This window comes from Lagenorhynchus albirostris, chromosome 16 (assembly GCF_949774975.1).
Source record: "Lagenorhynchus albirostris chromosome 16, mLagAlb1.1, whole genome shotgun sequence".
In the NCBI taxonomy this organism is placed as follows: domain Eukaryota; kingdom Metazoa; phylum Chordata; class Mammalia; order Artiodactyla; family Delphinidae; genus Lagenorhynchus; species Lagenorhynchus albirostris.
Genome location: NC_083110.1, coordinates 24,405,109 through 24,648,901, shown reverse-complemented (window position 1 = coordinate 24,648,901; position 243,793 = coordinate 24,405,109). Strand labels below are relative to the sequence as shown.

At 40.0% G+C, this 243,793-nt stretch overlaps 2 protein-coding genes and 1 long non-coding RNA gene across 18 annotated transcripts; 2 read left to right on the top strand and 1 right to left on the bottom strand.

Moving 5' to 3' along the window:
* Nucleotides 1–306: 306 nt before the first annotated feature.
* MICU1 (mitochondrial calcium uptake 1) lies at nucleotides 307–200,965 on the top strand. Of its 3 annotated transcripts, XM_060127063.1 has the most exons (13): nucleotides 307–445; nucleotides 36,483–36,644; nucleotides 40,435–40,609; nucleotides 53,104–53,266; nucleotides 74,069–74,112; nucleotides 96,411–96,473; nucleotides 97,293–97,407; nucleotides 119,675–119,757; nucleotides 125,399–125,596; nucleotides 151,403–151,540; nucleotides 163,345–163,453; nucleotides 194,076–194,165; nucleotides 199,982–200,965. In XM_060127063.1, exons 2-13 carry the CDS (start codon nucleotides 36,484–36,486, stop codon nucleotides 200,140–200,142), a joined length of 1,500 nt encoding a protein of 499 aa, XP_059983046.1. In that variant the 5' UTR covers nucleotides 307–445; nucleotide 36,483; the 3' UTR covers nucleotides 200,143–200,965. The 3 variants fall into 3 exon arrangements, with proteins under 3 accessions (XP_059983046.1, XP_059983047.1, XP_059983048.1); XM_060127064.1 differs by lacking the exon at nucleotides 96,411–96,473; XM_060127065.1 differs by lacking the exons at nucleotides 307–445; nucleotides 36,483–36,644; nucleotides 40,435–40,609; nucleotides 53,104–53,266 and having other exon boundaries at nucleotides 74,090–74,112; nucleotides 96,329–96,473.
* LOC132507568 (uncharacterized) lies at nucleotides 197,005–210,275 on the bottom strand. The gene is made up of 3 exons (XR_009536218.1): nucleotides 209,065–210,275; nucleotides 204,071–204,235; nucleotides 197,005–197,934 (listed from the first exon to the last, which is right to left on the bottom strand). It is a non-coding gene; the product is annotated as an uncharacterized LOC132507568 (long non-coding RNA).
* Nucleotides 210,276–210,886: 611 nt separating this feature from the next.
* DNAJB12 (DnaJ heat shock protein family (Hsp40) member B12) lies at nucleotides 210,887–230,337 on the top strand. 14 transcript variants are annotated; one of them, XM_060126767.1, is made up of 10 exons: nucleotides 210,890–211,119; nucleotides 218,959–219,139; nucleotides 220,350–220,495; nucleotides 222,569–222,754; nucleotides 222,875–222,954; nucleotides 225,030–225,139; nucleotides 226,628–226,800; nucleotides 227,426–227,523; nucleotides 228,699–228,744; nucleotides 229,818–230,337. In XM_060126767.1, the coding sequence occupies exons 1-9, from the start codon at nucleotides 210,987–210,989 to the stop codon at nucleotides 228,726–228,728; spliced, it is 1,137 nt and encodes a 378-aa protein (XP_059982750.1). In that variant the 5' UTR covers nucleotides 210,890–210,986; the 3' UTR covers nucleotides 228,729–228,744; nucleotides 229,818–230,337. The 14 variants fall into 14 exon arrangements, 8 of the variants coding, with proteins under 8 accessions (XP_059982755.1, XP_059982750.1, XP_059982749.1 ...); XM_060126766.1 differs by having other exon boundaries at nucleotides 229,781–230,337; XR_009536178.1 differs by lacking the exon at nucleotides 226,628–226,800 and having other exon boundaries at nucleotides 210,887–211,119; nucleotides 227,426–227,576.
* Nucleotides 230,338–243,793: the final 13,456 nt, after the last annotated feature.

Sequence of the window (243,793 nt, the reverse complement as noted above, 5' to 3'; positions counted from 1 at the left end):
CTTTCTGCTTAGCCAACACGTAAAAGTGTACCAACAAGGTGGCAGCAGGCACAATAAATCTCTTTAAAAGACTCCTGTACCCCTTGTGTGTCGGGGGCGGGGAGGGACGAACGCCAGAGAAACGGCCAGAGAGCTTCTGAGTACTCTCTCACCTTCCCGCCTAAACACTGAGGGGGCGGGGCCCGAGGCCGGGGCGGGGCCCGAGGCCGGGGCGGGGCCCGAGGCCGGGGCGGGGCCGGTTGCCTCCCTGGGCTCTCCCCACTCCTTTTCCTCCGTGCCCCTCCCACACGCATTTCACCACGATCCCGACAGGCTCAGCGGCTAGGAGCGTCACGTGAGGATGGGCGGTGGAGGTGGAGGCTGGTCTCGCCTGTTTCTTCGTCTCTATGGTTTTCAGAGGTGGGCGGCTTTGACGGAGAAGCAGCTGGAGCTCCAGCGTGGACGGGTAAGTCCTGGACTCTGAAGGGTATGAGGAGACAGCCTTTTAGGAAAGACGAAAGGGAAGGGGATGCGAAACAGCTTTAGGGACTTGACCTCCGGGGTCGGCTGTTTCCGGCTGTTTGTCTGCTCTGGGGTCAGGCGACTTCTCTGGTCGAGCGGAATAGCTGTCTCTCCCTGATGTGCTCAGTTTAGGGGTTTGAGAGCAGTCCTTAATCCTGCCTGCTTCCCTTCCTCAGCTTTCCTTCACCTCACCCAGTCCCTTCTCCCTGTGCCAGGAGAACTTCTACCGAGTTCCCAACCTCAGGGTTCACTTGAGCGTCGACGTCCCTCTTCTCACGGGTGACCAGGGACACATCCTTGGGATTTGTGGATGTGGTTGGAAGTGGGTGCGGAGTTTACAGTTAGATCTCTTATGGGGGAAGTGTTAATCTTTGAAACGAAGAAAGAAGTGGAAAAATCACTGGGACCTGAAGGAACATAACAAAGTGCAGGCTTCTTGGACTGTTCAGTTTTTCTCTTTCCCAGTGCCGTAACCAGTTTTCATTCTCTGTCGAGTTTCCTTCTCACCATACTGTCCTGGCCCACAATACGATGCTTTGAGAATGAGCCGGGCGTTATTGACTCAGTGTGACTGTTGGGAAAAGAGTTTAAAACGAACTGTTCTTTAGGTTGCGATCTCTGTTGTGTTATGGTTTATGGTTTCTTTATCTTCTCTTTCAGATGCCTAAAAAGTATTGTAGATATTTGTAAATATAAGTAGAATAACCATATTATAGTTAAGGGACTAGAGTAAAATACTTTATTTTCCTTGTGGTACCTGGAAAGTCCTATTTTATTTCTGTTTTATAAGTATCAATAGATGTGTCTATCGGTTTGGGGGCAGTTTCTTGGGTATACCTTTGTTTATGTTAAAGTATTCCTTTGAGTTACATGTGCAAGTGATCTAGCAGTAGAAAGGAGTGAAACAGTTTGCGGTTGATAGCTGTAGGAGAGCTTAGGTTTCATTAAACTGTATGACAAATTAATAAAATGTCAGCATCTTGAGACAGGTGTTGGCCAGTTCGACCACCCGTTATCTTCCTAGCGTTGGGTAAGGTATTGAGCTTGTTAAATATTGCCTTATTCTAAAAAATTTTTAGAACCCACTGCCACTTGTTTGTGAGAAGGTGGCTCTGGCCTCCAGCTGCTCTAAGTGTCCTTACTGAGGATTATAAGACACAAAGTAATGCTAACAAAAAGGAAAGATTCAGGAGTTGGTTTTGTGCCTGGGGAGAAAAGGAAAGAGTGATAGAAACTAATAAGAGCAAGAGAACAAAAGAGTGTATTGCTATCTTCATTTATAATCTATAGAACATTTACTATATTCAGTAGACTTTTTAACATTTCCAAGGGGTGCATTTTGAGAGTGACTTTCCTGTATTTAACAATGGTATGTAATTTCTCCCATAATGCAATATTATGTAAAATAATTATAACTGAAAGATTTAACAGACACTTAAGATTTTATATTATTCAGAATTATAGGACAAAAGTGATAAAGTTATTATACCTAATTTGGCCACTTTCAATCTTTAGTTTTCCCTCTTGAGCAATTTTTACAATGGCTGCAGCAATTGCTGAATGTTTACCATTTTTTTTTTCCGTAAGGAGTAGAGTTTTTTACTATTTCCTTTAAAAGAGAGCCAATTTTTTAAAAAAGTTTACTCACAGCTTTTTTCCGCCCACTCAAAATGAAAATAGCTTGATTTCGTGCCAAGGGAAAAAGCTGATTCTTTTTAAGTAGATGTTTACTCACTTTGGTAAATTATGAGAAAATTATTAATGCTTTTAAGACATGAAATATTGATATCTCAGCATATTTGAGAAGAAAACACAGGGGTAGTATTTTTAAATGTTTTATATTTCCTATTATAAAAGTAATATGTGCTTATTTTTGAAAAATAAAAACATTGTAGAAAGTATGACACAAAGTTGAAATCGTAATTTATCCTTTCCCTTCCACCAGGTAACCACTAGTTCCCCTTGCATTTTTGGGAATCAGTGTGGAAAAGTAGAGTCTGGAGTCAGAGTCCCTGGGAAAAATGGTACTAATAGTATTAGGCTTACAACCTCAGAAACTCCAGAAGAGAGATTTCCCTTTCTCTATGATAACACCAAACTACTGTGTGGGAGTCTCCTTGGCCTGACTTGGGTCATTACCCATCTTAGAGGCAATCTCTGTGCCCAGACAGATGGAATGCTTTGTGTGGCCAGGATTGGATCTTATTCCCACCCTGGAGTGGGGTGGAGGGGGATACATTTTCAAACCACATGAATTAAGGGTAGGTGACATACAGTTCCTAAAGGAAAATTGAGGTATCATTTCCTGGAGAAGGCAGAAAGATTGCTGGGCAGACAAAAACAGCAGATGTTCACTAAAATAATTTTACATATATTAAAAAAAATAATTTCTTTCCTTTCCCAGTATAAATTAATTGTATTTTAAAATTTACATGTTGATTTTTCCTTTTTTAATGTGTATTATTTTATTAATTTATAAAACTTGAAATTTAAACTCTTTGCGCCTATTTGTATTGTTATTACATGTATAAGTACACATGCTCTGGAGTATTCAGGTTTTCTAACTTTAAATATATTGTATATTTGGCCAGCTTGTTAAAATTGATTATTGGTAAGTATTTTTTGTACTGTGGGTGAACTTGATTATATAAACTGTAGTTTATAAACAGTAAATAAAAGTTTTAAATATTTAAGTGTATATAGTAAATATGATTACATGCTGATTCTTTTAATTATTCCGTGTTCAAAAATCTGCATAGAAACGACTTCATTTTGAGCATTGTATAAAATATAAAAGATAATTGTCGCTAATTGTTGTCACTGGGTGTTAACTTTAAATCTACAGTTAACATTAATGTCTGGTTTTATATCTTTATGGATTATTCTGACAATTCATTATATTTTAAGTGAAAATATAATGAAGTAACATATTGTTTACTCTTGTTTTCATTTAAAAGATGTTAGTAGCTTGATTCAATGGACATTTGAATGAACTTTAATTGCTAACATTGGTGGCTAACAATTGGCTAACGGGCTTTAGTTTAGACAGGCAGGTCTATATTCTAAAACCCAACTCCATCACTTCTTGATGTTGAGCAAGTTACTTAATCTTTCTGAACTTGAGATTATTTCATTTACAAATGGAGATGATAATACCTATCTCATAAGGGTCTTGTAAGGATTAATTAACATATGCCAAGTGCCTAGGATGTAGTAGATTCTCATTAAATGTAATTGTTAATAATAACAATGACAAAAAATGTCTAGAAGAGTTTATTTTCCCAATTTCAGAATGCTTAGCCCCAGAGAGTTTAAAATATATAGGTGTCTGCAGAATTAGCAAGATGGTTCTTTATTCAGTTTGTCTTGATTTTAGCAGGTTTTAAAATTCTATACTGCAGATATAGCAATAAATGAGAAAACTTTGTTTAAACTACATAATTATTAGCAGACTGCCTAAGTTTTTAAAGATTGCTTAAGCGCACACAGCTTGATATATATAAAGAATACAACCCAGTCAAAAAAATGGACAGAAGACCTAAATAGACATTTTTCCAAAGAAAACATCCAGATGGCCAACAGGCACATGAAAAGCTGCTCAATATCACTAAGTATTAAAGAAATGCAAATGAAAGCTACAATGAGGTATCACCTCACACCAGTCAGAATGTCCATCATCAAAAAATCTACAAATAATAAATGCTGGAGAGGGTGTGTAGAAAAAAATGAACCCTCCTACACTGTTGGTGGGAGTGTAAACTGGTGCAGCCACTATGGAGAACAGTGTGGAGGTTCTTTAAAAAACTAAAAATAGAGTTACCATATGATCTTGCAACCCACTCCTGGCCGTGTATCTGGAAAAGATGAAAACTCTAATTGGAAAAGATACATGCACCCCAGTGTTGACAGCAGCACCATTTACAATAGCCAAGATATGGAAACAACCTAAATGTTCATTGACAGATGAATGGGTAAAGAAGATGTGGTACACATATACAACAGAATATTACTCAGCCATAAAAAAGAATGAAATAATGCCATTTGTAGCAACATGGATGGACCTAGAGACTATCATATTAAGTGAAGTAAGTCAGACAGAGAAAGACAAACATATGATATCACTTATATGTAGAATCTGAAAAATGATACAAATGAACTTATTTACAAAACAGAAACAGACTCACAGACATAGAAAACAAACTTATGGTTATCAAAGGGGATAGTGGGGCTGGGGCAGGGGAGAGATAAATTAGGCGTTTGGAATTAACATATATATACTACAATATATAAAATAGGTAAACAACAAGGACATACTATATAGCACAGGAAACTATACTCAATATCTTGTAATAACCTAAAGTGGAAAAGAATCTGAAAAAGAATATATATATATATATATATATATATAGACACACACACACATATATGTGTGTATAACTGAATCACTTTGCTGTATACTTGAAACTAACACAACACTGTAAATTAACTATACTTCAATTAAAAAAACATAAAAAGTAAAGATTGCCTCCTCCAAGTATAACTGTCAGGCTGGGGGAATGTATTGAGTGAATTTTACACAAACTCTGAGCTCAGTAAAGCTCAGTAAGTGGAAGATAGCCTGTTCCTTCACTATGCAAGGGAAGCTAAGCATTGAGCACCTTGGAAGTTCAGATCAGAATTTATGGTGACTTTAGGTAATTGGGGTATAGTTGTTTTACAATGTTGTGTTAGTTTCTACTGTATAGTGAAGTGAAGTAGAGTTCCCTGTGCTATATAACAGGTTCTCATTAGTTATCTATTTTATACATATTAGTTAGTGTATATGTGTCAATCCCAATCTCCCAATTCATCCCACCGCCCCATCCCCACCTTGGTGTCCATACGTTTGTTCTCTATGTCTGTGTCTCTATTTCTGCCTTGCAAACAGGTTCATCTGTACCATTCTTGTAGATTCCACATATATGTGTTACTATACAATATTTGTTTTTCTCTTTCTGACTTACTCTGTATGACGGTCTCTAGGTCCATCCACATCTCTACAAATGACCGAATTTCGTTCCTTTTTATGGCTGAGTAATATTCCATTGTATATATGTACCAAATCTTCTTTACCCATTTGTCTGTCGATGGGCATTTAGGTTGCTACAATGACCTGGCTATTGTAAATAGTGCTGCAGTGAACATTGGGGTGCATGTGTCTTTTTGAGTTATGGTTTTCTCTGGGTATATGCCCAGTAGTGGGATTGCTGGGTCATATGGTAATTCTATTTTTAGTTTTTCAAGGAACCTCCATACTGTGCTCCATAGTGGCTGTATCAATTTACATTCCCACCAACAGTGCAAGAGGGTTCCCTTTTCTCCACACCCTCTCCAGCATTTATTGTTTGTAGATTTTTTGATGATGGCCATTCTGACAGGTGTGAGGTGATACCTCATTATAGTTTTGATTTGCATTTCTTTAATAATTAGCGATGTTGAGCATCTTTTCATGTGCCTCTTGGCCATCTGTATGTCTTCTTTGGAGAAATGTCTATTTAGGTCTTCCTCCCATTTTTTGATTGGGTTGTTTTAGTGGTTACTGTGTTGAACAGTGCAGATATGAAACATTTCTATCATCCCAACACATTCTTTTTGACAGAATTGTTGTGGATTATTATAAATACACTTATATCTACATTTGCTAGTTTCAGATGATAGTTAATTTTCTATTTCAATCATGTTCCTTGTTCAAATAAAACTTACTTTTAGATTTGGAAATTGTATTTTTTAAAATGATCAAGTAGATTCTATTGTAATGTATTTCAAATAAAGAAGCATTGCTAATTTTATTGGGTCTTTGATCTGTGATAACATTTAAATTAAGTTGTTTCAGAATTTGATTATCAACTTAAGCATTGATATCATCTGACTTTATATCCTCATAATTCCTGAGATGGTAATGAAGCATAATGGTTAAGAGCAATGGCCTTGAGATCAGAGAAACTCTCCCCTGCCATCCACTGGCAAATTTCTTAAAAGTGTTGAGTTTTGGTGTCCTTCTCAGTAAAATAGAAGTGATAATAATACTTAGCTCAGGGTTATTGAGATTAAATAAGGTAATGGATATCAAACATTTAGCATAGTATCCCTCACAGAGTAGTGTTCATTAGATGCTAGCATTAAAGAGAATTTGAACAACCAGTTGTTTACAAGCAAAAGAATTTTTTGAAAAGTTGGGGAAATTGGAATATGGACTGGACATTAGATGATACCAGGGAATTATTGTTAAATTTGTTAAGTATAACAGTGACATGTTTATCTAAAAAGAAAGTCGATATTTTTGGAGAGGCATACTAAACTATATAGCAGTGAAATGATACCATGTCTGAGAGTTGCTTTAAAATAATTTACAAAGACAATGAGGAATAAAAGGGACAGAAAAATTGATCTTAACTTCCATTTCCTGTGAAGAAGGAGTAACAGGGACCATATTTACCCTCCCACCTGGAGCCGCTAAAAGGGGAGACAAAATATACAAAACAGTTGTTTCCTGGATTTTGGACATTGTGCAGCAAAGGACAGTGATCCCTGAGAGATGGGAAACAAACGAGGTGAGCTCTGTGATTGTTCTGGCTTGCTGCCTGGAGAGCATTTCCCAGCTGCAGAGTAGAGAGGGCGAACCCAGGCAGAGTACAGTGGTCTTCCTGAATTGAGAGAGTCTGGGGAGGCCAAGACAGCTGGAGTTTGCTGGGCAGAATGCTAGAGATGAGAGAGCCAGAAGGAGGGAGAACCCTCTTGTATTCAGCTGAGAATTGATCAGTGACTACATGTAAGGAAACTACCCGAGGCTAGGAAAAGAACTACCTGAAAAGAGCGAACAAAGGCAGGGATAGTGTTTTTTCCTACCAGCCAGAGTGGAATATATTTTAACAGGTCACCAGGTGGAGTACAGTAGTCTCCCCTTATCTGTGGGTGATACATTCGAAGACCCCCAGTGGATGCCTGAAACTGGGGAGTACCAAAGCCTGTATATACTAACTGGTGAGTAGCACATTAAGCATGAATATGATGGACAAAGGGATGATTCATACGGGGGGCAGGCGGGACAGGGGACGGGGCATGGAGTGGGACAGTGTGAGATTTCATCAGGCTACTGAGAATAGCACATAGTTGAAAACTTATGGATTGTTTATTTCTGGAATTTTGCATTTAATATTCTTGGATCAAGGTTAACTGTTGGTAACAAGCTACAGAAAGCCAAACCACAGTGGGGTAAATTAGTCTTAAACTAAACACTGCTCTGACCCAGCCAAAAAACTTAAAAGCAAGACCTGAAACAGTCAATCTGTTTCCAAGTAACGTATTCATGTCCTAGAACTAAGCTCAAGAATAGATTCAGGAATACAAAAATATCCAGCACCCAAAAAGGTAAAATTCAGTGTCTGGCATCCAATCAGAAATTACTAGGCATGCAAAGGAGCAGGAAAATATGACTCATAATGACAAGAAAAACAATGAAAACTGAAACAGAAGGACACAGGTGATAGAATTAGTGGAGAGGGATGGTAAAACAGTTTTTAAAAACTGTATTCTGTATGGTCAGGAAACTAGAAGAAAGATTGAATGTTTAAATAGAAACACGGAAGATATGAAAAAGACCCAACTGAACCTCCAGAGATGGAAACTACAGTGTGAAATGAAAGATACACTTGATGTTATTAGTGGCAGATTAGACATGGGAGAAGAAAACTTAAGTCAAATGTAACTTCCAGTTTACAGGAAATAAAGGGGCTAGAGAAATATTTAAACCATTCTACAAGGAAGCAATTAGATAAATACAGAATTTGAGAAATGCAATATAGATGTCCTGTTCTGTTAAAAAATTAGGGTTGTGCTGTGATTGCACAGTGTGGTGAATATACTTAATATAAGCTTTAAAGTGGTTAAAATGGTAAATTTCATGTATATTTTACCACTGTTTTAAAAAAATTACCATTAAAAAAAAACATTTAAAAGTATACAATTGGCAGGCATAAAGTGTATTTGCATTGTTGTACAATTATCACCACCATTCATTTCTGGAATTTTTTCTTCTTCCCAAACAGAAAACTATACCCATTAAACGATAACTCTCTACTTCCTTCTCCCCTCAGTCTCTGGCATCACCATACTACTTTCTGTTTCTTTGAATTTCACTACTGTAGGTTTGTCATATATGTGGAATCGTATAGTATTTGTCTTTTTGTGATTGGCTTGTTTCACTTAATGTAAGTCTTTAAGGTTCATGCATGTTGTAGGATGTATCAGAATTTCCTTCCTTTTTCTTCAGTTTTAAAAATTGTGGTATAATACACATAATATAAAATTTACCATCTTAACCTTTTTTTTTTTTTTTTTTTGCGGTACGCGGGCCTCTCACTGTTGTGGCCTCTCCCATTGCAGAGCACAGGCTCTGGACGTGCAGGCCCAGCGGCCATGGCCCATGGGCCCAGCCGCTCCGCGGCATGTGGGATCCTCGCAGACCGGGGCACGAACCCGCGTCCCCTGCATTGGCAGGCGGACTCCCAACTACTGTGCCACCAGGGAAGCCCCATCTTAACCATTTTTTCAGTGTACACTTCAGTGGTATTAAATACATTCAGATTCTTGTGAAACCATCACTATCATCCATCTCAAGAGCTATTTTCATCATGTAGAAGTGAATTGCTGCATCCATTAAATAACTCTCCAATACCCCTCCTTCCAGTCCCTGGCAACCACAATTCTACTTTCTGTCTCTGTGATTTTGACTACTCTAGGTGCCTCATCTAAGCAGAATCATACAGTGTTTATCTTTTTGTGACTGATTTATTTCACTTAGCATAATGTCATCAAGATTCATACATGTTGGAGCATGTGTCAGGATTTCCTTCCTTTTTATGCCTGAGTAATATTCCATTGTATTTATAAACCACATTTTGTTTATCCATTCATGTTGATGGACACTTGTGTTGCTTTCACCATTTGGCTACTGTGAATAGTGCTGCTATAAGCCTGGGTGTACAAATACCTGTTCAAGTTCCTGCTTTCAGTTCTTTTGGGTATATACCCCAGAGTGGAATGCTGGATCATATGGTAATTCTATGTTTAATTTTTTGAGGAATTGCCATACTGTTTTTTGTAGTGGCTGCACCATCTTGCATTCCCATGAGCAGTGCACAAGGATTCCACTTTCTTTTTTTGTTTTTTTTCCTAAGGATTCTACTTTCATATAATGAATAAACAAACAAACATATAATAGTCATTCTACTGGGTGTGGATAAATTTTATGTTATGTATAGCTAATAAAATAAGATTAGGGTGGTCAGGGGAGAAAAAGGTTGTATATGAAGGAACTGTCCTAGATTAGAGAGATTGGAGAAACAAAACCAAAGATAATACATGATTTTTGTGTGGATCCTAGTTTGAAAAATCAGCTATATATTTTGTGGAAGTTTGAATACGTACTACTATTAGAAGATATTAGGAAATTGCAATTAATTTGAATAAGTGTGATAATGGTATTGTAGTTATGTAGGAAAACATTATTGAAATATTTAAAGTGTTTTAATGTCTGTAACTTTGAAGTTGTCTGCCTTAAAAATAGCCTGATAGATATAGATAGACGAAGCAAATAGGTGAAATGTTAATTGTTCAGTCTAGGTAATGTACATGTGGTGTTCATAATAGTATTCTTTGAAATTTTCTGAGTGTCTGAAAGTTTTTAAATGAACTATAAAGGTTTGATGTTAATATCTTTCTTTTTAAAAAATTTTATTTATTTATTTAGGGCTGAGTTGCGTCTTTGTTGCTGTGTGCAGGCTTTCTCTAGTTGTGGCGATGAGGGCTACTCTTCGTTGTGACGCGTGGGCTTCTCATTGCAGTGGCTTCTCTTGTCGCGGAACATAGGCTCTAGGCGTGCGGGCTTCAGTAGTTGTGGCTCACAGGCTCTAGAGTGCAGGCTTAGTAGTTGTGGCACACGGGCTTAGTTGCTCCGTGGCATGTGGGATCCTCCTGGACCAGGGCTCGAACCCATGTCCCATGCATTGGCAGGCGGATTCTTAACCACTGCACCACCAGGGAAGCCCCGTTAATAGCTCTCTTTTCTGGAAAAGAAGCCTTTTTTTGTTTTTTGGCTTTGGGTCTTCGTTGCTGTGCGCGGGCTTTCTCTAGTTGCAATGAGTTGGGGCTGCCCTTCATTGCAGTGCGTGGGCTTCTCATTTCGGTGGCTTCTCTTGTTGCGGAGCACAGGCTCTAGGTGCACAGGCTTCAGTAGTTGCAGCATGTGGGCTCAGTAGTTGTAACAGGCGGGCACTAGGGTGCACGGGCTTCAGTAGTTGTGGCACACGGGCTCTAGAGTGCAGGCTCAGTAGTTGTGGCACATGGGCTTAGTTGCTCCACAGCATGTGGGATCTCCCTGGGCCTGGGATCGATCTTGTGTCACCTGCATTCACAGGCAGATTTTAACCACTGCGCCACCAGGGATGTCCCAAAAGAAGCCATTTTTAATTTGCTTTTACTTTTATAAATAATTTAATCCTTAACAGTTTCTCTCTCCTTTTTTTCTTCATTAGTTTCTCTTTATAATTGATGTTATGGATTTTGTCTTCCAGATACTCCATTTTTACTCTTTTTTTTTTTAACTAAGTATGTAATTAGTGTCCTTTTTAGGAAGTGATTTTTGTGTTCATCCTGACCAATGGAGTATGCATTCTTCATATATAGCCTAGCTTTTGAAGGAGCAATTCAATTGTCAAAGCTTTAGATTACTCCCATTACTTATTTAACCCAGAGGTTTTAATTTCATGCTCTATAGGAAAATGGCTCTCAACTCATTGATAATTTCTTTCCTGACTGCATATTTTCTTTAAGCTCAGGTTAAGTCTCTGTTCAACTTCTAGGTACTATGTGTACTGTATTAAGATTCACAAAGTGTCATTTTTCGGTTAAGAGGGTAGAGGGCAGAATATTGTTATTGTGGGAAACCTAGGGTTCTACTACTATAAGAAGCATGCTAACCTATGAGTCTTGGTGGTGGTTATTGTTTTTTAACTTGTTTGCTAGTTAATTTTCCCAATATGAAGCATTTCCAGCTTTATTTCTATAGTATAAGTATGATGAGAAGAGAATTAGACAAGGAGTTATGGGAGTTATAGACCTAGTTTCTGTTTCCAACTTTGCTGCTAAGTAGCTTTATGATTTTGATGACGTTTCTTGAAGAATCATCCTCTCTGGCCAGTTTCCTTTTGTACTGAAAATTTGAAAATTTCTAAGGTCTCTTTTAGCTCTAATATTCTGGTATATTGTTCCTTTTTCTTTCTTCATATTTTATCTCTGTGTTTGTAAGGGTATTGTGGCAGACTGTGTACTGAATCCTCTTGTCAAAAATGTGTACGTTCCTTTTCTTTTTAAATAACAACAAAAAAACCTTTCTCTTTTTAACCTATTCACTTCCCTACCTTTTGTGGCAACAGGAACAACTTCTTTGTACTGAAAAATATGTTGATTATAATTCCTCCTTTTGTATAATAAAATAGAAATGTGAAGGAAAGCAGTATGTCATATTGTGCCCGATAGTCTTCATTTGCCCCCTCTATATTCACTCTTTGTTTTTGGCTGCTGCGGCATGTGGGGATCTTAGTTCCCTGACCAGGGATCGAACCCATTCCCCCTGCAGTGGAAGCGTGTAGTCTTAATCACTGGACCGCCAGGGAAGTCCCTGTATTCACTCTTTACCCTTCTCCATCCTGCTTGTGCTCCAAGAAGCTGACCTTTATGGACTACATGCTACTAGCTCCATTCGCTCTGGTATCCAGTAGGGTTTGGCCAGTGGCAGCGGATAGGAGGAGAGTGAGGTCTGGGTATATAGTTTCTTGGTTCCCTCTTTGTAGGTTGGTAATTATGTTTGACCCTTGAGCAAGGTGGAGGTTAGGGGCACCGACACCCCCCCGCCCCCCGCCGAGCAGTCAAAAATCCACATATAGCTCTTGACTTCCCCCAAACTTAACTACTAATAGCCTACTGTTGACCCATGTTGGGAAGCAGAGATACTGAATAATATTTTCTGAACTGAGAAGGAACTTTGAGACCAAAAAACAAAGCAGGCAACTCCATAAAGTGCATTTATGAAGTTTGTTGTGGGTAACTTACATACAGGCAGGATAGAGTGGATGATGATCTGGAGGCGTTTGCAGCTGCACTACATGCTGCCATAAGGGGTACAGGGGAATTTAAAGGACCCAAAGCTAAAAATAGAATCTGACTACTATGTTGTAGTATGTATCAGAATTTCATTTCTTTTTAAGGCCAAATGATCGATTGTATGTACACAGCATATTTTTTTAATCTGTTTTTCTGTTGTTGGACTTCTGGGCTATTTCCACCTTTTGCTATTGTGAATAATGTTGCTATGAACACTGGTATACAAGTATCTGTTTGAATCTCTGCATTTATTTATTTATTTGGCTGTGTCGGGTCTTCGTTGCGGCATGCAGGATCTTTTTGTTGCAGCATGCGAACTCTTCATTGCGGCGCACGCAGGCTTCTCTCTAGTTGTGGTGTACGGGCCTCAGAGCTCACGGGCTCAGTACTTGCTGCACGCAGGCTCTCTAGTTGTGGTGTGCAGGCTCTGGAGTGTGCTGGCTCAGTAGTTGCGGTGCATGGGCTTAGTTGCCCTGCAGCATGTGGGATCTTAGTTCCCTGACCAGGGACCAAACCCGGTCATCTGCATTGGAAGGTGGATTCTTAAGCACTGGACCACCAGGAAGTCCCTGAATCTCTGCTTTTAATTCTTGTGGATATATACTTAAGGTTGGAATTGCTGAATCACATGGTAATTCTATGTTTAACTGTTTTCCATAGCGGCTGCACTCTTACATTCCTACCAGCCGTGTACAAGGGTCCAGTTTCTTCACATTTTCTCCAGCACTTGTTATTTTCTGTTTCTTGTTTGTTTTTTTGATAATAGCCATCCTCATGGGTGTAAAGTGGTATCTAATTGTGGTTTTGATTTGCATTTCCCTAATGACTAATAATGTTGAGCATCTTTTCATGTACTTATTGACCATTTGTATATCTTCCTTGGAGACATGTCTATTCAAATCCTTTGCCCATTTTTGAATTGGGTTGTTTGTTTTTTTCTTGTTGGAGTAGATGGTTTTGAGTCAAAATACAAGGTTTCTTAGAAATGGCAAAGTGATTCCATGTATTTGAAATGGTATTTAGATTAGAAAAAGAAACAAAAATGTCCATTTCCTTGATTAGATAGCAAGGATAGATTATAGATAAGTTTATGATTGGAGTCTTACTCTGCGTTTTTTTTTTTTTTGCGGTATGCGCGGGCCTCTCACTGTTGTGGCCTCTCCCATTGCGGAGCACAGGCTCCGGACGCGCAGGCTCAGCGCTCCGCGGCATGTGGGATCTTCCCAGACTGGGGCACGAACCCGTGTCCCCTGCATCGGCAGGTGGACTCTCAACCACTGCGCCACCAGGGAAGCCCTTACTCTGCGTTTTAATTAAATGTTTGCATTAAAAGGAAAATATTTAGGCGTTATATGTTTATGTAACATTTTAGTGAAATTTATGTTACACTATACAGTTTTTATTTGATTTATCACCATTAGCAGCATTCTCTTATATTACCTTCCAAACAAACATTTATTCATAATTTGCTACTGTGCTCAGCTTTTTACAAGAATTTTCTCATTTAATCCTCCTCATAGTTCTTTGCAGTAAGTATCCCTGTTCTGTGGAAGTACAAAGTTGCCAAAGTCAGAAACACAGGTCTGGCTGACTTCAAAATTAATGGCCAGTAAGAGGTCAAGTTAACTAGATTACCTTGAGTAAGACACTTAACTTTCTGGGCCTCAGTTTATTAAACAAAGCAGAACAAAACAATATACAACAATACAAACTTATCTACATGTTTAGTAGAACTTTAATTTGTGATGTTCTAATTTTGCTTTAATTAAATCCTAGGGTTTAAAACATCTTCAAGTAAATAAGCGAAAGTTTTAACAAAAAAGAAGTACCTGGGTAAATAGAAATTGGAGTAAAGGTAAAAAAGGCAGGAAAACATCCTGTGAAATATCTAATATTGCTGTCAGCCTAGGAGGTTTGTTTCTAGAGAGAATGTAAATATAGACAGATTGTTATAAAAGAGTATCAATAAAGATGTCTGTTGTTGTGAACACTAAAAAATTCCGCTGAAATTGTTATTTATGTAGAAAGAGACTTCCTTTGGCAGAAATGTATATTATTCTTACAGATTCTTTGCTGTTGAATGAGACTCTGAGAAACATGTCATGGCCTCACAGTTGAGTTCTGACATGGAATTGTTATTACATTTTAATACAGGTACCTCGTTTTCCATGTCTGGAAATTGAGTATAGTGCAAATGAGAGTATTCGTTGGAGCATTTTAAAATATAAAGTTCTCTGCAAATGTAAGGTGACATTCTTATTAAATATTGATTCCTTCATTTTATGTTCACATATTTCTATATCACAGTAGGATTTAGAGCTTTTTAATTTAATAGGGAAGTGCATAAAGTATTCTTTGTTCTATGGTACATATAATACATTATTGTTGATCAAAATTTTTTGTTTCCCTTATTTTTAAAAAATGTGCTCTTCCTGGGGTTAGTCTCAGCTTTTTGTAAAGTTAGGTTTAGTCAGCCGCTGCTTTTGCTATACATTCCCATGTTACAGCTTTATGAGCAAAGCAAACAGACTTAGCAATGAATGAATTAGACAGTTAGCAAATTACAAATGAGGATATGGTTGTAGGTTTACATAGGCCATGTAGATTTGTTCTTTTGTATGGTTAGATTAACTCAACCTAATATCAGCTTTTGAATGGTTGGGTATCGTTAAAAAAGAATTTTATATTGTATATATCACATATAGATATGGCATATAGCACATAAAGAAGACTACATGAAACAGATATGTACACTTTAAAGAATAATTTTAAAAAGTGAGCCATATCATATCAGGCCAAAAAGAACATTTACATCACCCCAGAAGTCCCCGATGTGCCCTTCTTTGATCACACAGCTTGTTGTGTGTTGGTTTGTTATGATTTCATACCTACTTGTTTATGGCTTAAGTGAAGTTGTTTTGATCTAAGGGTGAATTTGTTTACATTGGGGAGGCTGTGTCAAGATGATATCATCAAAGTTGTTGTGCTACTAAGTGCTTGTTGATGTGAACATATGGAGGAGTGACTATGTTGTAATGAACATTTAAACTTTAAATACCAAGAACTTGTGAGGACTTACTGAGAGTGTTCAGTCTGGGCAAGGCTACTCTTTGCTGATCTAAAATAACTCTCCAGAGACCTGCTGTGGCAAGGTTACTCTTTGCCAGCAGTGATGAAAACAGTGTAGCGGTCTTGTGAAGGAGATCATCTTGTCAGCCAGCACTGGTGCCTTCATTCCACTAGCATCCAGCTCTAGCAATAAGGGACTTCAGTTTGCTCTGGCAGCTTGGCTAAGCTGACTGTTCGGAAAACCAACTTATAGAAAAGGTACACCTCAACTCAATTTGGGCTTTATTTCTTTCATCTCCCCTTTGCCTGGAACAATAGTGTAATCATTTGAATCAACCACCCAAAGCAATCTACCATTGCTTTAGAGTATATTTCTTTATTGGCTTATTAAGAGACATTATCCTGTATGCTGTTGGCTTGTGACATATTATTATATAATTCCCGCAATTAACCTGTGTTAAATAAGTCATTGGCAAAGACAATCTCAGTCTCTGAGCATAATTTGATAAAACAATTTATCTCTTCAGGAGATAAATTATCTTCCAGAATTTTGGTTATAATCATGGTTATGTGTATCACTAAACACTTTGTTTTGAACTTTATATAGATGAAATCTAACCATGTATATTTTTTTATGATATGCTTCTCCACTGAACATTATATTTATGAGACTTACAGTGTGTTATTTGTAAAGCATTTGGGGGGAGGATGTAAATTTTCCAAAATTAATTTAGTAACTCCTTTTTTAAAAAATATATTTTATTTTGAAGTGAAATGTGTAAAAAAATAAAGCTACTCATTAATGACTATAACGTGGATCCCTGTTTATTCATTATCCACATTAGGAATTAGGACATGTTTATCCATTTAACTGTTGATAGACATTTGGGTTGTTGCTAGTTTTGGTTATTACAAGCAGTGTTGCTATGAACATTCCTGTTCATATCTCAGAATATGTTTGAATTTTTCTACAGTAAGATTGCAGGGTTAAAGGTATTCATGTCTACAATTTATCAAGATAATGTCAAACTTTTCTAAAGTGATCGAATCAATTTACACTTCCAACATCAAGTGTGAGAGTTCCCATTGCTTCACATCTTTGCCAATATGTGGTGTTGTTGGACTTTTAATTTTACCAGTGTGTAAGGCAACCCTGTCACCTCAGAGCACAGGTGAAAATCCATTAACTCTAGAGAAGAGGAAAAGAAAAAGAAATCCTCAACCTCTGGGGGAGGGGCAGGAAACTGCCAGAAGCTGAGATCTTCAGAAGTCTACATCTGAGGAGAGACAGGGCCACTGAGAAAGCTCCATGCACAAGACCCAGTGACACAAGGTCACTGTTGAAAATTGTGGCTATCCCAGGACAACAGAGAACCCATTGCTGCCCGTCTAGCATGCACCAAATAACAAGTACTCAGAGGAAAAATGACATATTACACACAAAGGAACAAAGGTAAGAGTTACAGCAAACTTTTCAGAAACGATGAAAGCCAATTTCTGTTGCTCTTCCTTCATTCCCGAATTTCCAAGTTTCCCTCCAGTATTTTTTTTTCCATCTGAAGAACTTTATATAGTTTTTTGGAGTGGGTCTGTGAGCAAATAATTCTCCTAGAATATCATGTTTTGACACTACAGATCTTACTTAAATCCTGTAAAGAATGTTGGTTTTTTTTCTTTAGCAGGCAGTTGGCCTAGTTAGGTTCAGGCTGCAAATTCCAACCCACCTTTTATGGGTTGTAGTTCCAATGTCAGTTCAGTTTTCTTAGCCTTTTCAGTACTATCCATATTTGACCCTTTTGTGCCCCACACAGTGGCCAGTCTTGAACCTTGGTGGTGGTCTACCCCATATTTTAGTTCATAGATCCTTTGCTATGCTGCTTAGGGTAAGATCTACATGTGTACCTTGGAGGTGAGCTCAGGAGATCATACTGAACCTTATGGTTTCACTTTATTGAGCTCCCCTTCTTTGTGATATCCCCAGCACTTACTTGCTCCCAAGGACCCTGCTTCTCGTGATTCAAACCTGAAATTTTCCTTTCCCTACCCTGTCATATAATTCAACTACATCAGCCTCCTGGGTCTAGTGAACAGAGGATAGAAAAATAGAAGAGCTGCCCCAGTGCTCTTGGAGCACAGTTCCTCTGGTTAGAAAAGAATTTTTCCCTTCTTCTGATTTTACATGACTTCCCAGCTGCTGGTTCCTCTGTAGGAGTGCTTTGTTGCTGGGATGGGAGAAAACAAAAAAAGACACACAACACACACACACACACACACACACACACATGCAAATCCAGGGAATTTCTCCCACTCTCTCTTACTCATGTAAGTCCCTTTTCCCACTCATCAAACCAGAAATAAATGGCTCTTCTTGGAGATCTTTATGTCTGCATCCAGTGCACATGTATAGTGTCAGGCTAAGTTTGAATTCTGGCATGGAGAGACCAGAGGAAGAAATTTGGAAGCTCACTTCCATTTCAGTGCTACCTTGAGATCTATTTCCTTTTCCATTCTGCCTGCTGACATTTACTTTTCAGAGTCCTTAGATAGATATTCCATCCAGGGCTATAGATATTCCATCCAGGACTTTCAGTTGCATTCAGTGGGACAGACAGGAAGGAGTGTGCTCATTTCATCTTAACTGGAGCCAGAACCTCTATAATCACTTTTTAAATACTTTTTGTTGTGAAAAATTTGAAACATATATGAAATTTTGAAAAATGTCTTAATATACAATACAAAATCCCCATGTACCCATTACCCAGCTTCATTATTTATCAACATTTGGCCAATCCTTCATCTGTAACTTCCCACTCCCACTGTCACTTGACTTCTAAATGTGAAACTCTGACGTCATTACATTTCATGTGGTTAATTTCTATAATTTTTGTGTGTATTTGAAAGGAGTGTGTAATATACAGCTGTTCAGTGTTCTATTATATATGTGTCCATTACATTAAGTTGTTGATCATGGTGATAAAAATATATCCTTTCTGGTTTTTAAAATATTCCTTCTGATGCATTTTTTCTTATCCTGCACAATCCTTCAATCCACAAAGATTGAAGTTCTGTAAGGTAATAATGTGTAGTTGTGTTATTCAAGTCTAATATATTGTGTTCCAGGGCGTTGAAAATTTTTTTTTTGTGGCCTTGAATTTTTTGTTTAATTATTTTAAGCTCTTCTAGAAATTAACAATTGAGAACTTTAGGACTACATATGATGAAGATATTATTCCCATGATGTGTTGTTATCATGTCAGTACATTACATATTTGAGTTCTAGCTTGAAAACCTTAAAGGTTTGAGAAGTGCATTTTTAGTTTTGACAATAGCCATTCTAATGGGTGTGAAGTGGTATATTGCTGTGGTTTTGATTTGCATTTCCCTAATGATTAATGATGTTGAGTATCTTTTCATGTACTTATTGGCCATTTGTGTGTCTTCTTTGGAGAAATGTCTATTGAAGTCCTTTGCCCATTTTTAAATTGGATTATTTGTTTTTTGTTGTTCAGATGTAGGAGTTCTTTATATAGTCTGGATATTAATCCTTAATAGACATATGCTTTGCAAATATTTTCTCCTGTGGATTGTGTTTTCATTCTCTTGATACTGTAATTTCATGCACAGAAGTTTTTATTTTGATGAAGTCAGTTTATTCTTTCTTTTGTTACCTGTGCTTTTGATGTTCAGTCCAAGAAGCCATTGCCAAATTCAGTGTTATAAAGATTTTCCCCTGTGTTTTCTTCTAAGAGTTTTATAGTTTTAGATCTTATGCTTACGTCTGTGGTCAATTTTGAGTTAATTTTTGCATAGGGTGTAAGCTAAGGGTCCAGCTTAATTCTTTTGCATGTGGACATGCAGTTTTCTCCACACCATTTGTTGAAAAGAGGTCTTCTCTTTGTTAATGGTCTTGACACCCTTGCTGAAAATCAATTGACCATATATGTGAAGATTTACTTCTGAGCTCTCTATATTTTATGTCATTGGTATATGTCTGTCTTTATGTCATACCACACTGCTTTGATTGCTGTAGCTTTGTAGTAAGGTTTGAAATCAGGAAGTGAGAGTCCTCCACCTTGTTCATCTTTTTTTCGAGATTGTTTAGGCTATTTGTGGTCCCTTGAGATTCCACATGAATTTTGTAAAAGAGTTTACTTTTTTTAAGAGTTATTTTATGTTTACAGCAAAACTGAGGAGAAGGTAGAGATTTCCCATATACTTCTGCCCTTATGCATGGTTTTCATGTAGTTATTTTCTTGTTCTGCATTTCTTTTGGAGAAAATATTGGGAGATAGGAATGAGACGTCTGTAATGTCTTCAGCTACGCCTGTTTGTTGTCTTGAAATCATATACATCATAGCAAACCCTAACCTAACACTTTCTACTTTGATTTGATGATAAAGATTAAGTTTTGTATTCTGTGGGAGTTAACATTTAGAATATTCCAAATGAATAATCAAATATTGGTTAGCAGCATATTACTGGATTATCCTATAATAAGAATTGTTTAAACAGAAACATTTTAAATGAAATTTTATGTTATATACTAAGATTTTGTGACTGCTGGTGTTGCCAAAAATATGGCAAAGTGACCATAAAATTTTTGAGGCATAGTTAGGGCTTGAAATTGAAATGTATCTTAATTTTGGATAAACCAAAGATGTTTAGGCGAGGTGGCGAGTAAAAAATGGTTTTCCATAGTGCTTCTTCTAGACTGCTCTTCTTCCTCTTCAATTCTACACACCCTGACCTTTGCTTTGTGCAGTTAGTACTTTCTTGGCACTATTTTCTTTTGGAGCAGTGCTTAAACTGTCCTTATTGATAGCTGATTGTTTTTTCACCCTGTAGTTTTCTAATGGTTCTTAAGTACATTAAAAGTATTTATTAACCATTAAAACTCCATGGCTACCTAATTTCCAAAGGTTGAATCGGAAGTTGGAGGTGTAGTTTTTTTTTTTATAAATTTATTTATTTTATTATTTATTTATTTATTTAGGCTGTGTTGGGTCTTTTGTTGCTGTGCACGGGCTTTCTCTAGTTGCGGTGAACAGGGGCTACTCTTCGTTGCAGTGCATGGGCTTCTCATTGCGATGGCTTCTCTTGTTGCGGAGCACGGGCTCTAGGCACATGGGCTTCATAGATGTGGCACACGGGCTCTAGAGCACAGACTCAGTAGTTGTGGCGTATGGGCTTAGCTGCTCCGCAGCATGTGGGATCTTCCCAGACCAGGGCTTGAACCCGTGTCCCCTGCATTGGCAGGCGGATTCTTAACCACTGCGCCACCAGGGAAGCCCTGGAGATGTAGTTTTATGGAAATTTTAAATATTGAAAAAAGCTTACTTACCTCAACACATTAGCACATCCTAGTGGTCTTAGAAAATTTATATTGGTTATCATTACTTGTGTAGTTTCCTGGATGGTTTGTTTGCTTTTGGTTTAAATAGACTTTCTTAGGTTGATTTGTTCTTCTCTGCAGTTGTTCAAGGAAGGGAAACTGCTACTCTTCCATTCTTCCTTCATCAGACATGAGTTTCAGGTTTTATTATTGCAATAAAAAGGCTCTATGGAGATGGCTTCACAGGTGAATTCTATCAAACACTTAGAGAAGAGCTAACACCTATCCTTCTCAAACTCTTCCAAAATATAGCAGAGGGCAGAACACTCCCAAACTCATTCTACAAGGCTACCATCACCCTGATACCAAAACCAAAGATGTCACAAAAAAAGAAAACTACTGGCCAATATTACTGATGAATGTAGATGCAAAAATCCTCAACAAAATACTAGCAAACACGGCTACCCTGGTGGCACAGTGGTTGAGAGTCCGCCTGCCAATGCAGGAGACACGGATTCGTGCCCCGATCCGGGAAGGTCCCACATGCCATGGAGCGGCTGGGCCCGTGAGCCATGGCCACTGAGCCTGCGCGTCCGGAGCCTGTGCTCTGCAATGGGAGAGGCCACAACAGTGAGAGGCCCGTGTACCGCAAAAACAAACAAACAAAAAACTAGCAAACAGAATCCAGCAGCGCATTAAAGGTATCATACACCATAATCAAGTGGGGTTTATCCCAGGAATGCAAGGATTCTTCAATATACACAAATCAATCAATGTGATACACCATATTAACAAACTGAAGGATAAAAACCATATGATCAACTCAATAGATGCAGAAAAAGCTTTCAGACACCCATTAATGATAAAAACCCTCCAGAGAGTAGGCATAGAGGAAACTTACCTCAACATAATTAAGGCCATGTGTGACCAACCCATAGCCAGTATCATTCTCCATGGTGAAAAACTGAAATCATTTTGACTAAGATCAGGAATAAGACAAGGTTGCCCACTCCCACTACTATTATTCAACATAGTTGTGGAAGTTTTAGCCACAGCAGTCATTGAAGAGAAAGAAAGAAAAGGAATCCAAATCGGAAAAGAAGAAGTAAATCTGTCACTGTTTGCAGATGACATGATACTATATATAGAGAATCCTACAGTTGCTAGCAGAAGACTACTAGAGCTAATCAATGAATTTGGTAAAATAGCAGGGTACAAAATTAATGCATAGAAATCTCTTGCATTCCTATACACTAATGATGAAAAGTCTGAAAGAGAAATTAAGGATACACTCCCATTTAACATTACAACAAAAAGAATAAAATACCTAGGAATAAACCTACCTAAGGAGACAAAAGACCTTTATGCAGAAGACTATAAGACACTGATGAAAGAAATTAAAGATGATACAAACAGATGGAGAGATATACCGTGTCCTTGGATTGGAAGAATCAACATTGCGAAAATGACTATACTACCCAAAGTGATCTACAGATTCAGTGCAATCTCTATCAAGCTACCAATGACATTCTTCATAGAACTAGAACAAAAAAATTTTACAATTGTATGGAAACACAAAAGACCCCAAGTAGCCAAAACAATCTTGAGAAAGAACAACGGAGCTGGAGGAATCAGGCTCCCTGACTTCAGACTATACTACAAAGCTACAGTAATCAAGACAGTATGGTACTGGCACAGAAACAGAAATATAGATCAATGGAACAGGATAGCAAGCCCAGAGATAAACCCATGCACATATGGTCACCTTATCTTTGACAAAGGAGCCAAGAATATACAATGGAGAAAAGACAGCCTCTTCAATAAGTGGTGCTGGGAAAACTGGACAGCTACATGTAAAAGAATGAAATTAGAACACTCCCTAACACCATACACAAAAATAAACTCAAAATAGATTAAAGACCTAAATGTAGGGCCAGACACTATAAACCTCTTAGAGGAAAACATAGGCAGAACACTCTGACATAAATCACAGCAAGATCCTTTTTGACCCACCTCCTAGAGAAATGGAAATAAAACCAGAATAAATGGGGCCTAATGAAACTTAAAAACTTCTGCACAGCAAAGGAAACCATAGACAACACAAAAAGACACCCTCAGGATGCGAGAAAATATTTGCAAACAAAGCAACTGACAAAGGATTAATCTCTAAAATATACAAGCAGCTCATTTTGCTCAATATCAAAAAAACAACCCAATCCAAAAGTGGGAGGAAGATCTGAATAGACATTTCTCCAAAGAAGATATACAGATTGCCAACAAATACATGAAAGGATGCTAACATCATTAATCATTAGAGAAATGCAAATCAAAACCACAATGAGGTATCACCTCACATTTATCCTTCTCGAACTCCTCCAAAATATAGCAGAGGGCGGAACACTCCCAAACTCATGGCCACAGAATGGCCATCATCAAAAAATCTGCAAACAATAAATGCTGGAGAGGATGTGGAGAAAAGGGTACCCTCTTGCAATGTTGGTGGGAATGTAAACTGATACAGCCACTATGGAGAACAGTATAGAGGTTCCTTAAAAAACTAAAAATAGAGCTACCATATGACCCAGCAATCCCACTACTGGGCATATACCCTGAGAAAACCACAATTCAAAAAGAGACATGTACCACAATGTTCATTGCAGCTCTATTTACAATAGCCAGGACATGGAAGCAACCTAAATGTCTATCAACAGATGAATGGATAAAGAAGATGTGGCACATATATACAATGGAATATTACTTGGCCATAAAAAGAAATGAAATTGAGTTATTTGTAGTGAAATGGATGGACCTAGAGTCTAACATACAGAGTGAAGTAAGGCAGAAATAGAAAAACAAATACTAACACATATAAATGGAACCTAAAAAAAAAAGTGGTTCTGATGAACCTAGGGGCAGGACAGGAATAAAGGCGCAGATGTAGAGAATGGCCTTGAGGACACGGGGAAGTGGAAGGGTAAGCTGGGATGAAGTAAAAGAGCAGCACTGACATATATACACTACCAAATGTAAAATAGCTAGTGGGAAGCAGCTGCAGAGCACAGGGAGATCAGCTCGGTGCTTTGTGACCACATAGAGAGGTGGGATAGGGAGGGTGGGAGGGAGGGGATATGTGGATATATGTATACATATAACTGATTCACTTTGTTATACAGCAGAAACACAACATTGTAAAGTAAATATACTCCAATGAAGATGTTTAAAAAAAAAAGGCTCTATGATATGTGTGTGCATCCGGGTGTGTATGTATTTTGAAAAAGTGAACTTCAGAGGTGCTTAGCTGGATGAAGGAATGTTTCACAGAGTTTCAGGAAGTTGAGTACTATGGGATATTGACCTGCTTTTCCATAGCATCTTCATTTAGCAAGAATATGTACAAAAGTTCTGTGTCAAACCTAACATTTCTGTGAGAAGATTCTTGTGCCTACAGTTAACTGTTTTTTTTTTTTTTCCTGTTAGAGACTTCTGTGACTTAAAATTAACTTTACATTCCCCAGATCATTAAAATAGCTCTTTCTCTGCTGTTGAAAAATACTCACTTCTCAGAACAGAGTGAGCTGAAGTGTGAGCTTTCCTTATTTATGCCGTCAGTAATGTCACTTTGAGGTATGAAAATGCATCTTTTCTAGACGTGAACATTAATCTTTACTGTATTTTGGCAGTCATCCTGGTGTCATTGCAGAACTTTCAGTCTGATTCATTTCATCTAAAAGAAATGTATAGAGATGTTTTAAAAATTATTTGGCATAATTGAAATCTAATATATTATTGCATATTTAGAAGTGTCATAGTTGTGCGGTAAAGATTATATTTCTGGTACCTTATCCCATTCCTCAGGTAAAATAACAAAGGCTTCTAAGATAATGCATTCAAAGTCTTTTGTAAAGAATGCTTAGCTTTTTCCTACCCTAAGTAAATCTTCCTTGGATCCTTTCTTATGCCCTTTCCACTTACCCACCTAATGTAATATTTCCTTTCTTTGACTCTATGTTACTGTGTTCTTGTAGCTCTTACCTTTTTTCCTGCTTTGCATTATGGTTATTTGAATAGTTGTTTTATGTCCACTACCAAATTATAAGGTGTTCTTGGGCACATTATGTCTTGTTCATCTTTGTGCCTCTTGCAGTACCCTCACAGTACCTTGCTCAATAAATAGCTAATGACTTAAATGAAATAATGACAATTGGACATTTTGGATTATATGAAATTTTCTTAAGCCAGTGAGGCTAATGTAGGATGTTATGTCATTAATAACCATTCAGGATGACTTTCTTCCAAAAACACCTTTACATTTTGTTTTTCTGAAAACTCTTAAAGCCAGAAAAGATTTAGGAATAACCACCTGTGCCGTGCATCTCCCTGCATTATTAGAGAAGATAAGGTTTTTATTGGTCACATAACAGGATGGTAGTAGAGGTAAAAGAGGCCCTAAGTTTTCTATATGAACTCTAGTGTAATTGAACATTAATATCTGTTATTACTGTTAGTAATAACTTCAGATTTATTAACTAGCACTTAGGATACTAAGAAGCCTAAAATATACTTCATATCTTTAGATTTGCAGTCTCTTTGGCAAGTTGGCAGGTATACATGAAAATGATTTAATAAACAAGGTACCATAATAATGGTACAGAATGTTAATTCTACAGGAAATCAGAGGAAGAAATCAAGAGTGGTGATTATTTTACATAGCTTTTATGGACGACGTGGGATTTCATTTGTATCTAAAGAGGGCCTCGGGCTTCCCTGGTGGCGCTATGGTTGGGAATCTGCCTACCAATGCAGGGGACATGAGTTCGAGCCCTGGTCCGGGAAGATCCCACATGCCATGGAGCAACTAAGCCCATGTGCCGCAACTACTGAGCCCACGTGCCACAACTACTGGACCTTGCGTGCCTAGAGCCTGTGCTCCACAACAAGGAAGCCACCACAGTGAGAAGCTTGCACACCGCAACAAAAGAGTGGCCCCCATTCACTGCAACTAGAGAAAGCCCATGCGCAGCAATGAAGACCCAATGCAGCCAAAAATAAATAAATAAATAAATAAATTTAAAAAATAAAGAGGGGCTGGCCAGAGGAGTAATACAGAAATAGTTTGTCATGTTAAGACATTTAGAAACAATGATAAAAGCAAGCCAGAAACTTGACTATCCTCACTTCCAGTCCAATAGCCTATTATATAGTCAATATTTTTATAATTATTAGGCATTATTCAAAATATTATATTTCTATTTAAATCTATCTAATGCCCAAAGTATTGTATTAGGCTTTGTGTATTGTATTAGTTACAGTCCTCATGTTTGTGCTTTCATGAAGACATATAAGCCCAGTTTGTTGAGCTCTGTGGGTATATAAACTATGAATATGAAATGAATTATGAAAATATTAACTACAATAATCCTTATAGTTTGCCCAAGGAACAACTTGACTGGCTAATCTGAAGCTACTTAATTCTGCTCTCAGAAGTCCATAAATCTTAAATATAGCAATAGGAGATGCTCATTTTTTCCTTGTTATTTATTCTCCTATGTTCATTGCAACTATTGCTTTCATAGATTGCATGTACTTTGGGGATAACACACACCCTTTGCAGAGAAGAAATATTACAAATATCAGTGAAATAAATACACTTGTTGATGTTTGCACTACTGCCTAGTGTGTATTTAGTAAGTTGTTCTAGGTTGTAGCTTTCGTAAAATAAATTACAAAAAAGTACATATGAAAAAGTGCATCCGTCTTTGTTGTGAAACACTGAAGTAGCTATGTCCCTGTACTGAAGTTGAATTGGGCAAACTGTAATTTTTAGTATGTGTGAAGTGTAAATTTTAGCTTGTGTGAAGATGAAACACTTGAGGGGTGTTTTTGAGAACTTTGTTACTGTTTAGATGAAATAATTCTTTTCAGTAATGTGATGAATGGATAATCAATTCAAGTATTTTGAAAGTATAACTAGCCATTAGAAAGCAAAACATTAGATGTAAAAAATCTTCCCAGTCAGATCTGGTGGAGCTCAGTCAGATTGAATAAGAAGAGTATTGAAATGGTTCAGATTAAGGAAGTTATAGCCTTTTTGTTGTTTAATAAAAATAACATTGAATGAAATAGTGTTAATATTACATCTAGCGTAAACATACTGTTTTATATCTAAAATAATCTAGGTGAAACAAATGCCCCACCCCCCACCTTTTATTTTTTTTGCAAATAAGGAAAGATGAAGCCTGAGGACTGGGAATATTACTGGAACAAAAGAAAATAAATACAGCTTAATATTCTAATGGTCCTCAGAACACCAAAGGTGAACTCTTGAAAAGTAAACAAATATTATCAAATTCATTTACTAATCAAATATTATCAAACTCATTTACTTAGATTATTTATCTCTCATATAAATGGAAAAGATTGAGAATAGCAAGTACAGGGAAAGGAATACCCTCATACAGTGCTGGTGGTGTGTAAATTGGAATGTCAGTATTGAAGGGTAATTTGGCAGTATCTATCAAAGTCAAAAATGGGGGTAGGGGAGGGAAGGAATGGGAGTTTGGGATTAGCAGAGGCAAACTATTATATATAGGATGGATTAAACAACAAGGTCCTACTGTATAACACAGGGGACTATATTCAATATCCTGTGACAAATCATAGTGGGAAAGAATATGAAAAAGAATATATATATATATCTCTGAGTTACTTTGCTGTACAGAAGTAATTAATACATTGTAAATCAACTATACTTCAATAAAATTTTTTAAAAACTTAAAAACGATCACACTCTTCTAACAGTTTCATTTTTAGATATCTGTCCCACAGATATACTTGAATAAAAATGAATAAAAATAAATGCATAGGGAAAAAAGTCCCTGAGCTATATTTGTAATGGCAAAGTATGGAAACAACTTACTGTATTAATTGGCGAATAGTTAAACAGTCATAGTGGAACAGTCATAGAATGAAATACTCTGTAGTAGTTAAAGAAGTATGTCTGTATATCCTTTGATGGGATATACAAATATGCATCTTATTTTCCCTCTTTTGTTCTTTCTTTTAGGGAGAGTGGTGGAATTTCAGATGTATGAAAAAGAATACATAGTTTCTTATGTATTTCTCTACAACAACATTTTCAACAATAAAAGTGTATTCCTGTATTATTATTGTAACAAAAATGCAAGTAGTCTTGCTTATTCCACACAAAAATCTGTATCATGTCCAGCAAAACAATATTCCCATGATTTTCTTTTATTTAGACTCTTCATTTATTCTCTTCCTCTAACCTGATTACACCCCGGGCAGAAGGAAGAGTGAGTGTGGATCCCTAGATTCAATGACTCTGGCCATACAAAGCTTTTGAGAAATTCTCACTGGGGTGTAAGTTTGAATGAAATGGTGAGGCAGAGGGACAAGATGTCACCATAGTCCAAGACCTTGGCTTTGAACCTTGGAAGTCCTTAAACTGGATCATATCAGTGCCTTGGAATTGGTTGGATTCAGAGAAGCTTCTTTAGACTGTGTAATATCATGGGAGATTAAAATTATAAACCAGATTGCAGATTGCCAATTTATTAATTTACCATAAGAACTAGAAACTCCCATCTTCTGATCAACATGTTCTCTCTTTGAAGGCAATGTAAGTAGGAAGTACAAATTACTTAGTGAGCATGGAAATAGAATAAAAGAGAGTTAAGTGTATAATTAAGATACTTAATGGCTGAGGCTCTGATGACCTACTGAATCCAAATCTATGGTTAGTATCCAGCTGCCACTGGAATGACTAGAGGGAATTCTTGTGGGCACTCCAGATAGTGCTGATTTTATAATGTGGTTCTCAGAGAGCAAAAATTTTCCATGTTCATGGAGTGCACTGACCGATCAGCTATGTATACTAGCTGTGACAGGTGCTGTATCAGAGTCTAGAAATACAGATATAAAGGACACTCAGTCCTTGTTTTCTCAGAATCTTAGTTCATGTAGACTAAACACTTTGAAACCTTGAAGTTTTAGTTAACTGAGGTCTGAGTTTTGTTGATAGCCAAATTTAGGTAGATCTCAGAAATTTATTTTGGCCTCAGTATTAACAGATGTTGCTTTTAACAATAGTGCTGGGTAACAGTCAGAAATAGTACAGAAGAGGTTTATGTAGGCCAGTGTCAGGAGTGGAAGAGCCAAGCAGTTGTTCTATGAATGTGCAGTTGCCAGAGATCATAAATACCAGAGTCATAATAACATAGAAAGTGCAAGCAGATAAGTCAGGCTCAGGATAAGGTCTGGAATTCTAATAGTTTGGTAAGTTGAATCAGGATGTGCCAGTAATCAGAGTATCAGGATATGAATTTGATTTAAGTAACGCTTATCTTACTAGGGAAATTTACCATGATATGGGTTGATTTCTGAGACATTATTGGGCCTGAGCCCACTAATAGGGCTGGCAAGTTACAGCTCTTGGCTGAGGAGGATGAAACATCAACCTGGGTCTGCCTTTATTTTTCTTTAAATGAAAAAGTTTGAGTAAAACTCTACCCCCGGAGTAATCTTTAAATTTTATTTGCATCATCTAAATTTTTTTATAAATTAAAAAGGTACACATATTTTACATTATTTTAATTGGCATGCACATATTACCTTGTATTCTGTCCTTAAACTTCACTCAAGATGCTTGCATGAAATACTGTCTGTTGTCTGGAAAAATACATAAGCATAGTTTTAAAACTGAAATAGTATTTCATAAAAATCTATCTTGAAAAAGCTTTTGACAATATTCAACACCCATTTATGATAAAAACCTTCCAGAAAGTAGGCATAGGGGGAACTTACCTCAATATAATGAATGCCATATATGACAAACACACAGCCAACATCATCCTCAATTGTGAAAAACTGAAACCATTTCCACTAAGATCAGGAACAAGACAAGGTTGCACACTCTCACCACTATTATTCAACATAGTTTTGGAAGTTTTAGCCACAGCAATCAGAGAAGAAAAAGAAATAAACGGAATACAAATCAGAAAAGAAGTAAAACTGTCACTGTTTACACATGACATGATACTATACATAGAGAATCCTAAAGACGCTACCAGAAAACTACTAGAGCTAATCAATGAATTTGGTAAAGTAGCAGCATATAAAATTAGTGCACTCTTGTACTCCTATACACTAATGATGAAAAATCTGAAATGGAAATTAAGGAAACACTCCCATTACCATTGCAACAAAAAGAATAAAATACCTAAGAATAAACCTACCTAAGGAGACAAAACACCTATATGCAGAAAGCTATAAGACACTGATGAAAGAAATTAAAGATGATACAAACAGATGGAGAGATATACCATATTCTTGGACTGGAAGAATAAACATTGTGAAAATGACTATACTACCCAAAGCAATCTACAGATACAGTGCAATCCCTATCAAACTATCAATGGCATTTTTCACAGAACTAGAACAAAAAATTTCACAATTTTTATGGAAACAAAAGACCCCGAATAGCCAGGGCAATCTTGAGAAAGAACAACGGAGCTGGAGGAATCAGGCTCCCTGACTTCAGACTATACTACAAAGCTACAGTAATCAAGACAGTATGGTACTGGCACAGAAACAGAAATATAGATCAATGGAACAGGATAGCAAGCCCAGAGATAAACCCATGCACATATGGTCACCTTATCTTTGACAAAGGAGCCAAGAATATCTTTGACAAAATATCTTTGACAAAGGAGCCAAGAATATCTTTGACAAAGGAGCCAACAATATACAATATCTTTGACAAAGGAGCCAAGAATATACAATGGAGAAAAGACAGCCTCTTCAATAAGTGGTGCTGGGAAAACTGGACAGCTACATGTAAAAGAATGAAATTAGAACACTCCCTAACACCATACACAAAAATAAACTCAAAATAGATTAAAGACCTAAATGTAGGGCCAGACACTATAAACCTCTTAGAGGAAAACATAGGCAGAACACTCTTTGACATAAATCACAGCAAGATCCTTTTTGACCCACCTCCTAGAGAAATGGAAATAAAACCAGAATAAATGGGACATAATGAAACTTAAAAGCCTTTGCAAAGCAAAGGAAACTACAAACAAGACGAAAAGGCAACCCTCAGAATGGGAGAAAATATTTGCAAACAAATCAATGGACAAAGGATTAATCTTCAGAATATATAAACAGCTCATGCAGCTCAATATTAAAAACACAGACAACCCAATCCAAAAATGGGGAGAAGACCTAAATAGACATTTCTCCAAAGAAGACATACAGATGGCCAAGAAGCACATGAAAAGCTGTTCAACATCACTAATTATTAGAGAAATGCAAATCAAAACTACAATGTGGTATCACCTCATACCAGTTAGAATGGGCATCATCAGAAAATCTACAAACAAATGCTGGAGAGGGTGTGGAGAAAAGGGAACCCTCCTGCACTGTTGGTGGGAATGTAAATTGATACAGCCACTATGGAGCACAGTATGGAGGTTCCTTAAAAAACTAAAAATAGAACTACCATATGACCCAGCAGTCCCACTACTGGGCATATACCCAGAGAAAACCATAACTCAAAAAGACACATGCACTCCAACATTCATTGCAGCACTATTTACAATAGCCAGGTCATGGAAGCAACCTAAATGCCCATCGACAGACGAATGGATAAAGAAGATTTGGTACATATATACAATGGAATATTACTCAGCCATAAGAAGGAACGAAATTGGGTCATTTATAGAGACGTGGATGAATCTAGAGACTGTCATACAGAGTGAAGTAAGTCAGAAAGAGAAAAACAAATACTGTATGCTAACACATATATATGGAATCTTAAAAACAAAAGTGGTTATGAAGAACCTAGGGGCAGGACAGGAATAAAGATGCAGATTGTAGAGAATGGACTTGAGGACATGGGGAAAGGGAAGGGTAAGCTGGGATGAAGTGGGAGAGTGGCATGGACTTGTATATACTACCAAATGTAAAATAGATAGCTAGTGGGAAGCAGCCGCATAGCACAGGGAGATCAGCTCCGTGCTTTGTGACCACCTAGAGGGGCGGGATAGGGAGGGTGGGAGGGAGACTCAAGAGGGAGGAGATATGGGGATATATGTATATATATAGCTGATTCACTTTGTTATAAAGCAGAAGCTAACACACCATTGTAAAGCAATTATAGTCCAATAAAGATGTTAAAAAAAAAAACCTCGCTGTCTCATATCTCACCCACCTCCCACCCCCACCGGCACTATTGCTTTTACTGTTTTGTGTGTCCTTCCAGAATTAATTAATAAGAACATACAAATACACATTCTTGTTTCCCCTCTTTTTACACGAAAGGTATCATACTATATATGTTGTCCCACACCTTGCTTTATTAAGATAACAGTATGTCTTGAAAATCTTTCCAAATCTATACATAGTTTTTTCATTTTCTTTTTATTGCTATGTGATATTGCCTTGTATATATTGATATTTATCGTAGTGTAACCAGTTCTCTCTTGGTGATCACTGGGGTGGTTTTTAGTCTTTTGCTGTTTGTTACAAACCATGTTGCAATGAATGTTTGTGTGTGTAGTTTCAAAGGTGTGCAAGTATATCAATAGCGTATTATATCAGAAGTGGAATTGCTAGGTCAATATATGCAGTTTATATAGGTGATTTTGATGGATATTACCAAATTGCCCTCTGTAGATTGTACCAATTTACACATTCCTCAGCAGTGCCATTTCTACAGCATTGCCAACTAGTATGTTTTAAAACTTTTGGATTTTGCCAGCTTAATGAGTGAAAAACAGTTTGTCAATATAGTTTTAATTTGCATTGTTTTATTATGTGTGATATTAAGTATCTTTTCATAGATTATAGAGCCATGTTTACTTCTGTTTTTCAACTGTCTTTTTATATCTTTAGCCCAACTTTCTGTTATTTTGTGAAATAATATTTTAATACTTTTTAATGGTTATCATTTTTAATATTTATATTACATTGTATTCTGTCATAACATTGTGTATCTTTCTGTAATTGGACACTTGATCTCCTTTTGAAGTGCGGCTATTATATTTATTTTTCTGGGAACAGTTTTGAAGAGGTTTCCCCCCCTTACGTTATTTATTTGGGAATCAAGAATTTTGGGATCTATTGTAGGTTTTTGTACTAATTATCTATAAGTAAACTACATAACTTATCTAGATCTTAGTTGCTTCACCTGTAAAATAATGATGTTGAATTAAGTGATTTTCTGGTTCTGTGGCCCTTTGAAAGTTACCAAAAGCAATACATTAAGCATGATAGTTTAAAAATAATAGATATAGAAACACAGCAGTGATATACTGTTACAGGTTTTTTGTTTTTTTAAAAAAAACAACTTGTTCTGTTTCTTGTTGGGTAGATAATGCTTTTCTTTGGTAACAAGATTATCTTTTACTTGCTTCTCTTGACATTTCTTGATTAGAAATACGTCTTCATCTTTTTTCAGTTGCAATCAAAGCTATTTTTTAGAGGCATGCCTTTTTTTGGGAGAAGGATAGGGACTGTTAGGAAAGAGAAAAATGCACTGGTTTTGATTTAATTTAATCCATGTCATAAATGTGCATGTTAATCTTCATTACTGCATAACTGCTGCCAGTTGGCCTATTCAGTTTTCCAGACTCAGTTGGAAAGCTGATCTCCTTAAATCTGTTTAAACGGTCTCTCATTAAAAATTAACACATTCGACTAGTTACACTATTTCTTCAGTACAAAGCTGAGAATTAAATTATAATAGAGCCTGTTCTCAGTGGGATAACTTTTTTCCTCAGTTTACTTGGCATCTATTGGAAATTACACTAGAGAAGATGACTAGATATATATTGATGTGTACTTTGGGGAATGAGATTAAAACCAGTGGTGAAATGAGATGTAGACAGTAACATTTGAATTACAACATCAGATGTAAGTGGAATGTTAGTATAACTCAGAACCTCCAAAGTTTAAAATTCTCTGGAGCCATAGCATACGATATGGATTCCCAAAGCTAATAAATCTTGAATATATCATATGGTCTTAGTCCCTCCCCCCGAATTGAAATAGATTAAATTTTGCCATACCTTGTTTCACCAGAGGTATGAGAACATTAAAGAAATAAAAGAAACCCTAAAGCTCCTGTAGGCAGTTCTCTCATCAATGGGTATACTCTTCTCTGAGGAGGAGAGATGAACTTCCTTTGTGCATAACTGTTTAGTAGTAGAATTGAGACTAGATCTTGGGTCATTGGATTCCTATTCCATTTCACTTTCTACCATATTCCTTAGTGTTGTCATTATTTTAATTTCTTTTCCCTTTTTGTCTTCCTCATCTCCTATGCAGTTAGATTTTTTTTTTGCCACACCACACGACTTGCAGGATCTCAGTTCCTCAACCAGGGATTGAACCCGGGCGCTCAGCAGTGAGAGTGCAGAGTCCTAACCACTGGACCACCAGGGAATTCCAATGCAGTTAGATATTGATGTATGTCAAACACTGATATCTGATAGTTTTGTTTCTCTTTGGAAAATGTTATTTTGTTTTATTTTTGGTTTCTATACTTAACCATCCTGATCTAGGTGCTCATCACAATACTTTTGGTTATTAGCTGCCTCTGACTGTACTCATTACTTCCCTGTTAGCTCTCTGTGCCTATGGTTCTTTGTAGTTTATTCTATTCACTGCTATTAGATAGATTGGAATTCTTTTAAAAATGTTTGCATCATGTTATTTTCCTTTTAAGGACTTCAGTGGCTCCCTGTTTGTTGTATACGTGATCAAAATTCTCAGTCCAGCATTCAAAGGATCTTCTCAAGTGATCATGGCTTTCCTATTTGATCATTTATATATTCTCCATATCTGATCAGATGTTGTAAACTTATCTTCCAGCCTTATACCCCTTGCCTAGTCCAGCTTTTGAACTGGTTATGTTATTTGTCTTTCACATTGAGAACTTTTAAATGCTCTTTTCTTTCTGTTGTCAATGTTGAATAATGTTTTCTCCAGATATGAATGTTTTAGTTGTGCTTGTCTTTGTTACAGACAAAAGCAATGCTATGTATGAATACACTTGTGGGTTTGGAAAATGTGAATTTAAAAATGAATCAGAAGTTGACGGATGTAAGAAAACATAAAAGACAATCTCCTTGGTGCTGGAATTTGCTAGAGTATGTGCAATAAAATGAGGTGATTTCTAGGATTGGAAGGGATGTAAGAATTGTGGTGCTGAAGCTTAGGTCATAGCATATAGGAGAAAAAATTAATTATTTCCCACTTTATCTTTAAGGGCAAGATTTAGCTCCAACTTTGGCATTGGACCTAGGTTGAATGAAGGAGGCTAAGAGAAAGGTTTACTTAAGAGATTATAGGTATAGGTCCCAGAGAAGAATCAGTAACCACCTTGGTGATGTTAGGAGACAGCTAAATAGTCTAACTTGACCTGAACCCAAACAATGAAAGACATAGTTTTCTTAGTGTATTGGGGTTGAGAAATGTACTTAAATGTTCAGAGCCAGTACCTGTATAATTTGCAACTTGACATTTTTCATGTTAAAGTAAAATAGTTAAATATTTTAAGCAGCTGTAATGTAATAGGCTCTGTGTTAGACTGTGTGTTTTCAAAGAGGAAAAGAATAATTTTGGCCTCAGAACCAATTGTGTATGATGGGGGTTGGGGGGAGGCAAAGTTATGTATGAACAAATACGTGAATATGTGAATATACATACAAAGTGCAAGGTAATTTAAATCAGGAAGAAATAAACTATGCTTTGAGAAAATCAAAGGGGAGAAGTATGGATACTTTGTGTGATTTGAATGAACTGCCACTACAAAAAGTCATGTAATCAAGAAGAAATGTCTGTTTCTCCTTCAGTCACCTGCAGATGGCTTTACAGTGAGTTCTTTTGGTGTAGCACTTTAGTAAATTTCTCTGACATCCATGGCTGTATCCTCACCAGAGTTTCCAGATCTCAATCCTGTTGGGAGTGGCCTGTTTACAGATTTATTCCTTTTTTGTTGCTCTGCAACAGCCCTTTAAGTAGTGACTGCTCCCTGTATCTAATGTCTCTTTACCCCTTAGTACTTAATTGCCTGTTGTAATTAATAATGCTTTATATTAAATTTTCCCTGTTCAAATTACCATGTGGTTTCTTCTAATTATACTTTGACTGATATGTAAGGTTTATAAGTAGTAGTACATTTCTCATCAGATTGTTCTGAGGATTAAATGGGATAATGCATAGTATTGCCAAGTGTTTAGAATACTGTCTGCCATTAAGTACTTAGTATTTGTTGGTGATGGTAATACTGTTGTTATCATCATCATCACTGTCACTGCCACCAGCTAGGAATAACATTTCTACTTTTTGTTCACAGGATGTTTCGTCTTAACTCTCTTTCTGCATTGGCAGAGCTGGCAGTGGGCTCTCGATGGTACCATGGAGCATCACAGCCCACCCAGATCAGGCGACGGCTGATGATGGTGGCTTTTCTTGGAGCATCTGCAGTAACTGCAAGTACTGGTCTCTTGTGGAAGAGGTGAGTGTTATCTGAGCATCCTGTTCCTGCATGTACTTTTATTCTTCCAGTTGTCTCCGTTATCTAAAAGGGATTGATTTCTGGCTTGACTTTGTGTCGAAATTTCTTTGCTAAATCATTTGGCATTGATAATATTTGTCTATGAAATAAGATGTTTCAGGGAATTAGGCTATCATGTCAAAGCAACAAATAGGAAATATTCTGCTTCAAGGTCTGTCTGTCTTTTATAGGGTGAAAAAGAAGTTGGGAGGGGCATAATAAGCAAAGAGTCCATGGCTTTTTATTGGCTGAGTCCTTGTCAGGAAAGAAGAGGTGTCTTCCTTCTTCCTGTTGGGCTCTGCTATCATCACAGAGTGTGAGAGCTCCCGCTGACTGTAATTGAGGCTTCTGTTTATTAATTTTTTACATTTCCCCCTTTTGACCAAGATCTTTCTCTGAAAGCATTGCTGATCAAGAATCAGGTTTTCTACTATCAGTGAGTTTTCATATTTCAGTGCCAGGGAGGAACTTTCCTGGGTCTAATGTCTCATGTTGGAGAGGAAGTACATAGATTGGAAAACTGTTGAGGTCACATTTGAGTAACAAGGAGGTGTAAGAGGGAGAACTCTCATGCACGTTTTATCTGAAGTTCACTGTTACCAAGATCATAGACATTGGAAATCATCTGAAACATTGTCATCATTAAAGGTTTCGGCAACACATTTCCAACAGGCCTTGTTCAGATATCTTGGGATAGCTGTCTCATCAGGAGATGAGGAGAAGTTGTCTCCTTCAATTTCAGGAAATCTTTGGTTTCAGGTCACCAGATTATGTGCAGGTCCAGTCAGGGTTTGGCGCTTTCTTTAGGTTTCTGACGTGAATCTAATAGTCTCTTCCTTGGAGTTTGGCAGCACAAAGGTTGGTTAGCAGTGCCCGATAGAGGCCTCTCCAGCAAGCTTGAAGAGAGTTCTTCTGGAGGTGTCTTTTCCAATAGACAGAATCTCCAGGTGCAAGGTGTGATGCTTAAGGTCTTCATCTCCGAACAGTGCACTGTGAAAAGATTGCTTTACCAAAGCATGATTATTTTTAATAGAAGCAATTAGGTCTTTGGAATATTGGAGTATCTCTTCTTTTATCAGTTGTGGGTCAGAAGAAGGAGACAAGTGCATTGGGCATCCTATGACTGTTTCAAAAGGTGAGAGTTTATGAGTTCCAAAAGGGGTGGATCTGAGATTTAGAAGGACCAGTGACAATGCTTTGGTCAAGGTATTTGGAGGGCCTCTACAAATTTTGCCAATAGAGTCTTAGTAATGCCTTTAGTCCTTTTCATTAAACCAGAGGGTGGTAAGCACAGTGAAGGTCTTGTAAAACCAGCCTAAATTACATGTTAAGGTTCAGTCACTAAATAATGTAGGAATTTGAAGGAATAGAGTCATTACCTTGGCTGAGTAAGTAGGGAAAATCTTTATAGAATAGATTATCAGTTTCAATCTCTAGTTAGCCCAAGGAGCCTTTACTGAACATTCAGTTTTTTTCTTGCTGTTCATAATAGAATGAACATGGGAAGCCCATCAGATGATTTGTCTTCATGTAGAATTTTCTTTCAAATGCAAATTTTTATCTAAATACCTGTTTGTGATTCTTTTGGTCTCATATTTCTTCTTTCAGTGCATTTTTTGTTGTTGTTGTGGTAAAAAATATGTATAACATAAAATTCACCATCCTGCAGTATAATCTTTAAAAATTGTGAATCACTGTATTGTATACCTGTAACTTACTGTACATCAACTATACTTCAGTTTTATACAGTAGGTTCTTATTAGTTATCTATTTTATATGTAGTAGTGTGTATATGTCAGTCCCAGTCTCCCAATTTATGCCTTTCCCCACTTTCCCCCTTGGTAACCATAAGTTTGTTTTCTAAATCTGTGACTCAGTTTCTGTTTTGTAAATAGGTTCATTTGTACCCTTTTTTTTAGATTCCACATTTAAGCGATATCGTATGATATTTGTCTTTGTCTGACTTACTTCACTCAGTATGACAATCTGTAGGTCCATCCTTGTTGCTGCAAATGGCATTATTTCATTCTTTTTCATGGCTGAGTAATATTTCATTGTATATATGTACCACATCTTCTTTATCCATTCCTCTGTCGATGGACATTTAGGTTGCTTCCATGTCTTGGCTATTGTAAACAGTGCTGCAGTGAACTTTGGGGTGCATGTATCCTTTCGAATTATGGTTTTCTCCAGATATATGGCCAGGAGTGGGATTGCTGGATCATATGGTAGCTCTATTTTTAGTTTTTTAAGGAATCTCCCTACTGTTCTCCATAGTGACTGTACCAATTTACATTCCCACCAACAGTGTAGGAGGGTTCCCTTTCCTCCACACCTTCTCCAGTATTTATTTTTTGTAGGTTTTTTGATGGTGGCCGTTCTGACCGGTGTGAGGTGATACCTCATTGTAGTTTTGATATGCATTTCTTTAATAATTAGTGATGTTGAACATCTTTTCATGTGCCTGTTGCCCATCTGGATGTTTTCTTTGGAGAAATGTCTCTTTAGATCTTCTGCCCATTTTTTGCTTGAGCTGTTTTTTTTTTTTTTTTAAAGAGATACTTTTTTTTTTTTCTCCCCGCCACGTGGCATGTGGGATCTCAGTTCCCTGACCGGGGATCGAAACTGTGCCTGCCCCCTGTGATGGAAGCACAGAGTCTTAACCACTGGACCTCCAGGAAGTCCCGGGTTGTTTGTTTTTATGTTTTGGAGATTAATCCCATGTCAGTCGCTTCGTTTGCAAATTCTGTGTTGATTGATAGAAATTTAGGTTTCTCCCATATCTTGGCTACTGTGAATAATACTGCACTGAACATGAGAGTGTATATATCTCTTTGAGATCCTGATTTCAGTTCCTTGTGATGTGTAACCAGAAGTGGGATTGCTTAATCATATTCTAGTTAGAAAACTAACATATTCTATTGCTAGTTTTTTGAGTATCCTCCATACTGTTTTCCATAGTGGCTGTATCAATTTACTTGCCCACCTACAGTGTACCAGGCATCCCTTTTCTCCACATGCTTGCCTACACTTGTTATCTTTTGGGTTTTTGTTTTGTTATTTGTTTGTTTGTTTGTTTGTTTTTGAGCAAAGCCATCCTACCAGGTGTGAGGTGATATCTCGTGGTGATTTTGATTTGCATTTCCCTGATGATTATTGATGTTGAGCACCTTTAATCAGGTTATTTATTTTGTTGCTATTGTGTTGTAAGAGTTCCTTTTATACATTTTAAATATTAACCCTTTATTAAATATATGGTTTGCAAATATTTTCTTCCATTGTGTAGATGGTCTTTTCATTTTGTTGATTATGGCTCTGCTGAAGGTTTTTAGTGTCATGTAATCCTGCCTGTTTTTGATTTGTTGCCTGTGCTTTTGGTGTCATATCCTTTATTTTTAAGGCTGAATATTATTGTTATACAGATATACCATATTCCCTTTATCCATTTATCTATCAGTATACATTTGGGTTGCTTCCACGTTTTAGCTATTGTGAATAATGCTGCTATTAACATGAGTGTGCAAAAATCTCTGAATGACCCTGCTTTCAGTTCTTTTGGATATATAACCGGAAGTGGGATTGCTGGATCATATGTTAGTTCTACTTTTAATTTTTTGAGGAACCTGTTCATGTCGAACTTTTCACGAATTTCATTGCTGTTGCTCCTGCTTAGCTTTATCTGAAAATCTTTATTTGTTTAATATGATGGACCTTCTTGATTGATAGATTTTTTTTTTTTTTTAATATCCAGGGCCCTTGCACAATCCCCACCATCTGTAAACAACCTAAAGAGTGAACTTGGTGATAAAGGCAAGAGTAAAGATGAAGGGGAAGATTGTAACCACGAAAAAAAGGCTTCAGGTATTTGTCTTGAGCCTTATCCAGAAGAGAAAAAGAAGAAACGTTCTGGATTCAGAGACAGAAAAGTATGGAACACAGTCTTATAAATTATTAGAACTATAGTTAATTCTATTTTAGAATAATGCTGTTGAGTCTTTTATCATATATTTCAGATGGCTTATATTCACTTTGAAGTTATTCACCTCTTTGCTATTTTCCATCATGTTCTAAGGCAAATGTACTCTTTGAATGTGAAGTTAAATGGGATAGTGAAAAGGACCTAGGATTGGTAATCAGGATTAACATGTATTTTCTTTGTTCTTTCAATTCAACCACCTAAGGTGATTATTGCTTTTTAGATCTTTCTGGTTCTGAATGTTTTCATATATGTGAAGTTGAGTCTGTGATATACTGATTTGTCATGATGCCAAATTGTAAAGGCAGAATAAAATCTCTTTGGAAATATACAAATATTTCCAAAAAATCAACTAATTTTGAGGACAGCATAAACTCAACATAATTCCAGCATTTTATATCTTTAACACAATATGCTGTTAAACAGTTTTACCTGAGAAAAGTTTAGCTCCTCTGTAATAATGCCTATGATATTGGGCATTTGAATTCAGCAGACCAGTGATGAAAAGTCAAAAGGTTGAATTTCTTAGACATTTTGCATGTTAGCATTGAAATTCAGGGAATTACCTTTACTTGCTAAAATACAGCTAATCAATGCAACAAGATAATTTGAGTTACTTTGTGTGTGTTGGGGGGGCTGTATAACTGCAAGCAAGAAAAATTTGGATCTTCTGTTTATTTGGATGAAGCTGTTAAATATGTCTTCTCATTTCCCAAATCCACTTCTGATTAAACTGAATTTGAACAAAAGTTATGTATCACAACTTAATTATCTATCATGCCATTTTTTCCAAAATGATACATTTATTTAATCTTTTGCCCTGAATGAATTTGAGGAAAGTTCAAATTTATCTTGCACAATCAGCTTCAGTCAAACCATGACTATCAGCTTATAGTCAAACTTTACATTTTACAGTGTTGGGCAAAAATGACCCAAGTAAATGTTTATTTTTGAATCTTCCATTTTCTGCTCCTGCTTTCTGCTTAGCAGATGACTATATCTTATGCTTCACAGAAAAAATGAAAGCTATCAGTGTAATTTACTTAATTAGTAGTTATAAAACCTTTCTAATCTATATCTGAAATAGTTCTTATTTCTTTCACTAAAGTCTCAGTGAATGGGTAACCATTCCATGTGTCATTTTGTCTCCCCAAGAAACTATTTAAAAACGTACTCTTTTTCTATCCCGTTTTTTTTAAAATTTTTATTTATTTATTTTTGGCTGCGTTGGATCTTCATTGCTGTGCACAGGCTTTCTCTAGTTGTGGCAAGTGGGGGCTACTCTTCGTTGCGGTGCGTGGGCTTCTCACTGGGGTGACTTCTCTTGTTGCAGAGCATGGGCTCTAGGCGTGCAGGCTTCAGTAGTCGTGGCACGTGGGCTGAGTAGTCGTGGCTCGCGGGCTCTAGAGCATAGGCTCACGGGTTGTGGCACATGGGCTTAGTTGCTCCACGGTATGTGAGATCTTAGCAGACCAGGGCTCGAACCTATGTCCCCTGCATTGGCAGGCAGATTGTTAACCACTGCGCCACCAGGGAAGCCATATCCCGTTTTTAAGAATTTTGTTTAATTAAGAAAAAAAATTTATTTTTGGCCACACCTTGTGGCACGTGGAATTTCCCTGACCAGGGATTGAACCCACACGCCTGCAGTGGAAGTGCTGAGTCTTAACCACTGGACAACTAGGGAAGCCCCCAACTTCAGTTTTTTGCATGTGGATATCCAATTTTCCCAACATCATTTGTTGAAAAGGCTGTCCTTTCTCCATTGAACGGTTGTGGCACCCTTGTCAAAATCATTTGATGATGTGTCTGAGGGTTTATTTCTGGGCTTTCTTTTCTATTTGTCTGCTCTATATGATTGTCTTTGTGCCAGTACCACATTTTTCTTATGACTGTAATAAGTTTTGAAATCAGGAAGTTGGAGTCCTCCAAATTTGTTCTTCTTTTTCAAAATTATTTTGGGTCTTTGGAGTCCCTTGAGATTGCATGATGGACACATAGGTTGTTACCGTACCTTGGCAATTGTGAACAGTGCTGCAATGAACATGGAGTACAGATATCTCTTTGAGATGCTGATTTCATTTCCTTTGGATATATACCCAGAAGCTGGATTATTGGGTCATATGGTTCTATTTTTTTTTTTAATTTATAAATTTATTTATTTTATTTATTTTTGGCTGTGTTGGGTCTTCATTGCGGTGCGTGGGCTTCTCATTGCGGTGGCTTCTCTTGTTGCAGAGCACGGGCTCTAGGTGTGCGGGCTTCAGTATTTGTGGCTCACAGGCTCTAGAGCACAGGCTCAGTAGTTGTGGCACATGGGCTTAGTTGCTCCGCAGCATGTGGAATCTTCTTGGACCAGGGCTCGAACCCGTGTCTCCTGCATTGGCAGGTGGATTCTCAACCACTGCGCCACCAGGGAAGCCTGGTAGTTCTATTTTTAATTTCTTGAGGAACCTCTGTACTGTTTACTATAGTGACTGAATCAATTTATGTTCCCACCAACAGTGCAAAAGTGTTCCCTTTTCTCCATACCCTCATCAACACTTGTTATCTCTTATCTTTTTTTAAAAAAATTTATTTTATATTGGAGTATAGTTGATTAACAATGTTGTGTTACTTTCAGGTGTACAGCAAAGTGATTCAGTTATACATATACAAGTATCTACGCTTTTTCAAATTCTTTTCCCATTTAGGTTAGTACAGAATATTGAGAAGAATTCCCTGTGCTATACAGTAGGCCCCTGTTGGTTATCTATTTTAAATATAGCAGTGTGTACATGTCAATTCCAAACTCCCTGTGTCTCCCTCCCCGCAACCCTTCCCTGCTGGTAACCGTAAGTTTGTTCTCTAAGTCTATGAATCTGTTTTGTAAATAAGTTCATTTGTGTCATTTTTTTTAGATTCCACATATAAACGATATCAATGATATTTGTCTTTCTCTGTCTGACTTACTTCACTTAGTATGATAATCTCCATGTCCATCCATGTTGCTGCCAGTGGCATTATTTCATTCTTTTTCATGGCTGAGTAATATTCCCTTGTGTATATGTGCCACATCTTCTTTATCCATTCATCTGTCGACGGACATTTAGGTTGCTTTCATGTCTTGACTATTGTAAACAGTGCTGCAGTGAACATTGGGGTGCATGTATTCTTTCAAACCATGGTTTTCTCCAGATATATGCCCAGAAGTGGGATTACTGGATCATATGGTAGCTCTATTTTTAGTTTTTTAAGGAACTTCCATACTGTTCTCCATAGTGGCTGTACTAATTTATATTCCCACCAATAGCGTAGTAGGGTTCCCTTTTCTCCACACCCTCTCCAGCACTTATTGTTTGTGGACTTTTTGATGATGGCCATTCTGACTGGTATGAGGTCCTCATTGTAGTTTTGATTTGCGGTTCTCTGATAATTAGTGACGTTGAGCATCTTTTCATGTGCTTTTTGGCCATCTGTATGTCTTCTTTGGAGAAATGTCTATTTAGATCTTCCACCCATTTTTCGATTTTTTTTTCCCCGTGCCATGCGGCTTGCAGGATCTTAGTTCCCCGATCAGGGATTGAACCTGTGCCCTTGGCAGTGAAAGTGTGGAGTCATGACCACTGGACCACCAGGGAATTCCCTGTTTGTTTTCTTGACAGAGCTGAATGAACTCTTTGTATATTTTGGAGATTAATCTCCGATTGGTCACTTTGTTTGCAAATATTTTCTTCCATTCTGTGGGTTTTCTTTTTGTTTTGTTTATGGTTTCGTTTGTTGTGCAGAAGCTTTTAAGTTTAACTAGGTCCCATTTGTTTATTTTTGTTTTTATTACTCTAGGAGGTGGATCCAAAAAGATATTGCTGCAATTTATGTCAAAGAGTGTTCTGCCTATGTTTTCCTCTAAGAGTTTTATAGTGTCCAGTGTTACATTTAGCTCTTTAATCCATTTTAAGTTTATTTTCATGTGTGGTGTTAGAGAATGTTTTAATTTCATTCTTTTACATGTAGCTGTCCAGTTTTCCCAGCACCACTTATTGAAGAGACTGTTTTTCCTCCATTGTATATTCTTGCCTCCTTTGTCATAGATTAATTGACCATAGGTGCGTGGGTTTATTTCTGGGTTTTCTATCCTGTTCCATTGATCTATATTTCTGTTTTTGTGCCAGTACCACACTGTTTTGAGTACTATAGCTTTGTAGTATAGCCTGAAGTCAGGGAGCCTGATTCCTCCAGCTCCGTCTTTTGTGTCTCCACACAGACACAGGTCTTTTGTGTCTCCATATAAATGTAAAAATTTTTTGTACTAGTTCTGTGAAAAATGCCATTGGTAATTTGATAGGGATTGCATTGAATCTGTACATTGCCTTGGGTAGTATAGGCATTTTGACAATATTGATTCTTCCAATCCAAAATCTTCTTTCTTAATGTAGGCATTTATTGCTATGAATTTCCTTTTAGAACTGCTTTTGCTGCATCCCATGTTTTGATATTTTGTGTTTCCACTTTCATTCCTCTTAAGATACTTTCTGATTTCTGTTTTCATTTCTTCCTTGACCCATTGGTTTTTCAGGAATGTGTTGTTTAATCTGCACATATTTTTGAATTTTCTAGTTTTCTTCTTTTTGTAGTTGAACTTTAGCTGCATACCATTATGGTCAAAAAAGATACTTGATATGATTTCAGTCTTAAATTTATAAAGCCTTGTTTTGTGACCTAACATGTGATCCCTGCTGGAGAGGGTCCCATGTGCACTTGAGAATAATGTGTATTCTGCTGCTTTTGAATGGAATTTTCTGTAAATGTCTTTGAGTTCATCTGGTCTAATATGTAGTTCAAGTCCAATGTTTCCTCATTTATTTTATATTCAGATGATCAGTTGTTCAAAATGGGGTATCAAAGTTCCCTTCTATTATTATATTGCTGTCTTTTTCTCCCTTTAGTTCTATTAATATTTGCTTTATAAATTTAGCATCTCTCATGTTGGGTATAAAACTGTTTACAAATGTTTTATCCTCCTTATGAATTGATCTTGTATAATTATATTGTTCTGTTTTTTGTCTCTTGTTACAGTCTTTGGCTTAAAGTTTATTTTTCCTGATACAAATTTAGCTACCCCTGATTTCTGTTGGCTGTGTTTTCATGGAATATCTTTTTCCATTATTTCCCTCCAGTCTGGGTGTGTCCTTAAAGCTGAAGTGAGTCTCTTGTAGGCAGCATATAGTTGGATGTTTTTTTTATTCATTTAGCCACTCTGTGTCTTTGATTTTAGAGTTTAGTCCATTTACATTTAAGGTAATTGTTGATGAATATGCACTTATGATTGCTATTTTGTTACTTGTTTTCTTGGTGTTTTATAATTCCTCTGTCCTTTTATTCCTCTGTTATTCTCTTCCTTGGTGATTTGATGATTTTTTGCAATGATATGCTTAGATTTCTTTTCGTCTTTTGTGTTTCCACTATAGGCTTTTGCTTTGTGTGTACCATGGGGTTTACATAAAACACCTTATATTTGTAACAGTGTATTTTAAGCTGATAACTTCCAACATATACAAAAACTCTATATACTCCCCCCCATATTTTATGTTTTTCATATCACAATTTATATTTTTTATATTGTATGTCCATTTTAAAATTATTGTAATTAATTTAATTCCTTTTACCTTTCATATTAGAGTTAGAAGTGATTTACCCACTACTATTAAAAATTAGAGCATTCTGAATATATTTACCTTTACCAGTGAGTTTTATATCTTGACATGTTTTCCTGTTAATAATTATTACATTTTTGTTTCTGCTTGAGGAATTAATTAGCTCTTTAACATTTCTTGTAAGATTGGTCTAGTGCTGATGCAGCCCCCTCAGCTTTTGCTTATCTGGAAAAGTCTTTATTTCTTTTTCAATGCTGAATCACAACTTTGCCAGGTAGAGTTTTCATGGTTGTCAGTTTTCTTCTTTCAGCACTTTGAATATATCATCCCCTTCCCTTCTGGCTGCAAAGTTTCTGCTGAAAAAATTTGCTGATAGTATTATGGGAGGTTCCTTTGAATATAACAAGTTGCTTTTCTCTTGCTTTTATGATTCTCTCCTTGCCTTTAACTTTGACAGTGTGTGTTTTTTTTTTGGATTCATCTTGTTTAGAACTCTATAGGCTTCCTGGATCTGGATGTCTGTTTCTTTCCCCAGATTAGGGACGTTTTCATCAGTATTTCATTGAATAAGTTTTCTGCCCCCTTTTTCTTTTTTTGTAATTTTTATTTTTAATTCATTTTTTTATTGAAGTATAGTTGAATTACAATGTTATGTTAATTACTGCTGTATAGCAAAGTGACTCATTTATACATATATATATACATTCTTTTTCAAATTCTTTTCCATTATGGTTTATCACAGGATATTGAATATAGTTCCCTGTGCTATATAGTAGGGCCTTGTGGTTTATCCATTCTATATATACCAGTTTGCATCTGCTAATCCCCAATTCCCAATCCAACCCTCTCCCACTCTGCCCCCTTTTTCTTGTTCTTTCTACTTCTACGACCCCTTTAATGTGTATTTTGGTTCACTTGATGGTATTCCATATGTCCCTTAAGATATCTTTATTCTCTTTCATTCTCTATTCTTCTGGCTCCTCTGTATGAGTTCCACTGTTTGTCTTTGAGTTCACTTATTCTTTCTTCTATGTGATCTAGTCTGCTGTTGAACCCTTCTATTGAATTATTCAGTTCATTTATTGCATTCTTTAGTTCTGTGATATCTGTTTGGTACATTTCTATCTCTGTGGGGGTTTTTTGTTTGTTTTTTAATAAAGTTATTTATTTATTCATTTATTATTTTTGGCTGCATTGGGTCTTTGTTGCTGCATGTGGGCTTTCTCTAGTTGCGGTGAGTGGGAGCTACTCTTCCTTGTGGTGCGCGGGCTTGTCTCTGTGATGGCTTCTCTTGTTGCGGAGCATGGGCTCTAGGCGCTCAGGCTTCAATAGTTGTGGCACACGTGCTCAGTAGTAGTGGCTTGCAGTCTCTAGAGCGCAGGCTCAGTAGTTGTAGTGCATGGGCTTAGTTGCTCCGTGGTATGTGGGATCTGCACGGACCAGGGATCGAACCTGTGTCCCCTGCATTGGCAGGCAGATTCTTAACCACTGTACCACCAAGGAAGTCCCTGTCTCTGTGTTTTAATTCTTTTTATTGTTCATGCATTGTTTTTCTGACCTTGGTGAGCATCCTTTTATAAGTGTTATTTTGAACTCTAGATCATGGAAATCACTTACCTTTGTTTCATTAAGGTCTGTTTCTGGAGTTTTAACTTGTTCTTTTTGGGGAACATATTTGTCTGTTTCCTTATTTTCCTAGACTTTCTGTGTTGGTTTCTAGTCCTTAGCTGAAACAGCCATCTCTCCCTGTCTTGGCAGAATGGTCTCATGTATGAGATGAACCTTGCCAATCAGCCTGGCCCAAGCTCTTGATTGTCTCTAAAACCTTTTTGATTGTCCAAGTTGCCTTCTTTGTTTTTGGTGCCTCCCTGTAGTTGAGAGTGGGCCAAGACTTGTCAGTGTCCCAAAGCAAAGGATCACAGTCAGCACTTAGATGCATGTTGATTGGAAGCTGGCTTTTCAGGAAACATCTGGGAAACTAACTAGTGAAGCCCTTTCTAGGGAGAAACTGGGAGATGGGAGTTTTTGCCTGCTTTCCCTGAGCTTGGCCCAAGTGTATAGCCATAGGGTTGTGCTCCTGTACCCATTACAATCTGCTTTTTTTGCTACAGTCCTGTGGGACTCAAGAATGCAAGCCCTGTTGACTTGCAGAGCCAGGTGATTCAGGGACTTATACCTCAGATGACAGCTAATAATGCTGAGGTGCAGACGTGTGTGTAAGCTCCTTCCAGGGAGATCCTAGCAATTTGGAGTAGGCTAGATGGAGAAGTTGGATGAGGCATCCACTCTCTTCCCCAGTTCCCATGGAGGATGTCAGCCAGCCCTTAGATGTGTGCTAAATTAGAAGCCTGACCTTCCGGCAACAGCTTTTAATATATGCAAATAGACCTTTTTCAAGGGAAGACTGGGAGGTAGGTGTTTTTTGCCTTCTTCCTCTGCACTGATCCCTGGGGCAACAGATACTCTGAGTTCTCCAGAGCCTGTTAAAAACTGTTTCTTTGTTTTCTGTAGTCTTGTGGGTCTCATGGATGCAAGTCCCATTGACTTTCATAGTAGTTGTTTTGGGGGCCCATCCTTCAAGTGGGAGTCTTACAAGTTGGGGTGCTAGATGCAGCATCCAAACCCTTTACTGCTCAGGGAGAAGCTGGAGTTTGAGAGTTCTCTCCCATTTGTATGGCACTGTGCCAGAGGTGGGATTTATGGCAAGAGTGTGTCTCAGTCTTTCCTACCAGTTTTGATGTTGGTACTTTCTCGTTAACCCAATGTATAGGCATTGTTCAGCTAGTTTCTGGATTTCTTTCAGAGGGAAATACTCCATGTATAGCTGTACATTTGGTGCATCCATGGGAGATGGGGAGTTCAGGAGCTTCTGATGTCGCTATTTTGGATTTGGAATGGCATCTTCATATTAAGAAGCCAAATTATTTGGTTCAGTACAATTGTAAATACTTTTAAATTGATTGATAGGTGAACATGAATAATAAAAGACATAAAATATGCTCTATATACCAAACAAAATCCTTAAGAACTTAGGTGACTAGAAAACCCAAGTAAGTTTACTTATTACACACATAGCAGAACAAATGAAAAACAGAAGGAAAGTAACATTTATTGAGCATTTTCTGTCTTCCAGGCATAGTATATGTACATACATATGCACACATGTAAATGTGTATATGTTAGTGCATATATGTGTGTATATACACACATATACATGTATGCATACATACTTACATATATACTTAATGCTTGAAGCAACTGAGTAACTTGTCTAAAGTAGTATAGCTGGTTACTTATAATAGAAGGAATCAAATATAAGTCTGTGTAACTGTAAAACCTTTGCTCTTTCCATTGCATTCTTCTAACATAACATGTTTTGGTTACAAAATTTTGCTCATGGTGTACCCTACGTCAGTTAACATCATGCCATTTCAGATTTCTAAAGGTGATCCTGAGCCCTGTTTTTTTACTTTACCTTTTTTAATGGATATTACTAGTTTGCTAGTTTTCCACTGAATAGAAGTGATGTTAGCCACTTCTAGACCTGGCACACAATATCTCCCACAAGGTTCTTCAGTGCCCTTTCTCCCTTTCTTGCAGGCTGGAATGGCCCTGAGTAGAACTGACCTTGGAAGCCACATGTTGGCTGCTTTCATCTTGACGTTGGTTCTTTACTTTTTTTCCAGGGGTTGTAGTTGTCAGGGCTGTGAACTGTAGAGCTGAGAGGGACCTATTTCTCCCAGGCACAAATTTGGGGGATGGATTGGGGGTTCTTTTATCCAAGTTGGTCTGGGCCGTTTCCAGGATCTTCTGAGCTTTACAAGAGGCTCTAGAAACAGAGGCTGCATCTCAGTGCTGACTTCCCTTCACATGAGCCCCCTAAGCCGTCAGGGGAAACTGATGAAAAATGGGGGTTGGGAGAGGCTCCATCCAAGCAGACTCAGAGTGAGGGTAGATCAGGACCCTTGTCTCTGGAGCTACAGCTGTGGGTAGGAGCAAGGGTCTTGGATGCAGTAAAATGCTCAGGGCAGATAGTGTGAGCCCAGCTGGGTTGTGTGGCATTAGGGTAGGGTCACTAGGCACAGGGTGGGAGTGTGGGGAGGGGGCTTTGGCTGGCTGGCTGAAGGCATGGATCTGGGAAGTGCCAGCCACCTGGCCTATCCACCCTGCCATTTCTCAGAGTAGTTGGTTGCAGCTTCTATTTGGCTACACTTGTGCCTTTCATATAGGAAATATAGTGCTGAATTTTGATACAAGTAAGTCTGGCTGTTTTAGTGAAGACAGCTCTCTTAACATCATGAAACTCAAGAATGTTTTAAGTAGATGATTGAATGTAACTATTATAATTTCCTTAGTAAATCTTTTCACCAAGTTAAACGTTCCAAAATTCTTCAACAGTTTTCTATATATCTTAGCTTCCAAGCCTTTGTTATCTTGGATGCTATATTTTAAACCCTTTATATAATAGTTGTTAGTGTTCCTTTAACATGACTACTTAAAAGGAGGCAGCTGCATATCAAATTGTGTGATATGGTCTTTAAGATACATTGCTAAGTGAAAAAAAGAAAAAATATACTATACAGTATGTCTGTACTAAACTCTACCAGTGCAGGAATGGAGAAGGTCTATCTCCTCAACCTATTATTTCAAACTAAAACTAATTAATAATATTCAGCAGCATAGTTTTTTGGTAACAATCAAGGATCTGATTTTCAGTCTGTAAATCATTGACTTTTAAGTTGTTATTTTTCTATCTTTATCTTATATATGATTGACTTTTTAGTTTACAAAGCCATCTTTGGCAGTAGCTGTAGCCCATACCCTAAATATTGTAAACTGATTATTTTTTATTCTATAGCTGGTATGATCCAGCAGATAGTTGTAGTTAAATATAAAATGCCTTTGATTTAAGACTCATAGCTAAGTCTTAAGGCTGCTAAGGGGTTGAAAGGCTGCTAAGGGAGGGATCCCCAACCCAAGGGCCACAGACTGGTACTAGTCCGTGGCCTGTTAGGAACTGGGCCTCACAGCAGGAGGTGAGCAGCAGGCGAGTGAGTGAAGTTTCATCTGCCACTCCTTGCTGTTTGCATTACCACCTGAACCATCCCCCCCATTGCTCTCATTACCGCCTGAACCATCCCCCCCCCCAGCTTTTTGTGTCTTCCACAAAAGCGGTCCCTCGTGCCAAAAAGGTTGGCGACTGCTGTGCCATGGGACTGCTTAGTGTGTTTGCCACATGCCAAATCTATTGAAAAATTTTCTGAAATAAGTATTCAGACTTTAATGCAAATTAGCATTAGAAAGGCTCCTGTCATGTATAGTTACAAATTAGCATTCCTTTCTTAGTGGTTGAAAGCATATCTCGTAGTGGAATTGAGACCATTTTTAAGCAGCTGCCATCAATGACCTCAAAGTGACCATCTAGCCAGAAATGACAGTTACACTAATAGCTGCGTTAATAAGTTAAATTAAAACATTAATAATTTTTTTTAAATATAGTGAATTGCTTTATAGACATTGAATTCACTGGATTTTTATTTTATTTATTTTATTTTTTCACTGGATTTTTAGATCGTATTGCCTTGACACATTTTCTAACCAGTTATTTATAAGATACTATTTAATGTTGGTTAACTCAACATATAAAATTCAGGTATGAGAGACATCTTTTCACCAAGGTACTGTGTAGGCTGTAGAAGAATATTATGCAGAAGATACAGTATTTTGTATGTTTCGTGTACAGAATGGGGGCTTGGGTGCTGGATAAGGAAACAACAAGCTTTTATATTAACATTATAATCTTTTAATTAAATGTATGCCATATATAATTTTGTTCCTATTCAAATATTTGCTTGTGTTCTTCCCAAGTCCACTCTTTTCTAAATATGCTATATTTAAATGTTCTCTGGGAGTCTACATTTTAAAATTAATTAATTAATTAATTTGGTCACGCTGCGTCTTAGTTGCCTAAGCAACTAAGCAACTTAGCAGCCTACTTAGTTGCAGCTCACTGGCTCCTTAGTTGCAGCAGGTGGGCTCCTTAGTTGCGGCAGGTGGGCTTCTTAGTTGCAGCTTGCCCGCTCCTTAATTGTGGCACACGGACTCCTTAGTTGTGGCACACAGACTCCTTAGTTGTGGCACGCGAACTCTTAGTTACGGCATGCATGTGGGATCTAGTTCCCTGACCAGGGATCAAACCTGCGCCCCCTGCATTGGGATCGCAGTCTTATCCATTGTGCCACCAGGGAAGTCCCTGGAAGTCTAATTTTTTAATCAAAAGTAAAAGTCTTATTGCTTCAGACCTGTTAATAATTGAGTTTCCATGATATGTAATTTTATTTTTTTGTGCTGTTGTGTAATGTACTTTCTGTTTGAAGGACTGTTAGCTATTCAGACCTGTGAAGTCCCACGTCTGTTTTGTTTTTGAATTCAAGAAATTGCATGGAAGTAAAAACTGTAAAATCAGTCCCTTTTTAAAAACTTGGTGTTTAAAAAATGATAGGCTCCCATATATATGGTATTATACTCTTTTACTGAGACCTTTTGAATTCTTTTATGACATTTTTCAATTTTGCTAGCTTTCAATGATTTAAGAAATTAGAAAATATTCAAAATTCTGAAGAAAACTTATACAAGCATTGCCTCAACTGGAGTATGAATCGTATATCACAAGTTTTTGAGACGCAAGTAATTTCTAATATAAAAAATCCAGTTAGAGAAAAAAATGATGTAAAATTGCCCCCCAAATAAGAGAATATACATGAAAATGAGATGCTTAATACAGTAACACTCTCTGAATTTCCTATTTTAGGTGATGGAATATGAGAATAGGATTCGCGCATATTCCACACCAGACAAAATCTTCCGATATTTTGCTACCTTGAAAGTAATCAGTGAGCATGGTGAATCTGAAGTGTTTATGACACCACAAGACTTTGTGCGATCCATAACACCCAATGAAAAACAACCAGAACGTAAGTTGCTAAAGTGAAAAATAAGATTGTGATATTTATTTCTTGATATGCTTCTTTGTTTCTCTATGTATTGCCTAAACTGTATAAGTCCATGTAATAATTATATTCACTGTGTAGCTACTGAATATTAGGCATTATGCTAGGCTTTAGGAGTAGAAAAGAGGAGCGTATAATCTAAAGCGCTAAGGAGATTATACACCTCTGGCTGAGAGTCACTGCTTGTAATTAGACTGTTCCTGAAGGCAATGGATTACATATGTGACTGCTGTCAAGTTACTCTTTGGTGGGATAGACAGAGACAGTAACAGGTAATTTCAGGAATGTGGTGATTTGTTAAAGAACAGGTGCTATGGCAGTATAAAGAATGGACACTTAACTCAGTCTGGAAGGTTAGAGAATGGTTCTAGAGAATATATCTAAGTTTGAATAAAAGTTAGACAAAAGAATAGAGGAAAGAGTCTCATTTAGAGGAAATGGCCAAACAAACAAGTTGTGAGGAAAGAAAATAAAGGGCTTAATATTATAAGTTAAAGGTAATTACTTACAAATGTATATGGGAGACATGGTGGAAAAAATGACAGAGTAGCGAGCTTCAAGAATCAATTCTTTCACTGAAGCAATCATTATGCTGCCCAAAATGGATGGAATCAACTTTTTTTGGATCACTGGAATCTAATAAAAAAGTTATAGCAACCAGGGTAGTGCTTAATGAAGAAAGAAGCTGTTAAATTTTGGAAAGAAAGTGTTGTGGCCTTTTGCTTACCTGCCTACCATGCCCTGTTTCCCAGCTTAGCAGCAGCCATGAGGATGGCAGCCTGCATTCCTAGTTTGGCTTACTAGTGATGGGGAGATCGCTGGGAGGCAATATAGACTACTTCTCCAAAAAAAGTCGTTGTGCATTTTGACTCATCTGGTAGTTTCCTGAGCTACCAGCACAAAGGCTTGCCTTTTGTTTCACCCACCTCAAGCTAAAGTACCTTTCCAGGTGTCATCTACTGAAAAAATTTAAAGGCATATACCACCTGTAGCCATTGGGCCAAGAGAGGGCAGATGGGACCAACAGCAGACAGACTGAAAAGCCTCAGAAGGAGGAGGCTGAGGATAAAGACATTTCAGGGAATAAGAGCTTTGAAGGGCTACTGCCTGGGGAATCCAGAGTGATGCTCAGGCCAGACACATACTTGGAAAAGACTTGAGTGGGCTTGTATAGTTGTGCTCCATGCAAGAAGGAGGTGAAAGTTAAGTTGGAGTTGTAGGAGAATCTAGCTAAACATCAAAAGAAGGCCCTAGCTCAGAGCCAATCTACAAACACTAGGAGAGCTGGGTTCTGTTTTGTTTTGTTTTTTCATTCTTTTTGCCTCCAACATTTAAGGAAATCTCTGAGGTCACTTGATGGCTGCTTAGGTAATAGAGCAGAAACTTCAATGATGACACGTAATGAGGAATATAATCTTCGCAAAAATAGTTTGGAAAAATCGCTAAACAAAGTGATGACTGTGGTCCTCAGCAGGTTACCATGTCAAACTCTAGGAAGAAGGGAGAATATGATTTCCAGAATTACCACATAGCAATATTCAAAGTATCTAATTTTCAGTTTAAAAAATTGCATGGCGTATCAACAATAATCAGGAATGTATGACCCATTAATAGGAAAAAAAAAGAAAGAAATTGACAGAAACCATTCCTGAGGAAACCCAGGCGTTGCACTTACTAGACAAAGACTTTACATCAACTATCTTAAATATGTTCATAGAGCTAAAGGAAACCATAGACAAAGAACTGTAGGAAATAGGGAGTATTATGTATTAATAAATAGAGAATACCCATAAAGAAATAGAAACTGTCAAAAAGAATCGAGTAGAAATTATTGAGCTGAAAAGGAAAGTAGATAAAATGAAAAATTTACTGAAAGAGTTCAACACAGATTTGAGCAGAAAGATAAAAGGACCAGAATCTTGGAGATAGGTCAATTGATGTCCAGTCTGAGGAGCAGAGCAAGAAGAATGAATAAAAATGAATAGAGCCTAAGATACTTGTGGGGCAATATCAAGTGTACCAACATATGCATATTAGGAGTCCCAGAAGGAGAAATGAAGACATTTCTAGATAATCAGAAGTGGAGGAAGTTTGTTGCTAGTAGACATTCCCTGTAAGAAATGCTAAATGAAATCCTTTAGGCTGAAATGAAAGTATACTGGATAGTAACCAAAGTCATACAAAGAAAAATTTTAAATGATAAAGACCAGTAAAGGTAACTACATAGGGAGATATCAGTATTGTTTTATTTTTGGTTTTTAACAATCTTTTTTTTCCTGTATGGTTTAAAAGACAAATTTGTAAAACAACAATTTAAATATGTTAATGTTGATTCAAACTAGATTATTTTCAATTTAAGATGTTAATTGTACTCCTCAGGTTAACCACTAAGAAAATAACTAAAAAATATACAGAAAAGGAATTGAGGAGGGAATAGAAATAGTACACTAGAAAAAAATCAGTCAAACACAAAAGAAGGCAAGATTGGAGGAATCGAGGGACAAAAAAAGATATGACATATAGAAAACAGATAACAAGATAGAAGAAGCAAGTGCTTTCTTATCCTTAATCACTTTAAATATAAAAGTATACTCACCAGTTAAAAGACGGAGATTGACAGGAGAAGAAAATATGATCTAATTCTATATTGTCTACAGGAAACTCACTTTAGATCCAAGACACAAATAGGTTGAAAATGAAAGAGTACAAATAGGTTGGAAATGAAGGGTACAAACAGTAACCAAAAGAGAGTTGAGGTGACTATACTTATATCAGACAAAATAGACTTTAAGTAAGAAATTGTTGCAAGAGACAAAGAAGGACATTGTGTATTGATAAAAGGGTCAGTTCATTAAGTAGTTATAACAATGCTAAATATATATACCCACCAAATGAAAGACCCCAAAATATGTGAAAGGCTGACAGAATTGAAGGGAGAAATAGTTCTACAATAATGGTTGGAGACTTCATAACCCTTTTTCAGCAATGAACAGAACATTTAGACAGAAGGTCTTTAAAGAAATAGAAGACTTAACACTGTAAACCAACTAAACCTAATAGACATGCATAGAACACTCTACTCGAGCGTTAGAATACATTTCTTCTCAAGCACACATCAAATATTTTCCAGAATAGACAGATAGACCATATGTTAGGCTACAAAACAAATCTTAATAAATTTTAAAAGATTAAACTCATACAAAATACCTTTTCTGATCACAACAGAATGAAACTATCCATCAATAACAGAAGGAAAAATAGAAAATTTATGAATATGTGAAAATAAAACAATACATTCTTAAACAACCAATGGCTCAAAGAAGAAATCACAAGAGAAATTAAAAAATACTTTGAGATGAATGAAAAAGAAAACAGAACTTAACAAAACTGATGTGATGCTGCAAAAGCAGTGGTCAGAGGGAAACTTATAGCTGTAAACACCTACATTTAAAAAGAATAGGACTTCCCTGGTGGCGCAGTGGTTAAGAATCCACCTGCCAATGCAGGGGACATGGGTTCGAACTCTGGTCCGGGAAGATCCCACATGCCACAGAGCAACTAAGCCCGTGTGCCACAACTACTGAGCCTGTGCTCTAGAGCCCGCAAGCCACAAGTACTGAGCCCCCGTGCCACAACTACTGAAGCCCACACACCTAGAGCCTGTGCTCCACAATGAGAGAAGGCACTGCAATGAGAAGCCCACGCACCACAACGAAGACCCAACACAACCAAAAATAAATAAATAAAATAATAAATAAATTAAAAAGTAAATAAAATAAAAAGAAGAAAGTTCTCAAATCACTTTCCTAACTTTACACCTTATGGAACTTAAAAAAAAAAAGAGTAAACAAAACCCGAAGATAGCTGAAATAAGGAAATAATGAAAGTTAATGCAGAGATAAATGAAATGGAGAATAGAAAACAATAGAATCAATGAAACAGAAAGTTGGTTCTCTGAAAAGATCAACAAAATTGAGAAACATTTAGGTAGACTGACTAAGAAAAAAAGAGAAAAGAAGCCAATAAGTAAAGTCAGAAATGAAAGTGGGGACATTACTACCTACTTTACAGAAATAAAAAGGATTATAAGAGAATACTGTGAACAATTATATTCCAACAAATTGGATTACCTAGATGAAACAAATTCCTAGTAATACACAAACTGCCAGAAGTGAAAAAGAACTCTAACAACTTAACAAGAAATTAACAAATGGGCAAAGGACTTGAATAAACATTTCTCCAAATAAGAGATACAAATAGCCAGTAAGCAGATGAAAAGATACTTAATGTCATTAGTCATGAGAGAAATCCAAATCAGAACCAGGATATACCATCTCACAGGTTGGCTCTAATTTAAAAGCAAACAAGTGTTGGTAAAGATGTGGAGAAATTGAAGCCCTCATATGTTGCTGGTGAGAATGTAAAATGGTGCAGCCACTATGAAAAACAATTTCTCAGAAATGTAAGTAAAAAGTTACCATATGACCCAACAATTGCACTACTAGTATAAACCCAAAAGAATTGAAAACAGGTATTCAAACAAGTCCTTGTATATGAATGTTCATAGTAGTGCTATTCACAATAACCCAAAAAGTAGAAACATCCTAAATGTCCTTTAACAGATGAATGGATAAACAAATTGTGATACATACATACAGTGGAATATTATTCAAATGTGGATGAACCCTGAACCAGGCACAAAAGGCCACATATCATATGATTTCTTTTATTTTTATTTTATATTGGTATATGATTTCATTTGTATGAAATATCTAGATAAATCCATAGAGACAGAAAGCACGTTGTTGGTTGCCAGCAGCTGGGTTGGGGGAATGAGGACTGACTGCTTAATGGATACAAGGTGGGTTTTTTTGTTTTTATTTTTGTTTTAGAGTGATGAAAATAGTTTGGAACTAGGTAGTGGTGGTAGTTATGCAACACTATGAGTGTACTAAATGCCACTGAACTGGACACTTTAAAATGGTTATTTTATGTTATTTGAATTTAACCTCAATTTAAAAAGGGAATAAAGAATATATAGTCAGTTCTCATTATTTGCAAATTTTGTATTTGCAAATTTGCATGTTCACTAAAACTTACTTGTAACCCCATAATCAGTACTTAATGGTACTTTTGCAGTCATCTGTGGTTATGTGCAGTGCAGCAAAAAGCTTGAGTCACCCCGTGTACATGTTCCCAGCTGAGGTCAAACAAAGTAATGCTCTGCCTTTTTGTTTCAGCTTTCATATGTGTCCTTTGCTTTGTTTATTTAGTGCCATGTTTTTAGAATTTTTGTGCTTTATCTTGGTGATTGCTGTCCCTCTTCCCCCTGCTCCATGTAGTATCGATGTGCTGTCTAGTGTTCTTAAACATAAGAAGGCTATAATGTTCCTTAAGGAGAAAATATGTGTGTGAGATAAGCTTTCTTCAGGCTTGAGTTGGCCGTGAGTTCATTGTTAATTAATCAAGGATATATATAGAGAAAGAATGAATCAAATATATATATAGATATATCAAATATGTATGGAAGGAGGGGAGAGGAAAAAAGGTGTCTCTAAAAAAAAAACATAAAATAAGGTTATGTATTGATTGATTTAAAAAAAAACTTGTGACCAGAGGATCATAGGAACCTAACCCTGTATTTCCCCTAGGAGTAATAGGTCAGTATTCACTGATTCTTTGTTCATGGCAACTTTATAGAACATAACTCTTACAATTAGTGAGAATCAATCATATATGTTACGGTAGTAGGCTATGAAAAAGAAACTATGCATTATAAGGAAGGCATCCTAAAGGGGGTGGCATTTGAGATGGGTTTCGAAAAGTGAATAATAATAGTTATTATTATATTATGATATTATATTATTATCATTTTATACACGAGCAGGCAGAGGCATCACTCAGAGTGAGTAAATTGTGTGGGCATCACTCAGAGTGAGTAAACTGTGTGGTCAGAAATACAGACATGTGAAATAACAATGTGAGCTTGGGGAACCAGAAACAGTTATGGTGTTTTCTAACCAAGGAATTTATAATGTTTATTTTTATTTATTTATTTATTTATTTAATATAAATTTATTTATTTATCTTTGGCTGTGTTGGGTCTTCGTTTCTGTGCGAGGGCTTTCTCTACTTGTGGCAAGCGGGGGCCACTCTTCATCGCGGTGCGCAGGCCTCTCACTGTCGTGGCCTCTCTTGCTGCGGAGCACAGGCTCCAGATGCGCAGGCTCAGTAGTTGTGGCTCACGGGCCCAGTTGCTCCGCGGCACGTGGGATCTTCCCAGACCAGTGCTCGAACCCGTGTCCCCTGCATTGGCAGGCAGATTCTCAACCACTGCGCCACTAGGGAAACCCCTGCCCATGTTTATTAACATTCATATATCTCTAGGAAAAATGAAATCTTCAAAGGTGCAGGAAATTTGCCGTATATTTAAATTTTTTTCTTAGGGAAATTTTCAAACATAGAAAGTACAGAGAGTAGTATAATGAACCCATATGTACCTGTCACTTAGATTCAACAGCTATGAACATGTGGCCAATCTTATTTCATCTATAACCTTTTTACTTCCTCTCCTCACCCCAGATTGTTTTAAAGCCAGTTTAAAGCAATTTTAAAGACACCTCTGTATGTGTCTCCAAAAGATAAGTACTTTAAAAAAAAAAACAGTAGTACCAGTAATAACAATAATTTTAAAATATTACAGTAATTTCTTAATAGCAAATATCTAGGCATCGTTCAAATTTCCCTATCTAAAATATATTGTTTACAGTTGATTTATTCAAATCAACCTCCAAAAATGGCCACACGCTATGTTTGATATCTCTTCAGTCTTTCTTTATGGGTTTTTCTCTCTCTCTTTTTCTTCTTGCCATTTTTTCCTTGCCATTAAGCAAGACCAGTTTTATGCCTTGTTTCACATCTCTCAGCCCACCTTTTACCTTTTGCTTAGATTGTTGCTGCAGCATTTATCAGGATAGAGATACAGCCTAACAGGAAAGACCCTCAGCTACACTATGTGTCTCTTGTTTCTGCTATAGAGCATCTCTGCTGCTATAGCATGGGTCCCCTTCGGGAGCCTGCTCAACCGTGTTGGCACGTGCACACATACAGAGGTATAAAGGACTTTACTCTTTGTTGAGACTTGGTGCATAAATACTCTCCTCTCCACTGTCTTGGATGGTCAATTCTGAGGATACAAACTACATGGTTTCTTGGGTGGGCTAAGGAGTATGGAGCCCTAGTTTTCTACAGCAGTAATCAGCTCAATGACACACCCTTGAACTGGCTTTCCTTCCTTTCCTGTTTCACTTTTCCTGGTCCTCCTGCACTGGCTCTCTACCTTTGAAACTCAAACTGTACATCATTTATTTGTGAAAGAATGTAAGTCATTTATATTCTAGAATTTCCCACATTTTGGATTTTACTGATTGTATCTCCATGGTGTTATTTAATATGTTCCTCTATACTTTGTATTTCCGCCATGTAGAAAATATGTAGAAAGCAGCTGAAAGAGAATATACCAAAATGTTAACTCTCTGAATGTTGAAATTTTGAGGAATTATTTTATTCTTCTTTGACTATTCCTTGTTCCTTTATTTTCTAATAAACTTCACATGCATTCATTCAACAAGTATTGATCAATTAGCTCTGCTATGGGTTAGACACTATTTTATGTGCAGGGCATGCAGGAATGAATAAAACAGACAAAAATTTCTTCCTTTATAGAGTATACAATCTTTTATAATCAGAAAGAAGGTATATAAAGTTTCCATTAATTGCATTGAATTTTAGATTTTGAGCCTTTTGAATTAGTTTTAGCACCTTGTTTTGTGACATGTGGAAGGAAGGATTAAAGAAGACTTGTGTGTAAGACAGAAAAAAGGATTGCAAGATATATTCCTGGGTTTTATGATGGTAAAATATTTTGTACTTGTCAAATTATTTCTAAAACCAGATGAAATCTAATATGTAACAGTAACTTTAAATAAAACTGTACTTTGCTTCCAGTGTGACAGTGAAAATGAAGCAACACTTTAGGTAGTTTACTGAAGATTATCTGGACATTTAAGGAAGTTTTTTTTTTTTCCTGTGGAAATCATTATATACTCTAATTGCTTACACACATTTTGGCATTTAACTTTGTAATTTTGTTTTTTTAATTATTGAAAGACCTGTCACATGGACAGAATAGTTACTAAATGTCTAATATACCAAGCACATTTCTGGTTTTCATAAAAAGCCAGAATAATGAATGATTGCTTTTCTTTTAAGATAATAATCATGAGGGAAAATTGTATATTAAAATGAGATTTAATGGAAAATTTGGCTTCATTTTTGTTTGCTCATGAACACAGATTTCCACAAATGTTGATGTAGCAGAAGTAAAAATATGTATTATTCCCATGTGGGTTGAAATAAAGAAAAGAGTGAGGCTGTAATTCAAATTGTAATTTGATTTTCTATCATCAGATGGCTGGACTCTAGCCAGTAGCTCATATTTCAACTTTGTTTTGTCATGTCTTTCACACATACCGTATCCCAGGATACCTAACCGATCTAAACTTGTAAGTTTTAGTTTTAGAACAGTTCAAAAATAATCACAAAGCCCTAAAATTAAGCAGTTTTTAAATGAGTGGAGTGCTGATGAATTTCAGTAACAAGCTGATTAAGAATAATTTTGTACTGAATACCAAAAGAATTTAGAGTAGCCATAGGTAAGTAAGAAGGACATTAAAAGGAAAAAATATATATAGTGTATGACTGGAATACATCTCATCTCCCTTTCTGTGCAATCTTAGTATCATCAAAGTCTCTGGATATAGTGGATAAGGCAGTTGCTTCAAGCTCTGGATTGTGCTGCTTGTAGTAACCAGTTTTGCATAGCTAGCCAATGACTTGGAGAAGCAGCAGCATGGGGAGAGCTTTTAAAGTACTATATAGAAAAACTTAAGCTTTTGTCAGAGCAAAGCATACTTGAGCTTTCGTCAGAGCAAAGAGGATCTCTGTTTCCTTTCCACCATATCCCACTGGCTGACCTATTCATCTTGATCTGATTTTGTCTCATGGAAGACGAAAAGGATGTGAAAAGGGGAAACACAGATCATACTGTGATTTACTTGTCCTGGACTCCATATTCTCTCTAGGATGAGTCATGCCCTTAGTGATACTCTTACTAGAGCACTTTTAATTTGAGACACATAATTTTACACTCGATTATATACAGTGGTTTTGGTTCAAGGTGGTGTTGTAGGAGGATCCTGAGCTCACCTCCTCCCACAGACACACCAAATCTACAACTCCTACACATCAGGCAAATGAGAAAAAACCCAAAACCAAACAGATAGAAGAGGCCGGGACACAATTTCACCATAAACTCTACCCCTGTTACAGTAACCAGTGGTCAGGAGAGAACTCACAGACCTGAGCTTCTACCTGAGGAGCAGGAGGTTTGAACCTCAATCTGGCATGCCAGCTTTTGAGACCTACACCTGAGAGATGACCTACACCCCAGAGCATCTAGGTTTGAAAGCCAAAGAGGCTTGCATCTACAAGACCCACAAGGCTATAGTGAACTGGGGAGCATAGAGTGCTCATGCCCGGCTGCCCCACAGGGCCCAGTGCAAAGGCAGCTGAGTGAAAAGTGCCCAGTCTTTCTGTGAAAGAGACCTATTTGCTTATCTTAAAGCATTGGCCTGAGGGGCAGACATCTAATTTAACACATATCTAAGGGCCTACTGAAATATTCTCCAAAGACAGGCTGGTGGGCTCTGTAACAAACAGAGAAACCATTCTTAACTGGCTACCACCATCAGGGCACAGCACAGAGACAGCAGACTGAAACACACCTCCAGTGTTTCTGTGAAAGAGGCCCATTTGCTTGCCTTGAGCCTTTGGCCGAAGGGGCAGGCTTCTGGTTTAAAACACATCTGAATGCCTGCTGAAATACTCTCCGAAGACTGCAGAGGCCAGTGGGAGCCATCTTTGCGTATCTTTCTGCCTTGCTTGAGGTCACTGGTATATCCCAGAAGGGAATTTGTGTACATGTCTGGCGTACTGACTTTTGCAGCTGGCGCCCAGGACACATCCCTTGATCACTTGGCTCTGGTGGCCACTGGGGCTTACGTTCTCGGGTCTCGTAGGACTGTAACAAATGGAGAAACAATTCTTAACTGGTTATCCCATTCCCAGGGCACAGCACAGATAACCAGCATGAAATATACCCCAGTTGTTCTGTAAAAGAGGCTTATTAACTTATCTTTATAGCTATGGCCTGAGGGGCAGGCTTCTAATTAAACACATATCTATGGTCTGACTACAGTCCTCTCCAGAGACTGGGGAGGCCAGTGAGCATCATTTTTGTGCCCTCCCTCTGCCCTGACCCAGGTTGCTGGTATCTGTGAAAAAGGAGCTTGTGTACATGTCTGGCTCCCCAGCTTTTGTGGCTGCCACCCAGAGGACACATCCCTTGATAGCTTGGCTCTGGTGACCAGTGGGGCTTGTGTTCATGGATTCCATAGGTGGTAGCAAACAAAGTAACAGTTCTTAACTGGCTATCACCCCAGGGCTCAGTGTAGAGGAATCAAACAAACACTCATCTCCCAGCCTTCTCCTGAAAGAAGTTTATTTGCATACTTTAAAAACTGCTGCCTGAGGGTCTGGCTTCCAGTCAGCCTGAATCTAGGTGCTGACTGAGATCCTCCCGGTTGGGACACTGATGGCTCTTGGCACTACTGGGAGCCTCTAAGAGCAAAGTAGGAGCCTCAACTACTGGGAGCCTCCAAGAATAAAGTAGGCTACTTGGACAATCACAGAGGCTTGAGGGACAACCAAGAGCTAGGGCAGGGTTGAATGATAAGGTTCAGCTTCCCCACGAGGCCACTCCTTTAAGACTGGGAGAGGTGGCTGTTTTATCTAATGCCTAGAAACCAATTCAGTTACAAAAAGTGAAGAAATAGAGGAATATGTTCCAAACAAAAGAACAAGATAAAACCTCAAAAAAAGACCTTAATAAAATTGAGATAAGTAACTTACTTGATAAAGAGTTCAAAATAATGGTTATAAAAATGCTTAGCAAGCTCACAGGAACTGCATGAATAAAGTGAGAATTTCAACAGAGAGATAGAAAATACATGAAAGTACCAAATAGAAGCCACAGAATGGAAAAACAATAACTGAACTGAAAAATACAGTAGAGAGGTTCAATAGCAGACTAGATGAAGTGAAAGAAAGGATCAGTGAACTTGAGGACAGTGGAACTTATCCAGTCAGAGCAGCAAAAAGAAAAAAAGAAAAAGAGTCAAGATAGCTTAAGGGACTTATGGGAAAACATCAACAGACCAACAGTCACATTATGGGGGTTCCAGAAGGAGAAAAGAGAAAGGGGTAGAAAACTTACTTGAAGAAATAATGTCTGAAAACTCCCCTAACCTGGGGAAGGAAACAGACATCCAGATCCAGGAGCCCAGGAAATTCTAAAAAAGATGAACCCAAAGAGACCCACACCAAGACACATAATTAAAGTGTTAAAAGTTAAAGGCAAGGAGAGACTCCTTGCAAGAAAGAAGAGACAAACAACTTGTTACATACAAGGGAACCCCTATAAGACTATCAGCAGATTTTTCAGCAGAAACTTTGTAAGCCAGAGGGAGTGGCATGGTATGTTCAAAGTACTGAAAGAAAAAAATGACAGCCAAGAATACTTTACCCAGCAAAGTTGCCCTTCAGAATTGAAGGAGAGAGAGTTTTCCAGACAAGCAAAAGCTAAAGGAATTTTTTATCACTAGACTGGCCTTACAAGAAATGTGAAAGGGACTTCTTTAAGCTGAAATGAAAGGGCACTATTAAGTAACAAGAAACACATGAAAGTATATACAATGAATGTATTTTTGAAACAATTTTGTTCTAATGTTTTTGCCCCAACAAGGTAAGTTCCTTCCATACAAGAACCTTGTCTTCTACTTTTATTTTATTAAAAAAAATTTTTTATTGGAGTAAAATTACAATGTTGTGTTACTTTCTGCTGTACAATGACATGAATCACCTATATGTATACCTATATCCCCTCCCTCTTGGACCTCCCTCCAACCACCCCCCCCATCCCACCCATCTAGGTTGTCACAGAGCGCCGAGCTGCACTCCCTGTGCTATACAGCAGGTTCCCACTAGCTGTGTATTTTACACATGGTAGTGTATTTATGTCAAACCTAATCTCCCAATTCGTCCCACCCTCCCCTTCTCCCCCCCCGTGTCTACATGTCCGTTCTGTATGTCTGCGTCTCTATTCCTGCCCTACAAATAGGTTCATCTATACCATTTTATTCCACATATATATGTTAATACACGATATTTGTTTTTTTCTTTCTGGCTTACTTCAATCTGTATGACAGACTCTAGGTCCATCCACATCTCTACAGATGACCCAATTTTGTTCCTTTTTATGGCTGAGTAGTATTCCATTGTATATATGTACCACATCTTCTTTATCCACTCATCTATCATTGGACATTTAGGTTGTTTCTGTGACTTGGCTATTGTAAATAGTGCTGCAGTGAACATTGGGGTGCATGTATCCTTTATTTTAATTTCCTGCAGTGATGCTGAGTATAGAGCAGGTGTTGGTCAGCTACAGTGAACTTCCCTGTTTCTGCATGGCCCATGAGCAGAGAATATTTTTTACATTAAAAAAAATAAATCACATGAGGAATATTTTGTGCTACCTGAAAATCACATGAAACTCAAATTTCAGTGTCCATAAAAAGAGTTTTATTGGAACTCATTAATTATGTATTGTCCATGGCAGCTTTTGTACTATGATAGCAGAGTTGAGGAGTTCCAATAGAGACTATAAGTGGCCCACAAAGCCTAAAATATTTACTATCTGGCCTTTTACAAAAAAATATTTGCTGACTTCTTGTGGAATAATAAGAAACAAGGGTTTCTTATAGTAAGAAATAAGGGTCTCTGCCCCTGGTTCCTGATACCACTGTCCTTAATTCGGTGTTTATCATTCTTATTTATTTATTTATTTTTATATTTGTCTGCATTGGGTCTTCGTTGATCCGTGCAGGCTTTCTCTAGTTGCAGTGAGCAGGCACTACTTTTCATTGTGGTGCTCAGGCTTCTCTTGTTGCGGAGCACAGGCTCTAGGCACATGGGCTTCAGTAGTTGTGGCACGGGGGCTTCACTAGTTGTGGCTTGTGGGCTCTAGAGCGCAGGCTCAGTAGCTGTGGTGCACGGGCTTACTTGCTCCCTGGCATGTGGCATCTTCCTGGACTTGAACCCATGTCCCCTGCATTGGCAGGTGGATTCTTAACCACTGTGCCACCAGGGAAGTCCCTGGTGTTTATCATTCTTGATGAAGACTATAACATTCACGTATATCCATTGTCCTTCCCCAGGGAATGATTGTATTCCTCTCCTAGCACTGAGTTTGGACCTAACCATGTGATTTCCTCTGACCAATGAAATGTGAGCAGAAACTATATACACTATGTTCAAGCAAGAGCTTTAATAGTCAGTTTGTGATTTGTTGTGTTCTCTTTTACCTCTGCTATGTTCCAAATAGAGGTTGCTGCCCTGTCAGCCTGGATCCCAGATTCAATACCATGTGAAGCAGAGCTGTAGTCAGTATGATAGATAGGTAGCATGAGCACTATATAAAACCTTCCTTGTTGTAAGCCACTGAGATTTTAAAGTTGTTACTGTAGCATAAGTTAGCCTTTTCAAGCTGCTACGTTTCCCATGCTTTTTTTATATGTTAAATATTATGTTTATATGTGTGTTTTTGTTGACACAGGTAGCTGTTGTTCTCTTATTTTCACTGCTATATAGTTGTGTATATCAGTTGTTTAAACTTGTATAAATATGCCAGTATTTAATTTACCCATGTCCATGTAGATGAACACTTCCAATTTTGTCAGTCAGCTATTGCTGTATAACAAACAGCCATATAAAATGTCAGTGGCATAAAACATAAGCATTTATTTACCTCATGCATCTGCAGGTCACAAAGGGTGTGCTCTGTTGATCTCAGCTGGCCTTGCTTAGATAGGCTAGGGGCTGGCTAATCTGGTCTAGGTCATCTCTGCTTGATGGTTTTGTCAGATTTGTTAGTTTGTTCTATATGTTTCTCATCCTTTTTAAACCAAAGGGCTATCTGGGATATTATCCTCTCATACTGTTGGCAGAGGTGCAAGAAAGCAAGCCAATGTCAGAAGTCCATTTTAAGGATTGAGTCATGTCATAATTGCCAGTATCCCATTGGCCAAAGCAAATTACATGGCTAAGCCCAAAGTTAAGGGATTTTCCACAGAGGTCAAGGAGGAGGAAGTGAAGATTTGAGAACAAAAATCTAATATGCCAGTGTTTTTTCTGTTGTAAACCATACTGAAGTGAACATTCTTCTGTATGTCTCCTGGTGCATATTTACAAAAAGTTATTTTCAACATGTATACCTGGAAGTTGGACTTGCTGGCCTGTAGGATACCCTCTTCAAATTTGCTAAACATTGCCAAATTGATTCCCAGAGTGGATAAAATAATTTATATTTTCTCCAGGAATGTATGAGTTTCCTCTTTTGCATTCCTGCCAAGACATGGTATTATCAGACTTAAATTTTTAGCAATCTGATGGAAATTATTGTATCTGGTTTTGTTTTGCATTTCATTAGTAACTAGTAAGGCTTATCTCCAGATGTTTATTGGCTGTTCACATTGCCATGTGTATGAATTGCCTATTTATCTTCTCTACTCACTTTTCTATTTGATTTCTTTTCTTTTTTTTTTTTTTTTGCGGTATGCGGGCCTCTCACTGTTGTGGCCTCTCCCGTTGCGGAGCACAGGCTCCGGACGCGCAGGCTCAGCGGCCATGGCTTACGGGCTAGCCGCTCCGTGGCATGTGGGATCTTCCCGGACCGGGGCACAAACCCACGTCCCCTGCATCGGCAGGCGGACTCTCAACCACTGTGCCACCAGGGAAGCCCTGATTTCTTTTTGATTAGTTAAAGTATTATGTGTATTCTCTATTGGAGTCTGCCATATAGCAGATATTTATTCCTAGTCTGTGGCCCATCTTTTTATTTTGTTTCTGATAATTTTTAATATACAGAAGCTGTCAATATTCTCAAACATACCATTCTTCTCCTTGGTTGTTTGTACTGTCTCTTTCTTTTTACTGATTTATTAAGGTATAATTAACATAGAATATCAGCATTATTTAAAGTGTTTGATGAGTTTTGATATACTAATCTCATGTATATGCTAGTGAAACCATAAGCACAATCAATATAACGAACGTATTCATCACCCTCTAGAATGTTTTCATACCCATTTGTAATCCTGCCTTCCCACTTTTTCCCAGGCAAGTCCCAGGCAGCCCATCTTTCTGTCTTCCATATCCTTACTGATTATCTGTTTCCTTTCTCTGTCAATTATTGAGAGAAGGATGTCGATCTCTGACTTTATTTGTGGATTTCTCTATTTATCTTTTCCATTGTATCAGTTTTTGCTTCAAATATTTTGAAACTCTTATTAGGTGAATACACACTTAGGATTATTCTAGCTTCATGGTGAATTGACCCTCTTATCATTATATAATTGACCCTCTTTATCCTTGCTAATATATATATATTTTTTGCTCTAAAGTCCACATAGTCTGATATTTATGTAGCCACTCAGTCTTTCTTTTGATTCATTTTTCATGATATATCTTTTTCCATCGTGTTACTTGTAACCATACCTATATCATTGTATTTAAAATGGGTTTCTTATGGACAACATATAGTTGGATCATGTTTTTTATCCAATATGACAGTTTCTACCTTTTATTAATTAATATGTTTAGATGATTTATATTTAATGTAACTGTTGATATGTTTAAATTTAGGTCTACCTAAATTTAACAAATTTTATTATTTGTGTTCCCTTTTTTATGTTCCTATTTTACCCCTTCCCTGCCTTCTTTTCAGATTATTTGAAGATTTTTTAATATTTCATTTTAATTGATTTTGTCAGGGGGTTTAACGATACTTCTTTGTGTATCTTTAATTTAATGGTTGCTATTGGGATTATAATATACATAGTTAACTTTTCACAGTTTGCTGAGAATTTATAATTTTACCACTTCAAGTGGAATATAGATATCTAACCACTATAAAGATTTCTCCCCAGTTTATGGTGTAGTGTCATATGTATTACATCTACATATGTTGAAAACTCTGCCAGACATTGTTTTAAGTTTTTATTTCAACCATCAAACTAGTCTGTTATATACATATCTAGATATTAGCTACTTCTGTTGCTCTTTATTTATTCCTTAAGTTCCATACTTTCTTCTGGTATCATTTTCTTCTGCCTTGAAGGATAGAACATCTGTTAGAGCAGTTCTGATGGTGATGAATCCTCTACGTTTTCCTTCATCTGAGAACATTTTTATTTTGTCTTCATACTTTTTTTTTTTTTTTTTTTTTTTTTTTTTTTGCGGTACGCGGGCCTCTCACTGTTGTGGCCTCTCCCGGACACGGAGGCTCAGCGGCCATGGCTTACGGGCCCAGCTGCTCCGCGGCATGTGGGATCTTCTCGGACCTGGGCACGAACCCATGTCCCCTGCATCGGCAGGCAGACTCTCAACCACTGCGCCACCAGGGAAGCCCTTTGTCTTCACTCTTGAAGAATTTTTTTGACTAAATAAAGAATTCTGGGTTGAAGTTCTTTTCTTTCAGCACTTTAAACTGGCTGCTTCAGAGATTTTTTTCTTTGTCTTTGGTTTTCAGCAGTTCGATTAAAAAAAATTATCTCATACCTGATGAACTTGAACTGTACTTTTGCTGACTTACATAAGCTGAAAATATAATTATTTTAATAAAATTTTAGAATATTCTTTGGGTACAATTTTTAGGATAAATTCTAGTATTAAACTGAAAAAATGAATCTCTAAATTTTTGAGAGATAGCTGGGACTTCTTAAGTAAAATTGTATAGAGCTTCCATTTACCTAAGCTCTAATTTATAGATATCAAAATGACATATTTGATTGTTTCACTTTTGTCTTTTGGCAAAATGAGTAGCTATCATCTTTAAAATAAGCCTCCTTTTAGATATTCACTCTGAAGCTTAAACTGAGACTATTCTTATAGTATTTCTGCATGTCTACATTATTTTTGTCATGGATTCAAAAAGACAGGCAACTGCCACCATTTAAAAAGATTGTTAGACTTAAAATCAGAAACAATCGTTTAATCCTTTTGAGCGTCAGCTTTCTCATTAATGAAAAGGGGGAGATAGTGTTAGCATTAAATGACTGTGAGAGTTCTTTGAAGAGAAGTCTGAGATTCATAGAAAGCACCCTAGGGAAAACGGTATAGCATCCAGTGTTTCTAAGCTGGGACCCAAAGAATGAGGGTGGAGAAATGGAAGGATAGTCATTTGATTATATTTTCAAACTACACATGCTGTGTTTTTTCCTTTCTTTCTCCATACTCTCCCTCCCCCAATAATTTGGCCTATTAGAATCTCAAGAGGAGTAGTGAGTAAGGATAGCATGAATTCTTTAATCCATCCACACTTTCCACACTCCATCCCCAACCATGTTAAGAATTGATCTAATCCAACCATCTGCTTCATTTGACAGGTAAAGAAATCTAAATGTAATAAGATGAAATAATCATTTCTTCCAACTTGAAATTATGAATCTCTCGGCCTACTTTATGTCTGTATTTGCTTCTTTTTATTTATTTAGGCTGCTCTGGGTCTTCCTTGTGGCACGCGGGCTCTAGAGTACATGAGCTCAGTAGTTGCAGCACACAGGCTTAGTTGCGGTATGTGGTATCTTAGTTCCCCAACCAATCGAACCTTGGCCTCCTGCATTGGGTGCATGGCGTCTTAACCACTGAACCACCAGGGAAGTCCCTGTATTTGCTTTTGAATGAAGGAATTCTCACTACATGCCAGGCTGTCCTTACATGCCCCTCCTTTATTTGGCAGATGCACATGGTAAAATATTTTCCAAACTATAGTGAAGAGCACTTAATGAAAAACACAGATCTGTTCCAATTTCTCCACCCTCCCAGTTAGGTCACAGAAGCAATCACTTTAATATTTTTTAACTTTTGAGTTCTTTTGGATATTACGATAATAACTTGTAATGTAACTAGTCTGAACTGAGATGTGCTATAATTGTAAAATAGACACCAGATTTTGAAAACTTATTGTAAAAAGTAATATGAAATATTTCAGTAAGTTTTATATTGATTACATGTTGAAATGATGCTATTTTGGATATATTCATTTAAATAAAATATATTATTAAAATTAATTTTACCTGTTTCTATTTGCTTTCTTTTTAACATTTTTATTAGAGTATAATTGCTTTACAATCATGTGTCAGTTTCTGCTTTATAACAAAGTGAATCAGTTATACATTCTATTTGCTTTCTTAAAGGTGGCTGTTAGAATTTTTTTTTTAATAAATTTATTTACTTTATTTATTTATTTTTGGCTGTGTTAGGTCTTCATTCCTGAGCGTGGGCTTTCTCTAGTTGCGCCGAGCAGGGGCTACTCTTCGTTGCAGTGAACGGGCTTCTCATTGTGGTGGCTTCTCTCATTGTGGAGCATGGGCTCTAGGCGCGTGGGCTTCAGTAGTTGTGGCACGTGGGCTCAGTAGTTGTGGCTTCACAGGCTCTAGAGCACAGGCTCAGTAGTTGTAGCGCACAGACTTAGTTGCTCCGTGGCATGTGGGATCTTCCCGGACCAGGGATCAAACCCGTGTCCCCTGCATTGGCAGGCAGATTCTCAACAACTGTGCCACCAGGGAAGCCCCTAGAAAATGTTTAATTATACATGTGGCTTACATTTATTGCTCACATTATATTTCTGTTGGACAGTGTTGCTCTAATTAGTAAGCATATATTTCCCTTAGTTGATGTACCAGGTTTTACTCATGAGATATCTGATCCTAGACTAATTCTCATTCCTTTTTAAAGGACTAGGAAGGTTTTTTCTGGGAATTCTGAGGATTTTCTTTTTCTTGGTATTCTAAAATTTTACAAGCATACAACTGGATTACAAGTAGGTTTTGTTCATTTTGCTTAAATAAGTTCTTTTAATTTGTGTCACTCTTCAGCTCTGAGAAATTTTCTGGTAATACTTTTTGGATTATTTCTTACCTATTTGTGAATGAGAAAAGGTCTTGTATGACATAAGATCTTGTATTGAGTCTCTGTTTCTCTATAATTCTCTCTTCTGTTTTCCATCCTGTTGTCTTTTTGGCAGTGGTCCTGAGATAACCTTTTCCTAATCTTTTGACAGTATATTAAGAAAGAGGGGGGAGATAGGCAATTATAGTTTTAATTGTCTACAACTCTTTCTTGTTTTCTGTTCTCTTATCATAGAAGCATGTTCTACCTTTATGACTGGTATCTTTTTGAGTATCTGTGAGGTTTCAAATTAGATTTGTTTTTAAATTTTCCTTTTTGCTGACTGATCTCTTTCTTTTTCAGTCAGTGGTTCATTTTGTTCAGGGCAGGCTTCTAGAAGGTGAAGCATATTTTAGATAAGGAGCGTGTGTAACCAAATGTGTGGAAGCAGAAATGCAAAAAGCTTCCTTTGGGAGCAGTGATAATCCTATCTTTGTAGTACTCTGGGCATAATGAGGTAAGGGTCTGAACTGGCATGAATAAAGTGAGAACTGAAAGAAAAGAACTGAGTAATTATGCAAGAAAAATAAGTGTAATTGGGAACTGATTTCTCCACTTTAAAAACTCCCACACCACCCTCTTATTGAACTCATTGTATCCTTCCTTGTAATATTACTATAATGTATATGTCTTTCTTACTAAATTGTGACTCTTCAAGGCAGGGATTGTATCTTACTCATTCAATTTTTTTTTAGGTATTTATTGATCAACCACTGTTCCAAGTACTGGGATAAAGCAGTCAGCAAAGACAGAAAATCCCAGCCCTCAGGAGCACTTAATATACTTGCTTTTATCTTTCATAGTGCTTAGGATTTCACAATGCTAGGGATTCCCAAGGTTAAATTTATTATTTAACCCACCTTTATTTTTTATTTATTTATTATTTATTTAATTTATTATTTATCTGGCTGTGCCAGGTCTTAGTTGTAGCACGCAGGATCTTCGTTGCGGCATGTGGGATCTTTACTTGCAGCATGCAGGATCTTTAGTTGTGGAATGTGGGATCTAGTTCCCTGACCAGGGATCAAACCCTTTCCCCCTGCATTGGGGGCACGGAGTCTTAGCCACTGGACCACCAGGGAAATCCCTTAACCCACCTTTAAAAAGTAATATTGAGATGGTCTATTTATCTGTTTAGGTGTGTTGCAAAATGTCTTCTGATATTAAAGTCTTCTCTCTTTAACTTTATACAAAAAATTATTATGCATTCAGATTAAACTAATATCCCTCACCTTGTTTAGAGGTAATATATATCATTTTGATGTAATGGAAAAGAGCATCACCTTGGGAAGAGTCCAGGGTTCTAGTTTGGCTCTACTGTTGAATAGGTTTGCTCATGAACTTTTACCCTCTTTATCTCAGAGCTTCATATTCTCATATATAAAATAAAAGGTTGGTATCTTTTAGCACTGACACTTTGTGGAACAAAATTTTCATTTATATGGACTTTGAATAATGTTGTGGCTAAACCATCTAGTACATTTAATTGAATGATTGGAAACAAAACAGAGCTGTCATTTCATGTGTTTCACCTGAGTTATATTCAGTGACTAAGTATTATTTTTTTCTCTTTTACAGACTTGGGTCTGGATCAATATACAATAAAACGCTTTGATGGAAAGGTGAGTGAACTATGATACAACGTATATATCCTGTTGTTTACTAAGAAGATTTTTAAGTTCCTCTAGAATTATTTGTGAGAAATTTCTGAATACCTGTTTGTCTTATCAAAAAAGTTAGTTGTTTAGATTGGGAGGCCTGTAAGTGCCTTCAGATGCTTCTACAGAAAAAAATCAAGCAGAAGGCTCTTCTGTGTTTTCCGTATCGGGTAATACTGATGGGTTACCCGCTGCATATATTAAGGGCTAATTCAGTGTATGTTGACATTTGAATTTTAATTCAATAGCCATTATAAAGGTTAACAAGCCCCCCAATATTACATTTACATTTCTTATAAAAACACCTATCTGATTTGACCTTCCTTAGGCTTTGATAGTATATAGCAATAATCCTAACTAGAAAATTACAGAAGTCCTTACAGCTTTATAACAATTATGAAGAGCACCCCAAATTGCATATAAATTTGCATTATACTTACTTTCAGTTCTTTATTTTATGCCTGAATAAATCATATAATAAATCATTTAGTATAGAAAATAAAACTTTTAATTTTATTATCTCAAAACAGTCAGTTAAACATGTTTACCCCTTTCAGGCTGAATTCTCCAAAAAGAAAAAGAAAATATTCCACAGGGTCAGAAAGAAAAGTAAAAGGTCAATTTTAAAGAGGAGGAAGAAAGCGCAGAAGGAAGAAGAGCGAGTCAGGGATGGCTCTACAAAGCTTAAAGAGAAGGAAATCAGAAGGAAAATGATGAAGTGGCTGGAAAAGGCAGGATTACAAACAAGGGTCTAGGTGGGTAGAAGTCAGGGTTAGTAGAAACTGATCTTGCAGGAATGTGTCAATCCTGCATCCTTATGTAAAACTACATGTACTGGTAAGGTGAAGATATAAGTGCTAAGGTCTTTTGCACAAGTAGAAGGAATGAATGGCTGCCTGAAGAGCTGTGAGATCTCAGCCAAGGCTTCCAGCCTAAAAATTACCTTTTCTATTCAGGTGGCACCGTGCCTCCATCTGTGGGTATCCTCTTTTTAAAGTCACATATTCTAAAAGAAAGCATGAACAAAAAGAAAGGGCATTTAGATGTTAGGAGACCCAGGTTTAGAGTCCTGGCTCTGCTTTGGGGCAGACCAATCTTCTCTCTGATCCTTGGTGTCTCTGCTTTATGTATGATAAAATACCTTATCCATGTGAGGGGTTGCTGCAGACATTGATGTCAGGGTCTGATTTCAGAGTCTTTGGCAGGTTAGGTCCCTGTCTTATCTGTCTTTATGTCACTCAGAGTCCAGAGCGTGCCTGGCACATAAGAGGTAATCAATAAATGTTTGATGACTTGGAAAAAAATCAGTTAATCACATATTTCTTGGAGGTATGACTCATTATGCCACTAATATCTTATTGCAAAATCAATTTTACAGATCACTTTTTTTTTTTTTTGGCTACTGAAGGAATCCAGAGTAGCATGAGAATTCAGTCCTCTCTCATAAACCTGAAAACATGTAAAGAAGTTGAATATGTGCAAGTTAAACAGCAACTTTACATGTTAAAAGGGGAATTTCCATTCCTAGAGAGCTCCCGAATATAAAAGTCCTAATGGTAATTCATGTTTCATATGTGCTGTTTAATTTTTTCCTGTTTTGGCCAGTACCTGTCCACTTGATCCTAAAAATTTGCAACTTTTGGCATGACTGATGAGCTCCACGTTTGTTTCAATTGTATTAAATTTATGAGCTCTACATTTCTTATCATTTGTGCCATTTGCATTTTTTTTGATTTCCACTCATTTTTATGAAATAGCAAGAGTAAAATGCAGTAAAACATTAAAGTATTTGTGTACCCATCTTGCTATGGAAACAGAAATGGCAGTGCTTCTATGTTTGGAAGGCAATCTTAGCAGATTATAGTTGCAAGTGTTTATGCACTGAAGCATAAAATTCTGAAATCAGAGTAGGAAAGGCAAGATTTAAGGATATTAATGTATAATCTTTGAAAGTATGACCTACATGAAAGTCAGGCATATGAAAGTTGACTTCATCCAGGGGAACGGGTTCTGAAAGCAAATAGAGGAATGGGATACTTATATAAGGAGGTATAAAACTGAGCCAGTGACCCTGAGCCAGATAGCTTGTTCCCCTAGCAGAGTGCACAGATTTCCCTTTCATCCATGTTGTAATATGCATGTTTAATTCCTTTGCCAGGTTCTTCATTTAAGTCCTGTATTAATTTCTATCAAATATATTTATTAAGGTTTTGTTTTGGAGTGAAGGTTATGTTTCCTAAATAGGATTCTTAAACTTAGTTCACCTCTAGTTTATATCTTTATGAATTGCCTTTTATTTCATATGAAGTCTAAGAAAGTAGTTTCTATACTGTTCTTAAATCTTATATAATGAAGAGTACAAATTTCATTCAGTGTTTAATCAGTTTAGTAGTTTTTCCAGGGATTTTTGCCATGCATCAAGTTCTTCACTCAATAATTATAAGAATCAATGCTTATTCAACTGTCGATCTTATTTTCCTTTGGATCTTCATGACTCTTTTGTTTTCCCAATCAGAAACTCTCAATTCTTGAGTAGCAGTTTCCAGAGTATATAACTCCTAAGATAATATCCTGTTGAAAAAACAGATGTACATGGCAATTATAGTAAATTTCATGCATGATGATTAGAAATTAGTAGAAAGTTAACACCCTCGAGGAATTTCCTTTCAAACTTACTTTGATTTTTTTAATGGATAATTTTCTTTCTCTCTCGCTCTCTTTTTTTTCAACTTGGAAGATGAACTAGTTATAAATTGCTTAGAGAAATATTTATTCTCATCCTCTTATTCCCCCCATTGTTTTAACATTAGGCACACCATTTAATTAAGTCCATCATTTGACCAGTAAGAAACACTAGCTTATTTTATTGCCTTCTAGTTGAATTGCACTTTAATGCTTTTGTCATTGAAAGCAAGAACAAATGTAGAAGTAGTATCATCTTCCTGGGGTGTTTTCTCATTTGTACTTGAATTTCATATAAACTCCAGATACAAAGTAGAAAAGAATGGCCCAACTGATATTGACAAATAATTGAACAGTTATGTCTTACTTTGATACTTGTCATCTTTTCTCCTATTCTTTTTGACTAGAAAATTCTCAAGAAGTAAATGAAACATTCCTGTTTCAACTGATAGTCTGTGAAACTGAATTTGATTAAGCAGCTGTTGAATTTGGGGGAAGATCTTTTTCCAGAGCTTATCACTGCCTTATGTTAATGTATGCTAATCCTTTAAGGATGCTTAGCAATTTCCTTTGTAGAAGAGTCTTGCAGTACCTTGTTATTGGCACTTGCATCATTTATGCATTTCACTATCTACCATCTACTAACACAGGCGTATTTCAATATAAAGAAGCTATAGTCAGTGACCTTTGGTTTTAAGAATATATTTTGTAGTTAAATGATATTTGTAAAAATATTCAGACTATGTTTAAAAGTTTAAAAACTTCAAAGCTTGAAAGAGTTCAGATTTTCTATTAGAGGATATTTGAAAATTATTATAAATAGAGTGTTAGCACTAGTATATAGATGATAATACAAAATATGGTCTGGCTTTTGTTTTAGGGTAATATATCACAGATTTTTTAGAAATGCACTCTCTCCCTACATTGTCCATGCGTTCTCCTTATGATTTGTTAATGCAGTTATTTCATGAATTTTGGATTATTTCTTTAATGAAAACTATATTTTTTCCTGAGTTTAATTTTTTATCATCCAATAATTGGTCTATAAAACAAAGCACCATTTCTAAGTGGAGCCTGTATTTTACATAATCGTCAAATATTTGTTCATTTAATCAGTTAATTGCTGTCCTGTATTGGTGTGGTTTATCTTAAGTGGTTTATACCCTTCATTATCCTGTTTCTCTTACTTCTCCTTTTTTTCCTCAGCATACCAAATATAGAAATTATGGTTTGTATTTTCTGTTCCTATCGCCTATAATAGACAACTTTCTCCATCTCAAACCCTACCTTTTTTTTTTTAAGTTACAGTAGAAAACTGCATGATCTGGGTAAAATTGTTTCTAAGCAAAGAATACCAGTATTCCAGAGCTTTGATGTAGTCCTCTTCTCTCTTCTAAAAACTTTAAAGTTCATACTCTTCTTTTAAGTAACAGTGAATCGCCCATTGAAACTAATTGTCCATCATTATCATTCCACCATGTATTTCTTTTTTTGGAAAATAGATTTTTTTATTCTTTCCTTTCTATGAAGTTGCCTTTTTCCCTAACCTCTCCCTGAACATTTCAGAAGTCCTGCCTCTGGAATGAATTTTTTCATTATTTGTAATTACAGTCCTCTTAGGATCTCTCCTAATTTGGGAGAAAGAATTAACATGTGTTTTATTCCCATCCCCTTTATGATACTTACAAGAATGTTTGTTTACATGGAACAGGAAAACAATTTAAATCAAATTAAGATGAAATGGCCACATTGAGGTGAAAGAGATAAAAGTATGGTCAAAGTCTAGAAAAGGAAATACCAATTACAGTGTTTATAATAGAAAAGAGGAGCTGTAGTTAAAAAGCAAAGCTTTAATATAACAAAATGCTTTTAATTGCTTACTAGGTAAAAGTTCTTTTAAAAATATTGGTAAGTGAAGTTTAAAATTCCATTCCCTTTAAGGGAAAGTCGTGGTTCCCCAAGGGGAGTGTGGACACATTTTTTTTTTCCTGCAATGTAATACTCTTAATGCTTTATTTGAGTTGTGATTATTTACTTCATATCACAGATAAAATATGAGTCTGGAATAAGGTCTAGTATTACTATTACTCCTTGACATGTATAGTAAGTTATGTGAGGGATTTCCTGTCTTCTAAGAGTAAATTGTATTGCAGATCAAACAAATGTAAATTGGGGGGGTGTTGCTGAAATTCTTATAGGATAGAGTTTGGTGAATCTTCACATTTATTTGAATTGCTTTAATTTTGCTCAAATTTTTATAGCAGGATTGATGTTCTTATGAATTCTGCATTGGGCACATTCTGCATTAATTGGGCACATCTCTCTCACTCTTTCTTTTGGTTTCCAGAGACTTGAAACCAGTCAATTCTAAATTCTTGGTGAATTGATGTATTTATTCAGGTCTTTCTATTGATAAATGTGAATGTATAGGCAGAATTTTTTTATTTTTGCTCCATGTCTTTTTGATCCATGTTTCCATTTGCCCTAAAAAGTGTAACAGATTCTAAGAGGATAAAGTATTTCAGTTCTTCGAGTGCTGAAGTTCTCCACAAATATTTTCATAATTATATATTATTTTAGGGGTGATAATTGAGCCCTTTTAAAAAACCCCATTAACATATCCACTCATTGGTTGTCAGTGGTTTATTTTTCCAGTTGAAAGTAAAATCTAAATGAAAAATGCTTGACTCTATTTGTCTCTTGAGGGAACTATTACTACTACTAATCATAATAATATGAAAAAGAAGAATAGTTGAAGTTTTTTGAGTGTTTATAATATGCCAAACAGTGTTCTAAGTGTTTATACATAATTACTCTAAGCCACACAGCCACTCTTTTAGATAGCTTACTATTTTCATTATTTTACAAATAAGATACTAAAGTATATAAAAGTTAAGTAACTTTTTTTTTTTTTTTTGACCTAAGATCATACAGTTAGTAAGTGGTGGAGCCAAGATTCCAAATTGGTAGTCTGGCTCTAGAGTTCACCATCTTAAGGACTATGCTATATCACCTTTCATATAGCTAAGCTATTTGTCTGTATGATCTATTTGTAAATAGAAATTTCTCATCAAATATTTCTTTTATTTTACTAACTTAATGCTATTTGTGCGAGAAAGAACTTGCTATTTCACATTGTTTTTGGTAAGAGTATTGAAGTTAATTTTTTCTGCTTTGATGAAGTACAGCTAGAAGCCAATATTAACCTGAGAAACCACATAGTGTTTCATTTTAAAGGAAGAAAACAAGAGATATACAAATTATAATGCCTGAATTTAGAAATTAGAATTTCAACTTCACTGTTATTTGCACCATTGTTTTCTCATATGCCATGAACACCACTTGCATTTTGAAAATGCTGTCGTTTTTTCTTTTTTTTTTTAAATCGAAGGCATCACTCTTAAGGTGAAAAGAGTCATCTGTATTTCGAGAACTGGATCCTGGCTCATTGTAGTCAAGATAGCAGAGAAAATAGTATTTCTGTTACAAACTAAACTATTTACTCTTTCAAATACTGATCGGTTGTGTGTTAAATGTAGAATAATTTGAATAGAGCTACTCATTATAGTTAGTCTTTAGACAAGCAAAAGTTTAAAATGTAATTACATTACCAAAATGAAATCAAGTACAGATTCAGCATTTCAGAAAATCCTTTGACACCTGTTGTAATTTCCTGTTTTATTTTTAGTCTCAGATTTTTTTGTCTTCCTTCTTTCCCATCCAAAGTTCTTTAAATTATTTTAAAACCATTTTCTCATTTTTCTCTCTTCTTACAAATTAGCAATTTTAGTTCTCTTTAACACACTGCAGTCCTCAGAAAATCTGGTTTTGGTGTCTGAAATATTTTACAAGGGATTTCCAATTTGAGCATCTAAGTATTTGACAAGCTACATGTAAACAGTTAGTAGATGTAAGTATTCTGCAACGAATATGAAAAATACAAAATTATGGATTGCTGTACTTGTTAGTGTGTAATAGCGCAGGATGAGAGAATGTGGTTTTGGATATAGACAATCCTGTATTCAGATATGGACACTGCCACATACTTGATGGATAACCTTGGGCAAGAGACCACTTAACGTCTGAGTGTCAATTATCTTCTGTAACTATAAAATCAGGACAATAAGCAAAGTATCTGGCTCTACAAATTATAGCTATTTTGCATGACTTTCAGCCCTTTACTCAATTTATGAAAGGAGTTAGCTGCTATCATGTATGTTATCTTCTTTCTCGGTTTGTATGAAATGCTATAGAAAAGCATGTGCTCTTCATAATTGCTCTCTCCGTTGTTCTTTCCTTTCCAGTTAAATCAGCTATAAAAATCTCCTTGTGCTATCTCTGTAATGAGCAATTGGCCGGGATTAAATGGCTAGTCTATGAACTGAAGAGAGACCTCTGGTTTGATTTCTCATATCTGAGCTGTTCTGTGTTCACAGTGATTCATCTCATCACAGTACTGTAAAATCCTTTGGGTCTCTGTCACATCAGTCCTAGCCTTGGGCTTGTAAATTGTCGATAGCATATATTTTTCAGTCAAGAACTTTTATCATGCTACTAAGGTTGGTTTGAGAAGTATGATAAGTTCAGGTCAAATTTTATTTCACAGCCAGTGAAGTTTATTTGTTGAAAAAAAATCTTTAAAACCATTTGGTATATGAAGGTACTTTGGAGTGGTACCCAGCTGAATTAGCTAACTTAAACTGCTTCAACAGTGCCAGCCTTCATGATGGCTGGCTTTTTGTTACTAACATGAATAGTACTTTATTTAGTGCAACATAATTTTGCAAGAGACCTGTTTCTAAGTAGTCATTCTGAACTCTTCCTTAGAGTAGTTATTAATCCTCTAAACTCATCTGAGTTTGGTTGCCTATGTGTTAAATATAGGTGGTAAAGCAATGAATTTGCCATGAAGTTAAAAAATAGTATATCATGAAATGATAGTGACATACCCTTAAAGGAAACCTTAATTAAAGAAATGGTTTCACTACCCATGGAAAAAAGTTAAGTGTTTGCTTTCCCTTTTCTTTAAGAAATAGGTAATTATTCATGTGTTTTCTTTTTATAGTAATGTGAAGTTTTTCTGTAATTGTATGTTTTATTTCGGCGAGGTTAGGAATTGAGTTATTTGGGTTTTTGTTTTGTTTTGTCTTACTGTACCTAGCAGATAATATATAAAATATTTTTATGTATTCCTCATTTCCTGTTTCGGGTGTTCAGTGATTTTATTCCAAATCACATTTGGTCCTTTATATGTTATAATAGTTTGTGATATAAATATATTTGATTTGGGAGTTTTTGTTCATATAATCAAACAATGTTATTTTTTTTTTCTTTTTCTCATCTTCTGATCAGGATTTCTGGCAGGTACTGACTCAGCAGCATGTGCCTTAAATTAATTAATGTTTCAAAACCCAGAGTAACGCTTCAGGGACAAAGGTTCAGTGCATGTTCATGTCCTTTCCCTGCTCCCTTCAGAATGATTCAGTTCCTGTCACTTTAAATTAACAAATCTTTAATATGACAATTCAAACACTGCACAAGTCCTTGAGAATGTAGTACCTAGCATAACTTAAAAGGAAGTTTTAACATTATGTGTCACACCAAAGGTCAAGAAACTGTTTTGTTTTTTTGTTTTTTTTGCGGTACGCGGGCCTCTCACTGCTGTGGCCTCTCCCGTTGCGGAGCACAGGCTCCGGACGCGCAGGCTCAGCGGCCATGGCTCACGGGCCCAGCCGCTCCGCGGCATGTGGGATCTTCCCGGACCGGGGCACGAACCAGCAACCCCTGCATCAACAGGCGGACTCTCAACCACTGCGCCACAAGGGAAGCCCAAGAAACTGTTTTAATCATTGTATAATGGATACTCAGTTAGTTGGGTCATTTAAATAGTCTTAGTAGGGATGCCATGTTCCTAGTTGAACTGTAGCAGTGATGGTGAGACAACAGTAACTTCAAGTGAAAAATTAGTAGTTTTTTTTTTCTTTTGAAATTTCTTAAATAATAAATACAGATAAGCAGTTGCTTAGTTGTACTTTGCTCAATAAAATGACTTAAGGGGAAACAGATGGAACATTTAGAAAGACTTCATTTTGCTTTTTTGAGCTAATCAACAACTTTAAATGGAAAAGCAGCAAATACATGGAGAAAATCATAAAAAAGAATATATAGATTGTAGGCTGACAAAGGAGAATTTCAAGGACACGCCTAAGAAGTACTTTTCAAATTGATCTTTGAAGGCTTAGACTTCTTAATTATAGTTTATAAACTATTAAAATGTATTCAAAATATATTCATTAAAAAACATTACTCTTGCATTTCTTAATAAAAACATAAACTAAGCTTAATGAGAACATCCTTTGGTTTAAAATAATTGTTTAATTAATGAAGGTCACAAGGTGCTGTTTATTTTTATACATTTTTCTTGTGCTTCCTTGTTCTTAAAATGGTATATATTTTTAGTAGTCTCCTTACCAAACCCCCAAACCAATCATCCTGTTATTGGTGCAGTAGATTATTTTACCACCTTTGCCTTTAATTGCATTCTGAAACAAACCAACAAATATTTAAATTACTGTATCAGAATAATTTATTGATAACCCCATTATCAATGTTTCTAATCCTGGAGATTTTGTTTTAGAATAGCTGTGGCACAACCATCATGCAGAGTGCTAAGGAGTGTAAATCAAATGAGGTGTTAACACCTGTGATTGAGGATGGCCACTTCCAGTTCTCTGTTTATGGCAGGACAGTTTGTAGGAGGCAGCTAAAAATTCTTCCTCTCCTTTGATAATTGTGTGGTTTAAGGCTTAGAGATTTAAAATGACTTGTCTCACTTAGGTGTCCTTACTAGACAATGAGGAGAAGAGAAGAGAGGTAGGAATTGGTAAGAACTTGAAAGTCTCCAGAACCTGCAGCATTGAGTAGTCAACCTCTGTAGTTGACAAAGAGCATCAGTCTTCTTTAAACTTTGACTGTTGAAGGTAGTATCCTTTGTTGATCAAGGATTCAGAATCAAGTTTTATTGTATTCTTAAGGATATCTTATTAATAAGCTTTTTATATTATATATAAAATAATTATATTTTATATTAAAAATAATAAACTCTTTTTCTTAGAATAGGTAGTGGAGGAATTGTTTATACTGGGTTCTATAAATATCACTCATTTTGGTGACACTAGTATAAATTGTTTAAGCTTCCAAAGGTCAATGAGCAGTTACTTTATACAAGAGGACTTTCTTGCTTGCTTCCTTACAGGAATTTGTCCTTTGCATGCTAAGTTCCTATTGCCTGTGGAGAGGCTGGAATCATTTTGTTTTTCTGGTAGCATAGTATGAGTGCTGTTCTTCAGATGCAGCTTATGAATGGTGTCAGTACTTATTATATTGCTGTGAGGAGTATCCATAATGTCTCTTTCCAGTCTCTGAGTTCCACCACTACTAAAGTCTGTTGATTTAAACCATGTGCTTGATTTTTCATCTTGAACAGAGAAACAATAATATAATCGTTAAGTGCTCCCAAGGAAGGTATAGTTTACTTGGTTGTCCCAAATATTAAGACTTCTATTAAGATGTCTTTAAATACATTTTTATTTTAGATTCTGTTGTGTTTGAATTTGGGATCATCTGTGAACCCATTTGATTTATCATTGTTGATTTGAAAGCATAAACATGACTAACCATTACATTTCCAACACCTTTATGTTTAGCTTTTCCATCATGAAACAAGATTTGAAATTCACTTTGATATGAGAGGACTTCGTTCCAAACTAACTTCCGTTTTAAAATTATTTTAGCACAAACACTCTAGCATGTTTCAAAGTTACACGAATAGATTTCTATGAAAACCACTCAAAACATTTTATTTCTTCTGTTCTGGTAAAAATGGGTTCTCAACTGATATGTATTGATGACCTTTGGTTGCAGAGAAAGTGTGAGGATAGTTCTTGGTTTGCATATTTGGCTTTGCCATGGTGCATTTTTTTAGAAGTTTTATATATAAATAAAAAGCTTCTCCAATTATAGATCAATGTAACATCTATTAATTAAGAAGATTATAGAGAATCATTACATTCTTTTAATGATACTCATTTTGAAAATGATTAAAATATACATTTGAACAAATCAGGGCATAAAAATATGATGTGCACCTATATCATTAACTAGATTTTCAACTTCAAGATAAATGAGCTAATACAAGTTAAGCCTCAAGATTAATATTTTACAATAATAAACTATGTTTTGCTCCAAAAATATTCAATCTGCATTAAATTTTAGAAATTGCAAACAGTATAGACACCTGATGTATTTCTGTGCATTTGATACAGTACAACATATAATAGTTCATGCATGGGTTCTGGAGTCAGACCGTGACCTGTCCTGCCACTTTATAGCACTGTCACCTTGGGCTTCTTATTTAACTTCTCTAACCCTCAGTTTTCTCATCTGTTAAGTGCAGACAGTAGTATCACCTATCTCATAGAATTGCAGTGAGAACTTAAAGAGATAATGCAAATGTTTAGCACAGTTCCTGGCATAGAACGTGCAAACTATAATTTTAAAATTCTTGATATGTCTTTAATGGTTGGTGGTATTCAAGGAATACCTAAAAATGTTTGATTTCAAAATGATTGAAAAATTCTTCTTCTAAAGGATTTCCTGGGAGATGATAGTTACTAGAACAGTGTAAATCAAGGGTGTGAACAGTGATCCTCAGAATGAAACTCTTTTATTTTTGTTCTTATGGTGCATTTTTTCTTGTAATAATTTTTTTCCATATGGGAGAAGGTGAAATACTATATTGACTTATTTTTCAAAATTTGTATGTGAGGTTGTTTTTCCATGAAGTGATAGGGAAGCCTTTTCTAACCCATGTGACTGAAACCAAGACTGCTGCTGAGCTCAGGACAGTTCTTTGCAGCACTGATTGACTTGAGTGGCCAACATTCAAAATTAAATTCTTAGATTTGGGTAGCAGGTAATCAATAATGACAAAATATAGATTCTCCCACCCAGAGCTGCCTTGAAGCAAGTTTGCAGGCATAATGTGGTAGAAACTAATAGAGTTGATGATTTTTCCCATCTAGGGTTTTGAGAACACCTCATCAGATACTGAGGACTGAAATAAATCATTTCAATAAAGTTATATCATTTCTTTGAAGTTAATGCTTTTCCAGTAGACTTTTGAATTTTTATCATTGCTTTAATCAAATCTTCTGCCACTGTTTTTTTTAAGCATCTTCATTTGTATCCATATTCTCTTTAGCCATCTAGTTAATGAAATAGGAAAACATTTGCATTCTAGGTGTTTGGAGTTTTTCTCAGAGCTAAAGTGGTTAGAATGGGGACTGAAAAGAGAATGGCTTTCTGGCAGAGTGAAGTTTCCAGAATCTTAAGCATTCACCTTCCACAGTTTGTTGCACAGTAATTTGTGTTTGTTGCCTCAAACGCAATAATACCTTTAAAAAGTTTGGAAACTCTGAGTCAGAAGTAGAAATCATAAAGTACTGTAAATTAGAAACATCTCAGTTTAATTTTTATCTGACATATCCCCAGATTCTATCTTCTGCAAGTTCAGGTATGGGATGGGGGAAGAAAAATAACTCATATTTTAACTGTGCAACATTTTCTGTTTGATTGAGAATAGTGTGATTGTTTAAGATTGATATCTTACAAAAGGCTTTGGCATCTGTCTGTACACCAACTAAATAATGAAGAGTGAGCATTAATTGCATGGGGAAATTGCTGAATTTTCTCTTTCTTTCTAACACCTGTTCTCCCTGCCCTCACCCCAACCTTAGGTAGAAATACTATTTATAATTTGGAAATTATATGCTGAAATTGCATCTTTTGGGAGAAGCATATTATTATGAATAATTTGTTTTTGAAATACAACACAAGTACTTCTTGAGGGATTTAGATAGGCTTCGAAATGTATTTCAGCAATATAGAGAAATGTTAATATTAAAACAGTCCAATTATTTCAGTTTCATAAAGGATGACATCTTAATTTAAATAGTAAAGCTGCGTTCTTTATCAGATTTTCTATATACCAGAGATGTTTGGAGGTTCTAAATGATGTGTTAGCATCTATTTTGCTGGCATAGTGCATCAACTTCTACTCGATAGAAAAAAGTTTACTTCAAACTATAGAACTTGAAAAGTGGATCTTAACTAGAATAAATAATGAGGTTAAACTCCTAGATATGATTTTTCTCTTTGGCTTTATCCAGTCGAGTCCTAGAAGACAAAATTATTGGCCCTATTTTGTTCAATCCTATTATAACAGGATTCACTGTTTGAGCACTGTGAGTATTAACAAGTTGGAATCATGTCTGGAATTCCCAGTCCCAGGGCTCCTGATGGTACCTGCAACTTTAGCCAGATGTTTTATAAGTTTTTGTGGTTGGTCAGAAACCAGAGTGTGAATGCTTCAGCACAAAGCCATCCTGGTAAAACAATTGAGGTTTTAGACTACCTGAGAAGTGTAGTAGTTACACATGTAATTGCTGATTTGCTGTAAGTTTACTCTTAAGTCTTTCTGCTTATCTAAAAAATTAAAAGATTCAGGATATGGTGCAGTTGAGATCAATACCAGGATTCTTATGAGGTTATTAATTTATTTGCCTGTACTTAAGGTCAGTAATTTGAATGTTTTAGTGATGTTGAGTCTGTAGCCATGTTTTAAGTTTTAAAACATATAAGATCTAAGACTAGGTCATGTAAATGAATAGTAAAACAGTTAAATTTCATTTTAAGTCAGTGAGCACACTGCTTTGAAATATTTTGCATAGTCTTGTTCTCCAAAACAGGAGGAACATTTGTCAGTAAATTGAATAGAAATTCTATTGTGAGCAGTTTACCTGCATTCCACTTTCACAGCCTTAACTTCAGAGTTTCAAGTGATTAGAGTAATGTCTGATATGTAGCTTCTAAGATGCATAAAATAGTATAATGCTCTGTAAGGTATCTGCAATTATAGCTTCTTTTTAAAATACCCAGTTCTGTTTAATTTTCAGCATATACACTGAAGTAGTTGCTAGAATTTTACCTCAGGAGCTTTAATATAAGTTTCTATAAATTTTTTTACTGAATGATATGTTAATATATTACTTAATCTCACATTATATGGTCTTACAATAGAATTGAAATATATTCTATTTCTTTTGACTTTTATATAGAGTTCTTCCTTTTAGTTTGTCTTATGTTTATTATTTATATTGAATTTATTTATATTGAATTAAATACAAATCCTTGTGATAGATTACACTAGTAAAAATGCATATTAATATAAATGTTCATTAGGAACAAAAAATATAAATAACCACCTCTGAGACAGTGAGAGAAAAAGAACATTACTACCAACCTGCTAAGGAAGATTATGTTTTCCTTGCACTGTGACTCCATATCACCCCTGAAGTATATAAATGGTATTTGCTTAGGACAAAAATGACTTAAAATTTAGTCAAAGATTAAACTTTATCCAAAAGATTAAGTGAAGGAACAATTTACTTGACATTCTCAATTTGCAAAATTAAACACTGATAAGACTTTAGGAATAAGAAAAAATAACCAAAAACCTTCCTTCCACTCTCCTTTGAATCTTGATTTTCCATTTTCACCGTACTTCGGTGCTTTTAAAAATTTATTCATTATTAAACTCCAATATATCTATTTTCACAGATTCTCCTTGTGCCTTGGCTGTTTGACTTGAGGATATCATTTATGGTAGAATCAGGCCTTTGATTTAAGAATATCAGCTAACAAACTGTCATGCAACACAAAATAGTCTAAAAATTGGTTTCTGGTAATTCCCACTTCTTTCCAAATCTTGACATATTTATTTAATTCTCCTCCTAACTCTAAATAATTTGAGGGATCAAATATGATGGTTTTATGACAGTTTAGGTGTTTGTGATTAATATATGTCATGAATTTTATAACAGTTATCTTTGGAGTTTTAGATACTTGAAAACACACTTATAAATTCTTAGAGTTAATATTGATAGTTGTGTAATCCTAAATGTACCTGAACTACTCTTTGACAAGTGGATGCCTCAGAAAACATAATGTAACTTCTCTCCCTGTCTCCTTCTACCCCCACCCCAACTCCTGAAGCATGGAAGAACAATGTAGACCTTTACTAAAGAATTAGAAGACTGTATTGCACAGGGCACATCACAAAGCATGGCTAATTTAAAAGTCCTCTTTAAACATCTTTCTTTCTGGTTTTTATTTTATTTATTTATTTTTAAAATTAATTTATTAATTAATTTATTTTTGGCTGTGTTGGGTCTTCACCAAGTGCGAAGACCCAACTGAACTTCGCCGCTGCGCACAGGCCCTTTCTAGTTGTGGCGAGTGGGACCTTCTTATTGTAGTGGCTTCTCTTGTTGTGGAGCAATGGGCCCCAGGCACGGGGGCTTCAGTAGCTGTGGCGCACAGGCCTAGCTGCTCCATGGCATGTGGGATCCTCCTGGACCAGGGATCAAACCTGTGTCCCCTGCATTGGCAGGCAGACTCTCAACCACTGCACCACCAGGGAAGTCCCTTTCTTGCTTTTAAAGAGCTACTGCAAAACATGTATTCTCTGTCCTTTCTCTCAAACACATGTGTGCACATATGTGCTCATATGCTTTCTTTTCTCTGTTTTCCCAACTTTGATACTTTCTATTTCTCTCTGGTCACGTCTCCTTCCTCTTTTTGGCTCACCTTTCCAGGGTCCCTTTTCCTTCTGTATTTTTTCTCCCAGATGTCTTCTTCAACTTTTTCTTATGTACAGCAATTTGACCTTCTTTTGGCCTCTCCTGGTCCCTGTAACTGTATTCAGTACAGCAGAGGTCTCATAGATAGCCCTGCAAACAGAAATATCACTTTTGCTGTATTCTATTAGTTATACAGACCAACCCTGATTCAGTGTGGGAAGAGACTAGGTCTACACAAGGACATGAATACACAAGGAGGCAAGAAACATTGGGGTTATTTTGGAGTCTGGCTAACACATTGAAAAGAGTCTCACATCCAGAACATATAATGATCAATAATAAAAAGACAAACAACCCAATTAAAAATGGGCAAAAGACTTGAACAGATACTTCCCAGAGAAGGATATATTAATTGTCAATAAACTATTAAAAATGGGCAAAAGACTTGAACAGATACTTCCCAGAGAAAGATATATTAATTGTCAATAAACTAAGTGCTTAAAACACTTGGTCATCAGGGAAATGCTCAAAAAAACCACAATAAGATACCACTAAAATGGCTAAATTAAAGAAACTGGCCACATAAATGTTGACAATGATGTGGAGCAACTAGAACTCTCATACACTGATGGTGCAAGTAAAAGAAGTACAACTTTGAGGAAACTCAAAATAGCCAAAAACTGAAAAGTGCCTGTTTAATCATTAAAGGAATGAATAAATTGTGATATTACTTGTGTGCATTATTATATGCACAATTATATGCAAAATAATTTGCATAAATTATTTATTTTTAATAGTTTTAATTTTATTGGTGAGTATTATACTGCTCTGCAATAAAAATGAATGAGTTACTGATAAATAGAGTGTGGATGAATCTCCCCAACATTATGCTGAACCATAGAAGCTGGACATCAAAGAGAATATACTGGTGATACCATTTATAGGAAGTTCTAGAAAAAGCAAAACTAATCTGTGGTGCAAAAATATGGTGGGAATTAACTGTGGAGGGGCATAAAGGAAACATCAGGGATGGCAGAAATGTTCTATAACCCAAATATATATCTGGGTTACTCAGATATGTATTTATAAAACTCATTGAGTCGTATATTGGATTTGTGCATTTCACCATAAGTAGATTTTACTTAAAACTGTAACAGATATTGAACTCTAGATGATACATTCGTTTTTTGCAGGGATATTTAGCAATTGTGAAACTATCTTCCTTGTATTCTAAGCTTGAGCAAATGAGTAAATATATTGCGGATAATGGGAACCAGATTTCTCTCTGTTGCAGAAGGGAGTAACACGTGTGTAAAGGACAAGACTAACTTGTGCTCTGTGGTATTAGAATGGAATTAGAGATATCATTATGAATTCATAGTTTATAATAGATATAATAGATATGAACGTAATCATGAGGAAACAGCAGCCTAATTCGAATTGAGGGATATCTTACAACATAATTCACCTGTACTTTTCAGATTGTTCCAGGTCAAAAAGTATAAAGAGACCAAAATTGGCAGAGTAGGTAACGCCAAAACTACACACGTCCACTAAGACAATAATTAAGGTAGTGAAAACTGTCAATCAGCTTTTTCAGATCTGTGGAATCTAACTAATCAGACCTTAAGCAACTAGGGGAATGCTTAAAGAAGAAAGAAGCTGCTGAAATTTGGTAAGAGAATGTTGTGGTGTTTTAACTTCTCTGATGACCACCCCCCACCCCCCAGCACAGTGGCAGCCATAAAGATTGTGCGTTCTTGGTATAGCTCCCTGGTGCCAGAGGGGGCAGGGCAGACCTTGTTTTCAGAGAATGTGAATGTGGGCCTTGATCTGTCTGGCCAATGAGGAATCAGCTTGGGGGTTTGTGTTTGTTTTGCCTACCTTGGAGCTTTCTTAAGGCTGGGGTGACCTCCCAGGTGGCATTTGTTAAAAGCATAAAGGTAAATATACTAGCCACAGCAGCTGAAGACAAGCAGCAGACAAACCAAAACAGCTGGGAAAGAAGAGGCTGCAGCAGGAGATAGGTGAGAGAAAAGGACTTTGAAATGCTCTACCATATACTGGTGAATCTGGAAGGCCATGTGCACACCCAGGGCCAAATGAATACTTAGAGGAAACCCCAACAGACCCTAACCTTTCACTTCTGGCTGATGTTTAGCTTCCAAGCAAGCAAGAAATGAAGGCAAGGGCAGAATTATAAATAGTGACTAAGCATTGAAAGAATGCCAACACAGAGCCAGTCTGCAAGGACCTTGAGAGGTTTTTTTTTTCCCCACCCTTTGGATCCAGAAACTTAAGGAAATCTCTGTCAAATCACTAGCTGACTACTAAGGTATGAAACAGAGACTTGAGTGGCCATGCTGGACAAAGTATTTACAAAAGAATTTACAAAAATTATTAAAGAAATGACTACAACCCATGCAAGCAGCAACAACAAACCCTGAGGAGGTGAGAGAATCCTATTTCCAGAATTACCACATTGTAATATACAAAATGTCCGGTTTTCAAAAACATTATGCTTGTAAAGAAACAAAGTATGGCCCAGGAAAAAAAAAGGAATAGGAACTATCCTTGAGAAAGCTCAGATATTGCAACTTATTACAGACAGACTTAAAATCAACTGTCCTAAATATACTCAAAGAGCTAAAAGAAACTACAGGCAATGAACTTAAAGGAAACAAGGAGAATGATGTATGAACTAATAGGAAAAAATAGATAGAAATTATAAAAAGGTATCAAATAAAAATTCTGGAACTGAAAATTTCCTATAGCTGAAAGGAAAATTTTAGTGAAGGGGTTCAACAGCAGATTTGAATACACAGGAAAAATGATTAGTGAACTTAAAGATAGGTCAATTAATATTTTCCAGTCTGAGAAACAAAAAAAGCAAATGAACAGAGCTTATGAGACCTATGTGACACTACCAAGTGTGCCACATATGTACAATAGGAATCTCAGAAGGCAAGGAGAGAGAAAAGGGGACAGAAAGAATATTTGAAGAGATAATGGCTCAAAACTTTCCAACTTTAATGAAATATATGAATCTACCCATCCAGGAAGCTAAATAACTCCAATAGGATAAACTCAAAGAGACCCACACTGAGATACATTATAATCAAACTGTCAAAAGCTAAAGATTGTGAATCTTGAAAACAGGAAGAGAGAAGCAACTTTCCACACACAAACTATACACAATAGGATTAACAACCAGTTTCTCATCAGATACCATGAAGGCCAGAAGGCAGTGGGATGACATATTTAAAGTGCTGAAAGAAAAATAAAATTGTCAACCAAGAATTCTGTACCTGCAAAATTATCCTTCAGAAGTGAAGGAGATAGATATTAAGCCATTCCCAGATAAACAAAAGTGGAGGAGTTTGTTGCTAGTAGATCTGCCCTACAAAAAATGCTAAAAGTAATACTTAAGGCTGAAAAGAAAGGACACTAGATAGTAACTTGAAGCTATATTGAGAAATAACACCAGTACCAGTAACAACATAGGTAAATATAAAAGCCAGCATTATTTTATTTGTGGTTTATAACTCCTGTCTATCCCTCTGTAATTTGAAAGACAAATGCATGAAACAGTAATTATCAATCTATGTTAATGGGCACACTGTATAAAAATGTAATGTGCAAAAATAACATAAAGGGAAATGGAACTCTACAAGAACAGAGTTTTTTAATACTATTGAAGTTAAGTTGGTATTTATTCAAACTAGGTTGCTGTAAATTTAAGATGTTAATTGTAATCTGCAGAGTGGCCACTAAGAAAATAACTAGGTATGGTTCCATTTATATGAAATATCCAAAAATATGAATCCATAAAGATGGAAAGCAAATTAGTGATTTCCAGGGGCTAGAGGGAGGGGGCAGTGGGATGTGACTGCTTAATGGATAAGGGGTTTCCTTCCAAATGGGGTTATGAAAATGTTCTGGAACTATGTAGTGGTGATGGTTACATAACATTGTGATTGTACTTAATACCACCAAATTTTACGCTTTAAAATGGTTCCGTGGTAAATTTTATGTTACGTACATTTTACCACAGTTTTTAAAAATTATAAAAATGTAAGCAGCGTGGTACTGGCATAAGAATAGACACAAGGATCAATGGAATGAAATTGAGAGTCCAGAAATAAACCCACATATATATGGTCAATTTATTTTGATCAAGGGTGCCAAGACCATTCAGTGGTGAAAGAAGAATCTTTTCAACAAATGGTAGGGGGTCAAATGGATATCACATGCAAAATAGTGAAGTTGGACCCCTACCTCACATTAATACAAAAATTAACCCAAAGTAGATCAATGACCTAAATATACAAAACTTTTAGAGAAACAGGGGTGAATCTTCATGATCTTGGATTTGGTGATGGAGTCTTAGGTACGGCATCAAAAGCACAAGTAATAAGAGAAAAAAATAGACAAATAGAACTTCATCAATATTTAAAATTTCTGTACACCAAAGGGCATTATCAGGAGAGTGAAAAGGCAATGAACAGAATGAGAGAACATATTTGCAAACCCTATATCTGATATGTTTAGTGTATAGAATATATTGATATAATGAAACTTACAAAACTCAACAACAGAAAGACAAATAACCCAACTCAAAAATGGGCAAATGATTTGAGTAGAGATTTCTCCAAAGAAGATAATATAGATGGCCAACAGACACATGAAAAGATGTTCAACATCATTAGGCACTAGGGAAATGTAAGTCAAACCTTAATAACATACCATTTCACACTCACTAGGATGGATATAATTTTTTAAAAAAAAAGAAAGAAAAAGAAAATTGAGGATGTGGAGAAATTGGAACCCTTTTACATTGCTGGTATTAATGCAAAATAGTGTAGCCACTGTGGAAAACAGTTTGGCTGTTCCTCAGAAACTTAAACATAGGGGTATGATACGACTCAGCAATTCCACTCCCAGGTGTATACCCAAAACAACTGAAAGCGGATAGTGAAACAAATACTTGTACATGAATGTACATGGTAGCACTATTCACAATAGCCAAAAGGTGGAAGCAATCCAAATATCCTTCAGTGGATGAATGGATAAACAATTTGTGGTATATATACAATAGAATATTATTTGGCGATAAAAAGGAATGAAGCACTGATTGATGCTACAGCATGGATGAACCTACAAAATATGATATGTGAAGCCAAACCCAAAAGGCCCACACATTTTATGGTTAAATGGTTAAAATGGTGAATTTTATGTCATGTGAATTTTACCACAATCAAAAATAATAATAAGCCTCCAAAGGAAAAAGTAAAGATGGGCATAAACCTCTAAAGGAAAAAATAAAGATGGGCAAAGAAAGCTGTTTTAGATTAATGGAGATTAAAAAGACATGACAACTAAATGCCATTTATGATTGTGGACTACATCCTGGACTGGGGGGAAGATAAAGGAAAGGAAATTATTGGGACAGTTCACTACATTTGATAATAGACTGTGGATTAGATAATTGTATGTATCAGTATTAAATATCCTGGTTTTATGAAATATGTACTGTAATATGTAAGAGAATGTCTTTGTTCATAGGAAATATATACTGAAGTATTTAAGTGTAAAGGGGCATATGTCTCCAACTTTCAATATGGTGTAAAAGAAAATATGTATCTACATAAAATGAAAAGCAAATAGAGTGATAACTTAAACTGTTGGTGATTCTGAGTAAAAAGCATATGAGAGTTCCTTATACGGATCTTTCCACTTTTATGAGTTTGAAAGTATATCAAAATAAAAAGTTGTGGACAAACTTGGATTTTTCTTTTTATCTTCTGAGCAGCAGCATAGTCCAGATGGTTCTTAGAAAAATAATGTTAGATATGCTTTTTTGGCTTATCTGCCTCATTTCAGTTTGTCCTTAGACTTTTGTCTGTTTCTCGACTTCTGGATCGCAATATATTATTTATTTTATTTGCTTATAGCAGTCTCTCCGTAAGATTATTACATAATTAACATGGGTTACTCAGCTTCTATACACATTTATTCTGGCTAGTAATGGTATGCCTTTGACAGCCTGTTCTCATTTTGTGTATTTTTTCTTATTCACATGCTTTACTTTTGCAGTATCTTGGATAATGTTAAAAATGTACATTTTTTTCTTTTGAGAAATTAAAATATTAACTTCCCAGTGAACAGCTTTGCTGCTCTTTTCATCCAATAGCCTTCTTTTGTCTGAAATTTGTGTTTAATCTATTGGTAGATGATCAAGTGTGATATGAGATCTAACCTTAATTGAACATACTGGACTGGGGGCTCAGTTTTGCTTTTGGCTCAAAGACGTAATCTCTAAATTCTGTCAGGCCGGACCAGGCTTTCTGCCCATCACAAATGAGTCAGAAGCACTTTCCTAAGTAGAAACTGCCATCAAAACCTCTTACCACTTCGCAGGCGTTCAACTATGGATTTTTGCCTGTCCATGGTTACTGTTTCCTATTACAAGCAGATATCCAGTAGAGGCTGTTTTGAGTGGGTTTACTAAGAAGATCATGATGATTCATTTGGTACTTGTGTCTTCAATTGGTTAACCAGTTTTCTTTCCTTTGTGGTGTATGATGGGACCTTCACTAGACAGAGGTAACCTGTTGGATAGTTGTGTACCTGGATGGTGGTGTGGTGGTGCTTGCTGGTTTAATTTTCATGATACTCCTCCCAAGGTTATGCTTGCAGTGCTGCTTCTTATTTTGTGCTTGCATGATATTATTACTTTGATTGTGCTTTGTTGGTTTGGGTTTTTAAAACCTCCTATTTCTTTTTTTGGTACCCAGAATAATTCCTGAAATTTCTTTGGTTGGTCCAGAACTTATGGAAATGTGTTTCAAGTCTAACTCTTTGGTGGATCCTTTTCAGTTTTTGAAAGTATCTTCAATGTCACCACTAAGTTTATGGTTTGGTAGCAAATCAGAAAACAGCGTAAGTTTCCTTAAACACCCAGGAAGAGACTGCTTCCCAGATAGACCATTACTGAACCTGAGAATTAACTCTCTTTGTGAACTTTATAGATTAAAGAAAATAAATACATACTTAGAGTAAAAGCTAAGTTTTGGGAGAGTTTCTTCAAATAGCTGAAATTTGGGAGCCTCCATCAAGGTCACAGTAAATATAATTAAATTAACTCATGCCTAAAATTTGGTGTGTGTCTGACTTGACATTATATTTCAGAGATGCTGTTTACTTTGTAAACTGTTCTACATTCCCAAACTAAGGTTCTTGGGGTTCATAAGGTAAAAGTTAAAATTAGCATTTCAGAAATTAGTTTTCTGAGCATTTGTGTGGGTGTTTACAATAGTTGCTTACCTCTTCATTTCTCATTACTAGTTGTATAGTTTCTCTTGGGCATTTAGAACTGATTTTATTTTAGTTTTTTTTTTTTTTTTCTCTACCTTATATACCTCTATAGAAAAAGGTAGATTGTTTTTCAAACTAAGAGATAAAACCAGCCCTGAAGTGGGCCTGTTATATGTTAAATGGAAGTTCATAAAATTGAAAATTTTATTCCATTGTTCACATTAAACCAGTGTTGAAACAAACAAACAAAATCATCTTTTTTCTTATAATTTTAATCATCTTAAAAACTGTAAAGGATCCATTAATTTGGAATGGCCATCAGAGAAGTGCTTATGATAAATAGCATAAAACTGTCAGATAAATGGTGATTCATCTCTAACTATTTATATTCTCATTCTGTTATATCTTCTTTTTATCTTTTGGTGGAACCCATACATTCAATAGAAAATTGCCCAGGAACGAGAAAAATTTGCTGACGAAGGCAGTATATTTTACACCCTTGGAGAATGTGGACTCATATCCTTTTCAGACTACATTTTCCTTACGACTGTTCTTTCTAGTAAGTATAAACTTTTCTTATTATTCATTTATAGGGAATATATAGGACTGTAAAAAGAGTTAAGTCGATTGGAGGGGGAAACAAGGCATGTTTGCAAAGTTAATGAATGATAAGTTACATCAAATTTCATTTCGAGTTCTCTGTAACTTGTATATAGAACCACCTGAGAAAGAGGAAGGAAAATAAAGTTAAAAGGTAAAGTTAAAAGAAAAAAAAAGAACAAAACTGTGAAGTCACATCTACTTTTAACTGTTTGAAGCTCAAGATAAATTATATATTGCCTACTCCTCTAGCCCTAATTAATGTTTATACTTCCTCAGTAAAACACATATTGATCTAGTATTTCCTCTACTAAAGAAGAAGATTGGCTCGGTTGTTCTAATTGTGTTCAATATTAATTTTTCAACCTTGGAAGATAACTTCTTAAAACACAGAACTCAAATTTGACTCATTTAGAGCACTGATGAATTTCTAATTTTTCTAAGCTAAACAATTTTGTTGATTAGTATGCTACTATGAGTGTTCTTAGTATTATTTTCCTTTAGTGTGACTTTTTTTAACCATTCAGAAAAAAAAAAAGTATGTCTCTAGCTCTCTGTGTACATTCTATTAAAATCTACCTAAATTGATCCAAAGAGATCTGATTTATATATTTCAAAGAAGTGATTCTCAATTTTTTTTCCATGGGGGAACATATCAAATAAAAATAACCATATCTTCCTTCCCTTCTCCAGGCTAGGCACCTATAAACAGTTTTCCAAACTTATGGTTACCAGGGGAGAAGGGGTGGGGAGGGATAAATTGGGAGATTGGGATTGACATATATACACTATTATATATAAAATAGATAACTAATAAGGACCTACTGTATAGCATAGGGAACTCTTCTCAGTACTCTGTAATGACCTATATGAGAAAAGAATTTAGAAAAGAGTGGATATATCCATATGTGTAACTGATTCACTTTGCTGTGCAGCAAAATTAACACAACATTGTAAATCAACTATACTCCAATAAAAATTTTTTTAAAAACTATAAACAGTTTTCAATGAATGACGTACACGGTTCCTGCCATAGCTATGACTACTCTTCACTCTTCTTCCCTCCAATTGACAGAAAAATGAAGAAATATAGACTAATAGGCCTTACCACAGCTGTCTTGGGCTACCAAACTATCTGAATAAATTTGTAGTGGACCACTGCTCTAGCAACGTAGATGTGCATTGACTTGTTATGAAGATCCAAGATAGTAAACTAAGAGCACTTTTTTGATCTTAAATTGTGTATTATTTTTATTTTGGTGTGTTTTCAAAACAGACTTCAGTTCAAATTCTGGTCCCATCACTTCTTACCTGTGATTAAGTGTCAGGAGAACCACAGCAGAATCTTCAGAATACTTTGCACACTGTGTAGCTTCGTAAATTTAGGTTAAAAAAAAAAAGGTCACATTGACCTGTGAGTTCTGGAAACCCCTCCAAGTAGCTCTACAGGTCTGGGCGCCTTTACTTACTGGTGCTCAGCTCCTGGCTCACCATGGTGAGTAATTTACCAAAAAATGCTTAATATTACAATATCATATACCTTCTATATTTGTCAGGAATGAGGAAATTATGATATGATTTTAAGATTTTCTCTTTATCACTAGTTTTAAGCCTTTTGATTATTATTTGCTTTTAGTATTTCTCAACCTTAGCACTACTGATGTTTTAGGCAGGATAATTCATTGTTGTGAGGGCTGTCCTGTGCATTATAGGATGTTTAGCAGCGTTCCTGGCCTCTACCCGTTAGATGCCAGTCACACACACTCTTCCCCTCCCAGTTGTGACAAACAAAAGTGTCTTCAGAAATTGTCAAATGTCCCCGGGGGAGTAGGAATGGGGAGGAATAATCCCTGGTTGAGAACCACAGATGTGGTTTTTAGCAGGGTTGTTTGGTTTCTGTATTATTATGTACCTCGAAATAGTGTTCTTTATGTTTCTTGTCTTGGGATTCTTTGAGTTTTGGGGTCTGTGGGTTTAATAATTTTCATCAAATTTGGAAAAATTTCAACTGTTATTTCATCAAATACTTTGCTTCCTCATCCTCTCCTTTGAGGACTTCAGTTACACATATATTTTCCTCATATCAACCCTATAATGTTTGTAGTTTATTATCTTCATTTTGAAATTGAGGCATACACAAGATTAAAGAACTTTCCTCAAGTCCCACAGTAAGTAGATGATTCAGGGTTTGAACCCAGGCCATCCCATCATATGGGCTCCTGTCACTTGGCTTTACTGCTGTGGTCACATTTTCAGCAGTGCTAAGCCATAGCTTACCATAGTGCCTCTTCTTTCTCTAAGGCTGGGCTGTGGAAAGGCTGGTCATAAAACTCTCCTGTAGATAATGGGCAGTTCACGCATCCTTGCAATCTGAATGTTGTACACTGCATTGTTTACTTTATTTAACAAGACATGGAGGACGATATGCCACAGAAATTACATTGAGACAAGTTATTTCCCACATTCTAATTGCTGCTAGGATGATAAGAAATGAGGCACTCAGTGGATCAACTTCTTTGTGGATAACAAGGAATCATTACATCTAAATACACTAAATTGTTCCCAGGTTGTCCTGCAAGAAGGAATGCAGTTCTTTAAACACGAAAAGCTTTGCTAGGGAGTGGCTTGGGACTAGGGGAAGTGCATTAGCATATTTATTCATCTGTTACTCTGGTGGACAACATGGACCGTTCTTGAGATTTCCAGTGGAAAACCAGCCACAGCAACGTGAACAGCATAGCCCAGATAATGCAAGACTGTTGTATTTCTAATTAGCTGGGGTTTTTTTCAAAATTAATAGACTCAATGATGTTCAAGAAATTGTCATCATTTTGAAGAATATAAACACTCTGCCCAAATGGATTGACAGTTGGAACCTCTCAGTACTTTAGAAACTCTACCATGTTGTCTAAAATAAAATTCGACAACCTTATATAGTAAATTATTTGTTTTCTCTCTTTCGATTCATGATTCGTCTCCTAAAAATAAAATTAAGAAGGCTGCTTTACTGGGACTTCCCTGGTGGTCCAGGGGCTAAGACTCCATGCTCCCATTGCATGGGGCCCGAGTTTGATCCCTGGTCAGGGAACTAGGTCCCACATGCCGCAACTAAGAGTTCACACGCCACAACTAAATATCCTGCACACGGCAACGAAGATCCCATGTGCCTCAACTAAGACCCGGTGCAGCCAAACAAATAAATATTTTTAAAAAGGAAAAAAAAAGGAAAGCTGCTTTACTAAAAATGCATGTTATGCAGTGTAATTTCCTGCATTAAATAGAGTTAATTCTTCTTACTTAAACTTTTTAGAAGTTTCATTTTTTTAGCTAAACAAGAATTTTTTGGACACACCCAGAATAACAACCAATTTGGCAGCAATATCTTTGCTTACAACAAGCAGTGGCATAAATTTCTCACTCTTCTTTGTATGTGCTTTGGATAATGGGGGCCTTCTTTGGCCAGCCTAAAATTTTAAATACCTTTTATTGTGTCATACACACACACTTATGCATACACATCTCCTAAATCCCTTTTTTGCTTTCTTTTTACTCCTTGGCACTTGTCACTATTTAATAGTCTATATAATTGATTTCTTTTTTAAAAAAATTATGTAAGTTTCAGGTGTACAACATTATAATTCAACATTTTGCATACACTACAAAGTGATCACCATCACAAGTCTAGTTACCATCCATCACCATACAGTTAACCCCCTTCACCCATTTTGCCTACCCTTTAACCCCCTTCCCCTCTAGTAACCACTAATGTGTTCTCTATGAGTTTGTTTCTGCTTTATTTTGTTTCTGCATTTGTTTTTTTAGATTCCATATGTGAAGGAAATCATATGGTATTTGTCTTTCTCCATCTGACTTAGCTTCACTTAGCGTAATACCCTCAAGGTCCATCCAGGTTTGACAAGTGGCAAAATTTCATCCTTTTTTATGGCTGAATAATGTTCCATTATATTTATATGTATACCACATCTTCTTTATCCAGTCATCCATTGATGGACACTTAGGTTGTTTCCATTGGCATGGCTTTGTAAATAATGCTACATTGAACATAGGGATGCCTATATTTTTGCAAATTAGTATTTTTGTGTTCTTTGGATAACTACCCAGAAGTGGATAATTGATTTATCTTCTTTATTGTCCATCTTCCTACCTAGAATGTAACTGCCTGACAGTGATCATAGGTTTGTAATGATATTCGCTACAAATTTGTAATGATATTCATCACAAACATATCTACTGTATAAAAAGCATTGTGGCAAAGTAACAAAGCAAGAATTTTTTTTCAGTTTTCTCCAAAAGGAATTTTATCAAACATGAGACTTGACTTTGCTGTTTATATCCTGAATTGAGAGCCGTTCTTTTAGCCATTGATGTCCTCAGTCTGCATCACCAGTGGAGTGAGGGAAACATGTTTTTAAATTAATCTACTTCTAAATAAGCTTTCTTATAAGAAGTATATATACTTTCTAATAACTACAAGTTTTCTTATAATTCAGAATTCACATATTTGTATCCCCCTCTTACCCTAATCCGTAAATTCTGTTGCTTCATACCCTATCTCTCTGATCAGGTTTGAAGGATTAACTTGAAGAGTTGTCAACGTGAGCCATAGCATCTGTATTAAGTAGAATATTAAGTATTTACTAAATAACTACTCATTAATAAAATAAATTCAGATTCATTCTAGGCAAGATAAAGAGACTGTTAATAATAATTATTATTAAATAATTTCCAAAGAGCCTTTGATCCTTAAAGTAGGTTAATAGGAATTGAATGAGAACACAGAAGCATGGCTTAGTTCTCTGCACTAACCAACTACAACATTAGCGATGGTTTTAAATCTTATAGTTGAAGTCAGAGATTTTTCTCCATAACTAGGTACAGAGAAAGGTTGTCAAGGTTTATCTTGAATGCTATATATTATTTATTGATTTGGAGCATTCAATAGCTAATGCTAAGATTCACTAGGTTATGATAATATAACTTGGAATCAGGATCTTTGCCACTGACAGTTATGAAATATTTATTTTTTGTTCTTTGTCTTCACACATTTTCTAACTAAAGTTATTGACCCTGTGGGCTAATAACATAAAAACAGTTCTAGATAGCTTGAGGAGACAGTAATAAAATGATCAAAAAGTTGATTATTAAGCATTCTTACTATTTACTATTAATCTTTGAAAAGCCACGAGAAAAATCAAAAGCAAAAAATGCTACAGCATGTTCAGTACCTAGGAACAGACCTAATGAAAATCAGGCATAGGTCAATGTGTTCTGATTTTGATTCCCTCTTTATATTTGAAGGAATTAGTAGAGAAATTTAATTAAGTGGGCTTTCACTGTAGGAGAATTCGATTTACTGACAAACTACATCCTCATTGTGATGCATCTTTCTCACAAATATACAAACCTTTTGGGAAATTACAACAGCATTCAAGTGAAAGTTTATAATATTTTATTCCTCTTGCCATATTGAAGTCAAGAGCTGATCACAAAGTGTATGTGGCTTGGAGATAGCGGTACCATTCTGTGCCATTCTGGCTAATGAAAATGTTATAGAAGTTATAGATGAAAATAAGTTTTTCAGGTTGAGTGAGTCTGTTGAAAAATATGGGCAAGGACTGTTGGTGGGAATGTAACTTGATACAACCACTATGGAGAACAGTATGGAGGTTCCTTAAAAAACTAAAATTAGAACTACCATACGACCCAGCAATCCCACTACCGGGCATATACCCTGAGAAAACCATAATTCAAAAAGAGTCATGTACCAAAATATTCATTGCAGCTCTATTTACAATAGCCAGGACATGGAAGCGACCTAAGTGTCCATCAACAGATGAATGGATAAAGAAGATGTGGCACATATATACAGTGCAATATTACTCAGCCATAAAAAGGAATGAAACTGAGTTATTTGTAGTGAGGTGGATGGACCTAGAGACTGTCATATAGAGTGAAGTAAGTCAGAAAGAGAAAAACAAATACTGTATGCTAACACATATATATATGGAATTTAAAAAAAGAAAAGAGAGAAAGAAAATGGTCAGAAGAACCTAGGGGCAAGACGGGAATAAAGATGCAGACCTACTGGAGAATGGACTTGAGGATACGGGGAAGGGGAAGGGTAAGCTGGGTCAAAGTGAGAGAGTGGCATGGACATATATACACTACCAAATGTAAAATAGATAGCTAGTGGGAAGCAGCCACATAGCACAGGGAGATCAGCTCGGTGCTTTGTGACCACTTAGAGGCGTGGTATAGCAAGGGTGGGAGGGAGGGAGATGCAATACGGAAGAGATATGGGGACATATGTGTATGTATAACTGATTCACTTTGTTATAAAGCAGAAACTGATACACCATTGTAAAGCAATTATATTCTAATAAAGATGTTAAAAAAATTTTTTTAATTTTAAAAATTAAAAAAAATATGGGCAAGGCAACATACTGAGATCTGTTAACAGATCTAAGGCAGTTACAAATCTGTTTTATTGACACATCAGAGTTGGGGAAGTTATAGAGAAAATTTGGTTTAGCTATTTTCTGTGTAATTTTTATGTCTAGGATTATCTGCCATTGCCTAATTGATATTATGAAGGGTAAGACAAAGCAGAAAAGGGTTAATCTTATTCAGTGGTATTTTACCCTATAAAAAGTGCTTAGAACTTCAGAAAGACTCATTTGCATGCCATAAGGCCAAAAATATTATATTTCATTGTGTTGTTTACCATTAACTTCTTTCGCTAGCATAACCTGTTCTTATGGTTAACTCATTGGTTTTATAATAATGTATATAATAATTTATATAATGTTTTATAATAATGTATAATAATGTATGTTTCTATCAAAACAATAAAATAATGCATTTAAATATATTAAATGTTTATTAAGTTAAATTCATTTTGAGCCAGAGATTTATTTGAATGTGTCATTTCAGTAGAGCCCGTTGTTACAGAAAGTTGAAGCATTTACATCTTTGTATCAACAACCACACAAGAATTTTGTTCACATTAACAAGAAATAAGTGGTGTTTGTGTTTAACTCTCTCAAATCTCCTTGTGACTATACTAGAAGATCAAACTATTTCATCTGCAAAAGGAAGTTTATCCTTTGGGAACACTTGCTTGAGATTTGTTCTGAGGGTTCACAAGGCGAAGGAGAGAACAGAGACTAAAGAAGCAAAATTGTGGCTTATACAAAAATAAGGTCTAAATGTATTTTGACTGTATCTTGAGGAAGATTTTATAATTTTACACCCATTAGAAAATCAGTTCTTGTTAGCCTTTTCTTGCTTTTTATGAATAGTTTTATTTGAATTGATCCATTTTCATTTTTTTAATTGTAATATTGTAATAATTCTAATAGAATTCTAATATTGACCTAAAATCTTATGGAAATCTGGTTGAGACCACATGATTTCTGTAGCTCTACCCTTTCAATACAAGTAGTCAAGATGGGCCTATTTTCTAAAAACAAAAGAGTATTTTTTTTAATTTATTTATCTTAATTTATTTTTGGCTGTGTTGGGTCTTTGTTGCTGCACACAGGCTTTCTCTAGTTGTGGCGAGCAGGGGCTACTCTTTGTTACAGTGCGTGGTCTTCTCATTGGGGTGGCTTCTCTTGTTGCAGAGCATGGGCTTTAGGCACGTGGGCTTCATTAGTTGTGGCACACGGGCTCAGTAGTTGTGGCTCCCAGGCTCAAGAGCACAGGCTCAGTAGTTGTGGCGCATGGGCTTAGTTGCTCCATGGCATGTGGGATCTTCCCAGACCAGGGCTTCAAACCTGTGTCCCCTGCGTTGGCAGGCAGATTCTTAACCACTGTGTCACCAGGGAAGTCCCAACAAAAGAGTATTGAGTGAGGTAATTAAGAGTGTTTTCTGTACACTCTATGAGCTGATGCTGCCACTAAAATTATTATTATGTCTGCATACATTTTGTCTTCTCTTGAATGGCTTATATTGGCCTGTAAAGCTTTCTGCCACTTTTCCAGGGAGCCCCTTCTCTGTGATATATGAGATTCATATAGGAGCTCTAGAACAGAGAAGAGGAGGAGGTCTGCCCTTGGTTTTCCTTCTCTGCTCCTTAGGTTCTCGGAAAGGAAGGCCTAACGGGGAAGGCTTCCCTCTTTCTTAGGTCTCATTTATCAATGGGAGAAAATACCTGAAGCAAGAAAAGTAAAACTCCAAATAGGCTAAATTCTCTGCCTTCTAGAAAGTACCCTAACCTATAACATTATCTATTATTTATTATAATATTATTATTATTATAGCATATCTCAGCTAAGATTTTACTTGTTTTAAACATCAGAATTTTAAAAACTTTTTTACATTGAACTGTGAATGAATTATGGTACCTCATAACAGCTCCAGAGGTATTTGTTAATTCGAAGGAATTTCTAATTGATGCAAGTTTAGACAGTATCTGTGTTATCACTAAATAATATCTTGAAGTAGGAACTATGCCATATGGCTTTGTATCTCCAAAGTACCTAACGCTGTATCTTACTAATACTAGTCATTCCAAAAATATTTGAATGAAAGGATATTTGGGATGTGGCTTCTTTGGGTCTCTTCTAGGTAGAAAGGTGACCCAGCCACCCATCCATCTCCATACATTACAGTGTCAAATGGACCTCAGTTTACCTTCCTGCCAGAGTCTTCCCTTCATTTCCCAAGAACAGATTATAGAAACTTCCCTTCTTATAACTCACCTAACATCTGTCCTATCCTCCTCAGCCTCTACCATGTCTTGTTTTGTTTATGATTGGGGTGGCTCTGTAGGAATTCAGCCCTCAGTAATTGATGATGTGTAAAAATCTTTGCTGTGGTCTATGAGTCCCACTTTTTTGCATTGTTTGCCTCTTAGAAGCTGGACTGGAATCAAATGTATCTGTCCATTCTATATGTCTGACTTTTCCCAAAAACCCACAACTTAATAGTATTTGGTTATGCTTAGGCTTAATGATGTGTTGCTTACCTGTTCCTGGAATAGCTTTAGAAAATGCTTATTTGTTATGCTGAAGAATTTGAAGGTGCAAAAAGGAAACCAGGGAAAGAAATAGTGGTTGTCATGGAATGGTTTACCTAATCACTATCCCTTCTGGAGAAGGTATCCAGCCCAGTATCTGGCACATAATAAGTACTCCATGTATATTTGTTGGCTAAGTATCTAAGAATTTTTCTGAGTAGTTACTTTAGTATACATACTAAAATTTTATATTGCTCCAAGTACCCTTAGCATCCTGCCTAGTATTTAAAACTTTTAAAATTATAGCTATTCTCTATCTATATATACATGATGAAAGCTAAAAAATTAATTAGAATAGAAAATTTTTTTCTATTTGGACACTAAACTGAAAAGTAAAATAGTTTTTTGGGTGAACACCAAACTAAGTCACATGTAAAGAGGGTCCTTCAAAATGAGCATAAATTAAGTATCAAATATCCAATCTCTTTTTTTTTTTTTTCCAATCTCTTTTTTAAAGCAGCTAATTGTAAGCATGTATTCATTAAGTTGTATCTTGGCATAAGTGTGGCTGTTATTAAGCACATGGAATGGAATGAAACCACATAGAATGAAATGAATGTCAAGCAGATGATTTTTTTTTTTAGATCTCTGAAGATAGGGGTGGGGAATCTATCACACAGGCATATGTAACTTGGGCATAAAAATAGTAACATGCATTTGAAGAAAATATATTTCGAAAGAACGTGACCTTAATACAAGGCTAAAACACTGGCATGCCTTTTAGAATTTATCTCCCAGGAACTCTTGGGGAATCAAAGCTTTTTGACATCTCTGACATTGAATACTCTTCCTGTAGCACAACTGTCAAATAACAGTGTTAAGGAAGAGCAATTTAAATGAAGGACTGTTTCTGGCAGCTCTCTGAAGGTCATCCAGTAAGTAAGGCTGAGGTATAACTCAAAGACAGGTTATGTACTGTGAACTATGAACATTAGCTATTTCTTTTCTTCAGGTGTAAAATTTTGTTTAGAGATATATAGATAGATATATAAGCATATAAATTTTATATATAGATATAAAATATTTTAGAATCAGGGCTGAAATGTATTTTCTAGAAAAGATGTAAATGGAAGAAGAGCAGTAGTTCGAAGGAATAAGTGTCTATACAGCTAAAACCTTGTTGAAGGAATTCAGAAACATTTCACAATCTTATGAAGTTTTTAAACTCAGGTTTTTGACAGGTAGCGTTTCATATTATTTAGAAAACCTTGCCAGTTGACATTAAATAAATAAATCACACTGAGACACAATAAAGAATAAAGAGCTCTCTCTGTAGCTATTGCTGGTGGTAAGCTCATAGTAACGTCTTTTGTGGTTTCTTTCATTGTCTTAGGATTTTCAAATAAAAGCAAGACTAAGTCAATATGAATTTTAAGTCTGTTCTAAGAATATATGTTAAATTTCTCAGTGTTTTTTCCTTATGGTCAAAATCTGTTAAAGTAGAAACATGGGTCTTCCAACCAAATCCTTCCAATTAGTGCTGCTAGGAATAGCAACTTAATTCCCTTCCTCACCCCATATTCATGGGGTCCTGGCTACCCTGTGGCTGACTATAGACCTGTAAATCAAAGGTTATGGGTTTGTCTAGGAACTATACAAAGTGTAGGCATCGTGGCTCTACCTTGCACCTCAGGCAGCTTTACCGCCTGGTCTACCCTACAGTTAAACTAGCTTAGACTTGGGCTTAATCCTCAAAACTACATGGGGTGATGAAGTCTTTCCTAAACTGAGATCACTCTCAAAGGTCTAAAGGACTCCAAGAAACTAGGATAAAGATTAGTATTGTTTACCTCTTTTGAAGGGGCGATTAGTTGTTCCTCCTCTCATTTGACTACCAAATCCATAGTGTACCCAAAGCTCTTTGTGCATCAGAATTAACTATTGGAATGACACTTAAATTTAATTGACAGTATACTGTTGGTGAAAGTATAAAATATTAACATGCTTTTTTAGAATCTTGGCAGTGTTTCCCAAACACTTTCATTAAGTGCTTACACTTTGGCCCAGGAATTGCAATTCTGCAAGTTTAGACTAATAAAATGATCACATGTATAATGATATTGATGGTCAAAAAATAAATTGGGAAGAACTCAAATATCAAACAGCTGGCTGAACAAATTACAATAAAATCTATGCAATGAAATTTAATACAGCACTTCATATATGTAATGCAGAGATTTATTAGCATAGAAAACTGTTCACAATATACTGATGAGTCAGAACATACATATTGCGCGATTCCATTTTGGGAAAAGAAAAAGTGTGTGTGTGTGTCGAGTACGTGTGTGTTTTTTAAAATAGCCTGAATATTTGCATTTCATCTGTCCCCAAATTCTGTCAGCTCTACTTTGAAATAATCCAGAATCCCGCCATAAAATCACATCATCCCTCTGCTCAAAATCCCCCAAGGCTTCCATTCTCTCTTGGATTTTAATCTCGAAGTAAAAGCCAAAGTCATTACAGTGGCCTTCAAGATCCTATGTGCTCTCGCCACCACCATCCCTCTCAAGGAAAACAAAATAAATAAACATAAAAATAAATAAACATAAAAAACAAAATAAATAAACATAGCAAAACAGAAACAGAGTCATAGATACAGAGAACATCAGGTGGTTGCCAGAGGGGAGGGGTTGTGGGTTGAGTGAAATAGGTAAGGGAGATTAAAAGGTACACACTTCCAGTTATAAAATAAATGAGTCCTGGGAATAAAATGTACACCATGGGGAATATAGTCAGTAATATTGTAATATCTTTGTATGGTGATGGATGGTAACTAGACTTATTATGATGATCATTTTGTAATGTACAGAAATATTGAATTACTGTGTTGTGTAACAGGAGCTAACATAGTGTTGTAAGTCAATTATACTTCAAAAACAAACAAACAAACAAGAATCCCAAACAAACAAATGAACTCAGAAAGACCACATGAAATAGGTCAGATCTGTGGTTACAAGAGGCTGGGTGTGGCAGGAGGGGGAATTGGATGAAGGTAGTCAAAAGGTACAAACTTCCAGTTATAAGATAAGCACTAGGGATGTGATATTCAACATGATTAATATAATTAACACGGCTATATGTTTTTTATGAAAATTGCTAAGAGTAAATCCTAAGAGTTCTCATCACAAGGAAAAAAATTATTTATTTATTTATTTATTTTGCGGTACGCGGGCCTCTCACTGTTGTGGCCTCTCCCGTTGCGGAGCACAGGCTCCGGACGCGCAGGCTCAGCGGCCACGGCTCACGGGCCCAGCCGCTCCGCGGCATGTGGGATCTTCCCGGACCGGGGCACGAACCCGTGTCCCCTGCATCAACAGGCGGACTCTCAACCACTGCGCCAACAGGGAAGCCCGGAAAAAATACTTTTTCTTTTTCTTTATTTTATATCTATATGAGATGATGGATATTCACTAAACTTTTGTGGTAATCATTTCATGATATATGTAAGTCAGATCATTATGCTATAATGCTTTCAACTTGTACAGTGCTGAATGCCAATTATATCTCAGTAAAACCACAAGGAAAAAAATACATGTTAAGTTCTATGTGTAAATGAGTATTATCCCCCTAAAAGTCGTTCTCTTCTCTTCCCATTATTTGCCCCTCCCTATACACACACCATTTAGTCAATAACTAAAAGCAGGTAAAATCAAAAGAAGTCAACATTCTTCAACTTCCAGAATTGTTCCAACCAATCATTGGTTTCATGAGTTCTCCCCCCACAACCCCCAAGAGGCTTAGAAACAGGACTTTCCAGTCATATTTATATACTCCACCTATCCCAGATATAAATATACCTAGTATATATTTATCTTATAACTTCACGTTACTGTTATTAGTAGTTCTGAAAGTTTTTCGTTCATTTTCTTGGAGTTTTTAGGAAGACATTTATATTTATATAATCTTCAAATAATGATAATTGTTTTTTCTAACGTGTGCCTTATTTCATCTCATTATATATTTGCTTTGGCTAGAACTTTCAAAATAATATCCGTAATAGTGAGCATCCCCACTTTGTTTATTATATTAAAATAAATGTCCTTGGCATTTTTCAGTTAAGTATATTGTGAATCTTGGTGTCAGATAAATATTCTTTTCCATATTGAATAAGTTCCTCCTCCCTCTATTTCTCAGGAAAAGAAAGATTAGGAAGACCTAAAATTTTGTCAAAATGCTTTTTCAGCATCTAGCCTGATGATCAAAGTGGCTTTATTCCTGTGACCTAGTTTTATTGCATTATAGTTGTAAAAATTCTACATTTGCAATTTCTTCTTTTACTTGTGTTTGTTGTGTGTGTGTGTGTGTATGTCGACTAATATCTAATGTCTTTCTAAATTTCCCTTGAAGATTTAAAAACTATATGCAGTCTCTGTTTACCAGAAAGCAGTGTTCAATATATATATCTGTTAAATTGAACTTGTGGTTTGTATTATATAAAGTGTCCATAACCTCATTAAGTTTTCTACAAAATATGTCAAAGGCTTAGATATTACAGTAATTTTTGTAATTTATTCTTTACATCTAACTAATATTTTGTTATCTATTTTGCTGTGATGTTGTCCTGTACATAAAAATATATAATAGATTTTCATTATGGATGGTAGTTATGAGTAATATAAAAGTGGTGTTTGTTCTTAATCCTTCTGCTCTTAGTTCATTTCTGTCTCATTAATATTACCACCTCTGCTTTCTTACTGTTTCGTTTTCTTGTATTTCCTCTTATTTTTTATCTTTCTATATTATTTTGTTTTCAGTATATTTCTTATAAATAACAGACCCAGTCTGAGAGCATGTGTTCTAATAGAGGAGTTTAGTTCATTTAACTTTGTTGTGATTTATTTGTTCTTACATCTATCACCTTATGTCTTGTTTTCTGTGCTTTCTTTCCATTTTTTTTTTTCTGTTAAGCTTTTGCTTTATTCATTGGGTTTTTCTCCCAAGTAATTTTAATGCTCTCCTATTCGTGGTAATTTGAGTTAATTTAAATGTGTATTGTATATGTATCTGTGGGGGTTGCGGGGAGACGTGGCTTTTTTTTTTTTTTTTTTTTAGCTGCACTGGGTCTTGTTTACCGCATGCAAGATCTTCATTGCGGCATGCAGGATCTTTTAGTTTTGGCATGCAGGATCTTTTAGTTGTGGCATGTGGGATCTAGTTCCCCCACCAGTTCTCTGATCGTTCCGGGCCCCCTGCATTGGGAGCATGGAGTTTTACCCACTGGACCACCGGGGAAGTCCCAGTATGTAGCTTTTTTATGTAGGACAGAATCATCTATGTGTTTTGATGTCTTCTATTGGAAGTCAAGAAGTTTATCTTCCTTTCACTTTCTTCTCTCCACACAGTTTTTACATTTTTAATAATCTTACACTTCATTATTCTATAGCCATTCTCATATAATGGCTAAGAGTGGTGCATACTCTAGTAGACTGGCTCTTTGACTCTGGACACCCAATACCTTAGTTTCCTCTTTTTTTTTTAAGAATAGTCTCTATTTTTTAAAAAAAATATTTATTTATTTAGGCTTAGTTGCGGCAGGTGGGATCTTTAGTTGCGGCATGCAGACTTCTTAGTTGCAGCATGCATGCAGGATCTAGTTCCCTGACCAGGGTTCAAACCCAGGTCCCCTGCACTGAGAGCGTGAAGTCTTACCCACTGGACCTCCAGGGGAGTCCCAGTTTCCTCTTTTTTAACAGGGGATGGGTATAATAGTACAATGTCACAGAGTGGTTGGGAGGATTAAATAATTCATATAAAGTGCCTGATACATAATAAACATTTAATAAGTCGACATGCCATGATTATTTTATCAATAACCATTATTTAAGCTTAACTCTGTTCTACTGATTTTATTGCTCACTTAATTTACTGCTCATTTCTGAATTGATCTCACCTTCCCCGTCTTTATTTCTTTATTTTGATTGATTTTTTTGTCATTGCTGGCTGAAGAATTTCCTCAACCAGGGGTTGGCAAACTTTTTCTTAAAGGACAAGATAATTATTTTAGGCTTGCTGGCCATAAGGTCTCTGTCACAGCTACTCATTTCTGCCCTTGTACCTCAAAAGCAGCCATGGACAATACATAATCAAATGGCTAGCCAGCAGATCATAGTTTACCAATCCTTGCTTAAGACTTTTGTTACTGTTTTTTGTGGAATTTTGTTAGGAAGAATCTGTGGATTATATAGTTTCAAAGTCCTTGCCTGTCTGAGACAGTCTTCTGTTGCTAATATAGGTAAATGATGAGTTGACTTGTATGTAATTCTTAAATGAAAATTGTTTTCCCAGGACTTCCCTGGTGCCACAAATAAAGATCCCATGTGCTGCAACTAAGATCTGGTGCAGCCAAATAAATAAATTTTATAAATAAATAAATGAATAAATAAAATTTGTTTTCCCTCAAGATTCTATAGAACTTGCTCTGTGGTGTTCATGTTGTTGAGAATTATGATACAACCCAATATTTTCTTGTTTATGATAACTTTTTTTTTCTTCCTGTATAGTTGGGGTCTCTTTTTCTTTATCCATGGCGTTTGTCATTTCACTAGGGGAGGGTTTTTTTTTCCTGTCTTAAAAGAGCAAGCCCAAGAAGAAAAGCTAGATTGTTACATTTACACACCATGAACTTCAGCTATTTCAGATCACTTTATTGTCTTTCTTTTTTCCCCACTAAGGAAAATTTCTGGATATTATATTCCAAAAGTTAGCAATAAAAATGTCATATCATTTTATCATTTCAAATTGCAAATCATGGGAAAAACTAGATATTTTAAGTGGTGGAATGTTTACTATTTTATATAGTTTGGGCCCCCTGTATTTCAATTTAATGGGAGCATACGGCTGCACAGCCACAGAAAACATATTCAGGAAACAGTCTAAATAACTTACCCATGTTTGAGCATATTCAATCACTAAATGGTTATTAATTAAAATTTGTTAGTATAGTCAGAAAGTTATTACCGTGTTTTTTAAAAAATATTTATTTATTTATTTGGCTGTGCCAGGTCTTAGTTGCAGTACAGGGGATCTTCGTTGTGGCATGTGGGATCTTTTAGTTGCAGCATACAGAATCTTTAGTTGTGGCATGCGAACTCTTGGTTGCAGCACGTGGGATCTAGTTCCCCAACCAGGGATCGAACCCTGGCCCCCTGCATTGGGAGCATGGAGTCTTAGCCACTGGACCACCAGGGAAGTCCCTACAGTGTTTTAAATTGTAATTCTAGCACAACCAACAGCGAAAACCTTGGTTTAACTGTATATCATAACACAGTGTCTTCTATAACCAATTATAGTAGATGTGGATTTTTTTTAATTTGTCATTTCAGATCTTGCATTTCAAGAATAATCATTTGCCTGATTTCAGAGCAAAATGCCATAGTTATTCTCATCATCACCATTGACTTCAGATGACATGATTAATAGTGGATATTTTGGTCAGTAGATGATTCTACAAGACAATGATGAGGGCATGCCTGACTATGGGACTTCTGAGTTGATGCAGAAAGTGTAATTGTTAAATTTTTGAGCCACTGATATTGTTCATGCTACGCCTTGCTTCACATAAATACACCTTTTTACAAAGTTAACTGTGTATAAAAATTAAATAAGATACATAGCTTTATAAAAGGAAATATTCCTTGACTTTGTCCTTATCTTTTATCATTCTGTAAGTCTTCTGTTTTTCAAATATCTGCAGTCCTTTTACTAGGTATAATGTTAGACTGGCTCTTATCATGAAACCTAATATTAGAAAATGCTGAAGAGACTAATAGATTATCAAAGTAACTGTAAAATACTTTATTAACAGAAGTCAAATCAGACTTAGAAGTCAATTAGGTCATTGAAAAGAAAATTGATCTGCTGTTGCTTAAGTATGTTTTAAAAAAATTCTTAGGACATTTTCATTTAATGTAGCACCCTTCTTTGGAAGCTAAATCATCCCAAGGAAATGCTATAGTACAACTACAATGCATCATACCATAGGAACTTTTTTTCTCCACTCTGTGTAAAAAGGGCAGAAAGATTCTTCCAGGCTGCACCTAGGCATCATACCTTGGAGAATTCAGAAGAACTGAGAGAGGGGCAGTTTTTTTGAAACCTAATCTTGCAGGTTTTTCTTCTCCTTTTCCCAAGCCTAATGTGAGAAAACAAGACACTAAGCCCTTATATAAGAAAAATGTTAATATATTAGTCTGCAAAGAAGAAGTCCTATTGTTATTAGAAAGGATAAGTCATTCCAGAATTAACTATATTTAGAATACTGCATTTATGGGAGGCATTGGCCCTCTCAAGTACCCCAGAGGGGGCTATTAGGATGTTGAAGTTCTGGAAACAAGTTCTGAGAAACCTTTAGTAAAGACATGACACTATGCTTTTATGTATTCAAAGGGCCAGCATATATGAGGAAGCGGTTATATTTTTTTATTTCTCTAGAAAATTAAGACAATTTGTAAGAGCTACAAAGAATTAGATCTGGGCTCTGCATGAGGAAAAAAGTTCAATTAATATGGCCAACAATGGTTACACCACAGAAGTGGTGACCTCCCTCTCAGAAATAATCAGAGGCTGTGTGATCATCCTTATAAATTCAGTAGGCACGTTCATCATTGAAGAGAGGTGTGTCATATTATATGAATTTATTTTCTAACTCAGAGTTCTCTGATATTGCATATTAATTACCTCATTTGTCCTAGGCATCATTTTAAAACAGGAATGGTAGAGGTGGGAATTTTGTGGTAGGAGAATCAAACCAACAGAAAATAAGAAACTGGGCTTCCCTGATGGTGCAGTGGTTGAGAATCTGCCTGCCAATGCAGGGGACATGGGTTCGAACCCTGGTCTGGGAAGATCCCACATGCCGCAGAGTAACTGGGCCCATGAGCCACAACTACTGAGCCTGCGCGTCTGGAGCCTGTGCTCCAAAACGAGAGGCCGCGATGGTGAGAGGCCCACGCACCGCGATGAAGAGTGGCCCCTGCTTGCCGCAACTAGAGAAAGCCCTCGCACAGAAACGAAGACCCAACACAGCCAAAAATAAATAAATAAATTTATTAAAAAAAAAAAAAAGAAAATAAGAAACTTGTTTATGTTATAACCTGTCCATTTTTTTTGTTGTTGTTCATTCCGTCAGTACTACCAAAAGAGAATTTAAGGCATAATGACTCATTATGTTGTGGAAAAGCCAGAATTAGAGCCCAAGTCATTTGCATTTCTATTAAAGAAAAATAAGTGAAAGTCATGAAAATCTTGAGACAGGTAGTGTTTTTGCTATCTGATTATTTGACTTACCACACATAGAAAAACGTTTTTTTTTTCTTATTACTAAAACAACGTAGAAAAATCTCCTGTGCTTTGAGCAAGTCAAGAGTTGTTATTGCTGTTGTCATTATTGTCAATGATAGAATAATGTAAAAATGTTTTATTCTTAACTAGAACAGATCTAATGTATATCCATTTACTTATAGCAAAGACTATCATGGAATTATGAGCAAAGGATGTATAGTGATGAACTTTGTATAGAATTCCATTGTTTTGATCAGTTCCAATGTATAATTGTTTTAGAAATTGATGCGCAGAAAGTAGATTAAGCCATTAACACAAGGAGCGGGCAGAGCAGAACTTCACTGTCACTCTACAAGCAGCCTGGAATTCAAAAGAATTCCTCTCTCTATACCTTTCTATGGAAATAGGTTGTGAATTAATGTAAACTCAAGACACCTTTAGCTTTCCAGAGCAGCTAGATTTAAAAATTACTCCAAAGCCTACATTTAAAGGGAGACAGGAGAGTATGAGAAAATTGCCTAGCAGCATATTCCTGTGTAGCATGTTTCACCTAAAGCAAGCTGGTTTTTCACTTAAGTGCTTTGACGTGATCAGCAGACGAAGATTGAATAGACTGAGAGAACTACTCCTTGAAGGACCTTGCCTGATAGACTGCTAAGGCCTAAGTGAGAGTGTGCACAGCTGCTGCCCTGACTTGCCATATCAGTGACCAGGGCACAGGAGCTCAGCCTGAGAGTGTCAGCACATATTCTTTAATAAACACTCTGAGTCGCTCCACATAAAGCAGATATCCTGGGAGTAAGCCAGGATAAAAAGATAAAGAAACCTCAAGCAGTATAGGATGTGCTTTGTTTGGTAAAGTGAATTTAACCTTAGTTGTAGGAGAACATATAAGTATGATTTGCCATAATAACTCATTCAGTCATATAAATGACTGGGCATATGCCATCACAGAACTCACAGAACAGTAGTAATAACAGATCATGATAAAGCTAAAATTTTGAGAACTCTGTGTCCCCTCTGTAATCAGTGGAGATAGGGAATGAGAATGCTGCTTTAATTCAGGAGTAGCAGCACTTTGACTGCTTCTGGCCAGATCTTTCCCTATTTCTATTCATTTGGACCACATTTCCCTTGATGTTGTGATACCGCCTCCTCTGTCACTGCTTCCTTTCTTTTTCCTTTCACCTTAAGTATTGGTTTCCAGCTCATTCTACCCTTTCTTTACCCTTCTCCTCAACCTTCAGTTCTCCATGGACAACTTCATTTCAGGTCTTTGCGGCTAACATATTCATGCTAATGATTCCCAGCTTTAACCTCTCTCTTCTAAGCTTTAGACCCATATTTCCACCTATCTCCTGAACATTTTCATCTGAATATTATGCTATGGACTCCTTGAATTCAGCAGGTCCTATCTGAATTCATTTTTTTTCTCAAACCTTTTCCATTCCTTTTATCTCTTGATTAGTGATATGCAGGCTACCTGGTAGCCTAAGCCAGTCATGCTGTCCGCCTTTTTTACTCTTAACTCATCACAGCTAATTAATCATTAAGTTATATACTTTCTGCCTCAAGTTATTTCAGATACGTTTCCTTCTCTCCATGACCACCGCCATCACCTCAGTTCACATTTGCACCATTTACAAGAGCTTTTATGATCTTCTCTGAGGCTGCTTCTTGTTTTCCAACTCATCCTTCACACTGTAGCCAGAGAAGTTCTTTCTGAATGCCTGTGTGATTGTGGCACTCCTCCACTTAAAACTTTCAGTGACCTCATATTGTCTGCAGTTCTTACAATTTCAAGAATCTGTAAGCATTAGGCAAATAATGTATGTGAGTGCAGTGGGCCAAGTTTGAGACAATAGGGGAGAACAGGGAGGCACTCATGTTTAAAGAAATTCATATTTAGAATTTTAAAAAATATGTGACAAGTCTATCAGAGAATCTGATGTTGTCTATGCCTATGAGTGCAACCAAGCTTAAACTACTGAGCTCCTCACATACAACGTTTCTTTGATATCAGGTAAATCCTTTAGATGGACCACTTGAAACTCTGAGCTATTGCAGAGACTGATGTAACCAGTGAGTCATGTTTGGTTGTTTTGTTTCTAAGTCAAAACATACCAGAATAAAGAGTATTGGTTTATTTTTTTAAGTACCACTGTCTTCATATTGGAGGCTGTGGAACATAATGAAAAAATTATGGGCTTTGGAGTCAGTGTTGACCTATATTCACCTACCAGTTCTGCTGCCTATTAGCTGTGTGATTTTGAGCTAGTCATTTAGTGACTTTGAGCCCCAATTTCCTACTCTGTTGAAAAAATTAAGAAAGAAATAAAATTTTCAGTATTGAGAATACAAAATCAGATAACAGCTTAGAATTATTCAGCCCAATGCTTGGTACATAGTAACTCTTCAATAAACGATAGCATCCAGACAGGTAGGAATAATTTGAGAAGTGACAATAAATATACGAAAATCTAATCCCCCCCACTGCATCCTTCTCAGCAATCATACTGGTGGCCTAAGAAGAGCAAACCTGTTGGAAGCCATTATCAAGTGAAACAGGCAATTGGAAACTGACAAGCACATGATTCACCCAGGCAACTAAAAACCAGGAGCTTACCCACTTAGTTGGCTAGCTAGCTGAGAATGGAATTTAAGCCTAGAAAGTGTTGATACTGACAAATTCATGAGCATGATGGGAATCTGGACTGTCTGTAACAATGCATAATACACTAAGCCCTTTTTTACTCTTTTGTCTACATATAATCTTTAATTGTTACTATTTTTTTTACTAAAAGTGATAATTAACTGAAAATTTAATTCAGTAGTATTAGGATATATAGGAAATTTTATTTTGGTTTATTCTTTATAGCTATATAAATTTGAAGCACCAAAGGAAGGAGGTAAACGACTTAGTTTTCTTCTTTTTTTTTTTGGCCACGCAACATGGCCTGTGGCATCTTAGTTCCCCAACCAGGGATCAAACCCAGGCCCCTGCAGTGACAGTGCCGAGTCCTAACCACTGGACTGCCAGGGAAGTCGCTATTTTCTTTAGTAGAACGTTTAGCATTGGTAAGGAAGGAGGGCTGTTCTATTTATATTTTATCCTAATGCACAAATATATTAATTTTATTTTGATTAACCTAGGAACATTAAAGAAGTCTTGAAACACTTTCATCATTCACTTAAGGGAAAAAAAATATACTGTCTTCTCAAGCTTTGCACTTTTCATTTTGTTTTTTAAACATTTAAGTGTACTTTGCTTAGTGATTTGTGTACCCAGCTGACATGGTTAAAATAGGGGGCTGGGTAGCTGACATTGTGCTTTTCTGCCTTACCACAGAGCTATAGTGACATTGAGTAGAGCGGTGTAGATAATAACCTGTTGGCAGAACGATATCCACTGAACTCCTGGTTGTACTTACAGTGGAGAGACTAGAAAAAACAAAGTAGAAAGCTAACTTGTTTTAAAAAGGCAAGACAAAGACTTAGAGTTTTAGCTTCTTACTTTGCAGCAGTATATCTCACCCCAAATAGACTTTCATGCCCAGATAAATAACACTATATTTAAGTAACAGAACAGCGTTAATATTATTCAGTTAAGAGGATGGTTTCTAAGAAAGCAAAGCTGAAGTATTTAAAAAGAGAGTGTTGAAACACAAAGATAGACAAGTGCTATCTTTACTGGCCATGGTAAAATTCTCTTTTGGTTTTAAGGACTATTGCTAAAAGGTTGATTAAGATACATATGGTGGCATTCTGTGACTTGATATTACATTTTAATGTTTAACTATCTTTTTTTCTTAAAGGAATGATTATTTTTGGTCAATACCTTCTAAATATTTTTCTTGTTTCTTCCTCCCTCCCTCCTGTCCTTCCATCCTTCCTAACTTGCAGCTCCTCAGAGAAATTTTGAAATTGCCTTCAAGATGTTTGACTTGAATGGAGATGGAGAAGTAGACATGGAGGAGTTTGAACAGGCAAGTTTTCCTGGAAATTTCCTTTGAATACATTAATATTTAACACATTTTCATGTGCCTTGGAGTTACTGTGGTCTTGGTCAGTATATTCTGATGCTATCCAATTTTTGAAGTACCAAATGTATCATTTTTCAGAATTATCTCCACTTTTAATAGGTGAGGTTTTTTTGTTTGTTTTTACTCTAAGTGTAAGGAATTATTTGAGCATATTATTAAGGTCAACATTGCTCTGATTCCCCAACATAAATTAGACTCTAATGCTGAGAGGCTAAGTTACGGTTATTCAATCATATATCCAATCAACATTTATTAAATAGCTCCTTTGTGCTAGGCAGTTCCAGAATACAAGGATGAATGACATATGTTCTGAAAGGATTTCTGTAAGAGAAGGAAAAATGGTACGATGCCTTTTACTGTAGCAGGTTCCAGCCATAAAAGTATATAGTTTCTTCTGAATCCTAGGAAGAGATTACATTTCCATCAAACTTCTGTTCTTGGAGGGCCATGGTGTCTCTCCAGGTATAATTATTATGTTTGGTAGAAGTGGTTTCAAAACAGAAAAAAATATATATGTGGGAGATAACATTTTTGTATTCACAATGAGTAAAGAGGCAAAAAGGAAGTGGGAGAAAGTATCAGGAATAGTGTATCTTTAAATAAGAAATGCACAGAGACGGGCTTCCCTGGTGGCGCAGTGGTTGAGAGTCCGCCTGCCGATGCAGGGGACACGGGTTCGTGCCCCGGTCTGGGAAGATCCCACATGCCGCGGAGCGGCTGGGCCCGTGAGCCATGGCTGCTGAGCCTGCGCGTCCGGAGCCTGTGCTCCGCAACAGGAGAGGCCACAACAGTGAGAGGCCCGCGTAATGCAAAACAAAAAAAAAACCCAAAAAAACCAAAAACAAACAAAAAAAACAAACAAAAAAAATGCACAGAGACAAATATTTCAAAATACCTACAGATATTTATTCAAATTTGCAAGCTATGTCCATCTAATACCTTCACTTTTCATAATTCTGCACTTCACTGGAGTTACCAGGCGGCCTCAAATGATTATAAATAGGACTTATTTTGGTATTTTTAATTTTATTTTACACAGAACTATTTTATTTTTATTGAGATATAGTTAACATATAACATTGTTTTAGGTGTATGACATAATAATTTGACCTATGTATATACTTTGAAATGATTACCACAATAAATTTAGTTAATATCCATCACCACACGTAGTTTTTTTTCTTGTGATGAGAACTTTTAAGATCTCCTCTCCTAGCAGCTTTCAAATATACAATTTAGTTTTGTTAACTATAGTCTCCATGCTTATATCCCCAAGGCTTATTTATCTTATAAGTGGAAGTTTAGACCACCTTCACTCATTTTGCCCACCCTCCATCCCCTGCTTCTGGCAACCAACAATCTGTTCTCTGTGCCTGTGAGTTCAGCTTTTTTTGGATTCCACATATAAGTGAGATCATATAGTATTTGCCTTTCTCTCTCTGACTTATTTCATCCAGCATAATGCCCTCAACGTTCATCCATGTTAATCACAAATGGCAGGATTTACTTCCTTTTTTATGTCTGAATAACATTCCAGTGTGTGTGTGTGTGTGTGTGTGTGTGTGTGTGTGTGTGTGTGTGTGTGTGTATCATATTTTCTTTATCCATTCATCTGCCAGTGGACACTTAGGTTGTTTCCATGTCCTGGCTATTGTGAATAATGCTGCAATGAATGTGGTGGGGGGTGCTGAAGATATCTCTTCGACATAGTGATTGGTTTCCTTTGGATAAATACTCAGAAGTGGAATTGCTGGATCATATGGTAGTTCTAGTCTTAATGTTTTGAGGAATCTTCATGCTGTTTTCCATACTGGCTACGCCAGTTTACATTCCCACTAGTGCCTGAGGATTCCCTTTTCTCCACATCCTCACCAACGTTTTTGGCATTGCTGTTGAAATGCTGAATGACTTGGAGCAGTCACTCCACCATTCTGCTCACTTGACAGAGAAGGGAGTATTAATTTCATCTAATATGATCCCTTGATAACTGGCCTTGTTAAACGGATGGAACTTGTAATATTGATCACAAGGAATTTTGATATAAAAACTCTTTAGAGAAACAAAAATAATTATGAGGTGGTTCAGGAGTGAATAGCTCTCATTAGAAGTTTCTCTGCTTCATTGTTCTACGTTCTACATTTTTGGGCAATATAATAATTCTTTAAGTTGAAAGTGCACTAAGCTTTAAAACATTCAAACTTTGATTTCCAGCTAAATAGGTATTTTCTTGACGGTAAATTTGTCAAGCTTACAAAAAAAGTAAAACAGAGCCAGTATGAGGACACACACATTTCATCATTGTGTATCTTCAAAGTCAATGTGGTGTGAAGCAAGCTAATACCTAATATTACTCTTTTATTCATCTTTTTCAAAAATCACTTTGATCATGCATAAACATAAATTACTAAAAAACATTACACGACTGTAAATAGTGTAGGTTTTCTCTGACCTTTCTTTTCTTTTTTTATAAATTTATTTATTTTATTTATTTATTTTTGGCTGAACTGGGTCTTCATTGATGCACGTGGGCTTTCTCTAGTTGTGGTGAGCAGAGGCTACTCTTCATTTGCGGTGCATGGGCTTCTCATTGCGGTGGCTTCTCTTGTTGCAGAGCACAGGCTCTAGGCGCACGGACTTCAGTAGTTGTGGCATGTGGGCTCAGTAGTTGTGGCTCACGGGCTCTAGAGCGCAGGCTCAGTAGTTGTGGCGCACGGGCTTAGTTGCTCCACGGCAGGTGGGATCTTCCCAGACCAGGGCTTGAACCCATGTCCCCAGCATTGGCAGGCAGATTCTTAATCACTGTGCCACCAGGGAAGCCCCCAGATCCTTTTCTTTAACTCATTTCATAGCAGATCATAAAACAGAACTAACCTAGCAAAAGATATTTTTTAAGAAATCTCATAACTGTTTGGGCTACATTCACCCGAGGCTGTGACAGAAATGATTTTTTAGTATGAAAGTATGAGTTGTGAGACAGAAGAAAGGGAATGAAATTTCCACATACACTCTTCAGCACCACACTTTTGAAGCTAACATACACATTTCCACCATAGGAAGGGTATAAGCTGCAATATTATGGCACAGACAAAATTTAAATCATGACAGGTCTTGACGTTGATGCTCAATACTAGTTCACTGCTATTGGAAAATTCTTCAGTTCTCATACCCAGGCAGAGAAAATGAATTGTGTATTGCCTTCAAATAGAAGCAGCACTGTACTGATTATCCTGTATTTCAATTTAATGTCTAAAAAACTTCAACTTAAATAATTTTAAAATCCATTGTATACCTATCTTTCAAGTCTCCGTGTGCATGAAAAACAAATGTCAAGAAATCTTATTTACATGATAAAACATGAACCCAGAAAAAAATCATAATCAGAAGCATTTATGATATTAACCTAGAGTTATAAGGAAACTTAGAGACAAAACCGTGAACTTTTCCAATGAGAAAACTAAGGCCCAAAGAAGTTAAATGAACTGCATAAATTGTGCTTTCACTGCAGAGCAACAGAATTAGACCTCGTGTGTCCTGATTCCTCATCTTGTGTCTTTCCATTATACTACTTTTACCTTTTAGAGCCAGAGACTTTTAAATTGTGTTAAATAAGTCTTTTTATGGTCATAGGTAATAAATAAAACAAATAAAAGACATTTAACCATGGAAATCCATTGTTACAAATCTTAAGTTTTAAAGTATTATGCTTTTCTAATTTGGCAATTTAAAAATCATCATCCACAAGGCTATATATATTATTTATTTATATAATATACCTTTATTATCTGTTCTTACATATCACGATTTTAATTATTCTGAATAGTTGTTATTTTAGCTTGTGAAGAGGTAGAAAAGATTGCAGGAACTTGTGAAAAAAATGCTATATCAATCATAGACTTGCCTCAAAAAGCTCATTTTATATAGTTAAGCCATGGTTGCTAGTCCCCCAAATTATTCTTTCTCAAAAGCTCATTTATTTTTTTTGTATTTTTTTAAACATCTTTATTGGAGTATAATTGCTTTACAATGGTGTGTTAGTTTCTGCTTTATAACAAAGTGAATCAGCTCTACATATACATATATCCCCGTATCTCCTCCCTCTTGAGTCTCCCTCCTACCCTCCCTATCCCACCCCTCTAGGTGGTCACAAATCACTGAGCTGATCTCCCTGTGGTATGTGGCTGCTTCCCACTAGCTATCTGTTTTACATTTGGTAGTGTATATATGTCCATGCCACTCTCTCACTTCGTCCCAACTTACCCTTCCCCCTCCCCGTGTCCTCAAATCCATTCTCTATGTCTGCGTCTTTATTCCTGTCCCGCCCCTAGGTTCTTCAGAACCATTTTTTTTTTTAGATTCCATATATATGTATTAGCATACAGTATTTGTTTTTCTCTTTCTGACTTACACTTCACTCTGTATGACAGACTCTAGGTCCATCCACCTCACTACAAATAACTCAGTTTCGTTTCTTTTTATGGCTGAGTAATATTCCATTGTATATATGTGCCACATCTTCTTTATCCATTCATCTGTCAATGGGCACTTAGGTTGCTTCCATGTCCTGGCTATTGTAAATAGAGCTGCAATGAACATTGTGGTACATGACTCTTTTTGAATTATGGTTTCTCAGGGTATATGCCCAGTAGTGGGATTGCTGGGTCATATGGTAGTTCTATTTTTAGTTTTTTAAGGAACCTCTGTACTGTTCTCCATAGTGGCTGTATCAATTTACATTCCTACCAACAGCGCAAGAGGGTTCCCTTTTGTCCACACCCTCTCCAGCATTTATTGTTTGTAGATTTTTTGATGATGGCCATTCTGACCGGTGTGAGATGATACCTCATTGTAGTTTAGATTTGCATTTCTCTAATGATTAGTGATATTGAGCATCCTTTCATGTGTTTGTTGGCAATCTGTATATCTTCTTTGGAGAAATGTCTGTTTAGGTCTTCTGCCCATTTTTGGATTGGGTTGTTTGTTTTCAAAAGCTCATTTAAAACTTCTCAAAGATTAATTCTCCATCTTCTCTTGGAGAATTACTTCATACCAACTTTATGTTTCACATTATCATTCTAATAAATGTGTTATCTCAATATCTGTGTGATATCAAGTATTTGCCTATAGCTATACCGCCTCTCATCACAACTGGAGAGTCAGTAGTGAGAAGTGTGAAATTTTTGAAAGTCTCCTGAGATATGGAAGGTATTACTGTGAGGTTGATGATTATTTTAATGTTGTGTGTGAGGTTTTGAACCTAAAACAAATGCATACTTTTTTCTAAAGAGAGATTTTAAAAGGCATCCCAATTATAAAGGTGTCAAGCATGTGTGTTAGAATACCAGTTCAATTATTTGCTAGCTACTTGACCTCAAGCAAGTTATTTAGCAGTGTACCTCAAATTCCTCATCTGTAAAATGAGAATAATCATGGGGCTTATCTCATAGGACTGTTGTGAGCATTAAAAGAGAGCATTGTAGCGCAGTGTAGGCAAACAGTAAGCAGTCGATAGTCAGTTACTATTCTTACTTTTCCATATTTTCCACCTTGTAATGTTTTTCTGGACGGGGGTTTGCTTCTCCATTAGGTTCAGAGCATCATTCGCTCCCAAACCAGCATGGGAATGCGTCACAGAGATCGTTCTACAACTGGTAACACCCTCAAGTCTGGCTTGTGTTCAGCCCTCACAACCTACTTTTTTGGAGCTGATCTCAAGGGGAAGCTGACAATCAAAAACTTCCTTGAATTTCAGCGTAAACTTCAGCACGATGTTCTGAAGCTGGAAGTAGGTATTCCTTGGACTTCAGGGCACTGTCCATCATGTATGCACGTAGAGCTGCTGGGTTGGGAGGGGCCTGTACTGTAAATATTCTTTCAATCTGCCTCCAACCATGAGAACTGATTAGTTTGAGCCTTATCAGTGATCTACAGCCGGACAGCAGGTAGGAAATAATATGTCTTACAATAAGTTTGTTCTGGGACTGAAAGCCAAAAAAGTCAAATTGAAAATCTTAGTTGTCTTTGGATACTCAGCTTGAGGAAAAAGAAGTTCAGGAGTCAGAGTAGTTCTCAACCTGAGCATGTATGTTTATTGTGTAGAAGGCACCAAAGGGGTAAGGAGAGGGGGATAATAAGGAACTCTTTCTTTGAAAGTTTACAAAGGTAGTAACAGCTGGAAACACAAAATGTCAGAAATAAAAATGTATGTGCTCAGAGTTACAAAGGTGTCATACTGGGTTTGAGGATTTACTTTTCCACTTAAAGTTTAGACCATCATGGTGTTCAGTTCCTGGACACAACTCTGTAAGAGCATTACCTTTTTCTATGCGTGTACTTGTTGAATTAAGTAAGTAATTGGGGGTTAATTGGCTACTGAGTCTGTTCAGTTCAAAACGTTCATTAAATGCCTTCTATATGCACTTTAGTCTGGAGATAAAAAAATGAAGTCTCTGATTTCTTCTGATTATTAAAAATTCCCTTATGCTGGTGTTCCTCAACCTCTGTTTTTGGTTAACATATGCCCTGCCTTAATGTTACTTGAAATTTCAAAACATTAAATCCTATGACTAAAAACACATAAAAGTATTGGAGAAAAGCACTGCTTTGTTTTTAAACTCTGAATATTACTTCTCTATCTGCTCTCCCATTTTTTCCCTGGAGATTCTAATATACTACTCCCACCTCTTCCACCTACTTCCCTCAGTTGAGACAGTTTGAAAAATCACAACTGAATTCCCATTACTGATAAGAACACTGTTTAATATTCATTCTCTAGGAGAGAAGCAGAAGAATAAATCATACTAAAAATCAGATCTAACTTTGGAATGTGCTTTTGTACTGTTTTTTTTGGAAATGGTATAATTAATATTCAAGGAACTTACCTCAAAATAATGGTTTTCCACGATTCAGCCTCCTTCAGGAGGCTCTTGTAGCCCTTATAATACATGGTAAGCACTATATATTTATTATATATATAGTGCAGGGGGCACAAAACTTTACCTCTACCCTCCTAGGGTCTCCACCTGGGCCTGAGTCTTAAATTGACATCAGACAGATTAACAAGAGAAAAGTATACAGATTTTTACACATACATGAGAATCCCCATAGGAAAATGAAGACCCAAAGGAGTGGCTAGGCCTAATTGTTTATATACTAAGTTGAACAAAGAGAGGCAACTTAGCTTTGTGAAGTTTGCATTCTTATCACCAGAAAAGGGGAGTCAAAGTCAAGAGTAATTTGTACAAACAGATCTTGTTAAAATAATTCTTATCTTCCTTTAGTCCCCCATATATTTTAGTTACTCATCCACAGTTGCCTCTCTTTGTTTCTTTCCTGGTAGTATAAGGAGGACATCTTTCACATGGGAGTTTCACTTCCGGCTTTGAGGAGTCCAAAAGTTTTTGTGTAAGAGTTGGTATGTACCAGGATTCTAGACCTATGCCTTAGTATGCATACCTGTAATGGTCTTCTTTGGAAGCCTTATAACATAATCTAGGAGTGTAAATTATTTAACTTATTAATTATGTAATTACAGTTTAACATATAGTATACATCCATCAAATGTAGTTAGAGAATAAAGCACAAGCTAGAATGGTACTTTTAACAAACTCTAAACGATAAATGTAGAATGTTATAAAGCAGATTAGGGATTTCATACATGTATACCTGCACATAACCTACACCCAAATGTAGAAGAAGAGAGATCTAAAAGAGTATATCTAAGATACTTATTCTAGAAAACACTCTTGTATTTGACATTGACTTGGATCTTCTGTAGGCTTTGGGCCAAGACATACCAACACTGTTCTGTTTGACAATCAGCAATTCCTCCTGTAAGGGAACCAATAGACTCTTTTGTGAAAGAACCCAGCCTAAAATATAATAAATGTTCTATTTATTATATAAACGTTTATTAATCCTGAGTCCCTTCTTTCCATATAATACACAAGTTCAGTGAATAAGTGCCTTCTTATCAGTAAGCCCCATATTTAAAGTTTCATCAGTCAGTACTATGTCTTCCCAAGTTGATGTGTAATTCTTTGAGGAGGTGTGAATAGCAGAAAGAGCAAAGGCTTTGGTGTACTCATAACGAGACCTTGGTTAAAATTTTCCTTCTACCACTTACTGGCTATCTGACATTCGATGAGTTATTTATTCTCTCAAAGCCTATATCCTCATTTATACAACGTGGTGATGATTAAGTGAGATGATGTTTCTTATAGGCTGAATTGTGTCTTCCCCCAGAATTGATATGTTGAATCTCAACCCCCAGTCTGGAGATAGGGCCTTTAAAGATGTGATTAAGTTAAAATGAGGCTATTAGGATGAGCCCTAATCCAGTCTTACTGGTAGCCTTATAAGGAGAGGAAATTTGGACACACAAAGAGACACAGACACCAGGGGTGTATGTACACAGAGGGACAACCATGTGAAGAGACAGCAAGAGGGTAGCCAACTGCAAGGCAAGGAGAGAGGCCTCAGAGGAAACCGACACTGCCTACACCTTGTTCTTGGACTTCCAGCCTCCAGGACTGTGAAAAAATAAATTTCTGCTATTTGTCACCCAGTTGGTAGTGTTTTATTATGGCACCCCTAGTGAACTAACACAGTGGTGCATGCCTGAAACACTTGGCATGTACTATGCCTTTAACAGATTCTTTCACCTTCTTTTGTATACCCTCTGCCCTTTAGTATGACAGTTGGCATGTAATAGACACGTAAACAGGTCATCTCAGATGAATGACTGAAAGGCCTTACTTTCATTTTGAAATATATTTCTGATAAAACATCTAGAAAATAGAAGCAGTTTTTGTTTTTGTGAAACACTTTTAATTTTACTTTTCGAAGTTTGGGTAATTTATCCCCTCACTGAATATGAAATATAATATCATCACAGCCAAGAGGAAAATAGGAATCATTAACAGTATCTTAGCTTTCATATGGGTTTTATAGTTCCATTATTCTTTCTATTTATCTCTTACCAGTTTTATTTCACTGCTTACTTATCTACTTTAGAATTTTAGATCGAGGAGACTTATAGCTCCATTTGGTTATTTCTGTCTTTTTCTCACCACAATAGCTTTGAGAGTGAAGAGAACACTATTTATCTGTCAATTTTAATTTCCACAGTGGTTAGGGAAGGGGAAAAAGTCCATGAAAATTTATCAAATGCCTACTATGAGCCAGGCATTGTACAGATATTACATGCCTTCTTTATTTTAGTTCTCGCCAGCCCTATTGGGCTATGAGCCAGGCATTGTACAGATATTACATGCCTTCTTTATTTTAGTTCTCGCCAACCCTATTGGGTTTGGCGGTATTATACCGGTGTTACAGAGGTAGAAACTGAAATTCGAAAAGATAAAAGTTGCAGAGCTATTAAATGGTACAACCAGGATTCCAACTCACTCTTTCAGACTAAACTCTTTTCTATTCATCATCTGATTGTTATTACTTTTAGTCTGAGATGAGGTTTCTGTACCTGACTTATTTAGAGCTCTAAAGAAAAACAAAACGTTCTGAAATTTAGAAACAAACAAACAAAAAGTCTTGAATATTTATAGTCTCCCTTCTTCAGCACCATGTTTTTCCAGTTCCTTTGCCCTTCAAGTTGAATGTTGTGGCTGAGAAGAAATACACTGTTCTTTTGTGTTGATAAGATACTACCTAAACTTGCCGTTTAGTTTCTTTTCATAACAATCATTAACTTGTTAGATTTTTTTAGAGTGTTCTAATGCTCTTATCTCTGGTCATATTTGTTTTATTCTACCCTTATGTCTTTATTTGGGAACTCAAAAAGCATGGGTTTGGGCTTCCCTGGTGGCGCAGTGGTTGGGAGTCCGCCTGCCGATGCAGGGGACACGGGTTCGTGCCCCGGTCCGGGAAGATCCCATATGCCGCGGGGCGGCTAGGCCCGTGAGCCATGGCCGCTGAGCCTGCGCGTCTGGAGCCTGTGCTCTGCAGCGGGAGAGGCCACAACAGTGAGAGGCCTGCATATCGCAAAAAAAAAAAAAAAAGCATGGGTTTGAAAGAGTGACTTAAGAATGCACAGTTTTATAAGAAAAGATAAGTCAATAGTGAAATACCTTTGTGTTTAAGGCTGTTGGGAAAAGGAGTTATAATGACTTGGAATAAAATTATGAACTATTTAATTAAATACTTAAATTTTCACATGCATATAAGAGCCACATATACATGCATTTTAATAAATCGTAATGGCTTAATGTCAAAAAAAGAATGCACAGTTTTTTAAAAAATCCCTTTTGAAGTTATTAAAAATTCCATCTAAGTCTCCCAAGAGCTATTTAGCTGAGTTCCTTGGAGACAGGTGCCAAGTCTAATTTCAGTTAATATATTCATTGATTTCTTGAGGACTACAGCAAGTAGGATGTCAGTCAAAAATGAAAGGTAATACAGAACTCTTTGAAAGATTATGATTAATTTTAATTTGGGGGGAGGAGAAAAAGGAGCTGTCATTATGTCAAAGAAAAGCAAAAACTAATTTATACAAGAAGGAAGAAACCAACTCCAGAATACGCAACAAGGAAACTGAAACAGTATCATCTAATGGAATTCCAGTCTGTAGCATGATGTTTTTTATTAGTTTTGGGGGCTCGCATGCTTATTGCATAACCAACAAGATTATCACATTTTAAGATGGAATAAGTATCAATAATCTGAAGGTAAATTAGATATAGTTCAAAGGGTAACAGTAACTGTCTTACATTCCCAGTCTTCAAGAAAAAAAATATTGAAGTTAACTAGATTTGTTCAGTCAGAAAGAAAGATAACAGGGAAACATAAAGAACTATGCTAATTATTCCCATCTGCCAATAAGAGTAGAGCAAAAAAATGAGGGTTAATTTAATTTAAATATTTAGGAACTCAATATTAAGGAATTCCAGAATCACCTACCCTTTAGATCATCAGGCTGACATCTTTGTACTCGTCTCTTTAAAGTACTAAAGTAGAATTAAATCTTTCTTGTCCCGATACAGAGGGCCATATTGAAAGACAAACTTCAGCTCTTTTCTTGGCTGAAAGATTGTGGGAAATGAGACCAGAATGCTTTCAACCAAACACTAAACCAAACACTTTCTGGAACTAGAACACTCTTGGCAGAGCAGATTTCTTTTTATCTTAGCATCCTGTTTTGGGGTGTTTTTCCCCTGGGAAACTGACACTTATTATGTAAACTTAAAGATGAGAGTTGACTTTGATTTAATTAAATCTAAGAAACAATATGTGATATGTTCATTGGGTTTCTTTTAGTTTTATTCTTCCACTTTTGCCTCTACAAAGCAGAATGTGGATAGTAATAAATCTATAGTTTCTTATTCCATCCTTAGATGTTTTCAGCTTGAATTTTCCAAAAGTCATTAAAAGGGTTATTAAAGAGTACTTGTCTCTTTTAGGGATTTATAACTTTAAGGAGCCAAGTACATGTTTAAAGGTTTAAAAAAAAACCTTTATTATTATCTTAATAACCTTGTTTTAAACCTAGTCTTTCTTTGCCTAGGACACCAAGGGACTTTTTAGGAAATAATCATCACTTTAAAAAATAGAAATATAGGGACTTCCCTGGTGGTCCAGTGGGTAAGACTCTGTGCTCCCAATGCAGGGGGCCCATGTTCAATCCCTGGTCGGGGAACTAGATCCCGCATGCATGCCACAACTAAGAGTTTGCATGCCACAACTAAGGAATCTGCATGCCACACCTAAGAATTCCACATGCCACAACTAAAGATCCCGAATGCTGCAGTGAAGATCCCACATGCCTCAACTAAGACGCGGCACAGCCTAAATAAATTAATTAATTAAATATTTTTTAAAAAATAGAAATATATATAATAATAGAATAAAAATTTAATTGCCCTCAATAATTCCTTATAAATCAGTCACCCATGACTTGATGTCAATACTTTTTAAAGCTGATTCTGTCTTCTCTCTGTACCACATTGTCAGGTAGGTTCAAAGTCTTGCCCTGATGAAACCAAGTTAGCTCTCAGGGTGAGTTACATATATCTTCTCATTAGAAGAAGATATGTAACACCCAAAACCAAACTCATTTAACTTGCAATTCCCTTTACACCCTGTAGCTCAAGTTTGCTATCATTTGTGGCTTATAGGTAGAATCAGACTGGAAATACTATACATGGTAGAATGTCCGTGGTGATATAAAGCTCCTTTGAGGTTGTAAATGTAACCTTGACAATTACTCTGTAAAAACTATACAAAACAGTGCTTTTTTGTTTCATATTTTTTGGACAATGAAGGGAAAAGTTGAGTGACACTTTGATTGCTTAAAATACATGATCTAGGCGTGATTTTTAAAAGGCATTAATTAGTACTTCTGAATCTGACCTTTCAGATTGATCATTAAAGTGCAGAAAACTCTTAGAGATTAATACTGTTTTTTTATTTGCAGATAGTGTTGCAATTCCAAAGTCAATATGTTAGTCATACCTTTTATCATACTTGGCAATCACCAGGATTTTCCTGTCGTCACATATCTCTAATTTACATTCTAAGTTAATTTTAAACTGGCCACAAGAAAAAAGGGGCTCATAAATAAATCATGAAAATCAGATCTTTCTCAGGGAAATTTTTCCTCAGTCTGTCATTCAAATAGTCTTATCAACCATTTTTTAGTAGAAAACAAATGCTTCTCAATTTATGAATGAGCTGTGTACCAGCATATCAAAAGTTCATAGGTCAACGCTTTGGAATTCAGAATACAGTGAAAATTTTTTTAGTCTTACAGCAGAATATTTAATTTACAATATAGTTGAATGTGATACAGTAAAATGAAAAGTAGTATGAAAGAAGATGATTGTGAATGTATAATCTGTGCCTACTCTTCTAGCCACAACAGTCTGTGGGTGTAGACCTCTAGCAGTACCAAGCATTTTAACAATAATTTGAGTACATATTCCTAATAAAAATACTAGCCAACATCTCTTGAGCATTCACCATAAGCCAAGCACTACTCTAAGTGCTGTATGTACATTATTTCCTGTAATCTTCACAACACTGTGAGGTTGGTATTATAATTATCCACATTTAACAAATGAGAAAACTAAGGCACAAAGAAGTTAAGTAACTTGCCCAGGGTCTCTCACATAATAAAGGAGGAGCTGAGATTGGATTCTAGGCAGTCTGCCTCTAGAGTCTGCTCTTTTTTTTTTTAATTGAAATATAGTTAATTTACAATGCTGTTACTTTCAAGTATATAGAAAAGTGATTCAGTTATATACATACAAATATATATTACATTTTAGACTCCTTTTTTTTTACATCTTTATTGGAGTATAATTGCTTTACAATGGTGTGTTAGTTTCTGCTTTATAACAAAATGAATCAGCTATACATATACATATATCACCATACCTCCTCCCTCTTGAGTCTCCCTCCCATCCTCCCTATCCCACCCCTCTAGGTAGTCAGAAAGCACTGAGCTGATCTCCCTGTGCTATGCAGCTGCTTCCCACTAGCTATCTGTTTTACATTTGGTAGTGTATATATGTCCATGCCACTCTCTCACTTCGTCCCAGCTTACCCTTCCCCCTCCCTGTGTCCTCAAATCCATTCTCTATGTCTGCGTCTTTATTCCTGTCCCGCCCCTAGGTTCTTCAGAACCATTTTTTTTTTTAGATTCCATATATATGTGTTAGCCTACAGTATTTGTTTGTCTCTTTCTGACTTACATTTCACTCTGTATGACAGTCTCTAGGTCCATCCACCTCTACAAATAACTCAATTTCGTTTCTTTTTATGGCTGAGTAATATTCCATTGTATATATGTGCCACATCTTCTTTTTCCATTCATCTGTCAATGGACACTTAGGTTGCTTCCATATCCTGGCTACTGTAAATAGAGCTGCAATGAACATTGTGGTACATGACTCTTTTTGAATTATGGTCTCTCAGGGTATATGCCCAGTAGTGGGATTGCTGGATCATATGGTAGTTCTATTTTTAGTTTTTTAAGGAACCTCCATACTGTTCTCCGTAGTGGCTTTACCAATTCACATTCCCACCAGCAGTGCAAGAGTGTTCCCTTTTCTCCACACCCTCTCCAGCATTTATTGTTTGTAGATTTTTTGATGATGGCCATTTTGACCAGTGTGAGATGATATCTCGTGGTAGTTTTGATTTGCATTTCTCTAATGATTAATGATGTTGAGCATTCTTTCATGTGTTTATTGGCAATCTGTATATCATCTTTGGAGAAATGTCTATTTAGGTCTTCTGCCCATTTTTGGATTGGGTTGTTAGTTTTTTTGTTATTGAGCTGCATGAGCTGCTTGTAAATTTTGGAGATTAATCCTTTGTCAGTTGCTTCATTTGCAAATATTTTCTCCCATTCTGAGGGTTGTCTTTTTTATGGTTTCCTTTGCTGTGCAAAAGCTTTGAAGTTTCATTAGGTCCCATTTGTTTATTTTTGTTTTTATTTCCATTTCTCTAGGAGGTGGGTCAAAAAGGATCTTGCTGTGACTTATGTCATAGAGTGTTCTGCCTATGTTTTCCTGTAAGAGTTTGATAGTTTCTGGCCTTATATTTAGGTCTTTAATCCATTTTGAGCTTATTTTTATGTATGGTGTTAGGGAGTGTTCTAATCTCATACTTTTACGTGTAGCTGTCCAGTTTTCCCAGCACCACTTATTGAAGAGGCTGTCCTTTCTCCACTGTGCATTGCTGCCTCCTTTATCAAAGATAAGGTGACCATATGTACGTGTGTTTATCTCTGGGCTTGCTATCCTGTTCCATTGATCTATATTTCTGTTTTTGTGCCAGTACCATACTGTCTTGATTACTGTAGCTTCGTAGTATAGTCTGAAGTCAGGGAGCCTGATTCCTCCAGCTCTGTTTTTCGTTCTCAAGATTGCTTTGGCTATTCGGGGTCTTTTGTGTTTCCATACAAATTGTGAAATTTTTTGTTCTAGTTCTGTGAAAAATGCCAGTGGTAGTTTGATAGGGATTGCATTGAATCTGTAGATTGCTTTGGGTAGTAGAGTCATTTTCACAATGTTGATTCTTCCAATCCAAGAACACGGTATATCGCTCTATCTATTTGTATCACCTTTAATTTCTTTCATCAGTGTCTTATAATTTTCTGCATACAGGTCTTTTGTCTCCTTAGGTAGGTTTATTCCTAGATATTTTATTCTTTTTGTTGCAATGGTAAATGGGAGTGTTTTCTTTTTTCTTTTTTTTTTTTTTTTTGCGGTACGCAGGCCTCTCACTGTGGCCTCTCCCGTTGTGGAGCACAGGCTCCAGATGCGCAGGCTCAGCGGCCATGACTCATGGGCCTAGCTGCTCTGCGGCATGTGGGATCTTCCTAGACCGGGACACGAACCCATGTCCCCTGCATCGGCAGGCGGACTCTCAACCACTGCGCCACCAGGGTAGCCCTGGGAGTGTTTTCTTAATTTCACTTTCAGATTTTTCATCATTAGTGTATAGGAATGTGCATTAATTTTGTATCCTGCCACTTTACCAAATTCATTGATTAGCTCTAGTAGTTTTCTGGTAGCATCTTTAGGATTCTCTATGTATACTATCATGTCATCTGCAAACAGTGACAATTTTACTTCTTCTTTTCCTATTTGGATTCCTTTTATTTCCTTTTCTTCTCTGATTGCTGTGGCTAAAACTTCCAAAACTACGTTGAATAAGAGTGGTGAGAATGGGCAACCTTGTGTTGTTCCTGATCTTAGAGGAAATGCTTTCAGTTTTTCACGATTGAGGACAATGTTGGCTGTGGGTTTGTCATATATGGCCTTTATTATGTTGAGAAAAGTTCCCTCTATGCCTACTTTCTGGAGGGTTTTTATGATAAATGAGTGTTGAATTTTGTCAAAAGCTTTCTCTGCATCTATTGAGATGACCATATGGTTTTTCTCCTTCAATTTGTTAATATGGTGTATCACATTGATTGATTTGAGTATAGTGAAGAATCCTTGCATTCCTGGAATAAACCCCACTTGATCATGGTGTATGATCCTCTTAATGTGTTGTTGGCTTCTGTTTGCTAGTATTTTGTTGAGGATTTTTGCATCTGTGTTCATCAGTGATATTGGCCTGTAGTTTTCTTTCTTTGTGACATCCTTGTCTGGTTTTGGTATCAGGGTGATGGTGGCCTCGTAGAATGAGTTTGGGAGTGTTCCTCCCTCTGCTATATTTTAGAAGAGTTTGAGAAGGATAGGTGTTAGCTCTTCTCAAAATGTTTGATAGAATTTGCCTGTGAAGCCATCTGGTCCTGGGCTTTTGTTTGTTAGAAGATTTTTAATCACAGTTTCAATTTCAGTGCTTGTGATTGGTCTGTTCATATTTTCTATTTCTTCCTGATTCAGTCTTGGCAGGTTGTGCATTTCTAAGAATTTGTCCATTTCTTCCAGGTTGTCCATTTTATTGCCATAGAGTTGCTTGTAGTAATCTCTCATGATCCTTTGTATTTCTGCAGTGTCAGTTGTTACTTCTCCTTTTTCATTTCTAATTCTATTGATTTGAGTCTTCTCCCTTTTTTTCTTGATGAGTCTGGCTAATGGTTTATCAATTTTGTTTATCTTCTCAAGGAACCAGCTTTTAGTTTTATTGATCTTTGCTATCATTTCCTTCATTTCTTTTTCATTTATTTCTGATCTGATCTTTATGATTTCTTTCCTTCTGCTAACCTTGGGGTTTTTTTTTTGTTCTTCTTTCTCTAATTGCTTTAGGTGCAAGGTTAGGTTGTTTATTCGAGATGTTTTCTGTTTCTTAAGGTAGAATTGTATTGCTATAAACTTCCCTCTTAGAACTGATTTTGCTGCATCCCATAGGTTTTGGGTCGTCGTGTCTGCATTGTCATTTCTTTCTAGGTATTTTTTGACTTCCTCTTTGATTTGTTCAGTGATCACTTCGTTATTAAGTAGTGTATTGTTTAGCCTCCATGTGTTTGCATTTTTTACAGACCTTTTCCTGTAATTGATATCTAGTCTCATAGCATTGTGGTCAGAGAAGATACTTGATACAATTTCAATTTTCTTAAATTTACAAAGGCTTGATTTGTGACCCAAGATATGATCTATCCTGGAGAATGTTCCATGAGCACTTGAGAAAAATGTGTATTCTGTTGTTTTTGGATGGAATGTCCTATAAATATCAATTAAGTTCATCTTTTTTAATGTATCCTTTAAAGCTTGTGTTTCCTTATTTATTTTCATTTTGGATGATCTGTCCATTGGTGAAAGTGGGGTGTTAAAGTCCCCTACTATGAATGTGTTACTGTTGATTTCCCCTTTTGTGGCTGTTAGTATTTGTCTTATGTATTGAGGTGCTCCTATGTTGGGTGCATAAATATTTACAATGTTATATCTTCTTCTTGGATTGATCCCTTGATCATTATGTAGTGTCCTTCCTTGTCTCTTGTAACATTCTTTATTTTAAAGTCTATTTTATCTGATATGAGTATTGCTGCTCCAGCTTTCTTTTGATTTCCACTTTCATGGAATATCTTTTTCCATCCCCTCACTTTCAGTTGGTATGTGTCCCTAGGTCTGAAGTGGGTCTCTTGTAGACAGCATATATATGGGTCTTGGTTTTGTATCCATTCAGCCAGTCTGTGTCTTTTGGTGGGAGCATTCAATCCATTTACATTTAAGGTAATTATCGATATGTATGTTCCTATGACCATTTTCTTAATTGTTTTGGGTTTGTTATTGTAGGTCTTTTCCTTCTCATGTGTTTCTTGACTAGAGAAGATCCTTTAGCATTTGTTGTAAAGCTGGTTTGCTGGTGGTGAACTCTGTCAGCTTTTGCTTGTCTGTAAAGGTTTTAATTTCTCCATCAAGTCTGAATGAGATCCTTGCTGGGTAGAGTAATCTTGGTTGTAGGTTCTTCCCTTTCATCACTTTAAGTATATCATGCCACTCCCTTCTGGCTTGTAGAGTTTCTGCTGAGAAATCAGCTGTTAACCTTATGGGAGTTCCCTTGTATGTTATTTGTCATTTTTCCCTTGCTGCTTTTAGTAATATTTCTTCGTCTTTAATTTTTGCCAGTTTGATTACTGTGTGTCTCGGCGTGTTTCTTCTTGGGTTTATCCTATATGGGACTCTCTGTACTTCCTGGACTTGGTTGGCTACATCCTTTCCCATGTTAGGGAAGTTTTTGACTCTAATCTCTTCAAATATTTTCTCGGGTCCTTTCTCTCTCTCCTCCTTCTGGGACGCCTGTAATGCGAATGTTGTTGCATTTAATGTTGTCCCAGAGGTCTCTTAGGCTGTCTTCATTTCTTTTCATTCTTTTTTCTTTATTCTATTCCATGGCAGTGAATTCCACCATGCTGTCTTCCAGGTCACTTATCCGTTCTTCTGCCTCAGTTATTCTGCTATTGATTCCTTCTAGTGTATTTTTTGAGGAAGGGACAGAGATTTCCAGGAATTGGGCCACTGCCCACTTTTTGGCCTTTTATGGTCAGCCTTGGAACTGTCATGGTGCTGGTGGGTGTGTCACTTAACATGCTAACATATTACAATGATCGTATAATGAAATTTAAGGTCCACTGGAAGTCAAATCTTCTGCCATCTTAAACCTAACCGGTTCTAACCAGTCTTTGTCATATCCTCAACGGCCGTCATTCTTTTAGAAGCTGTGCTCTGCGCCCTTCCCTGCTCTTTCACTGGGGCCCACTAAAAATGTATATCCTCCTTGCCTCTATTAGGCAAGTTTTGATATTCTGATCATTTGCCAGTAATTTCTGTCTGCTGACTTAGAGAGTTTTTCTCCCATTATGGAAGTGGGAGAAATTACCCGTATTCTCATATGAAAAATCGTAGCAAGAAGAATTGTTTGCTTCTCTCCCCATTTTTTTTTTGATCATGTAGTTTTTGACCTTTATTTTATTAATATGTCTTACCTTAATTGACTTTCAGTTGTTAAACTATCCTTTCATTTATGGGATATATTTCACTTGGTCACAGTATTTAATCCCTCATATATTGCTGGATTGGGTTTGCTAATATTTTGTTGAGGCTTTTATTTTTCTTTATTCAGTCATTCACTGTGATGAGAAAGTGATCAGCTATGAATACACCAAGCCCAGAGTAAACTGTATGTCTTAATTGTCATCATTATTTTTTAACAGCTTTTCACACTGGCTCGTGCCTTCCAGTTCACTACACCTATAGGTAAAATCAGCACATCAGGCCTTCTCTAGTGGTCATTAGGTGTCAAGTAATGAACACGCTAAACCTCCAAATTTTTTCTGAGTGCTGACGTACTGTCAGCAATGCTCGGACAAAAGCAGTATGGAAATATGTTGTATTTTCAGCTAGACAGTAGATCCCAGAGAGCTGTCTGCAGAAATAATGAAGTCAGAGGAAAACAAACTGACACTCAAATGAGAAAAAATAGCACTTTGCTCTCCTACCAGGATTAGTCCTTGGTTCTTATCTCCTAAAATTGGCGCTTTTATATTTTTTTCCAATAGATAGTCTTTCTGTTTTCCAAAACTCTTGTGATCTCATGAAAAGAAGAATGGCCTTGAACTCTGAATAACGTTGGGCCTCAAATCTCAAAGGAATATATAGTGCCAAGACTAAGGTTTTGTTCATGTTGCTGTGATTTAGAATAAAATGGTTGTTGAAAGCAGAAATTGGATATGGTAAGATCTACTGCCTGCTGAAAGAGTTATCGCAGAGAAAAAAATAGTTTGAGACTAACGTGATATAGCGATTCCATGTGGAAACACTAACTTCATGGATTGATTGGAATATTAAATAGCTGTTAACTTTGCCAGAATTTGGGGCTTGTTCATATTGATCAAGGTCATATCTTAGGAAAAAATAAGCACACAAATTTTGTATAATTCAAAATGCTGTGTGAAATAGTGTATAGAAAGCACTTAGAACAGGATCTGGCACATAATAAGTGCTATATAAGTATTTGCTATTATGAATGATAGAGAATGGATTATTCTTTAACAACCTGAGGAATTTTTCTAACTAAGTCCTTTCAGGCCTTCTTTTCTTTGGAACTGAACTATTTTTTTCTTGCTTTCTCCATCACTCCGTAGCTGATTATATACATTTAAACAAAAAAAGGAAGTTAACTGGAGTGAATTTCCTTGAGCTTATTCCCTCAATAAGGAGAATCTGGTTAAGTTAGGCTTAAATGACCCCATTTTAGTCTAAATTCCCAAACATTAAGACTAGTTTAAAAAAAAGTCAGCAGACTGGAGGATTTTATTTTTTATTTAATTTAATTTAATTTATTTATTTATTGGGGTTTTTTTAAGATTCCCAGTTGGTTTTGTTTATTTAATTAATTTTTATTGGAGTATAGTTGATTTACAATGTTGTGTTAATTTCTGCTGTACAGCAAAGTGAATTAGTTATACATATACATATATCCAATCCTTTTTAGATTATTTTCCCATATAGGTCATCAGAGAGTATTGAGTAGAGTTCCCTGTGCTATACAGTAAGTTCTTATTAGTTATCTATTTTATATATAGTAGTATGTATATGCCAATCCCGATCTCCGAATTTATCTTTTCCCCCCCTTCCCCCTTGTTAACCATTGGTTTGTTTTCTACATCTGTGACTCTATTTCTGTTTTGTAAATAAGTTCATTTGTACCATTTCTTTAGATTCCACATATAAGCAATATCATATGATATTTGTCTTTCTCTGTCTGACTTACTTCACTCAGTATCTGGAGGACTTTTTAAAACAAACTTAGCTTTTGTTCTGAGGATTTAATCATTTTCATTGATTGACACTGAGGAATATGTTTTAATATTTTAGGTTATGTTTCCTTTTTTTAAATGAAGAAATGATAAGTCAATACTTAATTAGCCTCTTATCTAACAAGGAAAGAGTTGCTAGATATAAACCAGTGAAACAAGTTGCAGAGAGAAAGATCCATGCGTTTCACCACAATAAAGATTTAAAACTTGTGTACATAAAACGGACTTAAAATTAAAAGATGGGCAAACTGGGTAAAAAAATTTATACTGTATTAATTAAGGGTAAATATTTTTAATCTTATAAATTAATGAGACAGATATCAGCACTTCTGTAAGTGAATAGGCAAGGAACATAAAAAATTCAGCGGAAGAAATAGAAATGAGCAGTACACATGTTTGGAAAACGGTCAGCCTCACTAGTAATCAAAGAAATACTAATTAAAATGGGTTACCATTTTTACTCTAGCAAAGATTTTTAAAAATTATACTTGATGTTGTCAAGGGTGTTCTAATATACTATTAAGATTATAAATTGATACATCTTTCTGGAGATTAATTAGGCAATATATGTCAAAAGCATTAAAGAGTTTATACCTACCGTTTTTTTTTGAAACATAGCTTGAAGATATCTCCAAGTTATTCTTTTTTTTTTATTTTAATACATTTATTTATTTATTTATTTTTGGCTGTGTTGGGTCTTTGTTGCTGCGTGGGCTTTCTCTAGTTGTGGCAAGTGGGGGCTACTCTTCATTGCAGGCGCGGGCTTCTCATTGCGGTGGCTTCTCTTGTTGCAGAGCACGGACTCTAGGCGTGTGGGCTTCAGTAGTTGTGGCTCGCGGGCTTGAACCCATGTCCCCTGCACTAGCAGACGGATTCTTAACCACTGCGCCACCAGGGAAGCCCTATACCTACCATTTTTACACACACTAGATTGGCAAAAAATTAAAAGTCCGACAATACCAAGTACTGGTGAAGGTGTGAAGCAATGGGAGCTCTTATACATGGCTGATAAAAGTATTGGTGTGAGTCTTTCGGAAAATAATTAGATATTACCTTGATAAGCCAGCAGTTCTACTTCTAGATATATACCCTAGACTTGGAACTCTTGTTACTGTTTCACCAGGACACTGGTATAAGAATATTCATAATAGCATTGTTCCTAATAGCAAAAGACTGACAATAACTCAGATGTCCATCTATAGGAAAACTGATAAATAGTGGTATTTTCAAATACTAGAAATCTATAGTAGAGTAAAAATGAAAGAAGCATGCTTAAATGTAGCAACATGGATGAATTCTAGAACTATGTTGATTGAAAAAAGCAAATCTCAGAAGAGTACATCCAGCATGATACCATTTTATAAAGTTCAAAAGCAATGGGCTCCCCTGGTGGCGCAGTGGTTGAGAGTCCGCCTGCCGATGCAGGGGACACGGGTTCGTGCCCCGGTCTGGGAGGATCCCACTTGCCGCGGAGCGGCTGGGCCTGTGAGCCATGGCCGCTGAGCCTGCGCGTCCGGAGCCTGTGTTCCGCAACGGGAGAGGCCACAACAGTGAGAAGCCCGCGTCCCGCAAAAAAAAAAAAAAAAGTTCAAAAGCAAGAAGAAATAAATAATATTGTTTAGGGACACAAACATGTTTTAAACTAAACAAAAATAACAAGACAATAAAGAAAGAAGTCCAGTGGTGGTTACCTCTTAGGGGAGGCAGAGGGATGAGCTTCAACTGTTCGTTCTAATGCTTCCTCTCTCAGATTAGTGGTAGGTTCATGAGTGTTTTTTTTATTATGCTTCATGACTTGTCTATTATATATATTATTTTGTATATATCAAATACTTCATAATAAAATATTGTCAGAGCCTATAGATTTTTATTTCATAATTCAGTTCTAGAGATCAACCCCAAAATAATGATGAAAAAATAAATACAGAAAAAGTTTATCCCAGTGGTGATATTTATTATAACCAAAAATTGAAAAAACCTAGATGTCCAACACTATTTTTTATATCCTGCTTTGTTCAAAAATGATTTAAGAAAGGCTTAAAGAATATATTCAGTGAGACAAAAGTAAAATAAAACTTGCTGAGAAATGAAAGTTAAAAGATGGAAGAAGGTTGGGACTTCCCTGGTGGTCCAGTGGTAAAGAATCCACCTTACAATGCAAGGGACGTGGGTTCAATCCCTGTTCAGGTAACTAAGATCCCACATGCCACAGGGCAACTAAGCCCATGTGCCACAACTACTGAGCTAGCGCGACTCAACTAGAGAGGCTGCGTGCCGCAAACTACAGAGCCCACGCACCCTGGAGCCTGTGTGTCACAACTAGAGAGAATCTGGTGCACAGGAACAAAGAGCCCGGGCGTCACAACAAAAGCTCCCACATGCCTCAACGAAGATCCCGCGTGCCAGAACTAAGACCCGATGCAGCCAAAGATAAATAAAATAAATAAATAAATAATAAATAAATCTTAAAAAAAAAGAGGTGGAAGAAGGTTGAGAGAAAGCCAGGAATAAGGTTATTATGAAAAATATGTCATAAATTCCTGTTTTTATTAGAGGGGGGCCACAAACTTGACTCTAAGCTTTTAGTAACCAGGATAAAAAAGGAAACATGATTGTTGGTGCCTTTAAGATAAGAAAACAAATCAACTGTTTTGATTGAGACCAGAGAGAAGTTTCTCCCCAGATTAACTGTGTGAGCAAGTTATTTAACTTCTCTCTGCTTTTGTGTCCATGTCTATAAAATAAAACAACAACAATAATAATACCTGTTATATAACATTGTGAGGATTACATCAGGTAAGTTCCTAGGACAGCACCTGGCAAGTTAGTAAGCACTCAAATATGTTACTGATTAGCCATATTTAATGACATTCTCGGGAGTTCCCTGGTGGCCTAGTGGTTAGGATTCCGGGCTTTCACTGCTGTGGCCCGGGTTCAATCCCTGGTTGGGAAGCTGAGATCCCACAAGCCTCAGGTGAGGCCAAAAAAAAAAAAAAAAATGACATTCTCGAGCGTATTCTTACAGAAATCTATATCATGGAAGTAGGTATTAAGGGAGAAATGGAGAGGTAATCCTTGCCTCAGATAGGAAATCCTCTCAACAGTAGGACAGAGTGCTGTGAATTAATTTTCTGGTGTTCTGTCTCTGTTCACTGGCTACATATTTATTGAGCACCTCCTTTATGGAAGTTTTCTGTCTAGTAATATATGGCCAGATTACAGGACTTAAGTTGTTCTGCTTCAGCCACCTCTAAGTAGTTTAATCTTGAAATTATTCTGTTGTGAATAATAAATAAAATTTGTTGCATTCACTTTTTCTGCTCTTCAAATATGAAAGTAATATTCTGTAAACGGAGACTGGCCAAAAGCAATTATGAAAAGAAAAGTGAGACCTAGTATGTTGAATTTAATTAATACCTACTGAGAACAGAATAATCAGTTGAGGCACTTTCCTGAGAAGTGATATCATGGTGATAAGAATATTAATTGCTACATTTATTGGAATTCTAACTATGCGCCAAACTCTGTACTAATTTCTTTACATACATTATCCCATTTAATCCTTACAGCACTTTGAGGTTGTGAATATTATCTCCATTTTTTAGTGGGAAGATTTTGAAGCCTTAGAGGAAGTAAGTCACAGCAGCAAGTGTGGGTTCAAGCTGAAATTCAGACCCAGGCCTTGCTGATTCTAAAGCCTGTATTCTTAGTCATTTAAATATATTACCTTGTATGGAATGAAACCCAAACTTATCAAACCTTGAATCCCTTTGTTGCAGATTTAAAATATTTTTCTCCAACACCCTTAGTCAAATATACCCTGATTTTTAGTAGCCTGTATTAAGTTCATACATCAGTCTTGTTATCTTCCTAATTTTTACCATCAGACTGGAAAGTTAATCCTTTTCTGGTCTGCGTGATTGGTACTCATGTCTTTTAGTCACTTGGTTTGCTCTCCAGCATGAACTTTCTTAATTAAATGAGATAATCCTATATTACTGTACTAGATTGAAATTATGACTATACACAGCTGCCTGCTCTGTTTTCAACCCCAAGGCACTGACTCTCCTCTGCCTGTTTATCTTAATTTTTTATTAATTAATTAATTTATTATATTATTTTGGCTGCACTTCATTGCTGCGCGCAGGCTTTCTCTAGTTGCGGCAAGCAGGGGCTACTCTTTGTAGTGTTGTGCGGGCTTCTCATTGCGGTGGCTTCTCGTTTGTGGAGCATGGGCTCTAGCCACGCGGTCTTCAGTAGTTGCGGCCCGTGGGCTTAGTAGTTGGGGCATGCGAGCTCAGTAGTTGTAGCTCACGGGCTGTAGAGTGCAGGCTCAGTAGTTGTGGCACATGGGCTTAGTTGCTCCGCAGCGTGTGGGATCTTCCCAGACCAGGGATCGAACCTGTGTCCCCTGCATTGGCAGGCAGATTCTTAACCACTGCGCCACCAGGGAAGTCCCTTAAAAACCATTTTAAATGGAAAGAATCCTTGGATTTGAAGCAGAAGAGTCAAGCAGCTTAGTTTGGTAATCTATAACCTCATGGTCCCAGATGCTAATGGATTGTTTTGGTCCTTGCTCAGGGCACTGAACCATGTTGCCTTCATTCCAAATTGTAGGCCTTCTTCCTTAGCCAAAAGACAATCATATTAGGGTTGACAGTGAAGATGCATCTTATATTTAAAGATCAAGAAAATTCAGGCTCCAGGCAGTTTGACCTGGGGCTCTCTGATGTCCATTGCCAATTGTAGAAACAGATTTCATATTCAAACTGTGAAATGTATGTTATGCTCACTGGGTGGTTTGCAGTAGAGAACTTGCCTGTAATCATTTTTTCTCCTGCTGGCAAAACAGACAGTTTTTCTGAAACTCCTGGTAGTAGCAGCAGTGACATGGTTCAGATCTCAAAAGCCAAATACTGTCAGATTGAAAAACAGATATATTCAGCTCAGTGGCTTGAGATTACTATGCATTACTTGAATCGTACAGTTCAGAAGCTAGAAAAAGCCTATGAATAAAATTATCATTCTGAAATACTTGTAAAAGGGCAGGGTTTACTCTGAGGGATAGACAGAGTCTCCTGAAACATAATTTTGTGAAAGAGAATAAGGTTGACGTTTACATTTGTTGAAATATATTAACTTCAAAAGACTTTAATAAATCAAGACCCAGTTGCAGATACTGATTTCTTTTTCCTTTTACTATTTTTCTAATCTTATTTTGGCCTTTGTTTATAATACATGTTTTCTTCCCTTCCTGACTTCCCTTCTTCCTTAAATCATTTCATCTCTAGATGCTAATGGATATATAGACCATCTGTCCTTCCAAAAAGCTGTTCTTTCTCTCAACAAGGGGCAAGGGTGGGAACAAGAAGCCAGGAAAAATCTTACAGACAGTCTTTCGGCTCCTCTTCTCTGGCCCCTCTTTGCCTGCTCTGCAGCCCCCTGGGGAAACAACAGGGAGCCGACAGCTTACATCCATTTGAGAAAGTGGCAGTGGCACAGAAGAGAAAATGCTAAGTTGTTCATTTCTCTTCCTAGACTCAGAGAAACAATGCAAATGGTGAGTGGTGTGCTGGAATGCACATGTTCTGTGCCACAGGATCCAAAAGAATGGAATTTCTTTTTTTTTAATTTTATTGAAGTATAGTCAATTTACAATATTGTGTTCTTTTCAGGTGTACAGCACAGTGATTCAGTATTTTTACAGGTTATACTCCATTATAGGTTACTACGAGATGATGGGTATAATTCCCTGTCCTATACAGTATATCCTTATTGTTTATCTATTTTATACATAGTAGTTTGTATCTGTTAAGCCCATACTCCTAATTTGTCCCTCCCTCCTTTCCTCTCCCCTTTGGTAACCATAAGTTTGTTTTCTATATCTTTGAGTCTGTGTCTGTTCTGTATATATATTCATTTGTATCATTTTTAGATTCCACATGTAAGTGATATCATACAGTATTTGTCTTTCTCTGACTTACTTCACTAAATATAATGTTCTCTAGGTCTACCCACATTGCTGCAAATGACTATATTTCATTCTTATTTTTATGGCTGAGTAGTATTCCATTGCATATATGTACTACATCTTCTTAATCCAGTCATCTATTGATGGGCACATGAGTTGCTTCCATGTCTTGGTTATTGTAAATAGTGCTGGTATGAACATTGGGTTGCATGTATCTTTTGAATTAGCATTTTCATTTTTTCAAGATATATATCCAGGAGTGGAATTGATGGGTTATATGGTACTTCTATTTTTAGTTTTTTAAGGAACGTCCATGCTGTTTCCATAGTGGCTGCACCAATTTACATTTGCACCAACAGTAAAGGAGAAGGGTTCCCTTTTCTCCACACCTTCTCCACCACTTATTTGTAAATGTTTTGATGATAGCCAATCCGACAAGTGGGAAGTGATACCTCATTGTGGTTTCAATTTGTGCATTTCTCTTATAATTAGCGGTGTTGAGCATCTTTTCATGTGCCTGTTAGCCATCTGTATGTCTTCTTTGGAAAAATGTCTTTTCAGGTATTCTGCCCATTTTCTGATTGGGTTGTTTGGGTTTTTTTGATATTGACTTGTATGGACTGTTTGTACATTTTGGATATTAATCCCGTGTTGGTCTCGTCATTTACAAATACTTTAAGTTTAATTAGGTCTGTTGGTTTTTGGTTTTTGTGGGTTTTTTTCACCTTTGGCCTTAGGAGACTGATCCCAGAAAATATTGTTACAATTTATGTTAAACTGTGTTTTTTTCTGGGAGTTTTATGGTTTCAGGTCTTATGTTTAGGTCTTTAAACCATCTTGAGTTTATTTTTATGTATGGTATGAGGGAATGTTCTAGTCTCTTGTTCTCCATGTGTCTAGTTTTCCCAGCACCACTTATTGAAGAGATGGTCTTTTCTCTATTGTATGTTCCCGCCCCCTTTGTCATAGATTAGTTAACCACAGGTGTGTGGGTTTATTTCTGGGTTCTCTATTTTGTTCCATTCATCTTTACGTCTGTTTTCATGCCAGTATGCTGTTTGGATTACTGTAGCTTTGTAGTATAGTCTGAAGGAGCAATGAAAATTGTGGGTGGTGTCCTGGAACACACACATTCTGTGCCACAGGATCAAATAGAATGGAATTTCTTAATTGTCATTGAAGTGGAACTTAAGATGCTCAAGCAATATTTGGTAAATAAAATACAAGCCAATCATATGAATTGCCTCCAGATATACAATTAGGAACTTTCTACACTGTGATAATTTTGCAATAACCTATGTCTTTCCCCAAAGACCCTCTCATGACCTTGAGAATTACATTCATATGGTGCCACATGATGTCAAGCTATTGCCCTTGAAAATTTAGCCCTAATGCAGGTCCTTGAGAAACGACTATTAAAGCTCCCTAGCCTAGTAGGTCTTCATTGTTTCCCCAAATAAAATTACAGAGGAGGTAGTAAACTTTGAAGTGGGCTATACTGCATGGAGCTGAGTTTTATAGTTTTTAAGCCGTTTCAGGTTCCAACCACATCAAAATATTAATAATAATAATGATAGAAAAAGATAAGTCTGTGTTTTCAAAGAACATGAGTAAAAATGCTGATTTAAGCACTGGAATTGTTACTTGGGGATGTCCACTGGAAGTTCTTTACTGCCTTTGAAACATAGCAGAGGTGAGGTTTTATGCACCTGTGGAGAGCAGATGAATGCAGTCTTTCATAAACCTTGAGCACACTGCTGCTGCTGCCAACACTATGAAAAGAGACATTGCAACCTTGAATCTATCTTGTAGGATGCAGCTTAACTCATCTAGTTCAAATGTATGGGATTTCTCCACACCTGTGAAATCTCCCAGATAAAGGTAAAGTGAGCACCCTAAATTGTTGAAGCCTAGGACCATAGCTTTGCTTCGCTTGCTTTGAAGAAGCCCAACTTTGGACGGGGTATCACATTTCACTGCAAATCTGATTTAAACACTGCAGATAGTACTCCCATTTGTAAAAATTTTATCAGTCCTCCATTTTGTTTCAGGATGGTAAACTGAATCATAAATCAAACTTAAATCCTGAAAACTTTCAGTACTGTCAAAAATTAATCAGCTCTGTGGAAGTGATGGTATGACAAACATGAAATACTGAGTGGTTGAGTTACAAATGAGGCTTTCACTTAATATTGATGATGTTGATTTCTTTGGAAATAGTTTTGCTTCTCACTCAAATATGATTAAATCCCATTGCTTTATAAGTTTATCCAAAATAACATAATGCTATCCTATGGGATGAATATGTACTACTGCTTAAAAGGAGGAAATAGTATGATATTGAGATACAGTCTTTGGATCCAGATAGAGCTGCGTTTGACTCTGAGCTCTAACTTCATGTTCGCTCAGTTTTCTCATCTGTAAAATGGAGCTCATAATACCTATTCCACGAGGTTGTTACAGTGATTAAATGAAAGAATATATGGGTGAAGTACCTGGCTTGTAGTACATTTTCAGTAAGTGACTGCTGTTGTTAAAATGTAATTCTGTGTCTTGCTCACTGACATAAGTCTGACTGGTGAGGAGACAAATTAAGGTGTGTATCAACTTACCAAGCTAACCGAGGAAATAAAAAGAGAGAGGGGAATTCCCTGCCGGTCCAGTGGTTAGGACTCTGCACTTCCACTAAAGGGGGCATGGGTTTGATCCCTGGTTGGGGAATTAAGATTCTGCATGCTGCGTGGTGCAGCCAAAAAAAAAAAAAAATTGAGAGAGAATTTCATTCTTTACGTATTTCCTTATTTTGTGTCTTATGTGTAAATCTTATCTTGTTACTAGATGGTGAAGTTCCTAAGGACAGAAACCGAATCTTCTCCTTTCCCATACTCCACAATGACTAACACACTGCTAAATAACTAGTAGACATTCAGGAAATGTTTGTTGACATGACCTTACTTGGCCATGTCTTATGTCTATATATAACCCTCTTAGGAGAAGAGGATTATACCCTGCCACATAGGAATCTGAAAGTTTCCTGGTAACTGATATTTTCCAATAAAACCATGGGGAAATTTTACCGTCTTGAAATCATTTTGCTTTCTAATTGGTTTCTGGGCCTGTCTTTAGCCATTTTATTATTTATGCATTTATAAGTATCATTAACATTGCAGCTGGCATTGATATAACTTTCTTCTCTCCATTTTTATTTTATTTTATTTATTTTTAAATTTATTTTATTTATTTATTTTTGGCTGTGTTGGGTCTTTGTTGCTGCGCACAGGCTTCCTCTAGTTGCGGTGAGCTGGGGCTACCTTCGTTGCGGTGCATGGGCTTCTCATTGCGGTGGCTTCTCTTGTTGCAGAGCACAGGCTCTAGGCATCCGGGCTTCAGGAGTTGTGACTCGCGGGCTCTAGAGTGCAGGCTTAGTAGTTGTGGCGCACAGACTTAGTTGCTCTGCGGCATGTGGGATCTTCCCTGACCAGGGCTCGAACCTGTGTCCCCTGCATTGGCAGGCGGATTCTTAACCACTCTGCCACCAGGGAAGCCCCTTCTCTCCATTTGTAAATGAAAATCTTAGTTTTCTGATATTACTTAGATTAGCTGGAGGTCCTTTATACTTAACCTCTCCATCTGCATGTTTAAATACACTTCATGATTTTTTAGTAGCTTTATGATAAGTATGCATGTCTAATTGAGGCATCCTACACTCTATACATTTTTTTCAAGGTCTGTTGTTGTTCTAGCATTTGATTACCATTTTGGGGGAAATCTGAAGACACTACTCTTCTATGAAATGCTTAGAGGTCTGAATGTATAACAATATTAAGTACAGATCAAGGAACTGATATGACTTTTACATATGTATACTTGATCAAATTTGTAATAATTAGCTTTTAAGTTTTCTCTGAGTAGCAGGGACATGGATGATCCAGAGAGCACTTATTACTAATACTATTACTCATGAATTTGAATGGAGTTTTAACATTGTTTTTATTCCCAGAAGGAAGCTCCTCATCTAGAAAGTATATAAGATGTTATAGCAGCTCTTTTTTTTTTTTTTTTTTTTTTTTTTTTGCGGTACGCAGGCCTCTCACTGTTGTGGCCTCTCCCGTTGCGGAGCACAGGCTCCGGACGCGCAGGCCCAGCGACCATGGCTCATGGGCCCAGCCGCTCCGCGGCATGTGGGATCTTCCCGGACCGAGGCACGAACCTGTGTCCCCTGCAACGGCAGGCGGACTCCCAACCACTGTGCCACCAGGGAAGTCCCTATAGCAGCTCTTTTTATCCGTGAGGAAATTGAGGCTTAGAGTAGTTGGGTAACTTAGTGGCAGAACTGGAATAAGAACACAAATCCTTTGGACTTCCCTGGTGGCGCGGTGGTTAAGAATCTGCCTGCCAAGCAAGGGACAAGGGTTCAAGCCTTGGTCTGGGAAGATCCCACATGCCACAGAGCAACTAAGCCCACGCACCACAGCTACTGAGCCTGTGCTCTAGAGCCTGCAAGCCACAACTACTGAGCCCACGTGCCACAACTACTGAAGCCCACGCACCTAGAGCCCATGCTCCGCAACAAGAGAAGCCACTGCAATGAGAAGCCTGTGTACCTCAACAGAAGAGTAGTCCCCACTCGCTGCAACTAGAGAAAGCCCACACACATCAATGCAGACCCAACACAGCCAAAAATAAATAAATAAAATAGATACATTTTTAAAAAAAAAGAACAAAAATCTTGTTTCTGACTGATTTTTTTAAATCATGGTGAGAATTATAGTTCAAAATATGGTCCCAGCCATCACCTATTCTCTGCCATCCAACACAGTTGATCATTCCACATTCCATGTCAAAGTACTTTCCATTTGACCCCATGAACACTCTTTCTGTTCCCTTCCCAGTTTGAACGCCATGACCCTGTGGATGGGAGAATCACCGAGAGGCAGTTTGGCGGCATGCTGCTGGCCTACAGTGGGGTACAGTCCAAGAAGTTGACTGCCATGCAGAAGCAGCTCAAGAAGCACTTCAAAGAGGGAAAGGTAGGTATCTTTGCCTAGAGGAAGAAAAGGAACCATGGGAGCATATTGTTATTGCAAAGGCACTAACATAATGAGAGTGAAATAATGACTAATTATGACTGATTTCAATTTATCTCTGGTACCTGAAAAAAAAAAAAAAAGAGCAGTGAGTGAGGGAGAGGGGAGAGCCCCAAATGACCCCATGTTTTTTGTTCAGACCACGGGTGGCACCATGAACTGAGATTGCGAATTTAAAGAGACAGGCTGGTTTACAGAGGGAGATAAAGTGTTCACTTGTAGATATCTTGAGTTTAAGATGCCTGTGGACTATCCAAGCAGAGATGGTTAGCAGCCAACTGGATATTCAAATCTACTTTGGAGGACTGAGATAGATTTGGGAATCATCAACACACTATTGGAATTAAAACCACAAGAATGGATGAAGTTGCCCAAGGAGGATATTAAACAGAAAAGAACTATGAGCCAAGGGCAAGATCAAGTAGAACAGAAACATTTAAGGAGCTCCAGAATGAAATCTTGAGGAAATGGTTAGAGAAATACCTAGAGGAAGTAGTGAAATAAAAAGGAAGAAGAGTGTTCATGAACTAAGGGGTCTACAGTGTCATATGGAACCGAAAGGCTCCAGTAAAATGAGATGATAAATACCCATTGGTTTTGGTAAAATGGTGACCTTTGGGAGAGCTGTTTTATTACAGTGGTCCAATTGGAAGGCATATTAGAACAACAAGTAAGGAAGTAGAAAAGAAGGAAAGAGGAAGAATGGAGAGGAAGCTCTAGAAAGAAGAAATAGCATATGTTTAAAACTCTGAGGCAGTGTATTACTCTGCTTAGGTTGCTATAACAAAATACTACAGACTGGGTGGCTTAAACAACAGGACTTTCTTTTCTCACAGTTCTGGAGGCTAGAAGTCCATGATCAATGTGCCAGCAAACTGGGTTTCTAATGAGGGCTCTCTTCCTGTCCTATAGACAGCCACCTTCTTGCTATGTCCTCACATGATCTTAGTGTTTGTGCAGAGAGAGAAAGCATGCTCTCTAATGTGTCTTCTTATAAGGACACTAATCCTATAGGATCAGGGCCCCAGCCTTGTGACCTCATTTAACCTTAATTATTTTCTTAGAGACCCCATCTCCTAATATAGCCACAGTGGGGGTTAAGGCTTCAGTGTGTGAGTTTGGGGGGTGGGGGGGACACAAACATTCAGTCCATAACAAGGAGGAAAGATGAATCTGGCATGTATGAGGAACTAAAAGGGGACTATTGTGGTTAGAGCATACTAACAAAGAGGATAATTGTCTAAGGTGAGGTCTGAGAGGGAGATGGGGGGCAAGAACATGCAGGCCCTTGTAGGTGTGGAACAAGTTGGGATTCTATTCATAGTGCAAAGAGAAGCTATTAAAGGGTTGTGATCAGTGAAATGGCATGGTTGTGTGTATGTTTAAAGAGATGACTCTAGTTGCTTTATGAAGAACAGTTGGAAAGGAGCAAGCGTAGAAGCAAAAAGATTGAGAATAAGATTATTAGAGATTTCAGGAGATGATTGGGCCTTTTTTGAGCAGCATTGAGATTAGAGACCATGGATTTGTGATGACACTTGTCAACTCTGCTCTGTGACACCCTTCAGAGCTGTACCTTGTACAGGAAGAGGCAGATGGTAGAATTGAGTCAGCATATGGGGTTTTCCAGGGGGTGGGATGAACAAACTGAACCAGAAACTAGTAAAGAGGCCAGATCTCTTAAAGATCACACACACACACACACAGAGCAATGCAAGGGCTAGAACCCAGATCTCATTCTCAATTCAATACCCTTTCCACCTGACAACAGTTACCATTTGGCCATGACTGGGAAACTGAACTGGCACTAAACATGTTCCATGAGGGATTGCCAAGGTGTGGTAGACATGGAGCTAGAAGATGAGTTCAAGTCCTGCCTCAGAGATTTCTGTGGACATTGGACAAATCACTTAACATTCCTGGCCTCATGAATTGAAGAGCCTTATCCTAGATGCAGACTCTAAGCTTTAAAGACTCAGTAACTGAAAATAAGAAATAGGATTGCTAGTGCTTGTCTCAGTTTTCTTATTTATTAGTCTTCGTGCATGAAATCTTGCATGAATAGCATCGCCCCAAGTTGGTGGAAAACAATTCTTATCAGCTAGACTTTTTCCTCCTTGTCTTGGATGTTGAAAAGCTAAACGGACCTCTGAACAGGCTGTGGACTGCAACTGAGAACAGGCTGGATTCTGAGAAAAAGTGTCAGCTTCTCTGAGTTCAGTCCAGCCCAAGGTGTTCCCTTGGCTATGGAGGAAGAGTCATTAACAGAAAGTGACAGAGGACAATGCTTTTCTCCCAGAGAGAACTCCTACACTACCTAGTACCCAGCTCATATCTGTTGGAAATTGTAATTCAGAAAATTAATTGCAAATACAGGTGGATTTTATAGGGAACACTCCTTTCTTTTGACCAGACCTATTTTTAAAGTTTAGTCCAGGCATTGATTTGACCTTAAAATAATTATCTATCATGATAGGCTAATTCATGTTTTGTTGTGAATTTATATTTAAAAGCAATAAATTGGGTGTTGGAGACATCTCCCTTAAAGGAATAAAGTATTTTAGCTTTGGCAGGAGTTAATTTAAGACCTGAAGACCTTGCAAAAGAGCCCTGAAATGAAAGGACAGATTTTGTCAGATGATGAAAATCTGGGGTGCTAAATTATTTCTGGCCCATAATTTCTAGCCTGCCTTAGCAGGGAGATTGAGATTGATTGTACTCTCGTGTTGATTAAATAGTTTGTGAATATAGCAGTTAACTAAAATGAGAGTTAATGACGGGCCTTTGCTCCTAAGGTTACCAGCCCATCTCTCTGGGACCATTTCCCATTATAGGGGGATCACTGTCTGCTTCCTAATTGCTTCTTTTGTTCCACTTTGGATTTGTTAACATGAAAATGTGTTCTCATTTGGCACATGTTAATCATTTTCTGTGTGGGCTTCTGTACAAAATATGAAACCAGACCTAAAAGATTGAAGGTCCTAGTGGTGGCATTAAATAAATATTTGTGTATTACTTTATGACTATGCAGTGCTTCACAGCCATTTTTCTTTTTTGTGTTTCTAACAGCTTTGTTAGATCTCATTTCACCTTTGAAAATATAGAGACAGAGAGAAAGAGAAATTAATGATCCACCCAGAGTCTGGACTAATAAAATCCAGGGCTTCCTATTACAGATCTTGTCCCTTCTCTTGCAAAATTCTGTTTCTCCTAACCATACTCTTGCTGTAAAGCGGTGCTTTAGACCTGGTCTCCCAGTAGGCTCGCTTGGTGAATTTTTCACAAAAGTGGTGCTGGGACCCTCTTCAAAGTAACTACATCAGAAGCTCAGTGGGTGAGTCCAGGCATCAATAGTTCTTAAAAGTCTCCCCAGGTGATTCTAATGTGCAGTTAGGCTTGCGAATCACTGCTCTGGAAAGGCCTGCTCCATCAGCGTCTCTAGTTTTGTTCCTGAGTAATAGCTGGAAGAATTGGGGAACCTGCCATGCCTGGAAAAATTACTCTATTCATGCTCTGGGTAACTGCCATGTTTCTTACTTAACAAAGACAGATTTTTCTTCTCTTTCTTTCTTTTTTTGCTTTATGAGAAACATGTTTTGTTTTTGCTTTGTTTTAAAGTTTAGTCCCTATCCTCTATCAGATTGTCCCCATTCCCCTCAGTATCTTTTTTTCTGTGACTTTTTTTTCTAGGTCAAATCTGACTCAACTTTAACTTTTCTTTTACTTTCCATCCTCCAAATTACCTTCTTCTCCTCATTAAAAGAAAGACAGAGTTTTCTGAGACTTCATAAGTATAATTCACAGTGGTCGTTCTCTATGGTTAAGAGTGCAGAAACTGGGCTTCCCTGGTGGCACAGTGGTTGGGAGTCCGCCTGCCGATGCAGGGGACATGGGTTCGTGCCCCAGTCTGGGAAGATCGCACATGCCGTGGAGCGGCTGGGCCCGTGAGCCATGGCCGCTGAGCCTGCGCATCCGGAGCCTGTGCTCCGCAACGGGAGAGGCCACGGCAGTGAGAGGCCTGCGTACCGCAAAAAAAAAGAGTGCAGAAACTGCAAACTTTAATAATTTAGCAAATCCACTCAAGGATGAATTGAAAATTACAGTTCAGTGGCAGACATTGCTATGTTCAAGACACAAAGCCAGGTGCTGTGAGAAAGATAAAAGATAAAACCATCACCTATCTGTAATAGTTTAGTAAAAAATAGATGTATGCAAAGAACTATATAATTTCATATTCAGTATTTATTGAGCATCCACCATGTGCCAGGCACTCTTCTAAATATTGGGAACACAGGAATGAGCAAAACCAAGTCTCTGCCCTCAAGTGGAGGGAGACAGATAATAAACAATTATGGCACAAGACAACTCACTCAACTTTGAGCCTCTTGAGAGCACTGTCTTACTCATCTTTGCCATCCTCTATACGATGTTGCATAGGCAAATGTTTGTCAAATGCATTGATGAATGTATATTAAGTACCCTAATAAAGATAATGAGATCTTTTGGGAGCACCAATGAGAAAGATTAGAACCAGCTGAAGAGACTAAGTAAGAATTCTTGTACCTTGGAGGAAGTACAATTTGAACTTTGCCTGAAAGGCAGAGTAGGATTTTGACAAACAGGTTATAAAGGTATTTGCTTTTGCTATGTGATTCCTCTTACAGCCCTATCCTTAGCAGTCTTTGTGTATATCATTACTTATTAATCTTGCTACTAGCCATTAAGTAGAGTTAGCACTTAAAAAAACAATTTTAATAAAACTATTAGATTATTAACTTTTCATGTTTTCTGTGGATAATATTCATGTGGGCTCCCCTGTTCACATATTCTCACAGATATTTGAGAGGTGAACCACATTGTGGTCTTCAGAGGATATCAGATTCTAGAAACATTGCTAGCAGAGCCCTTGAAAAACTCTAACTCCAATTATTGGGTGCCCACCAAAGCCACTATGTATAGCACCCGAGGTGTGACCCTTAAACTAAAAAAAGATTAGAACTCTACTGATTTGCTTTGTTTTACTGATTAGCTTTGAAACCTTTACTTCCCCCAAAGGAGTACTAAACTGTGAATTACTATTAAGAGATTTAATTTTATGGATTTTTTCCCCTGTTTTATTTTTGGTTTTCCCCACACACAATTAGTTTCATATACCTCAACCTTTTCCCTATTTCCTGTCCCTCAAGGCCCTACACATACCAGAGAGTGTATTTCAGAGCATAACTGAGTAAATTCACTGCCGCTGGCTCTGTAGTAATGAGCCTGCCAGCTTACTAAGGACTTTGCCCTACTATTTACTGAGTACTTTTTATGTACTAGGCATTTTACTTATCTTCTCCCTAATTATCACATCCTGCTTGGTGGATAGAATCCCCATTTTTGAGATGAAAAATACTTTTTCTGAGCCTTAGTTATTTGTCTGAGATCCCACAGTGTCTTAAGAGGTGGCACTAGGATTCAAAGCCAGGACTGTCTCATTCCAGAATCCATAATCTTCCTACTAATGAACCTGTTTATTGTCACTGTTTATTCTCCATGATTTGAATAAGCAGAAAGGTTTAGAGGAAACAAGAAAAACAGTGTTGCTATACTCTAACCTATAGGTTCTTAGTGAGATAGCTAGAAAGGTAAATTATGGAATCAGATTGTAGAGGACCTTGTATACTAGGCTAAGAAGTTTGTGGTCTTTCCAGTTGACAGTGGATGTCACTGATATTTTGTCAGCAGGAGGAATGAACATATGAAGAAAGTGATGTTTCAGGACTATTAGGTTCTTATAGAAATGTAAGTAATGGAAATGGTGTAATTTCCCCCTGCTGCCAGACACCAACCAGTTAAAGAAAAGTCTGCACTTGGCAATGGGGAAATGCTTTATTGGAGCAAGACAAGTACAGAAACATCTCTGAAAAGGTACCCAAGAAATTGGTGACAGTGACCACATGTAGGGAGGGAGACTGGATGACAAGGGAAAGGAAGAATTACTTGATGCTGTGTAACATTTTGTACCATATCCATATATTACCTGGTGTAAAAATAATTTAAATGTTTTTAAAAACTAAGCAGAAAATGGAGCAGATGAGAGATTAGATTGGTGAGAAACATAGCATAGAAGGAAGAAGGAAGGAGACTTATTTTTTTAATGGGCCACAGAGAGAGCTCAGGCAATTAGATTGATTCTTGGCAGATGGATTTGCTATGGCCAATTAAAAGACAAGGCAAGAAATCATTGTTACAATGTGTTTGTACTACCTATGGCCTGTCAGCACTAGATATCTGGCTTTAGAGCTGACTCCAGAGGAAACCAAATTTTCCTTCCCCCTCTTCTCATTCTACTATAACTGCTTTTTATTTTTTAACAGTTTTATTGAGGTATAATCTGTATATCATAAAGTATATATAAATTATTTTAAGTGTACAATTCACCAATTTACCCATCAATTATTTTTAGTAAATTTATAGAGTTAGGCAATCATCATTGCAATCTAGTTTTAGAAGATCTCAATCACCCCAAAAAGATCCCTCATGCTAGTTTGCAGTCAATCCCCATTTCTGCCATAGCCTTACACGACCATAAATCTTCCTCTGTCTCTATAGATTTGCCTTTTCTGGAAATTTCATATAAATGCATTCATACAATAATGTAGTCATTTGCACTAGCTTGTTATGTTAATCACTTTGATGTTTGGGTTCCATAAAGTTCAGCGAAAAAAACCTTGACCGTATTTCCACGTGTGATTCTCTACTTAAACATAACAAAAACATTGTTTTAAAACAAATTGTGATGGGCGATGAAAAGTGGATACTGTAGGGCTTCCCTGGTGGCGCAGTGGTTGAGAGTCTGCCTGCCGATGCAAGGGACACGGGTTCGTGCCCCGGTCCGGGAAGATCCCACATGCCGCGGAGCGGCTAGTCCCGTGAGCCGTGGCTGCGGAGCCTGTGCTCCGCAACAGGACAGGCCACAACAGTGAGAGGCCCGCATACCGCAAAAAAGAAAAGAAAAAAAAAAAGTGGATACTGTACAATAATGTGGAACGGAAGAGATCATGGGGTAAGCTAAATGAACCACCACCAACCACACCAAAGGCCGGTCTTCATCCAAAGAAGGTGATGTGTATATATGGTGGGATTAGAAGGGAGTCCTCTATTATGAGCTCCTTCCGGAAAAGCAAACGATTAATTACAACAAGTGCTGCTCCCAATTAGAACAACTGAAAGCAGCACTCGATGAAAAGCATCCAGAATTAGTCAACAGAAAACACATAATCTTCCATCAGGATAACTCAAGACGACATGTTCCTTTGATGACCAGGCAAAAACCGTTACAGTTTGGCTGGGAAGTTCCAGTTCATCTGCCGTATTCACCAGACATTGCACCTTCGGATTTCCATTTATTCAGATCTTAATGGAAAAAATTTCAATTCCATAGAAGACTATAAAAGGCACCTGGAACAGTTCTTTGCTCAAAAAGATAAAAAGTTGTGGGAAGGGACTTCTTGGTGGTGCAGTGGTTAAGAATCCGCCTGCCAATGCAGGGGACACGGGTTCGATCCCTGGTCCGGGAAGATGACACAGAGCAACTAAGCCTGTGCTCCACAACTACTGAGCCTGCGCTCTAGAGCCCGCGAGCCACAACTACTGAGCCCGCATGCCAAAACTACTGAAGCCCATGCGCTCTTGAGCCAGTGTGCTGCAACTACTGAAGCCCACGCATCTAGAGCCCGTGCTCTGCAACAAGAGAAGCCACTGCAATGAGAAGCCCGCGCACCGCGACGAAGAGTAGCCCCCACTCGCCGCAACTAGAGAAAGCCTGCGCTCAGCAATGAAGACTGAATGCAGACCAAAAAAAAAAAGTTTTGGGCAGATGGAATTATGAAGTTGCCTGAAAAATGGCAGAAGGTAGTGGAACAAAATGGTGAATATGTTGTGCAATAAAGTTTGTGGTGAAAATGAAAAATGTGTCTTTTATTTTTACTTGAAAACCGAAGGCACTTTTTGGCCAACCCAATAATAAGTATGTAGTGGTATCTCATTGTGATTTTAATTTGCATTTCCCTAATGAATGATGATCCAGAGCATTGTTTCATGTACTTACTAGCCATTCATATATCTTGTTTGGAAGATGTCTATTCAAATCTTTTAATTGGTTTATTATTATGATCTCATTGAGTTGTAAGAGTTCTTTTATAATTCTGGATACAAATCCTTTATCAGATATATGATTTTTAAATATTTTCTCCCAGTCTGTGATTTGTCTATTTTCCCAGTATTTTGAAGCACAAAAGTTTTTAATCTTGATGAAATCTAATTTATCAATTTTTTTCTTTTATGGATTGTGCATTTGGTGTCATATCTAAAAACTCTTTGCCTTACCCAAGGTCATGAAGATTTTCTGTTTTCTCCTAAACATTTTATCAGTTGCTTTTAGTTTTGAAAGGCAATTCTATTTGCTTGTTTAACAACTTCTCTAATGTTAAATTCATTTTTAAACAACATAAAGAAGTACTTCTATTGTCAAAGTACTGTTAATTTTGTCTTCTTTTTTTAGTTATTTAGAGCCCAGTCTTAAATATGTTCTTCTTTCCAAAGATAGATAGATAACTGGTTTGTTGAACAGTTAGTCACAGAATAAAATAACTCCTGCTTCTTCCACTTCACCATAGTATGTCAAAAAAAAAAAAAAAATCCCTTTAATGCCAAGCCTCAGAGAAGGATATTTCCTTTTCACTACTATGTCTGCAGTTCAAGTCACCTGACAATAGATTGTGCTTAAACTGTAGCCTTCTAAGTCTGAGCAACTCAACTTGCAAAAAGACTATCTTTGCACTTTCTATCCACGAACCTCATGCTATAGTCTTATTCTAGCTTTATTCTAATAGACCTCTGGATTTTTTACTAAGGTAATTACCAAGAAATAAGAATTTCGTGAATGGCATCATCTTTTCTTTAAGGAGGCCCATGTCCAATGTAATTTTATTTTCCTCACTGTTCCTGGCATAGTGCTCGATAAATATTTTTTATTATATCTATGTAATAAAAGGCAAAATATTACACATTTTTATTTAATAATGGCATAGTATGAGTTGTATTCCACTGTTTTTCTAAATCATCAAATGAATAACCACTCAGTTCAGATTCTTATATCTGTTCTCAAATAATTCTCAACATAAGCACTGTGGTCTTGAGCATTTGATGTTTCACAATAAATTAACTAACATACATCAGAGGTTGTTTATCAGAGTGGGATGCAATTCCTTTACCATGCCCTTTCTGTTTTAGGAATTTTATGTCAACCTTTTAGCCTTAAAAACCCTTTCATAAACTCAGACCCCTATCCTTACCTCGCCTGTGGAAATTCACACCCTAATAAAAAGAAGTAGAAAAGCTTTAGCATGTCTTTTTTTAAATTGTGGTAAAATATACATAACAAAATTTACCATTTTAACCATTTTTAAATGGTTTAGTAGCAGTAAGTATACACTGCTATGCAAAGAACACCACCACCATTCATCCCCAGAACTTTTTTCATCTTCCCAAACTGAAACTCCATACCCATTAAACAATAATTCCCCATTATCCCCTGCCGCCCACCCCTAGAAACCACCATTCTACTCTCTGTCTCTATGAATTTAACTGCTCTAGGTACCTCGTATAAGTGGAATCATACAGCATTTGTCCTTCTGTGACTGGATTATTTCCCTTGGCATAATGTCTTCAAGGTTCATCCTTGTTGTAGCATGTATCAGAATGTCTTTCCTTTTAAAGGCTGAATACTATTCCATTATATGTGTACACCACATTCTGTTTATCCATTCATATATCAATGGACACTTGGGTTGTTCCCACCTCTGCACATCTTTAGATGGAGAGGAAGAGAAGATGGTATTAGTGTATCCATCCACAAGCAGGTGATATTGTAAAACCAGTGCTTCTGTTCCAGTGGAATTCTTCCCTCTTATAATGTTGTTTCTACCCTAGTGCTTACATTAGATAGCATACTATGGCATTTGTACAAGGAATGAACCCTACCTCTGAGAATGACCTTAAGAGAATGACCTCAAGTTGGGGCAGAATTATTTAATATAGGCCTTTTTCACTGCCAGAAGTTATGGAGCTTGGTATATAGTAGTTGCTCCATAAATGTTTGAATGAATGCTTAAATACAGATGGACAGCCGTTCGTAATTGCCAAAAACTGGAAATAGCCCAAATAGTATAGTCACACAATGGAATACTTACAGCAATAAAAATGAATGAACTACAGATATACACAAAAACATTGAAAAATCTTAAAGAGAGAATCCATATATAATAGAATACATATTGCGTGGTTCCATTTATAAAATTAAACAGACATACTTAAACTCCTTAAACATATGTCTAAGGATGCATAAATAGATAGTAAAGCTATTTTTTATGAAAAGCAAGGGAATGAATATTCTAAAAGTCGCAGTAGTTATCACTGGGAGGAGAAGAGGCTCATAACTGGGAAGAGTCACGTTGGGGAAGAGAGGGAGATTTCTGGGATGATGATAATTGTCTGTTTCTTGACCTGAATCAAGATCTTATGGGTGTTCATTTTACAACAGTTTGTTTTATGCGCCTTTCTATATGGTCATCATATTCCACAATTAAAAAAATTTTAAGTTCTGTGATTCTAAGGAGAAAAACTAAAATGATCATGTGACATAATCATACACACAGTATTTTATCTTTTAGTTTGATTGATGAAATGAGAAAGATACCATTGGCCAGTTTGGAGAGTACAGGAATGTGCTATAGATTGTCTATATTAAGGTTTCCTTTTTACTGAGTTACCTATGTGGATTCCTGGGCTCTGTAGTTTGGGGAAATGGAGATCGGAAGAGGATCAGTACTGAGTAGAAGCCCGTCAACATCTGTAGTCCATAAAAGGACCTGATGCTTCATTAGAAGACGTTAACCTCAGTGTCTCCCCAGTGTTACTCATTTCTTAGAGATTGTATTCATTTCCATCACAGCATGATGTGTGAGAAATGGGAAACAGGCATATAGGACAAATCTTCCTCCCTCTAATCCCTGTTTATCCAACTACTCTCTTGAGCCATCATAGAAAATAGCATCAAAGATCAGCAAATCTTTGACCAGCTTTTGAAAAGAATTTCCTCATTCACAGACTTTCATCAGATTAAAGTTACATGGCAAATTGCTTCATTAGTAGCTTTTAAATTGAGATAATGAACAACTTTCCCAGTTGCTTGGGTTCTGCTAAATGCTGAAACCGTTCCCATGTATATTACTGGCTTTGGTGGTTCTTCAATTAGCTTAAGCCTCAAAAAGCTTGACTGGCCTATGAGTAGATTATTAAAATGGAAGTCCTGATGGCTCTTACTTGTTACGATGTATAACAAACAGCTCAAGTGGCTACAGCTCATTTAGGAAGTGTCACAACAGATATTGTGACTAATTGGAGGGTATAGTTAGAAATATTTTCTTTAAAGATATCCAGCCATAACTTTAAACAGCTTCATGTCAGATTTTACATATGAGGGGAAAGCAATTAGCCAACGTGCATTTCTCAGGGTAAAATACCAGAGTTTTGTTCCCCTGTTGTGTACAAATTTGACATTCCTTGACTAATTTGTTGAGTCTCTGTTCTAGACATAGCATAAATTTCTGATTTATAGGCATGAATAACTGCCTAGTTTTCTGCATTTTTATGCTGCTTTTTGTACAGGTTCCTGCCTTACTTAACTGTCTTTCTTCTTTCAGGGTCTGACATTTCAGGAAGTGGAGAACTTCTTTACTTTCTTAAAGAACATTAATGATGTAGACACTGCATTGAGCTTTTACCATATGGCTGGGGCATCTCTTGATAAAGGTAATGAAACCCAAAATTTTTTTCTTGACATTATAAACACTGAATCTGTAATCTATTAGGTGACTACCCGTCCTTAACAGTAATACGTGAATTTTTCTTGACATTGTTTTTTGATTTGTTTTGTTGACACTGTATGAGCCTTGCATTTCACCCTGGGAGGCCAAATTCAGCAAATATATTGTCTTGTGCTAAAGGCTATATAGTCAAGGCAGATTCCCATCTTTAAATGATTAGTCTTGGAAACAGGCATCTAAGCTGAGGCACAGTGAATGAAATTCAGAAATTCTCTCTTTAGAGCCAGAGTTATGACATATATAATGTGAAGCTAAAGTTGCTGTTAATTGTAATTCATTCTTTGTTGAGAAGGAATGGTTTGTTTTGTTTTTCATGTTAAAGTTTTTGTGTTTTTCTTTAAAAGATAAAATCATGATTCTGAAAATAGCACCCCCTATTGGCTTACTTCATACAAATTCAGTTCCAGTTTGTACAATGTGAGAGAGCAGAGGAATTGAAAACAGTTTTTTCCCCAATATTTTATTATGAAAAATTTCAAACATACATAACAGTTGAAATAATTATTCAGAGAACATCCATATATCCACCTCAATGAATATTTTGCTATATTTTCTTGATAGAATATCTATGCATATATTCATCCTTCTGATTATCAATCTCTCTTAATTTTTGACGCATTCAAAGTTAAGTTAGAGACATAAGTACTTCACTCCCGAATACTTCAGCATGAATATTAATTGAAGTTCAGTAGATTTTTACAGTTCCCTTGTGCCCTTTCACAGTCAATTTCTGCCCTGGTTATCATGAGGCAATCTTAATTCTGTGTATTTTTCCACCATAGATTAATTTTGTCTGCTCTAGAACTTCACACAAATGGAAATATACAATGTACACTCTTTCTAAAGTTTCTCTCAGCGTGTGCTTGAGATCCACCCATGTTGTTGCATGTACAATAGTTTGTTCCTTTTTTATGAATAGTAATCCGTTGTATGAATACACCACAATTTGTTTATCCACTCTTCTGTTGGACACCTTGGCTGTTTCTAGTTATTGACTATCTTGAATCAAGCCACTATGAACATTCTTATGTTAGTCTTTTTGAGGACATGTATTTTCATTTTTCTTGGATAAATACCTAGGAGTAAATTGCTGTGTCCAGAGAAAGGTATTTCGTTTATAAAAAAACTTTCAGACCCTTTTTCATAGTGTATCTTTTTTATACTCCCACTAAAAATGTACAGCGGTTCAAGTGGTTCCACATTCTTGTCAACAGTTGGTGGTATCAGTCTTTTTTAATTCTTGTGATTCTGGAATGTATATAAAGGTATCTCATGTTTGTTTGGTTTTTTTTTAATATTTATTTTTTTGTTTTATTTTTGGCTGCATTGGGTCTTTGTTGCAGCACGTGGGATCTTCGTTGTGGCATGCAGGAACTTTTGTTGCAGCACGCGGGCTCTTCATTAAGGTGTGCGGGCTTCTCTCTCTAGTTGTGGCACCCAGGCTCAGTAGTTGCAGCACGCAGGCTCAGTATTTGCAGTGCGAAGACTCTCTGGTTGTGGCGTACAGGCTCCAGAGAGCGTGGGCTCTGTAGTTGTGGCACGAGGGCTCCAGAGCACGTGAGCTCTGGAGTTGCAGCACGAGGGCTCTCTAGTTGTGGCTTGCATGCTCAGTAGTTGCAGCGCGTGGGCTTAGTTGCACTGTGGCGTATGGGACCTTAGTTCCCCACCCAGGGATCGAACCCATGTCCCCTGCATTGGAAGGCAGATTCTTAACCACTGGACCACCAGGGAAGTCCCCTCATTGTGTTATTCATTTGTACTTCCCTGATGACCTCTGCTGTTGAGCAACTTTTTGTGTTCTCATCATTCAGATATCTTCTTTGGTGAAGTGTCTGTTCAACTCTTTTACCCATTTTTATAAGTTTGCTTGTCTTATTGAATTGTGCAATTTCTTGATATATTCTAATATAAGTCCTATATCAGATATATATTTTGTGAACAGCTTCCTAGTCTGTGGCTTGCCTATTCATTTTCTTAATGGGGTCTTTTTTTTTTTAACATCTTTATTGGAGTATAATTGCTTTACAATGGTATGTTAGTTTCTGCTTTATAACAAAGTGAATTAGCTATACATATACATATATCCCCATATCTCCTCCCTCTTGCGTCTCCCTCCCACCCCTCTAGGTGGTCACAAAGCACCGAGCTGATCTCCCAGTGCTATGTGACTGCTTTTCACTAGCTATCTATTTTACATTTGGTAGTGTATATATGTCCATGCCACTCTCTCACTTCGTCCCAGCTTACCCTTCCCCCTCTCCGTGTCCTCAAGTCCTTTGTCTATGTCTGAGTCTTTATTCCTGTCCCGCCCCTAGGTTCTTCAGAATCTTTTTCTTTTTTAGATGCCACATATATGTGTTAGCATACAGTATTTGTTTGTCTCTTTCTGACTTATTTCACTCTGTATGACAGACTCTAGTTCCATCCACCTCACTACAAATAACTCAATTTCGTTTCTTTTTATGGCTGAGTAATATTCCATTGTATATATGTGCCACATCTTCTTTATCTCATCTGTCGATGGACACTTAGGTTGCTTCCATGTCCTGGCTATTGTAAATAGAGCTGCAATGAACATTGTAGTACATGACTGTTTTTGAATTATGGTTTTCTCAGGGTATATGCCCAGTAGTGGGATTGCTTAGTCATATGGTAGTTCTATTTTTAGTTTTTTAAGGAACCTCCATACTGTTCTCCATAGTGGCTGTATCAATTTATATTCCCACCAACAGTACAAGAGGGTTCCCTTTTCTCCACACCCTCTCCAGCATTTATTGTTTGTAGATTTTTTGATGATGGCCATTCTGACTGGTGTGAGGTGATACCTCATGGTAGTTTTGATTTGCGTTTCTCTAATGATTAGTGATGTTGAGCATCCTTTCATGTGTTTGTTGGCAATCTGTATATCTTCTTTGGAGAAATGTCTATTTAGGTCTTCTGCCCATCTTTGGATTGGATTGTTTCTTTTTTTGATATTGAGCTGAATGAGCTGCTTATAAATTTTGGAGATTAATCCTTTGTCAGTTGCTTCATTTGCAAATATTTTCTTCCATTCTTTCTTTTTTTTTAGTGCTTAACAATTTCTTTTAATTCTAATAATACTGAAAGTTAAGTGTTATTATTATCCAATTATTTTTTACATCTTTATTGGAGTATAATTGCTTTACAATGGTGTGTTAGTTTCTGCTTTATAACAAAGTGAATCAGTTATACATATACATATGTTCCCATATCTCTTCCCTCTTGCATCTCCCTCCCTCCCACCCTCCCTATCCCACCCCTCTAGGTGGTCACAAAGCACCGAGTTGATCTCCCTGTGCTATGCAGCTGCTTCCCACTAGCTATCTATTTTACGTTTGGTAGTGTATACATGTCCATGCCACTCTCTCACTTTGTCACAGCTTACCCTTCCCCCTCCCTATATCCTCAGGTCCATTCTCTAGTAGGTCTGTGTCTTTATTCCTGTCTTACCCCTAGGTTCTTCATGACATTTTTTTTCTTAGATTCCATGTATATCTGTTAGCATCCGGTATTTGTCTTTCTCTTTCTGACTTACTTCACTCTATATGACAGACTCTAGGTCCATCCACCTCACTACAAATAACTCAATTTCGTTTCTTTTTATGGCTGAGTAATATTCCATTGTATATATGTGCCACATCTTCTTTATCCATTCATCCGATGATGGACACTTAGGTTGTTTCCATATCCTGGCTATTGTAAATAGAGCTGCAATGAACATTTTGGTACATGACTCTTTTTGAATTATGGTTTTCTCAGGGTATATGCCCAGTAGTGGGATTGCTGGGTCATATGGTAGTTCTATTTGTAGTTTTTTAAGGAACCTCCATACTGTTCTCCATAGTGGCTGTACCAATTCACATTCCCACCAGCAGTGCAAGAGTGTTCCCTTTTCTCCACACCCTCTCCGGCATTTATTGTTTGTAGATTTTTTGATGATGGCCATTCTGACCGGTGTGAGATGATATCTCATTGTAGTTTTGATTTGCATTTCTCTAATGATTAATGATGTTGAGCATTCTTTCATGTGTTTGTTGGCAGTCTGTATATCTTCTTTGGAGAAATGTCTATACTACAAAGCTACAGTAATCAAGACAGTATGGTACTGGCACAAAAACAGAAAGATAGATCAATGGAACAGGATAGAAATCCCAGAGATAAACCCACGCACATATGGTCACCTTATCTTTGATAAAAGAGGCAGGAATGTACAGTGGAGAAAGGACAGCCTCTTCAGTAAGTGTTGCTGAGAAAACTGGACAGGTACATGTAAAAGTATGAGATTAGATCACTCCCTAACACCATATACAAAAATAAGCTCAAAATGGATTAAAGACCTAAATCTAAGGCTAGAAACCATCAAACTCTTAGAGGAAAACATAGGCAGAACATTCTATGACATAAATCACAGCAAGATCCTTTTTGACCCACCTTCTAGAGAAATGGAAATAAAAACAAAAATAAACAAATGGGACCTAATGAAACTTCAAAGCTTTTGCACAGCAAAGGCAACCATAAACAAGACCAAAAGACTACCCTCAGAATGGGAGAAAATATTTGCAAATGAAGCAACTGACAAAGGATTAATCTCCAAAATTTATAAGCAGCTCATGCAGCTCAGTAACAAAAAAACAAACAACCCAATCCAAAAATGGGCAGAAGACCTAAATAGACATTTCTTCAAAGAAGATATACAGACTGCCAACAAACACATGAAAGATTGTTCAACATCATTAATCATTAGAGAAATGCAAATCAAAACTACAATGAGATATCATCTCACACCGGTCAGAATGGCCATCATCAAAAAATCTACAAACAATAAATGCCGGAGAGGGTGTGGAGAAAAGGGAACACTCTTGCACTGCTGGTGGGAATGTGAATTGGTACAGCCACTATGGAGAACAGTATGGAGGTTCCTTAAAAAACTACAAATAGAACTACCATATGACCCAGCAATCCCACTGGGCATATACCCTGAGAAAACCGTAATTCAAAAAGAGTCACATACCAAAATCTTCATTGCAGTTCTATTTACAATAGCCAGGATATGGAAACAACCTAAGTGTCCATCATCGGATGAATGGATAAAGAAGATGTGGCACATATATACAATGGAATATTACTCAGCCATAAAAAGAAACGAAATTGAGCTATTTTGTAATGAGGTGGATAGACCTAGAGTCTGTCATACAGAGTGAAGTAAGTCAGAAAGAGAGAGACAAATACCGTATGCTAACACATATATATGGAATTTAAGGGGAAAAAATGTCATGAAGAACCTAGGGGTAAGACAGGAATAAAGACACAGACCTACTAGAGAATGGACTTGAGGATATGGGGAGGGGGAGGGGGAAGGGTAAGCTGTGACAAAGCGAGAGAGTGGCATGGACATGTATACACTACCAAACGTAAGGTAGATAGCTAGTGGGAAGCAGCTGCGTAGCACAGGGAGATCAGCTCGGTGCTTTGTGACCACCTGGAGGGGTGGGATAGGGAGGGTGGGAGGGAGGGAGACGCAAGAGGGAAGAGATATGGGAACATATGTATATGTATAACTGATTCACTTTGTTATAGAGCAGAAACTAACACACCATTGTAAAGCAATTATACGCTAATAAAGATGTAAAAAAAAGAAAAAAGAGGTAGGATTGTGATTACAATAACATTGAATAAATAGATTAATCTGGGGAATTGACATCTTAGTGATAGAGTCCTCCAGTTTATGAACATATTATCTCTCTCCATTTTTTTAGGTCTTATTTTATTTCCATCATCAGTGGTTTGTAGTTTTAAATACACAGGTCTTACACATTTTTTTAAATTTATGCCCAAGTATTTTATGGTTTTAATGCTATTAAAAATTGAATTTTTATTTCATTTTCCAATTGTTTGCTATTATAAAATACAATTGATTTTTGTATATTGATCTTGTATTCTGTAGTCTTGCTAAATTTGCTCATTCTTCTAGGTATTTTGCGGATTCCTTAGGTTTTTATATGTAAGCAATCATGTCATCTGCGAAGAGAGTTTCACCTCTTCTTTTTTATATTTATGCCGTTTTTTCTTGCCTTATTGCACTTGCTTCAACCACCAATACAGTGTTGAATACAAGTGCTGAGAGTGGGTATCCTTGGCCTCTTCCTGATTTTAGGGGGAAAGCATTCAGTATTTCACCATTAAGTTGGATATTAGATTAGACTGTTCATAGATGCCCATTATCAGATTAAGGAAATTCCTTTCTTTTCCTAATTTAAAAAAAAGTTTTTGTCATCAATATTGAATTTTGACAAAACTTTTTCTATATATATACATAGGAATTATTATATGGCTTTTCTCCTTTATTTTCTTAATATGGTAGTTGCATTGATTATCCTTTATTGTCCTAAAATAAACCCAACTTGGTAATGATGTATTAGTCTTTTTGTATATTGCTAAATTTATTTCTAGCATTTTGTAAAATACTGAGGAATATTGGTCTGTAATTTTCTTTTCTGTAATGTCTTTTCAGATGTTGTAATCAGAGTATACTGTCCTCATAAAATGAGTTGGGGAATTTTTTCTTCTTTATTTTCAGTAAGAGTCTGTGAAAGATCACTGTTCTTTCATTTTGAATTGTTTGATAGAATACACCAATGAAACTATCTGGGCCTGCAGTTTTCTTTGTGGGAACATTTTAATAATTTAATTTTTTAAATAAATACATAGGTATTCAGAGTTTGTGTTTTATCTTGAGTGAATTTTAATACGTTGTCTTTTTTTTAGGAATTTGACCGTTTTGTCTGTTATTTAATTTATTGACATAAAGCTGTTCATAATATTCCATCATTATCCTTTTAATATCTATGGATTCTATAAAATCTGAAATCTTACCTTTTACTCCTAACATTGATGAATTATGTCTTCTCTCTCTCCCTCTTTTTTTTTTTTTTTCTTATTTAATCTACCTCGGGGGTTAGCAATTTTGTTAAGTTTTTCAAAGGACCAATTTTTGACTTTGTTAATTTTCTCTCTGGTTTTTTGTATTGCATTGATTTCTGCTCATATCTTTATTATTTCCTTCCTTCTACTTATTTTCAGTATACATTACTTTTCTTTTTTTAGCTTCTTAACATGGAACTTTACCTACCTTTTCTAAGATAAGCTTTTTTTTTTTTTTTTTTTTTTTTGTCTGTGTTGGGTCTTTGTTTCTGCAAGTGAGCTTTCTCTAGTTGTGGTGAGCAGGGGCTACTCTTCTTTGCAGTGCGCGGGCTTCCCATTGTGTTGGCTTCTCTTCTTGCAGAGCACGGGCTCTAGGTGCACAGGCTTCAGTACTTGTGGCTCTTGGGCTCTAGAGCACAGGCTCAGTAGTTGTGGCACATGGGCTTAGTTGCTCCGCAGCATGTGGGATCTTCCCCGACCAGGGCTCGAACCTGTGTCCCCTGCATTGACAGGTGGATTCTTAACAACTGCACCACCAGGGAAGACCTAAGATAAGCTTTTGAGGCTGTATGTTTTGTTCTAAACATCACTTTATCTATATTTTGATATGTTGTATTTTCACCATCATTCTGTTTGAAATATTTTCTGATTTTCCCCATGATCTTTGTTGACTCATGTTATTTAAAGATATGTTTTTTAATTTCCAAATATTTTGTTTTTTCTAGAGACACTCTTGTTTTTAATATCTAATTTAATTCCATTGTGGTCAGACAACACACTCCGTAAAATTTCAGTTCATTAAAATGGATTGAGACTTGTTTTATGGCCCAGCCTATGGTCAGTTTTTTGATAAATGTTTCATATACATTTGAAAAGAATGTGCGTTCTACGCTTTTGAATATAGTGTTATAAAAATGTCAGTTAGGTCAGGGTGGTTGATAGTGTTCAGATCTTGGATGTCCTTACTGAATTTTTGGCTAGTTGTTCTATCAGTTAGTGAGAATGGAATGTGAAAATCTCTAAGTATGGGGCCTCCCTGGTGGCGCAGTGGTTGAGAGTCCGCCTGCCGATGCAGGGGACACGGATTCATGCCCCCAGGAAGATCCCACATGCCGCAGAGCAGCTAGGCCCGTGAGCCATGGCCGCTGAGCCTGCGCGTACAGAGCCTGTGCTCCGCGATGGGAGAGGCCACAACAGTGAGAGGCCCGCATACTGCAAAAAAAAAAAAAAATCTCCAAGCATGATGTGTGAATTTGTCTGTTTTTCCCTTTATTTCTTTTTTCATATCTCCATGATTTAATCAAGGATCTTATATTACATTTTATTTTATTTTATTTTTTATACAGCAGTTTCTTATTATCTATTTTATACATATTAGTATATATATGTCAATCCCAATCTCCCAATTCATCCCACCACCACCACCACCCCTGCCACTTTCCCCCCCTTGGTGTCCATACGTTTGTTCTCTACATCTGTGTCTCTATTTCTGCCTTGCAAACTGGTTCATCTGTACCACTTTTCTAGATTCCATATATATACATTAATACATGATTTTGTTTTTCTCTTTCTGACTTCCTTCACTCTGTATGACAGTCCATAGGTCCATCCATGTCTCTACAAATGACCCACTTTTGTTCCTTTTCATGGCTGCGTAATATTCCATTGTATATATGTACCAAATCTTTTTTATCTATTTGTCTGTCGATGGGCATTTAGGTTGCTTTCGTGACCTGGCTATAGTAAGTAGTGCTGCAATGAACATTGGGGTGCATGTGTCTTTTTGAATTGTGGTTTTCTCTGGGTATATGCCCAGTAGTGGGATTTCTGGGTCATATGGTAATTCTAGTTTTAGTATTTTAAGGAACCTCCATACTGTTCTCCATAGTGGCTATATCAATTTACATTCCCACCAACAGTGCAAGAGGGTTCCCTTTTCTCCACACCCTCTCCAGCATTTGTTGTTTGTAGATTTTCTGATGATGCCCATTCTAACTGGTGTGAGGTGATACCTCATTGTAGTTTTGATTTGCATTTCTCTAATAATTAGTGATGTTGAGCAGCTTTTCATGTGCTTCTTGGCCATCTGTATGTCTTCTTTGGAGAGGTGTCTATTTAGGTCTTCTGCCCATTTATTGATTGTGTTGTTTGGTTTTTTAATATTCAGCTGCATAAGCTGTTTATATATGCTGGAGATTAATCCTTTGTCCATTGATTCTTTTGAAAATATTTTCTCCCATTCTGAGGGTTGTCTTTTCATCTTGTTTATGGTTTCCTTTGCTGTGCAAAAGCTTTGAAGTTTCATTAGGTCCCATTTGTTTATTTTGGCTTTTATTTCCATTACTTTAGAAGGTGGATCAAAAAAGATCTTGCTGTGATTTATGTTAAAGAGTGTTCTTCCTATGTTTTCCTCTAAGAGTTTTATAGTGTCTGGGCTTACATTTAGGTCTCTAATCCATTTTGAGTTTATTTGTGTATGGTGTTAGGGAGTGTTCTAATTTCATTCTTTTACATGTAGCTGTCCAGTTTTCCCAGCACCACTTATTGAAGAGACTGTCTTTTCTCCATTGTATATCATTGCCTCCTTTGTCATAGATTAGTTGACCATAGGTGCTGGGTTTATCTCTGGGCTTTCTATCCTGTTCCATTGATCTATATTTCTGTTTTTCTGCCAGTGCCATATTGTCTTGATTACTATAGCCCTGTAGTCTGAAGTGAAGGAGTCTGATTCCTTCAGCTCTGTTTTTTTCCCCTCAAGAGTGCTTTGGCTATTCGGGGTCCTTTGTGTCTCCATACAAATTTTAAGATTTTTTGTTCTAGTTCCGTAAAAAATGCCACTGGTAATTTGACAGGGATTGCATTGAATCTGTAGATTGCTTTGGGTAGTATAGTCATTTTCACAATATTGATTCTTCCAATCCAAGAACGTGGTATATTTCTCCATCTGTTTGTGTCATCTTTGATTTCTTTCAACAGTGTCTTATAGTTTTCTGAGTACAGGCCTTTTACCTCCTTAGGTAGGTTTATTCCTAGGTATTTTATTCTTTTTTTGCAATGGTGAATGGGATTGTTTCCTTAATTTCTCTTTCTGATCTTTCATTGTTAGTGTATAGGAATGCAAGAGATTTCTGTGCATTAATTTTGTATCCTGCAACTTTACAAATTCATTGATTAGCTCTAGTAGTTTTCTGGTGGCATCTTTAGAATTCTCTATGTATAGTATCATGTCATCTGCAGACAGTGACAGCTTTACTTCTTCTTTTCCACCTTGTATTCCTTTTATTTCTTTTTCTTCTCTGATTGCTGTGGCTACGACTTCCAAAACTATGTTGAAAATAGTGGCAAGAGTGGACAGCCTTGTCTTGTTCCTGATCTTAGGGGAAATGCTTTCAGTTTTTTACCACTGAGAATGTTTGCTGTGATTTTGTCATATATGGCCTTTATTATGTTGAGGTAGGTTCCCTCTCTGCCCACTTTCTGGAGAGTTTTTATCATAAATGGGTATTGAATTTTGTCGAAAGCTATTTCTGCATCTATTGAGATGATCATATGGTTTTTATTCTTCAGTTTGCTAATATGGTGTATCACATTGATTGATTTGCGTATATTGAAGAATCCTTGCATCCCTGGGATAAATCCCACTTGATCGTGGTGTATGATCCTTTTAATGTGTTGTTGGATTCTGTTTGCTAGTATTTTGTTGAGGATTTTTGCATCTATATTCATCAGTGATATTGGTCTGTAATTTTCTTTTTTTGTAGTATCTCTGTCTGGTTTTGGTATCAGGGTGATGGTGGCCTCGTAGAATGTGTTTGGGAGTGTTCCTCCCTCTGCAATTTTTTGGAAATGTTTGAGAAGGATGGGTGTTAGCTCTCCTCTAAATGTTTGATAGAATTCACCTGTGAAGCCATCTGGTCCTGGACTTTTGTTTGTTAGAAGATTTTTAATCACAGTTTCAATTTCATTGCTTGAGATTGGTCTGTTCATATTTTCTATTTCTTCCTGATTCAGTCTTGGAAGGTTATACCTTTCTAAGAATTTGTCCATTTCTTTCACTTTGTCCATTTTAGTGGCATAGAGTTGCTTGTAGTAGTCTCTTAGGATGCCTTGTATTTCTGCGGTGTTCATTGTAATGTCTCCTTTTTCATTTCTAATTTTATTGAGTCCTCTCCTTCTTTTTCTTGATGAGTCTTGCTAAAGGTTTATCAATTTTGTTTATCTTCTCAAAGAACCAGTATTTAGTTTTATTGATCTTTGCTATTGTTTTCTTTGTTTCTGTTTCATTTATTTCTGCTCTAATGTTTATGATTTCTTTCTTTCTCCTAACTTTGGGTTTTGTTTGTTCTTCTTTTTCTAGTTCCTTTAGGTGTAAGGTTAGATTGTTTGAGATTTTTCTTACTTCTTGAGGTAGGATTGTATTGATATAAACTTCACTCTTAGAACTGCTTTTGCTGTATCCCATAGGTTTTGGATTGTCGTGTTTTCATTGTCATTTGTCTCTAGGTATTTTTTGATTTCCTCTTTGATTTCTTCAGTGATCTCTTCGTTATTTAGTAACATATTGTTTAGCCTCCATGTGTTTGTGTTTTTTACGTTTTTTTCCCTGTAACTGATTGCTAATCTCATAGCATTGTGGTTGTAAAAGGTGCTTGATATGATTTCAGTTTTCTTACATTTACCACGGCTTGATGTGTGACCCAAGATGTGACCTATCCTGGAGAATGTTCCATGTGCACTTGAGAAGAAAGTGTAATCTGCTGTTTTTGGATGGAATGTCATATAAATATCAATTAAATCTATCTGGTCTATTGTGTCATTTAAAGCTTGTGTTTCCTTATTGCTTTTTTTTCTGGATGATCTATCCATTGGTGTAAGTGAGGTGTTAAAGTCCCCCACTATTATTGTGTTACTGTCGATTTCCTCTTTTATAGCTGTTAGCATTTGCCTTATATATTGAGGTGTTCCTATGTTGGTTGCATATATATTTATAATTGTTATATCTTCTTGTATTGATCCCTTGATCATTATGTAGTGTCCTTCCTTGTCTCTTGTAACATTCTTTATTTTAAAGTCTATTTTATCTGATATGATTATTGCTACTCCATCTTTCTTTTGATTTCCATTTGCATGGAATATCTTTTTCCATCCCCTCAATTTCAGTCGGTATGTGTCCCTAGGTCTGAAGTGGGTCTCTTGTAGACAGCATATATATGGGTCTTGTGTTTTTGTTTTTTTTTAATTAATTAATTCATTATTTATTTTTGGCTGTGTTGGGTCTTCGTTTCTGTGTGAGGGCTTTCTCTAGTTTCAGCAAGCAGGGGCCACTCTTCATCGCGGTGCGCGGGCCTCTCACTATTGCGGCCTCTCTTGTTGCGGAGCACAGGCTCCAGACGCGCAGGCTCAGTAGTTGTGGCTCACGGGCCTAGTTGATCCGTGGCATGTGGGATCTTCCGAGACCAGGGCTCAAACCTGTGTTCCCTGCATTGGCAGGCAGACTCTCAACCACTGTGCCACCAGGGAAGCCCTGGGTCTTGTTTTTGTATCCATTCAGCAAGCCTGTGTCTTTTGGTTGGAGCATTTAATCCATTCACATTTAAGGTAATTATCAATATGTATGTTCCTATGACCATTTTCTTATTTGTTTTGGGTTTGTTTTTGTAGGTTCTTTTCTTCTCTTGTGTTTCCCACTTAGAGAAGTTCCTTTTGCATTTGTTGTAGAATTGGTTTGGTGGTGCTGAATTCTCTTAGCTTTTGCTTATCTGTAAAGCTTTTGATTTCTCTGTCGAATCTGAGGGAGATCCTTGCCAGGTAGAGTAATCTTGGTTGTAGGTTCTTCCCATTCATCACTTTAAATATATCATGCCACTCCCTTCTGGCTTGTAGAGTTTCTGATGAGAAATCAGCTGTTGACCTTATGGGAGTTCCCTTATATGTTACTGGTCGTTTTTCCCGTGTTGCTTTTAATAATTTTTCTTAGTCTTTAATTTTTGTCAATTTGATTACTTTCTGTCTTGGTGTGTTTCTCCTTGGGTTTATCCTGCCTGGGAGTCTCTGCGCTTCCTGGACTTGAGTGGCTGTTTCCTTTCCCATGTTAGGGAAGTTTTCAACTATAATCTCTTCAAATAATTTCTTAGGTCCTTTCTCTCTTCTTCTTCTGGGATGCCTATAATGCAAATGTTGGTACATTTAACGTTGTCCCAGAGGTCTCTTAGGCTGTCTTCATTTCTTTCCATTCTTTTTTCTTTATTCTGTTCCATGGCAGTGAATTTCACCATTCTGTCTTCCACGTCACTTATCCATTCTTCTGCCTAAGTTATTCTGCTATAGATTCTTTCTAGTATATTCATTTCAGTTATTGTATGATTCATCTCTGTTTGTTTGTTCTTTAACTCTTCTAGGTGTTTGTTTTTTAATTCTTCTAGGTCTTTAAACATTTCTTGCATCTTCTCGATCTTTCCCTCCATTCTTTTTCCAAGGTCCTGGATCATATTCACTATCATTATTCTGAATTCTTTTTCTGGAAGATTGCCTATCTCCACTTCACTTAGTTGTTTTTCTGGGGTTTTATCTTGTTCCTTCATCTAGTACATAGTCCTCTGCCTTTTCATCTTGTTTATCTTTCTGTGAATGTGGTTTTCATTCCACAGGCTTCAGAATTGTAGTTCTTCTTGCTTCTGCTGTCTGCCCTCTGGTGGATGAGGCTATCTAAGAGGCTTGTGCAACCTTCCTGATGGAGAGACTGGTGGCAGGTAGAGCTGGGTGTTGCTCTGGTGGGCAGAGCTCAGTAAAACTTTAATCTGCTTGTCTGCTGATGGATGGGGCTGGGTTCCCTCCCTTTTGGTTGTCTGACCTGAGGCAACCCAGCACTGGAGCCTACCCCGCTCTTTGGTGGGGCTAATGGCAGACTCTGGGAGGGCTCATGCCAAGGAGTACTTCCCAGAACTTCTGCTGCCAGTGTCCTTGTCCCTGCAGTGAGCCACAGCCACCCACCACCTCTGCAGGAAACCCTTCAACACTAGCAGGTAGGTCTAGTTCAGTCTCCTGTGGGGTCACTGCTCCTTCCCCTGGGTCCTGATGTGCACAGTACTTTGTGTGTGCCCTCCAAGAGTGGAGTCTCTGTCTCCCCTAGCCCTGTCGGTGTCCTGCAATCAAATCCCACTAGCCTTCAAAGTCTGATACTCTAGGAATTCCTCCTCCTGTTGCTGGACCCCCTGGTTGGGAAGCCTGACGTGGGGCTCAGAACCTTCACTCCAGTGGGTGAACTTCTGTGGTATAAGTACTCTCCAGTTTGTGAGTCACCCACCCAGGGGTTATGGGATTTGAGTTTCTTGTGATTGCGCCCCTCCTACTGTCACACTGAGGCTTCTCCCTTGTCTTTGGATGTAGGGTATCTTTTTTGGTGAGTTTCCAGTGTCTTCCTGTTGATGATCGTTCAGCAGTTAATTGTGATTCCGGTGCTCTCACAAGAGGGACTGAGCACATGTCCTTCTACTCTACCATCTTGAACCAGTCTCATCTGTTTTTCCCTTTAAATGATGTCAGTCTTTGCTTCATTAATTTTGAGCTCTGGTATTAAGTGCATACATACTTAATGATTATGATTATTGTCTTTTCTTGATGAACTGGCCATTTTATCATTATGAAATATTCCCCCTTTATGTTTAGTAATACGCCTTTTCTTGAATTCTGTTTTGTCTGGTATTGATTTAATTACTCCAGCTCTTTGGGTAGTTATTGTTTGCATGGTATGTCTATTCTTTTATGTTAAACCTATCTGTGTCTTTCAGGTGTATCTCTTCTAGACATAGAGTTGGGTCTAGTGGCCTTTTAGCTATACCTTTTTCCATTTTATATTTTAGTGGTTTCTCTAGAAATTATAACTTTTCATGGTTTACTTAAAGTTAATATTGTACCACTTCAAGTGAAATGTAAGAACCTTGCATTCGTACAGTTCCATTTCCCATCATTCCATCCTTTATGCCATAGTTGTCATTTTGTATTTCCTCTATATATGTTATAATCCCTATCCTATAATGTTAGCATGTTTGTTTTCAACAATTATATTTTTCAGTAAATTAACAGAAAAAAATAATTTTTATACTTAGCCACATTTACCATTTATTCATACTTACCAGTTTGAGTGTTTTTCATTTATTTCTGAATATCTAAAATTTTATCTGGTATCACTTCCATCAGTTTGAAGAACTTCCTTTATCATTTATGGTATGAATCTGCTGGCAGTTAATTCTCTTAGTTTTTGGTTTATCTGACAATGTTTTTATTTCACCATTGGGTACTGTGATTTGTGATTTTTAAATCTCTCCAAAGCACCGACTCAGGTTTTATAAGCACAGTCTTGCTTATTCAACACTTTCTGATGGATTTCTTAAGATTTTCTAATATAAGATCATGCTATGTGCAAACAGAGATCATTTTACTTCTTCCTTTCCATCCTGGATGCCTTTTATTTCATTTTCTTGATCCACATAACTTTTTAAAACAGCATTTGTCTCCTTGCTTGTTTACATATTTATTTTTGTTTGTTTAAAATAATACCTCCTCTGACCTTTGTAGAAGCCTTTGGAAAAAATTAGTGAAATCATGGAGGTTATGTATGTGTATGTGTAATACCACAGGGTCATTTCTCCAGAATAGCTTTGGTTGTATTGCTTTGTTTCACAAAACAGATTTGACAGCATCTGCAAATCCAAAGATGTAAGATTTGAAGTCATCACTCATTATTAAAATAAAATTAATAAGCTCCTATTTATATTTGCATACCTTTTTTTGAAAAGTCCAACTAAAGACAATAGATTCACTTTAAAGAACAATTATATAGGATGAATCACTGTCTGTGTTAAAATTATAGGATGTACAAAATAGAATGATTCAGGGTAATGGTAGCAAAGGAAAGTGCAACCTAGTGGTTAAAGAAAAAAAAGATAAAGTGTTTCTTTCAAATGACTTCAAACCATTTCCTGGGATGTTTAGTCTCTCCATAGAGTTCATGCCTCATTATCCTTGTTAACAGAGGCAGTGGTACAAATTATACAGTCTTATCTGATATCCAAAAATATGTTTGGTTTTGAGATAGATGATATTTGGCATTTATTTTGACTTCTTAGATTGTTTTATCTGTGTAACTTTGGAGTCCCTGAGTGTAAAAGATAGATATCTAGGGGAAACTGCCCTAGATTCATACTAAGTAAGAGGAAGAAGCCAAGTGTATTCATTTCCCAGGGCTGCTGTAACAAATTACCACAAACATGGTGATCTAAAACAACAGAAAGTTATTTCACAGTTCTGAAGCCCACAAATCTGAAATCAAGATGTTTGCAGGGCCACACTCCCTCTGAAGGCTCTAGGGAAGAATCTTCCCTTGCCTCTTCCAGCTTCTGGTGGCTTAGTCACTCCTTGGCTTGTGGCTGCATATTACCAATCACTACTTCTGTCTTCACGTGGTCTTCCCCCTCCTTCTCTCTTCTGTATATCTGTGTGTCTATCCTTTTTGTATCTCTTGTAAGGACACTTGTCATTGGATTTAGGGCCCACCTGGTATCATCTCAAGATCCTTAATTACATCTGCAAATCCCCTTCTTCCAAACAAAGTCATATTCAAAGTTCTAGAGGCTAAGATGTAGGACATATCTCTTGGGGTGGCCAACATTCAATGCACTGTAGCAACCAAGACCTAAATATCACTCATACATAGTCCACAAAGTAAGGCAAAAATAGAAACAAAAAAGTATATGAGTTTAATTTACCGTGAGAATATTTGTATTGTCTGTTTAAAAACTCATTTTTGGGCTTCCCCGGTGGCGCAGTGGTTGAGAGTCCGCCTGCCGATTTAGGGGACACACATTCATGCCCCAGTCCGGGAAGATCCCACATGCCACGGAGCGGCTGGGCCCGTGAGCCATGGCCGCTGAGCCTGTGCGTCCGGAGCCTGTGCTCCGCAATGGGAGAGGCCACAACAGTGAGAAGCCCGCGTACGGCAAAAAAAAAAAAAAAAAAAACTCATTTTTTTAAACCTAATTATACTCTTTGCATGGCTAACTTATATTTCTTCAAAGAGGCCTTCCCTGACTACTCAATATAAATTATAAAAAAACTAACTATATTGTCTGTAGCTTTTATAGTTTTTTAAAAAAGAGGCATTAACCTAAAATCTTCTGCCTTCACTACTGTCATCAATTCCTATCCATAAATTACAGACATGGGCTTGAATTTTCACAAATATGACTTATCAGGTAGAGCAGAGACTACTAACTGTGATATTTTGTACATAGATAGTAGGCCCTCAATAAATACTTATTAACTGAATTATGCCTCATCTGTCCAGCAGCTCAAACAAACAAAAGTAAGCATTGTCCTTGATTCTGTACTCATTCATCCCCATATTTATTTCTTCAATAAATCCGTGTCCCTGCTTCCAAAACATCCTGAATCTGACTCTGTTTCTCCACCTAGCCTACTCTAATCCTGATCTCTTTACCTAGGCTTACGGGGCTCCATATGTCATGGCTCTTATATACTCTTTGAGTACATCAAATATCACTTTCTTACCAGTTCACTCCATTCCACATGTTCTTTTATATTCTAGATATATCAAGTTCATTCCCACCCAAAAGCCTTTGTTCGGGCTGTTCCTTCACCTCAAGTGCTCTTTCCCAGGATCTCTGTGTATTTGGCTCCTTGTAACTCAGGTCTCATATAAATCACTTTCCTGGTAACTCCATCAGCCTGTATCATAGGCTTTATCACTACCTGATATTTTCTTGTGTATTTATATGTGCATTTATTATCTGTCTCTGTTTACTAGAATGCTTATCTGTCTTGTTCCTGGATATATTCCCTGTGCCTAGGACAATATCTGGGATATAGTAGACACCCTATAAATATTTGCTCAATAAATGAATGAGTGAATGAACATCTTGATAGATGTGAAAAAGACATAGGATCTCAAGCCAATAACCCCTCACCTTTGACAGTAGACCCAGAGAACAAACTCATGTCATGAATTCACTGTGTACTATAACCCCTATCTTTTAGACTTAACATACATTTCACCTTCATCCGAGCTTAAGGGGGTCATGATATCAGCAATGTTAAGTGATGTACTGCAGGGTGCATGCAGAGACTAGCCTGTGCTTGGCTACCGTTCCAAGTTCCTTCCCTCTGCCAGATGTGCCTGTCTTCACTTCCTTTGCTCTGCCAGATGTGCCTGTCTTTTGCAGGCTCTCCTTGCACTCTCCCCTTTGCTTTTAAACATTCCTGATCCTAATAGTCATACTAGTGATTTTTCCATTCGTTTGAGTTCTATACCAATTCTCCTTCCACTGAATCATGGAATTTCACTGCTGAGATGAATCTTAGAAGAGAGGAAGAAAAGTGTAATAGTTAAGAATACTGGATTTGAATCTTGGCTCCATCATTGACTAGCTGAGTAGCTTTGGGCAATTTCTGAATTTGGTTTCTATGTTTTTAGAATGAGGATAATAATATCCACCTCATAGGATTGTTCTGAGGATAAATCTACACAAAGCACTTAACCTTGTGCCTATCATGCAGTGAATGTTTAATAAATGCCTGCTGCTTCCATTATGAGGTTGATGATATAACCAGATTTAGTGTGGTTCATCCATTCATTCAGCTAGCAGCATAGGCACTATGCTGGGCACAGGGTTCTACTCTCAAGAAGCTCATAGTCTATTAGGGGAGAAAGAAAAGGATACAAGCTGTTCACGTTGTTGTGATAGGTGCTAATGAGGGCCTCTGACCCCTATGAGGGGTGGGGAAAGAGTGAGGCAGGGGTTGGCACAGGAGTACTTTTGTCTGCCTGCTGCTCTGTCTCAGCTGTCTTCATTTTTTCCCAAAAGGTTAGGACCTTCAGAAATTGGCACCTTTTAGAGGCCCTGGCACTCTCTCTTCCTTGGCTACTTTAGAGCTTGCAAACCTGTCTTTAGACATAATTTAGTACAGAATTTCTGAAACGGCATCGTGAAGGACATTATATACTGCAATATGTTAATGGTTTTGTGGGTTTAAAACAAAACCCAAAAAAAGTGTTCCATGGTTCAAATAAGTTTGGAAAATGCCAGGTTATACAGAATTTCTTCCTGCAGCACTACTCCTGCCAACTTTTTAATATGCTAATGTGCATTATTAATCTCCAAGAGAGTGATATAGTTCCCAAACTTGACTTGCCTCAGAATGTCTTTAACAACTTATAGAGCTAATGTTCCTCAGAACAGTTGGAGAACCCAGGCAGGTGGCAACTGCAGATTTACATTCCAGCGTGATGTAATCCCTCAGAGTGAAAATGCCAAATTTCATTGTGGCTATCTCTTTAGTTCTACGTGGTTCATGTGAGAATGACAACTCTCAGGCAAGAATGACATGTCTTTGTTGAATTTTGACCATTTGGAGAAAGAACCTTTCTGCATGAACTATAGTACCTTTCTACTATAGGTCATCTCTTTTGTTTAGCACTTAAGAGGAATTGGTTCTATTGCTTATTCATATACATACTGGGCATAAAATTAGATATATAACCTCTCAAGGGCTGTCTGAATGATTTACCTAGTCTGCTGAAGAAGGTAATGGAAAATTGAACATGGGTCCTTCCCCATGGCATCCTATGATGGAAGAGTTAGAAATTATTTGAGTTGGAGCTCTAGAATGAGCTATGGCCTGTATGACTTAGAGTATTCTTATTTCTGCCAAGAGAATAAAAGGTTTCTAGGTATGGTAAAGCCCCATTATAAGCACTTTAGGATATTAGAGATTTGGGAAACTTGTAGGTTCAGTTGTGTCCCCCGTGTACTTTGAACTATAATACGGGAAATAATCACACAGATATAGGCCATGGCCTTTAGTACTCATGCCCCAGCACAAGCCCACTTAAACTGAAAATCATAATTTATGACATGGTTGTCCTTGATCCTTTATAGTTGTCCTATACATACAGTTTACCTTATTACCTGACAAGCCAAGAAAATAAATAGTAAAACCTGTGGCATACAGGATACTCTCTGCAATCCCAAGTATTTTTACTGAAAGTTAGGTAGTATTATCCCCCATTTTATGAATAAGGAAATATAAAATGAAACAGCTTACTCTTGGTTACCCTGCTAAGTAGAGCTAGAATTCAAGCTCAGGTCTCTCTGATCCCAGTCTGTGTTCTTTCCACACCATCATGTTGTCTCTCAGTATATCCCAAAATGCTGCTGGAATTTGAAAATCATTGCTGAAACGCAATCCAGGAGGAGACAATGCAGGTTCACCATTTTGAACTGTGGTTCTCAATAGCTTAGGGAAGACAGGCTCTAGGCTATTTCCTCCCAGTTCCCTTTGGCTAAGAGTTGACCATTCTTGGGTGAGAATAAAGTCCTTTTGGTAAACTATGATGTTTTGGAGTTAGTGTCCTTCTCTTGAAGATGAAATATGACATTTTCCCCCTACAATTGTCTCTTCTGTTCAGGACCAGGTTCTCCCACTCAGACATGCTCTGACGTCTGTAATGCATACACTACAGTGACACAGACTCTTGGAGTGGTCTAATCTAGCTTCTTATCCCACACAGGAACATCTTAGTAGACACATCTGTGTTCTTCACTTTTCTGACCATATTACTTTTTTTTTTTTTTTTTGCGGTACGCGGGCCTCTCACTGTTGTGGCCTCTCCCGTTGCGGAGCACAGGCTCCGGACGTTCAGGCTCAGCGGCCATGGCTCACGGGCCCAGCCGCTCCACAGCATGTGGGATCTTCCCGGACCGGGGCACGAACCCGTGTCCCCTGCATCGGCAGGCGGACTCTCAACCACTGCACCACCAGGGAAGCCCTATATTACCTTTTGGTGAAGAAACCAATACACAAAAGCCTAAAGTTACTTAAATAAGGTCATGTAGCAAGGAAAGTTAGTATCCCTTTAAAGGATACCACAGAACAGAAAAGACATATGTATATACTAAGCTGTCAGTTTCTGAACATCAAATTATAGGATATACAGATGTGGATGGACTTCTCAGCTTTTAACGATCCAGCTGTTCCTCATCACCTCTACTCATTGGTGTAGCAATACTTTGTTATACTTTTAGAGACGATTCCAACATCTAGCATTTATTGAGAGCTAAGTATATGCAAGACATTTGTAAGCATAAATTTTGGGTTTAAACTCAAACTTGATTTTGAGTCCCTATTACTCACTAGCTTTGAACTTTGAACAAATCACTGAAACTCTCAAAACCTCAGTTTCCTGATCTGTAGAACGGTGATAAAGGCTACTTGCCTCAGGGCTATTGTGAAAATTAAATGAGATAACCCTAAATTACTATACTAGATTGAAATTATGACTATACACAGCCGCCTGCTCTGTTTTCAGCCCCAAGGTACTGACTTTCCTCTGCCTGTTTATCTTATTTTTTTAGTTAATTAATTAATTAATTATTATTATTATTTTGGCTGCTTTGGGTCTTCATTGCTGTGCGCGGGCTTTAGTTGCGTCAAGCGGGGGCTACTCTTCTTTGTGGTGCGCGGGCTTCTCATTGCAGTGGCTTCTCTTCTTGCAGAGCATGGGCTCTAGGCACATGGGCTTCAGTAGTGTGGCACACAGGCTCAGTAGTTGTGGCTTGCGGGCTCTAGTATGCAGGCTCAGTAGTTGTGGCACACGGGCTTAGTTGCTCTGCGGCATGTGGGATCCTCCCAGACCAGGGATCGAACCCATGTCCCCTGCATTGGCAGGCAGAGTCTTAACTACTGCGCCACCAGAGGAGTCCCAAAAAGTTATTTAAAAAAATAATAATCCTAGAACCTGATGAGGCTTAATTTTGTTCTCTTAGAAAGTAGTATCTACTGCTTTTTTCAGTACTTTTTGAGATTCGTATTAGTTTAGAAGTTGTAAGTGGGTTTTTTTTTGTATTTTTTAAATAGGAAAATTGGAGCTTTTAGTTTCTCCTAAGTTTCATCATTCATCCAAAAATTCTTGAGATCATTGCTTTCAGAAGGCATTATCATTATTTAACTTCTCTGTTCCTAGGAATATCTAAGCAGTATTAATATCTCTAGTATCCACAGCATTCAAGGGGGAATTTTCTACTGGACTGTAAACTCTTGAGGACGAGAACAATGTTTTCCACATCTTTATGTCCTACTCTGAGCCTAGAAGAATTATGTATATTTATGCGGTAGATATTTAATTAATGTTGAATAAATGAGTGAATTAATTCTAAACATGGTCAGATCCTGAAAAGGATGCTAAAGCTCTAATAAAAGCCTAGGGTGAGGGGGAGAATGATAGGAGTATGACACCTTCCCATGTCATTAATTTCCTTGACACATGGGCAAGTCACAATTTCTCTGACCTCAAGTTAGAGTTATACTAATTATCTCCAAGCGTTCTTCCAGATTTGAAATTCTATAAATAATCAGCTTTTTACTGAATGTTGTAATGTTTTAAGGGACATGTTATAGCCTAAATATCGAAATCTGTGTGAAAATGAACTAACTTATAATTATCAGATACATTTGAAATCAGAGCAAGGCTGTTGAATTCCCAAGAGAAGCGTGGCAGTTTTAATTTGTTTTCTTGTTAAGAAATTTAAACCTTAATTAGATCTTGGCTAGTGCCTCTATAAGAGCTAGTTTATGGAGCTTGGTATAGTAGTTGCAGAGAAGTGACAGTTCCATAAAATATACCTAGAATGAGTGTAGCTGTATATAAAGTATGATTTGAGGAACGTCAAAAGGACATTCCCAACCATAAATACCTTCCCTACTTAACTTTCTTGCTTATAACAAATTACTACAAATTTGCAGCTTAAAATACCACCTATTTATCCCCTAGTTTCTATAAGTCAGGGTCTGAGCATAGCATAACTGGGTTCTCTGCTCAGAGTCTTAACAAGGCAGAAATCAAGACATCAGTAGGACTGCTTTCTCATCTGGAGTTCATAGTCCTCTTCCAAGCTCACCTGGGTTCTTGGCAGAATTCATTTCCTTTTGGTTGTAGGACTGATGTCCCTTTTTCTTGCTGGCTGTCACTCGCAGCAGACTGCTGCAGTTCCTTGCCATGCGGCCCTCTCACAGGCCCTCTTACAATATGGCAGCTCACTTCTTCAAAGCCAGCAGGAGAATCTCTTTCCCCAGTGTACTGAGATGGGTTCTTATATAACTGTAATCATGGGAGTGACTATCCCATTACCTTTTCCATATAAAGTAACCTAATCACAAGAGTGGTATCACTTCCTATTCACAGGTCCTGCCCACATTCAAAGAGAGGAGATTTTACAGGGTGTGGGGATGTTGAGAACCATCTCAGAATTCTACCCACCATACCAGAAATTACCACCATTCTATTCTTTGAGGACTTCTGAAGATATGGACATTTTAACTGATCTAAGCCATGTTATCTAAAAAGACGTTAAGAATGGCAGTCATAAAATTTTAGGGCTAGAAAAGAGCTTAGAAATCATTTTACTTAAACCCTTGCTTTATTCTTTTAACCTCTTTGTTTACACTTGAAGGAAAATGACTTGCTCAAATCACAGCTAGTGCGATGCAAAACTGAGACCAGAGATTCAGGTTCACTCACTTCCATACCACTGTTCTCTTTAGTACACGGGATCGAAGGACCTAGAGAATTCTACTGGGGACTCAGTGCTTTTATGGGAAGGCAGAAATAGGGAAAAGTTCACAGCAAAAATGTATGGGAGAGCATCCCCAGACAGCCATAGAACGAAGGCAGGAAATGGGAATGTCATAAAGACGTGTGGGGAAGAGGTTATGGGAAAAAAGCTCCTATTTTATAAATTCTTCTAAAGTTTGTGGAGGCAAGCCCCTATGCTTCAGTTTGTTATTGCATTTTGTAAAAACATTTATGTGTGAAGAAGAGTGTTGGCCAGGATTTCATTCATTTAAGACAAAGTCATCAATTTTTTAAACACAATTATTCATGATGTAGGCAGGGAAGCTCAAATTCTGAAAGAAATATTTGCTTCCTGAGGCACTTTCTCTGCAGAGACCTGATTTTTTTCCCCTAATTTAAAGTTACTTAGCAATTCTAAAGATTGATTCTGGCTTAACTATATTGCTTTGAATATGTTGTGATTTAGTAAAATTATATATAAGTACCCCAAGGAGGAAGGGAGCTGCTTTAGGGATTCATGATTACCACTGGGGGAGAGAGGAGAGTGAGGGTAGGATAAACTGCCAAAACATCCTCTTAAATAGATAAGTGAGAACATCAGCCAACATTACATCCTAGTGTGAAAAGGATCAGAAAGGAATTATACCAACTGGTGAAGTATAGAGATTACTTTTTAACGCATGTGCTGCTTTTGGGGGGCTTAAGGGGTTACTACCCTTAGAAGCCTCTGAAGGTTTTATAAGACACTTGTTAAGGTGAAGAGTATTTAGCCTTTTGGCATAATTTCAGCAAACTGAACTTAAATATCTCAGTTGCTTTCAACTTTAGCCATCAGAGATTCAGACTCTGTTGAAGCTGACCACCCACAGCCCACCCATAGCCCACCAAAGAAGTCATTTTGTAAAGGGGGGATAAAAGGCACTTCCTCCTCAAGACTGAGGTTCGAGTAATATGAGGAAGTGGTTATCTAAATAATGATACATCCTCTTGGTGGAATACTATGCAGCTGTTAAAAAAGAACGGTTTGTGTATTGGAATGGAATTATTTCTTAGATATATTGTTAAATGAGTCAAGCAAAACCATTTAATATACCACCATTTTGTGGGAAAAAGTGAAGAATAAATATTTGATTTTATATCTATAAAATATTTCTGGGGAAACTGGAGATATTGGTTGCCTCTGGACAACTAGGGGGCAGGGGTATAAGTTTGGGAGGGAGATTTCAGCCCTTTTGTACCATTTGAATTTGAAACAGCTGAATGTATTATCTAATGAAAAATAACTTTTTAAAATAAAAAATAATGAAAATTTAAAGAGTCAAAGAGGGAAAAGCAAGTTAATATGGTAAATTGGTCTCCGAATAAGACCTGGCTGTGTTATAAAGGTTTCCCTGCAAGGAGACTTGACTGGCCCCCTGCAAAATCTCATCCCCACCTGCACCTCTGTTCTAGCTCTCTAATCAGGCATTAGCATCCTTTCCTGCTTTCAGTACTTTACTCAGACCCCCTCCCCCCATCACCTACTATTGTACCTGCCAACTCTGGAGCAGTATGTCTCTTTAATCCTTTAGAATTAGGATCCAAAATGTACCTCCAAAGAAGTACAGTCTATTCCACTGTGACCCATATGTGTCCGTTAATGTCTGATAGTTCTCCTATGTACTTCTCCATCGTAATGGTTTGTATAGTTTCCCCCACTGAACTGTGATTGCCCTCTGAGCATGGCACCTGAAACCACTGCCTAATGGTACTGATAGAAATGCTTGCCCTTTGTGGACAGAATGTGTTGAGCGTTAATGACGCCAGATACAATACTGGACAATGGCAATAAACCTTACTGTAAATCAGTTTTACTAGATTAATCATGTAAGCCCATTGAAGCAGTCATCTGGGATGATGCTCTGAGATTCAGAAAACCTGACCACAGGTTTTCTCTGTGGCATATACCAGTATTTAAGAGCCAGGATCACCAGCATCACCTCTGACGGTGGACTGCCTGAGCACACAGAGGGGGTCAACCTGCCTGCAGCTCAGAAGCACCGTGCAGAACACAGAATTGTTATATTTTTCATTATTAGTATACTGCATTGCTCTTGGCTCCTTAAATTGCTTGTCATCCTAAATATTGTCCTTTCCTCCCCACCCACACCCCCTCAGTCAGGCTGAAATGTGTATGTTGTATTAGCCAAAGTATCTTGGAAGAAGATACTGCCAAGAAAGGACAGGTGCTTTTTAAAGGAAAATCCTTCCCCCGTCCCTGCCTTCCCCGAAGCCATCTAGGTATGGATTTAAGAAACTAGGACCGACCTCTGCATCATAAGCCCTTCCAAAGCTGAAGCAGAAATGTCTTCCCTTACTTAACCTTGGCAGTCACCAGCCAGCTTTTGATTTTCTCCACTGCAGTCCAGGAAGACAGGAATAATCACATGGCCGCACAGCTAGAGACTGTCAACCCAACGTGGCATATCACCTTTCCAAACATCTTTGCATTAGGAAGAGACAGGCAGTTCCTAACTGGGTCACACTGTCCGTAGATCTATCTATGCATCAGAGGTATAGAAGCTCCCAGGGCCACCTTTGTTTTATATGCTTTTCACTGGGTTGCATTTTAATAAACTTCTTTAAGTTCTTAAAATTGTCAGTATGCATTCCAAGGGAATGCTAATGTGTAGGGCAATCAGATCTGTGGTCAAACTATAATGCTGGCTCTTCACAACCCCTAGTTGTTACTCAGTTATTCGTCCCTGCCCACTAGCAAGGAGTAATCCCCAACTTGGCTTTTCTTTCATCTGAGCTCTTTCTCTTGTTTAGAGTGACAGATTAATGGGAATTCCCTGGCGGTCCAGTGATTAAGACTCCGTGCTTTCACTGCCGAGGGTGTCGGGGAACTAAGATCATGCAAGCCATGAGGTTCGGCCAAAAAAAAAAAAAAAACAACAGAGTGACAGATTCATGGGGGGATCCGTTGTCCATATAAGGGGTCGAGTGGATCCAGTGTGTATAGGGAAAAGAGCATTGGCTGGAAGTCAGAAGACCCTGATTCTAGACCCAGCTGTGCTACTAGTTAGCTTTGTGACCCTGAGCAAGTTATTCAAATTCTCTGCATTTTACCTTTCGTCTGAGGTCTCTTCCAGTTCTAAGATTCTGATTCCAAGTGGATGTCTGGGCTCTTATCCCTCCAGAACTCTCCTTTCCTCTGTTCAACTACTGTTGTGAATACTTTTATGTAATACAGCTTCTGACATTATAGTCACACAAACTCAGTATGAGTTTCTGTCTGAGGCTGAACTGCCCAGTCATGGACTGTGCCAGCGAGTAAATTGGGGGTCCTGGCACAATTCAGGTTCCGCCTGGACTTTTCAAAAAGCCACATGGTTAACACATTTTTGAGTGCCAGTTCAGCACGCTTCTGCAAATTCCTTCCCACCCCAATCTAGTAGAAACCTCCCAATCTCATGTCCATCTATTGTTCAGGCAGCTGGACCAGATTTGTACCAAAGGAATAGGTAGGCCTTGGAAACGTAGGCTTCTCCAGGGTGACTTCATGCTCCATAGAGACATCTTTCAGATTAGAACCCCAACCATCAATCAATTAGCATCATGAAATAAGGGAGGCCCAAATTCCAGTACCAACAACTGGTCTGCATGGAGAAGTTGAGATCTGGGGCAGAGGGGGTGAGGGATTGCTCTCCTTGCTGTGATTTAATTATGGCTTTGTGGTTCAGAGATGTGGAAGCAAATCTGAATGAGCCAACTCTCAGGACCAGCTGTCAAGCACTTGGCTTGTAATCTGCTGTCATCCGACTTGTCCCAAGTGCTCTTGGCTGTACAGCTCACCAGCCAGTATAATGTTTGTTTCCTCCACTGCTCTGATTCACACCCTGGGGGCTTATCTGAGGATCTTGAACTGTGAAAGGGCACCCCAGCCAGGCTCTTTGCTGGCTGGTAACATCCCAGTGGTTTGAATAACTTAGCTCCTGTAGTACAGATGGCATCAGAGCCCTCTCCATGTGAGATGGAACATATTCTGTAACTGTTCTGTCAAGAGATGGTATTTGTAATGAGGGATTCCTGACAGTGGCTTCCAAAAGTCCCTGTTCTACAACCACTTAGTACCACTTTAATGAGCTTTCCACTAAAAAAAAAAAAAAAAAAAAAAAGCCAAGAGCTCTCACTGACATTCTTGGATATTATTTAGTTAATGGTTTATTTAGAGGAAAGAGTCTATCTTCATGGGGAAAAGGATAGGCACTTGGAGCATCAAGAAGAATTAGCACTACTATATAGCACCGGGAACTCTACTCAGTGCTCTGTGGTGATCTAAATGGGAAGGAAATCCAAAACAGAGGGGATATATGTATATGTGTAGCTGATTCACTTTGCTGTACAGTAGAAACTAACACAACATTGTAAAGCAACTATACTCCAATTTTAAAAAAAGAATTGGCAATAGGCACTCTGCCCTGAGAAAATGGAACTGGGAAAGAGAAAAAGAGGGTAGTTATCAGTTATAACAGGTGTGGTATTGGTGTGAAAAAGGCATGGTTAACAAACATTGGCAGAGAAAGGAATGGTTAACATAAAGCATTCATGTTTATCTACATAGAACAGGTTTTGAGCTACTTCTCAGGACACATTTCTGTGGCCGCAAAGGGTAATTCAGTAAATGATCACAGTTTGAGAGCATCCAGTGTTTTCTGATCTGATTCGCTTTTCACTGAGCAATCTTCTGTGGTGAACTGAGTTTCCTTAGTAGATTTTCCTACTGAGAAGTATAATGGCCAGCTGTCATCAGTTTAGTTCTCTTAACAGTTACTATTTTCATTGTAAATTGGCCTTCTGGTTTCTCCTCTTTCCCCGGGCCATTTAGTTAGCAGGAATCAGTTCTTCCTGAGCCGACTGAGAGAATCAAGTGTCTAGACCTACGAGGCTAAGTTTCTAAACCCTAGAATTTCTACAGTCTAGTAGAGGCCCCATCTCCCCCATCAGCACTTAACCACATCTCGTGAACATCCACACAATAATATATTCTGCTTAAGTCTTTTAGTTCCAGGGGATGTTGATTCCTCTTTCACTCTCGCATCCCGGGAAGAGGGGCGGTATGAGCAGTAACCTAAAGCTGCAGGAGGAGGAATCTGACTCTTCCCGCTCTCGTGAGCAGCCTAGTCCCCCTCCAGCCAGAGGCTGTGGACACTAAGGTACAGCCCAGCTTGTGGCCTTTATACCTTTCTTCTGCCCTTCGCCACACAAGATCTTCAGCTGTTTCTGTGTACCTCCACCCCTATCCCTCACCCTCAGATTCTAGAAAATGCCAATAAACCATTCCTTGCACTACTAAGCCACCTCAGCAGCTATCCTGTGGCATCCCGTCATTTGAATATGAGAATATTATACCTAAAGAGATCAGGTGACTCCACCACAGCAAGTTGATGGAGCCAGGACTAGAGCTCAGGTCTTGTGACTTGCAAGCAGTTTTTCTACTGTGTCTCCTTGCTCCTCTGCATTGTTCTGGCTCCACCACAGCAAGTTGATGGAGCCAGGACTAGAGCTCAGGTCTTGTGACTTGCAAGCAGTTTTTCTACTGCGTCTCCTTGCTCCTCTGCATTGTTCTGGCATTTGTATCAGCTGACCTCAAGGGCCCTGTGGTGAATATAATGGAGGCTATAGAGGTGAAGTGAAAGAGCAAATGCAGAAAAAAAATGACAAGAAAGAACTGAAATTATAGGAATGAAATAAGCAGAGAAGGCACACTGCCTTTAGTTTAAGTTCACATTGCTTCTAGAAGAATCTAATCTGAGGTTTATAGATATGAACACTTCGTTGCTGGTTGGTTCATAAATAGAAATTCATCTTTTTCTTTCCTCTGAGTTTTACCTCACTTAAGAGTGTGTCTATAAGCAATAACATAATTTATAGACGTAGCTGGACCAGGCTTGAGGATAAATGGCAGAGAAGGCAGGGGAAATTGCCTAGTCCCTCCTGGCTTGTTTTTTGTGAGAACCCAGTTCTCACGTGATTGCTAGTGTTTAACAGTAAATGTCAGAGAAAGAAAAAATGGCAAGAGAGAAGAGATTTTCTGATGAGATCTGGAAAAAGAAAAAAAAAGAGAGACTGTATTGATCTAGTGAGATGGGGCCACTGCTTCTCCCAAGTGGCACAGTTGGGAAAGACAAAGTGGCTGATGGAAAACCTGTTGGGAGGAAGGGCAGGAGCTCAGCCATGCAGATTCTCCACTGTCAGTCAGTAACGGGTGGGTGAAGCCTCAGTGCACTCAGACAAGTCTCCTTGTTCCCCACTTCCCCATCCTTTCTCTGCCTCATTATTTCCTTGACTTTTTGTTATTGTGTTCTTTCCAGTGGGAGGGAAATGCCAAGACGGAGACTATCAGGCATTCTTTATTTTTTTTCAAGGCACTCTTCTGGTAATAATTCATTAGAAAAGCCACCACTGCATGCTGAAGACTTCGAATTCCATCCTTAAATATTATGTGGATTTTCACTTTTTAAATTTTTATTGTGGTAAAATATATATAACAAAAGTTGCCATTTAAACCATTTTTAAGTATGTAAGTCAGTGGCATTAATTACATTCACAGTGTTGTACAACCATCACCACTATTTCCAAAACTTTTCCATCACCCCAAACAGAAAATCTGTACCAATTAACCACTAACTCCCCAGCCCCTTGTAACCTCCAGTCTACTTTCTCTATAAATTTAGTATCAGGCATTCTTACTTAATTATATATACCTCCTAGATTGTGGCAGCAGTAGAAAGAAAATGGAATCTGAAGTGAAAAGGAAAGGGGGTTATGGATTAAAAACTGAGTTATCATTTTCTTAAATGTGACGTAAATACACTTGAAAATTTTTTATTGTGACTGAATAGTTTTATCCTTCCATTCAGAGAAAGCAAAATGAAAGTCCCTCTGCTGTGCTAACTCAACATCTTTCTTCTTTCAGTAACCATGCAGCAGGTGGCCAGGACAGTGGCTAAAGTGGAACTCTCAGATCACGTGTGTGATGTGGTGTTTGCGCTCTTTGACTGTGATGGTGAGTGGGGCCCTCTGGAGTCCAGCGGAAAAACCAAGCCTTACTGCCCTTGAAGTAGACACTTTTATGATGGAGCCAGCTCCTTGCAGCCAGCTCCAGGGTACCAGCCTAGACTGCTTCAACTTCCCCATTTCCCACATCAGTAGCTCAGCCCTCAGACTCATGACATTGAGAAATATCACCCCTGGTCCTGGTTTGTGTTCTCCATTTCTTCTTATAATTCTAATTTGCCTGTAGGCCTAAATTCATTTATGACCCTAAGGATCCTAAAAATAAAAACAAGGGAATTCCCTGGTGGTCCAGTGTTTAGGACTCCCCGCTTCCACTGCAGGGGGCACGGGTTCGATTCCTGGTTGGGGAACTAAGATCCCGCATGCCGTGTGACACGGCCAAAAAAAAAAAAATTAGACCCAGCTTACTGCTTAGTAGATAGGAGCACTTGAATATTTGAATGTCTCTAGGAAGAAGATGGTACTGGTCACTCCACCACCCAGGGCACATTTCAGTCATTTACAACCCATCATAGCATTCCAGCTGCACACTAAGGTCTGTTGTGTCTGTGAGCACTCTGCAGTTTATTTAGCCCATTTAAGAGATCCTGGTTCTGCTCTGGCCTTATTTCTCAGCTATGTTGGCTGATACAATGATGATAATATTAACAATGGAGGCTCACAGTTTTTTCTCTCTCTTTTTTTTTTTTTGCCTTAAATTTATTTATTTTTACTTTATTTTTATTGGAGTATAGTTGATTTACAATGTTGTATTAGTTTCAGGCATGCAGCAAAGTGAATCAGTTATACATACACATCTATCCACCCTTTTTTAGATTCTTCTCTCATATAGACCATTATAGAGTACTGAGTAGAGTCCTCTGTGATATACAGTAGGTCGTTATTAGTTATCTCACAGTTTTTTCATTGCTTACTGTGAGCCAGATACACTGTGCAAGCTGCTCATTTAAGCCTCTGACACAGGAGTAGTTATTAACCACATTTTACAGATAAGGAAGCTGCAACTCAGAGAGGTAAAGGAGTTTTCCCAGGATCACAAAGGTAGTATTAGATAGCAAATCCAGGATTTGAACCAAAAGTGCACTGCCCCCCTCTGAACTATATGACCTCCATTCCCTGTCTCACAGCCAGGATTCACTGTTCATCTTCTTCCAGGAAGCTAGGCTCACAGAATTCAAGAACAGATCAAAAGCTCCTGCATGTGTGAAACCTTCCCTTTTAATCCCAGCATAATGAATCACTCTGTTTTTTTTATTCCTTAACTTGGTTCAATTTGTCCGCATTGCTGCATGTTACACTCCATCTCTGTGTATGTGACTTAGTGTCCCTACCAAATTGTGGGCTTTTTATGGGTAGTTACAAGTCCTATCCACCTTTGGATCCCCCCTCCCCTGCAAATAGGACCTCAGACAGTACTTTGCACATAACAGGTGTTCATTAACTTTTTGTTTGTTTTTTATTTTTAGTTGTGCCAGGTCTTAGTTGCGGCAGGTGTGTTACTTAGTTGTGGCATGCAAACTCTTAGCTGTGGCATGCATGTGGGATCTAGTTCCCTGACCAGAAATCGAACCCACGTCCCCTACATTGGAAGGTGGATTCCCAACCACTGCACCATCAGGGAAGTCCTCATTAACTTTTTAAGTTGAAATCTCCCCCCTGAACCCACAACCGAGGTCTGAGTGAAAGGAAGCCCCAGAGGGAGGACAAGGAGAGTCCTCATCCACAGGGAAGGGTGATTCTTCTCTAGAGCTGCCCTGTCCAATATGATACCACAGTTACATGTGGTTATTTAAATTTAAATTAATTAAAATTGAATACAATTTAAAACTCACTTCTTCCAGTATCACACGTGGCTGGTGGCTCCTGTATTGAAAATAGCACAGATAAAAACGTTTCCCTCATCGCAGAGAGTTCTAATGGACAGCACTGCTGCAGAGAGAGTAACTCTCCCCAGGTTTTGTTTTTACTCTAATCACTTTTAGGTAGTTTGAGTTTTTTTCCAAAGAACATTTTTATAATTTTTGAAGCCAGTATCCAAGAGCTGGTTTGTGAAGTGAATATGGGAGTAATGGCAACCAGCATCACAGTTCCCCTCTTCTCCTGGGAAGTCCTGGGAAATGTTTGATTTTCCAGCCTTTTATAAGGAGGCTCTATCAATATCTACTTCTATTACCTTTAAAAAATCATTTTATCTCTGGGACCTAATTTTTTAATTGACATATAACATATTAGTTTCAGGTGTACCACATAATGATTCAATATTTGTGTATATTGCAAAATGATCACCATAATAAGTCTAGTCACCATACATGTTACAAATTTTTTTCTTATAATGAGAATTTTTAAGATCTACTCTCTTAGCAACTTGCAAATATGCAATACAGTGTTTTTAAATATAGTCTTCATGCTGTACATTATATCCCCATGACTTACTTATAACTGGAAGTTTGTACCTTTTGAAGCCCTGCACCAGAATTCATCCACCTCCATCCCCCACCTCTAGCAACCTCTAGTCTGTTCTATATATCTATGAACTCAATTATTTTTATTTGTTCGTTTTAGATTCCACATATAACTGAGATCATACAGTATTTATCTTTCTCTGATTTATGTCAGCATAATGGCCTCAAGGTCCATCCATGTTGTCAAAAATGGCAAAGTTTCCTTCTTTTTATGGCTGAATAATATTCCATCGTACACACAATATATATACACACACACACACATATCACATTTTCTTCATCCATTCATCTGTCCATGGACACTTAGGTTGTTTCTGTGTCTTAGCTCTTATAAATAATGCTGCAGTGAACATAGGGGTGCATATATCTTTTCAAGTTAGTGTTTTTGTTTCTTTCAGATAAATACCCAGAAGTGGAATTTGGATCATATGGTAGTTTTATTTTTAATTTTTTGAGGAACTTCCATACTGTTTCCCATAGTGGCTGCACCAATTTACATTCTCTCCAACAGTACACAGGGTTCCCTTTTCTCCACATCCTGGCCAACACTTGTTATTTGTTGTTGTTGTTGTTGTTAGCAGCCATTCTGACAGGTGTGAGGTGGTATCTCATTGTGGCTTTGATTTGCATTTCCCTGATGATTAGTGATGTTGAGCATCTTTTCACGTGTCTATTGGCCATTTGTATGTCTTCTTTGGGAAGCATCTGTTCAGGTCCTCTGCACATTTTTTAATCAGGTTGTTTGGTTTTTTGCTGTTGAGTTGCATGAGTTCTCTGTATATTTTGCATTTTAACCCCTTATCAGTATATGATTTGCAGATATCTTCTCCTGTCTAGTAGATTGCCTTTTCATTTTGTTGATGGTTTCCTTTGCTGTGCAGAAGCTTTTTAGTTTGATATAATTCCACTTGTTTATTTTTGCTTTTGTTACCTTTGCTTTTGGTGGTAAATGGGGTTTATTTTCTTTTTGTTTGTTTGTTTTGGGGTTTTTTTGGTTTTGTTTTTTTTAATTTTTTTAATTTTTTTTTTTTTTTTGGCTGCATTGGGTTTTCTGCTGCTCACGGGCTTTCTCTAGTTGCGGCGAGTGGGGGCTACTCTTCATTGCCGTGCGCAGGCTTCTAATTGTGGTGGCTTCTCTTGTTGCAGAGCATGGGCTCTAGGTGCGTGGGCTTCAGTAGTTGTGGCACATGGGATTCAGTAGTTGTGGCTCACTGGCTTAGTTGCTCCGTGGCATGTGGGATCTTCCCGGGCCAGGGCTCGAACCCACCAGGGAAGCCTGGGGTTCATTTTCTTAATCTACAGAAAAGGGAAGTAGATATTAAATTCGAAAGCCATTGTCATTTCTACCAGTGCAAGATGTTAGGTCAAAATGCCAGGGGACAGAGAATTCCAATTTTCAAACAGACTTGTTTGTCACAGAATTTAGAATTGCAGTCACAGATCACACATGCACACAAATGACATTCAGTCATATATCCAATTCACAGGTAACAGGCTGTTCAGACTGGTCAGCCCTGGCCTTAGGGAAGCAAGAAGCAAATCCCAGAGTAGTTTGAATGAAATAACCTCAGGTTTGGGGAATTCCCTGGTGGTCCAGTGGACTCTGCGCTTTTACTGCCCGAGGGTACAGGTTTGATCCTCTGTCGGGGAGCTAAGATCCTGCAAGCCCCACCACCAAAAAATAAATAAATAAAAATAACTTCAGGTTTTTTCATCTTAAGCTTCTTTTTATACAAAATATTAAGAATCCTATTTAGACCTTTTTGTTCTTTTAATTGCATTCTTAATAAGCCATATTACTGATTAACTTTCAGCCCAGCCAGGCTACTTTTTAAGTTAAAGTATAATATACATACAAAAAAATGCAAATACCATAAGTGTGGAGCTTGATAAATTTTTAAAAACTGAACACACCCATGCATCATCCTGAAGCAGCACATCACCAGGACCGCAGAGCTGCCTGGTGCTGCTGCCCTCCGGTCACTTATACCCCCGAGGACAGCCACTTCCCTAACTTCTAGTGCCATAGGTTAGCTTTACCTGTTTTTTGTTTGTTTTAATCTTGCTCTGAGGTATCCCTGAGGCTGCCCATGCTCTTTTCAGACAGCAAACATGGGCCCGTTTAGATTTTCAGGTACTCTATACAGAAGTAAACCAATTATTCCCTCTTACCACTTTCTTCCCAGACTGATCATTAGTAGAGGTCTGTTTGCTAGCTTCCTGTCACCACCAGTAATGGCTGTGATTCTTTTAATCAGCAGACATTTACTCCTGAGCATCTAGTCAAATGGTAACTGTCCTCTACTTTTGGAGTGGTTACTATTCCATGTGGCTTGAGAAGTGACCTTGGGTCAGACCAGATGCTCTCCAGGTTCTCCTCTAGACCTGAGAGTCTGCCACTGAAGAGGGTCAAATGAGAAGCCACGAGAAAATGGGCTTAACCCAAAGCCAGGTTTTGATTTTAGTTTTCACCATGAAAAGCCTCATCATGTCTTACCTGGACTATTGCAGCAGCCTCCTAACTGGCTCCCATACTCACTCCATCTGTGCCACTCCAGTCTATCACCATCATCCAGCTAGAGAAATCTACCCAAAATGGAAATTTAACTACATCTTACTCCCCTCTCCCAGTCCTTTCCTGCCCTGAAGATAAAGTGCAAACCCTTTCATAAGGATACAAGATCCTTGAGGACCTGTTTCCTGCCTTCCTCTTTGGTTTACTGGCCATACCCCTATCTTTGTGTGTCCAGCAATACCTAACTCCTTGTAGTTCTCTAACAGCTGTGCTGCTTCCTACAGGTGCCTTTGCTTATGCTACTACCACTACTGGAATGCCTCCCCCGTCTCACTCCCCTCTGCTTGGCCACTTCCTGCTCATCCTTTGGGATTCAACTTAGGAGTCACCTCCAGGAAGGCTTTACTGACCTGTACTTGCACCCTCCCCAGCCTGGGTTAGATAGTCTTCCTCTGTGCCCCCATGCATCCTCTGTTTACCCCATTATGGCATTTACCATACGATTGAAATAATGTACTTGTCTCTCCCATAACCTGATGGTATTTCAAGGGACAAAGTCATTTTTATCTCTTTATTCTCAACACCTAGCACAGGACCTGACATATATATTCTCATTCAACTTCTGTCACACTACACGGAACTATCACTGAGTTGCAATTGGAAACATCAAGGACAGTACAAACCAGTTCATTTTTAACCAAGAGAATTGAGTTTGGCTGTGAGAGAGCGCTAGGCTTTGGGACCTACGTGATTTGAGCAATGGAATTGTCTCATTGTCTTTGTTCCAAGGCTGTCACTTATCCCTGTTGTGTTTGCCTCTTCTTCTAGGCAACGGAGAGCTGAGCAATAAGGAATTTGTTTCTATCATGAAGCAACGGCTGATGAGAGGCCTGGAGAAGCCCAAAGACATGGGCTTCACCCGCCTCATGCAGGCCATGTGGAAATGTGCACAGGAAACTGCCTGGGACTTCGCTTTGCCCAAACAGTAACCCAGAACTGCACGAGGAGCCGCGCCTCCAGGCCAAGCACCCTGGCCCCTTGGGCAGAGCCTTGGCACAGTCCTCCCCGCTGCTGCTTCCGGAAGTAGTGCTCCCCTCCTCCTGGGAATGATCTCAGGACTCATCAAGTTTCCCCTCTCCCAGTGTTCTGATAGGCCCTGGTTCTAAACCAGTGATTCTCCCTAGAGGTCCTCAAAAACATGAGCAGGTCCTAAAAGCGCAGACCTTTGGCACGTTCAACAGTACTACCCATTCAAGCACCCTACAAAGAATGCGGGACCCATCCATGTACCTGCCAACCCTGGGAAACACCCATTTCTTGAGTCATCTTGGTGTGGATTTATATTAACAAGAACATTCCTTGCTTCTCCTCCTGCTGGTGTTTTTTAAGCTACAAATTGGGAAAACCTCTGGCAGAAAAAGGAAATCAGTGATGAATGATAACGAGGATGACCCAGGCACCCTGAGCTGGTGGGAAGCCTGGGCCAGAGGAAGGATCTGTGTCAGTCCCCGGGGTGGCTCTGAGGCAGTGTGCACAGTGGGAATGGAGCAAGATTAGGAATTTAAAGTAGCTGCTGCATGGCTCTCTCCACTCCCTTCTTTTCCTCTCAGGCTCCCTAAGAAGACTCCAGCACGACTGTGCTTATTAAATGAGCGGCAGTGATTAAGCTCATGGCCCCTGCGAGTGCCATTTCCCCTCCAGGCGTGTGCCTCTGAAGCTGAGTCCTGGCTCAGAGCCTGTCTGCCCTGTCTTAAACACTTGTAAAATAGCACTTTAATTATAACGGTTTGCAGTAAAGCCCCACCAACCACCGCCAAAGGCTCTTGTCTCCTTTATTTTAGGGTCCTCTGGGGCCCTTTTCATATCACTTCTCCACTGGCTTTGAGATCCTAGCAGCAGACCTGTTTTCTTTCCACCAGAGCCTGGTCCTTCCTGTTGAGAAGGCACTTTAAGCATAAACAAAACGGGCATTTGGAGGTTAGTGGTGGCATTTTCCAGCAAGGTTTGGATAGCATTTCATCCTGGACCAAGGCTACCAGGTCCAATGTAGTCCTTGATTACTCATGCCCCACGAGAAGGAACCAAGACAGGGTGGTGGGGGATATGAGACATCATCTGGTACGGTGGACCTAAGTGTTAAGAACCATAGCAACCGGGAATTGCCTGGCAGTCCAGTGGTTAGGACTCTGCCTTCTCGCCGCTGAGGGCCCGGGTTCAGTCCCTGGTCGGGGAACTAAAATCCCAGAAGCCGCGCAGCACAGCCAAGAAAAAGAAAAAAGAAATGAACCATAGCAACCAGTGTTTTATGTGGATTCAACTCTGCCACTAACTCAGTGTGACCTTGAGCAAGCAAGCAATTTCCCATGTTTTCTCAACTATAAAATGACAGATAGGGTTGAGCTTAATGGGCCTAGAGGTTTCTTCCAGGTCCAGAAACCTCTCCTTCAGCTCTTCTCCGGAATTCCTACAACCTCCAGAACCTCCAGGTAGTGCTCCTTGGCACGATAGGGTCTCGCATCCAATGTAATAGCACCACCACACCAAAAACCCAGTGCTTCCTGCAAGGCCTAGAAGTTGGTAGGGAGTGTATATCAGGCAGAGAAGAGCAGAGACATAGGTCTGCACCTGTGGCTCCACAAGGACAGTACTAACCCCAGCATTTTCTCCAGAGCAATTTAATAACCTCACTTCTAACATCCTTTCTGGGAGCAATTAGATTATCTCGCAAAGGAGCTTCCCACTCATGCACCTCATCTGTCTTCCACTGTTTCCTTTCTTGTGGCACGTATTCCTGGCACCCAAGTGTCGCCTTTGCCTTGCTCATTGCCCCAGGGCTGAGGCATCAGCAAAATATGAGCTTTGTCTTAAATTTGTCCCATAATCCCCAAATCACTCTTTTCCCCAATCCTCATTTCTCCAGCCTGAAAGAGAAGTCCCTTTCACAGCCGCTGTGGGGCATTCACTCCCTCACCAGGAGAGACCTGCCAACTGGCCTGGGTTCACTGAAGCTGAAAGCCAAAGCATAGCAGGAAAGGATAAGGATCTCACCTGCAACATCTTGAAACCCAGGGTCAAGAGCACCTATGACAAGTACGTGGAATTCCAACTGAACTCCATTAGCTCCTAGGAGAGCCGGAGGAAGCAGAGGTGGTCCAGGTGCTCAAGAAGACAGGACGGCCACACTTTGGCACAACAGGGCAAATGTGCAGGTGAAAGGTACAAGCTAAGTCACCCAGAAGAGGCCAGGATGCCCCAAGGAAGTCCTTGACCAAGGGACCAAGGAAGCATGTGAGCTCCCTGGTCATCTAGTGGCTAGGATTTGGCGCTTTCACCAAGGAAGCATGTGAGCAGGCTGAGGGGACTTTAGTAGGCAGAGTTTGGGGGTAAGGCTGGGAGCATTTGGGAATACAGAAGGCTGATAATGTGCTTCTCTTTTTATTCCCATTGTTTCTAATACCTAGACAGAATAACCTTCCCCTCGGCCTTCAAGATTCAGATCAAACTGTCCCTTCCTTAATCCTCTTCCAGACAAGATTAATGGCCCCTCCTTTGCCTCCCAAGGATCTCCTGCCCACCCATAACGACGCTGCTGTAACTTGACGTAATTTTTGTGAGATTGTCACCCACAAAGTTCAGACCCAAAGCAGTGACATAATCAAAGAAAGAGTCCACCACCAAAAGCAAATTTTAAAATATTTCTCGGACGAGGTAAAAGTGATACTAGCAGTGCCTCAATAAATTCCTCCTGAGACAGGCTGGGACCTGGGGCCTTTACTGCAGTGCTTGCACCTGGACACACATCTCCACAGCAACAGAGTACAAAGAAACTAATGGAATTAAAAATAACTGCATGCATGCCGCAATCCAGGCAATTATGAGCAATAAGATAAAAGGCCACAAACCGACTGCCACTTAGGTACTGGGAGCAAAAGCAGGGTTCTGTGCATGATCCCTGCACACGGCACCACCAAGAGGGTGGGCAGAACACCTAAGCCACTCCTCCGGCCCCATCTGCAGATCTGCCTCCGTCCTCACCCCACTGAAGGAACCAGCCTGCCCTCCACGGAGAGCGAGCAAGGGCACCTGTTACTACTTGTCGCTCCCTCATGCTGCAGCACAAGTCCCAGTAAAGCCTTGCCTGAATTCCTCATCTGGCCTCTTATCAATTTCTGTTGGTTAAAGAGTCCAAGGACCCAAGTCAGTAACACTCCTACACACCCACAGCTGTTGTCTACTTTTGTTATTGTTCTCTTACTTCTTAAAAAAATAAATAACTCCCCAGTTCTAGCCTCTAAGCTTTGGAGAGGAAATGAAACTAAGAGGGGAGCCAGGCTGCTAGGCTTCCTTGATGGGCTCAGCTGGGCTTCCTAGATGATCTAAGAGGACAAGCAGGGAGAATGTGGAGAGAGAGTTACTAAGGAAAGAGCATAAGAACATACATGATATACAAAAATCATCATTTTCATAGTTTTTAGTGCCCCACCTAGTTTTTTGTCTGGTTGGAGCACAGGCACTGAATAGGACTCTTAAGACAAAGGAAAAGGCCAGACAGTGACTGCTGCTAGACAAGGAAGAAAGGACAGCAGCAGGGGAGCCCGGAGTCAGGTTCCCAGGCCAGAGCATCCTCTCCAAGCCCAAGCACAGCCCAAGCCAGGTTATGTGTCCCAACAAGCAGCTCAGAAAAGGAACGTGGAACAGAGTAGTTCAGCTTTCAGGCTTTAGGTGCCACCTGCTGGCAAGAAGGCTTAGCGCCAGGAGTCACTGGCAGGGGAGGGGCAGCTGCTGGAGTCCAGCCTAGCCCCAGTCCTGCTCCAGAGAATAGGCCTCCCAGGGACCTGGGTGGCATGGGGTGGAGGGAGATGAACAACCAGAGATAAACCATAACCACAAAGAGAGACACAATGGATATGACGATACCTGAGGGGAGGGAAGCAGCCGTGTATTGTTCTCTGTGGCTCCAAAATGGGAATTTTTACCAGCAAGTGACAGGGTAAGAGTCACCATTCATTCTACAACTCTTTACTGATCACCTACTGTGGGCCAGGCACTGAGCAAGGTCTTCAAGGAGTTTGCAGGAGGAATCTAAGAGTGAGAAAAACAGAAAAGAAGCAAAAAGGTTAAGTACAAGCTGTGTGAGAGCACTTAGAAAAGCAGAAGGCTATCTAATCCAGATTTGGAAGTTCAAGGCAGGCTTGCAGAGAATTTTTTTTTATTAAAAATACTGAGACCTGAGGGTTGAGTAGGAGTTAACAAAGGGGGAAGGAGGAGTGTCCGGGCAGCAGGTACGGAATGTACAAAGGTCCAAAGGCCAAAAAGCATGTTTCTGGGAACGGAAGTTCTAGGGTGTATCCAGTAAGTACAGATTGGGGAATGATTTTGTTACCCAAGGATGAATTAAGATGGCGGTCATTCACAAAAAAAGATGACAAAAAATACCGTTGGGCATTTTGAAACACACTTAAAGATAACTAATAGGTTGTAGAAAAAATCATGATGTAAATTTTTAAATGCTTGGAACTGAATATGATAATGAAAATACTAGATATGAAAACTTGTGGGACACAGCTAAAGGGAAACTTAGAAACATCTTAACTTCCATACTTATTTACAGAAGATGGGCTGACAGTTAATAAGCTAAGCATCTGCCTCAAAAAGTTGGAAAAAGGGACTTCCCTGGTGGTGCAGTGGTTAAAAATCCGCCTGCCAATGCAGGGGACACGGGTTCGAGCCGGGAGGATCCCACATGCTACGGAGCAATTAAGCCCATGCGCCACAACTACTGAGCCTGCGCTCTAGAGCCCATAAGCCACAACTACAGAGCCTGAGTCCCACAAGTATTGAAACCCGCACGCCTAGAACCCGTGCTGCACAACAAAGAGAAGCCACCGCAGTGAGAAACCCGCACACCGCAACGAACAGTAGCCCCCGCTCACCGCAACTAAAGAAAGCCCGCACGCAGCAACGAAGACCCAACACAGCCAAAAAATAAAAATAATTTTTTTAATTTATAAACAAAATATTCAATAGCTATAGTAAATTGGATCAATAGTTAAAAATCTGCTTACAACAAAAAGTACCAAACCCAGATGGCTTTATATAAGGGAGAAAAAAAGAAAATAGGACCAGGTTCTATAGGCTCCTGTAAGCTCCAATAAGGAGTTTGGACTTCTATCTTAATGCCACTTGGGAGCCACTGAAGGGTTTTAAGCAGGAAAATGACATAATGAGCTTTGCATTTTGGAATGATGACTTTGCCTGCAAGGCTACAGATGGATTGGAGTGGGATCCAGGTTGGAGACTGCTATAATAATCCAGTTAACAGATGCTGGAAGCCTGGATTAGGGGAATGGCTGCAGAGTTGGAGAGGTGCTAACAGATTTGGAGATTTGGAAGATGTTCAGATCACGCCTGAGGGGTAAGCGTGGGGCATATAAATTGGAGGATGGTAAGGGAGAGGAAAGAATTCAGCATGAAACCTAAATTTGTTTGGGTAACTGGGTGTGTGAGAGTGCTCTTCGGGGGTAGGGAGGCTGAGAGAACCAGGTTTGGGTGGAGAATGATGAGGCAATTTTTTGATATGGTGCCTGAGAGATATCCCAGTAGAAATACCTAGTAGGTAGGTAGATATGAGTCTGGACCCAGGAAAGAGGTCTAGGGGATCTCCTAAAAACCTGGGTTCTCCCAATTTCAAGGCCAACTAACCATGAACCCATGAGGTCTGAATCAGTGTCCTAATACCAGCTCCATCTCTTCCCCAAGAGAAGCCAGGAATAGAGACCATCAAAGAGAAAGGAATTTGAATCAAAGGACCCATACTTGGGATGTCCCTGAAACAGACATGTTTGGGAGAAAGGACTTCAAGTGCCCTGTGCCCTTATCCTCCAGCTTCTGGCCCTCCCTAGATGTGAGGTCTCCTCCCTCTTTAGGGAGAAATAGGGAGCAAGGGACTGAAGTGGAGATCCAGAGATGCTATGGAGACATCTTCATGTGTTCATTCAACAAATAATTTATTGAAGCTAAAATTGAAAATTCAATTACCTATCAGTCATTCACACTCTTGGGTGAATTTTCATCATCTTCAATGTGAGGTTTAGGTTTCTCTCTCTCTTTTTTTTTTAAATAGGTGAACATTCACATGTTTCCAAAATCAAACTTACATTAAAAAAGTATACATTGGAAAGCCTCATTCCCAACCATTCCCACAGCTGTATTCCATTGTGTTCCATAGTTTAATCAGTAAGGGTCGTTTTTTTGGAGAGAGATTTTGGAGCCTGGAGCTCTTTGAAAGGAAGGCCTTGGTGGATAGGCATTTGGAGGCAGCAGGGGACACTGCGGAGTCAGCGAGCAAAAGAGCAAAGGACAGGAAGTGGGGGACATTCCACTGACTTGGTAATTCTTCCTGGAGCCTTAGGAAGGAATTTATCCCCCTGGCTAGCTCAGGAAAACTCTGGATAAAGTGTTTGGAGAGAGAAAAACCTGTCTCTGGGATTCATTTATTCTATTCATTTAACAAATATGTATTGAGCCCCTATTCGGTGTCAGGCCTTGTGCTCAGACTGTGGGGAGCATAAGGGCAAGATCTCCATCCTGGTTTAGCTGGAGACAGGATGTAAACAGACTCACAAGCAAAAGGCGCCAACTGTGCAGAGCGGTGAAGGTGGGTGTCCATGGAGGAGCCAAGCTAAGTGCTATGGGAATTCACGCAGGGAGAGCTCTTGGAGGAGTTGGCCCTTTCTCAGCCTCAGACCCAGGCTCAGATGTCATCTCCCCCAGGAAACCTTTCCAATTCTACACACACAAGTAACAGCTCCCTCTTCTGAGCCTCTTCAAGCTTACACTCAATCCCACTGTTGTACTTACCACACTGTCTTCTAATTCTTTTAATATCTCCCCTACTAGACTGAAAGCTCCCTGATGTCGGGTCCTGTCCTTTATTCTCGGTGCATCTCTGAATCCCTAAAACTCTGCACAGTGCCTGGCTTTCAGTGTAGACATCTGTTAAATTTATTCCATCTCTCCACAGAGGAGATATAGAGTTTAAGCTGAGCCCTGAAGAACTAGTTAGATTTGGACAGGTGTAAAAGATAATTAAGGAGGACAGGCAGATGGATGGGGGGTGGGAGAAGGGGGTGAAATGTATCTTAAGAGTGATGGGGAGGGGACCATAGGAGATTTAAAGCATGTTAAGGTCAGACTGAATTCTTAGTGTCCCTGGAGGAGAGGAATCTGGAGGCTGGTGGTCACCTAATACAGCACAAGGTTTTTTTCAGCTCTAGGAGCAAAATGAGGAGAAGCTGAGATTCATTGGGAGAATCATTTTCCCAGTGACTTCACCTGGATTTCTATGAAGGCAATTAAGGATGTTATCTCTCTTTTTAGGCCTCATCCTCCCACCCATGCCATGATTCCAGCTAGTCAAGATAGAAATTTCTAATTTTTTCCTTAGATCAACATCATGACATCTTGATTTCAAGACCTATCGAGGAGAAACTGTAACTTCAGGTCACCCCTGGCATACCAGTTCCATTTTCAAACAACATCTATAGACCAAGGGCCATAATGTTTAACATGAACTGAGCGGGAATGTGACTCTCTTCCTGGCCTTTGGACCGAGAAGGAACCACAGAAAGTCAAATTGCCTCCGGACAAAAAGGACACCCGGTTTGAGATCTTTAAGAAAGGTAGAGAGTGATAACATGGAAGAAGCTGGTTAGACCAGCATTCAGGCTGAATTTATAATCCCTTCTGAAACAACACAGCCTTTCTGAATTGAAACAGTTCCGTGAAACGAGGCAGGAAGAGGTCCTACCACGCACGCACACACTCCGCCGCCTCTCCAGACCCTGCCGACCAAGCCAAATTATTGACTATGGACTCAAAATTGATACGCCTTGTGGGAAAGGAGAGGAGGGCTTACAAGCCAGTAGCTGAGCAATCACAGTCCAGTTCCTTAACACAACAAATTACAGGCCTTTTACACAGGAGCACCCTTCTCACAAAGTGATGTGCCTGTTGCCAGCCTGACAAGGGGGGTGCCTCGTGACACTCAGGAGATGGAAGAGATACTTAGCAAGAGAGGGGACTACCTAGTAGTCCCGGTCAACAAACCTCAGAGAGGCTATTTGAAAGGTGCCCCAGTGTTTATCCTTTAACACATATGAAGGACCGATCAATTTGTGGAGACCTTAACTTTCTCTAAGCGTAGGGCTGTCTTATTAAGGAGATGCTGATTTCTTCACACCAGGATACTCTTTACAGCCCAGCTTGGAGTTTTCATTGGGAAGAGAACAGTGGGAATGGAAAGAAAGGTTGGACGTGAAGAAATTTCCAAGGGTGAACCTGTAGCCAAGGAGGCCATGACCTTGCTTCTTACTACACTGAGCAAATAAAAGCTATCTGAAAAGAACTTCCTTGTGTTCCCACTTCCAGATCTGCCAGCTGGCCCACAGTATACCTACCCACACTGCTGAAAATCAATGAGTTGTCCATGCCACTATCTAAAGCCATGCCATCACCATGCCCGGTATGCCACCTCCTCTGTCTATTCCTATAATTGTCTCCTCTCTTTCCTTTTACCAAAATTTCTCACCCAATTAAATAATTCCTATCACAGAATGCTATAATATATCCCATCTTAAAAAACAAAAACTTCCCCACAGTCTTCCTCACATTCCCCACATTCTTCATCCATTTCTTCCTTACACTCACTCTCTGAAATTCCTTCCTGTCAGGCTTTCACTGCTTATTATCCGCTGAGAGCAGTCCTGTCAAGGTCACCACCGACCTCCACCTTGTAAAATCCACTGGTCATTTCTCAGTCCTCACAAGTGCTTGTCCTCCCACAGGGTTTACCAGAGTTTGGCCCCTCCCTCCCACTTGAAACATTTGTTAAGTGAAAGTAATTTTCTTACCTTGCCGAGCTGCTTCTTCATTCCCCCTTCCTGGATGCTCCTGTTCCAGACCTCTAAATATGAAACTGGCAAAGGGCTCAGTAACCAGACCTCTCCTCTTCCTTACATACACTTGCTTCCTTGGGGCATTTAGTCCCACGGCTTTAAATACTATTTATATTTCTTTGTCCACCTAGCCTCGAAGATTTAAATGTCATTTATATATAGTGATAATTTCCAAAATTATATTTCCAGGCCCATCCTCTTCCTTACACCCTACTTACATACAAATTCCTACTCTACGTCTCCACTTGACTCCAAAAGGCATCACGAACTTAACACACCCTAAATCAGACATTTAATATTCCTCCTACCAAACTGCTCCTCTCACAATCTTCCCCCAGCTTCGGTAAATGGAAACTGTTCTTCCACTTACTCAGGGCAAAATCTTGGAATGATCCTTGACTCCTTTCTTTCTCTCACATCCCACATCCAATACATCGGCAAAATCATTTTGATTGTCTTCAAAATATATCCAGAATTTGACTACTTCTCGCCACCTCCACCATCACCTTTATCCAAATTACTATTAATTCTCACCCGGATTATAGTAGTAGCCCCCGAACTCTCACCTGTAGTAAAACTCTTACCAAATCTCGCTGGGAAGGCCACATGAGGACTGAAAAATGACTGATGGGGACTTCCCTGGTGGTCCAGTTGTTAAGACTCCTCACTCCCAATGCAGAGGGTTTGATCCCTGGTCAGGGAACTAGATCCCACATGCTGCAACTAAAGATCCAGCATGCCGCAACTAAGACCCAGCGCAGCCAAAAATAAGTCGTTTTTTTTTTAAAGAGAGAGAAATGACTGATGGATTTGCCGAAGTGGGTCACTGGTAACGTTGATAAGACTGCTTTCACTGGATTGATCGGTAGGCATAAAAGCCTGACAGAACTGGATTCCACTCTACAGTGGAATCCTACATGCTCCTGTTGATCTGTAATAACTCACCAAGAAAATTTCCCTTTCAGAGCCCTTGTATTTGCTCTTCCTTCTGCCTGGACCACCTTTCTTCCAGGTAGTCACATCTGGAATACCTGCTTTCTCTCTCTCTCTCTCTCTCCTGAATTCAGATTTCTATTAAAATGACAGCTTCTGAGAGAAGATTTCTCCTATCAGGCTGTTTAAAATAGCACCATCCACTCTCAGTCCCTTTATTTCTTTATCTTTTCTTTTTCTCTTCATAGCATTTATTAATTTTTTTTTTTTTTTTTTTTTTTTTGCGTTACGCGGGCTTCTCACTGTTGCGGCCTCTCCCGTTGCGGAGCACAGGCTCCGGACGCGCAGGCTCAGCGGCCGTGGCTCACGGGCCTAGCCGCTCCATGGCATGTGGGATTTTCCTGGACCGGGCCACGAAGCCGTGTTCCTTCCATCGGCAGGCGGACTCTCAACCACTGCGCCACCAGGGAAGCGCCAATCACTGCTTGGATATATCTCTTTATTGGACGTCTCCCCACCCCACTACACACACTAGAATGTAAGCTCCATGAGGGCAGGGGCTTTGTTTTGTTCACCTACGGCATACCTAGCAGGGCAAATAGTGGGTACTCAATAAATATCTGTTGAATGAATAAATAAAAGACATTCGTCTCAAACGCATAGAGTTACTGCCAAGAACGCGCAAGCATACAAAACTTTAAGACCTCCGAATATGCCCCCTTGGACTCCAGGAATGTGGTCTTGCACCCTTAGCGCCTCACTTTGACGTCCCCCTCTTAGAAGACATACGGTAGCGCCTCCGCCCTCGCTCAAATCTCGGAAAAGGCGGGGCGGAGTGTTTATGTCATCACCCTGCGACCGCCTGCCCCGCGACGCGCCGGGTGCTGGCTCAGCCTTTCGCTCTCCCGGCCTCCCCCTCCCTGGTTCCGCGCTCTGGTTCCGCCATGGAATCCAACAAGGATGAAGCCGAGCGCTGTATTAGCATCGCCCTCAAGGCCATCCAGAGCAACCAGCCTGACCGGGCGCTCCGCTTCCTGGAGAAGGCGCAGCGGCTGTACCCGACGCCGCGAGTTCGCGGTGAGTGTGAGGTGCCGGAGACACGGAGGGGACATTAGAACTGATGGGGGGAATACGGGAACGGACCGACAGCAGTTGGAGGAGGGGGAGGGGTGGCGAGGCGCGGCTACGCCTGCGCACTGAGACGCGCGGTGGCCGCCGGGAGGTGTAGTCTTTGGCTCCCACGCCTCTCCGGGATGCTGGACACCTGATGACAGGGGCGACAGCGACTTCAGATTTCCAGGTGCTTGCAGAACGCTCTGAGATTTGGAGTTCCCAAGAATGAGAGGCGCTGGCAGACGGGGCGAAAGGAACTTACGTGGAAGAGAAACCGAAACTACTTTTCCCAAGGGGCCTTTCGGTGGCCCAAGGCCAGTTGCCGGCCTGAGAAATATTATAGTTCAGGAAAATAAAGATAACTCCTCTGAAGGAGAGAATGAGTTCTATAGAGGGAAAGAGGACTTCCGACCTTCGGACGGCCTGAAAAGGCATCTCCATATCTTCACTCCCTCGCACGTCTCCGGGCGAGGGCCAGGGACCACCCTCCCCAAACTAGAGCCTGCCTTTTTCACATTCCACACACCACCTTGGAGCGTCTGTCCTGAGACCGGGCTCTTCACTCCCTCCTGGAGACTCTTCTCCCGCTTGCGAGACTCAGAGCGATGGCCTTACCCTCCCCCACCCACCCTCGCCCCCAAGAGTCCATCAATGGCCGGCCATACGGACGGCTGGACAGCCACAGGCTGCTAAGCGGCCCTAGACTGTTTCCAAACCAGAGAGGGAATAGTGAGGTTGTCTCTACTACTGATCACCTTCCTCTACCCAGGAACCCTTTTTTTCTTTAACCTAAGTCTTCTTTGGAGTTTTTCTTCATACACGCTGGAGGGGAGAAAGAGGTTGTCCATTAAACATACAGAGTTTGCGCCTGCAATTACCACTTAGTAAAGTGGCGTGTAGCAGGTACTCAGAAGACCCGGGTTCTCATCCTAACTGCTACCATGTGATCTTTCTGAGCTTGGGTTTCCTCAACTGGAAAATTAGAGGGTTGGCACAGATAATGTGAATAACAATCATACCCATAGTGCTTTTCAGTTTAGAGAGCTCTTTCAGTGCATTTTCTCTCTTGAGCCTGCCCTATCAGGGAGGCAGAGCAAAGATCATTATCTTTGTTCTATAGATGAGGAAATACCTCAGAGGCCAGGGACTTACCCGGATTACACAGCTAGAAATTGGAAAGTTCTGTGACTCTCTGCATGTTTAGTAAAGGAATGAAGTGAAACTGAACAGCAGCAGTCAGCCTTCCAACCCTTCTTACCTGCGTTATGCAATTGAGAAAGGGTAATAGTGGTGGAAGAGGCAGCCTGGAATGCCTGAATTTTTCTCCCTCCTGATTCTGCGGGTTGATCTTTGGCCTGTTTGCCTTAGAGAGAGTTTCAGTCTGTATTTTCCAGGACTCCTGAGGTAACCTGCTCAAGGAACTTTTCTGTGAAATCACACTCTGTAAAAGGGGAGCCCTCTATATGGGGCAGGGGGGGCTTCCAGCTCTCAGCGTTCTGACTCTGATACTTCAAGGGTTCAGAAACAGGCAGCCAAGAAAGGATGGTAACAACATGGCCTGTGGAGCTCTTCTGTCAGCAAGCCCCCTCGTCCAGTTCAGGTGCTTGGATGGGTGTCCTTCTGGGGCACAAGTACTGGAATTTGCTCAGGCAGAAGAGCGACCTGCTGCATATTTGTCATATTCATGTTATTCTGAAAAGAGTATATGGCTCGTGATTCTCTGTGAACTTCACCTTGTGCCATCTGCAGCCCTGCACTGAGCTGACAAGGATGTGGGGGTAATTTGGGCTTGAGATGGGGAAAGCTTGGTTAAAAAATATTAGGTAGTTGTCTACACTTGATGTTTAAAGTTTGAACTCATTCCGGATATGCATTTAATGCAAAGACTTCTTTCTTTTCTTTCATTTGTAAAGTCTCTGCTTGTTGCTAAGTGGTAATAACAAGATTGGTAAGACATGATTGTTCACCTTAAGGAGTTTCCAATCTAGTGAAGGAGACAGAGTTACAGAAAACGTAATATTGCAAACCATAAAACAAGAGCTGTGATTAAACAAAAATTAAGCACAGTGTTAGATGCTGAGAACTTAAAGATGGATGTGAAAAATCCAGTCCCTTCCCTCCATGAGTTCAGTCTGCTGAGGTGGAGGGGAGTATGGGGGCCGGGGGCGGTGTGGAGGATACACTATAAGCAGTATCATGACGGGGACATAAAATAATTGTAGATCACAGCGAGGGAAGGCTTCAGGGAGTAGGATGGGAGGCCGCATTTGAACTGCACTTTGGAGGAAGGTAGGAGACTTGAGAAGGGCATACGGGGGAAAAAGACATGGAGGCTGCAAGTTGTAAGAGGTGTGGGAGAAGGGATTGAGTTTAACAAGATGTGGAGGCTGTGGCGGTAGTAATTTGAGTGCACAGAGGACTATGGTTGGAAAATAGGATGGAGCCAGATGGTGGGAATTCTTTCCTGCCATGCCAGGATATTTTCACTTTTTTCTGTAGTTAATGGAAAAACTACTGAAGTTTTTGATAGCAGGAGGAAGATAAGGGTACTGTTCTTAAAAAGAGAACAGCATAGGGGCTTCCCTGGTGGCGCAGTGGTTAAGAATCTGCCTGCCAATGCAGGGGACACGGGTTCGAGCCCTGCTCCGGGAAGATCCCACATGCCACAGAGCAGCTAAGCCGTGCACCACAACTACTGAGCCTGTGCTCTAGAACCCGCAAGCCACAACTCCTGAGCCTGCGTGCCACAACTACTGAAGCCCGTGTGCCTAGAGCACGTGCTCCGCAGCAAGAGAAGCCACGACAATGAGACGCCCGCCTACTGCAACAAAGAGTAGCCCCTGCTCACCACAACTAGAAAAGCCCACACAGAGCAACAAAGACCCAACACAGCCAAAAATAAAAAACAAACAAACAAATAAATAAATTTATTAAAAAAAAATAGAGAACAGCATAAAGGGTTAATGAGTGGGAAGAGAGACTCAAGGCAGAAACCTGTTGGGAGACACTTACCTTGTGTGGGTTAGGAGTTACGAGGACTTGAGATAAGGCAGCATGGATCAGGATAAAGTCACTGGAGGAAAGGTACCGAGCCTTCTGTGAGAGAAGGATGCTGAGGAGAAATAGGGACTCAGAATTCAAGCCTGTGTGACCAGGAAGAAACCAAGGCTGAAGAACATGGGTGGGAAGAGATGGGCAGAGTGCAAGGTGCCTGTGGGATGTTCCAAAGAAGCTGTCAGCTTGGAGCTCAGGAGAGAGCTCCCGATTCCAGGTGAAAGTCTGCTGTCATCAGCTGGATGGAGCTCATTGGAGTTGCGCCTGGCTGAGGTCACTGTGGGAAAGTGTGACGCGTGTAGCAGAGGCTGCTGCAGGCACAACCATTGCCACATCTGCCCTTAGGCAATAGGCAGAGACAGAGGAAGCAGGAGAGTGAGCTAGAGCAACAGCAGGAAGAGGCGGTCCCAGGAGAGGGCAGTGGCCAGGGAGCCACGGAGCCATGTGTCAGGGAGGCTGTGAGCAGCACTGTCAGTTGCTGCAGAGGCCACGTGGGAAAAGGGCAGGTCGAGAAATGAAGGGGAGAGGGGCAATAGCATGGGGGAAGATTGGTCTTGGAGAAGTGGAAGGACAGGCGGAGGGCTGGGGTGAGAGGAGGCTCAGAGAAACCTCAAAGGGTCAGGGGACCTCACAGTGAAAGGATGTGAGGGGACTTGAAACTCTGCCGCAGGAGGTGGGGTGGGGAGGCACCGAGGGCTGGACAGGTGTAGCAGGGCCCTGAGCTGGGAAGTCACAGGGCAGGGGGCCAGTCTGTCCCTTTCTGAGAGTTTCTATCCAGCCCCTGCAGCCTGGTAGCCCTTGGCTTCACTGCAGGCAATGATGGAAGGCACTGTGTTTTCCAGGGAGCTGATGAGAACATCTGCAGACCTCAATTTCCCCAGCGTACAAAGTGAGGGTTAGCCATGGAGGACAGCTCGGCTGCCTCAGATTCAGTGGAAGCACCTGGCACAGAGACTGACACAGTTCAGAATGAGCAGCTGGTAATATTGTGATCTGGGCTGATGAACTGGCCAGCCACGGGAGCAGGCTGGCCAGGGAGGTAAGGGATCCCAAGGTGGGGCACTGGGGAACTCAGGGCTTCGGAAGGTAAAGTCTCAGCACTCAGCAGGCTTTGGACCTAGTTGTAACCGTGAGATGTCAGGCCGTCCCAGACTCCAGGTCCATGCCAAAGGCTGCCCAAGGTTCTATGCAATGGCTGGCTCTGGGGTCCAGGCTAAGTCAGGAAGGCCAGCGCACGGGAGAAGGGAGGATTGGTAGCTGAGAGAGTTTGGCATTCAGGGTCCAGGAATGAGGGATGTACCAGGGCTGGCAAGGTCCAGGGTGGGGCTGTCTGTTGAAGGACTGAGCACACCCCCCATTGTGCGATCAGTCCTTCCATTTACCTTATTTCATAGAATCTTACTAACCCCCCTGAACAACTCTGTGAGGGCAGGGACTGTGTCTTCACTGAGGAATTAGATAACTTGACAAGGCCATGTGGCTAATTAGCAAAGGCCCCAGACTGTCCACCCCCACTCCCAGGCTCTTTCCCTAATCCAGCCTCCCTCTCCTCACTTAGCTTGGGCACTGCAGGTACATGGAGACACCTGGAGATGAAGTTACAGTAACAGATGACACAGTGTTTGTTGGGCATTGTGCTCAGTTCTTTGTAAGCATTCACTCATTTACTGATTTACTCTTGCAAGTTTCTTGAGGAAGATAGTTTTACATGGAGAAGCTAAGTTAACTTGTCCAAGGTGACTCTGATAGCAAGTGGCAGGCCAGGTTTGAAGCGAGCAGTCTGACTCTCCAGTCTGGGTTTGAGGAGGGGCCTCCCCTAGTAGCTTTGGCCGTAGAAATGCTCTCACATCTACCTGAGCTGCTACTGCTCCCACCCCAGCTTTGGTCTCTTCCACCAATTTCCCTTCTTTTTAAATGTCTGCCAGCTTTACTGGGAAGCGGCAGAGTCAGGATTTGAACCCAGTCATGTCTGTCTAACTCCATCGCCACATTAAGCTATTCTGTCTCCTACTCTTTTGTTACTTTGTCTGTCAGCCACTGTGCCATGAAGGATGTAACAGTGAGACAGGACGAGGCGGTCACATTCGGGGCCTAGCAGAGGGGATGTCCAGGCCACAAGAGAGACAATTGTCGACAACCAGAAATGTTGAACTGCCACCTCAAATAGGAACGTTCTGTGTGACCCAGAGCACATCCATTCCCCTTTAGGCTCTCTTTCTGCAGTGTAGGGAAATTAGAGGGGCTGATTCCGTGTAACTGCCTAAAAAGCTTCCAGACTCTTCCCTGAAAGGTACTGGAGAGAGTCCATCCCATCTCCTGGCTGATGCTCCTGTGCACCTACAGCAACGGAATGGCTGGTCACGTTGTCCTTAGGGCATCAGCCTGGACCACTGGGGCTTCCAGAGAAATCGAAATAAACAGCTTCTTTAAAAGCCCTAGGAAACCAGCAAACCAGCTCCTCCCTCAGTGCCATCTTGATCAGCATCGCTTTACCTGTTGGTTTCTTCCTTTGCCATTTCCTTGGTGCCTGGCATAGACCTGGAGCCTGGGACGGCCTGACGTCTCACGGTTACAACTGGGTCCAAAGCCAGCTGGGTGCTGAGACTTCGCCCTCCTAAGACTTGCAGCTCCCCAGCGCCCACACCTTGGGTCCCCTCACCTCCCTGGCCAGCCAGTTCATCAGCCCAGGTCACAGTATTAGCAGCCCCTCATTTCAAACTTTTACTCTCTGTCAGTCTTTGTGCCAGGTGCTTATACACATCTCATTTCATCCTTATCTACTGTGAGGAAAGCGAGATTCAGAGCAATTTCACAGATCAGCCAGGGTCAGTGTTAGGAAGTGGCTGAGCTGAGATTTGAAACCTGGGTCTTTGTGAATGAACTTCTCTCTTGGAACAGCTGTGCTGGAAGGGGCTCCCCCTGCCAGGCTCGTGTGTTCTGGGATAGCAACGTAGTCAAGAGCATGGTTTCAGGAGCTGGACATCCTGGAATTTAAGTGCTGCTACTCATCTTGTATAGCCACAGGCAAGGTGATCAAACGCAGCTCCTCCCTTACAACAGGGATGGCAGTAATAAGACCCAGCTCTAAAGTCACTATCAAGATTAAATGGGTGTGGGCTTCCCTGGTGGTGCAGTGGTTGAGAGTCCGCCTGCCGATGCAGGGGACACGGGTTCGTGCCGCAGTCCGGGAAGATCCCACATGCCGCGGAGCGGCTGGGCCCGTGAGCCATGACGGCTGACCCATGACCGCTGACCCATGACCGCTGAGCCCGCGCGTCCGGAACCTGTGCTTCGCAGTGGGAGAGGCCACAACAGTGAGAGGCCCGTGTACCGCAAAAAAAAAAAAGATTAAATGGGTGAATACATGCAGAGCACCGTGTCCAGGCCTGCTGACTCAGTGAGCACTCATCACTCGCTCCTCTCTGAGTGCCTTCTCAGGCTTTGCTACAGGGGCCTCTCCACCCCATCATGCAGGGCAGGCTCACCTGTCAGCCTCTGTATTGGGATTTCCCAGCTGCTGACTCAGTGAGGACACGTGAATTTACAGCGGTGGCTCAGGACACAGTGGTCCACTTGAGCCCCAGTGCTCTGCTCTCAGCGAGCCCTGCTCCAGGCTTTGGGTGAAACCCACATGCATCGCAGTAGAGAGTGTCTGACACCCAGCACGGTGCCTGGAGCCCCACAAGCACCTGGCACATTTGAGAAGGAAGCTGATGACCATCCAGACTGTGCTGCCATCCTTCCTCTGCACAGAGGTGTCCTGGGTCCCTGCAGTGGTCCAGATGCCTGGTTTCCCAGGGCGCTGTACCCCAGGCATGACTAGGGGGCTCAGAGCTGGTTTTGTGCCTGTAATAAATGGGCACAGGGGACTCCTGCCAGAGATATAGGCCTTTCCTCATTGAGTCGGCAGGCACCAAGGACTTGGGTTTGAATAACTGTGACCCTCTCTGAGGGTGACAGCTAAGGCCCTGTATAGACTATGAACATTGAAGTAGGACATTTGATGTGGCCAGCCATTTGGAAAAGGTGAGCAATAGCAAGCAGTGAGCACAGCAGATGTTAGTCCTGAGTCTCACACCACCCCTGGCCCTCTGGGGCAGAATCACTGCCCCCCCATTCCTCTCCATGGCTAAGGGAGAGGAAGCCTTCTCCAGGAAGCCTTCCGACCAATCCCAGCTGACTCAGATGGTCCTGCTAAGTGGAATCCCCATTACAGAGTACTTTGCCCATCTTCTCACTCAATGGAAGGTGGCTATTAAACACATTACTTTGGGATTTTAAAAACCTAAAGCGTTAATGGTTTATTTTTATGCTGAGTTTAAAAATGATCTATACCCGGGCTTCCCTGGTGGTTGAGAGTCTGCCTGCTGATGCAGGGGACACGGGTTCGTGCCCCGGTCCAGGAAGATCCCACATACCGCGGAGTGGCTGGGCCCGTGAGCCATGGCCGCTGATCCTGCACGTCCGGAGCCTGTGCTCCGCAACGGGAGAGGCCACAACGGTGAGAGGCCCGCGTACCGCAAAAAAAAAAAAAGATCTATACCCTAAGAACTGTGGATCCTAAGAGAGCAGGCAACTATCCCGTTAGCCCTCCACAGGCCCAAGTCAGGGAAGGAGCGACCTTCGTTGGGAAAAAGACTGGGTGGGATGCGGGGGTCCCGGGATCTCCCAGGGCCAGGCAGTCCCTCAGCCATTGCACATGGCCTTGCTGGAGGAGGAGCCCTGAATAGTTTCCTTGCTTTTGCACAGCCCTGATCGAGTCCCTCAACCAGAAACCACAGTCGGCCAGCGACCAACCACAACCCACAGAGGCAACCCAGGCGACCCATAGGAAAGCAGGTGGGGCCGGCACCCCCTCGGCCAACGGTGAAGCCGGAGGAGGAGAGAGCACCAAAGGCTACACTGCCGAACAAGTAGCGGCCGTGAAAAGGTAGAGGGCTGGGCGGCAGGCAGGGGCCAGAGCCTGGTGTGTTGGGACATTTTCAACTCTAGAGAAGGCTTCCTGCAGCCTGTCATCCACCTCACCTGGGAGGGTCTTAAGGCTGGAGGAGGTTCAAGAAGTCGAGCTCACCAGACCCTCTCCTTGTCTCCCACAAGGCTCTGGAGTGCCGGCCTCAGGGCTCCACTGTTCCTCCCGCCAAGACAACCCACAGCAGAGGCTGGAAATGCTGACGCTGCCGGCTTCCTCTGCCACTGGCCAGCAGGTCCTGGGCCTCGTTACACAGCCCTGTTTGTCAGAGATGAGGCCTGGTCTCCCCTCCAGATACTCCCACAACCCACACTCCTGCCCCCAACAAAGGCCCTTTCAGATCAGAGCCTGTGTTGGGTAGAGTGGAGACAGGAGACGGTTATCCCTCCGAGGCTTGGGCCGACCCTGCACAGAGCAGCTCACTACCAGGCTGAGAGGTCCAGCCAAGGCTTCTCAGGCATAGCTACTCCTCCCATTTCTCCTGAGGCCTCCCTACCAGCCAGCCTCGGGAATCCCTCTGCAGTCATTCCCACATGGTCCTGGCTGCTACTGAAGACATTGGCAGGCTTCAGGCCTGGGGTTCAGCCTCTGTGTGACCCAGCGTGACTATAGTTTGCCATAAAAGCATTTGCCAAATTTACATCTTTCTGACCAGACAGGATTTTGACCAGACAAGCCCATGGGTTATAAGCAATAGAAACTGATTGTGGGCCAAGAGTCAGGGGTTCTCCAGGGAGCCCAGGAATAAGAATTAGTGAAAGAGAAACAGCATCTCTTCAGGGCCCTGAGATGGGGTGAACAGACACCTGCCGTGTCTGGCCTCTCTGTTACCCCCTCAGACTCGGATAGCCAGGAGAGTAGAGCTGGCAGAGCCTGGAACACACCTGCCCTTGGGCAGAAGCCCCTGATGCACGGACACTGACAGTCCTTCTGTGGTTGCCTGCAGTGAGGGTGCTGTTAGCTCAGGGAAATGGTTCCTGGCCTGGCAAAAACAGCGACTGTCCCCTCTTAAATCCTGAGTGTATTCTTGCTGTCTCTACTGGGCCTGTCCTGCTGGTCCCCAAGCCTGCTCAGAGCTGTGCACCCACACTACTCTTTCCTCGCCCGCCACACCTCCCCTACGTGTTTCTCCACGTAGAGGTCCCCCACCAAGCTCCACTCTCTTCTCTAGGGTCAAGCAATGTAAAGATTACTACGAGATCCTGGGGGTGAGCAGAGGGGCCTCAGATGAGGACCTGAAGAAGGCCTACCGCAGACTGGCCCTCAAGTTCCACCCTGACAAGAACCGTGCGCCTGGCGCCACTGAAGCTTTCAAAGGTGAGCCGGCCCTGGTTCCCTAGTGTTTGGGTGTTCTGATCGCCTGTCCTTGGGGGGGGGAGGGGGGAGGGAGGGGAGGAGGGAGAGAGGGGGAGGGGGGAGGGAGGGAGGGAGGGAAGGAGGGAAGGAGGGAGGGAGGGAGGGATGGGGGAGGGAGGGAGAAGGGGCTTTTCCAGGAAATGGCCTTGGGAAGTCGCTCAGGTCCTCCCAGCTCAGGAGCTGCTTCCTGGGAAGAAGGTCCTAGTAGCCGCCTCCAGCCACATGGTCTGTCAGAGCACAGATGGCGCCACTCTCGTTGCCTCTCAATCCCCGGGGGTTACAGGCGGGGAGCTGAGGCAAGAGAGGCCAGGTGTCTTCTCCAAGGTCACATGGTGATTGAGGGGCAGAAGCAGGCCTCCTGACTCACCCGTGTTCACGTCCTCATCCTGGGATCTTGGTAATAGTTTCCCTGTGCTGAGAAACTAGGTGGCCCTGAGTCAGAGCTTGGCCTCCTCAGCACCAGCAGCCATGGCCAACCCACCCCGGCCTCTTTACACACACACACCCTCCCTCTCACACCACACACAGCCTAGGGCCTGCCCTGGGGGGACGTGAAAGTCTCTCTGGCCTCAGGGTCTGTTGGTTCTGGGGTGGGTGCTTCAGTTCTGGCTGAAATGATAAGCTGCCCTTTAATCATTTATATTTTCACTGAACAAATCAGGCACACGTGCGGGCTCTGTGCCAGCCCTGAGTTGCTGGGCGCTGCAGCTCCACAGGCATCTCCTCTCTCACACCTACCTTGTCCTCTGTGGGACCTTCAGGATCTTAGGCTCACTCCCTCTGGGCGATGGCGTGGTGACTAGCCCTGTCTGGCCCAAGCAGGGTGCTGTGCAGTACGGGGGCTGGGACCACAGCCAGATGGGGAGTCTGCGGCAGAGCAGACCCCAAGACCCAGTGTGCCGTCTCACAGCGCTGCCCCAGGTGCTCCATTGCAGGCTGCTTGGGGTTGGTCCCCAGTGAGGCAGTCTGCAGGCATCTTCCCCCACTGCTGGTCCGCCAGCCCCAGGGGAAGAAGGAGAATGGGACTGGGGAGGCAGGGTAGCTGTGGTTAATGTTTCTCCAGCCCTGACCTCTGCCTGCAGCCCTGCACTACAGGCACTGAGAGACCACACCTGGCCTCGGGGCCTGTCACAATGGGAAGAGGAGGAACATTCTCCTTATTCTCAGGGGTTGCAGGTTATGAAGAGATGCAGCTTTGACCTCCTCCTTTGAGAGAGTGGGCCGCTGGCGAAGGAGCAAGAGACGAAGGAGGGCTCGGAGCTGGGGCCTTCGGGGCACAGGCCTCCCACCTCGGGGGCTCTAATGGGGAGGCCCCTGGGCTGGGCCAAGGAAGAGCAGCTGGGACCTGGACCCCAGGGAAGACAGGGCTCGCCCTGCCACACCGCCAGCAGTGGTGAGCCGGGGGACGTGGCCCCTCCTGGGAGTTCCTGCTGCTCTCCAGTTTACAGCAGCACACCACATGTTTGTGCAGCCCTCATGTCATGCTATGACTTCAAGATTACATACCCTCCAGAAAGGGGGTGCCCCATCCCACTGGACACCCCAAGAGAGAGTGATGAGGTGGGGGCGTTTTGGTGGTTTTCATAAAGTCAGAGAGCCGACTTGAAGCAAGACACACCTGGGTTTGATTCCTGGCTCTGCAGCATCAGACCTGCGTGAGCTGACACTACACCTCTCTGAGCCTCAGTTTTCTCATTGGTAAAATGGAGATGGGCTGTTAGGAGTAAGAAGGATAATGCCCATAAAGGGCCTGGCGTGTAGAAAAAATCGGACCGTCATCGCGAGGTGGAGAGCAAGGAGCCTTAGCATTAATCCTCCACCCGGCCCAGGCTGCCCGCATTCATGTAGAGGTATTCCTGCATGTCCCCCACCCGCCCCCTCTTGCTCAACAGCCAGACTTCCTGCTGGCCCCTAGGACTCCTGCTTCCTAGAGCAGCACTTGAGTACCTGAAGGAAGTGAGTGCTTGGCTGCCACAGGCGCCTCCAGCCGCACCCCCAGCATCCTGGGGCCTGACCTTTCTACCTCCTTTCTAGCCATTGGCACAGCATACGCAGTACTTAGCAACCCAGAGAAAAGGAAGCAGTATGACCAGTTCGGCGATGACAAGAGCCAGGCAGCCCGGCACGGCCATGGGCACGGGGACTTCCACCGCGGCTTTGAAGCTGACATCTCCCCTGAAGACCTCTTCAACATGTTCTTTGGAGGTGGCTTCCCATCTAGTAAGTCCCCCCCGCTGTCCCCACAGCCAGGCCTCCCTGTTGGTGATGGTGGGAGACTGGATGCCAGCCTCTCCCGTTCCCAGCAGCCCCACTCCTGACTCAGTCCCTCTGACCCTCCAGGTAACGTCCATGTCTATAGCAACGGCCGCATGCGCTACACGTACCATCAAAGGCAGGACCGCAGGGAGAACCAGGGTGATGTGAGTGAGGAGAGCGCTGGGGAGGGGATGGGGAGGGTGCCAGGTGACACCCGAGGGGATGGGCCCTGGGCTGGGGAGTGATACCCCTCGCTGACACTCTGCGGCAGCAGTGCCCCCAGAACTTAAGCCAGGAAGCCATCTTGGCCCCCCCGTGCCATCCTGCTGAGGGACACCAGAGGGAACCATACTGCCCAGCACCCACGGCCAGAGTGGGGGTTTCATGGCCTCTGCTGGGGAACGTAATGCAGAAATTTCTCTACCTGCAGGCAGGTTCCAGTGTGAATGGCCTTTGTGAGGTCCATTTGTTCTTTTGGGGTTTTTTCCTTTTTTTAAGATTTAATTTTATTCATTTTTGGCTGCATTGGGTCTTTGTTGCTGTGCACAGGCTTTCTCTAGTTGCTGCGAGCGGGGGCTACTCTTCGTTGCGGCGTGCGGGCTTCTCATTGCGGTGGCTTCTCTTGTTGCAGAGCATGGGCCCTAGGTGCGGGGGCTTCAGTAGTTGTGGCACACCAGCTCTAGAGCGCAGGCTCAGTAGCTGTGGTGCACGGGCTTAGCTGCTCTGCGGCATGTGGGATCTTCCGGGACCAGGGTGTGAACCCATGTTCCCTGCATTGACGGCGGATTCTTAACCACTGCACCACCAGGGAAGTCCCGGTCAATTTGGTTAAGTCCTAAGTGACATTTTCCAAGCAACGGAAAGTTAAACTTAATGATAGAATTGAAAGCATGACAACATAGGGCTGGCTCTTCTTGCTTCTTTACAGCACTCTTTAAAAATGTATACAGGGACTTCCCTGGTGGTACAGTGGTTAAGAGTCTGCCTGCCAGTGCAGGGGACACGGGTTCAATCTCTGGTCCAGGAAGATCCCACATGCCACAAGGCAACTAAGCCCGTGCGCCACAATTACTGAGCCTGTGCTCTAGAGCCCGCGAGCCACAACTACTGAGCCCGTGTGCCACAACTACTGAAGCCCACGCACCTAGAGCCCGTGCTCCGCAACAAGAGAAGCCACTGCAATGAGAAGCCTACGCACCGCAACAAAGAGTAGCCCCTGCTCACCACAACTAGAAAAAGCCCGTGCCCAGCAACAAAGACCCAACGCAGCCAATAAATAAATAAATAAAATTTATTAGAAAAAATGTATACAAAACTATAACAAGACAGTGCATCAAACATATTTTGAATGCCACAGATTATAAGACCAGCTGGCTGACTAAAATTAAAGCAGTTAGCTAAGATTAAAATACTGCGGACAGTTGCAGAATATTTAAAATTATGCCAGGCAGAGGGATTCTCTTTTGCTCTGATAACGTGGCCTTCTGTTTTTATCCATGTTTTAAACTTTTATTTTGTGTGTATTTAACACACAGAAGAGTTTTTTAAATCACAGATTATTACACAGTGAACAAATTTTTTTATTTATAATTTCTTAACTGGCAGTTTTTAAATTGGTAATATAGTCATATGGTTCAGAATTCAGAAGGGTGTATATAGGGAAGGTCTCCCTCCAGCCCTGCCTCCCAAGTGTCTGGAGGCAGACACTTTTTTTGTTTGTTTGTTTTTTGTTTTTTTTGCGGTACGCGAGCCTTTCAGTGTTGTGGCCTCTCCCGTTGCGGAGCACAGGCTCCGGACGCGCAGGCTCAGCGGCCATGGCTCACGGGCCCAGCCGCTCCGCAGTATGTGGGATCTTCCCGGACCGGGGCACGAACCGTGTCCCCTGCATCGGCAGGCAGACTCAACCACTGCGCCACCAGGGAAGCCCTGAAGGCAGACACTTCTGTTCGCTTTTTTTTTTGGTATTCTCTCACAAGTAAATACGTGTACCCACCTCCCACCCCAGCATTTAACCCCAGTTGCTGCTTTGTTTTTATCTGGGGAAACTGGCAGGTAGAGGAGTTTCTGTATTTTGGGGACCCGTGGGAGGGAAAGGGAGGGAGCGGCGTCATGGCCTATCTGCATGGCAGCTGGCTGCCACCACCTGGACTCCATTGTGCTGGGGGAGCTGGAGGCGTTTGCCGCCAGCGTTGCCCCCCACCCAGGTCCAGCTTGGGTGACCGTTGGCTCTTCCCTCCAGGGTGGGCTGGGGGTGTTTGTCCAGCTGATGCCCATCCTCATCCTGATCCTCGTGTCAGCTCTCAGCCAGCTCATGGTTTCCAGTCCACCCTACAGCCTCAGCCTGAGACCGTGAGTACCTGCAGCTGGGGTGAGGCGGGATGGTGGGTAGACAGGGGCCTTTGAGTCTCAGCCCCCATCAGGGGCCTTCCTTCCCATCCTCGTCCTGCAGGTTCTTGATCAAAATGCAGAAAGATGATTAGAATCCAGACTTTCCCTGTTAAGCTGAGGTTCTTGATCTTGTAAGGATCACAGTACCCTAAGAAAATGCAATGAAACCTGCAGATCTTTTCCCGAGAACACTGCACATACACCTGGTTTGCATATGATTTCACAGGCTGCATGACACTCTCCCGATCTTATCTGCAAGCCTTGAAATAAGAACCACTTCTCTTCCATTCTGGTTGGGGGCCCTGGGGCCATGGGAAGAACAGGGGCTCTAGAGTCAGAGCAAGGGTGGCTTTGAATCCCAGCTCCTCTACTAACTAAGCAGCTGTGTGACCCTGGAGTAGTTACATAACTTCTCTGAGCCCTGGTTTCCTCATTTATAAAATGGGAAGAATAATAACATCTACCTGCTTATGAAAAATAAATGAGTAATACACATAAAATGCCAGGCTCATTAGAAATGCTTGACAACATTTGTTGAATGACTATATGGTCTCAACCACCGATAGTGAACTTGGGCAAGTTATTTGCCCTTTTAAAGCGTCAGCTCCCCTCATTTATTTCCAGCACCTGGCCCAGGATCTGATACAGAGCTGGTGCTCAGCTTCTATTGCTGGAAGCCCTCTGCTCCCATCTAGTGGCCTGGCTCTGCCTGGGAGCCTGGCAGGATCCCTCTCAGCCAGCAGGGAGCAGAGTCGGTCCACTGGACCCACACCAGCAGGCACAGGCGCTCTGTGGCCTGATGCCAGCCTTTTTCTCTGCAGCCTGAGAGCTGAGAGGCAAGAATGGGCAGACAGGGGCTGTTCTCACCAGAGCACTAACTCCTGTCTGCATGTTGAGGCTCTTCCCTGAGCCTGCAGAGCCTGCAGTTGGAGCTGGAAGATAGAATCCAAGAGATGGAAGGATACAACTCCTTGGAATCCTTCCTGTCATTTTGTTCCTGAGACTCTTCACTCTATACTGGGAGCTCCTGGATACACAGGCAGGCCCTTAGCAACGATTGGCTTAGGGGATGAATGAGGGAATGGAGGCACAGGGAGCTCAGGTCACACAGCTCGTTAGAGGTGGAGCCTGTGTTCGCTCCGGGTTCCCTCCTTACCTGACCAGGCCCTCCCAGAGAGGGGCTTCTCCACAGAAGCCCCAGCAGCGGTGTGGTAAGCAGAGAGCCTGAGGAAGGCCTTGCCATAGTCTGTGCCGCTCATACGGGAGGGACCCCCTGCCTTTTCTCCACACCCTCATTTGGGTAGCGTGGAGTTCCTGCTCTAGTTTGGGAAGGAAGCAGCTGCTCCTGTGGCCTGTGTGGCGCCTCCTGTTGGGAGCCCCACTCATCCCTAGAGCTGCCCTGGGCCTAGGGACCCAAGCCCACTTTGTGCCTGGTCTGTTTCTGGCCAGGTCGGTGGGCCACGTCCACAGGCGAGTCACTGACCACCTGAACGTCGTTTACTACGTGGCAGACACGTTCTCTGAGGAGTACACAGGCTCCAGCCTCAAAATGGTTGAACGGAATGTGGAAGACGATTATATTGCCAATCTCCGAAACAACTGTTGGAAGGAGAAGCAGCAAAGTGAGTGTGTGTGTGTGTGTGTGTGTGCGCGTGAGAGAGAGAGAGTGTGTGTGTGTGTGTGTGTGTGTGTGTGTGTGTGTGTGTGTGTGTTTGGGGGCACAAAGCTTGAGAGCAGGGAAGGAAAAAGCCCTGCTCCCCCAGTGATCTGTGGGCGCAGCACCTGGCACTGCCCTGCGCCAGCCATGTCCTAGCCAAGAACCGGCCTCCACCCCTGTGTTTCCCTGGGGCTGGGAGCCAGGAGCCACCTGGAGATGTCCTCCAGCTTCCGGTAAATCACTGCAATCAGCCTGTTGTTTGGCTGCCGCAGGTAAGTATGTAGAGAGAGATTGGAACATTTCTCCTCCCCACCCACCGATTGGGCATCTGGATCTATCCGTGGGACCCTGGGGCCGTCTCACCAGAATAACAGGTTCTCTCTTTGGCTGGCCTCACCTATACTCTGTAGAAAGGGGCCTCTATTCTGCTCCCAAGGTGGGACCATATTTCCTTCTCCAGGGTCTACCCTAAGGGAAGCCAGCTCTGCCCCAGCTCCTGGGCCTGTAACTACCTTTCCCCTCCCGAAAAGGCCAAGCAGGCATCGTAGCAGCCTTAGAGGTTGCCCTAACCCTGCCACATTGCTTTGCAGAGGAAGGCTTGCTGTACCGGGCCCGCTACTTTGGCGACGCAGACATGTACCACAAAGCACAGAAGATGGGCACCCCGAGCTGTAACCGACTGTCAGAGGTGCAGGCCTCCCTGCATGGATAGTCCTGGGCCCGCCTGCCACCGAGGTCCAAGTATGAGCCAGGGCCTCCTCTGCCCTGCAACTCCTGGCAGCTCTGGCCTTGGTCATGAGGCAGAGGAGGGTGGGAGGAGGGAGGGAGGGAGCCTGTGATCGTGGCACGGTTTCCCTGTCCCCAGCCTGGCCTCCAGCCTGCAGAGTTGGGACAGCTCTGGGGTGTGCTGGGAAACTGCAGTTTTAGTGCCCTTCAGTGCTCCTCCACAGCACCCTACCCTGCTTGCTGACTCTGGAGCTGTGGGGTGCCCAAGGCTGCTGCTGAGGGCCACTCATGCCTCCTTGGTCTACTTCAGCCATCCAGTCCCCCATGGCCCTTTCCCAAGTGCAGCAGACTATTATCTGTGCCCTGGGATTTAGGCTGCCGAGTATTACTGGGCCCCCGAAAGCCCCCCCGACACTCCCCTGCTGACACCAGGATGAACCACATGGGAACGGGTGGGCCGAGAGCCCTTCCTCTTCCCCTGTCCTTCCAGGCAGGAGGAAATGGAACAAGGTGGTTGGGCAGCCAGACAGCGCCCCGGGGGGGAGCCGACAGGCTGGGAGCAGGAGGGGTGCGTGCCCCCAGACTGGTCCTTGTCTGGTGGGGTCAGAGGCACTCTTAACGCCACTGCACCTGGAAGCCGCAGGCATCCGGCCCGCCCAGGCCTCTCACCTGTGGTCAGAAGAAGGGAACAGAAGGTCATGAGTTCAGGGTCGAAGGAACAGAGAACCCTTAGCACAGAATGAGTGGGGAAAAAAGGTGCTGGTCGCAGGCTCCCCGCCTCCTTTACCCCTGTGTGTGGATAGCAGGCTCTGTTCCCAGCATTTGCCAGAGGGGACAGCTTGGACCAAGTCCAGAGGAGTGTGGGCAGAGCCGCTAATGGTTCTTTTTTGTGTTGGTCCGCTTGCCCACCCCCTCCTCTGCCTGTGTCCCTTCAGCAGGGATCCAGCTACAGACTCTGCTTAGAGGCCGTTTGCTGGTGCCTCTGGGAGAGAGAAACAGGCTGCAGGAGGGCGACGGGGCAGGGGCTGAGGTGGGCGGCGCCGGACAGGGCCAAGGAGTTGGCTTGTTAGTGTGGGCTGAGCTGGAGGCTCTGGGGCACGTAACTGCCAAGCTAACTGTTACCACTCTCCTCCCCAGACTATGAAATCCCTGGAGAATTTGTGGTGACATGCACTGAGCCAAGGTGACGAACTGTATATTTAAGGAAAGACAAAAAAAGAAAAAAAATTAAAATGGAATTGGAGGCCGGACGCTGCACAACTGCCCTCTCTCTCACCCAGTAACTGCAGAAAGCTGTTAGGACAGACAGGAAAACCTGACATGGGGCTGCTTCCCTTCCTCCCAGGGCTGGCAGAAGCTCAGGCTTCTCATCGGCTCTCTCCTAGGATACAGAAACCATGACAACGAAAGTAGAATGTAAAACTTGCAGCAAATGTCTGTAGGAAGGGCTGGGGAGGGGGCACCCAACTGCCTTTCTTCCCCCCTCCCAGGAGCTACCACCAGTCACCTCAGTGGAGGTAATCAGAGGTGTTGGCCAAGGATAGAGAGGAGGAGGAAAGAGAACTCTGTAGAATGTAATTTATAGATGCGTGTATATGTATGTATCTATTTATATGTAAATAACACATATAAAGATATAGAGATATATAGAGATATAGTCTACTTTTTAAACTATGCAGGGATTTGGTTGTTGAGTTGATTTCTTCCCTGTTTTAGAAAACAAAGCCTGTTTGGGGAAGGCAGCCTGGTCCTTCAAAGGCTAGACATTAGCCGTAGCTGACAGCATGAGGAAAGTTGGGCCACAGCTTTTAACGTTCCCCTCAACCCCAGCCTGTTTTTGATGGCAGCAGTAATCATGATAGCATAAATCTACAGAGAACTTGGAAGGTTGCCAGCTGTATGGTTAAACTGGAGGGGAGCAGGCTGCGGGGGAAGAAAGGACTCCTGGGGCCAGATGCCAGGTCAGTATTGAGTCATGGTAGAGGCCCCAGATGGCCTGTGGGGATGAGACCACCCACCGCAAGTTTGGCCAGCTCAGGTGGGCGCTTTGTTTTGTCCTGGTGCCCGGGACCCCCCTGCCCCCACTGCCACTGAGAGCAGCAGTGTTGGAGAGGGGAGCCAGGTTCTGCCTGACCACCTCCCCGCTTAGTCCCTATGTGAGTTTTGCCTTATAGGTGCCCCAGGGCACAGCCCCATTGTTGCTACTGGTTTTTCCTAAGCCATGTACCAAGGACTCCAGAAGGCTTTTCCTCCCAGAGTCAACCACGTGGGGCCCAGGACGCTGGGGCAGAAGCCGACTCCTGAAGAAAGTCCATGACCGTGGGCGCCTCTGTCTCTACCCTCCGTGGACATGATGCCACCCGGCCTTCTCTTGCACGTTGGATAAAGGATGCACCTGAACCAGAAGGGTTTTCTTATGGTCACCCTCAAATGAGGATTTTTCTCCAAACAGCAGTTGCTGCCAGGGCAAGGGAGGGAGGTTTTATTTATTCCCACAGTTTATACTGGGCCTTTTGGAATTACCGTTTTTCCCAAATTTTCCTCTGGTGGTGGGTGTGTCATTGAGCCTGCCATCCTCCAAAGCCTTACTACCCCAAGCTGCCAGCCAGGAGGGGATCACTACCCTCCCAGAGCTTTTCTTCGCTCTTTTTATAAAAGTCCCCCAACAAATAGGATTCTTGCTGGGAAAAGGAGCTTGGTTGAGGAGAAATGTCAAATACGGTTTTTAAACAAGGTCCTGCCCTGTGATGAAGCGCCCTGCCCCCCCCGCCCCACCCCCACCCCCTGCCCAAAGAGATGCTCAGAACTGGATGTGGGTGAGAGCGCCCTGCCCGTGGTGGCCCTGGTGCTCGGCTCCCACCACCCCAACCCTCTGGTCTCAGTAGATGTCCCTAGACGGGCTGAGCCATGTGCAATAAGAACATAGATCCTAATGGATCCACTGAGAAGCTGTATTTCTTGAAATAGAATTCTGAAATTGTATATCGATAAATATATGTTTATTATGTGATTGGTTGGCCTTGGTGGGTCTGTGTTGAGCAAGGGGGTTGAGCTGCCTGGGGAGCAGGGCACAAGCACCTGTTGCTGCTGACTCCAGCCCATACCACCGGGAGTTTTGGTGGCAAGCCTGAATGTCCCCTCACCCCAGCTGACAGCCGCTTCAGTCACAAGTGTTGTTCCAGGGCTGACTCCATCCCCGCAAAGGGTAAGAGGCTCAATTAGGCCAGGGCCCTGGGGTCCCTGACGCCAGTCCAGGGTGGGTAGCCCGGGCCACGATCACAGCCCCTGCCTCCCCTTGGTCCTGCTCCCTCCCTTCCATCCCTCTGATTCCATCAGGCCTGCTGTGAGCCCAGCAGATTTCCCTTCTCCCCAGCCCGGAGCTCGAGCCCACCCTGGCCCAGGGCAAGGGAAAAGTTCTCCAAGTTTCTTTCCGTCTCTGGCTGCACAGCCTTCCCAGCCACCCTCCTCCCCCAGAGGGCTGGAGAAGCTCGAAATATGGCAGCCCAAGTAGGGCTTTACGTGAATGGAGCAGCAGATCTGCCCGGGCCTCCCAGAGACAGGGCACAGCAGCCCTGACTGGTGGCCCCAGGCCCCTCCTGCTGCTGCTCCAGCCAAAGACAGGCAGGCTGCCCAGTGGTGCCACTGCAGCCCGGGAGCTCATTGGCTGCCCCCACCCGGGTCACTGCAGCCTGCCCAGCCTGGTCTGCGAGCTGCCACTTGTTGGCTGCACTTGGCAGGGGCGTTGCCAGCCGCCCCCATTAACCCACCCGAACCCCCTGCCCTCGGCTGTGTGGCTCCGTGAGCCAAAAGGGGTGGGACAGACGCCGTCGACTGTTTGCTGCAAAAAAGAGCCTTTGACAAGCGTCCCCACCCACTGTCAGGTGGCAAAACAAGCGCCTAGTCCATCCAGGCTCCTGGGATCAGCCAGCTTATCTCCTTGTCCCAGGCTGCCCCCAGGTCTCGAGAAAGGAACTGCTCCAAGGGGCAAGGAACACACACCCCAGCCTGACTGTAACCTCATCCCTGCCCCGAGTTCCCTGGGCAGGGTCACCTGGTTGGTGAGGGCAGGCGCACAGACAGATTCGGGTAAATAGACTTGACACGGTGTCGGCTCTGGAGCAGCTCAGAATCCTTACCAAAGGTCACACCATGTGATTTGAGCAAGTCTGCCCATTTCCCAGAGCAGGAAACTGAGGTCTGGGGTAGGGAAGGTGATGCCCAAGGGTCTCCATGAAGCTGTGCATATCTTTGGGGTCTATGTGGCAGAGCAATCATTCTGAAAACATTTGCTGTCCTCGAGGGGATCAAACCCACTCGTGCCAAGTAGAGTGTCAGGAGTCCTGAGTTCAGAAGGGTGGGGAAGGGGGGAAAGACCACACTAAGGAAATGGACTTAATCTGAGGGGCTGGAGCTGGGGCCGGGCTGCCCTTATGAGCCATGCACTCTCTCTCCAGGCAATGACAAAGGCGTCCACCCTGCTATGCAGGGCGGCTTCCCTGAGCTGGAGTCACCCCAGAGGCAGTGTGGTGGATCAGTTGGGTGTTAGTGTGGACCCCACAGCCCAGCTGCCTCCTGGGCTGATCCACGGACTAGCTGGGTGGTCTTAGGTGTGTCACTTAAGCTCCCTCTGTCTCAGTGGCCTCATCTTCAAAATGCAGGTAATAAAACCACCTACTTCACTGGGTTATTTTGAGGAGTAAAAGTTATCACATATACACACTTTAAAAAAAACAGTCCGGTACATAGGAAGATCTATTTAAGTGTTGTTATTCATTCTCAGTCAAAGATTAACTGAGCACTAACTGGGTGTCAAATCCCACTCCAGACACCGAAACCACAAAGGTGGCTGAGACTCGGGCTGCCCTGGAGGAACTACCAGCTGGGTAGGTGAACCGGCGTTCAGCAGACCCCAGTGGGCAGAGGACTGTGACGGCAACAAACCTGGGAGCGTGGAGGTGCGAGCGGCTCTGGCTGGGGACTCTCGGTAAAGAAACTGGCATCTGTGAAGGAGGTGAGAGTGTGGGCAGAGCCTCGGGTGGGGTGAGTCCTCTGGCTAGAGGGGACAGTGTGGGCAAAGTCCTGAAGCTGGGTAAGTACAGGAGGGACCGCATTCAGGGAACAATGCGTATGCCAGGTCCCCAATCTATAATTTTCACCTCACAAGGTACACCCAGTGGCCTTGGGCAGAGAAAGAACTTCACTGGGAATGAATGAACAAGAGACCCTGAGCCTCCCGAATCCTGGCTGTCCCCTGTCCACTCTGTTCAGCATTCAGCAAGCGTGTCTGAGCCTTTCTTGGTGCTGGGCCCTGCCCTCAGAGACAGCCCTGTAAGGCCAGCCATGCGGGAGGCGGGCAGGGGAGTGGGGACAGAGGTTGGCAAAGCTGGAGGGCTAGGCCGTGGCATTCACACTGTCACCCCTGTCCCCCCTGACCCTCATGGAGGGATGTTTCACCAGGAACAGAGCCCAGGCTTCCTGTTACTTCCAATAGCCCCACAGCTGTTTGGGCAGGAAATAAAGGTCCAGGGCCCAGACAGGACAAGGGGTGCGAGGGGCATCTCTAGGACCCCCATGGCCAAACAGCCCTCCCAGAGCCCAGGAGTTGGGGCTTTGCTTGGGAGAAGAGTGGGGAGTCTGACTGCCACACCCTGTTTACCCCATTCTCCCCTTTCCCTTCATTAATTTAGTCTAAACAAAGTCCTAGGGAGGGCCTGGCTGCCTTCTGTAGCTCTGACTCGGGCTGGAGTTTTCCTTGGAGAGGACGGGGTACACTTCTCCAGTGGAGCTGGTACTCGTAAGGCCAAGAGGTCAGGCTTAGGGCCTTCAGGGACTCTGGTCAGCACTCCCACTACCTTAACTGGATGGCCTGTCGCCATTTTTCTGATGGACACAGTGAAGGGGCCCAAGAGACAGGCACCCAAATAGTGCAGGAGGATGCTGACGATCTCTTTACAGATAAGGGAAGTGGAGGCCGGAAGGATGGAGTGAGGTCCTTTTCCTGTCTCCAGGTGACCTGCAGGCCCTCACACTCTGACCTCGCTGCCCGACGCAGCTCCTGCCCAGAGCCTCCCTGTGGCTCCGCCACTGTCCTCTGGGAGGCCTGCCTGTGTTCCCACAGCCTGGGCCTGCCCTGCCCTCTCACTGAAGGTGCTCGTGCAGTTCTTGGAAGAAGGCTTCACAGCCTGAAGAGGCAAGGGCCTGTCTGGGGCCTGTCCACTTGTTCAGCGCTGCAGTCCTGGGGCCTGGACACAGTGGGGCCTCCATGAACACTGCTGAGGAAGAAAGGGGCACCCCCCAGCACTGAGACACCTTTCTGACGGCCACTTGTGGCTGTCCCTCTGCAGCTTTCTCCACCTTGCATACCCTGCCAGCGTCACCCTGTAGGTAGCTTTGTAGCCATAAACCCACATGCAGGACCAGGGACACTTCTGTCAAACTTGACAGGCTCCAATGACGACGAGCATCCAGCTGGACGGATAGCATATGTGAACCAGGCTCCTGTGAGATAAGCACTGAGGGAGGCCTCTCCCTTTTCCCCGCCTCATGGGGGAAGCAGAGTCCTGCTGAAAATGCCCACCACTTCTCCTCTCCCTGAGGGGGGATGGCTGTACCAGGGGCTAGTATGAGAATCATAAACAGTGCTCATCCTCGAGGGGACCTCTGACGGCTGTCCAAAGTGTTCCCCACCCCTAATGGGTGGAAGAGGATGTGTTCTCCAGTGTTCAGGCTGGTGTCAGTTGGCACCACCCACGCCTGGACACAGACCCAGTTCTGTCCCTGGGCTGCCCCAGTGCTGCCCTGGCCACAGGCCTCAGGGTCACCGCTGGCAGGCTTTGCTGCCTGCTGGTCACCAACCCAGGGCCCCGGGTGCTGAGGATGGCATCCTGGACCCTGTGTGTCAGACAGCCTCCCACAGTGCCACACGGGTAGCAACTGTTTCCATGGCGTTCAGGCTGTGAGCCCCAGGCTCACACAGCATGGTGGGGGGGGCGGTTCTTGGGGCCATTTCTCTTGGGACTGCAAGGGGCCTCAGTCTCCTTCTGGTCCCTTCTCAGCACTGAAGCACTGGGCACAGAGTCCAGAGATCAGGTTTCAAGCCTCAGCTGTAAAGGACATTTGTATTGTATTTCATTTGTATCATTTAAAATTTTTTGTTACAATTAGCATCATTGCACAGACCTCACCTGTTGAGTCCTTAATGTCAGCCTCTGTCACCTGTGGGACCTATGGGCTGTTAGCCTGACTGGGGTGGGCTTTGTACAAACAGGGCCTCACCCCGGGGCCCCAGGACTTGAGCCTGGGGTTCACGCATGGGGGCGGGATTCAGGCCGTGGGATGGAGTTGTGTGACCCACATCTGTTTGTATTATTAGCTCAGGAGCTGGCAGCCCGCAGCGGCGGTAACACAATTCGAGGAACTGTTGACTCCGCTCTGGCCCCTCCCCATGCCTGCTGTCGTGAGAGCCAGAGAAGACAGCGTGAGGACTGCACGTCCCTCCAGGGCACCGCTAATGTCAGCGTTGGCGGGGGCCTCCCCAGGGGCCTTGGGTGACCCCGGGTCAGCTGCCTGGCCTCTGGCATCCTCCCGTACCCGTTTGTGCAGTCCCAGCTTCTGCGGTCCTGGCGACCCCTCCTCCTCCTGCCCTCCCTCCTCTCCCCGCCCCTCTCTGACTTCAGCAGGGAAGGTGATGGGTGGAGTGGGGGTAACCCTGCCTGTTCGGTAAGCTGGGAGGAATGACTGCCCCAGACCCCCAGGATGAGGACGGAAGTTTTCCCTCTTTCCTGCCTTCCTCATACATTCCTACCTCCTCTTTCTGTCATTGGTGCCTGCAGGTGCCAGCATCCCGGGGATAAGCTAGGGAAAGCCTGGGCCTTGGCCAGGTGCCCAGACTGTGGCTCCAGGGAAGGACCTGGCTTCCTGGCTACGTGCCCAGCTCTGCACCCCAGGTAGGGGGATCTTGAGACAATCTCCCAAGATCCGTGTCCCATGGGATTCTCAGGCCTCTCCTGCAGGCTGTCAGGGGGCACATGAGATGAGGTCATGGAAGTCCTTCACAAGCCCAGAAGTGCCCCACAAGGTTAGCTGTGGCGTAGGTTTTGGTCCTGTAACTTCCCTGAGACAGGACCAGGGGCCTGTGGGCCCACTGAACTCTGTAACAAAGGCTGAAACAGACCTCAGTGTCAGCAGGAACCAGGAGTTAGAGGATTTAGTAGACGGTGCCAAGTGCTGGGCTTGGGGTCTAATTCTGGGCTACCTAGAGAGGGAAACAAGGACACCTTTGCCATCGAGGCACAAATAATAAAAGTGTTAGAAATGGCAGGCACCCCAAAGGAGGGTCTCATACTGTGTCCCCCTGAGCCCTTGGGCCCCCGGGGGTGCGAGGGTGAAGGTGAGAGGGGGCCAGCAGCCCTGCTCGTGTTTCAGTCACCCACTGAAAAACAAACGTTTAGTCCAGTTGGACCTTTGATTGGAGAAGAGGTTCTACTACAAAAATAAATATTGAAAAACCAGAGACCTCATCTAACCCCACAGTTTCACCAGTGAGGAAACTGAGGCCCAGAAAAGAGAAGTGGTTAGCCTCAGGCTGCCCAGCTCAGTTGTGTCAGAGCCGCTGCCTAGGCCACTCACTCCTGGTCTCTGGAAAAGAGCCAAGACCCCGAGGATGACGAGGACAATGGCAGAGCGGGGTCCCCCCATCAAGGTCTGGGCTTCAGCCACAGCTCCTTTAATATGACCCCTGAGGTGAGGCCTCAGGTCCAGGAGCCGTGTTGACCAGATGCTGATCTGGGCTGGAGAGGAGGGCAAAGGCCCACTTCCCCGACCAGCTGAGAGCTCTGCGGGCTGTCAGCCCCAGCAAGGCCTCTCCAACTAACCAACTACCCCAGCCCCAACTTTCCAGCCTGCCACCCACTGCCCCAGGCATTCTCTCAGAGTCCTTACTGCAAGTAGCTGGGGCAGGCAGACAGGTGCCCCTCTCCCCGATTTTACAGTTGACGGAGGCGCCTAGCGGTAAGTGGGCCCGGAACGCGAGCCTCCCCAGTGCCAACCCTGTGCTCTTGTCATTCCTTCCTGCTCTTCCCAGTGTCTTTCCCCAGCACCCCTCCTCCCCCAACACCGGCTCTGCTCACCCTTGCCCTCAGCCCTGTGCTGACTGGCCCAACCTTCCCCTCGTTGGCTTTAGCAAGGAGAGGCACCCCGACCAAGGTGCTGCCCGGGTCTCTCAGCCTGTGCAGAGCTCCCAGCCTTTCGCACAGCCCAGGCCCAGTCCCTCCCCTTGGAGGTGGACTTCTGTTCACCATCCCCTGACTGCAGAGAGGGCTCGGGCCAGGAACTTGGTCCTCCAGCCATGACTGGGTGAGACTAGGCCAGGACATCCAAACAAGCTCCCAACACCTGCCCTTTCCCCAGGATACAGACCATACTCAGTGCCAGGGCAACCAACAGTCTCGGCTTACCCAGAATTCTCCTGCTTGGCACTGAAAGTCCCAGGAAATTCCTCAGACGCGGGCAAGCTGGGACAACTGGGCACCCTACTCAGCACACACACACCCAGGGTCTTCGTGCCTTCCCCGTCCCCTACTGAGCGGGGTCTTTCTTCATTCTATACCCCTGGTCTCCACTGAGGCTAGTGAGTGGGACCATGGTCAGTCCACTCAAACTGTCTGGCCCCCTCAGACTGGGCTGGGGCCTAGCACAGACCCAGAGTCTGCTAAGGTGAGCAGAGGGTCCACAACCTGCTGGAGGTGTCCTGCCCCAGGCCCTGTGAGATAAATAGCAGAGGGAGCCCCCGAAAAGCCTGGTGGGATCCTGGGCCTTGATCCCAACCCAGCTTTATCCTCAGGCTGGGGGGCAGGCCACTCTGGGGTGACCCCAGGTGGGGCAGTCCTAGAGCTGGAGCCAGGCAGGGCCTGCCTGGGGCTCACTGAGGCAGCCTCTACCTGTCTAGGCTTGAGGTGAGTCATTTCCTCCCCCAGCTGGTATGAGGCTGGGAGGGGGAGGGAGGGGATGTTATCTAAAAATAGCAGGGCCCAGCCTGAGACATACCCAAAGAGCTTCTCCTGGGGCGGGGTGGGGGGGGGAGTTGACACCAGCTGTGGCCCCAGCCAGATGCCTGCACTGGGCCGAGGAGGAAGATGGCCCTGAGACCCCCGCCCCCCACCCCTTCCCAGGCTCAGCTAGGGCGCTGAGGTGTGGAGGAAGCATCTGAAAGGCTGAGACACAAGGAGTGTCGGGATGGGGTAGGAGCTTGAGGAGAAGAGAGGCCTCAAGCAGACAGGGCCTGGGAAGGGCCGGGGGCTCTGTGACTCGGCAGGCTTGGCCCTGGCTGGGGCTGGCAGAGACAGCAGCGACTGGATCACCAGCCTGGGTTTCCCTCCACATCATCCCCACAGGACCACGTTCGTGCCACACCCCCACCCACACAACAGAGACGCACTCGGAGACAGAGACGCACTCGGAGCCACACAGACACAGCTGGCCCATGTGAGTCACTCCCCTCCTAAGAGGACTCGTCCCTAGCTAAGCGGGCCTCAACTTCTCTGGTCAGCAGCATAGACTGAGGACCCACTGCGTGCTTGAGCCACAGCCTGGGAGACAAGGAAGCAATAATCATGACTGTCCCTGGCCTTGGGGACACCTTAAGAGGCCCACTCAGGAAGGGGCAGGGCAACACACAGAGCAGAAACACAACAGGTAGGGAGGGCCCTGTGTGGTGGGACAATCTGGAGTCAGGTTTAAATCCTGGCCCTGCCATTTTCTAGCCATGTGACCTGAGACAAGTTATTTGACCTCTCCCTGCCTCGGTTTTCTCATCTGTATAATGGAAGTCATATAAGGCCTCCGTCACATGTCAAATACAGTATTGTCTATAAAGTCCCCCAGCAAACAGACCTCTTTCCATTAAAGCTCATGGCATGAGGCTATCAACTTAATAAAACACTACAGATTTCAGTACACATTTCTAACCCAGAGACCCAAGATGATAATATTCCAGCTGCGATAGGTTAAGGTGAGGAGCAGTGAGGTAAAAAACCTGCATTTTACAACAATAGCAATGGCCACTGTTATGAACACCTCATATTTTCCTCATTATCTCTTATCCTCACAACAGCCTCACACAGCAGGCATTACTGTCCCCATTTTATGTGTGGAAAGTGGAGGCCCAAAGACAGTGAGTAACTTGTTCCATCCACATCATACAGGTAGCAAATGGTAGAGACCAGGTTTGGACCCACTCTTTTTTTTTTTTTTTGGCTGTGGCTTGTGGGATCTTAGTTCCCGACCAGGAAATGAACCCAGGCCCTCGGCAGTGAGAGTGTGGAGTCCTAACCGCTGGACCGCCAGGGAATTCCCTGGACCCACTCTGAGTCCAAATTTCTTGTGCCTCATGGGGTGTAAGTGGGGGTCTGCTATGTCTGGAGTTGGCTGAAGGTACACTGATCTCTGACTTTTGGGGGAGGGGGCCCTTGGACACTAGCCTGGGGTGACTAGACTATGCCAAGCCTTTGGGGGCTGCCTTCTTCCGTCTTACCTTCCTCACCCTGAGCCCTCACCTAGAAACACAGAGTGTACTCTGCCCTCTCTCGGGGTTACCACTTTTACTCCTTACAGTAGCCCAGCGAGGGAAATGCCACGACTCCCACTTGACAGAAAGGGCAGACAGATCAAAGGGATCATGAACCTTTGGTGGTCACAGAGCTGGGGGTGGCAGAGTCTAGACCTAGTGCTCTCCCCTCGAACTCCTAGGCTGAGGCTCTGTCCCGGAACCCCAGCTGTCTGATGTCGGGGAGGGGCAGGAATTCCTCTGCTCTCCCAGGCTCTTTTTTTTTTTTTTCCCCAGGCTCTTTATACCTTCCCCAAACCATCTCTGTTCCCACTCTCTGTACTGCACGTAAAACCCAAACCTTGCATCAGTCAGTGGCCCCTGGCTCCAGTAAGAGCCTTTTTCTGTGTCTGTGGGCTTTCCCCACCCTTGTCTGAGTCATCCTCTGCTGGTTCCAGGAGACTGGAGAGAGGAGGCCTCTTATCCAGACAGTACAGATGGAGAGACTGAAGCAGGAAGTGACTTACTGCAATGAGTCAGGGGCCAGAGCTGGCCACAGTCCAGGCTGGGAGGCTACAGGTGTAGCTGGCAGGGCCTGAGGTGCCACATACTCAAAAAAGAGTTTTTAATGCAGTGTAGTAGGCACAGATATCAAGAGATTTGTGTTGTAGGCCCTGGGTGAGGAGAGGCGGGGTGATATGGCAGAAAAGATGAACATGATACAGGAAAGCAAAAAAAAAAAAAACCCAGAAGCCCAGTCTTGCCCGTTACAGACTCCCTGAGCTCAGCTGGGGCGTGTAGCTCAGTTTTCTCCTCTATAAAAATCATCATGGGGCTTCCCTGGTGGCGCAGTGGTTGGGAGTCCGCCTGCCGATGCAGGGGACACGGGTTCGTGCCCCGGTCCGGGAAGGTCCCACATGCCGCGGAGCGGCTGGGCCCGTGGGCCATGGCCGCTGAGCCTGCGCGTCCGGAGCCTGTGCTCCGCAACGGGAGAGACCACAACAGTGAGAGGCCCACGTACCGCAAAAAAAAAAAAAAAAAAAAAAATCATCATGGTTATCCTTTATTGGATGAGTCCTAATGATCGTTCCGGCTTAACACTTTATAGACACTGTCTTATTTAATTCCTACCACAATGCAGTGAGGTTGTACTATCATCAGCCCCATTCGACAGATGACTTATCTGAAGCTCAGAGAAGTTAAGCAACTTCCCCCAAAACACAGCGCTTGTTCCAACAAGCATAGGACAACAAATCTAGGGGCTGAGTTAGAATAGCTCTCCAAATCCAGTGGGGCAGATGGGCCCCCGCGCGTGCGGCGCCCACGTGGAGCTGCCCAGGCGTGTGGGCGGGTTGGCACCAGGAACTCGTGTGTCTGTCAGCGTAGTGCGGCGGTGGAGGGACCAGCGCGGAGGAGAATACCAACAGCCCGGGGATAATGAGCCAGGGCTTCCGGGAGGCTGGGGGGATTCGAGCAACCCTGCCCGGGCCGTGCGCCCGCGCATGCCCACGCGTGCGCTCAGGACGCGGCGTAGAGAGCTTCCAGCGCGGCTCCCCCCACCTCCCGGAGCCCAGCACAGGTGGCCGAGAGAGCAGGGAGCCGGGAGGGGGTTAGGTGCTGCCGGCGGCTCCCGCCAGCGCCCTCCCCTCCGCCCCAGCCCCCGCCCCGCACGGGCCCAGCCGCACGTTGCCGGCGATTGCCTCATCAGGCCGCTGCAGCTCGTGCCCTCCCGCACGTGGCGCACACTGCACACCCAGCGCACCGGGCTGACCCCGGCCTTGTCCCTCCCCGTCCACCGGCCCAGACCACCGCCAGCCCCAGCGGCCCATTCACCGGGCAGGTGCCGGCGCTTCGTCCCAGACACCTTTGATGGCTGCCCTTTGCTCCGTCTGGTCCGAGCGGACAAATGAGGGAAATTGAGTAAGCCAGTTTAGCAAGGCAGGAAACTCCTGGCCACTTTGTTACGCGTGATTTTTCAACAACTTTTCGGGGCGGGAGGGGGTGGCGCAGGGAGAATTTCTAGATTGAAGATGATGGGAAACTCATGCAGGTCTCTGGGGCTGTGAGTATTCTCCAGGCTGGCCTTACTGCCCTGTACCTCCCAGGCCAGGCACAGTGCTTGACACCCGTGGGCGCTCCACAAATTCTCTTTAAAATGCATTTTCTCACCTTCCTCCTGCTTTTGAGTGGCTGCCAGAAAGAATGCACAGGTGAGAGAGGGTGGGGTTTAGGGCTGGAGCCGAAGGCAATTGGGGCCTTAGGTTCTGCCTTTGGCATGGGTTTGCTGTTTCACTTGGGCAAATCCCTTGATCTCTCTGGACCACATTTCTCAGGGGGACTCAGCAATAAGGTAACATGCCTGGCCCTAAAGCTCAGGACAGGCTTTGAACTCGTAGCAAGCAGGAAAAGGAACCTTCCATTTGAAGCAGAGATTTCCTCTCGAACATTAATATTCTCCTGGGTCTTTCTAGGCAGGAGCCCTCAGTATTCTGTGTCTAGACTCAGTGACATGAGTGGCTCTGTTGCTTAGAGAATCAAGTCCAAATTCGTTGGCTTGGTATTCAAGTCTTTCTCTCATGAATTCACCCAGCCTATCTAGCCTCACCGCAACTACACCCCTGCACTGTAGCCTTAGGAGGAATCTCAGACTTCCCCAAACATACCACACACACGGACAGCTCTGCCCTTTCTCACATTGTTCCCTCCACCCAGAATGCTCTTCCCTACACTCCTCAAATGACTGGCTCCTTCTAATATAGATCTCCGTTGAAATGTACCCACCCCAGAGAGGTCTTTCTCAAGTGCCCAGTGAAGCAGGGGCCCTGTTATTCCCTCTAGAGCTACCTGTTTCTTCCCTCCTTAGCTCTTACCGCGTCTTGGGATTAGAAGTTTATCTCTCCACTGGGCTGAAAGGTCTGTGAGGGAGAGACCACGTCCATTTTCTTTCTTTTTTATTTTTTAAAATTTATTAATTTATTTACTTTTGGTTGCCTTGGGTCTTCGTTGCTGCGTGCGGGCTTTCTCTAGTTGCGGCGAGGGGGGCTACTCTTTGTTGTGGTGCGCAGGCTTCTCACTGCAGTGGCTCTCTTGTTGTGGAGCACAGGCTCTAGAGTGCAGGGGCTTCAGTGGATGTGGCGTGTGGGCTCAGTAGTTGTGGCACGTGGGCTCTAGAGCACAGGCTCAGTAGTTGTGGCACATGGGCTTAGTTGCCCCACGGCATGTGGGATCTTCCCGGACCAGGGCTCGAACCCGTGTCCCCTGCATTGGCAGGCAGATTCTTAACCACTGCACCACTGGGGAAGTCCACCACATCCATTTTCTTCATCTCCATATACCCAGCACTGATCAAGGTGCCTGGCACATAGTAAGAGATTAATAAATATTTATGGAAAGGAAGAAAGGGTGGATGATTGATTAGCAAAAACACTGAGAACAGCCTAAATGTCCATCAGTAGGGGACTGCTGTTGCAAATGATGGTACAGCCATATGGTGGATACTATGCAGCCATTAGATCAATATATACCCACGTGGAAGAGTGTTCCTGATGCCTTGAGAAGTGAAGAAAGGAAGTCAGTCCCTTTCTAATTAAAGGAGTCAGAGCATCTATATAGATAAAGGCATAGATATGTCTGTAAACATAAGAAAATGTCAAGACGGCACACATCAACCTAAGTACCCCTGAGGAGCAGGATATAGACATTGTCACAGTTCATTATGTATCTAGAACCTTGCTTAGACATCATCTCCTCTGAGAGTCCTCTCTGATCCTTCCTTTGTGTTGGAGGGGCTGCCTCGGAGCACGCAGCCAGGTGCTCCAAAGCAAGGCCTGACGCTTCTTCCTCAGCATTCAGTCCAGAGGCCATGAGTGTGTGCGGGCAGCTGGGACAGGGGACAGCAGCTCCTCTGCGTGCATGAGTTTGTCCACACGGGCAGGTGAAATCAGAGCTGGTGAGGACAATGGCCATAGCAGGACTGACAATAGGCAGCCCATCGTGACCTGCCAGGTGACATCACTGCAGGTGGCCTTGGGCTATCAGAAGAGCCAAAATGTGGCGGGAAGCCTGGCCTTCATGCAGGGGGGCCCGGCCGGCTCAGTTCCAGATTTGGGACGGTCAGCCTCGGCTGTGGGAGGTGCACAGGGCAGCTTCTCACTGCCCGCCGGGTGCCTCGGAGTCGAGAAGCATCAGATACAGCTTGATGAGAGCAAAAGCCCTTCTGCAGCCTGCCCACTTGTCCCTGTCTGTCCCACAGCGGCTCCCACGAGGCCTGGAACAACACAGTTCAGACCAACTGGGCCAGGGGAGAGGAAGGAAGAGTGGCAAAGGGCTCAGGGTCAGATGTCTGAGTTTCTGTTCCCACGGGTGCCTCTCATTATGCTTGTCAGGAAGCGGAAAAGAGTGCAGACCTTCGCCTTCACTTTGTTTTGCATCTCAACCCAGTCTCTCTTCCCCTGCCTGTCTCAGAAAAGGTTCCCCACCTGGAAAATCACGGGGTGGTGAAGGTGGACCCTCCATCTGGAGTCACATAGTTTCCAGCGGTTTCAGGTCCACACCTTCCAGCCAGCCGTGTGACCCTGGACGACTGGCTTTGCCCCCCTGTGCCTCGGTTTCCCTAGTAAACTAGGTAACACGTGGCAAGTGTTTAGAAGTGGGCCCCATACACGTAGGTGTATCTGTTATCTACATGTGT

Excerpts from the sequence above, each read along its gene's own strand:
- MICU1 (XM_060127063.1), top strand. The coding sequence starts at position 36,484 with ATGTTTCGTCTTAACTCTCTTTCTGCATTGGCAGAGCTGGCAGTGGGC. Across the intron at positions 97,408-119,674 it reads CCTTACGACTGTTCTTTCTA|CTCCTCAGAGAAATTTTGAA; the intron begins GTAAGTATAAAC and ends CCTAACTTGCAG. Across the intron at positions 163,454-194,075 it reads TGGGGCATCTCTTGATAAAG|TAACCATGCAGCAGGTGGCC; the intron begins GTAATGAAACCC and ends TTCTTCTTTCAG.
- DNAJB12 (XM_060126767.1), top strand. The coding sequence starts at position 210,987 with ATGGAATCCAACAAGGATGAAGCCGAGCGCTGTATTAGCATCGCCCTC. Across the intron at positions 211,120-218,958 it reads CCCGACGCCGCGAGTTCGCG|CCCTGATCGAGTCCCTCAAC; the intron begins GTGAGTGTGAGG and ends GCTTTTGCACAG. Across the intron at positions 220,496-222,568 it reads CGCCACTGAAGCTTTCAAAG|CCATTGGCACAGCATACGCA; the intron begins GTGAGCCGGCCC and ends CCTCCTTTCTAG.